The 288358-nt window shown below is 46.3% G+C and overlaps 4 protein-coding genes and 2 non-coding genes across 14 annotated transcripts in view; 1 reads left to right on the top strand and 5 right to left on the bottom strand.

Moving 5' to 3' along the window:
* The window catches only part of USP40 (ubiquitin specific peptidase 40), a 93192-nt gene extending 45775 nt beyond the window's left edge, over nt 1–47417 (top strand). The window contains exons 18-31 of one of the 4 annotated variants that reach the window (XM_030803617.1): nt 9522–9575; nt 10345–10433; nt 11995–12081; nt 22738–22774; nt 24145–24209; nt 25932–26006; nt 29101–29227; nt 31681–31775; nt 33446–33564; nt 34629–34694; nt 36954–37164; nt 37305–37400; nt 41608–41702; nt 45443–47417. In XM_030803617.1, coding sequence (XP_030659477.1) covers nt 9522–9575; nt 10345–10433; nt 11995–12081; nt 22738–22774; nt 24145–24209; nt 25932–26006; nt 29101–29227; nt 31681–31775; nt 33446–33564; nt 34629–34694; nt 36954–37164; nt 37305–37400; nt 41608–41702; nt 45443–45554 — 1328 coding nt within the window. In that variant the 3' untranslated portion in view covers nt 45555–47417. Of the gene's footprint in view, nt 1–9521; nt 9576–10344; nt 10434–11994; nt 12082–22737; nt 22775–24144; nt 24210–25931; nt 26007–29100; nt 29228–31680; nt 31776–31870; nt 31911–33445; nt 33565–34628; nt 34695–34897; nt 35247–36953; nt 37165–37304; nt 37401–41607; nt 41703–45442 lie in introns of those variants that run through there. The other 3 variants (XR_004027969.1, XM_030803616.1, XM_030803618.1) reach the window with 3 other exon arrangements.
* Nucleotides 47418–51174: 3757 nt separating this feature from the next.
* DGKD (diacylglycerol kinase delta) lies at nt 51175–173725 on the bottom strand. Of its 3 annotated transcripts, none has more exons than XM_030803613.1 (30): nt 173554–173725; nt 135901–136011; nt 133777–133857; nt 89240–89344; nt 88825–88957; nt 87798–87904; nt 87268–87393; nt 86261–86363; nt 85365–85527; nt 81745–81853; nt 77975–78114; nt 76940–77024; nt 75556–75650; nt 75362–75461; nt 74363–74636; nt 73612–73761; nt 72632–72760; nt 71639–71735; nt 68818–68928; nt 66703–66799; nt 66367–66474; nt 65297–65410; nt 63787–63921; nt 63337–63488; nt 61203–61314; nt 60823–60915; nt 59027–59146; nt 56113–56230; nt 54668–54798; nt 51175–53852 (listed from the first exon to the last, which is right to left on the bottom strand). In XM_030803613.1, exons 1-30 carry the CDS (start codon nt 173707–173709, stop codon nt 53763–53765), a joined length of 3645 nt encoding a protein of 1214 aa, XP_030659473.1. In that variant the 5' UTR covers nt 173710–173725; the 3' UTR covers nt 51175–53762. The 3 variants fall into 3 exon arrangements, with proteins under 3 accessions (XP_030659473.1, XP_030659472.1, XP_030659474.1); XM_030803612.1 differs by lacking the exon at nt 173554–173725 and adding an exon at nt 170942–171579; XM_030803614.1 differs by lacking the exons at nt 73612–73761; nt 173554–173725 and adding an exon at nt 170942–171579.
* A 7477-nt stretch (nt 173726–181202) lies between these two features.
* Nucleotides 181203–220574, bottom strand: SAG (S-antigen visual arrestin). The gene is made up of 16 exons (XM_003278557.4): nt 220368–220574; nt 219125–219227; nt 212004–212064; nt 209353–209397; nt 207975–208168; nt 205808–205867; nt 201616–201692; nt 200204–200339; nt 199271–199355; nt 196845–196917; nt 193470–193607; nt 189799–189876; nt 187766–187789; nt 185921–185976; nt 181834–181843; nt 181203–181451 (listed from the first exon to the last, which is right to left on the bottom strand). The coding sequence occupies exons 2-16, from the start codon at nt 219197–219199 to the stop codon at nt 181346–181348; spliced, it is 1218 nt and encodes a 405-aa protein (XP_003278605.1). The 5' UTR covers nt 219200–219227; nt 220368–220574; the 3' UTR covers nt 181203–181345.
* A 12111-nt stretch (nt 220575–232685) lies between these two features.
* ATG16L1 (autophagy related 16 like 1) lies at nt 232686–275379 on the bottom strand. 4 transcript variants are annotated; one of them, XM_030803609.1, is made up of 19 exons: nt 274998–275379; nt 270721–270814; nt 264822–264927; nt 263990–264063; nt 262900–263151; nt 258012–258077; nt 255034–255120; nt 254310–254366; nt 254046–254096; nt 253302–253404; nt 250407–250512; nt 246893–246963; nt 245312–245383; nt 238374–238494; nt 237995–238100; nt 236072–236221; nt 235916–235963; nt 234993–235094; nt 232686–234093 (listed from the first exon to the last, which is right to left on the bottom strand). In XM_030803609.1, the coding sequence occupies exons 1-19, from the start codon at nt 275110–275112 to the stop codon at nt 234000–234002; spliced, it is 1875 nt and encodes a 624-aa protein (XP_030659469.1). In that variant the 5' UTR covers nt 275113–275379; the 3' UTR covers nt 232686–233999. The 4 variants fall into 4 exon arrangements, with proteins under 4 accessions (XP_030659469.1, XP_030659470.1, XP_030659471.1 ...); XM_012504114.2 differs by lacking the exon at nt 254046–254096 and having other exon boundaries at nt 232690–234093; XM_030803610.1 differs by lacking the exons at nt 262900–263151; nt 263990–264063; nt 264822–264927 and having other exon boundaries at nt 274998–275275.
* On the bottom strand, nt 239426–239690 carry LOC115832674. Its single transcript, XR_004028193.1, has one exon.
* LOC115832675 lies at nt 252079–252354 on the bottom strand. Its single transcript, XR_004028194.1, has one exon.
* Nucleotides 275380–288358: the final 12979 nt, after the last annotated feature.

Raw genomic sequence — 288358 nt, 5'->3', positions numbered from 1 at the left:
ATAGCTTAGCTCCCACATATCAGTGAGAACATACGGTGTTTGGTTTTCCATTCCTGAGTTACTTCACTTATAATAATAGTTTCCAACCTCATCCAGGTCACGGCAAATGCCATTAATTCATTCCTTTTTGTGGCTGAGTAGTATTCCATCATACACACACACACACACACACACACACACACACACACACCCACAGTTTCTTTATCCACTCATTGATTGATGGGCATTTGGGTTGGTTCCATGATTTTGCAATTGCAAACTGTGCTGCTATAAACATGCAGGTGCAGGATGGGCACAGTGGCTCACACCTGTAATCCCAGCACTTTGGGAGGCCGAGGTGGGGAGATCACGAGGTCAGGAGATCAAGACCATCCTGGCTAACATGATGAAACCCTGTCTCTACTAAAAAATACAACAAAAATTAGCCGAGTATGGTGGTGTGCGCCTGTAGTCCCAGCTACTGGGGAGGCTGAGGCTGGAGAATGGCATGAACTCAGGAGGCAAAGCTTGTAGTGAGCTGAGATCATGCCAGTGCACTCCAGCCTGGGTGACAGAGTGAGACTCCGTCTCAAAAAAAAAGAGAAAAAAAAAAAAAAACCGTGCATGTGCAAGTATCTTTTTTGTATAATGACTTCTTTTCTTCTGGGTAGATACCAACTAGTGGGATTGCTGGATCAAATGGAAGTTCTACTTTTAGTTCTTTAAGGAATCTCCACACTGATTTCCATAGTGGCTGTACTAGTTTACGTTCCCACCAGCAGTGTTGAAGTATTCCCTAATCACCATATCCACACCAACATGGCCATTCTACTGAATGTGAATTAGTATCTTAATGCATGTAAATTTAGCAAGAACTCAAAATCATATACAGAAATTCATTGCCTTTTTACCTACCAGCAACAACAAGAAAATTGACATCAAAATTAAGAAAATATCAACAACAAGAAAATTGACATCAAAATTAAGAAAATATTTATAATAGCATAAAATATTATGGAATACTTAGACATAAATGAGCAAAATATGTGCAAGACCTGTACACTAAAAACTAGAAAATACTGCTGTGAGATATTTAAGAAGACCTGAATAAATAAAGCAATATACAACATTCACGAATCAGACAACACAATATTCTTTTTTTTTTTTTTTTCAGTTTGAGGCAGAGTCTTGCTCTGTCCCCAAGGCTGGAGTACAGGGCAGCAATCTTGGCTCACTACAACCTCTGTCTCCTGGGTTCAAGCGATTCTCTTGCCTCAGCTTCCCGAATATCTGGGTTACAGGCACCTGCCACCACGTCCAGCTAATTTTTTTTTTTTTTTTTCGAGACAGTCTCGCTCTGTCATCCAGGCTAGAGTGCAGTTGGTGCGATCTTGGCTCACTGCAATGTCCGCTTCCCGGGTTCACGCCATTCTCCTGCCTCAGCCTCCTGAGTAGCTGGGGCTACAGGTGCCCGCCACCACGCCTGGCTAATTTTTAGTGGAGATGGGGTTTCACTGTGTTAGCCAGGATGGTCTTGATCTCCTGACCTCGTGATCCGCCCGCCTAAGCTTTCCAAAGTGCTGGGATTACAGGTGTGAGCCACCGCACCTGGCCAGATGATACAATATTCTTAAGAGGATAATTCTTCCCCAGTTGATTTGTAGATTTAATATATTCTTACACAGAATCTTAACATTTTTTAAAGAAATTGACAAGCTGACTCTACAATTTTTATGGAAATACTTAGAATTTAAAGTGGCCATAACACTTTTGAAAACGAGAACAAAGTTGGAAAAGTTACACTATCTGATATCAAGGCTTACTCTAGACAGTGCATATTGGCATACAGGTAGACATATAGAGAGGAGGTCAGCAAACTATGGTCTACAACCTGTTTTTTTTCAGCCAGTGGGCAAAGAATAGTTTTCGCACTAGTAAAGGGCTTTTTAAAGAAGAAGAATGTGCAACAGAGATCACGTGGCCCGTGAAGCCTAAAATATTTACAGTGGAACTTAGAGAATCTAGAAATAGGTGCATAGTCGTTGACTTTCAACAAAGGTGCCAAGGTATTTTCATGCAGAGAGATAGTATTTTTTCAACAAACAGTGCAGGGCCATTTGGATATTTGTATGTGCAGAAATGAACCTCAAGCTTTACTTCGCCTGATGCAAAAATTAAATGGATCATACAACTAAAAGTTAAAACCTAAAACTACAAAATTTCTGGGAGAAAACATATGAGGAAATCTTTGTTACTTTATCATAAGGAAAGGTTTTTGAGGCCGGGCGCGGTGGCTCACGCTTGTAATCCCAGCACTTTGGGAGGCCGAGGCGGGTGGATCACGAGGTCAGGAGATGGAGACCACGGTGAAACCCCATCTCTACTAAAAATGCAAACAATTAGCCGGGCATGGTGGTGGGTGCCTGTAGTCCCAGCTACTCGGAGAGGCTGAGGCAGGAGAATGGTGTGAACCCGGGAGGCGGAGCTTGCAGTGAGCCGAGATCGCGCCACTGCACTCCAGCCTGGGTGACAGAGCGAGACTCCGTCTCCAAAAAAAAAAAAAAAGGAAAGGTTTTTGTATTCTTAAAGATAGGACTCAAAAGCACAAACCATGGAAGAAAAGCCAAATTAATTTACATTAAAATTTAAAACTTCTACTCTTCAAAAGGCATTTGAAAAGGCAAGCCACAAACTGGGAGAAAATATTTATGAAACACGTATTTGACAATCAACTTACATTCAGAATATTAAAAAAAAAAACCTTGTAACCTAACCCAAGTTTAGAATCTTGAACAGACACTTTACAAAAGAAGACCTATCTATGAATGACCAGTAAGTACAGGGAAAAATGCTCAGAATCATTAGCAATCAAATTAAAAGCATAATGACACCCTACTGTGCACCCAGTGGAATAAATAAAACTTAAAATGTTAGGTCAACCAAGTGTTAGCAAGGATGTGGAGCAAGTGGAACTCCCATATGTTGCTGGTGGGAGGGTAAAATGGGTACAGCCACTTTGGAAAAGTTAGCTTATTTCTTATAAATTTAAACATCCACTTACCAATTGTACATCTAGGTATTTACTGAATAAGAGTTAAAACATATATACTTATAAAGACATAAATGTTCCTAACCCCAAACTGGAAGCAATCCTAGAGCCCATGAGCAGGCGAATGGATGAACAAATGATGATACTTGTATTTAAGCAATGGATGCTGTTCGTCACTGAAGAGCAAGGCACTGCTAGTTCCACCACATGCAACACATGAATGCATCCCAAAGTCATTATGCCAAGAGAAAGAAAGTAGATGCAAAAGAGTATATATTGTGTTCCATACATAGGACACTTCAGACAAATAAAATCTAAGCTGTAGTTACAGAAGGCAGATCAGGATTGGGAGGAAGAGGGATTGGCTGCAAATTGACACAGGGAGTTTTAGGGGGGATGATGTAAATTATACCTCAGTTTGCTGGTGGTTACCAGATGTTTATATACTTATCAAACTATTAACTGTACATTTAAACCAGATGTATTTTATTATAAGGAAATTATAACTCAGTAAAGTCCATTAAAAGTCATTGGTTTATTAAATGCATAGTTTGCTGTCATCCCCTGTAACTTGTCTCCCTTCTTCCACTCTTGCCCCCCTCCAAACCATTTGATCATCGTCAATACTTGTGAATTAGATCCTGTCACTCCTCCGCACAAAGCCCTCTAGTGCTTTCCATTGCACTTAGGTTAATTCCTTAACCTAACCTACAAGAACCTGGATAATTTGACCCCTGCTTAACTGTAACCTTGTTGTGATCTGCTTTTCTGCATACTCACAACTCACTTCCCGTGCTGACTTTTCTGCGTTTCTCAGTGCACAAGCTCTCTTTAACCCCCAAGACTTCTTAGTGCTCAGTCTCTCTTTCAACTCTCTTCCCTTTGCTTTTAACTTCAGCTGTTTATTTGGTCTCATCTGAAATGTTCCTTCTCCTTTCATCCCTGACCACACAATCCCAGTTAATCTTGCTGATGTACTCTCCTAACACCCTGTACTTTTCCTTCATAGCGTTTATCACTGTAGCTGCCCTTTTATTTGTGTTTTTAACATCCACCTCCCCCATTAGACAAGGTTCTGTGAGGACTGAGTTTACACTGCTTTGCTTACCACTGTGTTTCCAGTTTCTAGCACAGTGCCTGGCACATAGACAATACACAGTAAGTACCTGTTCAGTGAAAAGCAGCAGATTTCAAAGAGACAGTATTTTAAAAGCACTTTTTAAGTTGGGGAACTCTTTAAGTAAATTGTTTCCGCTGACAAGAGATTTATGTGAGAATTTTTTTTTTATTATTATACTTTAGGTTTTAGGGTACATGTGCACAATGTGCAGGTTTGTTACATATGTATCCATGTGCCATGTTGATTTCCTGCACCCATTAACTCGTCATTTAGCATTAGGTATATCTCCTAATGCTTTCCCTCCCCCCTCCCCCCACCCCACAACAGTCCCCGGAATGTGATGTTCCCCTTCCTGTGTCCATGAGTTCTCATTGTTCAATTCCCACCTATGAGTGAGAACATGCGGTGTTTGGTTTTTTGTCCTTGCGATAGTTTACTGAGAATGATGCTTTCCAGTTTCATCCATGTCCCTACAAAGGACACGAACTCATCATTTTTTATGGCTGCATAGTATTCCATGGTGTATATGTGCCACATTTTCTTAATCCAGTCTATCGTTGTTGGACATTTGGGTTGGTTCCAACCCTTTGCTATTGTGAATAGTGCCGCAATAAACATACGTGTGCATGTGTCTTTATAGCAGCATGATTTATAGTCCTTTGGGTATATACCCAGTAATGGGATGGCTGGGTCAAATGGTATTTCTAGTTCTAGATCCCTGAGGAATCGCCACACTGACTTCCACAATGGTTGAACTAGTTTACAGTCCCACCAACAGTGTAAAAGTGTTCCTATTTCTCCACATCCTCTCCAGCACCTGTTGTTTCCTGTTTTTTTAATGATGGCCATTCTAACTGGTGTGAGATGGTATCTCACTGTGGTTTTGATTTGCATTTCTCTGATGGCCAGTGATGATGAGCATTTCTTCATGTGTTTTTTGGCTGCATAAATGTCTTCTTTTGAGAAGTGTCTGTTCATGTCCTTTGCCCACCTTTTGATGGGGTTGTTTGTTTTTTTCTTGTAAATTTGTTTGAGTTCATTGTAGATTCTGGATATTAGCCCTTTGTCAGATGAGTAGGTTGCAAAAATTTTCTCCCATTCTGTAGGTTGCCTGTTCATTCTGATGATAGTTTCTTTTGCTGTGCAGAAGCTCTTTAGTTTAATTAGATCCCATTTGTCAATTTTGGCTTTTGTTGCCATTGCTTTTGGTGTTTTAGACATGAAGTCCTTGTCCACCCCTATGTCCTGAATGGTATTGCCTAGGTTTTCTTGTAGGATTTTAATGGTTTTAGGTCTAACATTTAAGTCTTTAATCCATTTTGAATTAATTTTTGTATAAGGTGTAAGGAAGGGATCCAGTTTCAGCTTTCTACATATGGCTAGTCAGTTTTCCCAGCACCATTTATTAAATAGGGAATCCTTTCCCCATTTCTTGTTTTTGTCAGGTTTGTCAAAGATCAGATAGTTGTAGATATGCGGCATCATTTCTGAGGGCTCTGTTCTGTTCCATTGATCTATATCTCTGTTGTGGTACCAGTACCATGCCGTTTTGGTTACTGTAGCCTTGTAGTATAGTTTGAAGTCAGGTAGCGTGATGCCTCCAGCTTTGTTCTTTTGGCTTAGGATTGACTTGGCGATGCGGGCTCTTTTTTGGTTCCATATGAACTTTAAAGTAGTTTTTTCCAATTCTGTGAAGAAAGTCATTGGTAGCTTGATGGGGATGGCATTGAATCTATAAATTACTTTGGGCAGTATGGCCATTTTCACGATATTGATTCTTCCAACCCATGAGCATGGAATGTTCTTCCATTTGTTTGTATCCTCTTTTATTTCATTGAGCAGTGGTTTGTAGTTCTCCTTGAAGAGGTCCTTCACATCCCTTGTAAGTTGGATTCCTAGGTATTTTATTCTCTTTGAAGCAATTGTGAATGGGAGTTCACTCATGATTTGGCTCTCTGTTTGTCTGTGATTGGTGTACAAGAATGCTTGTGATTTTTGTACATTGATTTTGTATCCTGAGACTTTGCTGAAGTTGCTAATCAGCTTAAGGAGATTTTGGGCTGAGACAATGGGATTTTCTAGATATACAATCATGTCATCTGCAAACAGGGACAATTTGACTTCCTCTTTTCCTAATTGAATACCCTTTATTTCCTTCTCCTGCCTGATTGCCCTGGCCAGAACTTCCAGCACTATGTTGAATAGGAGCGGTGAGAGAGGGCATCCCTGTCTTGTGCCAGTTTTCAGAGGGAATGCTTCCAGTTTTTGCCCATTCAGTATGATATTGGCTGTGGGTTTGTCGTATACAGCTCTTATTATTTTGAGATACGTCCCATCAATACCTAATTTATTGAGAGTTTTTAGCATGAAGGGTTGTTGAATTTTATCAAAGGCCTTTTCTGCATCTATTGAGATAATCATGTGGTTTTTGTCTTTGGTTCTGTTTATATGCTGGATTACATTTATTGATTTGCGTATGTTGAACCAGCCTTGCATCCCAGGGATGAAGCCCACTTGATCATGGTGTATAAGCTTTTTGATGTGCTGCTGGATTCGGTTTGCCAGTATTTTATTGAGGATTTTTGCATCAATGTTCATCAAGGATATTGGTCTAAAATTCTCTTTTTTGGTTGTGTCTCTGCCTGGCTTTGGTATCAGGACGATGCTGGCTTCATAAAATGTGTTAGGGAGGATTCCCTCTTTTTCTATCGATTGGAATAGTTTCAGAAGGAATGGTACCAGTTCCTCCTTGTACCTTTGGTAGAATTCAGCTGTGAATCCATCAGGTCCTAGACTCTTTTTGGTTGGTAAGCTATTGATTATTGCCACAATTTCAGAACCTGTTATTGGTCTATTCAGAGATTCGACTTCTTCCTGATTTAGTCTTGGGAGGGTGTATTTGTCAAGGAATTTATCCATCTCTTCTAGATTTTCTAGTTTATTTGCATAGAGGTGTTTGTAGTATTCTCTGATGGTAGATTGTATTTCTGTGGGATCGGTGGTGATATCCCCTTTTTCATTTTTTATTGCATCTATTTGATTCTTCTCTCTTTTCTTCTTTATTAGTCTTGCTAGCGGTCTATCAATTTTGTTGATCTTCTCAAAAAACCAGCTCCTGGATTCATTAATTTTTTGAAGGGTTTTTTGTGTCTCTATTTCCTTCAGTTCTGCTCTGATTTTAGTTATTTCTAGCCTTCTGCTAGCTTTTGAATGTGTTTGCTCTTGCTTTTCTAGTTCTTTTAATTGTGATGTTAGGGTGTCAATTTTGGATCTTTCCTGCTTTCTCTTGTGGGCATTTAGTGCTATAAATTTCCCTCTACACACTGCTTTGAATGTGTCCCAGAGACTCTGGTATGTTGTGTCTTTGTTCTCGTTGGTTTCAAAGAACATCTTTATTTCTGCCTTCATTTCATTATGTACCCAATAGTCATTCAGGAGCAGGTTGTTCAGTTTCCATGTAGTTGAGCGGTTTTGAGTGAGTTTTTTAATCCTGAGTTCTAGTTTGATTGCACTGTGGTCTGAGAGACAGTTTGTTATAATTTCTGTTCTTTTACATTTGCTGAGGAGAGCTTTACTTCCAACTATGTGGTCAATTTTGGAATAGGTGTGGTGTGGTGCTGAAAAAAATGTATATTCTGTTGATTTGGGGTGGAGAGTTCTGTAGATGTCTATTAGGTCCACTTTGTTTAGAGCTGAGTTCAATTCCTGGATATCCCTGTTAACTTTCTGTCTCGATGATCTGTCTAATGTTGACAGTGGGGTGTTAAAATCTCCCATTATTATTGTGTGGGAGTTTAAGTCCCTTTGTAGGTCACTCAGGACTTGCTTTATGAATCTGGGTGCTCCTGTGTTGGGTGCATATATATTTAGGATAGTTAGCTCTTCTTGTTGGATTGATCCCTTTACCATTATGTAATGGCCTTCTTTGTCTCTTTTGATCTTTGTTTGTTTAAAGTCTATTTTATCAGAGACTAGAATTGTATGCTAGCCTCATATTACTGTAATACAAGATATTGAACTCAGGAATCTCAGAAAGAGATTCTGCTGTGGTCTAATAAAGTTAGAACTTCTAAGGCTCATACCATTGTTGTCTATTCAGAACACTCAACCTTCCCCCACCCCTCCAATTTATGTCCTACTTTTTAAGAATTCTGTTTGAACTGAAAACTTGGTATGCCCCTTCCAAGCACCAGGGGATCTTGAAGAAATATATTCTTCCAAAGCAAGAATCTGTATCCTCAAACATAGCACATGCTGGCCCATTTAATAAGCATAAAATCACCCAACATATTTTAAATATAGGCAGTCTGCTTGTACTGTTCTGACATGCACAAATTTCATCACTACCATTTAGTTATATAACATCAGTCCCCCAGCAAGATGGTTAAAATTTCAGCAACTATGGTATATGGTATATTAACTGTAACTGAATAAAGTACACACTTGACTGCCAGCTCTTCAGGGCACAATTCATCACATAAATAACACATGTGCACCACAAGCAGTAACATTCACTTCAGTTCTTTCAAGTCTGCTGGTGGTTTGTCACTGCATGTACACTTCACTTTACTACACAGACAGCAAAGCATGTAGTTGTGTTGCAGTGCTAAACCCACCATGATATTTTACAAGAATACATAATCGAAAGAGGGAATTGACCAACAGAGAAGAAAGTACACAAAGAAACGAAAGTATATGGAGTTATAGAAGCAGCAGCTACCTCTGGGAATGTTGACCCTGCTGTCACTCAAGAGACTGTAGATATTGGAAGCTGATCCAAACTTAGAAAGGAGTATGACAGTTTGCCACAGGACAGGAAAGATAGCACTCCATAGTATAAGCTATACAATGAGAAGAAACCAAGCCCTGTTTAAACTACTCTTCATATGTAATTTACAAAGACAGAAAACATTTTAATTCTCAAAGATTCTAGTATTTTAAATTATAGTATGAATATTGGTTTTACTGTTTTTTCCTTTCCCAATACATATATTAATAATGAAGAGGGTTTTAAATGTTTCAACAAAAATTTTTAAGTGTCATGGAACGATTGTAATTTTTCCATTGATTATTAAGATTGTTTGGCACAGTTTCACCTGGTACTTTTAGTCTTGCACTACTGCACAAAACAAAGACTGCCTGTACTTACTTTGCGGGTTTTTCTTTGGTTGGTGGGGGGTTTTTGGTTTGTTTTTGTTTTTAGCTTTCTGTAGTTTTCTGCTAATTAACACAATACAGCATCTCTCTTTTGTTTTCTGTGTTTGATGCTGTAACCAGCTTCCTTTTATTTTGATAATAGGATGAGGGTTATTAATTCCTAGCTCTCTAAGAAAAATAATATACTAAGAAAAATAATATTCCTTTTATATATAGCTGACAACAGCTGTTTGAGACCTATTGATAGAAATGGGAAGCTTCTTTGTCCAGGTAAATCTTTTTGATAACTTTCAAAAGATAGCTTATACTCATCTGTCTTTCTTGATAAATAGTGGCCTCCAGTACCTAATATTTAAAAATTGCCTTTTGGAAACTGATTTATAGGACATATTTTCATCCAGGTATCTTACCCTTATATTACAGAAAACCTTAACCAGAAACAAACACTTCTGTTTTCTAAATGAAACACCGTTCTTTCTGATTATCTGATTCTCATTTTAGTCACGGGTTTGATCTAGTTATATTTTTTCCAGCTTTATCTTCAAAATTTTTCCATTTTTTGCAAATTTTATCGTGATACCAATTATGAAATAAAATCTTCAGTTCTCATCTCTGTATCACCTCTTACCATTAGATTTAATTTAGTCACGGATGAGCCTAATTATTGACAATAATAACAATCTCAACTTTAAACTTCAAAGAAGCTACTTCTTCATTTATGGATTGATTTGGATTATCTGGCTTTTAATCCATATAAACAACAGCTCTTTGAACAAGTCATTTTTATTAAGTAGGAAACTAGACATTCATAGCTTCCATTTAGCATTGTTATGTAGAAAACAGGAACAAAATATCCTAGAGTATGGAAATTGAAAATCAAACCTAATCTTAGTGCATGTAATCCTTTTGCCTGAAGTGCAACTCGTTTTTCTTCGTTCTTGATATTCTTGATTTTCAAAGAAATACTGATTTCAGTATTTATTTTTCTTAGAGAGCTAGGAATTAATAACCTTCATCATGTTATCAAAATTTTTTTAAGTGCCGGACAGCTATACTTTGAAGGAAGCAGAATTGAAGATGGGAAGTTCATTGGGACTGTGTCTTGGAAAAGCACCAAGTTCATCTCAGGTAAAATAAGGTCACCTGTTTCAAAACAAAATCGATCCTTCCATAACCAGAATTATAACAGTATCTTAACTACTCCAGTAATATTGTTTTTCTCTAAAAGTTTTTTTCTTAAATCATACATTTTATTTTAGGAATATATCCTTATAGTTCTAGATGTTTAAATATAAAATATGCCAAAGCATATTTATGTTTCTTTTTCTATGAAGATTTTGTGGTTAAAAGGAATCTTTAATGTTGAGTGGCCACCACTTTCAACCACTATATTTCCTAAGTTCTAAGATACACCTTTTTCCCACGTTTTTACGTCTGTGAGATTAGGTTGCATCTTATAGTCAGGGACGTTCTGCAGTTACAGCTGACACTGGTACAGAAAATAGTAAGTCTAACACTCAGTAGCATTTTAGGTTTAGTGAAACACAGTTTATTAATTTTGGACTTAATTACTCTCTGCACTAATACAGTAGTCTCAGAGCAGCCTCCGTTTCCCCTTGTCTTTATCAGTGTCCATTTTCAGTATAAAACACCATCAGGTTTGACCTTTGCCAGAAGCCATACCCAGCTAATCAGCTTATTACAGTGCAGAAATCATAAGGATATTCTTACTGTGAATACCCTGTAGCAGGGTAATCTGGACTCAAATCAGGTTGCCCATGGTTCCCAAATTCACTTCATTACTTTCCCGACCACTTCCCCCTTAACTTGCTTTCCCCTGAACTCTAGCAAATAGTAGTGCATGACAAGCTGATAGGAGGGAAAACATGACAAGTGAGGTTGAGTTAGAAAGGAAAAGCAGGGCTATAAGGAACTGAATAAGAGATCAGATTTGTATTTTTCCTTTGGAGTCTTGAGAATTGTAATATTTGAATCCCTTAGCAGAAAATAAAATCATAAGCAAGTGACTCAGAAAAAACATACTAATGCTAACTGTGTGTGGTAATTACAAATTCCTTTTGGGAGTGATCGAGACAGAGATGGAGATGATAGTAGAAGAAATAGTGTATGTTCGCCAGGCGCGGTGGCTCATGTCTATAATCCCAACCCTTTGGGAGGCTGAGGCGGGTGGATCACCTGAAGTCAGGAGTTCAACACCAGCCTGGCCAACATGGTGAAACCCTGCCTCTACTAAAAATACAAAAAATTAGCTGGGCGTAGTGGCATGCACCTGAAATCCCCGCTACATGGGAGGCTGAGGTAGGAGAATCACTTGAACTTGGGAGGCAGAGGTTGCAGTGAGCCAAGATTGCTCCAGTGCACTCAAGCCTGGGCAATAAGAGCAGAACTCCATCTCAAAAAAAAAAAGAAAGAAAAAGGAGTAGTGTATGTGAGAGACATTTATTAGGAGTAAAAAACATTGATGATGAAGCAATTTATACTTCTGGGTAGGCATAATTATTGCTTAAATTGTAACAAGTTATTAATCATAGTCATATTTTCATATAAATTGAGATTTTTTGTTAAAGTTTCATGGGCCCTTGGCTTTACATTTTTTTAAGTAAATAATACATTTATTGGATTTTTAAATTCAGATTAAATTGCATTTACACGTCTGTCTTGATATTAGTTGTTCCTGTTTTTTGCAATGGGGAGTGACGTTCAACCTGGGACAGAAATGGAAATCATAGTAGAAGAAACAATATCTGTGAGAGATGTAAGTAATTTTACCTTTTGTTTTCAGAGGCTGTGTGTGTTTGTATGTTTGCTGTGAGGAACAGTGGTATCCTGTGTTAAGATTTGGAGGTCCTAAACTAGGCCTAATATGATATACTTCAGAGAATTATATGTACTCACTAGAGGAATTATTTTGGGAGCTTGACAACTGGTGAACCAACTGGATTTTATTTTTTTTTTTAGACAGAGTTTCAACTCTGTCACCCAGGCTGGAGTACAGTGGCATGATCTCAGCTCACTGCAACCTCTGCCTCCCAGGTTCAAGTGATTCTCCTGCCTCAGCCTCCTGAGTAGCTGGGATTACAGTTACCTGCTACCACACCTGGCTCATTTTTGTATTTTTAGTTGAAATGGGGTTTCTCCACGTTAGCCAGGCTGGTCTCAAACTCCTCACCTCAAGTGATCCACCCGCCTCGGCCTCCCAAAGTGCTAGGATTACAGTGGCGTGAGCCACTCCACTCGGCCTCAACTGGAAATTTTAAATAAGATTACAATTTTTTTCTTTCTATCAATAATACTTTTTTATTATAGAAATGTTGAATATATGGAAATTGATTAAAAGAAAAAAATGAAAACCTATCATTATTCTTTATCCTACCAATATTAACATTTTGGCATATTTTTTCTAGTATTTATATACACACACAGTGGTATGAATGTTTGTATATATGTGTGTATGTGATAAAGTAAATAATTATATTGCTGTTATTGAGAACTGAGACCTTTAGTATTGGAAAACAGAGAGACAAATAAAATCAACGTGGCTTAAAAAAACCTGTTCTCTTGAATTTGTAATAGAAAAATCTGAATGAACTTCATATATTTTTTCTTAAAAAATTTTTTTTTCCAGCTCTGTCCCCTGATACAGGTTAGAAAGAGTGACCAACCTGGTAGCAGCAGAGTACCCCTGGCACCCAGATTATAGCTGCCAAATACCATTTTCTGTGAACAGGAACCAGGGCATCTTAGAATAATGGCTGGTTATATATCTAGGTCAGGAAATGTATAAGATGAGCCTGAAACATCTTACCATCACAGAAAGCAGTGAAGCCGCTAACAAAGACTATTGGAATCATCAAAGAGATTGAGAAGCCCACTAGTCAAAGATGAGACAATTTGAACATGAGTGAGAAAAATAATAAAAATTAATTGAAACAAGTACATAAAATCTGTAAATCTGTGAGTTCATAATGATCCTATAATTATGCACTGTTACCTATAATGGATGCTAGGCAACCATAAAAGTAAAAAATAAAGCATTTTTTTCCTGTTTTTCCCTTGCAAACTATGTCCCAGGGTAGCTAAGGAGATAATGATGTTTTATTTATAAACATATTCCAACTAATAAATGAAGGCATTTTAGAATTTCACATTTTTTCAACTCCTAATAAATTAATGAACCTAGGCAATGATCCTCAAAGATTGCTAGCCCAAAAAAGAGCAACACTCAGACAACATAGAAATTCAGAACAATACCCATGCCCTTACTGCAAAAAACCAAACAACTGGACCTGAATCTGAGTAAGCCTCTAGGTCTAACTACCAATTTATAGGAAATACAGGAGGCATAGAAACAGGTTAAATTAGCCAAATGTAGGTCTGCAATTAGCCAAATGTAGATCAGAAAACTCTTCTACAAAAGATAAATTGCAGGGGACAAGGACAACCTATAGGTCAAAAGAGGCTTAAAAGACATAGCAACCAGTTGCAATGTATGGACTTTCTTTGGACCCTAACTCAAGCCAAAGGAACTTTAGTAATAATTTAAGAGAAAGTAGAGAAATGTGAACATTAGTTGGATATTTGTTGGTATTAAGGAATTCTTAATTTTTTAGCTGTCATAATCATTTTAGGTTTTTAAAAATCTTTATCTTTTAGAGATGCATAATAAATATTTACAAATGAAATTATATATCTGGCATTTGCTTCAAAAAACTCTGGGGCAAGGGCAGGGAAAGTGAGTGGGTTATTGACACATAAAACTGGCCATGGCAATACAAGTTGAGTATCCCTGATCCCAAAATCCAAAATGCTCCAAAAATTAAATTGACACATATTTATGGGGTACATTTTAATATTCTGGTACATATATGTGTTGTATAATGATTAAATCAGGGTATTTAGCATACTCACTACCTCATGCACTTAGCATTTCTTGGTGGTGAGAACATTCAAGAGCTTTTCTAACTATTTTTTAACATACGATCCTTACTGTTAACCATCATCACCCTACTATGGAATAGAACACTAGAGCTTATTCCTCCTATTAGATTGTAACTTTGTACCTGTTGACCACCCTCTCCCATCCTCCCCTTACCTCCCCCTCAGTCACTAGTAACTACTGTTTCACTCTCTGCTTCTATAATGTCAACTCTTTTTTTTTTTAAGATTCCACATATGAGTGAGGTCATATTACGGATCAACCTTTCTGTGCCTGGCTTCGTTCACTTAACATGATGTCTTCCAGGTTCATCCATGTTGTCACTAATAACAGGATTTTATTCTTTTTTATGGCAGAATAGTACCCTGTTGTGTATATATACCACGTTTTCCTTACCTATTCATCCATTGTTGGATGCTTAGGTTGATTCGATATCTTGGCGATTGTAAATAATGCTCCAGTAAACATGGGAGTGCAGATATCTCTTTGACACACTGATTTCATACCCTTTGGACACATACCCAGTAGTGGGATTGGTGAATCACATGATAGTTCTATGTTTAATTTTGTGAGGAACATCCATACTGTTTTCTATAATGGCCGTACTAATTTACAGTCTCACCAATAGTGCATAAATGTTCCCTTTTCACCACATTCTTGTAAATACATGTTTTCTCTTGTTTTTGATAGTAGCCATTCTAACTGGAGTGAGATGGTACCTCACTGTGGTTTTGATTTACATTTCCTTTATGATTTGTGATGTTGAGCATTTTTTGTGTGTGTACCTGTTGGCCATTTGTGTGTCTTTTGAGAAATGTTTACTAAAGTCTTTTGCCAATTTTTAAATCAGGTACTTTTTTTTTGCTGTTGAATTGTTTAAGTTCCTTATGTAATATATTCCGGATATTAACTCTTTGTTAGATTTTTTTTTTTAAGACAGTCTTGCTCTGTCACCCAGGCTGGCATGCAGTGGGGTGATCTCAGCTCACTGCAACCTCCACCCCCAGAGCTCAAGTGATCCTTCCATCTCAGCCTCCGAAGTAGCTGGGATCACAGGTATATGCCACTATGCTCAGCTATTTTTTTTTGTATTTTCAGTAGAGGCAGTGTCTCACCATGTTGCCCAGGCTGGTCTTGAACTCCTGAACTCAAGTGATCTGCCCATTTCGGCCTCCCAAAGTGCTGGGATTACAGGTGTGAGCAACCATACCCAGCCCCCTTTGTTAGATTTATACTCTGCAAACATTTTCTTCCATTCTATAGGTTGTCTCTTTACTTTGTTGTTTCTTTTGCTGTACAAAAGCTTTTTAGTTTGATATAATCCCATTTGTCTGTGTTCTTTTGTTGCCTGTGCTTTCGAGGCAACCAAAGCTTATTTTAAAAAGTCTTGCCTAACCCAGTGTCATAGTGTTCCCCCTATGTTTTCCTTTAGTAATTTCATTGTTTTAGGTTTTACATTTAAGCATTTAAACCATTTTGAGTTGATTTTTGTATTTAGTGAGAGTTAGGGAATCTAGTCTCATTATTCTGCATATGGGGATCCAATTTTCCCAGAACCATTTGTTGAAGAGGCTATCATTTTCCCAATGTGTGTTCTTGGCACATCTATCAAAAATTAGTTGGCTGTTAAGTATGTAAATTTGTTTCTGGGCTCTTTATTCTGGTGCATTGGCCTGCGTATCAGACTTTTTGCCAGTACCATGCTGTTTTGGTTACTTTTGCTTTGCAGTATATTTTGAAGTAAGGCAGTATGGTGCCTCCAGCTCTGTTCTTTTTGCTCACAGTTGCTTTGACTATTTGGGTTTTTTTGTGGTTCCTGATGAATTTTTTCATCCTTGGGATGAATACCACTTGATAATCATGAATGGTCTTTTTAATGTGCTTGTTAAATTCAGTTTGCTAATATCTTGTTGACAGTTTTTACATCTATGTTCATCAGGGATATTGGCCTATAGTTTTCTTTTTTTGTTGTTGAATCTACATCTGGTTTTGGAATCAGGATAATGCTGGCCTCATAAAATGAGTTTGGAAATATTCACAACTTTTCAATTTTCTGGAGTAGTTTGAGGAGAATTGATATTCTTTAAATGTTTGGTAGAATTCAGCAGTGAAGCCATTTAGGTCCTCAGCTTTTCTTTGATGAAAGACTTTTATTACTGAAAGCATTTTCTCACTTGTTGGCCTGTTCAGATTTTCTATTTCTTCATCATTTAATCTTAGTATATTGTATATGTCCAGGAATTTATCCATTTCTTCTGTTTTTAAATTTATTTGCAAGTAGTTGTTCATAATAGTCTCTTATGATCCTTTGTATGTCTGTGGTATCAATTGTAATGTCTGATTTTCATCTCTGACTTTTGAGTCTTCACTCTTTTTTTCTTAGTCTAGCTAAAGGTTTGCCAATTTTATCTATTAAAAGTACCAGTTTTTAATTTTGTTGCTCTTTTAGTTTTATTAGTTTCTACTTTGTTTATTTCTGCTCTGAGCTTTATTATTCCTTTCTGCTTCTTTTGGGTTTAGTTTGTCCTTATGTTTCTAGTTCCTTGAGGTTCATGGTTAGGTTGTTTATTAGAAACCTTTCTTAATTTTTTTTTTTTTTTTTTTTTTTTGAGACGGAGTCTCGCTCTGTCGCCCAGGCTGGAGTGCAGTGGCGCAATCTCGGCTCACTGCAAGCTCCGCCTCCTGGGTTCACGCCATTCTCCTGCCTCAGTCTCCCGAGTAGCTCGGACTACAGGCGCCCGCCACTACGCCCGGCTGCTTTTTTGTATTTTTAGTAGAGACGGGGTTTCACCGTGGTCTCGATCTCCTGACCTCGTGATCTGCCCACCTCGGCCTCCCAAAGTGCTGGGATTAGAGGCATGAGCCACCGCGCCCGGCCTCTTTCTTCATTTTTGATCTCGGCATCTATTGCTGTGAACTTCCCTCTTAGAACTGTTTTTGCTGTATCCCATGGGTTTTGGTATAATATATTTCTATTTTAATCTCAAGGCATTTTAAAATTTCCCTTTTACTTTCTTCATTGACTTAGTGGTTATTTGGAAGTGTATTTAATTTCCATGTATTTGTAAGGTTTTCAAAGTTTTTCTTTTTGATTTCTAGTTTTATTGTGGTTAGAAAAGATACTTGATATGATCTCTGTCTTCTTAAATGTATTAAGACTTGTTTTGTGGTCTAATGTATGATCTATCATGGATAATATTGTCTGTGCAGTTGACAAGAATGTGTATCCTGCAGCTGTTGATGGACTGTTCTATAAATATCTGTTAGCTCCATTTGGTCTATGGTGCAGTTTAAGTTTAATGTTTCTTTGTTGATTTTCTGTCTCGATGATCTTTCCATTATTGAAAGTGAGGTGTTGAAGTCCCTACTATTATTGTATTGCAGTCTTGTTCCCCTAGAGGTCTAATAATACTTGCTTTATATATTTGGGTGTTCTGGTGGTGTTTGCATATATATTTACAATTGTTATATCCTCTCGTTGAATCCCTTTATATCATTATAGATTATATAATAAGTTATTATATAATGACCTTCTTCTACAGTGACCATTATCAATTATAATGACCTTTTACAGTTTTTGAGTTAAAGTCTATTTTATCTGACATAAATGTGGCTACTCTTGCTCACTTTTGGTTTCTATTTGCATGGACTATCTTTTTCCATCCCTTCACTTTCAGACTATGTTTGTCTTTAACAGTGAGGTGAGTCTTTTTTAGGCAACATATAGTTGGGTCTTCTTTTTTTTAACCCATTCAGTCACTCTTATATCTTTTAATTGAAGAATTTAATCAAGGTTATTATTGATAAGTAAGAACTTACTCCTGCCATTTTGTTAATTGTTTTCTGGTTGTTTTGTAGATCTTTTTCTTCCTTTCTGGTTGTTTACTTCTGTGGTTTGATGGTTGTCTATGGTGCTAAGCTTTGTTTCTTTTCTCTTTCTTATTTGTGTATTTTCTGTCATTTCTTTCTTTGTGGTTACTGTGGCACTAAGATAAAGAGTCTTGTACTTATAATAGACTATTTTAAGCTGTATCCAACTCAACTTTGGTCATATAAAAATAGTCTAGAATTTTTTTCCCTTTCCTCTACAATTTATATTTTTGTTGCCTTAATTTACATCTTTATTGTGTCCTTAGCCACTAATTGTAACTGTTGTTGTTTTTGACTATTTTGACTTTAAACCTTCATGGAAGAGGATTGATAAATTTATATAGCACCATTGCAACACTGGGGTATTCCAAGTATGATTATGAATTTACCTATACTTGTGAGTTTTATACTTCCATGTGTTTTCATGATAGTAATTATCATCCTTTTGTTTCCAGTTGTAGTGCTCCCTTAAGTATTTTCTTGTAAGATTGGTGTAGTGGTGATAAATTCCTTTAGCTTTTGCTTATCTGAGATTTTTATCTTGCCTTTATTTCTGAAGGATAGCTTTGCTGGATATAATATTCTTGGCTGACAGTGTTTTTTTCCTTCTTACCCCCATTTTCTTCTGGCCTGCAAGGTTTCTGCTAAGAAATCCACTGATAGTCTACTGGGGATTCCCTTATATGTGACTTAATGCTTTTATCTTGTAGCTTTCAGAACTCTCTTTTTGTCTTTAACTTTTGAGAGTCTTATTATAAAGTGCCCAAAGAGGATCTTTTTGTGTTGAATCTAATTGGGGAACCTGTGAGCTTTCTGGATCTGGATGTCCATATCTCTCCCGGACTTGGGAATTTTTCACCTATTATTTAATTAAATAGGTTTTCTGTGTCTTTTGTCATTTATTCTCCCTCTGGCACTTCTATGATGAGAAAATTTATTCATTTAATGGTGTCTTGTTGGTCCTGTAGGCTTTCTTCATTCTTTTTAAATTGTTAATTCTTTTTATTCTTCTGACTGGGTTATTTCAAAAGACCTGTCTTCAAGTTCAGAAATTCTTTCTCTGATGAATTTCTGATTCAGATTATGAATTATTTTTTCTGATTTTGTTGAATTTTGGATTGTTTGTCTGCATTCTCTTGTTTATGAGTTTCCTTAAGATCATTGTTTTGAATTTCTCTTCAGGCATTTCATAAATATACTTTTCTTTGGGATTTGTTACTGGAGACTTATTGTGTTCCTTTCAGAATATCATCTTTCCTTGGCCCTTCGTGTTTCTTGTCTTCTTATGTTGATATCTTCACATTTACTTGAACACTTTTTCTAATTTTATGGAGTAACTTTTGTAGGGAGGAGCTTTTTCCTATAGATGGATTCTAGGGTATCTGTTGGAAATGATGTGTTGTTGACTTTGGTTCTTGGTGGGCTCAGTAGCATGATCCCTACACCAGTTCTTCAGCTGTAATCCTCATTAATGATGTGTACAATTGCCTCAATTTCCTAGGTTATGGGTGTTTGTGACAGAGGTGACATGGTTTGGTGGAGGAAAGGGTGCTGGTTTGTGCTGAGACCAAGCACAACCTGAGCATAGCTGTGTGTTGGTCTCTCTGGGGAGGGGGATACTGCCACACTTGCTATTGGGCTGGGTGCAGGCATGTGTGGGCCAGGCAGCTGTGCAGCGCTCTCTCTGGGGAGGCAGGGTCACTGCCAGATTGCAAAATCCAAAACTTTTTGAGCACTTTTTGACCCTTTGACATGACACTCAAAGAAAATATTCATTGGAGCATTTCAGATTTAGATTTTTGGATTGAGGTTACTTAGCTGGTAAGTATAATGCAGATATTCCAAAAAATTTTTTTAAATCCAACACTTCTAGTCCTAAGTACTTCAAATAAGGGATACTCAACCTGTAACTGGGACTGGGTGATGGGTATTTGAGGATCATTTTACTATTTTCTGCAGGTATTTTCCCAGTTTTTTGCTGGCCTTTTTAACTTTACATTTTTTAATTTCAAGGAAAGAAACCACAAAACTTTTCAAAAGTGATATATCTTCCTTTCTGTACTCTGTTGAACCCCTTGCAGGCAGACTTGTTCCTTGCTATGTCACTGAAACAGCTTATGTCAGAATCATTAGTGGCCTCCACATTACTATGTCCAGTGAGCAGTTTTTACTCTTCATCTTACTTGCTCTATCAGCAACATTCGATGTACCTGATGACTTTATTCTTTGAAACACTTTTGTCACTGGGCTCCAGAAGACCACAACTGCAGGTTTTCCTTATATCCCACTGGCCTACCCTTCTCAGTTTGCTGTCTCCTCCTCTTCTCTATATTTGAGCATTCTGCTGCCCAGTTCTTAGATTGGACCTCGCCCCAGAACATCCAACTGCCACTTGGTTGTCTAACAATCATCAAAACTAGAAGATATTCACAGTAAAACTCTTCTTATTCTCCCTGAAACATAACCCGCTCATATTTTTCTCTTTTTCAGTTAATGGCAACTCCGTTTTTTACTTGCTTAGGCTGAAAGCCTTGAAGTCATCCTTGATTCTTCTCTTTCTTACTTCACATTCAGTTTCACAAGGACATCTTTTTGGTTCTACCATCAAAATGTATCTAGGATCTGACCACATCTCATTCTGTTTATTGCTACCACCCTGTCAAACCTGTCATCTTTTTCATCTGAAATGAATTTCATCCATCAGCTTCCTAACTGATCTCCTTCCTTATAGCCTTGCACTTCCCAGGGTCTGTTCTTACAAAAAAGTTGAGTGATCCTTTAAAATGTAAGAGAGATTAGTCACTCCTATACTCACAACCCTCCTGTGGTTTCCCATTTTACCCAGAGTAAGAGGTGAAGTCTTAAATGTCTGCACAAGGGCCTATGTGATCTAGTTCTCTGGTATCATTTTTGTTATATTTTCAAACCTCCAACCATTTCCCCCTCTTACTCACTGTGCTTCAGCCACACTGGCCTTCTTGCTGTTTCTGAAATAAGGCTTTTATGCTCTCTGTTTCCCCTTCCTAAAACACAATTAAGTTGAGTGCTCCATTGTTTGATTGTTTTTCTTATTTATTTATTTTATTTTATTTTATTTTGAGACGGAGTCTCGCTCTTTCACCAGGCTGGAGTGCAGTGGCGCGATCTCGGCTCACTGCAGGCTCCGCGCCCTGGGGTTCACGCCATTCTCCTGCCTCAGCCTCCCGCGTAGCTGGGACTACAGGCGCCCGCCACCTCGCCCGGCTAATTTTTTTGTATTTTTAGTAGAGATGGGGTTTCACCGTGTTAGCCAGGATGGTCTTGATCTCCTGACCTCGTGATCCGCCCGCCTCAGCCTCCCAAAGTGCTGGGATTACAGGCGTGAGCCACCGCGCCCGGCCTGATTGTTTTTCTTAAATACAATGTTTAAGACTTTAAGTTTTCTTAGAATATAAACTTGTTTTCATTCATCCACTATATTTTAGTATAACGTGTTTTTATTGTCATTTTCTAAACAATCTATAATTATATTTTAAAGCCTTCTTTTATTTTTTATCATACAAGTAATCATGGATTTCTTCTCACTTTTTAAACTTCTAGGGCATTAACAATCCCCCTTGGTTATCACTCTATTCTAGTCCTTTCTCTAGAAGTCACTGTTGCAATCAAGTAACATCATCTTATCCACATCAGTAGAGTGTGTGTCTCTCCAGACCTTTGCTGTGCGTATACCAGCATGTGTTTATATACATACATATAGAAATGAAGAGTGTGCTTTGCTTCTGTGATTTCTTTTAAATTATAAATGGGATCACTTTGCATGTATTGTACTAGAACTTTGTTTCACTTAAAGTATTTTAAAGATCTTTTAAGACCAATATATATGAATCTGTTTTTTTCTTTGAACTGCTTTAAGACATTTCCTACTTTTTAAAAAATCTCCCATTAATGTGTATTTTGGTGGGGGTTTTTTTGCCATTTTTCTTTTATTACAAACAGTACAGCAGTGACTATCTTTATTTTTGCTCTCTTTTGCTCTAGTGTAATAGAAATCAAATTGTATTTGCTCGCTTGTCCAAGATTTAATTAGCAATGTTTTTCCCTCAAGAAATTGTTGTAGTTACTATTTGTGTTTTCTTTAAACTTTTGTTAATATGGTCTCATTTTTGCATTATGCCATGACATCACAGCTTGCACAGTTCTTGTGAGTTTTCATATGATCAGTTGTGTTTCATGGATGCTAAATAAAGGCTAATCGCCTTTTACAGGATTCCGAGTTTAATGTCTATGAAATTAGCTTGATTAATCATATCTGGCCAAAGACACACAGTTAATCCTTATAGGAAGAAAGTCATGGTTCAAACCGGGGAGTTGGATGAAACTTTGAACCAAGTCCTGCTTGCAAACACCAGAAACTGCTTTTTCCTCTTCCTGAATTGGCCCTATCTAGCCTTTAGAAAGGAAGCTGACTCGTGTATTATCTTCATAACTATGTCTGTCTTTACCTACTCAAGAATCATTAAATATAGTCAGACTTAAATAGGCCTAGGGTCGAAAAAGGGTGTTTGTCCTAGAACTGTAACTCAGAAGCAGAAAACTAACATTGGACATTGTTTTTCTTTACAGTGTTTAAAGTTAATGCTGAAGAAATCTGGCCTACAAGGTAAGTTACTTACCATGATGACATATTACTTAAAAGCCTAAAAGCCTAATAAAAAATTTTTTGACTTTTTTTTTCTCCAGGGTTGTAGGAAAAAAAATTTATAGGGTGTGGAGAAATAAAAAGTAGTTTACATTTCCATATGTACGTAATGAATTCTCCTGGTTCTTGTTGGCATGCTGAAAAAAAATTACAGGGTGTGGAGAAATAAAAAGTAGTTGACACTTCCATATGTACATAATGAATTCTCCTGGTTCTTGTTGGCATGCTGAAAGAAAACTAATGGTATAGCTCTGAGTAGAGAACTTAGATAAGATCCAGCAAAGGTACAAAGTAGGAATGTTTTACAGTGTTGGTGGGAATGTAAATTAGGTCAACTATTGTGGAAGACAGTGTGGCAACTCCTCAAAGACCTAGAACCAGAAATGCCATTGATCCAGCAATCCCATTACTGGGTATATACCCAAAGGAATATAAATTATTCTATTATAAAGATACATGCATATGTCTGTTCATTGCAGCACTATTCACAATAGCAAAGACATGGAATCAACCCAAATGCCCATCAATAATAGACTGGATAAAGAAAATGTGGTACATATACACCATGGAATACTATGCAGCCACAGAAAGGAATGAGATCATGTCCTTTGCAGGGTCATGAATGGAGCTGAAAGTCATTATCCTTAGCAAACTAATGCAGGAACAGAAAACTAGACACCATATGTTCTTACTTATAAGTGGGAGCCAAACAATGAGAACACATGGACACAGGGAGGGGAAGAACACACATTGGGGCCTGTTGGTGTGGGGGGGGGCGGTGGGAGTCGGGGAGGGAGAGCAGAAAAAATTGCTAATACATTCTGGGCTTAATACCTAGGTGATGAGTTGATAGGTGCAGCAAACCACCATGGCACACCTTTACCTGTGTAACAGACCTGCACATCCTGCACATGTACCCCAGAACTTAAAAAATAAAAAGAAATAACACTAAGATGTATACCACCTGGAGCCACGCAGGTCTTCCACTGATTCCTTTCAGTTTCATTGATTCCAAATTTCAGTGCATTCTGTTTCATGTCAGTATTTTTGTGGTATAGATGAGGGAATGTAAAATGAATGAAAAAAATAAATCTAAGATAACTGAAGCAACTTTCCAGGTGAGATCATGTCAGTGAGCTTGATGACACTTCATTCTGATTTCAGTAGTGCACTTTGCTGTTCTCAGACTTCATTAACGTGGAGGCCCATAGCTTTATTATCTGGAAAGGAAGTTAAGGTGCTCTGGGTGCAAGATATTCTTCTAGAAGTTACACGCAATGTCTCACTTAACCTCGAATTTTTTTTTAATCCCAATTTTGACTCCTTTATAGGAGATGCCTGGCATTTACGAAAAATGGATTGGTGCTATGAAGCTGGGGAGCCTTTATGTGAAGAAGTAAGATGATTTCTATACATTGTACTTTCATATGATTACATTTATGTCATATGTTCGTACAAGATATCCATTCCACTCATGAGAAAGCTTTAATTACTTTCTGTAGGATACAAATATCTATGAATGGGTCTATTTTACTTTTTTCTTACTATAGTTTTTTGATAAAGGGGAAGTCACAGTGCAGTGGGAACATTTCTGACATCTGTGGTAAACCCCCTTGCCATGAGAGTATGCCTCTAGGAGGAGCAGTTCATGAGAAGGCAGAGAACTTCACAGAACAAATGACACTTGAGCTCATGAAGGGATTTTATAGATACACTCTGAAGTTTTGGCCCCTGAATGTTTTGATCTCAGAGTTTCTCTGTAAGGTAATGGTGGCAGAATTTCTTACCAACCATTCCTAAGTTAGGCTTTGGTCCAAACTCTTGATCCAGCCAAACTCTTAGGGTAGCCTTAGGAATAATTTTATCACAGGATAGTTGGAATCTGGTTAGTCATCTTGTTGGTCCAAATAGCGTGCTATTTCCCAGTTCAAACGCGTAGCCTTAGAAGTAGACCCAAAATAAAGCTCTGTAGCAAGTCTGAGGGAGCTGTGGTCAGCCGCCCTTTCCCCAGTCTTCACCTGCCTGCTTCCTGTTCTGTAAGAAGGGGCACTGAATGCCAGCAGAAGGTTGATTTAGGGAGGTATGCTGGGGCCTTGCCCTGGAATGCTCTTTGCTGTTTAGCAGTCAGTAAGTCAGTAGCGATAGGCTCCTCTTGGAGCCTGGCCAGGAGTTTGACTGCCTGGAATAAGAAGTGGACCTCAAAGCATCTTTAGGACATAAAATTTGGATGTCAGAAGAATATATCTACCCAAATAGCTTCAGCATTTTCTTCTCTATTAATTCTCAAATTGGCATCAAAGAATTCAGCCAGAAGCCAACTCATTACCCTTGGAACTGGCTTCTCATTCCAGCCTTACCAGGTATCTTTCCCATCCTAATCTTCAAGAGTAAAATATGGTTTACCCTCCTTATCTTTCATTCTTCATGTTTCCTCTCAGCCTCCAAACTGTCAGCTTTTCCACCCCTTCCCTGACCATTCCCACACTTGGCTCCAGGTCCAAGCCTTCGTATGCCTCTCACCTAAATTATTATGGCTTTCCTGGGCCCAGGCGTTCCCTGCTTCAATGTCATGCGTATTGCAGCCAAACTGATCTGGAAAATCTCCTCAGAAATCTTGTGTGGCTTCTTCATTTCTATTCCATGTCCTGGGGTTAGTGCCTGCCCTTCCAGTCCGGTGTGACCTCCTAGTACTTTGCACTCGAATCAGTGTGGCCTCAGCGCTTTACCAAAACAAGCCATATTTACTATCAACCTTAACTTGACCCTTGTCCTTTTTTTCATAAGAAATTCCTTCTCTTATTTTCTCTAGCTTTCCAAATCCAACCCATCTTTTTAGGATTAATTAAAATTTCATCTTCTGTAAATCAGTCTCTCATTTCTCATCTCATCTAACTCCCTTGCCTCAGATCTTTTGTCAAACTTACAGCTTATGCCCCACAATTTAACAAATAATGCTGTACTGATTTTATAGTCTTAGCTTATTTCCTGTGTCTTCCATATCTGCTTATTATTCATTTAATTTTTGAAAAGATAATAGAGGCATGGGGTTTTAAAAAGATCCAGTGATCTGCTCCTTTCAGGAGTCATAAGTGACAAAAAAGCATTTCTGTCTTCCCAGGATGCAACACTGAAAGAACTTCTGATATGTTCTGGAGATACTTTGCTTTTAATTGAAGGACAACTTCCTCCTCCGGTAAGATGTTACTTCTGAATAGACATCTCATAAGTAATAATTATTGTTATCTGATTACAGAGATGATATAGCCTCATTTAGGGAAAACGGGGAAATTCAGACAGTCATAAGGAGAAGGGAGAACTTTCCCCAAAGGCTATCAATCAGATATGTTTCCTAACTTGTAAATATTCTCACACAAAATTAAAATCAATTATATATAACATTTTTATTTCCTACTTTTTATATTTGACATTTTAACCTTCTCATAAAATCCAAAAATAATCATCATATCCAAGGCAATGTTTTACTAACTTAATTCATCTATGTCCTCATTGTTGGAAACTTACCTTGTTTTTAACATTTTGTTTTTACAAATAGTACTGAAATAAGTCCTTCTGAAAATAGTTCTAAATGTGGAATTCCTAAGTCCAAAGGTGTGACCTCTTTAAAGCCTTGGTGTTATATGCAGTAGCATAAGAGAGGGCTCATTTCACTGCCCTTTCGTAAGCATTGCATAGCACTACTTTCTAAAACCAATATCGTTTCTTTTAAACTGAGGATGCACGTAAAGGTGAACCCAAAAGAGAAACAAATGGCCTCAAATTCCAAGACTCAGATAACTATTTGCTTATGATTAGAAAAGTCAGACAGTACAGAAGGCTGTGAAATGAAAAGCAGAAATCACTCCTACACCTTTTCTCTCCAGAGAGAGCCACAGTTAGCTGATTTTTCCTCCTGTATCCTTCTAAGAAAAACATTAAACATATTTGTTGCTGAAGGCAAATATGTGCATATCCTTTTTAATGTATTTGCTACATTGTTTTACACTTGTTTTGTTTGCTTTTATTCACTTACTGTATCTTGAGGAGCTCCTCATATCAGCACATACACACCTACCTTATTCATTTTCATAACTTTGTAGAATTCTATTATATTTTGTACAATGATCTTTAAAGTTAATTTTTGAATAGGCAGTACTCATGATACAAAATTCCAAATGTTATGAGAAAAGCAAGTGTCCATACTGTCTCTGGCTCCAGCCACCCAGCGTCCTCTCCCTAACAGGCAGCTGCTTTTCTCTGCATCCTTCCAAAGGTCTTTGCTTTTTAATATACACACACACTTGCACACACTGAAGTGTGCTAGCTTTTCCCACCTCATTTTTTGTTACTGAAGAATTTTAATAGGTTCATTAAGAGATAAAAGGTAGGCTAGGCGCGGTGCTTCATGTCTGTAATTCCAGTACTTTAGGAGGCCAAAGCAGGCAAATCGCTTGAGCTCAGGAGTTCAAGACCAGCCTGGGCAACATGGTGAAACCCTGTCTCTTTTCAATAAAAATTTAAAAAGTAAAAAAAAACAAAAAGAGAGATAAAAGGTGTTATTGTTACAACACTTAATTCAAACAATAGACAATGAGAATGTGAAGACTAACCATGTAAAATATTTTAAATACATAGTTCACTGTGTATATACATAGCATATATATCCACACATATACAGATTTATTCCTTTTTATTTGCACAAAAGAATATTTGCTAGGCAACCTATTCTGTACCTAGATTTTTTTCATTAATATTTTATTTCCTAGTATATGCTGTAAAGCTATCTCATTCAACTTAGTAGCTTCATAATATTCCATTGTTTGGAGAACTATAAGTTATTTAACCAGTCTCTTTTTGAAGAATATTTAGGTCATTTCCAGTCTTTTGTTGATACAAGTAACAATGTAAAAAATATATCTATTATATATATATATATATATGCCATTTTGCTTGTATATGAGTATATCTACAGCATAAATTCCTAGAACTGAAATTGCACAGTCTTTTTTTTTTTTTAGAAAAGGTCTGGCTCTGTCACCCAGGCTGAAGTACAGTGGCATGATCATAGCTCACTGCAAGCTTGATCTCCTGGGCTGGGACTACAGGCACACTGTGCCTGGCTAATTTTTAAACATTTTTTTATTTTTGTCTCGCTTTGTTGTCCACACTGGTCTTGAACTCCTGGGCTTAATCGATCCTCCCATTTCAGCCTCCCCAAAGTACTGGGGTTACAGCTATGAGCCACCAAGCCCAGCCAAAAATCTTTTAAAGAGGGTTCTTGAAGTTGGTTCATGGTTTTTGGTCCCATAAACAATTTGTAAGAATATTCTTGCATATGTGGCTTTCTATGCATGCACTAGTATATCAGAATGTAAATTCCTAAACGTGGAATGGCTGGGTCAAAGGAGTTGCACATTTTAAAATATGACAGGTACAGGCAAATTATTCTACAGAAACTTCTCAGCAGTTTATATTCCTGCTACCAACTTACAAGTGTTCAAGTTTACCCATATTTTGACCAACATAATTTTCTGGTTTTTGACAGTCTGCTAGGTGAAAAAAAAAAAATGGAATTTTGTTGTTCCGATTTACATTTATTTAATCGAATGAAGGTCGAATATTTGTTAATCTTCACTAATCTGATAAACAGAAAAATATTCTAATGCACATTTCTTGAACTATCTATTTAAAATGTTTTAGGTGGTTAATTTTTATTCTCATCTTCTGTTGTTGGAAATTAAGTGCTGCAACAGTAGCACCTTTTATCTCTTAATAAACCTGTTAAAATTCTTCACTAACAAAAAATGAGGTGGGAAGAACTAGCTAAATAAGTAAAACTGAAATTACAGGGTATGTATAAGACAATGGGTTTATTTCCTTTAGTTTGTATCAGAAACCTAACTTAGATCAATGGGCTCTTGCATCTGGTGATAAACGGCGCTGCTGGGACTGGTATCCTGGGCTGGCAGTGCTTGGACAGCGCCCAGAAACGCTGGTATAGTGTGTTCAAGCAAATGCGTTGTTCTTGTTTATGCTTCTCATTTATATCATCTACTAAGATACTTCTAAGCAAGGGACATTTAGTCCAGTCACCCCAAAGTCTGATTTTTATAATTTTAAATTTTTGATTGTAAAAACAAGTATAATTTATGACAGTTAATAAATCTAAAAGGAAAAATGATAAGTTCAAGAACATCTTAGGTCATCAAGATGTTTCTTTCTATGGAAGTAAAAGTGGAGTTTCACTTAATCTTTGTAATCACAGCAGTTAAACATGCTCCATTCTTCAGGGTTTCCTAAAGGTGCCCATCTGGTGGTACCAGCTTCAGGGTCCCTCAGGACAGTGGGAGAGTCATCAGGACCAGACCAACTGTACTTCCTCTCGGGGCAGAGTTTGGAGAGCCGCTTCTAGCCAAGGTGAGAACAGAATGGGATTTCAGCAGCCAGTGCATCATAAAGAGAAGTAAATTGACTGCCTGTGCTCTGAGAGTCCATTGAAATATTTATTTTTAAAATGTAAGATCTTGAAAATCAAGACCTATTAATTTCATAAGTCATTCCAGACATCACATAATAATAACACTGTGCCATTTCTGTACGTGCTCTGTAACCTCTGTAAAGCACTATATATCTTGTTGTTTATTATTATATCAATATATTACACTTTCCAAAGACTTTTATGTATCATCTCTCAAGATCCTCAGGGCAACAGGGGCCCCATTTATCACCATGTACCAGAATATTGAGACTTCAACCAGTTCTAGTGATGTCATTTTAGCCCACAGGGGCAGAGACCAGGAGTCCACATCCTACGTGTCTTCCAATCTTTCTGCCTCAAAACCCTCAGGAACTGCTTCTAGGGCATTTGATATCATCTCACTGACTTCTGAGAAGGAATATAGACAAGTACAAGCATGTTGTCTTACTCAGCACTTAGCTGCACACATGATGGGCAGAAGTCACTATCAGTGAGTTCAGTTGCCCTTGTACAAAGAGGAGTTCCACTTCATTATAAAGAAATGGAGCGAGTGTATTTTTAATAGGCCCAACTCTTTAGCTGTGTTTTTCTTTTTATCATGCTTTACTTATTTAGTTTTTCTAGTGCTTTGAAGTATATTACTTATATTTCTTTTTAATCTTTTCAGCCTTAGCAATAAAATTAATATAAATGAGTCAAATTCTTATCTCCTTATTCTTTGAAGTTAGGATTATATAGAGAGAGTAATGTTGAATGAGCTATAAAATTGGCATAAAGTTACTTTTTAGTTGGGTTACACTAGTTCATGTTAACTAATGCTAAAAATGCTTTGGTGATAGAATTCTAGTTACATGGCCGGGCGCGGTGGCTCACGCTTGTAATCCCAGCACTTTGGGAGGCCAAGGCGGGCAGATCACGAGGTCAGGAGATTGAGACCACGGTAAAACCCCGTCTCTACTAAAAAAAAAAATACAAACAATTAGCCAGGCATGGTAGTGGGCGCCTGTAGTCCCAGCTACTCGGAGAGGCTGAGGCAAGCGAATGGTGTGAACCCGGGAAGCGGAGCTTGCAGTGAGCCGAGATCGCGCCACTGCACTCCAGCCTGGGTGACAGAGCGAGACTCCGTCTCAAAAAAAAAAAAAAAAGAATTCTAGTTACATATAGAATTGGATATAGATTGTAAAAGCATGTTTAATCAGTATGTTTCTACATGAAAAGTAAATAAGAGGCTCTTTTTTTGGTAATACATCTGTACACAACACATGGGAAACACACTCATGTGTCACTTAACAACATGAATATGTTTTGAGAAATGCATCGTCAGACGATTTTGTCATTGTGTGAACATGGTAGAGTGATTTACACAAACCTAGATGGTAGAGCCTCCGACACACCTGGGCTATGTGGTGTAGCCTCTTGCTCATAGGCTACAGACCTGTACAGCAGCTTACCATATTGAATACTGAAGGCTAATCATAACACAGTGGCAAGTGTTTGTATATCTAAACAGAAAAAGGTACAGTGAAAATACAGTATTATAATTTTATAGGATCACATCACATGTGTGGTCTTTGACCAAATCATTATGTAGCATGTGATTATATATTTCATTCTTTAGAATTTCCTAAAATTGTCTTTCTGGTAGTGTCAGCCTGTAATTTCCTTAAGACACAAGAGGAACTTCTCATGTACTTAGTTGACTTCTAATCTCTCTGTAATTTCTTGCTATGCATTACTGGCATGCTCAGCAGTAAAGACAGTTCAAGCAAAAATAAATGAAGACAGTCTAAATTTAGTTGCCAGCTTTTATATTGTTTTTGATGAGAAAGCATTGCGTTTTTCCCTTTTTTTAAACAAACTTGGAAAGGCCTTCTTATTGTCAAGATTTCTTTATAAATAAACACTTATTGGGCATTTACTATGTGGCACTCATTGTACCAAGAACTGGGGAGACAAGATAGATGGCCTGCCTGCTCTTGAAAACTCTGTTGTTTTGAGGAGGCAGATGAAACACCTGCACACAGACAGACACACACACACCGACACACACGAGCAACAGGTTGGGATGAGTGCTATGAGGAGAAAATAGGAAGCTAACATACAGAATGCAGGCAGCGTATCCTACCCAAAAAGTCCTCTTTGAGGAAGGAGAGAATGTGAAAAAGTACATTCGAGGTAGGAGCATAAGTGTCACATACCTCTTGGGAGTCTGCCGACATCATGTCCCTGCCTGCTCACCTGCCAGACAGGGCCTCCTCCTAAGACTTGGATGCTGAGGCTCTTGAGTGGAATTTTAATAACCTATTTACAATATCAAAACATGGCAATGTATTTCAGAAACACAAAATAAGTTTCAAGTTCCTTGTAAACATCCCGCTCTGTCCTTTGGAAGGTGCTTCTGGGAACGAGCCTGCGCAAGTTTCTCTCCTCTACTTGGGAGACATAGAGATCTCAGAAGATGCCACGCTGGCGGAGCTGAAGTCTCAGGTCAGACTTCTTCCTGCACCATAACTTAGTGGTAATGTGGCTTCTTCCAGTGAGATATTAATATATTCTTCTATCTCCTTTTCCCTCAATTACAGTCTGTTCTGATATGGCATTTGTCATATGCCATGTTCAGTGGTAAGTACCCGCAGGCAACACATGCCCGTGGTGCAGACGGCTCCTCGTGGCCTCACTGGTCCCTCCTCTGACAGGCATGCTGTGCTTTTGTTTCAATCTATCCTCAGTGACTTGCGGCTTTTGTTCATTTTTATTTTTTTAGGGAAACATGGTTTCTTGGAACATTTGTAAAGCATTCACTTTATCCCTTTATTTACATTGTTTGTGTACCATTGTGACCCATATGTTAAATGTTGTTATGAAAAGCTGTGTTACCAGTTTTCCAGGAGGTTAGAACACCAGCTTTTATGTTAGGATGCTAAACTAGATATTCTAGGTATTGTGTTGTTTCTTTTGCATTAAATTCACAGAGAAGGAGGGTTTTATCCACATGGAAAGGCTGGATTAAGTACAGTGCAGTGTTGAAGAAGCATCCGCCTACTGTCGGACTGAAATGAGCATTCCTTTCTTCTCTTAGAGGAGAAAATGTGGGGCGTGTATATGACTAGGGGTTGTTGATGTTTGGCTTTTGTGCGCCCTCAGTGTATGAAATACCCTTCCTCAAGAAAAAGCATACATTGGCTGGGTGTGGTGGCTCATGCCTGTAATCCCAGCACTTTAGGAGTCTGAGGCAGGCGGATCACTTGAGGTCAGGAGTTTGGGACCAACCTGGCCAACATGTTAAAACCCCCATCTCTGCTAAAAGTACAAAAAAAAAAAAAAATTGGCCTGGCATGGTGGCAGGCACCTGTAATCCCAGCTACTCGGAGGCTGAGGGCAGGAGAATCACTTGAACCCAGGACGGGGAGGTTGCGATGAGCTGAGATCGTGCCACTGCACTTCAGGCTGGGTGACAAAGTGAGACTCCGTCTCAAAAAAAAAAAGGAAAGGAGAAAAGAAAAAGCAGACAGCCTTATTCTCATGAGAACAAATGGGAAGATACTTTTTTTCTCATATTAAGTTGAAAGATATAAAATTGCTGTTTTTAGGTCAATAAATGGATGAATACTGGTAATTTTAGAGGCTCCAACCTAAGTATATCAGTAGGGGCTTAAAGTGATCCCTTCAGAATTAGAACAAACAGTTTGGGCCTACTGATTGCAGCCAAAGATTTTGGAATACTTCAAAATCAAAAGCTGATTCATCAGCAGAGCAAACACTGGTGGAGAATTGCATTGGCATGGAGGAAGGCTGATGTGTCCCTTGCTATACTATTAGAGTGGGCTCTGCCCTGGTGAATTGTACTCACATGGAAGTTAATTCCAAAGTTTCATTTTTAAAACATGATGATTAAAAAGAAGCTTTTGACTCAGATTTAGAGATAGGGAACTCACTTCTTTCTCAAGCTGATTTCAGTGCAGAGGAATATGAAGACCACTCAGGGTTAGTGTCATTTAAGAGAGAGAGATTCCTGTGACTTTTAAAATGATGTTATCATTACTTGAGATATTCTTTCCTTGAGAAGCACTGTGTAGTGCTTCATTTTTTTTCTAAAACAGTATGTTTTGAAGAGTGCTTTTTAAAACCGTTGGAGAAATGTCTGTTTCTTTTTCTAGGCCATGACCTTGCCCCCTTTCCTGGAGCTCAGTGTCCCATCCCCAGCCCACCTCAGAGCCTGGACGGTGGAGAGGAAGCGCCCAGGCAGGCTTTTACGAACTGACCGGCAGCCGCTCAGGTAGGTTCCTTGCTGGACGCAACACCGTCCCTCTCTGCTGCTGCCGCACTGGCTGCTGCGAGGGATGGAGGAGGAATCCGTCTTCTGAGCTGAGTGAAAACAAAGCCCATTCCTGGTCATGCCACGCTTGTGACTTGGGTGACACTTTTCATCATAAACTCCAGCAAGCCTTCAGGTTTCCATGTTAAGTATAAATGTAGTGTTGTATATTTTTTCTATGTTCCAGTGACTGTGACATTATATAACTTAAAAGCATTTGGAGTGAGATGGAAAGTAGGAGTGGCTGTTTCTCACTCAGAAATGTTGGATTCAGTTGATCCTTCTCCTGAATCTTTGAACTTAAAGAGCAGGTTTGGGTCATTTCCTTTGCAAAAAGCAGCCTTGAGGCTTTTTGTTTCTTTCTTTGTTTCTTTTTTTTATTTTCTTTCTTTCCTTTCTTTCCTTTTCTTTCCTTTTTTAATAGACAGGGTCTGGCTCTGTCGCCCAGGCTGGAGTGCAGTGGCATGATCATGGCTCAACTACAGCCTCAACCTCCTGGGCTCAAGCGATCCTCCCACCTCAGCCTCCCGTGTAGCTGGGACCTCAGGCATGTGCCACGACACCAGGCTAATTTTTTGTTTTGACGAAGTCTCCCTATGTTGCCCAGTCTGGTCGCGAACTCCTAGCTTCAAGCAATCCTTCCACCTTGGCCTCCCAAAGTGCTGGGGTTACTGGCGTGAGCCACTGTGCCTGGCCAAGGCTGCTTTTAATCAGTTCTGATTACCACCCCAAAGTCACTGGCATGAGAATCTTAACCCCGGCTGAACGGAGGGAAATTTCTTTGGCAGTTTGGCCATCTTCCCAGAGCCAGACCTACATGTTTAGTAAGAAATGACTCAAGTATCTAAATAATCACCACAGCAAGGATTCTCATTTTTTCCCCTTTTTCAAAAGTTTGGGTGTTCTTATAAGTACTCGGAAAACAATCCTTTGCTTAAGAAAAAAGCTTAAAGTTCGGGGAAAAAAAAATTCAAGAAAATTATATGTTATGTCACTCAATATTATCTTGTTTCACTTATTATCAGGGAATATAAACTAGGACGGAGAATTGAGATCTGCTTAGAGCCCCTTCAGAAAGGAGAAAACTTGGGGTAAGAAATTCTACTGTGCATCTAAAGTGACACACACATATCTTAACATAGTTTGCCTTTTTAAGCATTAACAACTTAATAGTGTAGCATTTTTTTCACTGCTTCTGAGTAGCCTAGCAACTTGAAACATAGTGTGTTCTAGAAATATGTTTGTATGTCTGGTGTCTAAAACTTGGGACTTATTCTCCCATAAAAACAATAAGGGAGAATTAATTTTTCAGTAATCACCAAATGCATATTGACCCCATGATGACCCTGAAGTGTCAGCAAGAGGCCCACCCGCAGCTGTCATCAGTGTGTTCGGACAGTCTGCCATCCAACAGATTCATCATCGCTCCCGTCACTCTGCCCCCTTATTCTACTTTCTTCATCCTCATATCACCTGACATATCTGTACTTACTGATTTATTTGTTAGTATCTGTCTCCCACTACTAGAATATAAGTACTTGGTTTATTCATTGCTATATCCTTAATACCTAGAATAGTAATTGTGCCCCATGTCATAGTCAATCATTATTTATTAAATAAAGATGCACCCAAAATTGTCTACAATCAAACCGTCTTGTTCTTTTTGCACTGTAGGAAAATATTTTACAAGTTGTTTTGTAAATATCATGAACTATTAAGATTTGCTCTACCTGTTATGATGTGAATATCCTTCTTGTGGTCTGCTTGTTATATGAGAAAGTTACCTTTCAAGCATGTCTAACATGTATTTAGTGTTTTTATAAAAACGCATTCTTAATACTTAAGTTGTACAACCAGAAATAGTTTCCTAGAGGGGAATTCCAGGATCAAATGGTGTGGACATTTTAAACCTCTTAAAATAGTTAAGTATTTTTTCAGGCAAGTTGTTTCAGAGTATGAGTATTTATTTTACCTCACCCACAAACCAGCATTGACTATTTCATCGTCTAGGTGTTTCCTAAATTGATAAATGAAAGATGATTATCTTGTTCTCATTTGCTCCAGTGCTTTGATGACTAATAAGTTCAGGCATTTTTGCAAACTGTATTTTGTGAGTGCATAAATGAGTTATTTCGTGTATTTTAACTGCTTCTGTAATGAAGTCTAAAGGAAAACGTCTCTTGGAATTTGTGTGAGCTCTTTATGATTTTGACCCTTTGTCACAATGGTTGTAAGCAGTGTCAGGTTTTGATAGACACAGTGCCTTTTGCCCTTTTGAAGAGCAGCTGTGTGCCTCCTCAGGCCCCTTCCATGGGCTCTTCTGTCCTTGACCGACTTCCAGGGCACTCCTGCTCTCAAGGAGGCCTCTAGTCCCTCCCGTTTCTCTCCAGCAGCCTCTGTCCCCTCCTTGGCAACTTCAGCATCTGTGCCGATGCCCTTTCCGTCCTCTGGCCACACTGTGCTGGGCTCCAGGCCTCAGCCTCACTCCCTGGCCAGCAGCCCCCTCCTGCATGGGAACATGGGGCTCTGCAGCCTCTGCTCTTGCACTCTGCACTCCCCTGATTCCATGGGCCCACATCTTCCCATGAGCTCTCTTTTTTCCAGTCATTTCATTTCTCTCATTGCATCACCTCTTTTGATGGTAAAAACACTTAATAGAAGTACATCTAAAAATCACTCATTGTCTCAGCATCCTAAGAACCAGTCTTCATTTCCCCTTGCTGCCTTCCAGTTCTTATCTATAGCTTTTCCTCCATGGCCTCTGCTGACCTCTGCGCGTCCCTGTTCCTCCTGCCTTGCTGAGTGTTGTTCTTTCTGCTCCTCCTGCTAAGGTTTCCCATCTCCCACAGCTGCAGCCTTGTCTCTCACCCGCCCTGTGTCTCTCTTCCCAATTCCAACCCTCAGGTTCTTCTCCCTGGCTACCTCATAGCAGCTCACATTTACAGCCCCCAGAGTCAAGGGCATAACTGCCTACCTCGAGCCCGCTCTCCTCCTGCCAGCTGCTGGGCTATCAGGCCAGGCCCCTCTCACCCTGTCCCTCTCCGCCGCATTGTACCTGCTCAGGCTGCCACCTCTTTCCTCTTCTCCCGCACTGAGGAAGGTTCCCTACCATGTCTGGGGGGCTCTGCTGTGTACCGAGAATGGAATCTTCATTTCCGCTCTTCATTCCAAGATTGAAGGAAATTGAAGTGCGGAATAAGAGTTTGCCAATAGCATCCAGCATTTAGGGAAAAATCTCTCCTTATAAAAACCAGAAAAGCTGGAGGAGAAGCTTTGCCCACTATGCCTCAAGTTACCACATGGTTTTGTTTGTTTGTTTGGATCTGGCACTTGACGGTTTTCTGGTGCAGCCCCCAGGACGTGCTGCTGAGGACACAGGTGCGCATCCCTGGTGAAAGGACCTACACCCCTGCCCTGGACCTGGTGTGGAACGTGGCCCAGGGCGGGACTGCCGGCTCCCTGAGGCAGAGAGTTGCCGATTTCTATTGTCTTCCCGTGGAGAAGATTGAAATTGCCAAATACTTTCCCGAAAAGTTCGAGTGGCTTCCGATATCTAGCTGGGTAAAGTTGTGGGGCTGTCTCAGAGAAATTGGGGCTTACTGGCATAGCAATGAGGTTATGCAATTTTTCACAGTGATAGAGAATTTAGTGAGAACTTGAGGTTGAGTTTTGCTTATTTAAGATGTTTGATTTTCCCATAGAACCAACAAATAACCAAGAGGAAAAAGAAAAAAAAACAAGATTATTTGCAAGGGGCACCATATTACTTGAAAGACGGAGATACTGTTGGTGTTAAGGTAAGTTGTTTAACAGCAAATTTACCACTTTGAGAAGACACGAGGGTCACATGATTTTATAGAGACGTTTTATTGAATCTTCAAGACACAGATAATCCCATTTTATACAAATTGTTTCAGAGAATGGATAAAAAAAGAGGGAAAACTGGACAACTGACTTTACAAGGCCACTGAAACCTCAGTATCCAAACTGCCAAGGACAGTAAAATAAAATACAGACCAGTTTCACTTCTGACCATACATGGAAAATTCTAAGTAAAATACTAGCAAGTTCAGCCCTGCAAGTATGTTTTTAAAAACACTACTGTGTGACATGACGTCAGAGTAGGTTATCTAAGGAATGCGAGGAGGGCAGCATGAAGAATAGATTATGTAAGAAATAATCCTGCCAGACTCAAGAGATGCGGAAAAAGCATAAAATAAAACTTATTATTAAAAACCCAGTGTTCATTCATGACATTAAAAAAGAACTTAGAGCAAACTAGGAATAGAAGGAAACGCCTTAACCTGATGCACATATCTACCCAAAACCTCTAGCAGCAACACCGTGACAGCTTCAAAAGCTTCCATTTTCATTAAAGTGGGACCCAAAGTAAGGATTCCCCTAACCGCCCCTTCTGTTTAACACTCTACTAAACAACACGGGCAATGAATTTCCTCCCTCGCTGCCAAAAGAAAAGTAAATAAAAATTGAAAGAGCAGTAAAAGAAATTTGAAAAGGAAAATATAAAACTATTCTTACAAAGGAGATTCAAGGTGGCTCATGCCTGTAATCCCAACACTTTGGGAGGCCGAGGTGGGTGGATCACTTGAGCCCAGGAATTCGAGACCAGCCTGGACAACATAGTGAAACCTGGTCTCTGCAAAAAAATACAAAAATTAGCCAGGTGTGGTAGCACACACCTGTAGTCCCAGCTACTCAGGAGGCTGAGGTAGGAGGATCACTTGAGCTAGGGAGGTGGATGTTGCAGTGAGCCGAGATCGTGCCACTGCACTGCAGCCCAGGCAACAGAGATCCTGTCTCGAAAAAAAAAAGGAGATTCAAGAGACTGCACAGATAAATGATTAGATCTGATAGAGGAGTTCAAAACGTTCCAAGATCAGTATAAAACCTTCTGGGGAATATACAAAAACATACTTAGCAGTGTTAAAGAAAGCTTCTGTTAGAGCCACGTCGTGTTCTTGGAAGGCAAACCTCACAATAGTAAAGGTATCAGTTCTTCCCAAGTCTGTAAATTCAGTGAAATTCCAATGAAAATCCATATAGATTAGATTAAATAAAATTAATAACATAAATTTGTACACTAGAGCAAAGGGCCAAAGAGCTAAGATTTTCTTTTTTTTTTTTTTTTTTTGTTGAGACAGTATCTCGCTCTGTTGCCCAGGCTGGAGTGCAGTGGCACGATCTCGGCTCACTGTGAGAAGCAAAAGGACAGGGTCCTTGCCTCACCAAGTGTGGACTGATCACAGCTGTGGCGACAGTGTAGCATGGAGGCACGGGTGGACAAGCAGGCTCACAGACAGGGTGGAAAGCCGAGAAACAGACACACATGTGAGGAAACGTGACAGATACTTGAGGCAACATTAAAAAATGGGTTATTCAATGAATGGTGCTGGAAAATTATCTATGTAGGAAAATCATATTCATTAATTTTCATAACCGTAAAATAAATTTTATACAAGTTGAGTATCTATGATTCAAGATGCTTGGGACCAAAACTGTCTCAGATTTCAGGTTTTTTCGGGTTTTGGAATATTTGCATTATACTTAACGGTCGAGCCTCCCTGATCCAAAAATCTGAAGTCTGAAATGCTCCATTGAGTTTCGGATTTCTGGATTAGGGATGCTTGACTTGAGTCAGCGTCAGGCCCCATAAAACCTATACTTACCTCTGCTCACACCATAGTCAACAGGCAATCCAGTTGAAGACTTAAATGTGAAAAACACTCATTTTCAATCTTTAGAAGACATAAGAAAATCTTTGACTTCAGGTTAAGGATTTCTTTTTTTTATTTTTTGAGATGGGGTCTCACTCTGTCACCCAGGTTGGAGTGCAGTAGCGCGATTTCCACTCACTGTAACCTCTGCCTCACGGGCTCAAGCGATCCTCCCACGTCAGCCTCCCAAGTAACTGGGACCACAGGCACGTGCCATTATGCTCGGCTAATTTTTTGTATTTTTGGTAGAGACAGGGTTATGCTGTATTGCCCAGGCTGGTCTTGAACTCCTGAGTTCAGGCAGTTCACCTGCCTCAGCCTTCCAAAGAGCTGGGATTACAGGTGTGAGCCACCACGCCTGGCAAGAAGGATTTCTTGAACAAAAAGTGCAAACCATAAAAGAATCAATAAATTTCATTACATTAGAAGTGAGAACTTTTGTTCATCAAAGGAAACCATAAAAAACAGTGAAAAGGGAAGTCACAAACAGGCGAGAGACCTACGCAATAAGACAGCAGAGGGTTATTCTCCAGCATGGACAGCAGATCTTCTGCAAATCTGTTATCAAAAAATAACCCAATAGAGAAGTGGGCCAAGGTTATCACTGGCAGTTCACAGAGGAGAACAGAATGGCCAGGAAACACATGAAAAGAGAATCAGCTTGCCAATTGCAGGGAACTGCAGAATCCAGCAGGGAGCCGCCCTTGCTAATGAGACCGTGGGAACTCCCACACACATGGCCAGGCGCAGTAGCTCACGCCTGTAATCCCAGCACTCTGGGAGACCAAGGCAGGCAGATCACTTGCACTCAGGAGTTTGAGACCAGCCAGGGCAACGTGGCAAAACGCAGCTTCTTGGGTGGCTAAGGCAGGAGGATCACTTGACCCCAGGAGGTGGAGGTTGTAGTGAACTGAGATCATGCCACTGCACTGCAGCCAGGGTGGCAGAGTCAGACAGTGTGTAAAAAAAAAACAAAACACTCCAGTGGGAGCACAAGTTGGTGCAGCTACTCTGGAGAGCAGTTTGGTGTTATTTTAGTACACAGATGCCCATCGATACAACCAAGGAGTCCCACTCCTAGCTGTATTCCCCAGAATAACTCGCCCATAGGTGTGTGGAGACACACGGATATGCTCACTGAAGCATTACAGGTAATAGAATGAAGTGGAAAGAAATTGACAGGTTTTTTGTTTTGTTTTTTTTTTTTTTTGAGACAGAGTCTCTCACTCTGTCACCCAGGCTGGAGTACAGTGGCACAATCTTGACTCACTGCAGCCTCTGCCTCCCAAGTTCAAGCGATTCTCCTGCCTCAGTCTCCTGTTCCCCAGCTTCAGCCTCCCCACAATTTTTAAAACTTGTGTCATGTGCAATTTACTGGAACAGAAATTATAATGTTGGCTTATCATATCAGTGTATTAGAATAGAGATTATAATATTTGACACGACACGTTCCTAGCAGAGGTGGGGCACTGAGAAGTAGCCAGACCCTCCTGCAGAGCTTGGTTAATCTCTCAGTCATTGAAGAGTTTAACTGTGATGTGTAGCCAGAGCCAGCTCCCCACCTCCACACCTGAGAATGCAGCCAGCAACCTGGGCAACCCCCAGCACGAACCCCGCAGGCCCTGCACTGCGTCTTTTCTGACACGCACTTCCCTTCCTGGGTGCGCCCCTGAGGCGTCCTCCCTGTGGGCAGCATTTACGGAAATAACATGCGTGTGGAAAACAACCTGCAAGTCCTGGGAAAGGGAGGAGGCTTGTCCTGTCAGGGGAACGCGTGGAGCAGCCTGTGTTTGTGAAACCCTGCAGTTAAGTCTTGCAGGAGAGGCCAAGGAAGTAAAGCCAAGTTCATGCCTCTCAGAAGCATGAAATACAGAGGTGAGAACAGACGGACAGTGTCTATAAAGCGAACAGCTGTGCTTCTGGCGCAGCCATGAGAGATCCGTGTGCTGATGTGGATGATCTCTGTCTTCATGTTCTTGTCTGGTAGCCCTTTAAAGCCCCCCTGTTTGGCCACTCCAAGTGGAAGCTTCTGGAGCGGAAGGGAAAGGTCAGATGGCTGGAAATTGATTTCCCTTGTGGAGCTCTTCTTGCCACCCCCGAGTTTGTTTTCATCGAGCAAGAGGATTTTTTTTAATCAGTTATTCACCTAGTTTATGTAAATTTGAATCTGTCCTTTTGTCAATATAGGTAGTTTTTTAGACATGCCTCTTTTAAATGTAGGCTAAAAAGATGTCAGAAGACACTGCTCATTACTTCTTTTGAAATGTAGAATCTCCTGATTGACGACGATGATGATTTCAGTACAATCAGAGATGACACTGGAAAAGAAAAGCAGAAACAACGGGCCCTGGGGAGAAGGAAAAGGTAATTGCTGGGGTCTGCACAGACGTGCAGCTGACAGAGCCCTCTCTGACTCTCTCTTACTCCTGCTTGGAAACTGAGAGGGACCGGAAACTTGTTGATTCAGAGTGCACACAAAGCACGCCAAGGTGGCAGGTCCTTCTCCACCCCCTGAGTTCTTTCCTCTCCTTGAGTGCCTCCTCCTGGAGCTTTCTATGGAACAGGTGAAGTCCACGTGGACTGCGGAAGCACAATGAGGAGCCCGCCGATCCACGGTCACACGGTCCCCCTCCTTCCTCCCCTCCTGCAGCCTCGCCCTCTGCCTGGCTCTTGGCTTTCCCTTCAGGTTCCCACGCCCTCAGGTCTCCAGAACCACCCTGTCCTGCTGCCGCCTCCGCCCTGCTGCGGGCTTCCTGTCCTCCCTCTCTCTCCAAGGTTCCCGAGAGCCTGGCCCCTCCTCCAGGGGACGCTGCTGTGGCTTCAGCGCTGCTACCCCCCTTCCTCCAGGACACTGCCTGACCCCTGGCCACCAGGACTCCTCTGCCACAGGCCGTCTCCTACCTCTGCTCAGGACTCCTTGCCTCTCTCCCTCCCTCGGCTCTGGCGCCGCCTGCCCTTGCCTGGCTCTGCGCTCACTGCCACTGGGGGAAGCAGGTGCTGCTTGCAGTCAGGCCAAGCCACAGGCTATGTTCCCAGCCAGCAATCTTCAGGCCTCCAGGCCACACACAGCCCCCAGGAACTTGCACTCTGCACACCCGGAACTGGGGCGTGAGGCTCAGTTCACACTGCTCAGCTTACCACCACCACAAGTCCCAGGACCTGACCGTGGCATCAGCTCCATGCAGGCCTCACCAGAGGCCCCCAGGCGTCCTCATCCTCCCCCACTCCCCGACTCACGGACTCTGGGTCTCTCCTAAATCTGCCTTTTGTCCCGTCTGCCCTGGTGGATTTCATCTTTTCCTGCCCAAATGACTGCAAGAGTCTGATCTGGCCCCACTCACCCTAATCCCCCTCTCCTCCCCCTCAGTATCTTGGCTGCCCATGTGCCAGGGACTGCATGCCCTCTGCCGCTGGGGGCATCTGGGGAAGAAAGGTCCCAGGTGGAGGTGGCAGGGCAGGCGAGCGTGACCTTGTGACCATGGCAGAGGTGAGGGTTCAAGCGTGGTTAGTGGCTGCTGGAGGGTGTGAAGGGGGACGCGTTGACATGATCGCTGGCTGCTTTGTGGTGAGTGGATTCTAGGAGGTTGAAGTAGAATCAGGGAGCCGAGGGAGGAGACTCCCTGAATGAAGATGGCGGCGGGAGGGACTGTGTGAGCTCCGCGAGCAGCACGGCCACTGGGCCGGGGCCCCTTCCTCTCTGCTCTCCGGAGTCTGGGCTGCTTTCCGGACAGCACTGTCCCGTGGCCTTTCCTGACTCCCTAAGGGCCCCGGGAGCCCCAAGATGGCAAAGGACCTGTGCCCGGCCTCACCCCCATTTGCAGCTCTGCAGCCCTCAGGTCCTGGTGCCCTCAGAGACCTGGGGATATGGGAGAGGGGCTGCAGCGCTGGCTGCTTCGGGGTTTTCCTGTTTAAAGGTCAGACACACACACACACACACACACGTAAAATTCTATACGTGTCTAATACATAGACACTAAAATATTGTTTTCCACATTTTTTTTTTTTTTTTTTTTTTGCGACGGAGTCCCACCTTGTCGCCAGGCTGGAGTGCAGTGGCACGATCTCGACCCACTTCAACCTCTGCCTCCCGGGTTCAAGCGATTCTCCTGCCTCAGTCTCCCAAGTAGCTGGTACTACAGGCATGCACCACTATGCCCAGCTAATTTTTGTATTTTTAGTAGAGACGGGGTTTCACCATGTTGGCCAGGATGGTCTCAATCTCGACCTCGTGATCTGCCCGCCTTGGCCTTCCAAAGTACTGGGATTACAGGCGTGAGCCACCGCGCCTGGCCCTGTTTCCACATTTAAATGTGATGCCACTGACTTCATCAGACTTCTCCACGCATCCTGTCTGTCAAAGCCTTAGTTGTCACCAGGGCTGTTATTTGGAGACATCCAACAGTTCCCCAGGCCCTGGTGTCTCCATTGTCATCTGTGCTGTTTGAGATAGCACATTTTAAAATTTCATGTTGCTGTCACTGAAAACCTCATCTTAAGCCTCACACGTGCTGTTTGCACAACAGTAGACCACTGGTGTCTTCTGAACACCATGATGTAACCACTTACTATATTGTTTTTCATTTATTTTTTGGAGTTAATAGAGTCACATGCTTTCAAAAGCCACCAAGGAGTTTCACTGAGAAATCTCTGCACCCCGCCTCCCCAGGTACACAGCCTCTCCCAGATGGGCCAGCGTGACGGTCACCTGCATGTCCTTTCAGAGACCTGTGTATAGGGGCAGAGGAGCTTTACCTTCTCTTTTGACCAGAACTTTCTGGTAACCTTGCTGTTTTCATGTACCAGTGTGTACACAGCTGCGTCGTCTCATGGTGGGAGCGTGGTGTCCTGATGCATGGGTAGACCACAACTTAGGTGACTTATGCCCACCTCACACACTTCCAGTCTGTCACCATCACAGTGAATAACCTTGTATATTCACCATTTTGCAGTACAGATGTGGATATATCTGTAGGACAGATTTCTGCAATGGAATTGCTAGGTCAGAGGGTATGGCTGTAAACATTATCTGCAAATAAGAAAAAGACAACCAATCCAATAAAAATATAGATAAAGGGTATATGAACAGTTCATAGAAAAGGAACTGCAAATCGCTTGCCAGCATATAAAAATATGCTCAGCCATTCACTCATGATAAAAGAGATGTAAATTCAAGCTACTCCAAGGCAGTGCCACACGCCCATCGGCAGCACTAAAGTGGGAAAGACTCGTGTGCTGACACGGAGTCACTGGGGCTCTCACCCCGTGTGTGGGTGTGGAATTGGCACAGACACTTTGGAACTCAGGACAGTACCCCCTGCTGCATCTCCTGTGCACTTCCCAGTACCCAGCCTTCTACTCCTCAAAAACATGGACATGTGCCTACCAGGATATCCCCTAAAATACATGGCAGCTTCATTCACCATGGCCAGATTCTGGCCGTATTGAAGGAAAGGCTGTTCAGCAGTGGGATGGCAGGTGGGCCGTGGAGGCTCTCCGCCGGGGACTGTGCAGCGTGGGTGGGCCACACACATCAGGCTGGGCCAAAGCACCCAGCCGCAGAGCACCTGCTGCACGGTGCCATGGGCCAGGGGGGTCACAGTGAAAGCCAATCTCTTGAGTGGGATGCCGAGTGGCCTTTCTCTCAGGACAAGACTGAAGGGGCAGAGGCAGCCTCTGCATCATGTCACACAGGTGTGCGTGATTGACGGGTCATGCAGCGGTGTGTGTGCCGTGTGTGTGTTTGCCGTGTGTGCGTGTGTGGTGTGTGTGTGTGCACTCCAGATGTTATTCTTCCATTTAAAAAGCAAGGAAAGGAAGGTTTCTCAGCTGTGAGGCATTTTCGCTGAGCAGATTGAGAAAGCCCCAGAGCCTGAACCATGCCGTGCCGCCAATGCAAAGCAGGGAAAGGCAGCTGCCGGCCTGGCACAGGGCTGGTGGCAGGGCAAAATGGGGCCCTCTGGCAGGTGGCTGAGATCTGTCTGTCCAATTGCAAATGCATGTCCCTGTGGCCTATAAAATTGGAGTGTATTTTGGGATCTCCATGAACCCCTCACCCTGGCACCCACTGCATCCATGAGTCAGTGACAGTCTCTGTGTCTCCGCAGCCAAGAAACCCTCCATGAGCAGAGCAGCTACATCCTCTCCAGCGCAGAGACGCCTGCCCAGCCCCGAGCCCCGGAAACTTCTCTCTCCATCCACGTGGGGAGCTTCAGATAACCCCGCCGCTGCACGGCTCCACTCCCGATGAGCTCTCCGGCTGATGCCACAAACGTGGGTTTCCTGGGCATGGGGACTGGCTGCCTGGCGCCTCCATCCCAAACCCTCTCTTTCGAGCACAGGGACGGCTCCTCTGAGGCCTGGCCAGTGCATGTAGTCACTTAGCTCTGTAACACGTGGCAGCCACGGGGGCTGGTACAGCTCTGGACGCCACCCACCCAGCTGCCAGTAGGTGCTGGGCTCTCTCACACAGCACCTGGCCCCAGCTGCTTTTTTTTTTCTTTTAACCAGAAAATGCACAATGTGTGCATGAACCGCAGGTATGGAGGCAGCGGCATGCTGTCACTCCGCTGTGGGAGGTGTGCGGGGTCAGCCCAGCCACTTTCCTCCGTGTTCAGATGACTCTTGTTCGCCCTGACCGGGTTCTCACAGCGTCTCAGGCCACTGCGCCACCGCGCTGGTGCTGAGCAGAAGCGGGGTCTGCTTTCAGGACTTCATTTCCCCAACTCGTTCTGGCCCCACATGCTCCATGTCTGCCCTTTGGTCTGAGTTAAAACTGCGATGCTGAAAAGTGCAAGCTCTTTCCACGAGGAGGAGCCAGACAGGGCGGCCTCCGAGGGTGAGCCGCTCTGCTAAGCAAGGGCGGCCGCTGTGCGTCAGCCCGCAGGCCAAGGGTCCAGCCTATCCTGGGTGCTCTTGTGATCAGAAGGTCCTTGGATCCCGAGGACTGCGGCCACTGCCGTCCACAGCGCCTCAGCCTCTCTTCCTGTGTGGAAGCGGGGCCAGCAGGGCCCTGGCAGACAGGCCTGGCATTAGCCCAGGTTCCAGGTGTCCTGGGCGGCCTGACTGGGTTCCTGAGTAGCCCCAATGAAAACACCTGAGAAAAAGAAAACGTAAACTAAGGAAGGGTTATTCCACTTAATCCAAGCCAGATTTCTATTCAACTTAAAGGATTTAATTGGCATTTGTGAGAAATAATAGCACCTGTGTCACTGAGCTGATTGATTTGGGACACAGATGGTTGACTTTCCCAGACAGCAACTTAGCGGAAAGCAGCATCCTGAAGACGGTGTCACATGTCCTGAGCCTGCTTGTCACCTGGGCCTCACGGTTTCTCATCAGCCCCGTCACTGATGGGAAGCAGCACTGAAGTGTGAGGGGCAGAAAGGACACCGCTGGAGTCAGGCGCTCCCCTGCCTGTGACCCTTTTCCAACAAGCTGATGCTGAGCCAGCGGCCTGCTCTGCCCCGCATCCTCCTCCCAACGGTCCAAACCACTACCAGACGGAAGCCGCGTGGCTTCCGCACACGTGTCTGAGAGCGTCTGCCATAGATGTCTGTGCGTTTCCATGAAGCACCGTGCCGTAAGGACTGAACTCTGACCAGCAAGCTGCCTCCCACTCCCAAACCCTAACCCCGCGCAGGAGACTCGCACTGGGTGTAGACTGCATCTTTACAGAGGGAGATAGATAGAGGCTTCTGATGACACCAGAGCTGTTAAGTGTCGTGACTGGAGCTGGGCGCCCAGCCCTTCTTGAGCTGTTCTGTTTCTTGGCTTTAACTGACATATTTCCGTAGCATCCCCCTTCATCTCATCTCAACATAATGAAATATTAATGAAATCGCTGAAAAGCTTTGCCTTTGAGAGGCCAGAAGCCTCGTGGAATGTCTCTGCAAGTCCAAAGATGCGTGTGGGTTGATGTGCCTTGAAGTGCCATTCAGCAGGAGCGTGCGGCCGGGCCGGCCTATGCGTGTGGCCTTTGCCTTCTTCCCTTTCTTTCTGTTTTCTGTTTTTTTTAATTTGGGGATTGAGAAAGCTGTACGATTTTGTTAAAGAAAAAATAAACCATTTTTTAAAGTTGTAGCCCTTAGCTGCTTTTGGTTGCCGGCTACTTCGTGTCCAGCTTGCTTAAGAGAGGAACTTTTGGCCGGGTGCGGTGGCTCACGCCTGTAATCCCAGCACTTTGGGAGGCCGAGGTGGGTGGATCACCTGAGGTCAGGAGTTCGAGACCAGGCTGACCAACATGGAGAAACCCTGTCTCTACTAAAAATACAAAAAAAAAAAAGCTGGGCATGGTGGCACGTGCCTGTAATCCCAGCTACTTGGGAGGCTGAGGCAGGAGAATTGCTTAAACCCAGGAGTTGTAGGTTGCAGTGAGCCGAGATCGTACCGTTACACTACAGCCTGGGTGACGGAGTGAGACTCTGTCTCAAAAAAAAAAGGAACTTTTGGCTGGGCTCAGTGGCTCATGCCTGTAATCCCTGCACTTTGGGAGGCCAGGGTGGGTGGATCATTTGAGGTCAGGAGTGTAAAACCAGCCTGGCCGACATGGTGAAATGCTGTCTCTACTAAAGGTACAAAAAATTATCATCTGGGCATGGTGGTGGGCGCCTGTAGTCCCAGCCACTTGGGAGGCTGAGGCAGGAGAATCGTTTGAACCCAGGAAGCGGAGGTTGCAGTGCGCCAAGATCGTGCCACTGCACTCCAGCCTGGGAGACAGCGAGACTCCGTCTCAAAAAAAAAATACATAAATAAAATAAGGAATTTTTGTGGCCCTTTTTCCCAAGCTTGCTTCAGATGCTAAATAGAGTTTATATTTAGAAGTACTGCAGCAGTGCTGCTTGAGAAATAACAGAAGTTTGCTTTGGTTTTAAAAAGTTCAGGCTCATGGGAAAAATGCACTGGAAGAAAATGGATGTAATCTGGTTTTATTTTCCTTCTATGGAAATACGTAATGGTGGTGGCGTCGCAGAAAACATACTTACTCAACAGTGACTTTTCCTAGCCAAAAAAAGAGAGGGGCAAGAATTCCCTTGCAAATCATTTTGGCGCCATCGATGTGAGTTTACCTGCAGAATAGACTTAACAGTGAGGGACCAACTTACAACAGCCCCTTCACCCTACAGGCCATCCATCATTCTGTTCTGGATAACACACCCACCCAAAGCATGGCCATACTAGGGTTCAATAAAATCTGTAACAAACGCATTTTAGGTGTATTTACATTCTGGAGATTCACTGCACATGAGGGAGGAAAGTGAAGCAGTGACCTCAATATCCAAGTAAAGAGAGACTGCTTCCAGCTCCCTCAGGCCGCTGCCTTCCCCCACCCCCACCACACACACCCACGCCCACGCGGCAGGTGCGCTGCCATGCGTCCAGGTCCCCTGCCATGCGTCCAGGTCCCCGTGGCAATGGCTGCAGGGTGTGGCAGACAGGGCCCTTCATCTGCAGGTCCTTGCCCCCACTTGGGGTGGCAGGAGCAGACATGGCAATCTCCCGGTTCAGGAAACAAGAGCTCACCAATGAGCTCACACCAGGCTGGAGCGGGGCCAAGCGAGTGCTCAGGGAACAGTAGTGCCTCTGCCAGGCCCCACTGTGCTTCTCTGAGGTGGTTCTGTCTCCGCAGGCACCTCCCCCAGGTGCCAAGACGCCACCAGCAGCTCCATCACACCAGGCAGCCACCAAGTGCCTCTTTCTACGAACCAGTGAAAGCCCTGGGCTCTAAGTGGGTGATATGCGTGGGCTCCATGGAATGACAGTCGGGGAAGAGGGGAAGGTGCGTTGCCCAGAGCTTCCAGGTGCCCATGCCCTTCACACGCATGTGCTTCAAAGATGGCAGCACCCTCGTGTTGGTGTGGCTGTTGCACCTCCCAGCCACGCTGCCCCCACCCCAGAGGGGCGACTCCGAGTTGCACCCACTCCTAGCCCAGGTCTAAGAGCTCTGGGTGGGGTCCAGCAACCTACAGCCAAGGAACACACGTGAACCCACCCGGAGCCAGGGCACAAAGGGGTGGGGGGACCACAGCAAAACTGTTCTGACAACAGAGGCCACAAATCCAGGAGTCAGTTAACATTACTGGACCAAGCACCCAGTTTGTTTTTCTAAGTGGCTGGTGAGTTCTTAAGAGGATCAGCTTAAAAACAGTATAGACCCCGCTGCATTTTCTCCACTCAACTCTACTGTCCCATCTCACAATCACGCTACACTTGAGCAGCCCCGTCCACTCTAGATCGCTGTCCGGCCTCCCCACACTGTCAGATGCCGTCTCTGCGAGAAGCCCCCTCCTCACTGCTTTCCCACACAACGGAGCCATGCCCCATGTGAGATGAGCCACGTGGGCACAGGAGGGAGGCTGGTGGAGCGCACACCAGCCTCCCCCCAGGTCTGCCCCTGCCCGGACATCTGCTGCCCCCAGCAAGTGAGGTGCCCTGGCTGCTGTGCTGGAAAGCATGCCTGTCACTTGGGCCCAATTTCCTCACCTGTCATGTGGGCTGGGCTTGCTATGAGGCTTGGGACACAGGAGAGCACGGCTGTCAAAAAAATATGCCTTCTGCCTCCCGTGTCAGCCACATGGTGGCTGTGCCTCATGGGGCAACTTGTGTCGCCTCTCTGAGCCTGTCCCTCACCTGTAAAATGCAGATAACCCACCATGTAGGGCTGTGAGGGGAATTAGAGGAGTTTGTACGTTCAAGGCACTTAGACCAACACCTGGCACAAATTATAAAGTGTCAGCCATCAGCATCCCGATCACCGTCATAGCTCATACCCTTCGCACTGATTGGTTTAGTCATGAGTGCGTGAGGCGGTTCTAGCCAAGACATTAGAGGAGGTAAGCTGAAGCCAGAGCTTCAGAAAGGGCTCCCTTTATCTTAAAAAGAGACATACAGGATCACTTAATGCCAGGAGTTCAAAACCAGCCTAGGAAGCAAGAAAGACCCAGTCTCTACAAAAAATTTTACAAACTAGCTGGGTATGTTGTCATGCACCTGTACTCTCAGCTACAAGAGAGGCTGAGGTGGGAGGGTCACTTGAGCCCAGGATTTGGAGGCTGCAGTCATCTACGATCATGCCACAGTACTCCAGACCAGAAGATAGAGCAAGACCTTATCTTCAACAACAACAAAAAAGAGGTGACACATAAAAGAGGCAGCCATTTGTCCCCAAACACCTTACACTGGTGTGATGCCTGGAGCTGTCGTGGCCATCTTGCAACCATGAGGCCTGAGGTCCTGAATGACCAGAGAGGAGAATATACACCAGGAAAAAAAAAAACGGGGGGGTTTGTTACCAGGGAAGGAGTGGGGAAGAGCTGCTAGGGAGGCAGTCAACACTCCCAGAGCGCATGCAGCCCTTCTGTACCCGACCAGCCTGATGGTGTCTTCCATGAACCCAGTCCCCATCCCTCACTCCAGGAAACTGGGGACGACAATTCAAGTGGCCTTGATCGTAGACAGTTCCCTTGGAATAAAAGTACCAAGACTAAGCAGAGAAGTCAGAGAGCTTCAGGTTTGCAGTTTTATAGAAAAGATTTAAGAGGGTTAAAATATTCGTTAAAATGGCCCTCAGTCTCCCGGGCCAAGGCTGTGTGGTCACACCTGAGAGCCTCAGCACTGCCCAGTACCCCCTCTCTCCTTGCGGAACTTTTAGTCCAACTGATCATAGAACCCACACCCTAAAACATACAATGGCATTCGAATGGCATTCTGTTTTGCTTTTTAGTCACCAACAACTCAACCTATTTTCAGAGCAGGTGAAAATTCTGAATCCAGTTTGGAAAGATTCTGGCAACCAACACTTTATGTCAAAGCACAAGGAATGATGACAGACAATGGCAAAGGAAGATCAAAAACAGCCTTGTTTTAATTATACACAGAACAACTTATGTACAGCACTCAGGTATGGACTATGTACATAACAATACAAGAGGCATTTGTTTCCACGGTGGTCACGATATAAATTAAGATTATAAATACGAGGGGGTAAGCCCCACCTGAGGGCACAGAACCTTTTCTCCAAGACTCTTCAGGGATCCTTCCTGCCTCTCTCTGCACAGCAGACCGTGAGGCCCGTCTGGCAACACCACAACGGGACCTGGGCCGGGGCAGCAGAGCAGCCCCCAGACGGCGAGGACACCCCAGTGCGGGACGCCAGCCCAGCACCAAAGGGCAGGTTCCTAGACACTCATGTTCATTCCTTCCTCGCTTCTAACTTGTTAGAATTAGAAAAATGGTTTTTATGTAAACAGTGTTGTTTTAATCACTGACAACATATTAATTTTAAACACTTTTGATCCAAACCCAACTCCCTGCCAGGAGTAGGACACTGAGGACTTGGGGTGGCCCTGATGTCCTGGAAGCCACAGTCAGCTGTTTATCCTCCTCATGTCCCCTCCTCACCCGAGTTCCAGCTTGCCTGGGGCTTGTCCTGGGACCCTAAGAGTGACAGGACGCCCACACCACCAGGCTAGCAGGGCCAGTGGTCATGCAGGGAGGTTCCCATCATCTCCTGTGTTAGCCCGTTCCACCTGGGAAACTAAGCAGCTGCTGTGGCCGGCTCATTTCCCCTCTGCCCACCCCCATCTAAAAGGTTCTGAGGAAAACAATGAGAGGTGGAAAAGGTGACATACAACCACCTTCCACCCACATCACTTCCAGTGAGGCAGCTAAGTCCCCCAACAGAGCGTGGGAGAGTCTTTCATCCAAAAATCCCGAGACGCCGCATGCAGGGACAGGAGGCTGCGCTGGGGAAATCCAAGGCCTGGCTGAGCCTCCACACTCCAAGGGCCTCGGCCCAGAATGACCATGAGAGGGGAGCACCCCAAGGCACGCCGAGGCGCCCACCCGGGCACGCTGCAGAGCGGACAGAGGGGCTGTGAGTGGGAGGTGGGCCAGCGCTGTTCACTGCCACCTGCTCAGGACTAGGGGCTGCTGCAGACCCAGCCCGGTCTATGCACCCCCTGCAGGTGCAGTCCAGCTTCCGCACATCAGATAGAGTGACGCTGACTAAAGGACCGCGACGGCGACAGCAGACACTCCCAACACTGTCTTTCTCTTTGGGAGCCAAAGAGAAGCCACGGCCAGGCAGCCAGGCCAGAGCCATTTCCTCCTCACACCAGGGCAGGGGTTACAGAAACCTCTTCCCAAGACATTTACAAGCACCTCTGAGCCATGACTATCAAGCGGAAAAAAGGGCAAAGTCAGTGCCCTGGAGGACCAGGGGCATCCTCCACATGGGGACTGTCCCTACGGGGCACAGCCATCTCCCCAGGGGAGCTCCCTGCCCTCTGGCACCATCATCTACTAGTTCAGAGCCAGGACAGAGGCAGGGCAGGAGCGCGGACCATCAAATCAGAGTCCCTGCCAGCACCTCCAGCGACATCACACCCGGCAGCAGGCAACAAGAAGCCACTGCAGTGGCAGAGACACACAGGAGAGCCTCCAGCCTCCAGGCCACCAGACGGGCTGAAGAGGTCAAACTACCCCTGCCTACCAGGGCCACGCGCCCTGGGAACCACGGAATGGGCAGAAAGAGTTTCCCAGAGCCAGGAAGCATTTCCCACACAGAAACACTGAACTCATGTGGACACACATCCTCTGTCTGCAGGGATGCAGCTGGCGAGCTGTCTCGCTCACAGCCCCAAGCTGAACTCAAGGCCTACAGCATCCAGAGACGGAAGGGCAGGCGTCCCCAGCCCACAGTGGGGGAGGGAGGAGCGGGAGGGAGGATGGAGGAGGGAGGAGCACAGGCCCTGTGACACCCAGGGAGGGGCTCCCCGCCTGGGAAACAGCACCCGCTGCCTTGGCTCACGCAGGAGGAATTTTTTTTTCTCTTCACGTCAAATTACAACCAACAAGACTGGAAACATCCATGCTACTTTCAAACCAGGAAAGAGCATGAGTTTTGTTCAACAAGAGCTGCATCAACAAACAGGGGCCCTTGCAGGCTGCTGTGAAGCCACAGGGTGGCTGGGCCCCAGCCACGTTTCTGAGAACTGGCCGGGGGCCAGGAGGCAGAGCCACATGGTGCAGCCACAGAAGGACACACGGAGGAGCCCCCAGGACAATCCAAGCACGAGGCCAGGCAAGCAGTGTCCAGGAGGCCAGACGCTGCTGGATTCCCTGGCCCACAGCACAGGTGGGCGAGAGCTGAGTGGCCGTGACACATGTGCCCCAGGTGACTCTGAGCTGGAGAAGGTGTTGTTTCAAAGGTAGCTGTGTTGTTATGTTCGAGACCCCAGAGCTCTGGTGGACGGTGTCACGGAGGCTTTCTGTAGCTGACAGCGGAAGTAGCACCATGAGAAGGGGGCGGGCTGCAGCATCCGCCCAGGGCCTCAGTGGCAGGAGGCGCAGAGGCCACAGGCTGAGAGGGCGGAGGCTAGGCCTCGGTGGCGGGGATGTGGAGGCCGCAGGCTGAGAGGACAGAGGCTAGGCCTCGGCGGCGGGGGCGCTGCGGCTCAGCTCCTTGATGCCACACAGGATCCTCTTCATGTGGCCCACCTTGGTCACGCCCAGGTCCTGCAACACAGAGGACACCACCGTGGATGCCGAGAAGACAGCCAGGGCCAGAGGGCTCCACAGCCGGCCTGCCACAACGGCCCTTCCCATTCAGCTTGTGAACACAAATGAGAGTGAAAATGACAACAACGGTAAAACAAGATGGAAACGGCTTAAAAATAACAACCATACAGACGCCCGGCCCATCGTTCCTGCATTCTAGTCACTACCATCAGCAAGCACAAATCCAAGACAAGACAAAACACAGGACTGAAAGCAAGTGGATGACAAGTGACCTCACGAGAGCCACTGTCCAGGACGCCCACAGTGGCCTTTTACCCTCTCGGGACTCAGACAGTGACTCAACACCCAGGGGTGGCCCACTGAGGCCAACCTGGGCACGGACATGGCCCTGCAAGATGTGGCGTGAGGCCTGGCATAGACCGAGGCCTGGCACCCAACCAGCCCCTCCCAATGCTCCCTGCAGACGAGTGGCAGCACCCGCCCAGGAGCAGCATGGGGACAGTCACGTGTGACTGTGCTTCAGGGGCTGTGTCCCCTCATAGGGTTTTTAACACGAAGAAAGTCCTTGTCTGAGTAGGCTAAGATAACCAAGGCTCTGCCACCATTATGTCTGCTCCTGGCTTCCTCTGGCTGTGGTGGGTGGAGGCATCACTGCCTAGGTGAGGCCCACAGCCGCCCCCACCTGAGGTACACATGAAGGCCTGAGAAGAATCGTGATGCTGAGACATGGCCAGGTCGGGGGAGAGGATGGAAGAGAAGGGAGCCGCGTGCAAGCCCAAGGGCAGGTTCCAGGGAGACGCCTATGGAAGTACCTTGAGGTCCCTCCGCTCCAGGTGCAGGAGCTCAGAGCCCCGGATGTCGTGCCGCGTGAAGATGTCCTTATACTCACAGAGACTGAGGTGCTCCAGCCAGGCAGCAACCTCTTCTGTCCCCCAGAGGTGAACTGTCGGAGATGGAAAAGCATGAGTGCAGTGAGTGCCCAGAGCCCAGTGCGAGGTAGGCAGCGGCCGGCACCCAGCACCCGAGAGCCCAGTGCCAGGACAGGAGACGTCCCAACAGCCAGCACCCGAGATAGCCCAGCAGCAGCCAGTGCCTGAGATAGCCCAGCAGCCAGTGCCTGAGATAACCCAGCAGCCAGCACCCGAGATAGCCCAGCAGCAGCCAGTGCCTGAGATAGCCCAGCAGCCAGTGCCTGAGATAGCCCAGCAGCCAGCATCTGAGATAGCCCAGCAGCAGCCAGTGCCTGAGAGAGCCCAGCAGCGGGCACCTGAGTCATCTCTGGCAGCCAGCACCCATCACCCAGCCAACAGCACCACCCACCAGCAGTGCAGAAAGAGGCAGAGAGCCACCCGCTCAAGGGGCGATGGCTGCAGCAGAGCTGGCATCTGTTCCTGCCAGGTGGGCCGCCAGCCTCTGGTCATTTCCCCATGTCCCAGGAGGGATTTACCACCACCAAATATGAGGGAAATGTCCTCATGATTGTGGCCAAAGCCAGCTTTTCCTCCAGCTTCTAGAAGGGTTAAATTTCACTTCTGGACCATAGCAGGAAGGGAGACAAGCAGAGATTTCAATTCACATAGTCAGGGCTACCATCATTAACAGAAACCCAATTTCTGGACAAACATGCAAAGAAGAAAAACCCACAGGAGCTGCCCTGACTGGCGGCAAACACCAGTCCCAATATCCAGGCTTGGAGGCCTCTCCAGCCCCTGACAGCACTGGATATGGCCTGGGTACTCAGGGCTGATCCTTCAGACAGAGAGTTTAGCTCCAATTTACTGACCCAAAGGAACAATGTCCTTTAGGACCATATTCGATTGATTTCATCACCCACAATCTCTGGTGGCCTGGGCTTCCCAGCACAGGAACCTCGGCCAATGCATTGATTTATCAGGAACCAGCAGCCCAGGAGGGAGAAGGCAGGGCATGCCCCAGCGCGGCCTGAGTCCAGAGCTTTGTGTCTCCAAGTTTGTCTTGTCACCACTGCTGTCTTCCTCCCCACCTCGAATCCCCCAACTCAGGGCAGGCAGAAAGCCAGAGAGCACGTCAGGGCCGGGTGTGACAACGGTCAGAGGGGAAGCAGGCAGCGTGGATGGCTGCAGCTACCAACAGGTTAGTGTGGCTGTGGGACTGGGGGTTACAGCACAGGGACCAAGAGGGAGGAGCTGCAAGGCCAAGGGAGAAAGCAGAGACCAGGAGAACACAGCCGAGCCAGCAGGCCTGGACGGCCAGAAACACGTGGGAGAGGGGCAGGTACCCGGGGCTCCCAGGCTACTGTGAGCTTCTTTGTTCTTGTTGTTTTTCTCCTTTTTAAACTTGGTCACGAGGCGGAATTTACCACTGCGACTGCGCTTGGCAAGATCCAGCATCACACTCTGTTGGGGAGAGTGAGAAATACTGAGAATCAGGCTGCAACTGGTCACGGCCTCATGCCCATCTCCACCAGAGAGGCTGGGAGGGCAGGCAGGGCTGAGACGAGGGGGAGCTGGGAGAGACCTCTTGTTCCTGAAAGGGCTTCTCTCCCTTATTGATTCTTGTATTTACTGTTGATTTTAGTGACTGTTAAAGTGGTTTCAAAGTGATCATAGTGTCTATTTTTATCACATTCTACTTCACTTTACACATGCATTTCTCATGAGATTTAAAAACTTTTTGAAAATATCATAAATATCAGTATCTAAACAAAAATTATTAAAATAACCTCTTTAACCAATCTTCTAGTGTTGGATTGCTGGGCTTTGATTATTAGCATTACGAGTATCTATCTAACGAAAACTCTTCCTGCACTTTGCATTCTTTCCTTGCAATCCACTCCCTGAGGCAGAAAAGCAGAGGAAGGGTGAGCAGCGGAGCCACACAGAGGCTCGGCCTCTGCTCTTGACAGCCATCGGCAGCAGCTGCCTCTCCACAGAGCACTCCCAGGGACGCATGGAGGTAACACTGCCTCGCTCGGTGATGCACTCTTTATAAGAGACACTCCAAATAAAGCTTAAAAGTAAAACTGTGAAAAAATATAGCAAGCAAGTAGACTTGAAGATAAAAAGAATTACTAGAGATAAAAGGATCATTATATAATGATAAAACCTACAGGTACCCAATAACATAGCCTCAAAATACATGAAGCAAAAATACACATAACCACAAAGATAAACTGAGACATCTACAATTACGGTATTAGAGTTAACCGATGTATCAAGAAGACAAAAAAAACTTCAGTAGGAACTTAATGATGTAAACAACTGCATACAAGGTACGTTTACAAAAACCACCTATTGGGCCATAAGGCAAGTCTCACCTCAATACATTTCAAAGGACTAGTAACATACAGACCACTGCTTGGAGCATAGTAAAGTGAAGTTAGGGAAATAAAAAACATAGTCTTGAACAGCTAATTTAGATGCTTATTATTTGGCACAGCTGCATGACTATTATAACTGTCCGAAGTTTATGACTATACATAACAATTATTGTATCTTACCAATATAAAGTGGTCCTCTTTTTACCATTTATTGTCTTACATATGCAATTTTATTTTTATATTGTTACTTTGGATTTTTTATGGTGTTTTAATTATTTTTAATCTTTCTGTATCATAAATTTTTATTAGGAGTATGAGAAAAAAAACAGGGCTCTTGTGAGCAATATATGGTTAGGTTTCTTTTTAAACACAACCTGAGAATTTACTTTTAAGAGAAAGCCATGTCATTTTTCTGTTATCTTATTTTCATGCTGTTAGCGATACCCTTGCTGGTCATTTTCTTTTACAATATAAATTGTATTTTATTTTTGTCTTTGGTGGCAATTTGGAAGATATAAATCTTTTCAGCTCTATTAGAAATTACCTTTAAGTTAAAAAAAAATTTTTTTTTAATAGAGACAGGATCTCACTATGTTGCCGAGCCTGGTCGTGAACTCCTTGGCTAACGTGATCCTCCCACCTTGGCCTTCCAAAGTGCTGGGATTACAGGTGCGAGCCACCACTCTTGACCCTAAAAACATTACTGACTCTGTATTTCTCCAAGTATGAAAGTCAAGAATGTTGTTTCTAACGTTCTTCCACTGGAAGAGGAGGAATTTAACATGCTTTCCTCCCCCCGTCCATGTCCTCTTCCCAGCCTCTCACCTCACTGCCCACTTTACTGGCCTTAATTTAATCTGGTATTATAGGGCTAGGTCACTGTTACATCTGTTGAATCGTTGTGTATTATTATTTTTGTAATTTTGGGTAAAATTTTTTTATCACCTTTACAATGAATTAATGGATTTTGAGGAGCCTGCCCTGTCCTTTTATACCCAAGTGCCCTCACTGAGAAGCTGCTGAGTTTCATCCATCAGCTGGAGGGCCTGAGTCAGTTTCCCATGAAAGGATTGCATGTGTCAAAAAACGCCCCAGGGCCCCAGAAAGAGGGTGCTGTTGTGCAGCTGCCCACCTCTGTCCCCTCGCCTTACTGCTGCCCACAGGTCTCACAAACCCCACTGGGCAAGGGTGCCCAGGTTTGGCATCTTGCAGTTATTTGCCTTCTGCAACTATACTGCCCAAGATGAGCTTTCCTCATGGCCCCTTTGTGTTCTATCTCTGAAGCAGGGAAGCCAAGAGACAGGCTGGGGTTTGTCCTTGTCCAGACACGGCCCTCTCCAGGACTCCTTCAGCCAGCACTCCCTGCAGAAGAATGTGACTCCACCCCAGGGTCTGCTATGCCCTGGGTCCTCGGGTCCCTCCCAGACCTGCGACGAGCTGGAGTCTTTCTGTTCACACAGGAAGAGAGTGTGAGTGGGGAGTGGCGCATACCATCTGCGCCCTGTCCACAGCAAGACCCCAAAAAGCTGCCATTTATCCCATGATGCATCTCCACCCTCGAGGGAGGCTGTGGGGCTGGGCTCAGCCTTCTTTCTACCCACTGTCCAGGAAGCCCTGCAGTTCTGTTTCAGAGGACAACAGGTCCCTGGTCCTCAAGGGGCACTCTTAATCCCAGCCCCGAACTCCTTCCTACCTGCTGTCCCTCCCTGCCTTAAAGAGCATTTTAATAGCGAAGTCTGGAGAAGGCCCCTCAGGGGCTGCCAGAGCGACATCATCTTGATCCCAGAGCCACACGGGTCACAAGGAACACAGGCACTGCAGGCGAGAGCCACCATGTCCGGGAGACCCAGGCACAGCCCTATGAGCCACATACCTCTTCGTCGCCAGGCTCTGCGGACTGGCAGAGCCAAGGGGTGTCTGCCAGCCTCCTGAGCTGTCGGTCCATCTCGGCAAGAGCATTCCCCAGCTGCTCCTTCTGAGGGGGATCCAGCTGCTGCTCCAGGCGGAGGGAGGGAGAAATAGACAGTGCGTGCTGCTGATCAGCACGAGGCCCAGGGGGGGTGAAGTCCGCCCCAGGGCTCTGCTCTGCTCTGATCAGGGAGCTCACTTTCCAGCAACAAAGTCCCAGAGCACCCGAAAAGGAACCAAACCTAGAACCTCACTTTCTAGGTAGTGCTGGTGAGAGAATAAAACTCTCCATCGGTCAACGATGAATTCACATACAGCAAGGCTGACACCTGACCTGCTTGTGTCCCTCTGTCAGAAAGGGGGTCAGAGCCATTCACCTGTGCCAAGCAGTGGAAATGCCGTGGGAAACAAAGTCAGCAGTCGTGCCTTGCAGGAGGCAGCAGGAGGTGTGCAGTGAGGACATGCGTGTGACCACGGGACGTGTGGGACGAGGGGAGGCGTGGGACAAGGAGATGCGTACAGTGAGGATTTCTGTGGAGTGAGGAGATGCGTGGAGTGAGGAGATGTGTGGAGTGAGGAGATGCATGCAGTGAGATGTGTGGAGTGAGATGTGTGGAGTGAGGAGATGTGTGGAGTGAGGTGTGGAGTGAGGTGTGGAGTGAGGAGATGCGTGGGGTGAGATGAGTGGAGTGAGACGTGTGGAGTGAGATGTGTGGAGTGAGGAGATGCATGGAGTGAGATGTGTGGAGTGAGATGTGTGGAGTGAGATGTGTGGAGTGAGATGCGTGGAGTGAGATGCGTGGAGTGAGACGTGTGGAGTGAGGAGATGTGTGGAGTGAGGAGATGCGTGGAGTGAGACGTGTGGAGTGAGGAGATGTGTGGAGTGAGGAGATGTGTGGAGTGAGATGCGTGGAGTGAGATGCGTGGAGTGAGATGCGTGGAGTGAGACGTGTGGAGTGAGACGTGTGGAGTGAGGAGATGTGTGGAGTGAGATGCGTGGAGTGAGATGCGTGGAGTGAGATGCGTGGAGTGAGATGCGTGGAGTGAGATGTGTGGAGTGAGGAGATGCGTGGAGTGAGATGTGTGGAGTGAGACGTGTGGAGTGAGGAGATGTGTGGAGTGAGGAGATGTGTGGAGTGAGATGCGTGGAGTGAGATGCGTGGAGTGAGATGTGTGGAGTGAGGAGATGTGTGGAGTGAGGAGATGCGTGGAGTGAGGAGGTGAGTGGGGTGCGGAGTGGAGGGCTGGGAAACCACACCTGGGGCGGTTCTCCGCTTGCCGAATCTTTAGCAAGCCCCTTCCTCCTCCTCATCTTTAAAACCAGAAGGCTGGCCAGTCTGTCTCTCAGGCCTCTCCCTGTTCTAGCCCCTGTGATTCAGTAACAGCCCCACGGCTGCCCCAGGGCTGACATATCAGCCGATTTTGCAGGGCTGAGCGTGGAAGGTGCCTGAGAGTGTGGCCAGCTCTCGGCAGGAGCAGGACTCTGCATTACAGGCTTCCAGGGCAGAAAAGCGTCTTCTGTCCACTACGACAGGGGTGTTTCTGCTGCAAGCGCTTCTCACATGCTTGAGACAACTTAACTGAAGGGTTGCCAGCAGGGGTGGGCACCAGCCGCACAACAAACCAAATGACCTCTGCAGCCCCTTCCTTAAGACTGGGAACTCTGGACTAAAGTGTGCTGCCCTCTGTGCCCAGCAACCTGGCAACAGCAGTTGTTTCACACACAGGCCGAGCCCTGCTGTCCCCGGGGCACCAGCTTACCAGGGCCATCTTCCCAGACAGCAGCAGCTCCGTCTCACTGCGCAGAGCTCTGAAGTTATTCACCATTTCCAAGACGAAGCTGCAGTTGAGCCCCTAAGAGAAACCAAGGCAAATATGCATGGGGGCAGGGGGCCGAACATGCATGGGGGGGGGGGTCGAACATGCACAGGGGGGATGGGCAGGGGGTCGAACATGCACAGGGGGGATGGGCGGGGGGTCGAACATGCACGGGGGGATGGGCGGGGGGTCGAACATACACGGGGGGATGGGGGGGTCGAACATACACGGGGGGGAGGGGTGGGGGGTCGAACATGCAAGGGGAGGGCCGAGGGCGGCAGACACTGAGAAGAAGCCAGGACTGAAAAGGCCAGAATAGCTACCTCTGTGGTTCTGGGCTTGCCATACACACGGTCCATGGACTTGGAGCTGGCATTGACGGCGTGGGCCAGTTCCTGCTCCATGTCCCGATGAGACTGAGCTATTTCTCGGATACTAGAGAGGAAGAGAAGCACGGGCAGATGTCAGGCCTAACAGAAGGGCAGCCTTTCACAATACGCATCTGAACATGGCCCAGGTACCACCTGGAGTGCTGATGTGGAGGGCCGACCCAGCAGGATGACAGGGATTGTGGCTCAGCCCAGTGACCGTTCAGTCACAAGCTTGGGCACAGGACGACCAACAGCAAATGGGAGGGCTTACACAAGAAATCTGATGTCAAAATCCAAGATTTTCCAGGGAGAGAAATGTACAAAATGAGGTTTACAACCTGTAAAACGGCCAGTGGGCAAGTGGCAGTGTGCACAGGCCCACTGCATAGACTGCTGCAGTAAGGCACAATCCCGACAGCCTTGCTGGAACCTGTAACTGGCCGGTCTCTCCCTGGGGACAAAAGGACCCTCATCTGAACAGGACAATCCTGGTGTAGTGATGGGCTCTGAGCAAGACCCCAGGGAGCAGCCCTCATAGGGAAGACGGTGAAAGCACAAGTCACACCAGGTCCCAGGGAGGCTGAGACGTAGCCAGGCAGGTGAGATGGGGGGACAGAGACTATAGGAGCAGTGCGAGCAGAGGCAGCGAGGCCAACCTGTCCTGACCCTGTGGAAACAGGCCACTGCCAGCGGCTTCCTGCAGTGCTGTGCAAGTGCACCTGCCAGGCAGGCCACGGGGGCCACCATGGGCTTTGGGGGGACAGGGTAATGGCCTTCCAGGGGAGGCCACCAGAAGCCCACTGCACAGCAAGGAATTAGCTGAACTGAAGTCCTCCAGCCCCATCACTGATCTGGGTGGGGTGGGGGAGAGATGAGAATAGGGGCCGCTGTGGCACCAACTCCTGGGGCAGAGAATGCAGCGCCAGGAAGGACTGCAGCCGGTATGGAAGCACAGAGCGAGGAACGCCGGTGACGACTGGGACAGCGACCACCTGCTCGACAAGAGCCGAAGGCTGGCACAGATGATCCATCTGCACGCCAGGGCTGGGCAGACTGCCTGGAAGGGCACACAGCATGCCGGGCACAGAACCGATGGGTGCACCTGTCCACAGCCAGGAGAAGAAGGAGCCCAGGGGAAACAAGAAAGGGACACCAGGGCACCAGCCAGCGTGCGGCCACGGGGAGGAGAATGCAGGCAGGAAGGCCCCGCACCGGTGAAGAACCACACGTGCCAGCTGGGAGGGACTCCCAGGCGGCACCCGCACAGGGCAGGTGAGGAGCAGGGATGGCAGCCAATGCTGACCACCCGCCATGAGGGACACAGTGGCTCCAGAGCATTTCTAGAAGGCAGGTGAGAGGAAATGCCCCTAGCAATTGTCTTTTTTTTTTTTTTTTTTTTTTTTTTAAAGTAAACTTGAGAACAAAGAGCAAGCCTGTTCTCAGGGTAAACGAGGGCAAAGTGAAGGCAGCTGTCAGTGGTCTGCCCTTGGGAGCCAGGGCAGAGTTTTTTTGTTTTGTTTTGTTTGTTTGTTTGTTTTTGAGGCAGAGTCTTGCTCTGTCGCCCAAGTTGGAGTGCAGTGGCGCGATCTCGGCTCACTGCAACCTCTGCCTCTGGGGTTCGACCAATTCTGCTGCTTCAGCCTCCCGAGTACCTGGGACTACAGGTGCCCACCACCAGGCCCGGCTAATTTTTTTTTGTATTTTTAGTAGAGACGGGGTTTCACCATGTTAGCCAGAATGGTCTCAATCTTTTGACCTCATGATCTGCCCACCTTGGCCTCCCAAAGTGCTGGGATTACAGGCGTGAGCCACTGCGCCCGGCTGAGCCAGGGCAGGTTTTAAATGAGTGGCCCTGAAAATCACAGTGGGTTTTAGGTTCCAGCCATGTAAACTCCAGGCGAGTTCTGAAAGACCACTGGGGAAATGAGCCACAGCTGAGGGCACACGGAAACAGGCTCGGCCCTCACGGGTAATGCAGACCCCCCAAGTCAGGAGCAGCAGCTCCACGCCCCAGGGGCCTTGGAAGAGCGCAGTCCCGGGGACCCCGGGGGAGGCTCATGCGCAACGCAGAGGGGCAGGAGCCCACCTGTGAATGAGGACCCCTGCCGCCTGCCCAAACTGGTCCATCTGGGTGGCCTCCTCCTCGGACAGCATCTCCGGGTGCAGGGAACAGGATGGAGGGCGGGGCAGCTCGCACTTCTGCTTGTCTTCCCAGGACTTCAGGGTGCTCTCGAATGCCTGTGGACCCGAAAGCCCGATTACACCTGCTGCTCTGAAGCATGCGTCTAGCTGCAACAGACACTATGGGGATGCCAACGAGATCACAACTAGAAAGGGACAAATGGGACTTTTTTTTTTTTTAACATTAGGGGAAGGAGATGGTCCTAGAAATTACTGCCCTATTAGCTTAATCATTGTGTCTTAAAAAAAAAAATCCTAGAACAAAACACAAAAAGCTCCAGCTCTTAACAGTGCACACAAGAGCCCACAGGTGAGCCCTAGACCCCACCCAGGTTCCGCGGGCGGCCGCTCTTACCCTGTCTCTGGTCAGTGTCTGTGCCCGGTTCTTGTGGACAATCCGAATATACCCTGGCGGCTGGACCCAGGCCTCTCCATCCACCTGCACAGGCACGCCCTCATCCCCAAGGATGGAGATCTTCACCGTGCGACACTGAGCAGACATCACAGCCATCACTCATGCTGAGCCAAAACCCCCAGGGGTTTAAAAGTGCTATTGGCACCACCATGACCTTCCTGCTCCACACACCCGTCCCTGCCTTGCAGGACACCCCACCTCTGCCTCTGGGATGGTGCTCCGCCTACAGCTAGCCTTCTGCTGTTGTGTCACTGAGCTGAGGGTCTGTTCTCCCACTGTCCCGCCCCATCCTCTCACTGAGCAGTGAGTGCAGGAGACCTTGGTGCTGAGACAACAGGTGTCAGAACCCAGGGGCGGGGGTGTTGTAGCTCCCAGCAGCCACTGGGCCCCTGCCACGTGAAAACACCCCCAGAAAAGAGTAGATGGCACAATAGATGACGACGAGCCATCCATCATCATCCTGTTCCTCCTTTTCAACAACAAACATTGCCAAAGAGTGAAAATTGTGAACTTCAAGCAGCTTACAGCTAAGGGTAGACAGAGTGCTGGAAGAGACTAGACAGTCACAGGCTGGGGTTCTGCCAGTGGGTGTCATCAGCACCCTCCCCGGCCCCAGTGCCTGTGCCTGGGTACAGCCCTGCCCCATCCTCACAGACTGCCCTCAGCCCATCGCTGCTGTCAGAAATAAGCCATGGGGGCACCCCCAGCCCTTCACCACTCGGCCTCAGAACCACGATCAAGGGCCCCAGCTGGAAATCCCCCCACACCCCACACCAGAGCCATGGGCTCCGTCCCCACCTCCAGCTGCGGCTTTGACAGCTGCAGACACACGCAGAGTTCAGCCTGGGTCTGCTCTATCTCATCCCACCTCAGAGGGGACAGGCAAGGCTGGGGCTCAAGCAGGATATACATTTTGAAAGAGTTATCTTGGCCGGGTGCAGTGGCTCACACCTGTAATCCCAACACTTTGAGAGGCCAAGGTGGGTGGATCATTTGAGGTCAGGAGTTCGAGACCAGCCTGGCCAACATGGTGAAACACTGCCTCTACTAAAAATACAAAAATTAGCTGAGAATGGTGGTGGGCACCCGTAGTCCCAGCTACTCGGAAGGCTGAGGCAGAAGAATCACTTGAACCAGGGAGGTGGAGGTTGCAGCAAGCTGAGATTGCACCACTGCACTCCAGCCTGAGCAACAGAGCAAGACTCTGTCTCAAAAAAAAAAAAAAAAAAAAATAGTTAGAAAGAGTTATCTTGAGAATTTAACCGTCAAGCACAGCATGGGGAAAGGGCTCTGGCCCAGGAAGTGGGGCCACGAGCTGTCCAGAACAGGACATGAGGCACCCACATGGCCCTGAAAAGCACCCACCCTCCCAGGCTCCATGCGCTGTCCCGGAATTTAGCACACTCCCGGCTGGGGACTCGGCCAGGCACCCCAGGACCACGGCCACTACCTGGGCGATCCGATGATGCTGCAGCCTGATGACTCGAGAGACGGCCATCTGCATGCTGCCGAACACGGCGACCACCTCCAGAATCTTGTCATCGAATGACGGAGCTGCGAAAGTCTGCAAGGGACACATTAGAGCTGACCACCACTCCACACATCCCCGCGCACAGACCGCCCCTACCGTCACTCCCTCCCTCTGGGGGGTAAGCCCCTCCCAGCTGACGGGAAGTTACCAGGTAACTGCACTCCTGAGGGGCTTCATGTTGCAGGACCTGAAACCAGCTGCCTGGGACCAAATCCCAGCTCTCACCTCGGCAAAGTTACCGAATCTCTCTCTCCCCCATTTCCTCATGTGTAAAATGGGGAAACTAACGGCACGCTCCTCCAGGACCATCAGTAGGGCCAAGTGAGTTAACACTGCAGAGTGCCAGGGCTGGGGCCAGCACACACCACGTGTGCAGGAAGCGCTGAATACTTCTATTCGCTATTACGTACAAAGGAAGGTTTAAACCAGGTTTAAACCTATCAACACCTTCCCACAGTTCTTAACACAAATTCCAAACTTCTTCCCCGGCTCACACGGCCTAACGTGACCCAGGCCCTGCAGACCTCTCCTGTCTCTCCACGCCCCTGCTGCCCGCTGCAGTCAGGGCACCTCTCCCCCATCCTCCATGTGCCTGCCCTGTCTTGACTCTGAGCCATCATCTGTGCAATTCTCTCTGCCTGGAACAGCCTCCCCCTCTCCTCTGCCCACCTAACTTGGCCAACTCCAAGTCATCCTTCAGGTCTTGGCCTCCCAGACACCTTCCCTGACGCTCCTTCCACGTCACAGCCTCTGACCACATCTGCTGACCACAGACCCTCACTGACCACCTTCACTGACACATCTGCTCTGCTCAACCCTCTAGACGATGAGCTGGGTGGGGGACCCTATCTATCTTGTTCTCCACGGCAGCCCCACTGTTGGCACAACGGAAGAGCTGGATCCACCCCAGCCACAGCAGAACACCTCCCTGCTCTCAGACAGCTCTTCCCCACTGAGCTCAGGCACAGCCGCCCACACCCCATACATACATCATCTTCCTTGGTCCCCCCCCAGAAGTTGGTTCCTCCGGCATAGCTGGGAATGTTAAGGACAGCAATTCCCTGAAGACTGGGGAGTGGGATGGGTCGCCCGTCACACTGAGCAGCAGAGACACAGAACAAAAGAAAAGAGAAAGGCATGAGTCAGCTGCTCTTTCTCTACCAGCTTCCCACTGCCAGGGGCTCAGGAGCACAGCCGTGGCCAGGGCATCCCCAGGCCAAGTCCCTGTGCACAGAGGAAATAGTCAACAGGAGAAGCAACGAGCCTGGCAGTCTGCTGATGGATGGAGGCCAGCCTGCAGGTGACAAGGACCCTCCTCCACTCACCTCCAGCAAGACCTTTTGCTCCAGGTTCTTGTAGGTTCTGTGCAGCAACTCTTTGGTTCCAAGAACTCCATACCACATCATGTTCTTGGTTCGGCTCCTAGAAACAGAAGCAAAGACTTGCCACGGGTATGGGCTTTCTTCATACAGTTAACCAGAGTCATTTCTGTGAAAGCTGGGAATAGCATCTGACCCACAAATCAGCTACATTTAGCAATCATTTACAGCAGTAACATCCGAAGGACACATTTTTGTGTTTGCAGATATGCATAGAAAGACACGTTCACCAACAGGACATTTTGCTCAATGGTAACATGTTGCCAAGAAAGCAATCATATCCTGAAAGGGAAATCAATAAAGTTAAAACATTATAGAACCCTATAAAAAACTTCTACACATCCTCATTTTTTTTCTGGCTAAAAAATTATGCTTACCACAGAAAAACTGGAAAATATAGAAAAGCACCAAGGAGAAGACACTCCTCGTAATCCTCCATGCATAATCCAGCACCTGTCTGCACCCTCCACACGCGCTGATGACAAATGCCAAGTGCTGCTATGTATTTCCTCAGTCTTCTTTGCATATTAATTTCCAGTTGCAGTAACCTGTTTACAGTTGCACGACCTACTTGGTCCACTTTACCCTGCGCCGGCAATGATTCCGTCGCCACACGCTCTCTGCAGACATGGCCAACCTCAGCGAAGCACGGCTCTACCACAGCTTATCGAACCAATCCCCTTGACTACCCTTCTCCGCCCCATGCCTGAGCTCTGTAAATGACACACTAGGAGTCCCTTCATACCTACTTCAACCAACATTTCCAATGACTTCTGCAGAAATTTCCAATGACATTTGTAGAAGTGGAATTTTTCTCAGGAGAACTTTTCAAAGCTCTCAATACAAACTCCAGAGAGGTTTGATGAGGGTTCCAAGGCTCTAGAAATGTATTACGCATGCCCCTGTTCCTCAACTGCTTATTTTACCCTGCTAAAGTATGTGTATTTTCACACTTTTCCCAGTGATTTTTGGACTAATAGGGATTTTTCAATGATCTGACGTCACCATCCTGTGCTGTACAGGGATATGGCCCTGGGGCCCCTGAGCCATTTTCTCCTGCATGGAAGAGCCTCAGGGTTCAAAAGTTCTTTCAGTTCTGATGCTTTTGTTTTGCTAGACATTTCCAACTACATATAACCTGAGCAATGACTAAAGCTGGCCCTTCAGGTGTCAGCATGGCTCCCCGCAAGGTGGCAGTGACGCCATGAGGAGGGCGAGGCCACAGGGGCCCACGTGGCCTGGTTCATTCAAGCCGATCCTGACTCAGTGGACGAAGACTCCAGCAAGGGTCTCCCAGCTTCTGGGTCAAGGACTGTTCTCTGCACAAACACCATCAACCCCCACACTCATTTCTCCCTCTCTGTAGTTCCAATCATGTCAAAGCTGAATGGCCTCTCTGATTATTACTGTGGGGTGGGGAGGGAGACATTTCTCCCTCACTTCTTGTGTTTCACAGACAAAAGGGAATTCTACGTCAGGCCAGGAAGAAAAGCTTGAGAGGAGGGACCCTTCTCATTTTTCTCCATCCTCTCTTCAGGCCAGGACTGAGGATCCAGTAATTTTAGGGGAAAAAAACTGAAACCCCCAGTGATGCCCCTTGGGGCTCCCACGCCGCCGTCTTCCTGCAGAGGTTGGACTCAAGGGCCTCGTGGGCAGGCTCGGTGTGATGGGGGAGGGCCAGCTAGGGTGGTGACGAACACACCGACCCTCCCACAAACAATGCTGCGCACTCACGCTATAGGTGCAATAGCTTCGCACACCTGCCGCTCTTCTGTAGTATCACGGACTTGGGGCTCTCATTAAGAGACGCAGCCATTCCAATGACCACCATCACTGGTTTTCTGATGTTGAATTTCCCTTGACCTGGCCAGCCCGAGAGGTGCTTCCCTTCCATCTCTGAAAGCACCCGTGCTTCTGATAAGGCGATCTGGGCTCCATTTCTGCCCCCGCCTTAGCATTCTGCACATTCTTTAACCTGCTGACTCCAGAAATCTGCTACTGTCTGGAAGGAGAAGCCACAAAGATGCAAAGGACAGACGTGCTCCTGAGCCTGTTACCTACCTGCACTTCTCTGGGTGCTCGTCGCGCTTGTTGTTAAAGTCCAGGGATATCTTCGCATCCAGGCCGATGCCAAAATAGTTGTTCATGACACATTTCTCCGTGTAATACTCTCTGCAAAGGTGAGTTTTAAATCAGTTACAACAGCCCTGCTGAGCAGTCTTATTTCAGACTCCCAACCTCTCAGCATTTCTCTTCCTTGGGGCAAAACTGATAACTTTTTCTTTTTTTTTCTGGTAAGAGATTTATTAAGATATACACTAGATAACTTATCAATTTACAATGTACAATTCAATTATTTTTAGTATATTCAGAGTCATTTAACCATCACTAGATAATCGATTTTAGAGCATTTCATCCCCCTAAAGAGAAAGCCTGTACTCCTGCCATCAGCAACTAACTCTCCATCCTCGCCATCCCTGGCGCCTCTCGTCTACCTTCCACCTCCACGGAGAGGCCTCTGCTGGGCAGTTCACAGGAATGGGATCATGCAGTCGTGGGCTCTGTGTCTGGCTCCTTTCTCTTCCTCAGGACGATGTTTTCAAAGTTCATCCATGTTATAACATGTGTTAGCGCTTCATTTTTATTACCAAATAATACTCCATTGCGTGGCTAACCCACATCTGTTGACCTGCTCATCAGCAGACGGACACTGGGATGTTCCACGTTTTGGCTATTATTTAGGAACATTTGCATACAGCTTCTAGCATGAACATGTTTTCAGTTCAATCCCACATGGCCTGGCAGTTCTGCGCCTGCTGGTCACACGGCAGCTCTGGGCTGAACCTTTGGCGGAGCTGCTGGACTGTTCCCCACAGCAGCTGCCCATCTTACACTCCACCAGCAGCACCAAACCTGAAGATATGTTTATGGCACAGAAACTCACCCATTTCAACTCTGGATCTCAAAACATTTCTCGAACATCCCTAGTTACAATCAAAGCTGTTGCCAAATTAAAAAGGAAAATGACTTGAAAACATCCATCCCAGCCCCACAGCACAAGCCTTCCCTTTCCCCATGTGCGACGGACGAGAAGAGACTCAGCTCATTCAAGTTTCTTGTCCCCACCCAGCTGGAAGTCCTGCTCCTGCAGCTCCCCCAGTTGCTGGGAAAGCCCATCCTGGCCTTCACCCACCCCAGCCCCAGGGTCACACTGGGGTTCCCCCCCAGGGCAAGCGGATGAAGGGAGGAACCCCTGTTCCTCCACCCAGAGGCTGCAGCCAGGAGAAGAGGATGTTCTGGAAGTTCCCAAAGAAACTCAATGGATGGACGGGCTTGAGAACATTGCTCGGGCCAGAATTCTGACACACTTTAGCTCACTGAGCCAGTGCCGCCGGATCTGAGAACAACCAGCACGTGTCAGTGTATTTATGATCCATCTAATTCAAGTGCCCGACAGCTGCGCCAGAGCAAAGCTCTGGGACAAAACTGTTTACCATGCAGAAGACCACGTGCCTGGCCAGCATGTATAGGTCCTGGGAAAACAGAGAGCTCCAACAGAGAGAAACAGGGCAAAGAGATGAGGGAAGGCAGCAGAGACTGGGCTCAGGGGCCTGGAGCAGGATGGGCGGCAGTGACTGGGGCAGTGGGAGATGACAGGGTGCCGGGGCCTGCTCAGGCCCAGCTGCAATGGGGCCTACACAATACGGCTCAGGCACACACCACAGCAGGAAGGCAGCAAAGCACAGCTTTGCCTCCCCAGGTGAAGAGAAGAGATGAGACCACCCAGCTGAGCAACAGAAGTGGAAGTTCCACAGTCTCAGATGAAGGAGACAAAGGAGATATCCACTTCAGGGGCCCTTAGGGACAGTGCTCACTGTAGGACTACGGCTCTGACCTCCCCGAGGAAAAAAGCCTCAGGAGGGCTGAGAACTGGAGCCCCAGGCAGCCCCCAGGGGAGGAGTAGACCAGGCCAGGAACAGGGACACTGAAGTGTTGTACCAGGCCAGCAGCTGGAATCTAGGGGTCTACTTTCCCAAACCCAGAGCCTCTGTGAACCACGCATTTTCTCCTGTCACTGTCCCTAACCACTCCAGAAAAATGGCTGGCCACATTTAACCAACTGCCACCAGCTGCCCAAAACCTGCAATCAGCCAGCAGAAAGATGAGTGTAGAAAAACGGGTTTTCAAAACACCACTTGTCTCCACAATGGTCTCCAATACCTAGGGAGACTCCATTAAACTGCTATATACATGTCCTCACTGCCTTACAGGCCAGCAGAGGAAGAAGGCCTTGTCCCCCAAGGAGTAGCAGTATCAGCACGCAGGCACACAGCAGCCCTTATAAGCCTCAGCACAGGCCGGTGTCTCCCTAAGGTGCTCGGAGACACGAGGGAGGCACACAGAGGACCCTCCAGCCCAGAGTCTATGGTTCTGCATCAGCAACGAGGAGAGCAGGTGTTAGAGGAAAGCAGGGGAAGGGATGGCAAGAGGAAGATGGCAGGCTGTAAGCAGAAGTCAGTGAGGTCCAGCCAAGGTCATGGGAGAGTGACCACGAAGAGCAGCACAAGGGCAGCTCAGGGCAGGAGCAGCTGAGCCTGTGAAAAGCCTCGGAAGGGCATGCAGGCTCAGGGGACGTCGAGCAAGCACTGTGGGACCTTGGGAAGGAGAGGGGAGGTGTGCGCTTTGCCTCTACAGCAGATGTGCAGTTGTGGTTTCCAGCTCCACTCCTTAAGTGGAATCTCCACGACTTCTCAGCCTTCCTTATCAGCTACTACCAGCTGGGCAACTGCTCACCAATTTCTCTAGTTAATCCTGAGATCTGTTTTCTATGCACTAGCAGCCATCTAACAATATACCCACTTGGTTTATCCCTCATACTCACAGGGTTTCTGGTTCAGAGTTGAAGGGATCAGCATTAATTAACAGGCGACTGATGACTGAGCCACCGGGTAAGGAACCAGACATTCCAGCCCGGACATCTGTAAAGGAGATACAAGAAAGAGGTGGTGCTGGTCAGAAGCTACAGACTTAACAGAAGCTCGTGTCTCTGAAGCTGGTGGACCGGTATTCTGCAGAACGTTATTATAATTAAATGTTTCTAAAATTATGTATAACCATGTCCAAATTTTGCCAATAGTCTTAGGTCAAAAATCACTGGAACAAAAAAACCATACTGGGTGGCAGAAACCAACACCTACAAAACACACAAAAAAATGGCTTCTAAGGTGTGTGCCTGTGGTCCCAGCTATTTGGGAGGCTGAGTGGGGAGGATCACTTGAGTCCAGGAGGTCAAACTGCAGTGTGCCATGACCACACCACTGCACTCCAGCCTAGGCAACAGAGACAGACCCTCTTTAAAAAAAAAAAAAAAAAAGGCTTATAGAGTCAGTTTTCGTGTTCTCATTTAATGTAAGCCACTCTACCAAAATGATCTCTGAGAGTTGAGGCTTAAGGCTTTATAAGGCTGCCTTCCTAAGAAATGAACATCAAGGAATGCTCCAGGCAGCCAGGACCTCACCCCCTCCCTGCGCCTCCTGCAACCACGCTAGAAGCACAGGACGGTCCCTCGGGTTCCCTCATCAGGCCGGCCACCTCCCTTTTCCACTCAGATAATTCCTTCATTCTTCAAACCCCAACTCGACCATCACCTCCTCAATGGCACCTCCTGGGCTCCTTGGGTGGTTATTTGGGTACTACCTGGCTTTTGTTTAAAAAAAAAAGCACTCTTCATACAGTCATGTAAATTTTTAAATTCCACCTATCTTTCTCAGGGGACTGTAAACTCTCCAAGGACAGCGAGCCCATTTCCTTCAGTTTGATGGGCCCAGAGTTGTGCTAGGGCCCCCACCAGTCCCTCCTGCTGGCCGCCACTCACTTGGGTACAGGATCTTGGTGTTGAGCGCAGGCAGGCCGTCCCGGCTTCCTGTCTGGGGTGGAAGGGAAGCAGAACTGCCCAGGGACAGACTTCCTTTGCTGATCAGCTTTTCACATGGAGATTTCGACACTGTAACAACAGAGCAGAAAACCTTAGAGCTGTCTGGAATAGAGACTGTGGAATACCTGGGGGGTCCTTAGCGACATGAGCAGGTGGGCAGCTGTCTGAAATAGCAACTGTGAAATACTGGGGAGTCTTTAGTGACATGAGCAGGTGGGAGGGCTGAGGAGGGAGGGCTGCAAACCACAGGCAGTTACGTGAAGTGTGTGGGACAAAGAAGGGGGCAGAGGACCAAGCGGGTGCACATGATATTTGGGGGGTTGGGCTCATGGAGAGGGTAATACAGGCCACAGGTGGCAGCACTGGAGGGAGGGGTGAGCCCAGTCAGTCCGGGCTGTGGGAGGCGGAGCACACACACAGCAGAGCTCTGAGTGGTGGCCATGCAGTGGCAGTGGGTCAGTTCTGAGCACGGGCCTCCCAGCAGCCTGCACAGGCTGGGGGTGCCCTCCACCAGGGCCTGTGCTGTGGGTTGTTCCAGGAGGGGCAAGGACAAAGAAGGCCCACCCTCACCCACCCGCCTTCCCTCTGCCAGACACAGTCCCTTCCAAGCAGTTCTGGGACCCAGTGTGGTTCCAAGGAAGCAGTGAGGGCAGGACGCAACTGCTCCTCAGGGAGGCAGTCCTCGCCCTGATGGAGGGGGTCTCACGGGTTCTACTGGTGTCCACCAAGACAGACCGCACACACCTCAAGGGCGTGCACAGGAGATGCACAGAAACAGGCCTTGGGCGGTGAATTTTTATGCAACCAAGTGGCCAAAGCAACTATGAGAAAGCGCCCTCAAACCTCCCCTGGCAAGCCCACTACGTCTCAACAAAACCAAGCACACCGTGGTGCGCAGAGGGAGGTGGAGCCATGGGTACCTTTGCGCTGGCTCCTCCCCTTGGGGACCCCGAAGCTCTCGCTGTGGGACAGTGGTGGGCACACTCTGTGGTCCATCTTCTCCTCTGACTCAGACAGGCCCAGGACGAAGCCCTCCTGCTCCTGGGTCTGGGCATTCTGCTCATCGACAGCTGTGCAAGGAGAGTGTGTGTGGCTGAGCACGCAGGTGCAAAGCCAAGGGCGCTGTCAGGCTGGGCGGAGGGCCCCTCCTCGCCCCACGGCCTGATCTTCCTCAAACATCCTCTGGCTAAAGGCTTGGACTCCGAACCCCCACTCCCACCCATCTTCCCCCGGTCCTGGCACCGGGGCAGGGCATCCCTGCTAACAGGCTGGGAGGCCTGGAACCCTCGAAGGGGAAGGCAAGGGGTGCAGAGGAGGCTGGCGCAGGCTGGAGGGCTGCAGGCGGGAGGAGCGGCCGCACGGACACGCAGGTGCGTGGGTGTGAGGCTGTGACCTCAGGGCTCTCACAGGAGTGAGACGCTTATAGTGAAGTCAATGAGGGCCATGAAAGAGGTCAAGGGGAGGCAGCATGAAGGGGTCTGAGGGTGTGAGAGGAGGCGTGGAGGGAGGGCAAGCGAACTCGCTGGGGGTCTGGTGCCTGGACACAGGTGCAGAGGGCCGCAGTGGAGGTTTTCTCAACGTGCACCCTTCCGTCATCTCCATGTTCAGGGGACGCTGGGCATGCCCAGTGCTGGCCTGAGGAAAGCCCCTCCTCATCACAAGGCCAGTCACCTTTCTCTGTGTGCTCTATGATCTGACGAATCGCTTTCTTCAGGCTGTTGGCTCTCAGCATGAGCTGTTCTCGAGGCCGGAATATCTGCGGCCGGGCCGGGCAAGCTGATGCCACCAAGCGGTCCCCCATGGAGCTGCAGACGCTGCCCGACCCATCTCCATCTTCAGCCTCCTCAGCAATGGTGGGGGGCGGGTTGGGCAGAGAGGATGAGGCCTGTGACTCATCATCCAAGGTCTTGAGAAGGGAATCCAGCTTCTCTTTCAGGACAGAGCACTGAACAAGGAAAGGAAATGGCATGCAGAGGTGAGGCAGGAGAACAGGGTCTGGAGGCAGGGAACCTCAGGCCATTTCACCCAGACTTCCTAGAACTCAATCAAAAGGAAAATCCTAACTCTCCACACCTAAGTAACAAAAGGACCAGAGGCTACTCCCTTTGCAAATCCCCACCTTTCCCGCCCCAGCAGGTGGGAAATTGGGGAAATTGGCTGTCCGCAACCGACCAAACTGATTGCGAGCTGAGTCTTAGTCTGCATAGAAGTGCAACTTTGTAACTTCACCTGAGCCTCTGATTGGTTGCTTTTTGCAACCAATCAGAAGTTTGCATAGGAGTGTAACCTTTGTAACCACTTCAGCCTCTGGTTGGCTGCTTTCTGCCATCAATCACTGATTGCGGGCTACCACTTCATTTACATGAGGTGAGCATGAAGTGGCCAATGGGATACTTCTAGGAGGTATTTGGACCCAAGAAGATTCTGTATCTGGACCCTTGAGCCGCTGCTCGGGCAGCTCCCGCACTGTGGAGTGTACTTCCATTTTCAATAAATCCCTGCTTTCGTTCTTTGTTGCTTCATTCTTTTCTTCCTTTACTGTATGTTTTGTCTAATTCTTTGTTCAAATCACCAAGAACCTGGACAACCTGCAGTCACGGCCCTCTACTGGTGACAGACCAAGCTTCTTGCTGCCTCAATGCCCCTCCCACCCAGTGCACGGGAACAGACCTTCTTGGCCATGACCTCTGACTCCTCCGAGCTCTCCGTCGTCTTCTCATAGGCCTTCCCCACCCGGGCCACGAAGTCCTTCACCGTCTCACAGAGCACTCTGTGGGGAGAGAAACAGAAAGACCCTTCTAGAGAGGCAGCTCCAGGCTGGGGGCCAGGGCACCATGCTCTCCCCAGGGCCACCAGGCACTCACTTGGCCGAGGAGATGACCACCGAGTGCTGGTCCGAGGTGAGGATTTTAGAAAGGTGGGCTGCAACCGAGTCTTCATAGAAGAGAATTTGCTGAACCTGCAATCACCCCAAATGGCCAGGACTGTTAGTCTCTGTGACAGCAAGCTCCATGACAGTCCCAGCGATTCTGCCACCCACTTCCTTGCCAGCACAGGCTGGGAAAGACAAGTCTCTCCTAACAGACACTGTCTGACCCAGCCAAGCCTCGACTCACTTCTAACGCTAATCTGGGACTCACCTAGTGCTAGGTGAAAGGTTTTAAAAGCTTTGTCAAGCTGCAAACTACAAATGAATCTCCTTCAGTCTGCGATCCCAGCACGGCCTGTGCTAGGAGCTTCTGTCCTGACCCCTACTCATCCTGACAGCAGCGTGCTGGCAGGCCGGCTCCAGGTTTGAGTCTGTTCGCAGCAGAGGCTGTTTCCACCTGGCTGTGAGCCCCATCTGGACACACGCTCTTCCCCCAACCATCTGCTCTGGCTGTCAGAAGGGCAGCCCTATCCCTGTGGGATTCCTGCTGTCTTTAGGACCCAGCCCCAGGGTCAGCAAACTTCACTACTGGCCAGACAGCGAATATCCTGGGCTTCCCACACACACACACTCTTCCTTTCAAAATTTAAAAAAAAAAAAAAAAAAAAGGAAAAATAAAAAAATGTACAAACCAGTCTTCACTTGCAAGGCCATGGGCCCAGGCATATCTGGCCTGCAGGCCTTGTTTGCTGACCGTTGCCCTAGCCCCTGACAAAAGCTCACCTCTTTGTACTACCCCACCCAGCAATGCACCAGCGCAAAATATAAACTAAAGACAAAGTCTATTCTCTGAGGGAAGCTGTAGGAGCGTTAAACACAACAGTAACAATCATCAAATGAAAAGAACCACCAGCTGGACTAGAGGAGGCTGAGCGAAGGGCAGCTGCGGACGCCACAGAGAGGTGGGACGGGGCAGGAGCCGGGGGCTAGGGGAGAGCCGCGGCAGAGCCGGCTAGAGCATTCCAGGCACGTGGGCACCGTGGCAGGGGAGGGAACGGGCGCGCACCGTTTGGGGCTCACTGAGCAGCTGAGAAGATGCAGACAGGGTGGGAAGGCCACTAGGAGGACCCCCCACCACCCGGCAGGGCCGATGACGACCCCAGGAAGCCCCTAGAGGGTCGCAAAGCCCAAAAGGCCCCTGCCAAGGGGAGTGAGAATCCTCTCAGCCATGGGTTCACCCTGCACCTCCACAGGCCTGACTGCGACACCCCAACACCAAAGGGGAGGCGTCTCTGCAAGGGAGGTGATGCAAACCGCTGCCAGGACAGTTCAGATCACATCAGCACGCGAGCAGGGTGTGAAGAACAGGCCAGCAATACCTCGGAATCCTCGCTGAAGTCTTCGGTGACGGTGGAGGAGGAGGCCTGCCGGGGGAGCTTGGCCTCGTATGCCATGACGCTCCACCTGCACACACAAGGTCAGCTGCACAGGCGGCAAAACGTGCAGGCCCACAAGGGTGGACCCTGCGCCCTCCGCTTTCACGGCTGGCAGCCTTGATCTTTACACAGTTTCTGACTTCATTTTTAGGCCCTTGGTCTTGACTCTGTCCCATAACTTGGCTGAGAACAAATGTCTGCACTCCACAACTAACGGCAGTACAGCTCCATGAAAGAGAGGAAGGTCTCCCATAAATGGCTGCCTTGAGATAAGATGCTGCTTCTGGGAGAAATGGATTTACCCTCCTCAAGAGAGCTGCAAATGGCTCAGCCAGCTGGCCCAGTGAGATGAGCATTTCACAGGCCCCAAGGCACACAGAGGAGGCCTGAAATGGTGGGGGCACTGCAAAACCACAACTGTGCTCAGAACTCCAGGCTTCTGGGAGCAACTAGGAAGGCTAGGAGGCATCTCATCAGCGCCCCATGTGCCACAGGCATGTGGTCAGTGAGTGACAAGTGTGTCACTCGGAACAACAGTACCTCACTCACGGAAGGTGTCACAGCGGCTTTAGGCACTAGAGGATAATTCCCCAAAACTTCTTCTGGGAACAGAATATAGGAAAATGAAACTGTTCAAGTAAGCGACAAGGAGCACTCTTCCGATGGGTATTAGATCTCGGGCTGAAGCAGCCAAAGACGGCGCAGCTGCCTTCTCCACGGCCCTGACACACTCAGGCTTGGCCTCCTGGGAAGACCGGATCATTCTAGGGCATGGCTGGTTCTTAACCTGTTTTGTTTTTATCCTTGTCATAATCTAACCAAATATCAAAGACTATCAGAATATATGCTCAGGTCAAATCTTTACAAATAATTTCAGAGGGCCCATGTTTTCCACAGACCCCAGGTTAAGAACACCTGGTCAAAGGGACCTGTCTCTCAAAGTCTCCTCAGATGGCACCGGAGCACAGCCCCACTCACCTGTCCAGCATCTTGGTGCTGGCTCTCTCCAACTTCTCCAAGATCTGGGGGAGCTGGGTGTCGTCATCACAGGCTGAGCCCCAGCCCAGCACTCGGGCCAAGTCGTTCCCTGTGCCGAGCGGCAGCACTCCCAGCTGACACTAAGGAAACACGGGGGAAGATGTGCAGGCAAACACCTGGGGGCAGGGGCCACCTCCCAGCCCGCAGCCCTCCTTGTCACCCACCATGAGGGTTACATCAGCAATGTGGGGATGTGACCTAAAACCATGCAGCTTACACATTATAGGGAGAGCCCACTGGAGGGGACAGATGGCATTTTCCTTGGCAATGAGACAGAAACGTGACTGCCCTTGAGATAAGATGCTGCTTCTGGGAGAAATGGATGAGCCACAGGTCCATCTCTCAGCTGTCATCACATCTTGATGGTCAGCCCCTCACACCCTCTCTGATCTGTCTCCCAAATCCCCCTGCTTCCCATTTTCACCACCATGATCGCAGCCCCAAGGAATCACTCTGATGCCTCGCTACCTGTCCCTCCATCCACTACAGCATCTCACTCACTAATGCCAAATTCTTCTTCCAAAAACATCACTAGTGTCACTTCTCTCCTCTAAATCCTATCCAAAAAGGGTGCCAGGACCATCCTCAGTCTGGAGGCCACCCTGGAACCTTGCCAGAGCTCAGCCTCTGCCCGCCTGCCTGCTGTTCCACGAAGAGACCTCATGTATTACTCAGGCCTCACCCTCCACCTGGATTCCCATCCCAGAGCTCCAATGAGATCCCACTACACCATTCCATTGCTTAGGAGGCCTCTTGAAACACCCACTGTCCAGAGCTCACCAGCCTTTGACTCTGACAACGCAGTGCCCACGGCCATGAAGGCCTGCAGTGGAGTGCGTGGGGAGGCGTTACTGTCCTTGAGGCAGGAAACCTGCCGTGGTCCAGCCTACAGCACCATACAGCCCTCTGCTCACCAGGTGCAAGTGACCATGCCTGAGGCCCTGCCGCCTGTGGGGACAGCAAACACCAGGGAAGGTCCTGCCTCACCAAGGGGACATCTGGCAGAGGGGGAGGCAGGAGCGAGCAGGCCAGGACACTGGAGGCGACACACTAGATGGAGAGAACCCAGCACTGAAGGGTGCCCAGAGGGTCTGAGGACTCCGCGAGGGCTTCCTGGAGCCTTAAAGGAAAAGGAGAGCAGCGCACAGCAGGCATGGATGGTGCTCCAGGCAGGGCGGAACCACACTGGGAGGGGCAAGGCACAGCTCAGTGAAGAGGAGTACAGTGCGAGGAAACAGGAGGCAGACAGGCAGAGGAGCAAGCAGGAGGCAAAGCTGGGACTCTGGCACACTCTCTTAAAGGTCTGGACTTTTCCCAGAAGCATCGTGCTTGGGGGGTGCACAGGCAGAAGTGCCCCGGGAAAGGCCGCCTGGGTGAGCTGCAGATGGACAGAGGCCAGGGTACTGTGGGTGGCAGGACTGAGGCCACAATTAGTGAGAAACAGGCAGGAGGAAGAGACGGAGGAACCAAGAACAACTGTCTGATTTCCTGGCTCAGACATCTAGATGGATGACGTTTTCGGACTCGAAGGAAAGGAATGCAGGGTGAGGGCTGAACGTGGTGTTGTGTTGGAAACTCGCGGCACTAGGAGACATCCAGAGAGGCCCAAGGCTCAGCTATCAATTGAGGCGCCCCCAGGAGAGAGATGACAGCAGAAGCCCTGCAGGTTGCTGAGTGTTCCAAAAGTGAAGGAGGAGAGGCCCCAGCAAGGCTTTGAGGACACAGCGTTAAGGGAAGGGTAAGGAGGGAGAGGCCACCATGGAGCAGTAGCGGCCAGGAAGACAAAAAACCCCGAGGCGGCAGGGGCCCAGCGAGGGCATAGCCACCACATCAGGTGTCAAAGAGAAGCAGGGGAGAGAAATGTGTGCTGACCCTGGCTGAACGTATGAAAATAAGCCACAAGGTCCCACTGTCTTCCTAACTAGTGACAGTGAACTTGCAAATGATACACAAAATCAAAAATTAGAGTAGTCTATGCTAATCCACCACCAGGCGGCACCAGTTCTCCTCCTGAGCCGCTGGCCTCACGGCCGGAGCTGTCCAAGTCCACCCACCTGGAAATACCACCAAGTGAGCAGGGCTGGGTAGGGACCACAGAAGCACTGAAAAACACATCCACGTCACACAGAAGACTGAATTTTTTTAAAAAGGGGCCATAATAAACATAAGAAAATACAGATGCAAATCCTCCTAATCTTGGGGTGTAGGTAGCTGCAAATATGACAGACGACAAAAATCATGAAAGAAAAGACCACCCCCAGAAAGGATGCTGAACTGACAAACGACACACCGGGAAAAAAATATCTGCAGTGACAGATAAAAAGTTAATATAACAATAATCCTCACACACCCACTTTTAAAGGAAAAAAAGGTGAACACTCAAAGAGAAAATGAGGCAAAAAAAACATGAACAGGTGATTTATTTAAAACTTCATAACCAACTGAGGAGGCGTTTGACTTCACCAGGAATTAAAGAGGTAAAGGTCAGACATTTTTTGGTCTACTTAGCTGGACAAAAACTAAAGAGATGAACGGCTTGGACGGTGCACGGGGAAAGACAGTTTTAAGAGGCATCAGACATGGAAGCTGGCACAGCCCTGAGGAAAGGCAGTTTGTCAGCACATTTCAATACTTAAGCTTGGGTGCGCTCAGAGAGGAGACCACTGGGAAGTGATCACCGTGCTCACACATGGAGGTGAGCTGGCCCTGGGCTCCCGGGTGTGTCCAGTGGAAAACGACACACAGATGCCTACTTACAGACACAGGCACAAGGTGTCTGCAACATCTTAATTCGTGATTTTTTAAAAGCAGTAACAGGCTGGGCGCGGTGGCTCACACCTGTAATCCCAGCACTTTGGGAGGCCGAGGTGGGCGGATCACGAGGTCAAGAGATCGAGACCATCCTGGCCAACATGGAGAAACCCTGTCTCTACTAAAAATACAAAAATTAGCTGGGCGTGGTCGCGTGTGCCTGTAGTCCCAGCTATTTGGGAGGCTGAGGCAGGAGAATCACTTGAACCGGGAAGGCAGAGGTTGCAGTGAGCCGAGATCGCACCACTGCACTCCAGCCTGGCAACAGAGCAAGACTCCACCTCAAAAAATCAACAACAAAAGCAGTAACAGAATAGCCTGTTTAAATTACAACTGCATTGTGCATTTTATGTACTGTGATCAAGAGAGGTCAGAGATAGCAAAATGTTGGCACTGGCTGGATCACCTGGGGAGGCCATGGCTAGGTGTGGAAATTAAGTGAATATATGAACATTTTTATATACAATCAGGAAAATCTATTTTTATTTTAATACAAAAAACTAAGTCCAATGAACCATGGCTCTGACTTGAGAAATTCAAGTATACTGCCGACCCCTTCTCACAAGCAGGAGGCCTCAAGCCAAAAATTACCCAGTAAAGCAACAGCTCCACCCAGCCCTGCTCCCCATGTGGGTCCTTTGTGGGCAATTCTTTTCGTAGCTCCCTTCAGGGCCCCCTCATACATCATGGCCAGAGCCCCTGGGCCTCCATGATACCAGGGGGTGGCCCAGGCTCTCCCCTCTCTGCCCTGGCCACCAAACTGCACATTCCCCAAAACCACCAATGGTTTCTGGCCTGAGAACAGGTGCTCCGAGACGAACAGGAGCTGAGAGTGCATGATTTCCCTCTAACCTCCGCACCGTCTCTGCTCCTGGCTGGGCTCCCTCCTGTCCAGGTACCTGTTTATGAAGGTTGAGGCTGTCGATTTCGGAGAGGACCCAGCCAACACTTCCATCCCCGCCACAAACCAGAATCCGGAACGTGTCAAACTTCTGGAATAACCGTAAGCTGCAGAGAAAAGAGAAAGGCCGTGAAATAACGTCCATTCCACGGGACAAATGAAAGGCTTGCCAGTATGGGGCCAAAGGGCCACCTGTGCTCCTCATGGCTGACCTGCACCAGAGGCAGAGCACGCACAGGCTCTGCCACGTGACACCAGACGCCTGCATGCCCCTCCACTCAGGGTCCACTTTGTCAAGGGGACGACAGCAGCACTGGGGTCCAGCCAACTGCTCCCACCAGGGCCACGCCCCACCCAGCGACAAGACCACTCAGCTTGGTGAGCCACTACACCCTCCGCAGACATCACAGGCTCAGTGGTGGGCCAAAACTGCATCCCTTTCCAGGCTCATGGGCACAGCCTTCCATGGCCCCTGCCCATGTGAGCCCACCCTGCGTCACTGTCCCTGCCCCATCCACATGTGGCCCCTGCCAGCCTTCCCAGCACGCCCTCTGGGCTGCCTGCATCACCCTGCACCGTCAGCCTTGGCACTCCCCAGCCCTGGGCCACAGTCTGGCTTCCGCCTTGGCCCTTGTTCTGGTCACCCTGGAGCCCCAGGCTGCCTGACCTGCTGCGGGCTGCGTGTCCCCACTGCAGCACATATGCCTGGGCCCACTCAGTCCTCCGGTGATGTGACCCATGCCTCCTACCCTCCTAACTCCTCGGTTTCCTTCCTGGGCTCCCCGTCAACCTGCCCCTGCCCAGCAGCGTCCCCACTCAGGACACCACTGCGGCGTCTGCTCACTCCTCACCCTCTTCCTGTGTGACCATGTCCAGTTTGTTTCAAGGACCACACAGGTGACTCTGGATCAACAGCCCCCAGGCCACTCCTGAAAGCCAACACTTGCACCCTGTCCTCCAGAACACACCAGTCTGGTATCCCAGGGCACCTCCAACGGGACACATCCCTACTCGGAGAATGGTAGCACGACCACCAACCCAGTCCAGAGGCCAGATCCGCCCCCTCTCAGCCTGCAGCCGACCCAGCCCCTCCTGGCAGCCTCTTCTCCACACCCACCCCAGCCACCCGCTCAGGTCACCACCATGCTCTCGCAGAGTCCCACAGGAGCCTCAGTCACCTCGACACCCTTCCTGAAAGCTCCCCACCTGAGTTCCAGGAAGATCTTTCTAAAACACGAGCCTGGCCATGGGCCTTGCTTTATGAGGTTGCCCCTTGTTTGCAGGAAGGAGCCAAACCTCTTGGCCAGCACCCGCAGCCCTCCCCGACGGCAGGTGCCACCTTTCTGCTGCTGCCTGGCCTGGCCCCGCTGCATTCCCTCTTGCCTTGCCTCTGCACAAGCAGTGCCCTCAGCCCAGAAGCCTTCCCGCCTCCCTGCAGCCATCAGAACACTCCTCAGATGCCAGCTCGGGGAGACGTGGAAGGATGCCCAGTTTGACTTGCAACCCCACCCCACCCCTGCGTTCCCAGAGAAGCTGCGTCACCCTACTGAAGTGCCGGGGGACCCTGCGTGTGCTCCTACCCATTCCCTGCATCTGCACTCCCTTCCTGGCTGACCTGCGCACCCTGCCTCGAGCTCAGTGTCTGACCCAGAATGAGTGCTCAGAAGACAGGCAGGCATAGGTGATGCAGCACCAAGCCCAGGCTCCACACAGAACACTGACACCTGTAAGGCCCCCTGCTCTCGGGAGAAGAGGTGACAGGTCAAGGCCAGGAACTAGAATATGAAGCAGTAGCTCCAGATTCTGCTGTGAGCTGTGTGAGATGAGCTGCTTCCAGAAATGGTAAATGATGACTCAACTCCCCTTAACGCCGCTGTGGGGGCTTCCTAAATCATCCCATCTCATACTTAACTCCCACTATGAAACACGGGGTTTTGCTTGCACACCAAATATTTCGTTATTCTCGAGTTCAGCTGTGTAGCCTGCCCTGCCCACAGCCATTTCAAAGCATTCCTCCAACACCCCTGGTACCATGTTTAATAACAACCTCAGCCTGCTTGGTACATTGTGATAACAGATGTATTATACCTCCACTTTCCCCACTTTTTAACTAAAATTATTTCTTTGCCAGGCAGTGTAATCCAACACTTTGAGAGGTCGAGGCAAGAGGATCACTTGACTCCAGGAGTTTGAAACCAACCTGGACAACACAGTGAGACCACTCTACAAAACATTTTAAAAGTTTTGTGAGGCTCAATAAAACATTAAATTAAAAATTAAAAAAAAAATTAGCTGGGCATAGTGGTACACACCTGTAGTCCCAGCTACTCAAGAGGCTAAGGCAGGAGGGTGGTTTGAACCCAGGAGGTTGAGGGTGGTTTGAGCCAGGATTGCACCAGTGCACTCAGCCTGGGCGACCTAGTAAAACTCTGTCTCAAAAAATAGTAAAATTAAAATTAAAATGTCTTGATCAGCCTACTAGTGAATGCAATCCTCCACCATTCAGATAAGAAGTCTTTCTACAGAAAATGTGGGAGTACTGCCTTTGCGGAAGCAGGCTGGAGTGCTGCCATCTGCAACTCCTCTCCGGCTGTGCCTGGCTGTGAGTGGGGACGAGCAACACAGAAGACACCCAGAGGACCAATGACGAGCAGTGTGTTCCTCTTACCCTGGCATGTTCGCCAAGGGCACACAGGGAGCTGGCCAAGGTTCACATCAGAGTAGCCCCTGGCTCCTAATACACAGGCCCCACTGACTCCTCCCAGAGAAATACAGGCCAGACCACAGGTTCTGCAGGCACTTCCCACTACGAGTATCCTGGACAATCTCCAGCAGTGCTAGCAAGTCCTCTTAGAGCTCCGACCTGGAACTGATGCTTCCAAAGGAAGAAATTCGTTCAATGGCAAAATTCACAAAAGCAAACGTTTTCTACAAACTTATGAAAAGTACAAAACTACAAAGAACACACATTGGCTCTCCAGCAAGAGAGGAACAGTCTAATCTCTGTGCTGCTGATGAACAGTGGAAATCGCTCTGGCCCAACACCGCCCTTGTGTGTTCCTGCCTTGCAACACCTGCACACCGAGCAGCCTCCTGTGTCTCTCAGCAAACACTCCTCCTGGCCTCGCTGCAGGACAGCTTCTTCCTCAATGCTAGGCAGCCGTTACAAAGAAGGAGTCATGCCAGGAAAATACACCCACAGATAGACAGATTAGACAGACAGACAGACAGATAAATAAATAAATTAAAAAAAAATAAATTAAAAAATGAAAGAAAATACAACCACAACGTTGTATGCAGACACATACAGAAGGCATTTGTGCAATGGCAGGTAAAGAAGAATCCTGATTGGCTCAAAAGATGCATGTGCATGGGTGTGTGTACATTGGTGTATGTACGTGTGTGCACGCGCACACTGTGTTCAAAGTTGGAAGGCCATGCACCTCTATTAAGAGTGGGCACCTCTGCAAGTGCAATTTAGGAAGGAAGCAGTTCAACTTTTCTTTCCTATTTAAAACTTCGTGTCTTTGATCTTTTTTTTTTTTTTTTTTTAACAAGCACACACCACCTACACAATTTTTAAAACTCCAAGAAAGATATATTTTACAAGCTTCCTACCCGAGGTGTGGGCCTCCGTTCATGAGGTCGAAGACCTGGGCGGGGTTTAGCAGCTGTTTGAATCTTCTGAGGAACTTCACACCCTGGTTGTCCCCACTTTTTGAATTGACGAAGACCAACAGTGGGCTTGTGCAAGACGGAGGACAGCTCGCCTTCCAGAACCCTGGACGCAAGAATTAACAGAAGAAAATATATAGGCCACGGAAGACGCTGAGGGCACCACTGATGAAATCAGCAGCAGCAGACCCCCAAAGGATACACACCTGACACATGCACACCTATAAGCCAGCAGGAGGTCAGCAAACAGTTCCCCACAGCCACTCTCCATGTGTGAGGCCGGGAGCCCCATCCATCTGACCTCATATTCACAAGGCGTCTAAATGCCACCTTTCTGCTGTCTTCTCTTCTTGATCTCCTCTGAGCCATGTACCCCACATCCCCCCTTCCATCAGTACTTGTCAACAGGTGACACCATGTCCCAGCCAGACATGACAGCAGCTACAAGCCAGTGTGCCAGCGTGTGCTAGGCAGAGATGGAGCACAGCTTCAACAGCTCATGACGGAGAAGGCCCCAGACCTGGGTTCCACTCAACAACATCACCTCCACGTCAAGCACCAGGCTTGGGTCTCAGGCCTGTCTAAGCCTGGGTGCCATTCAACAGCATCACCTCCACGTCAAGTGCCAGGCTCAGGTCTCTGGCCCATCTAAGGGCAATGCTGTAGAATCAGGGCGCCGTGTGCCACTCTGTGCAACTCCTCCAGCAACCCCACAGCTGTGCCTGACCTCTTGCTGACATCTCACCAAGATAACCAACTCCAGAGCTGGAGAGGAGAAAGTGCGTGGAGAAGGAAGCATGTGGGCGTGCATGAGAAGGATGAGCATGTGTGGTACCCACCATCGGAGTCGATGCTGTTGAGAGCTGTGGGTGGGATGACTGACACTTTGCACAGGCCAAGTGGGCACTTGGTCAGCAAGGATTCTTTACACGATGTGTGAACCTGAAACAAGAGTCCCCGCATCACCAAAGGTCACTGGCTTCCTTCACACACACCAGAAATCCTCCTGCCCTGTAGCTGATGAGCTGGCCATGGGGGAGGCAGGTGATTTCAGAGCTGGGCTGGCCTGCTCCCATCGGGGGCCCCGGGACCTGGCTTTGCACTTGAGAAGGCCTAACATGGGAACACCAGGCAGAAGCCAGTCAAGGTTCACACCGTGTGAGCTACCGTCCTGTACCCAACCTTTTGGCCCTTTGACCACAGCTACCTCAAACTTTCAGGACAAGGGTGAGGGCTTCTGGGGCCATGTGCCTCTATGTGTCCCCTGTGTCTTGGCTTCCTCCTGGCAGCCAGATGTGCTAGGCAAGTGACTGCAGCAGCCACTTCACAATGACCAACCCAGAAGCAAGTACATGGAGGTTCCCTGAGTCTCTCCCTGGAAGCACATCTCACCACCCAGAGCAACAATGAGACCCAGGACCTGGCAGGAGGCCACTGGGCTGCACCCTTCCACATGGCTGTGCTCACTGTAAACACTGCCCAGAGCCAACGCCGCTCCAAAGGGCCTCTACAGCTTTCCTGCTTCCACACCACAGAGGTGGCCAGCTCAATTGTCCCAGGTGACCCCTCACAACCCAGCTACAGTGCCGTATGATGCGGGGTGACATCTGTCATAACAATACACATCTGCATGTGTCTAAAGGCAGGAATAAATTCAAAAGGAAGAAATACCCCAAAACACAGCTAAGAAGGAGAATGACCCACAGTTCAAAACCCACTCTCAGCCAGAGGGGCCTCTGGGATTAATTTACCAGGATCCAGCAGATCATGTGGAGCCACAAGGCCCGCATGGGCACGACAGCGAGCAGGCCCTCCCCTCCGGCCCGGGCGCAGGGCCCACACTCACCATGGCCTTGCACCAGAGGCAGCGCCAGTCCTGCAGGCGCAGCACACTGCCACAGGTCTTGTCGCACACAGTGCACTTGGCGCTCACAGGTAGGTTTCCTTCCAACCACTGGTGGGGCATTGCGATCTGCAACCAAACAGAGGCATGCACTAGGGACGCTCCCAAGGTTCCACGTCCAGGGCAGCCAGGAGCCCTCAGATGGAAATGCTCGTTGTGAACTCAGCCAAGGCATTCTTCCCAGAACAAGCTCCTTCCCTCATGGCCAGTGAGGGAAGGGAGGGCAGGGCCTGTGAAGTACCATCTACCCACAGCACCTGTCGGAGGTGCAAACAAGACTCACAGAGACAGGATGGAGCTCGGGGGTGCGACAACCACACGGAGACCGCATGTAATTTCCACTGTGCCACCCAATGCCAGTGTGACCATCTCAAATGAAACAGTGGCGGGGAGGGCAGGGAGGAGGCTTGCATGGGGCCATGCAGGTGGGGGACCCTGGCTCAGGGCCCCACGGGTGGTATTTCTTAACATACCCCATCTGCATCTTCAATGATGTCCTTCCCGATCGAGGCCAGTGTGGTCCACTTGCAGTTATTGGTTGCACGCACAGCACAGCGCTTGTGGGCCTTAAATTTGCACACTGTGAGAGAAGGGGCACATGAGCCTACAAGCTGTGTCTGTGCCAGGAGCTTTCCATGCTGAGCAGTGTTGTGAGAACCATCCAGTTCCAGAAAAGTCAAGGAAGGAACCAATGGCACTCCCATTTTATAAGTGAACTATTGTGATACGCTTAGAGGCTGATGGCGGTGGGACCGGCAGTGGCAGGGAAAGCTGGGGATCAGTAAACTTTCTGTAACAGGCCACAGAGTGAGCAGTGGAGACTCTGCAGGTCACAACCAGCTTCCGTCACCACTATTCAACTCTGTCATGTAGCACAAAAGCAGCCAGAGACAATATTTTTTTACGGACACAAATTTGAATTTCATGTAATTTTCATGTGTCACAAAATATGATTCTTCTTTTGATTTTTTCCAATCATTTAAAAATTTAAAAGCCAGTCTGAAGCGTGGGAGCTGTACAAAAACAAGCAGAGGCAGGGTGTGGTCCAGGCTATAGCTAACAAGCCCTGCTCTAGCCCACTGCTTTTGCCACCAGACTGGATGCCCTTGCCCAAACCCTGCAGCCCTGACTTCTAAGTCTGTAACACACTTTCAGTCCATATATGCACAGCCCCGTTTCCCCGGCTGCAGAGTGTGAGACACAGGGGCCGACCACTGTGCCTTCAGTGCCTTTCCCTCTGTGTGCTCTAGGCTTCCCGTTTCTCTTTTTGCCACCCACCACTTCCCTTCTTTTCACTCTGAGCACTATAAAAAATGATTTATCAAGGACTCTTCGGCAGGTAAAATAGACAAGAATGGCATCATAGAAATCGCTGTGCCCTTGACTGACTGCATGGGTGACAATGGCTTATTTATGGTGACTGGGTTTGGATTTCCAAGGCTTTATCAAGTAAAATGCCAGGCCACCTTTCCTGACAGAGTAACAAACGCACATCCGTACCCTCGCAGGACAGCCCGTGCGACGTGACCCCAGACAGAGCCTCACGGCACACATTGCAGTAGGTCGGCCTCGCGTGGGAACAGGCGTACCAATTGTGCATCCCTGAGAAGTGGTCCATGCTGTACTGGGTGGGCTGTAAGAACGAAACCAAGATGGCAAAGATAAGACTTCTCTTTTAAATTGTTAAATGCAGTAACATGGACAAGATTAAACAAAGTATCCAAGAGAGGCGAGGAGGAAGGTTTGTAAGGACAGGTCTGCCGAGAGGACAAGCAATAAGCTTTAACTGTATAAAGAACATGCTAAGAATGTGAGCTCCAGACTGTGGGTCCGCATGTGGGAGACACTCAGACAGCAGACACTGGGGTGAGGGAGGCAACAGGAGGCATTTGGAGAAGGGTATTTTCTTTTTAACCTCAAAGTGCTCCCTGTTCTGCACAGTCTTTAATGCTGCAATCCAATCTTCCATTTCTTTTCTGTTATCAGCACACAAGATGAGCTTCCTGCATGGAGTTATGACCTAGAGAAAGAACAGGTTCAACAGATCCATGAACAAAAGGCAAGTGCTGATAGCTATGAATGCTTTCTTAAAACCGACCTCACATAGACATAAAAATTACTATTTCATTCAGGTATTCACACTGAACCAAAAACAAAAATGGTTATCAAGGATCACTAAAAATTAAAAATAAGAATGTTCTCAAACCAAAAAGACAGTGAAATTTAGTTTTTATATGTTCATCAGCAATCAATTTAAGTGGACATTTATAATTGCTTGCTACTTAGACACAGTAGTAAGCCCCAGGAAATAAAAAAGGAAGTAACAACTGTTGTTTTCCGAACAGTGGAAGACACAGTTGCTGCTGCTCCAGGGAGCCCACAGTGATGGCCAGCATTTGAACAGCTGAGGGAAGTCTGCTCAGCTGTAAGTCTAGAATACCATGAGCATGTATCGCATATAAATGTTCTTGTAGAAAACCTCAATATCAGACTAGGCAGGACCTGAACAACTTGACTGGAAATAAAGTTGTGACCTGGTAATAATCAACAAATGAAAATGATATCCATAATATATAAAGAGTTCTTATCAATCAGTAGAAAAAAATCTTCCTGATATAAAAAAGGCTATGAACTTGCATTTCACACAAGAAATACATCGACATTCTATTTTTATTTTTTTTGTGGGTACGTGGTAGGTATATGTATTTATGGGGCATATGAGACACTCTAATACAGGCACAGAATAATCACAGAGTAAATGGGGTATCCACTGCCTCAAGGATTTATCCTTTCTCTGTGTTATAAACAATCCAAGTATACTCTGAGTTATTTTTAAATGTACAGCAAATTATTAACTGTTGTCACCCCACTGTGCTATCAAATACAGATCTCGTTTATTCTAACTACATTTTTGTACCTATTAACCATCCCCCCAGCCCCACTACCCTTCCCAGCCTCTGGTAACCATCAATCTACTGCCTATCTCCATTAGTTCAACTGTTCTCATTTTTTTTAGCTCCCACAAATAAGAAAGAACATGTGAAGTTTGTCTTTCTGTGCTTGGCTTACTTCACTTAACATAAGTGTCCTCCTGTTCCATCCATGTTGTTGCAAATGACAGGATCTCATTCTTTTTCATGGCTGAATAGTACTCCATGTGTATATGTACCACATTTTCTTTATCCATGTGTCTGCTGATGAACACTTAGGTTGCTTCCAAATCTTGGCTATTGTGAATAGTGCTGCTATAATCACAGGAGTGCAGACATCTCTTCAATACACTGATTTCCTTTCTTTTTGGTATATACCTAGCAGTGGGATTGCTGGATCGCACAGGAATTGTATTTTTGCTTTTTTGAGGAACCTCCAAACTGTTCTCCATAGTGGTTGTACTAATTTACAATCCTACCAGCAGTGTACAGTTCCCTTTTCTCCACATCCTCGCCAGCATTTGTTATTGCCTGTCTTTTGGATAAAAGTCATTGTAACTGGGGTAAGACATTATCTCATTGTAATTTTTATTTGCATTTCTCTGATGATCAATGATATTGAGCACTTTTTCATATACCTACTTGCCATATGTATGTCTTCTTTCAAGAAATGTCTACTTTTCCTATTTTTTAAGTGGATGATTAGATTTTTTCCCTTTTGAATTATTTGAGCTCCCGATTTATTCTGGTTATAATCCCTTGTCAGAGGAATAGTTTGCAATTTTTGTCTTGTTTTGTCTTGTTTTTTTGAGACAGAGCCTCACTCTGTCCCCCAGGCTGGAGTGCAGTGGCACAATCTCGGCTCACTGCAAACTCCGCCTCTTGGGTTCATGCCATTCTCCTGCCTCAGCCTCCTGAGTAGCTGGGACTACAGGCGCCCGCCACCACGCCCAGCTAATTTTTTGTATTTTTAGTAGAGACGAGGTTTCACTGTGTTAGCCAGGATGGTCACGATCTCCTGACCTTGTGATCCGCCCACCTTGGCCTCCCAAAGTGCTGGGATTACAGGCGTGAGCAACCACGCCCGGCTAATTTTTTGTATTTTTAATAGAGACGAGGTTTCACCGTGTTAGCCAGGATGGTCACAATCTCCTGACCTTGTGATCCGCCCACCTTGGCCTCCCAAAGTGCTGGGATTACAGGCGTGAGCCACCGCGCCTGGCAGTTTGCAAATATTTTCTCCCATTCTGTGGGCTGTCTCCTCACTTTGTTGACTGTTTCCTTTGCTGTGCAGGAACTTTTTAACTTGTTAAAAAGAGGAGCTTTTTTCACTGCTTTTTTCCTGCATTGCTAATGCAGGAGCTTTAACCATTTGTCCACTTTTTGCTTTGGTTGCCTGTGCTTGTGGGAATTACTCAAGAAACCTTTGCCCAGTCCAGCGTCCTAGAAAGTTTCCCCAATGTTTTCAGTTTCATAGTTCGAGGTCTTAAAGTCTTTAATCCATTTTGATTTGATATTTGCATATGGCAAGAAATAGGAGTCTAGTTTCATTCTTCTGCATATGGATAACCAGTTTTCCCAGCACCATTTATTGAAGAGACTGTTCTTTCCTCAGTATATGTTCTTGGTATGTTTGTCAAAAATGTGTTCACTGTGGATGTATGAATTTATTTCTGGGTTCTCTATTCTATTCCATTGTTCTGTGTCTGTTTTTATGCCAGCACCACGCCTTTTGGGTTAGTACAGCTCTGTAGTATAATGTGAAGTCAGAAAATGTGATTCCTCCAATTTTTCATCAGGAGAATTTTGGCTATTCTGGGTCTTTTGGCTATTCTGGATCCATATAAATTTTAGAATTATTTTTTCCATTTCTGTGAAGAATGTCATTGGTATTTTAATAGGAATTGCACTGAATCTGTAGATTGCTTTGGGTAATACGAACATTTTCACAATGTTGATTCTTCCAGTCCATGAACGCGGAGTATCTTTCCATTTTTTGTGTGTTCTCTTCCATTTCTTGCATCAATGTTTTGTAGTATTCATTGTAGAAATCTCTCACTTCTTCAGTTAATTCCTAGGTATTTTATTTGCAACTACTATAAATGGCATTACTTTCTTGATTTCCATATTGTGCACTGTTGGTACATACAGAAATGCTACTGAGTTTTGCATATTGATTTTGGATCCTGCAACTCTACTGAATTTTATCAGTTTTAATAGTTTTTTTTTGGTGGGGTCTTTAGGTTTTTCCAAATATAAGATCACATCATCTGCAAGCAAGCATAATTTGACTTCTTCCTTTCCAATTTGGATGCCCTTTATTTCTTTTTTTGTTGTTGTTTGATTGCTCTAGCTTGGACTTCCTCACAGAAGAAATACAAAATGGATAATAAGCAAGTAAAAAGCTGCTTAATCATTCTAGTCATCAGAGAATGCAAATGAAAATAGCAATCTATTTTTTGCCCATGGGATTGGCAAAGTTTTAAAAGATGACTATCCAGTACTGACAAACGTGGGGGAAAAAGAGTTCTCCTCAAGTACTGACAGGAGGTAAACAGGATATAAACTTTTTAGAGAAAAAATTGATAGTGTATATCAAAATTTTCAAGGGTCATAACCTTTTACTTAATTTTGTTTTATAATGATTATATTACACCGATGGAGTTCCAAAGTCAAATCTACAGACAAGGTAGATTCAGAAATGTAGCTTTTATATCTCTCCCCTCTATCTTGGTTCCCATAGGTTGCTTTACCAAAAAAAAAAAAAAGAGAGAGAGAGAGGGAGAAAGAGAGAAAGTACAGTTTCTCCTTCCATTTTTAAGATACATGCAAACATGTATATCATATTGTCCCCTTTGTCAACAGTAGCATGGACACTTTTCTCCACCTTTGCCTTTCCATTTAATTACATATCCCGGCCATCACTCCTTAGCAATATCCAGGGCTTCCTCATTCTTTCAGCAGTGGCACAGTACTCCACTGTATAGGACTCAGCCAGCGCCCTATGAATGGGAATTCTGTGCTGTTTAAAATTCTTTTGCTATTCCTCATAGTGTTGCCACGAATTATCTTTACAAGGATCTTTTCCTGTTTTTACCAGTGTATCTCTGGGGTAAATTCCTAGAAGTAGAATTGTCCTGACAAAGAGTAAATGCACATGTAATTTTGCTAGCTATTGCCAAATTATTACCACAGGGGTTGTACCATTTTGCATTCTTACCAACAGTGTTAGGAAAATGCTTGCTTCCCCATGGATTCGAAAACAAAATATGTTATTTAACTTTTAGATTTCAGCACATCTCATAGCTTTAATTTACATTAAGAAGACCCAATTTAGGAATACCCAATTTAAATTATTAAATGACCACGTTTCTGGTTCAGAAACCGTAGAAAGTGCTTTACAGGGAGATTCTCCAGTGACTAAGTTTCACCGCAGAGGAGAAAAATGGAACTGGGTCACCAGTGCATGGTTCGCATCTTCTTCCACATATCCTGGGTTGGTGGGAGAACACCTGGGGCCAGGTTGGGTGTGGGAAGCAGCAGAGCTGGGAGAGAGTGAGGGCAAAGGAGAGATAGCAAAGACAGGCCCGGAGGGGCCGTGTGCCTTCTGCCCTGCTGCTGTTCAAGCTTGAGAGCACCATAAACAGCCCCTCTCCCTCCAGAGGACACCCCCTGGCTCAGCAGATGCTTGCCAGGTGTCTCCTCTAGACTGGGAATTCTGAGAACATGGTGAGCAAAGCTCCTCCCCTCACAGAACTCACAGTGGGGAGAGGCAGGCAGATAATTATTTCCCACACTGACTCAGCCATGAAGACAACAAAGTGGGCCCTGAGAGTGGGACTCAGGCAGTCTCTGGACAGCCACTCAGGGACGGTCATGGGAAACCAGGAGCTGCCAAGGCCGAGTGGGTGCATCAGTCGTCGGCACCATCCCCGTCTACCTATCAAGTCTGAGCACACGTCCCTAACTGTTCACCCTGGGTGAGTTTTAATATTTGAACACTTTTGTCAGCATAGTAAATATAGCAAGAGAAAGATAATATACCTTATTTTGCATAACTTGGGGATTATATTAGGAGTCATGCAACAGGATATTTATAGAAGACAACAAGGAGATGTTTTAGGTCCTGAGTCTACTACTCCCACGGCAGCCTTTACGAGCTGAAGTGCCAACTATGCTCCAGAACTCAGCCACAGCGTTTGAGAAGACGGATCTTTGGGCCCACCTGACCCACACACTGAAGGAGAGGGTGTACTAGAATTGCTTTGTGGGTATTGGGCACTACTAGGCAGCAAATTATAGACAAAAGCATTAGGTTTAAAGACAGTGAGTTAATGATACAAGTGACCAATGGCATCATTGCCTTCACCTGTGCTATCGTTTGCAGCCAATAAACACTGAGCAACAGATAAATGTCAGAGAACCTGGGTTTTGGCTTCTGAGGAAAAAACAGAACAGCAACAACAACAAAAAAAAACTCTTATTTGTGCCTGTTCTGTTGTGAAGAAGCCTGAGACAGACCCAGATCTGAATCCTACCCTGGCCACTGATAAATTTGGGAAATGGGGGCAGACCTTCTTTGCTTCTCATCAAGAAAGGTGATGCTAGAAGCAACCTGCAGGGCTGTGGTGGGACTGAACAGGACCAAATGTGCACAGGGACTGGCACATTCCCTGAGTCTGAAGCCCTTGCTAGCTGTGTAACTTAGAGCAGGTGCTTCTCCGCCCTGTGCCTCCACTGCCCTATCTGAAAACTGGAGCTATTAAGAGCAGTCTCACATCCTAGCCTTGTTGTTGTGAGGTGCCAGTTGGTACAACCTGATAATGTTCTGGGCACTGTCACTATCAGTGCTACCTCGGGGTCGAAGCCCTCAGCTTTGATGTCATCATTTGACACTGCTGAGACCCCTTTCCCACATGGGCATCTTTCTTGAGACTGCTCTGGTGTCAATGGTCCACTCTCCCAAACCACAAGAAATGTCACAGGAGAGTCCCACCGAGTAAGTCAGAATCCATCCTTCTTAGCTGCCCACAGAGGGGACACAACGGGGCCTGCCTTCTCTATGTCAGTCCCCAGCTACACACAGGAGATTTGCCATGACTCACACTTCCATGCCATGCCTCCATCTTCTCAGCACACCCCTCCTAGTGAGCTCCAGCCCCCACACCAGCCAGCAGGCACCCCTTAGGCAAGGGCCTGCCTCCTCCTCCTCTGGCTCCCCTCCTACTCCTGCTCCCCTAACACCAGCCACAGCCCAACCCCTGGTAGGTGAGGGTGAGTCTCTTCGGGAGACTGATTCTGGGGGATGTTCTGAGCAGCACTTCCTATTCAATCCCTTGAATTGGGAGACAGCGTGGGTAGGAAGGACCCAGGCGAGAAAGCAGGGGCTAGATACGGGCCCTCAGGCTATGCCTTCCTGGCTGCTCACCCCACCCACCAGGGCAGGTGGCAGGCTGCAGGGAGATGCTCTAATGAATACTAAGAGCGTCCCTATGTCTGGACTGCAGCCAGTATCATAACTACTGGCAACCAAGGAATGGTGTAAAAAAGCTGAAACTATCTCCAAAATCCAGCCTTCACAAAGAAAAGACTTTGGAGACTAAACGATGGCTCATATTTTTCAAGCAAATGTATAAAGTAAGAAACGGTTCACACCCCTGAATCAACTTAAAAGATAATTGCAGATCAGAAGCAGGGCAATAAGGCTGGGCGCAGTGGCTCACGCCTGTAATCTCAGCACTTTGAGAGGCCGAGGCAGGTAGATCACTTGAGGTTAGGAGTTCCGAGACCAGCCTGGCCAACATGGTAAAACCCCATCTCTAACTAAAAATACAAAAAATAGCTGGACGTGGTGGCGTGCACCTGTAATCCCAGCTACTTGGGAGGCTGAGTTGGGAGGATCGCTTGAACCTGGGAGGTAGAGGTTGCAGTGAGCCAAGACTGCACCACTGCACTCCAGCCTGGGCGACAGAGTGAGACCCTGTCTCCAAAAAAAAAAAAAAAAAAAAAAAAAAGGGGGGGGGCAATAAACTGAACTCGATAGGACAAATAAATGACATCCCAGGGATTCAAAAGGCCAGGCTACAGGACGTCCCACCAAGAGAAGGAGCAGAACTGCATCAGAGGTGACTGCATGGAAACCTACACACTGGAGAGAGAAAATATCTTCAGATCTTGATGCTTGATGACTGGAGAAAGAAACGTGATGTCACAGAGGAGGAGAGGATAAAATGGTGAATGCATGTCTCACAGAATCCTGAGGCAGGCTAGAACAGCCATAGACAGATGTGAATTTTTACACACCTGCTGGAATTCTCTTGAAGGTAACAGAACTCAAAAATCAGTAACAGCAGACAAACTAATAGTAAAATGGACGAAAGACTTGAATAGTTATTTCACAAACGGCCAATAAAGCACCTGACCTGGTGCTCAATTTGATTAGTCATCAGGGAAGTACAAATTAAAGCCACAAGGTGATATACATCTCTCACAATGGCTGAGCCAAAATATTATCAAGTGCTGGTGACAGTGCAATTTGGTGCAACTACTTCAGAAAACAGCTGAACTCATATATACCCTGTGACTCAGCAATTCCACCCACACATCCCACAGAAATGCGAACGCATACCTTCCTCCTCAAGGCATAAGAATGTTCACAGCATCACTACTCTAAACAGGCCTACAGTGAATACACTGTAGTATACTCATACATTGGGAGACAAGCAACAATGTAATGAATCTTACAACAGCGAAAGAAATACGCCTGACACAAGACAACATATACTCTGTGTAATTTCCTTATGCATTACATAAAGTTAAAAAAACAGACATAACTAATCTATGGTATTAGATACTAGCTTCTCCTAGCAGCTGCTTTGACAGGAGGGGCACACAAGAGGGTTTCCGGGGGCTGCAATGTTCTCCGTGGTCGGGAACATGCATCAAGCTGTACGTCTGTAACGAGTACACTCTTCCATGTGAATGCTGCACCTCAGTCAAAAAGGATACAGAACTTGGAATTTCTCAAAAACACATAACCACATAACTCAAAAGAAAAGTGTGCAGAGCTGCCCAGACTCCTGCACAAAATCTGGTTAGAACATAACTGTACAAGAGACAGGGAGAGAAAGGTGGAAGCATGAATATGAATATGAAATATGAAGCATGAATATGAGAGTCTGGCAGCACTATGTTAACACAGTGTTAGAAATGGATTTTCAATGTTTATGAAAAAACGCTGTCTTATAAGGCAAATGCAAGTTAAAATTAGGAGATCCCATTTTTTAACCTACCAGATTCACAGAGATCAAATGTTTTATAATATGGTCTACTGATTCTCATACGCTGGGGCAAAAATTAATACAACCTCTATGGAAACCATTTGGTAAAATCCGTCAGACTTGAAAATATACACCTGTGTCTCATCAACCATGCTTCTATAAATTTATCCTCTCCTGTATCAACATGAGAAATCACATACTGTATATACAAGGTTATTTGTGGCGACATTCACTATAAAGACAAAATATTTGAAACCAAACAAATATTGATCAATATAAGGGTGGTAGAGACTGGCTACAGTAATGACAGTACATTCATATAATAGAAAACTATGCAGCCACTAAAACGCCTGAAGCTACTCTACATGTTCTTATATGGAACAACCTCTAAGACACACTGTTAATAGATAAAAGCCAATTGCAGGAAGAGTATGGGTACAGAGAAAACAAATAGTCACCTAACTGAGAGACCTAGGACGGAAAAACCAACTTAATACTTAGTCACCTCTGTAACTGACAAAGAGAGGAACCCTCCTTGGAGTACTGACCACTGGGGAAAAACAAAACCACTTCAATATATCATTTATGCCTTAAGATCTTCATGAAAATGGCCATACTGCCCAAGGTAATTTATAGATTCAATGCCATCCCCATCAAGCTACCAATGACTTTCTTCACAGAATTGGAAAAAACTACTTTAAAGTTCATATGGAACCAAAAAAGAGCCCGCATCGCCAAGTCAATCCTAAGCCAAAAGAACAAAGCTGGAGGCATCACGCTACCTGACTTTAAACTATACTACAAGGCTACAGTAACCAAAACAGCATGGTACTGGTACCACAACAGAGACATAGATCAATGGAACAGAACAGAGCCCTCAGAAATGATGCCGCATAGCTACAACTATCTGATCTTTGACAAACCTGACAAAAACAAGAAATGGGGAAAGGATTCCCTATTTAATAAATGGTGCTGGGAAAACTGGCTAGCCATATGTAAAAAGCTGCAACTGGATCCCTTCCTTACACCTTATACAAAAATTAATTCAAGATGGATTAAAGACTTATATGTTAGACCTAAAACCATTAAAATCCTACAAGAAAACCTAGGCAATACCATTCAGGACATAGGCGTGGGCAAGGACTTCATGTCTAAAACACCAAAAGCAATGGCAACAAAAGCCAAAATCGACAAATGGGATCTCATTAAACTAAAGAGCTTCTGCACAGCAAAAGAAACTATCATCAGAATGAACAGGCAACCTACAGAATGGGAGAAAATTTTTGCAACCTACTCATCTGACAAAGGGCTAATATCCAAAATCTACAATGAACTCAAACAAATTTACAAGAAAAAAACAAACAACCCCATCAAAAAGTGGGCAGAGGACATGAACAGACACTTCTCAAAAGAAGACATTTATGCAGCCAGAAAACACATGAAGAAATGCTCATCATCACTGGCCATCAGAGAAATGCAAATCAAAACCACAGTGAGATACCATCTCACACCAGTTAGAATGGCCATCATTAAAAAATCAGGAAACAACAGGTGCTGGAGAGGATGTGGAGAAATAGGAACACTTTTACACTGTTGGTGGGACTGTAAACTAGTTCAACCATTGTGGAAGTCAGTGTGGCGATTCCTCAGGGATTTCAAACTAGAAATACCATTTGACCCAGCCATCCCATTACTGGGTATATACCCAAAGGACTATAAATCATGCTGCTATAAAGACACATGCACACGTATGTTTATTGCGGCACTATTCACAATAGCAAAGAGTTGGAACCAACCCAAATGTCCAACAACGATAGACTGGATTAAGAAAATGTGGCACATATACACCATGGAATACTATGCAGCCATAAAAAATGATGAGTTCATGTCCTTTGTACGGACATGGATGAAACTGGAAAACATCATTCTCAGTAAACTATCGCAAGGACAAAAAACCAAACACCGCATGTTCTCACTCATAGGTGGGAATTGAACAATGAGAACTCATGGACACAGGAAGGGGAACATCACACTCCGGGGACTGTTGTGGGGTGGGGGGAGGGGGGAGGGACAGCATTAGGAGATACACCTAATGCTAAATGATTTCGTACCACGTGCATGTGTTGCCAATCCAAAAATGAGCTATTAAAAAAGAATAAAGTCGGCCGGGCGCGGTGGCTCACGCCTGTAATCCCAGCACTTTGGGAGGCTGAGGTGGGCGGATCATGAGGTCAGGAGATGGAGACCATCCTGGCTAACACAGTGAAACCCTGTCTCTACTAAAAATACAAAAAAATTAGCCGGGTGGGGTGGCGGGCACCTGTGGTCCCAGCTACTCAGGAGGCTGAGGCAGGAGAATGGCGTGAACCTGGCAGGTGGAATTTGCAGTGAGACGAGATTACGCCACTGCACTCCAGCCTGGGTGACAGAGTGTGACTCCATTTTAAAAATAAATAAATAAATAAAAATAAAGTCTTACGTTTATATGTTAAGGAAAAAAAAAGCTTTAAAATTCTATTTGAAAGAACAACTTTGGCTTCTATTCTTGATTCAAGTACATGATCTTCCAAGATAAATGAGAAAATACCTTGCTACTCCAAATGAGTTGCCAAGCCAGACAAAATGTCCTCCCATGTCCTGGGAAGAATTAGCCCAGAGGGTTATTAAACCGCAGGGAGTGATCTCTGAGAAATCATGGTGAAAAAGGAGACATACTGGAGACATGCAGACATGATTTCTCAAATGGAAAAGAGGGTAGACTCTGGCTTACACACACACGGCAGCTGATAGAACAAGGGGCAGTTTGGCTAACATGGGCGAGGTGCAAAGAATGTCTCTGCAATCCACCGGGTGTTTTCCAGATTATCTGCTCCATTCAGCTTCTCCACAACCTGACAAACCTGGCTGAGGGGCCTGCTCACAGTCCCACAGCAAATGAGCTGATGTGGCCAGGACACCAGGCAGGGGGGCTCCAGGAGGAGCCCTGGACCTCCATCCCGCAGCCTCTCCTCATCTGGGTGGTGCCTCACACCAGGGCCAGTGGGCAGGAGGCAGGGAAGCAACTGGCACTCATCACGAGCTCTCCCAAGCTCACCCAGTACAAGCGGTGTCTGGCACATTTCATTTCCGTTTTGGCAGGGTGACTGGCTTAGAGGATCAGCACAAGGACGATATCAACATCTCATTAAGTCAACTGACTAGTTGCCCCTCCCACTCTGACCAGGTTTCCCAAGAGTTCAAAACAGAAGGTGGAGAAATAAGATCTGGAGGATAATGACAAAGGCAGTTCACTGATTCACATCAGGCTGAATCACAGCACCCAAATGGCCATGTCCTTTCTAACCATTTCTAACCATGAATTTGGACATGCAGGGATTTGGACGTGGATCTCATTCATAAATGACACTTTAAATGACAAAAAAGATCAAGGTCCAGCAAACTGTGTCACGCTGAAACCACAGGCCAAACCAAAAGGGCCTAAGAGTAATTAATGTGAGGCCCAGGGACCACAATGGTCCAACAGTCATGACGAGCGAGCAGGGAGGGGTAGAGGCACAACATTCTGTCTGGACCCCCTCTTCGCTTTTCACAGGTCCAAATTCAGAGGACAGGGAGGTACTTTTCCCCACTCCTCTCACTGAGAACTTAAAACCATGGGCATTAGAAAATCATCACAAAAAGACCCTGAAAGGTAGAGAGAAGATGGCAGCCTGACAAGGGTCTTGTCCGAAGGGATGACACTGTGGTGGCCCTCTGGGTTTTCTTTTTACCTGGTATACCCCAGACTTGGAGCTAAAGAAGCAGCAGCCGAAAACAGTGATGGATACTGGGTGGTGGGTGGAAAGCCCCAACAAAAGCCTGCTCTTCCAGGCCAAGGATCCAGGAAGGGGGCAGTCAGACAAGACAGAAATTGACAATGGCAGTAACACCCACCTTACTCCAGCCAGTGCCACAAGAAAAAACCATGCCCACTCCACTCCCAGGCCATAGCTAGACACTCCAGCACTCGCCTAACAGAGAATCCAGGAGGGCCAAGCAGAGAGCCGGGATGTCTCCTGCACCACCTGGAAATGAGTCCTCACCCCCAACAGCACAAGAGGATATGCAAGCAGCAAATAAGCACACAGAAGATACTCAACATCCTTAGCCATCAGAGAAACACACTGAAACCACAACCAGAGAGCCCTATGCACCTATCATGACGGCTACAACAGAAACCAGTGCCAATACCACCTGCTGGAGAGAATGTGGAGAAAGTGGATCTTACTGTTGGGTGGGATGTAAAACGTTACGGCCGCTCTGCAAAACGGTTTGGCAGTTTCTTAAAAAAACCAAGCATGCAACTGGCATATGACCCAGCAATTACACTCTTCAGCATTTATCCCAGAGAAATGGAGATTCATGTTTGCACAGAAACCTGCCCAGGAATGTTTACAGCAGCTTTATTCATGATCACCAAAAGCTAGAAACTATTTGGATGCCCTTCAGCAGGTGAATGATTAACAAACTGTGGCACACCCGTGGAATACTACTCAGTAATAAAAAGGAACAAGCACTGATAAGACTCAACAACCTCGATGAGGCTCCAGGGAATTACGCTGAGTGAAAAATCCAACCCCAAAGGTTACATACTATAAGATTCCATTTATATCACGTCTTGAAAAGACCAAATCATAGAAATGGAGACCAGATGAGTGTTTGCCAGGGGTTACAGAGGGACATGCATGAAGCTGTAAAAGGGCACAAGGAAGATCCTTGTGGCTTGAAGGCTACCAATCTCCACTGTAACGAGGTTAGTATCTTGGGTGTGACATTGTACTGGAGTTGTGCAAGAGGTTACCACTACATGAAACTGGGTAAAAGGTACAAAGAATCTCAAAATAAAAGCTTTAATTAAAAATAAGTAACCACCATCAACAATATTTAAGTTTAAACTGGGAAAACCAAGGAGTAACTCTAGAACAATGCTGTGTTTCTGAAGGACAAGGGCGTATGTGGGCAGTGCAAGTTTAAAGTGTAATCTTATCTAAAGTCCTGTATTTGTAGTTAGTGCAACCCATGAAACATCTGATGCCAAGAAAATATTATGTGGACACAGCCGACACACCTTCGGTACTCATTCTCAAAGAAAAGGACTGGGTCCTCTATGTCACAAGGGGTGCGTAGAAATGCCAGCTGCCCTACCTGTCCCTGCGCCTGAGTCCAAGCACACACAGGAGTGTCATGGACCACGCCCTCTGGTTGAGCTGCTCATTTTGCTATCGGCTCTGACACGTGGCCTGGGTACTTGAGCCCGCACAAGGCAGGGCCCTGGAAACGGAAGGTTTCATTTCTAAACACAACAGTGCTTGAGGAATCAGTGGAGCTATGTAACCTGAGGAGCTCAACCATGAAGGGAGGATGTCAGAACCGCAGGCTCCTGCCCTCAAACAGTAGTGCACTTCCCGGGTGAGGCGGGCCAGCCCAGCACCCACTACTGCAATACCAATGTATGCTCTGGGAGTGGCTGAGATAGTGCCAAGACAAGGCCCCAAAAGGAGCTGCCTCTGCAGCCCCACAGCCCGCTGGCCACGCCCCTCACTTAGGTCACTTAGGGGGCCTCGAGGTCCTTCTGCCACTGCCTCCCAGAGACCGGTGACTGCTCCATCCCCCCAACCTCCCAAGTCAGAAACTGCTCCCTCAACTTCACCTCCTCTCTTGTGCTATCTTCATCATTGGGCTCCAAATTCTTTCTTTCTTCCTCAGAAATAAATTCAGGCAGTCTTTCACTTCAGCAAACAGAAAAGATTCCTCCTCCTGTGGAGGTTACCTTTGAATGCAGGCAGTAAATAAAGACTTATTAAAGAAGTGAATTACACAGCATGGAGAGTAGTAGCTGGTGACAAGTGCTATGGAAAAACGGGAGACCAGAAAAGACAGGTATGGGGGCCAGGGGACTCCACAGCAAAAACGGGGAGGAAGCGAGGAAGGAGCCAGAGACCAGGAGGAAGCAAGGAAGGAGGTGGGAAGGGCTGAGCAGAAGCAGGCGCGTGGCGCGTGGCTGGGGCTGGCATCAGGAAGGGGGCCAGGGGCCAACCTGCAAGCATCAGGGCCACAGAGGGCCATGCAGGTGTAAGAACTTTGGCTTTTACTCCACATAAAATAAGAAGCCACACAAGCTCAAGTTTTGAAAGCATCATTCTGGTTGCTTTACTGAAAGCTGACAGTAAGATGCAGGAAAGAGGTCAGGAAACCTTTTGGGAGGCTCCTCAGTAACCCCATCACGAGATGACGGTGAGGAGAGTGGGTGGGCTCTGGATGTGCTCTGAGGACAAGAGACGGGACGGGGTGAGACAGAGAGGAGTCCACAGTGACCTTCGAGCAGCTGGCCAGGTGTTGCTCCCAACCCAGGAAGAGGATGCTGTGGGTGGAAGCAAGCTTTACGGCTGGGGTGGCGGCAGGGCTGGCAGGTCCGTGTGGACATGCTGAGGGCATGGTGTCGATTAAAGTCTCAGCAATGTCCAGTGTCTTATCTCACACATGGGGTCTTCATCTTGCCATCAGTTTGGTATGTTAAAGAAGAAAAACTTAAAAGACACTATAGAAATGAGATCGCTCCTACATGACCACAGCTGCTGATAGTTCTGGAGGTAATTTGACAATCACTAGTCAAGCTGAAGATGCACACACCTGGCAATTCTATCCTTAGAAACTCATTCTAGAGAAACTCTTGCCCGTGTGCCAAGAAGACGAGGATAAGCACATTCACAGCAGCACTATTGATCACAGGCAATCTGGGAAAGTGGACGTCCACAACAGGATGTCTTAGGTACCGGAACACTACAGAGGCCACGAAAACCAGCACCGTGGGCCTCAACTCGGGCCGCGCCTGTCAGGAGCTCTGTGGTTCATGCCTCATTCCCCAGATATTCTGATTTAACTCCAGGAATCAGGAATCAGTTGTTTAAACCTTGAACCATTTAACTAAAGCTAGATGTAGCCACAGGGATAAATCCAGGAAGCGTAATGCTGTGGCTGTCCAGTCTGATAACATTTATTCGACATTTCAGAACCAGTTCAACAATGCTATATACTGTTTATGCCTACACATACTTAACAAAAAAGTACACAAATATGAAAACAAATGACAAACACCAAAGTTAGGATGGAGGCAACCCCCGGGGAAGGGGGAGCAGGAAGAAATGAGGATAGGAAAGAGAATTCCAAGTGCCTCTGTTATATCTATTATGTTTATTTCTCAGGCTGGAAGTAGTCATAGCTGGGTTCATGTGTTACTTTTTGAATGTTTTAAATGTTTTGGCACAAAAATATGCTAACATGCCCAAGCCAGAACTAGAGACACACACAATATAGCCATGCCCTATATTTGTAGTTTAGCCATACAGAAGGTTAATAGGTCAGCCTGAAACCATGCCAGTAGCCAGACTCTGCTGAGGGAACTGGGGGAGGAGAATCTCCTGAGCGCCTGAGCCTGGAATTCACTCCTTTACCATCCCAACCCCTCTACGCAGGGTTCCCAGGGCTTTTATACACCTCACCAGGCCCCTGCTGACTGCCACGCGTCTCATGGCAGACACAACTGTTCTTAATTTGTCTCTCAAATTTCTCATCCCAGAGTCGATTCCTGAATCCTAAATAGCTCAAGTGTCTGAAAACAAGGTGGATGCTTCATGAAGGGAGGAAAGGGAGGTCCCGGCGGGGCCGCTCAGAAGGGAGCTTTTAGAGGAGACCAACAAAATCACCTTCCCTCCCAACACACACCCCTCCACAAACCACAGACCAACATCACACCCTAGAAACCTCAAAGCACACAGGGACAGGGCCTGCACTGTCGACAGACAAGGTGCAAATCCACCCACACCCAAAGCAGAACAAATCTGGGCTCTGCAGTGCCTGCTTTGGGAGACTGGAGGGAAATTTTCCCCTGGAACAAGGCTCAGACAATAGGAATTCACCACACACAAGCTTCTTCCACCTGTAGGCTTTCTGTCTGGCCAGGTGAGAACCACAGAATGTTTCTAGCACGAGTGAAGTCACACCACAAAGCCTATACCTTTAAAAATCCCAGCCTTCCATTTCTAAGACATACAAGCCAAGAAGCAACCCTCTGGAGCATCTTACAAGGAAACTCAATTCCTTCCACTTAATTTCAAACCCTGACCTTGAACTCACCACCCGACAGCCTCCCAGTATGATGGCACACTGTCCCCTGGGGCTCTTACCTGCTGCCCTTCCTGCTCAGAACAGTTTCCAACTGCTCCACGTGTATCAAACTTGAAATGACCCAGCACAAACAAAAACTGGGTGTTAAAGTCAATAGACAAGAGCCTACAGATCACGAAGTAGAGCAGAAACGCTGGAGTAGCAAATCAGTACCGTGCAATGAGCCACCAACCAAAAGAGGGGCAAAGGGACGGTGCTGGGGGCAGGATGAGGCACTCGGAAATACTCTGCTAAATATAGCTCCTGGGCTGCAGTGCTTGGAAAGGTGGCCGAGAATAAGCATCTGGCGCCCTGGGTCATTTCTGTCACTTCCTGTTACTCACATCCTGCTGTTCCGACGCTGCCCGAATCCTGGATTCCCTGTACACAATTCCCTACCTGGAAGCCCACAGAGACAGACCATTCAAAGCAGCTGGGATGTGCGTAGACAACGGGCTTCCTCACAGAGCACCACACAAAACACAAAAATAGACACCACCACACAAACAAGCTCTTGGAGTTCCCCACATGGAAATAGCCTGAGTGCCCAGGCCCGGGTAAGCTCCGCACAGCACTGTGTCAGACCCCGGCCCAGCCCACCAGCTCTGCACGCTGCCCTGTCTGCATCCTAAAAGAGAACGCGGGCCCAAACGGCTGTCATGCACTTCCTCTCCTGGGCTGCACCTCACCTGCAGCCCCAGAGCAGCTTTGGGGGGAAGGAAGGGGTCCCCACCATGACGGCTGATAGGTGCCACCCACAGCACAGTCAGAGCAAGGCATCCTCCATCTGACCCACTCCTGCCTCCCCAGGAACTCAGGCAGCCGAGGCATGGAGCAAAGCCAACTTGGCAAGAAGTTAAAGTCACATGTAACCTACCAGAAGATAGGTTGTTTTTATTTATTTTTTAAGAAACCCATAAAGTAAAGTGAAGCAAAAAGTGAAAGTTCTACTTAAAAATGAAATGTGACAGAAATATTCTGTGTTACTTACCTATTCACTATTTCAACAGTACTTCATTAAGCTTGAGTTATGTTCAACTGTGAGAAAACTAGAGACTGAGGACTGCCATGGTTGGCGGTGGGGGGGGGGGGGGGGGGGGCTCTGGCAGGAAGGGAATATTATTACCCATGAAAGGCACCTCAGATGTAGAGCTGGTGCCCCAACATGGGCTGGCCATAGTCAACCAGCATGCAGAAGGCAAAATACAAACAAACGTGGTTCCAATAGCAAAACGCTGGCAGCACCTCAGCCTCCAGACAGGGGGCTGGTGAAGTAAGCTCCAACACGCTCACACGATGGTATGTCACAGGCCCATAGTCATGGACACAGAAAGATGTTCATAAAGTAGTAAGTTTTAAAAGCAGGTCATAAACTAGTCTGTATAAATAACCCAAATTTTTGTAAAACTAAGGTATATTTAATAATATTCACAGAAAAAGGCCCCATAACCATCTGTCCATATCAGGGTTTCTCAACCTCAGCACTACTGACATTTTGAGCCAAATAATTCTTTGTTGTGAGGCTGTTGCACAACACTGTTGTGCCTCTGGGGACACTGAGCAGCTTCCCTGGACTTTACCAACTAGGTGTCAGCAGCACGTACCCCTGCTCCCCACACCCACAACTGTGACAAACCAGTGTGTCCCCAAATGTCCTCTTCAGGCCAATCTCACCTCCCCCACCGCCTTATCCCTACCCATGTTTGAGAATCGCAGGTCTATATAATAGTGTTTAATCTAGAATCTCAGTGATAAGACTTTTGAGTGGTTTTTGTTTGTTTGGGTTATCTGCACTTAATTATCTATAATGATACATGTTATTTGTATTAAAAAGGGAATTAAAAAGAATCTTAGCATCAGGAAAACCTTCCAGGTATTTTTGCTATAATGCAATTTTTGAGTTCCTAAAAACCCTCATACTCTACAAAAGTGCACAATAAAAGTAAAAAGAAGTCTCATGGGAATAGGTGAGCTGGGGCAGGCCACTGAGAACCTATGCAAATTTGTAACCAAGCATTAATGGAACAACAGCAATATTAAATGTTTTTAAATGAACAACTTTTACCACATAAACACTACAGTAAATACAGAACTTCACCTTTTAAAAAATGCACAAGGGGGGCTAGGTGCAGGGGCTCATGACTGTAATCCCAGCACTTTGGGAGGCTGAGGTGGGCAAATCACCTGAGATCAGGAGTTCAAGACCAGTCTGGCCAACATGGTGAAATCCCACCTCTACTAAAAATACAAAAATTAGCCAGGCGTGGTGGCAGGTGCCTCTAGTCCCAGCTACTCAGGAGGCTGAGGAGGGAGAATCAGTTGAGCCCAGGAGGCAGAGGTTGCAGTGAGCTGTGATCACACAACTGCACTCCAGCCTGGATGACAGAGCAAGACTGTCTCAAAAAAATAAAAAACAAAAAAATGCACAACGGAACTAAGACACAGTAAGCAATTCCAAGGCAGAGCTTGCAGCCGCAATGCACACCGTAGCAGGAAGGTGGGAGAAGTAAGACCAGAGGCTTCATGTCCAGGGCTGTGCTCCTCCTGGGCTGACTGCATCCTGCGTTAGTGACCTTGGCTTTCAGTTGCTGGGCTGCTGGACTTCTCGCTAGAGAAACAAACCATAGCAGGAGGGCAGAGTACCTGCATCCTTCAGCTACCGCACAGAAGAAACAACGAGCTGAAAGACCTCGGAGTCCTGGTGATAAGGAAAGGCAAACCAAAGGTCCCTGGTAGTAAGTCTGGAAGGGATGGGGTGGAGGGAGAGAAACGGGAATGCTTTGGCATTCTTAAATCTGACAGCCACCATGCTGTCATAATTTATCCATTTTTCTCTGGGATTAACTGATGGTAAATCTGCATATACCCAAAGGCGTCTACAGTAACATTGTAGTTAACAAGTAAGTATCAAGAGGTAAGTAACAAGATGAGAAGGAAAAAGAGTTTCATAAGCTATCCGAAGCCCTCGACACTACCATCCACTTTTTTGGTCACTGAAGGTCAACCTGACTAAGTAATAAAATTTCCCAAAGCAAGGTGACCAAGGTAGAACAATCGCATCTGCTGGCTGGGCCAGGTGTCACCCTTAGGACAAAGTCTTGTCCACACCTTTTCAAATGAATTGATTCAAGCCTGTTTGTGTGTTCAATACTTAGAGTGGTTAAGTAAACCACAGAATAGCTACCACGCAGAAAACAAAGCCACACAAGGAGGGAAAAACAAGTAATTTATAAAAGGGCATATTTATACTGTACTCTTAAAAATGGTTAAGATGCTAAATTTTATGTTATGTGTATTCTACCACAATAAAACATAAATAAGGGAAAGGGGGACATACTGATGTCATCGTATTGTGTTTAAAAAAGGCAGGACACATGCAGCCGGGAAAACTGGAGGTTCACATATCAAGTGGTAGGACTGAAGATTTTTTTTTTTCTTTTCCCTCTGGTTTTCTCTATTTTACAAATTGTCTACAGTAAAAGGTGTCTTTAAATTTATCTATGCCTGGTTGGATGCAGCAGCTCATGCCTGCAAACCAGCGCTTGGGAGGCCAAAGCAAGAGGATCCCTTGAGCCCAGGTGTTCAAGACCAGCCTAGGCAACACAGTGAAACCCTGTTTCTACAAAAAAAATTTATAAATTAGCTGGGAATGGTGGTACCTGCCTGTGGTCCCAGCTACTCAGTAGGCTAAGGTGCGGGAATCACTTGAGCCCAGGAGGTCAAGGCTGCAGTGAACCTTGATCACACCACTGCACTCCAGACAGGGCGACAGAGTGAAGCCTCATCTCTAATTAATTAATTAATCTATCTATGCCTTTTCAAATTTATGCCTTAATCTATGCCTATTTCCTACAAAAATCAATATCAGAGATAATTACTCCCATTTGCCTATACAACTTCCTTCACCCATTGACCTGCTATCCCAATGGCCTCTGGCAAGGCCTAGCTAAAATACGGGGTCTCCAACCACCCCTGCAGCTAGACAGCAATGGAGGTGAAGGAGCTGACATCACCAGGGAGAGGGGTTCCAGGAAAGCTCTTTGAGGGAGATGACGCAGCTGGCAGCCACCCTGATGGCACTTGCTGTGGGCATCTCATAACCAAGATGCCCTACCCTAACATACCCTACTCCTATTTCACATGGAAAATTAAAATAGAGTTTCTTTTGTGGGCTAAGGAGTCCCATGTCCTCCAACTTTTCTGTGCTTTAGTCTGAGAGCTCAGCTGTCTGGGAAAACAGCCATGTCTCCTGACAAGGTCTGTTACCTGTGTGAGGGTGCTCTCAAGTTTTGCTCTTGGCAAAGAACTAGGCCAGCAGGGACAGAGTCCAAAGTGTGGGTCCAGCATGTACCTGTAGTCTCAGCTACTCGGAAGGCCAAGGCAAGAGGATCGCTTGAACTCGGCAGCTCCAGACCGGCCCAGGCAACACAGCGAGACCCCGTCTCTAAAAAATACCCACACACACAAAGAATGGGTCCTTCCAGCCCCTTACCAACTCCCTCAGACTGGAAGGTCAGGATGCCAAATCAATCCCAGGTCAGTGTACAGACAAAAATGGTTCACTGCTCACTCTGCAAAGAGATGGCCTCATTCCCCAGCCAATCCATCTGCAGGATGGAAGGGTAGTCATCTTCTCTCCCCCAAAACTAACTCTAAGGAAAACATCTATAAACACACTACTATTGCACTTCTTGAAAAAACATACCTGAAACAACCTGAAACTTTCAATTCTTATAATTGTGAAGCAAAAGTACAGGACCGCAGAGACAAGGTCCTGTACCACAGGACCCAGGACCACGATACCTCAGACATTTCTCTTCCAAGTGTCACGGTCATCACATGGTAATGTCAGGAGCTGGGGCCACAAGACAGTTGGCCAAGTCACCTCATCCAAGGCATGCCATGGTCTCCTCCTGGAGGGAGGGATGGAGTGCCTGCCTGGTGACCCTGTGGTCTGGCAGAGCTGTGTTTGCTATCACATGAACTCAGCACTCTGCTTAACAGGAGAGACTACAGGTCCATGAACAGCACAGCTGTTATTCTAAGTTTCCCAGCTTTGATAAGGGAGCCCCTGACTCCCAAGCCCAACCTCTACAGCTGCTGCTGGTGCACAAAGACCCAGTCCCCTTAGGATGCAAAGGTTAAGTGGGTACAGACTCCTTCCAGATGCTGGGGACCTGCATGTAGTCTGTAGCCACAGCAGTTATGTCCTCAAAAAGAGAGAGGCCCAGTCCAAATTACCCTGTTCTTTTTTAACTCCCTGGCTGATTCATGTGTTTGCTCCAGGGGCTGTCATTTGTAATCTGTCCAGGAAAGGGCATCTCAGACCACATTCCCAGTCAGGGAATCATATACAAGGTCAAGAGCCTGCTGGAATTATCCTCCCTCATCTAGAACCACCCGCTTCCTAATTTTAGTTGGATGCTCAGAGGTGGTTTATCTCTTTCCACTAACCAAGCTTACAATGGCTTTCCTTATTCCTCTGATACTTCAAGTACATTGCAAAAATGAAAAGAAGTAATTCCAACTATAGGTTTTAATATTTTAAAAGACCAAAAAAGGTTGAAAATATTTTTTCCATTGGCAAGCCCTGACTCAGAGGGTCTGTGTACCAGCGCTGGGCACATGGCCAAGAATTTGAAAAGCCGCCGTGGGAGGGCATGGCATGCAGGGCAGCCATGGCCTGCCAGCCTGACTCAGCCAGCTCCCGTCACAGCACGGTGACAACACAGTCCGATGTGGACGGGGGGAGACAAAAATGCTTCCCAGAGGTGCCAAGGAATAGAGATAGAGCAACAACAAATCAATTAACCCCACAGGCATTTACAGTGTGGCTATTTGGTGCCAGGCATGGTTTGGGGGCGCTGGGATGAAAACAGATCAACAAGCCCCAAGATATCCCTTCTCTCATAAAGTTTCTACTTCTCCATCCAACAGACATAAATCAGATGGAAAAGGAAGAGAATGCAGAAAATGTCACTGCAGACACAAGAAACAAAAAATCTGAACATTAAAATCACAGGGTATTATCAAAAACTTTCCCCCAAAAAAACTGCATACCTACATCATTTCACTGGGTAAACTCTAGCAAATATTTCAGAAAGGACACCAAACTTACACAAACTGTATCAGAAAACAGAGGCGGGGGAACACTGACTCACTATATATATATATATATGTATTTTTAGTAGTGATGGGGTTTCACTATGTTGGCCAGGCCAGTCTTGAACTCCTAGCCTCAAGTGATCCACCTGCTTCGGCCTCCCAAAATGCAGGGATTATGGACATTATGGACATGAGCCACCATACCTGGCCTGACTCTCTTATTTACTTCAATAAATGCAGAAAAGCATTTGACAAAATTCAACACCCATTCATAATTAAAACTGTCAGCAATCAAGTAAAGAACATCCTCAAACTGATAAAGGATACCTACAAAAAGCCTACAGCTAACATCACACATAATGATGAAAACCGAACTGTTTCGTGTTAAGACTGGAGAAAAGGTGAAAGGATTCCTGCCGTCGCTACTCCTATTCAACACTGTACTGGAACCTTAACCTTTGCAATGAAGCAAGAAAAATAAATAAAAGGCATGTGAGTCAGAAAGGAAGAAGTAAAGCTGTCCCTATTTGCAAATGATACAACTTTATATAGAACTTTCTAGGGAATCTACAAAATGACTACTAGAATTAAACAAGCAGTATTTTGCAAGGTCACGAAATCCACTGTATTCTTATATATTAGCAGCAAACAATTAGATATAAAATGTTTATAAATTCCATTTAATTAATAAAAATAAAAACATAAATTACATTGAAATGAATCTAACAAAAGACGTTAAAGACATCTACACTGAAAACTACAAAGCACCGCTGAGATAAATTTAAAGCACCTAAATAGAGAGAGAGAACATATTAATGCACTGGAAAACTCAACATCATTAAAGATTCAATGTTATTAAGATAGCAATTCTCCCCAAATTGATCTACAGATTTAATACACTCTCAAACAAAATTCTAGCAGGCCTCACTTACAGAAATTGACAAACTAATATTAAAATTTATATGAAAATGCTAAGTACTTGGAATAACTAAAGCTATGTTAGAAAAGAACAAAGATGACTCTAATTTCAACACTTCCTATAAAACCACAGTAATCAACAAAGTGTAGAATTATTTGGGTAAAGGTAGACATAATATAGTTCAATAAAACAAAATAAAAAATCTGGAAAGAGTCTCAAAAATAAAAGCTTAACTGACTTTTGAAAAAAGGCAGCAAAGGTAATTAAATGAGGGATGGAATGTATCTTCAATAAATGCTGCCACAAAAACTGAACATCCATAAGGGGGTTTGGGGAAGAACATCAATAATAATCCCAACTGTAAAACCTAAAACTACAAAACTTATAGGAGAAAAGCTTTGCAAGCCGAGGTAGACAAGGGTTTTCTGGATAGAATACTAGAAGAATGAGCCATTTTAAAAACTGATAAGTTGAATTTCACCAAAAAGAAAGACTTCTGTTGTAAAAGTGTCATTAAAGAAAACACAAGCCACAGACTGAGAAAAACATTCACAACACATGTATCAGACAAAGGACTTACATCTGAAATACATAGTCTTACAACTCAATAAGAACCCAATTAAAAAAATGGATAAATGTTCTAGCACACATTTCACAAAAGATACAAATGCCCAACAAACACATGAAAAGATGTTGACATCATTAGTCATCAGGGAAATGGAAATTAAAGCCACAATGGAATAACACTACATAACTATTAGGACACATAAAATTAAAAAGACTGATCACACCAAGTGTTGGTGAGGATGTGGAGCAACTGGAACTCTCTATATACTGCTGGTGGAAATATAAAATTGGATCACCACTTCAGAAAACAGTTTAGCAGCCTCTTAAAAAGTTAAACATATACCTACTATATGATCCAGCAATTCCACTTCAAGGTGTTTACCCAAGAGAAATAAAAATATGTCCACATAAAGACTTGTATACAAATGTTTGTAGTTTTATTAGTAATAACCCAAAACTAGAAACTACCTAAATGCCCACCAATAGAATAGACAAATGCTGGAATATCCATACAATGGACTACTGATATTCCTAACATGAAAAATCTCAAAACCATTATGCTGAGTGAAAGAAGCCAGACATTTTAAAAAAAAAAGTACATGCTGCATTACTCAATTTATACAGCATTCTTTTAAAAATGCAGCGTAATCTACAATGACAGAAAACAAATCCATCCATGTTTGCCTGTGAAGAGGCAGAGAAGGAAGGATTACAGGGAAATCCTCAGGGTGATGGAAATGTTATCTTGACTATGGTGACAGCTTCAGTGTACATATGAGGAAGAGAGAGAGAGAGAAAGTATGTGTGTATAAAAATTATCAAACTGTACACCTTAAATACTGCAGTTTATTGTACATCAATTATGCCTCAATGAAGTCACAAAAAATGGTTTTCATGCATTAGAATAGTCATTAAAGAACACTGTGAACCTTCCTCTGAATAACCAGGGTGACCACATAGCTTATCATCCAAGCCAGGAAACTTATGCAAGTCAAAGTGAGTGCTAAAGATAAGAGGTTGTGTACTGCCCTGGAGAAATCAGCACTTAGGGATTTGGGAAAAACAAATACCCAATCTCTTCGTTGGTGTGATTAGATATCACCCCAAGGTTAGTTATTCACATCAAGTTTTCACACGAAGCAAACCATCAAGTTCCTCAGAAGGCAGAGCAAAGCTGGCAACAGCCTTGGCAAGTCAGCTGCACCCATGACCTTGATTTACAGACAAGGAAGCGATCCCGGTCAATGACGGGCGCAGGACAAACCCCAAGGCTCCTGCCTCCAAGGTCAGTGTCCCTTGAGCCCCTCTTTTTCCAAAGAGAAAAAAAATCAAAGAATGGGATGAAAGCCAATCCCACTCTTAACTATTTTCCAAACATCTAATTATCTTGACCCACCCTCTATAGCTTTGCAGCCAATGAACAATTCGGCTACAAAGAAAACAGCATTGGCCAGGCACAGTGGCTCACACCTGTAATCCCAGCACTTTGGGAGGCCAAGGCAGGAGGATTTGACCATGCTGACCAGCCTGGACAACATGGTGAGACCCCATCTCTACCAGATTTAAAAAAAGTAAAAGAAAAGAAAACAGCATCGACTTTTCTTGTACAAAGTCCAGCACTGATTAACACACCCTGCCACAGGCCTGAAGGCAGCTCCCACAGGGCACATTCTACACCAGACCCAGTCTGCAGGGCCAACCCTTCTGCACAGATCTGCTGATAACCACTCCCACAGTCCTCCTCCTGTCTTAAAAAAAAAAAAAAAAGGTATGGGGGGATCACATGTTTTTTAGGTTTACACTTCAAACCAGGTTCTTCAACTGTGTGGTGAGGAGGAAGGACTGGATCAATAAACAGCAGTCTCCCTACCACAGAGCAGGAAATTATCTTAATTTGATAACAAGTTGTTTCAAGGAAATAAAAAGATCCTACCACTATGTACTGTGAAACACCAGGTTATTCTGGGACGGGAACATGGGATTTTTTTTTAACATGATTTCCTAGAGAATGATACCATTTTTGTAACTTTCAAGGAAAAAAAAAAAACAGACAGACGGGACTTGGCTCAATCACACCCTGACACATTTAAAAGCATACTGAGTAAAGATGGCTAAAAATTATTCATTGCCTAGGCACCCTAGGAAAAAATTCAATCAAATCCATGTATCTTCCCCCAGGTCTTTTCTCAAAGAACTCTTTCCCTTACTAAATTACTATAATCCAATGACAGTCTCTCAACTATCCACTTTGTTTTCTCTGCCATTTGTAAATACCGACAATTAACAAGTATGCTACACTTGTTCATAACAATTAACAAGTATAACAAGTGTTAACAATTAACACAAATACTTTCTCAAACACACACAATCATATGGTGAAAATGGCTTAGCTTTCACAAATGCAAACCCCACTGATAATCTAAACAAGCAGCCCAGACGAGTAACTGCGTCTTCTCCCACCCCAAACTCTAAATATAAAGAAGAGACACCACAATTGGTTCCACTGCTCACCAGCCAGGCTGCCAGAAGAGGACAGCATCTTCTCCCTGTGCCTGCTTGGAGTGACTGTTAGAAGCGAACCCTAAGCCCTCACAAGGAGCAACCTGGCTTTTCAGACCAGCTGTGCTGCAGAAGCAGGCACTGCCTTCAGTAAAACCCCACACGTAGCAAACAGCCACCAATTTGACTAAACACCTGCTTCTTCCTGCTTCTTTAACCTGAGAACACAGCGTGGATTACCAGGTGTGGAATTCACTGGGTTAACTTCCTTCTGCACCTGATCCCGCAGGCCTGCACTGCTGCCCATGGCATGTGTGGAACAATCACAGCATTTCATTCACTGAGCACCTACTCTGCCCGGTGCTTGACTGCCCCACCATTGCTGTGCTAGGTAGGACCACCCTCACTGGCAGATGGGAGGATGAAGCTACAGGTGGCCAAGAACCCACCACTGAGAGCTGGCAGAGCTGGGACATGCAGTCAGGTTCTCCTGGAACACTGCACTTGAGCAGAAATAGAGGCAGGCTTGCTTTGCAGAAGTGAGCCCGGGGGCAGGAGCTGCTGCCTACAGGGGCAGGAGCTGCTAACGAACGTGGGGCTTCCCAACGGGAAGAGCAAAGACACTTCACACTCAAGAGGACTTCTGGGACCCACAAATACAATTCTCCCTGTCCCAGACCTGGGCCGGCAGTTGCAGCAATTGGGAAGAGTCTTTTATGCAGAGACATTTGCCAATTATATACAGTTTTTCTGGCTGGGCGCAGTGACTCACGCCTGTAATCCTAACACTTTGGGAGGCTGAGGTGGGTGGATCACCTGAGGTCAGGAGTTCGAGACCAGCCTGGCCAACATGGTGAAACCCTGTCTTTACTAAAAATACAAAGTTTGCCAGGTGTAGTGGTACATGCCTGTAGACCCAGTTACTTGGGAGGCTGAGGCAGGAGAACTGCTTGAACCCGGGAGGCGGAGGTTGCAGTGAGCTGAGAGCGCAGCACAGCACTCCAGTCTGGGCAATAGGGTAAGACTCGTCTCAAAAAAAAAAAAAAAAAAAAAAAATACAGTTTTCCTCTCTCTGAGCCAAAGTTAACTGGCTTAGGAATTTTGCCCAGAAAGTATCTGAAATCCAAACATGTTAAAAAGGAAAACTGATGTTGAAATCTGGATAAAGATCATGGTTCCTCACCCGAGAAGCAGTCCTAACCATCCTCTGGGTTGATGTCTGCTAGAAACAGCTGAGAAACTCGGCCACAGTTTCACACTAGGTAGGCCTACTAGGGAACTTTCATTCACCCCACAAATATGAATGCCACATGGACAAGATTTATTTTATTTTTTGAGACACGATCTCGCTCTGTTGCCCAGGCTGGAGTGCAGTGGTACAATCACAGCTCACTGCAACCTAGAACTTCTGGGCTCAAGTGATCCTCTCGCCTCAGCCTCCCAAGTAGCTGGGACTACAGGTGCATGCCTCCATACCTGGCTAATTTTTTTATTTTTTGTAGAGACAGGATCTTGTTATGCTGCCCAGGCTGGTCTTAAACTCCTAGGCTCAAGTGATTCTCCTGCTTTGGTCTCCCAAAATGCTGGGATTACAGACATGGGCCACCGTGCTCTGCCATGACAAGATTTAAATGCAATACTCTGATCCATTACATAGCTTCCTTTTTATTTAGCTACCAATTAAAGGCATCTTATATGTTAAATTATACTTGGTTTTCCCTTAACTTTTATTTTTCCTGTTTGTATTGATTATAGCCTGAAAACTTTTAAGGATAACTTTTTCCGGATATCTACTCTTCTGCTACAGAAGCTATTTTTTAATATATCTGTAAAGTTGGCCTCATTTGAAATCCTTTGAAATTTCTATAAATCAGAATAACTGCTACATGTTAGCAAGTTAAACCCTATTACTTTCCTACTAGTAGAGATGACTGGTGGTGGAGATTAGAAACTAGGAAACATTCAGAACGCACTTCTGTGCCAATCCAATGACCTTTGAGATAGAGTCCAGTATTATCCCATTTCACAGATGAGAAAATCGAGTCTTAGAAAGATGAAGTATCTGCCCTAGGTCGCACAGCTAACAAGGAAGATCTTCTTCATGATACACTTCATCAAACTTCTTGATACCATAAACTATTTCAAAAATATTACTTGGGGAAAGGAGGTCATAAATACAGACATGAAAAATCACCCTTCTCTCTGCATAACATGGTTATTCTGATATGATTATTTCAGGGCAACCATCCTGACAGCTATATGGTATGAGCACATAACTAAAGATCAACTGGAAGGATGTCCGCAGAAGTGCCATGTCACACTTTGGGGAAGTCATACAAGAGCTCTTCGTCTGTTCTGTGCCACGGATCCCTCCTGGCAGTCTGGTGAGGCCTATGAACTCCTTCTCAGAATTTCTCTAAGTGCCAAAAATAAAATACTTATGATTACAATGGAAACCAATTTTAATAAAATATAGTCATATCCACAGACCGCTCTGAGGCGGCCATGAATCCTGGTTATGAACTCCTACCAGGCAACATACTTTCTCCTCTCCTCGTCTCCCTGTCCAACAACAGGAGACACAGTGGTGACTAGCACCTCATAGCCTCTTAGACTAGAAGACTCACATTCTGGAAGGGCTCGGTTGACCTTGCAGAATGACCATACTGACCAAGGACTACTTTCTTTGGTGTGAAAGAATAAAACCTTGCCTGTTCACACCATTCTTATTTGTAGCTATAGGGCATCGAATGATGGCCTCCAAAAACGTATGTCCATGTTCTAATCTCTGGAACCTGTGAATGTGACCTTATTTAGAAAAACAGTCTTTGCAGATGTAATCAAGTTAAGGATCTGAAGACGAGATTATCCTAGATTATCTGAGTGGGCCCCAAATCCAAGGACAGGTGTCCGTTTAAGAAACAGAGGAGAAGACAAAGAAGAAGGAAGACAAGGCCGTGTGGAGACAGAGGCAGATCTTGAAGTGATGCAGCCACAAGCCAGGGAATGCCTGGAGTTACCAGGAGCTGGGCAAAGCAAGTCACAGAGTTTCTCCTAGGACCCCAGCCCTGCCAACACCATGATTTCAGATGTCTGGCCTCCAGGAATGTGACAGAATGCATTTCTTTTGTTTCATATTATCGGATAATTTGTTATGGAGGCCATGAGAAACTAATAGAGTAGCTAAATCTAATTCTAACATACACTACCTTCATGATATTCTACCAGCATTAAATATAAACTGCCCTTTATATATGCAGTATTATATAGCTATTACACATAAGCATCCCTCTAGACATGTGTCTTAGTCTGTTTTGCACTGCTATAACAGAATACCACAGACTAGGTAATTTTAAATGAAGAGAAGTTTATTTGCCTCATAGTTTGAAAGTCTAAGAGCATGGTGCGGCATCTGGAGAGGGGCTTCATGCTGCATCAACGGTGACAGTGAGAGCAAGGGGGAGGGGATGAACTCATCCCTTTATTAGGAACTGACCCCTACAATAACAGCATTAATCCATCCCCAGAGCAGAGCCCTCTTGGCCTGATCACCTCTTTTTCTTTTTTTTTTTTTTTAGACGGAGTTTCACTCTTGTTGCCCAGGCTGGAGTGCAATGGCACAATCTCAGCTCACTGAAACCTCCGCCTCCTGGGTTCAAGTGATTCTCCTGCCTCAGCCTCCCAAGTAGCTGGGATTACAGGCATGTGCCACCACACCCGGCTAATTTTGTATTTTTAGTAGAGACAGGGTTTCTCCATGTTGATCAGGCTGATCTCAAACTCCCGACCTCAGGTGATCTGCCCGCCTTGGCCTCCTAAAGAGCTGAGATTACAGGCGTGAGCCACTACACCTGGCACTGATCACTTCTTAAAGTTTCTACCTCTCAATACTGTTGCACTGGCGATTCAGTTTCCAACACATGAACTTTGGAGGACACAATCAAACCATAACAACATACATATCTTAAATTTAATTTTTACTTGGCTTATAATAAAAACACCCTTTATTTTCGATCCCCATTATTTGGCCAATCCATTTTCCTGAAATTTAAAAATAAACCAAGGGTCGGCCTGTCCTTTTCTTCATTCTGTTCTTACATGATACCAACAAGTATTCACTTCTCACTTTCTGCCTTCTTTTCAAGCTGGTTCCATTCCCGTAAACCAGCCCCATCCCTGATACAAGTGTGTACTCAACTCTTCTTCTACCACCTTCCATACCTGGGGCAGCTCTCTACCCACCCTCCACCCAACCTCATTCCAGGATGTGCCACTGGGACAGCAGACATTCACCCAACGTCTGCTCACATGCCTTCCTCCACCAGCTTAGTCATATAAGCCAGAGTCCCCTGATCAGTCCACTTCCCTTCAACCAACCCAACCTCTTCTTGATATTGCTTTTTAAAAGTTATGTGAAATGCCAATCCTCTAGAGATTCTGGAGGCTTAGGATACCTGAAAGTTCAAATTATGATCCATCTAAAATAGTGGAAAGTAAACAGAAGCTGAAATACAGAAATACTCAAAAATAAAGCCGAAAACCAGAACCAAACTAGAATCACCCAAAGCAGGAGGAAGTTTTGTCTTCTCAACTCTCAGGGCAGGTAACAAAAAGGGACCCAAGACCAAACCAAAGCAGCTCCTGAAGGGCAAACTGCACCCTCTCCTGGGCAAACAGGGCTCAGCATGGAAGCTGCTCTGCAGGGGAGAACAAACTCACCTCCCTAAATGTCCCTGCTGTGATCTGAAATGCACATTCTAGCATTATCTCCAACAGGAAAAACTGAAACATTCTCAGTTCCTAATGCTGCAAGAGTGAGCAAACAAAGTTTAACTGATCAGTGATGACACATCTACACAGTGAAATATCTGCCACTGTAAAAAATGATCATCACAGAGACTCGTGATATGGGGAATCTTACGATAAAACAGCAAATAAAGCCAAAATACAAAATTATACATATACTGATGTGTATATAACACATGTAAAATTTAATGTTTGCCTATTAAAAATTCTGAAGGGAGGAAGGGCGCAGTGGCTCACACCTGTAATCCCAGCACTTTGGGAGTCCAAGGTGGGCGGATCACGAGGTCAGGAGTTCGAGACCGGCCTGGCCAGCATGGTGAAACCCCATCCCTACTAAAACTACAAAAAAATTAGCTGGGTGTGGTGGCACACGCCTGTAATCCCAGCTACTCAGGAGGCTGAGGCAGGAGAATTGCTTGAACCCGGGAGGCAGAGGTTGCAGTGAGCCTAAATCGCGCCACTACACTCTGGCCTGGGCAACAGAGCGAGACTCCATCTAAAAAAAAAAAAAAGTCTGAAGAGAAACACAAAAAAAGAAAACAACTGCAGAGCTACTGTGGGAACATTTTCTCCCTATTTTACTTTTATTTTTATTTTTGAGATGGAGTCTTGCTCTGTCGCCCAGGCTGGAGTGCAACGGTGAGATCTCGGCTCACTGCCTCCTCCACCTCCTGGGTTCAAGCAATTCTCCCTACATCAGCCTCCTGAGTAGCTGGGATTACAGGCACCCGCCACCACACCCAGCTAATTTTTGTATTTTTGGTAGAGACGGGGTTTCACCATGTTGGCTAGGCTGGTCTTGAACTCCTGACCTCAGGTGATCCACCTGCCTTGGCCTCCCAAAGTGCTGGGATTACAGGCGTGAGCCATCACACCCAGCCCATTTTCTCCCTATTTTAAATTTCCTTTAAAATCATTACTATGATTCAAACACTTTAAGAACTAAGTTAACAAATGAATCCACACAGGAGGATTTGTACCTGGAAAGCAGGCACTGCTAGTGTGTCACATGAACAGACACTCCTACCACCTATTCCCTGGATGCCCCTGACTCCCTGACTCTTCCCCAGTCCTCTCTGCAAAAGGGATCCGTCCCCACATCCAGCTCTCATGCCCCTCCTCAGAGAAGCTTACCTCCACTCCCAAGGCTGACCACCACCACTCTGACTGTACTTTGCACCTTCTTCCACTCTACTTATGACAGGGCACTAGGACTACTTCTTTATATGCTGTGAGAAGTCTCCCAGAGCAGGGAACACACTTATCTACCCTGTACACCCCCTCAGGCACTCAGTAGAGAGTCTGCCGTGATACAGGATTGTTCAAATAAGGAAAAAAAAGTTCTAAAACTTGCATCTTTTCCAACTGATTTGAAATTAGGTGGCCAGGGTAATGCCTTACTTGTCAAATGATTCCTCCATTCTCTGGGATGAACAAGTTTTCCAGCTGGCAAACTCGCTAAAAGTGCACACACAGAGCACAGGGGCTAACCCTGTCCCCAAGCTGCTGGCCAGACGTGAGCTGGGAAATGGTAAAAGGGGGAGCCTGGCCCACAGAGGGGTCCACAATAGTGAGCACCTCTTCAGCGGGGCTTGCCAAGGAAGAGGTGAGGCAACATCCTCTCTGTTGTGCTAACAAAAAGAAGCAACAGAACCTGCTTCTTCCAGCTCATATTCATACACATAGTCACCCCAAAGGGCAGAGAGCACTGGGGACCCTAAGCTGCCAAGAGACTCCATGGCCTTGAGCTCAAGGTGTGGCCAAGTACACATTACTAGGGAGCTTGTGCTAATGTAGCATCACATGAGTGATACAAAGTACCCTCAAGAGGGGGGTCCCAAAGTGGCTGTACCCTAAGATTTTGGAAAGCTTTGAAAAAGCACCCACTTGCACATTTCTGGGGAAAGTTCCAAAAGGCGCTCAGGAATGGCCAAGTTTGAGAACCACAGCCCCACAGAAGCATACGGCAGTTTCCTGAGCACCGTGTGAACAGGAAGGCTTCCCTGAGGAGGAAACGGACAGGGTCGGTGGGGAAAATTTGGGGAAACAGACCCCCAGAGGCCAGGGCCAGCAGGTGACCCGTACACACAGGGGGCTCCCTAAGAAGCACTGGGCTTGGCTGGGGCGAGGCCAGGCTGGAAGGGCACATGAGGACCAGACCCTGAACTTCATTAGGTAAGAAACGAGGGGCCCCTCAATGGTTTATAGTGCTTTTTTTTTTTTTTTTTTTTTTTTTTGAGACAGTCTCGCTCTGTTGCTCAGGCTGGAGTGCAATGATGCGATCTCAGCTCACTGCAACCTCCACCTCCTGGGTTCAAGTGATTCTTGTGCCTCAGCCTCCCGAGTAGCTGGGATTACAGGCGCCCGCCACCACGCCTAATTTTTATATTTTTAGTAGAGACAGGGTTTCATCATGTTGGTCAGGCTGTCCTCAGGTGATCCACCGCCTCGGCTTCCCAAAGTGCTGGCGTTACAGGTGTGAGCCACCATGCCTAGCCTTAGTTCACAGCGCTTTTAACAATGGGCAGAATATGACCCTTCTGAATGGCTCTGTATTTCAGGCATATTCAAGTAAAACTTACCTTTCCTCTCTAAGGTTCACCTCAGCTGCAGTTGCCATGACCCAGGGAGTAGTAATAATACAGCCAGACTAACTGAAGCCCAGTGAAATCTGGACTAATTAGTAGTGATTTTGTTCAATTAAAGTTATTATTCAGTAAACAGAGAAAGTATGAAACGTTAAGTACACCAAACTAGAAGAAAATTTTCCACGTACCAAATGACATAATAAATGAGTTTGGTTTATTGCTTTCCATTCATTCACTGAATAATCAGTAAGTGCCTATAATCACAGTGTTAATAGGCACAAACACACATATCATGCCTACATTCATTAACTCATTTAGTCCTTACAACCAAACCATCCCACAAGGCAGGTTACTAGCCCCATTTCTCAGATGAGAAAATGGAGGCTTCGAGCTGTTCTGTGACTCGCCCCCGGTCATCTGCTCGGAAGAAGCTGAGCTGGGATTCACACTCTGGCTTGCCTTAAAGCATGAAGTTACCTTGCACGGTCCCGTACTTTCAGAGATTAAAAGGAGAGAAGGAGCCCAGTCCTGTTGCCTTGGGTCTTCTATCTGGTGGAGGATACACAGACCCTGGACATTCGAAGACAGAGTCCCTGATTCCCCTGGGGAGCTCACACTTTGGAAATATGCGTAGCATAAAACTTCCCCCATAAAGGAAGTAAAAGGCGACTGAACATGTAGCATCAGGAGGCCATACACACTCAGCTGGAACAACTGAGGAAGATCAGCCTTTCCACGGGCCTCCTGGGCAGTCCAGGCCTATCGAGCTCTAGCTCTCCAGAAACAGCAGCTCAGGCCTTCCCCTCCAGCTGTGCAAGCAGCCCTGCCCGTGAGAGGGGGCCAGGGCTACCCAAGAGAGCGCAGGGAGCTCAGGTCTGCACACTCCACCACCCACTGAGGGAGTCAAATGTGTGCTCCATAAAACCAGCACCCGAGATGGACTCAAACTATATCCCGCCCACATCCCACCCAAGGCAGGGGGCAGGGAAGGAGAGCTGTGAGAGGAGAGGCAGTTAGGAAGTGGCACCCCCAGAAATGGGAGAGGCCATGCCAGCAGGTGGCCAGGGAGGCCCAGGGCCGGACGGCATGAGGCATCTCAGGCAGGGCAGTGGGCACTGGGTGTGAAGGGCAAAGGGCCCTGTGGGAGTGGAAATGGCCACCATGCATCACCACTCTCTCCTAGCTCCAGGCTCCCTGCCCTCTGAGGGACCTGGCCAGGGCTCAGGCCTTGACTGCCTCCCACTGTCCTGTGGACAAAGCCTGGCTACGGGGGCACACACGCCCACTGTGAGTGATGAGACTGGCTACGGGGAGCACCCATGCCCACTTCGGATGATGAGCCCTCTTCCTACTTAGTCTAGAAAATCTTCACTGAATTGAATTTAGCTCTGATTCTGCCTCCTTCACAAGGGACACAGACTCTGACACCAGCCACCATGAAGTCAGTCTCCGAGGGGACATTTCTAGAACTGGAAAGGCCAGCAATACCAAAACACTCCCGGTGAGGAGAAGGAACTGGGCCTCTGGAGAACGCGCTGCTTTCTAGGAAGCATGCATCATGGCCAATGATACAGTATGTTCCTTCAACACTGTTATTAATATCTAATTCCCAGAGTCACCCAAAACAAATAAAAGTACCAACAACAGCAGAAGCATGGACCCTGCCCGCCCGCAGTGCATGGCTCTCTCAGGCCCCATCTCTCACCTCCGTAAGTGCATCTGGGCTGTCCACATCCTCATGTTGGGGGAAAGGCCACTCTGCACCCCTTCTCATCCACCTAGCCACCTCTGCCCTGCAGATCTCGCCTCCAGCAGCAGACAGATTCTTCTAACAAAAACCCAACTTTACCACCCTGCTTTAAAATCTTAATGGCTTCCCACAGCTCTGACAAAAAAAGCCCAAACCCACCCCAGCCTGGAAAGCACTTCCCGCCTCAGAGGCTGCTTGCCCAGCGCACCTCCCACGCTCACTCCCTCTGGCAAGAAGCGCCCCTTCCACCCCACAGCCACGCTCCTCAGCTCTGGCGTGGTCTTACCCCCTTCCCCCACCACAGGCAGGGATCCCCCATGCCCTGCCCAGAGAAGCAACCCACATCAGTTCCTCCCCAGCCCTGCCGTGGCTGCTGCGATGCACACGGACTGTGCCCTGCAGGAAGGAGGACCTGATCTTGCAGCCAAGCCCAGCATCTGGTCCCAGGAAGCATCCTGCAGAGCCGAATGAGGGGCAGGGCCCAAATCATTCTGGAACTTGAGGTGACCAAGCCACTGTTCAACAAAGAGTTATGTGCACCTACTGTGTGCTGGGCACTTGGTATAAAGCCATGAACAAAACAGACAAAAATCCTTGCTCTCATGTAGCATATATTATAAATAAATAAGACCAAATGGAATACAGGTAGGAATGACTCTCCAGGAGGGTCAGGGAGGGTGAGAATAAAGCCCATTGGTTTTATTCCTTTTGCTGCATTTTGAAATTTCAAACAACATTAAATGAAGCAATAAAAATTAATCCTTCATCAAAAGAGAACATGGGTTTAAAAATGACGAAAAACACTGACTTGGAGAAATAAGTAAATAAAAGCATAAAACGCGAATGGACCCTACAGTCTTGCAGTGCTCCACACCTCTAGGCTGCTAAGGGAAGATGATAAAACTGGGCATGGTGGCTCACACCTGTAATCCTAGCACTTTGGGAGGCTGAGGCGGGCAGATCACTTGAGCTCAGGAGTTCAAGACCAGCCCGGCCAACATGGTGAAACCTATCTCTACTAAAAATACAAAAACTAGCCGGGTGTGGTGGCAGGCACCTGTAATCCCAACTACTCGGGAGGCTGAGGCACAAGAATCACTTGAACCCAGAAGGTGGAAGTTGCAGTAAGCTGAGATCACATCACTACACTCCAGCCTGGGCGACACAGTGAGACTGTCTCAAAAAAAGCAAACAAGTATAAGACTTGAAGACAACAACTAAAATCACTAAAACACACTCAAAGTTTAATAAATCAGGGGAGAAATCCTAAGTCAATGAAAACATTTGAAAACCTAAGAGAAAATGGAGATGATCAAAGGAAAATCTTTCCCTGGAGGGAATGCCTTTGTTAAACAGAAAACTTTTAAAAAATATTTTACCTATCGGCCGGGCATGGTGGCTCACGCCTGTAATCCCAGTACTTAGGGAGGCTGAGGCGGGCGGATCACGAGGTCAGGAGATTGAGACCACCCTGGCTAACGCTGTGAAACCCCGTCTCTACTAAAAATACAAAAAAAAAAAAATTAGCCGGGTGTGGTGGCAGGCGCCTGTACTCCCAGCCACTCAGGAGGCTGAGGCAGGAGAATGGCGTGAACCCGGGAGGCAGAGCTTGCAGTGAGCTGAGATCGCACCACTGCACTCCAGCCTGGGCAACAGAGCGAGACTCCAACTCAAAAAAAAAAAAAAAAAATTTTACCTATCAAACAAGAATAAGCCAGGATAAAAACAAAGTATGCCAGAATCGGGGGTGGGGGGTGGGAGCTGGGAGGGGAGGTTGCAAGTAAATATAGTAACAAACAATATAAAAACTTTGATAACTAGAACTAGGAAAAAACCAACAAATTAAACAAAATAAGGCTAAAGAATGTGACAGACATGGAAGATAAAGAAGCCTCCCCCACCACCCCACAGTCCCTCTACTGGACTCCTGAGCTCACTTAACCAGCCTGCTGCCACACTCAGCAGAAGCCCTGACACCTTCATCTACTCCACCCCCTTCTGACCTGATCACCAGCCTTCCCACTGCCCCCTAGACACCTCTGCACTCTCCACTCCACTCTCTCCTAACAATCCTACAAACCTCCCTCCCCTTCCAGTTCACCCTCCACCCTACAGCCAGAGTAGAACTTTCTGACATCTGCAAATCTGAGAATTTCACCAAATAAAACTATTCAACAGCAACCCAAGTCCTGAGGAGTAAGTCCCAAGCTCTGCCCTGGTCCCCTCTGGAGTCCTCTCACTCCGGCCTCTGCCAGCCGCCCTGGCCCCGCCAGCCACCCTGACCCCCGCCAGCCACCCTTGGGTCCCCTCTGGTGTCCTCTCGCTCCCCGCCAGCCACCCTGGTCCCCTCTGGTGTCCTCTTGCTCTGGCCTCCATCAGCCACCCTGGCCCTTCCACCACTTTGCACATTCCACATGGTGTCCCCATCCCGAGGTCTTCGCACTGCTGGTCCCTCCACCTGCCCCATTCCCAAGGTGCCTATTTGCACAAGAAACACACAGACACACACACAGAAACACATAGACAGACACAAACACACAGACATACGCACCCTCTCAGGCTCACGCTTCCCTCAGTGGATTTACCACTATCATTCTTCATGTCTCAGCTATGAGACCTCACTTCCTCTCAGAAGACTGCCCCGCCCCTCCCCAAGGCCACGTGGGGTCTTCCACATATCAGGCACCATGTAGTGCTCTTCCATCGGAGCTTGTCTCAGCCTGTAACTAAGGCTCTACGTGTGTGCTTATCTGATCTCCCACGAGAATATCAGCTTGATGCAGAGTGGCTCCTCTCCATTTCTACCCACCATTGAAACTTTAGCACTCAGCATGGTGTGGCCCAGGGTAGACCCCCAAAAAATGCTTGCCAAAACAATGACTAAATAAACAAGCCAAGTTCCCAAAGAACAAGACAAAGCACATGAACCAAAAATCGTTTTTTCTTTTTAAGTGTAAGAGAAAAGAAGGAAAAAATAGTTTTTCAAAGCTGGAAAGCCCAAACCGGAGTCAGGAAGAAATCAGGCTTGCTCTATCCCAGACCAACCAGTCAGCAAACCCGCATTCCACAAGAGAGAAGGCAACTCTGAGTCTTCGAGCAGAAATGCCTTCAAAGACAGCAACAGCATCGAGCCTGCTCCCAACAACCCCCTGCAACACCAACACTGGGAAATACTATGTTCTCGGAGCTCACTAATAAAATACCGTATTTGATTCCTTTCTGGAAAACAGACCATTTTGCATTATTTTTCTTCCATGTTCTTCAGTCCTTTTTCATTTTCATGGTTTGATATGAACCGAATAACAGCTAGTGAAACAAAGCATTGAGTAGCATGTTCTCTGTGACTAAACCCTCAGTAATACACAAAGCTTGACCAAAAAAAGGATGTCACCATATGGGCTGGCTACAAACAGGTCTAGCATAATAAAATTTGTGAACTTGGCCAGGCACGGTGGCTCATGCCTGTAATCTCAACATTTTGGGAGGCTGAGGCCGGTGGATCGCTTGAGCCTGAGATTTCAAGGCTGCAGTAAATGGTGATCATGCCATTGCACTCCAGCCCAGAGACAGAGGAAGACCTGTCTCTTAAATTTAAATTTTTCTTAAAAAAAAAAAAAAGGGAAAGGGAAAGAAAGGAAGATAAAGAAAGAGAGAAGTGGGGAGGGGAGGGGAGGGGAGGAGAAAAAAGAAAAGAAAAGAAAAAAGAAAATCTGTGAACTTTAAATGTTTAAGAGACAACACAGAAGAGAAGTAGAAGAGAGGTACCAAGAGACCATCAAAATAAGAAAGCATGGCTGGGTGCGGTGGCTCATGCCTGTAACCTCAGCACTTCAGGAGCCCAAGGTGGGCGGACTACTTGCACCCCAAAGTTCAAGAATAGCCTGGGTGACATCGTGAAACTCCTTCACTACAAAAGAACACAAAAATTATCTGGGTATGGTCACATATGACTGGAGTCCCAGCTACCCAGAAGGCTGAAGTGGGAAGATTACTTGAGCCTAGGAGGTTGAAGCTGCAGTGAGCCATGATTGCACCACTGTACTCCAGCCTGGGTGACAGGGCAAGACCCTGTCTCAAAAATAAATAAATAAGTAAATAAATAAATAAATAAATAAACAAACAAACAAGAAAGCACAATACATTCAGCCACAAAACACAGGCATCAGATATGCAAGAATCCTGACAGCAGAAAATGGGTGAAGCACAATATTTACAAGGCAAAGGGTTTCTGACTGAAATAAAACAGATTCTAACAACATACTGTTTACAAGAACTAAATCTAGGCCAGGCACATCAGTTCATGCCTGTAATACCAACACTTTAGGACACCAAGACAGATCACTTGGGGCCAGAAGTTAGAGACCAGCCGAGGCAACATAGTTAGACCCCATCTCCACAAAAAATAAAAAATTAGCTGGGTGTGGTGACAATGCCTGTGGTTCCAGCTACTGGGAAGGGTGAGGCAGGAAGATCTCTCGAGACCAGGAGTTTGAGGCTGCAGTGAGCTAACACTGTACCACTGTACCACTGCACTCCAGCCTGAGAAACAGACCAAGAGCCTATCTCGAAAAAAAAAAAAAAAAAGAATTAAATTCAAAATAATAAGGAAAACTAAAGATAAAAGTTAGGATGGAAAAGGGTGGGGGGGCATGTATATCAAGTAAATTCTGAACAAAGAAAAGAAGACTTAGAAATACTAATATATACCAGAGAACAGAGAACAGTTAATGACACAAACTACTCATTGTGAAAAAGATCTTCTTTAATCCCAGCACTATGGGAGGCCAAGGCAGGAGGATCACTTGATGCCAGGAGTTCGACACCAGCCTGAGCAACATAGTGAGACCTTGCTTCTACAAAAAAATGTAAAAATTAGCCAGGCATGGTGTCAAGCACCTGTAGTCCCAGCAAACTGGGAGGCTGAGGCAGGAGGATAACCTGAGCCCAGGAGTTTAAGGCTGCAGTGAGTCATAATTGTGCCACTTCACTCCAATCCAGGTGATGGAGCAAGACCTTGTCTACGAAAGAAAAAAAAAAAGCTACTACTTTATTAATCTTTATTAATACATGATTACTCAGTATTGAGGGTATTATCTTTTTAAACATTTACATGCTTAACAAAGCTTCAAATGGAGAAGGTGAAAACTGTTAGAAATACATGAACAAAGTGTTAAATGTAATTGGCCTGAAAGAGATTCTAACTCCTCATTAACAGCCTATGGAAGCTCAAGCGATAAAAAACAAGATCATAAGAGGACTTGAACAACATATTTCGTAAGTTACAACAGATAAAAACCAATACACAGCCGGGCAAGGTGGCTCACACCTATAATCCCAGCACTTTGGGTGGCCGAGGCGGGCGCTGAGGTCAGGAGTTCGAGACCAGCCTAGTCAACATGGTGAAACTCCGTCTCTACTAAAAATAAAAAAATTAGCTGGGCATGGTGGCATGTGTCTGTAATCCCAGCTACCAAACAGGCTGAGGCAGGAGAATCACTGGAACCCAGGAGGCGGAGGCTGCAGAGAGCCGAGACCACACCACTACACTCCAGCCTGGGCAACAGAGCAAGACTCCATCTAAAAAAAAAAAAAAAAAACCAATATACATAAATACAGACACTGAATTAGAAAACAGAAAAGTAGGGCCTGGCATGGTGCCTTACACCTGTAATCCCAGCACTTTGGGAGGCTGAGGCAGGAGGACCACTTGAGGTCAGGAGGTCAAGACCAGCCTGGACAACATGGCGAAAACCCATCTCTAACTAAAAATACAAAAATTAGCCAGGCATGGTGGGACACGCCTGTAATCCCAGCTACTCAGGAGGCTGAAGCAGGAGAATCACTTTAACCCAGGAAGAAGAGGTTGCCATGAGCCGAGATCATAGCACTATACTCCAGCCTGGGCAACAGAGCAAGACCCTGTCTCAAAAAAAAAAGGACACAGGCCAGGCGTGGTGGCTGGCTCACACCTGTAATCCCAGCACTTTGGGAGGCCGAGGCGGGTGGATCACTTGAGGTCAGGAGTTTGAGAACAGCCTGGCCAACGTGGCAAAACCCCGTCTCTAACTAAAAATATAAAAAAATTAGCCAGGCGTGGTGGCAGGTGCCTATAATCCCAGCTACTCAGGAGGCTGAGGCAGAAGAATCGTTTGAACACAGGAGGCAGAGGTTGCAGTGAGCCGAGATCACGCCATTGCACTTCAGCCTTCCAGCCTGGGCAACAGAGCAAGACTCCATCTCAAAAAAAAAAAAAAAAAAAAAAAAGGAAACAGAAAAGGAGAATTGTTCAATAATCTAAGAACTAGTTCTCTTTAAAAACAAAGAAAACAAAAATGCTAGAGTTTAAGAAATCTGACAAGAAAAGCAAACTAAACTAACAAAATTAGAAATGCAGAGGAGATCCAACCAGAGACACAGGTGTTTAAACTACACAACAGTACATGCTACTAAATTTGAAGGTGTGAAATTAGTGAGAAAGTAAATTACAGATGTGGACTCAAAAAGTGAAAAGGCTCAAATGATTAAAATGCAAGAAATAAATATTTTAGGATTTATTTCTATTACAGCCTTATCTCCCTAAAAAGTCTTCTTGACAAATAATTTAAAATAAATTCTCTCGAACTTAAGAAACAACCAATCCCAAAGCTACATAAAATGTTGCAGAAAACATAAACTCACAGAAAGTTACTAAATGAATTTTATGGGGTTGGTTTAACTCTGAAATCAAAACGCAATTATGTCCAACTATTATGTATCCATTAAAATTAAAAATAGAAAAAACAATTGTTTAAAACTGCAACAAGGCTACGTTCTCACCCAAAACAAATGCATACACACCAATGGGAAAATTCTAAATTACAAGATTAAGGAGTAAAATTCAATATTACCAAGAATAATTTTTTAAATATGCAAATAACTGAAACCAAAAGGAACATCTAAATTAATGCCCAAGGCCAGGCACGGTGGCTCACGCCTGTAATCCCAGTACTTTGGAAGGCTCAGGCGGGTAGATCACTCCAGGCCAGGAGTTCGAGACCAGCCTGGCCAATATGGTGAAACCCCATCTCTACTAAAATTACAAAAATTAGCTGGGCATAATGGTGCACGCCTATCATCCCGGCTACTAGGGAGGCTGAGGCATGAGGATCCCTTGAACCTGGGAGATGGAAGTTGCAGTGAGCCAAGATCACACCACCACACTTCAGCCTGGGTGACAAAGGAAGACTACATCTCAAAAAAATTAATTAATTAATTAACTGATGTTCAGAACACTCCAATGAAATTCAACACCTACTCCTATTAAAGACTCTAAAAACCACGAATCAAAGAAAAATCTATTTATGTGGTTAAAAATGTCTCTTCCCAGTTGGTAAAAATAAATTAGTAGAGAAAACTACAAATACTCCAAGTAAAATAAGAGCAGTTACATCAACACAAAATAAGCAGAGGTTTAGACAGAGGAAGGAAAATCCCATTTGCATCAGCAACATCAACAATGAATCCATCAATAAATAAAATAAAACAAAACTTGAAAGCACCTGAAACTAACACTAACTCAAAATATCAGATCCTAAACTTGAGGAAAATTACTCACCTTGACTGACTTATAAAAGAATAATTTTTAAAATTAGGGTGCATACTTTTTGTCTAGATGGGATGGCCTAATAACATAAAGAAAAATAGCTTTAAAAGTTCTAGTGCTGTTATTAGAGTCAAACCTTACACAGGCAGGCGCTAAAGTCAGCCCGTAAAGCCTAAATTATAAAATCATACAAGAAAATGCTACTATAGCTATTAAATAATATCATGAACATTTAGATCAGCTGATGTGAGCAAATCTCTACTATAAATTGTCCTGGGGGAAAAAAAAACACAGGTGTAAACCAAAAGGTTCAGCATGATCTCATGGGTACACGTAGGTAAAGACATAAATATACAGAAATAAAGATAAACACTCTAGAGTAAGCAGCTGGCCACTTCCAAGTGGTGAGATCACATGATTTTGTGCATTTAGAACTTTTGCAGAAAGTCCCATATAACTTTTATAAATTTGGAAAGAAGAAAGTTTAAACATAAAAAAGGAAGAAAAAAAAAAGAAATACACCAAAATATTAACATTCAATGTTTTTTGAGGTGGCTGAATTACGGCTGCTTTTTAATTGCTTTAACATACTTGTCTGCATTTTCCAAATTTTCTACATTAATCACAAAAAACAAAACTCTGTACAGAGCTGGTAAGACGTAAACCAGCCAAGCGTGGTGGCTCACGCCTGTAATCCCAGCACTTTGGGAGGCCAAGGTGGGCGGATCACCTGAGGTTGGGAGTTTGAGACCACCCTGACCAACATGGAGAAACCCCGTCTCTACTAAAAATACAAAATTAGCCAGGTGTGGTGGCACATGCCTGTAATCCCAGCTACTCGGGAGGCTGAGGCAGGAGAATCACTTGAACCCGGGAGGCGGAAGTTGCTGTGAGCTGGAGATCACGCCATTGCACTCCAGCCTAGGCAACAAGAGCGAAACTCCATCTCAAAAAAAAAAAAAAAAAAAAAAAAGACGTGAACTAAAACACATATAAAAATTTTTCATTTGGTCCCTATTGTTCTTTTGTGCTTATGCATGCCAAATTCTTGGTTATTCTCCAACCACGGTATTACTTTCAGCATTAAATTCAAATTTTACCAGCAATCATTCCAATCAGAAAGAAAAGAATGAAAATGTTTGAACTGCTTGGACACATGCTCAGATCAAAAAGGAAAGCCAACTTCAGTGAAGAATCAAGAAAGGCGTGACTCAGGAATCTTACCGTAAAACTGTTGTTGACATTTTTGGTACTGGATTCAGCCACGCTGGCATCTGTCAGATCCACCTCATCAAATATGATTGACTGGAAAGAGACAAACACAAGGACTAAGGCACACAAAGACAGGTACATCCCTAAGCACTAGTCAGCACTGCCCACCACACCCCCTGATCCCTACCAAGCACCCACAGAGGCCCCAGTACCTTGAAACTGTAGCATCCAATCAATAAGCCAATCTAAATTCACCCACCCATCTGCTTCTAACCAAAAGCTCAGGCTCACAGGTATAATGCCGTGATTTTTTTTAAAAAAATCTACAAACTTTGTCATTGCATTAGTGAATGAAAACAGAGAGAGAACCAAAGCAAACAACTCAATGCTGGTATTTCTGTATTTACTACTGTCAATACCAGTGTTCACTTTTATATGTGAAGTATGTTCTCACACACTGTTTTAGCTGAGGGAAGGCCGGGGTCTGGACTGAGGATTCTGTGTCCTCCTGGCTTGTTCCTCCAGCAAGCACATGGAGGGGAAAGGTCCTGGCTAAAACAAATTCTTCTGGGGAAGAGAGACGGGTCCAAATGGAAAGGGTCTGGCCATGAAAGGAAACAAGGGAGCAGAGCAGAAGGATCCTGGTCCTGGAGAGAGAGATGCTCCAGGGCAGGGCTGGGAGTCAGGCCTGGGGACCTCCCCCATCTCCCTCTCCACTCCCTACAGGGTCCCCCGGCACAGCCCCTGCCTCCTGTTTCCCTTATACCATCCCCTCTATTCTACGATGGCTCTATGAGGAACCCTGGAGAAAATCAAACTAATAACTCAGAAAAGAAACTCAATCTTTTAAGTAACCTTCCCCCTCCCCTCGCCCCCAGAACTAACTGTAAAAGGTTATTTTGTTGTGTGTTTTGTTTTTTGTTTTTAAGTGAGGGAAGTGGTCAGAACCCTTTCTAAACAAGCTGCTTTGTTCCACTTCAAATTTTAATGCAGTAACTTTCTAGGGATATGTCTCAAAATGTAAATGATTCAGATTTCAGATTTCTTAAATACCAAAATATTAGTACTGACACCAATACTGATAAAAAAATACAGGTATTCAGAATCCCAGCCAACACACTGGTGTCTGAATGTCTAACACCACATCCGCTTAAACATGGCAGTAATCTCTGACTTTCACTGGCTGCTCCTCCTCCAGCAGCACCCACCTGGTGCTTCTAGCTTTAAATCTACCTACAATAGGGCACACAGAAAGAAGGTTAATTGCTAGAAAGCCTAAAAATAAAGAATTTCCCATTTCTGTTCACACATCAAGAAGCTCAGCTCCTTCTACTTTGGCAGGGCACAGTGGCTCACACCTGTAATCCCAGCACCTTGGGAGGCCAAGGCGGGCAGATTACTTGAGGTCAGGAGTTCAAGACCAGCCTGAGCAATGTGGTGAAACCCCATCTCTAGGCCGGGCACAGTGGCTCACGCCTGTAATCCCAGCACTTTGGGAGACAGAGGCAGGTGGATCATTTGACGTCAGGAGTTTGAGATCAGCTTGACCTACATAGTGAAACCCCATCTCTACTAAAATATAAAAATATCAGCCAGGCGTGGTTGCAGGCGCCTGTAATCCCAGCTACTCGGGAGGCTGAGGCAGGAGAATTGCTTGAACCCAGGAGGCGGAGGTTGTAATGAGCCAAGATCTCGCCACTGCACTCCAGCCTGGACGACAGAGCAAGACTCCCTCTCAAAAAACAAACAAACAAACAAAAAAAAACTTCAACATACTTAAGGAATAAAGAATTATTTAATAACAAGAAGATGAAATTCATAACCCTGTGATGCCCTCCACCTTTCTGAAAGAAAGATATCCAACTGTAACGTGGCTGTTTCTGTGACCCTTTTTTTCCTTTTCCCCGTTACTGATGATGTTAAAGAAAAGGAAAATGAACAGAAATTAATTTTGATAAGAAATAAAACATGCCTTGAGACAAGTAAAACCTGACAGCGTGGAGTGTTACAAAACTCACTGGCAATAACAGATCTGAGAATTGAAGCTTTTCCCACACAAGGACTCAGCAGCCCCAATTCCTCCCCTGGGAAGGCTCCTGTGATGTCCTCGCGTGTGCTTTCCTGCAGGGGCCTCACCTTTGCCGTTTTGGCATAGTAAAGCGTTCGCCCTCGAAGCTTAAAGTATCTCCTTTTTGATCGCTGGAATGAATTGTTCTGTTTGGTCAGCATCCCCTCTTTGATGATGGTCTGAAAGTACAGAAACATATTCATAAACTTGCGTTTTCAAGGTGCCCTTTCACTCTTCCGGCTGAAACGCAGCCTGTTGAGGCTGAAACATATTCGTGTCTCTAACAGAAAATATTTCTCACACTCTCAACAGACCTTGACCTACGCACAGGCCCAGCACGCTGCCAGGGGCATGGGGGGTTGCACCAATCCTATCCTCCAAGGGGCAATGTGTGCCTGTGTGGGTGGGGGTGTCAAGAGGCCCAGGGTGTGCCCTGGATGCACTGGCAGACATGAAGAAGGGACACTGAGGCTCACAGGGCCACAGTACACAGCAGCTGGGAGGACACTGGGACGCGGGGCCAGTGCATTCTCCAACTTCAGCATTTGGTATTTTTCAGCTATTCTTGGCCCCGTCTCTGTGTTCTCTGGCCCCCTGCCATTTCTCAGGATGCTGCTGCCAAAGCTGTCTACGTCAGTGGCTCTGGGGCTCAGAAGCTCCAGGCCTGCGCCCTCAGCCCAACCCACCACTCACAGGCCGGGCGTGTGCATCTGCACACACCATGAGAGGGAAGTGCCTCGGCCAGAGACACTAAAACTCCTCTCAACCCGAAAATCTGATGAGTTCACCCCATAACACAAGACGTTCTCTTACGAGAATCCAGAAATGGATTCTACAGTCCACTCACCTTGGCTCAATTAAAGCCAAGAATGAAGGGGGCACTACTTCTCCCGGAGCTGCTCCCCCACCTTACGCGGCCCATGCCACCAAAACATCAAATGCGTAAGGAACTACTTGGTCATGAGATGTTTTGACGTACTCGGAGCCATTAACACAGTCAAAAAGAATAAACAACACGCATGAAGACAAGAACCTGGCTCTCAGCGTTCGCACACTATGTCACATCCCACCTCACAGAAATGCCCAGTCCACAAGGAGCCTCAGCATGGAAACGGAGGGAGGCTTCCTAAAAATTCTGTTCAAAGACAAGCACATTGGTTCAGAGAAGCTTTTGCTTAACTACCTAATCCCATATAGCTCTGCACTTTACGTAAATGTTTCAAACAGTGCATGTACAAAGTTCTTAAGTATCCACAAACACTTAAAACTCCCTAAGATAAAACCAGCAAGAGCAAGACACAGGAGGCTCATGTCCCCCACCTATGCCAGAATGCAAGCGCAGAACACTGCACTGCCTGGTCCATCCACCAGCATTCACAACAGGAGAGACAGCGGAACAGGGAAGGCTGCAGAAAGCCCCCAGCCTGACACGCCATCAACATGTGGACGGACACCAGAACCACACCGGGACAGCACAGGCCAATGCACACTGCCTAGGGGTCTCTTCTCCTTATCCCACAACAGGCCATCCTCACTGTGCCCTTCCTGGGTTGGGGGGAACTGGCTGCACTCACAACCACTTCCAAGAGCTTCTTGCTCACCAGCACGTGCCAATCGTGGTGAACTCTGCTTTCGGCACTGACCCAGTGGCACAACAGCAGCCCTTTCCAACTCTAGAGGATCAGCGCAGGGCAGAGCTGCTGAAGAATCTACTGACTCATTCTTGGCTTATACATTCACCTCACACTTCTGAAGAAGGCGCCCACCCTCTCCCCAGTAATTAAAGAGTGCCAGGAAGGAAAAAGAGAAGAGCCCAACATTATCCAACGATCAAGCATTCTGATGAGGCTTGTTTGCCAGAAGTGACCTCCCCATCCCCACCCCCCACTAGAGACAGCAGGGATCCCCAGCATACAGCTAGCATCTGAGGTCCCGTCCAAAACAGAACAAGGGTGATCCAACGCAGACAGAAAGTCCCACCCCGATTCTGGTAGCGAGGATATAAACCAGTCTTCAGTGTGAAGGACTGGGAAATGGTATTTGTTTCCAAACATCCTTTTCGCATCCAAGTACACATAGATGACACTCATTTCAAATACATCTGCACAGAACAATGCCACCCATGGAAGCCTGAAACATATACCACAAGACCCTTTCTCTGTTGACCTCGAAGGCCTCACTGTGAAGACATCTCTCCTGGCCCCCCATCATCTTCCTTACCTCTGTGGGGAAAGCAATCACTTCCATCTCTTCCCTAAATGGGGGAAAAAAAAAAGACAACAAAACCAACCAGCCAAAACCCAGAAAAGTTACAATAAGTTATCTTTAAAGGACAGATGCTGGAGTATTTTCTCTTGTGTCTCCTGCTACACATCTCATACATAAAAGAAAAGCAAAATTAAAACACAACTCACTGCACCACATACTCTTACACACACACACACACGCACAATCTTTCTGAGGGCGGATGAGAGTCTGCGATCTTGGGCTGCCCAAGGAGAGCTGCTGCTTTATTTATAGAACAAGAGTGCTCAGAAAAAGACTGGTGGGTTTCAGCGGAAAAGGCTGGGGAAAAGATAAAGACCATTATTTCTTTGAAGCCTTCTCAGAAACTGCATTTCTTCTCCTGATTCGCTGCTTGTGAGTACTATAGATATGCTGCAGAATATTTTTAAACATTTAGTCAAAAGCCATGAACCAAAAGTGGTCAAGAAAATAACACCCCAAAATAATGTGCTGTATTTTGCACGTGGCAGCTGTGAAAGGCACCCACAGGAAATGCTGCTAGGCTGACGAGGCCTCTCCTTGGCCCCTAGAGCAGAGTCAGGAGTGAAAGGGCCAGGCCCCTGGCACAGTTCGCTCCGGCCATGCCGGGCCACCGGGCTCTTAGAGTCACTTTGTTAGGTTCTATGCACAAACAAAAGGGCCAACTGTCGTTCAAGCCACTAGGATACCCTTATTCCAATCAGAGACAAATTTGCAACACACACAGCACCCAGAAAACTCTTAAGCTCCAGTCAGAGAGAGAGCAGCAGGTGGAAAGTGAACACGCGCCCATCAGCAAACACAGGCAAGACACCAATCCCAGTGCTGGACTCCCCAGAGGAAGTTGGCGAGAGCACTGGGCCTGAGCTGGAGTGTGGTCCACAGCCACCCACTGACCCGACAGACATATGCCCAGCCCACAGGTCCAAGACTACCACGTGCAGCTGCTTGGGGGGAAGCGCAAGTCTCCAGTGGTCCTTGCTTAACAGTAAGACAGCTCTGAGAATGTCCTTGGAAAGGGCTTCAAACCAGGAGGCAGAGAAAGTCCAGAATGGACTCTGTCTGAAAGGGACCACCAGGCCCAATCACAGGGTGAGGTTGCCCCCTCTTCGACATGTGGCTGCATCACCAGATGCTGGTCACTACACTGGGCTGTGAGGGCTGCATGGGCAGGAGCTCAGACCAGAGGAAGGCAGACATGTACACACCAGAGTGCTCTGGGATGTGAGGCACAGGGCAGTGAGTGATGCCCCATAAGGGAGGCTGCCTGAGACAACAGGTACCTGAGCAGGCCAGGGAGGAGGGGCTGGGCAAGCAGAAGCCCGCAGCTGCTCCTTGGGGCTAGAGACAGAGCCCGGTGGTGGCTCAGAAATACACTCTGGAAAGCTGACTGTGGCCACAGTGTGGGAAAGAAGAGGGGGTGAAACGTGGAGGCTGGCAGAACACTCCAGAAACTCGCATAAGGGGGGGAGTTGGTGACAAGAGTCTGGGGTGGCAGGGGAGAGATGGACACAGGCATGGGAATGTTCAGAAAGATGTGACAATAGACCGAGGTGAAGGGAAGGAGACAGGACAGAAATCCTGGACGCCTCCAAAGAGTGTGGCTCAGTGGGGGGATGTGGGTTTCATTCTGGACATGCTGAGTCTGCGGGCCTCGAGGACGTTAGGGGAGTTCAGTGTAAGGCGACAGCCAGCTCTGCAGGTCTGTGATGTAGAAGGTTTAACACAGGAGATGCCTTGCCAAGGGGAGAAAGCATGGAGTACACGGAGGCCCAGGGAAATGGGAACCCAGGGACACCCATACCGAGGAAGGAAAGCCAGAAAGGAGAACAAGAAAAAAGTGGGCAGAAGTGCAGGAGAGGAGAGAGCACGTCGAGAAGATCGCCATCAGTGATGTCCAATGCAGCAGCGGGGTCATAAATGAGAACTGAGCCGAGGATAAAGGAAGCAGCCACCAGGGAGTCACCGAGGACCTGCCAGAGCGGACATGGTGGCCTGATGGGGTCGAAGGCAGATCAAATCACCCTGAGTGTGACCAGGACAGGAGAAAGCAAAGATAACAGGTTTTTTTCAACTTACAACTTTCTTTTTATGAACATGGAATCCATACTGTACATACTGTTATGTGACCTTGCTATTTTTTTTGTCATGTATATTATCACCATATAGCCACATCAGCAAATGCATTTTTGCCGGCTACAGAGTATCTCACTGCACCTACACACCCTCCCCTCCATCATTCACCTGCTTGCCACTGCCGGAACATTTAGAATGCTTCCCATTCCCTCAATGCTATCATCAGAACTTCAGTGGATATTCCCATAAGTAAATATCTGCTTATGTCCTCAACTATCCTTAGAGCAAATTAAGAGAAGTGGAATTTGGGGACAAAAGATAGCCCAGAAACAGACCCTTGCAGATTTGGAAGCTTGATGTGTAACAGGTGGCACTGCAAACCGGGGTTTGGGAGGGAGGGGGATTTCAGCAAAGGGGCTGAGATGGCAGGTTACCCACGGACACCACACGCGTGAGCTCCTGGCAGACTCTGGGTGTGCTAAAGCAAAAAGCAGAAGAACTTCAAAACTTCCAGCAGACAACAGAGAATTTCCAATGACTTTGGAATTGGGAAGAGTTTCTTAAATATAATAGAAAAAAAATATTAGATATAAGCTATGACTGCTAAACTCAACTATATTACAATTGAGAATTTCTGCTTATCAAAGACACCTCAAAAAGAGATAAAAGAAAAGCCAAGGTGGGAAAAAAATGTACACTACTACTGACAGCCAGTCAGTAACCAGTAACCAGAATATAGCAGAAACTCCCACGGAATGGGCTGGGCGCAGTGGCTCATGCCTGTAATTCCAGCACTTTGGGAGGCCGAGGCAGGTGGATCACCTGAGGTCAGGAGTTCGAGACCAGCCTGGCCAACACAGCAAAACCCCATCTCTACTCAAAAATTAGCTGGTGGATACCTGTAATCCCAGCTACTTGGGAGGCTGGGTCATAAGAATCGCTTGAACCCAGCAGACGGAGGTTGCAGTGGGCCGAGATCATGCCATTGCACTCCCGCCTGGGTGACAAGAGTGAAACTCCCTCTCAAAAAAAAAAGAAAGGAAGAAAAAAAGAAACCCCCACTGAATGATAAAAAAGAAAAACCACCAAAGAGAAAATCGGTAAAAAGTGTGAACCGGCGTTTACCAGAAGAGTAAGTCAAATGGAGACTAAACCCCAAAGGATGCCACAGAAGAGCACCCTGGCACTCAGCCGTGCAGGTGGGTCCACGTGTGCATAGTCCGTGACTGTGCTTCACAACTTATGTGTATACTCCATGTATTATTCTGCATGTAAAATGGTAAAGGGAAAAATATAGTTAATTAATATAAGGATAGAAGTAAAATCTCAGACTATTAGGGTTAATGTCTTGAGCATGTAAGGAGTGAAGATTTCCACATTTACCCAGTAAAAGACAAACAAATGAAAAACAGCTGCCACATGGGGGTGAAGAAAATGGAGGGGACTGACCAAGAGACACGTGTCCAGAGGCTGAGAGCAGCAAGCCACAGCCTGCCCAAGGTGACCTGGACAGAGGGGCTGCAGGCAGACAGATGGGAAACTGGGGAGGGAAACAAAAAAAAAGTAGCAGAAAGGAATGAAAATTAGCCAAATGTCCACTTCAGCCACCTATCTGTCCTTTAGACCTCCCCAGTCCTTCAACAACAACAAAAAAGCAGGTAAAACAGAAACCTGACTATGGTCAATTAAGCAACATCACCCAAATTCACAAAGCCCCCAAAAAGTGGAAATACTAGCATAAAAAATTAACATACAAATGTTTCAGTGGAAAAAAGCTGGTAAAACTTATTTCTATCAATTTGCATATCACTTTGTTTGTTTTCTGAGACAGAGTGTTGCTCTGTCGCCCAGGCTGGAGTGCAGTGGCACAATCTCGGCTCACTGCAACCTCCGCCTCCCAGGTTCAAGCAATTCTCCTGCCTCAGCCTCCCGAGTAGTGGGATTACAGGCACGCACTACACGCCTGGCTAATTTTTTGTTTTTTTAGTAGAGACAAGGTTTCACTATGTTGGCCAGGCTTGTCTCGATCTCCTGACTTCGGGTGATCCACCCACCTCAGCCTCCCAAAGTGCTGGGATCACAGGCGTGAGCCACCGCACCTGGCCCAATTTGCATATCACTTTAAATTTTCATGAGTATTTTTATATTTACTTGTCTTCTTAACAGAATGAGACGGAAACTAGTATTCCAGTTAACAAATAAGAAAACTGGTAAACAGAGAGACTGAGTAACTCGCCCGGTTGAACAACTAATGACAGGTCACAAATCCCAGGCCTCTCCAATTCTATCTCAAAGCTTCATCTGTGGTTTGCAGTTTACAAGCACCATGATTCACATATAGGAAGCAATCAGAAAATAATTTGTTCACAAAACATAAGGCATGCAAAACATATTCAAAGACCTCCAGGTTATCTCCAGCACTTCACACATACCACATCCACTACCCGAGTAGGAGCCATTTTCATCTTTTAATCGCCACACCAATTTTGAAAGTGGTGGTGAATATTCCCACTTTACACATTAGGAAACTGAGGGCCAGAGGATTAAGTAATTCACCCAAGGCCATTTGGCTAATGAATGACACACCAGAGCCCAGACAATAATACTTGTTGGCAAAATAAAACTTCAGCATAGAAGTCTGCTGATAATGGATTTAAATCAATTAAGCAAAGGTAAATTCCTATATCTACTCAAAACACTACCCACAGATTCATCCTCATTCAGGAACTACCTGCAACTCACCCACCACCTGTCTACCTATAAGCTCATCTTACCGCATCCTGGCAGAAGCTGAGGGAGGGTGCACGCCCAAGGCGGCAACGGAATGTGTGCCACATCGGTGTCTTCATGACACCAACGGCCAGCAGGAGAGAGCACACCGGGCAACTGCGGCGCTGCAGAATCCCGCTCAGCTCTGCAGAGCCAGGCCCTGAGTCTGGTGCTAACTCTGACAGAAAGGAACCCAACACAGGTTTTCAGAAGACTCCAAAACACCAACCCATGGAAAAAGGACAGTCATCCTTCCCTTACCCATCAAGAGAATCCAATTTCCCCATTGCCACTACCCTGGTTTTCAATGCACTGACACCAAGATTATTAAAAACGACCATGTCCCAAAGCTCCTATGCCAAAGCTTCCACTGACAGGAGGAGAGACACCTCATTCCTGCCCCCACTAATGTGAGGAAGGACCAAACCAAAAAAAGCCAAAAAGTGGCAACGATGTGTATGCCCAAACCCTCAAGAGAGCTGCTCCAGATCTGCCCTTCATTTGGAGTTCACACCCATTTTTCCTAAACCCAGGACACTTCTCTTACTATAGTATGGTGTGGTATGTGGTGTTATCTGTTAACACCCCCACACGCATACACAGACATCCTCACTGCTCACAGGAGCACTGAATTGGGGGTGGTGGTGGCGGGGGACCTTTCATCATAGGGCTAATCCCCACTGCCCCAGTACTGGTCAAGGAGGTCAAGGAGACCTAAGCAGTTCTGTTGGGGGTGGGGAGGTAGGCAAGTGCTTGGCTGGTATATGGGAACATGTGTAGCCTCGGTGCCACCTTTGTTTTAAATGAACATACAACATCTAGTGCTGCAGCAGCCATGTTGAGGCCACAAGGTAGCCAGTGTGGGTCCTGATGACATCAACCTACAGCCAAATGCATTCCTGTCTGATAACGATGGGTTGGCTGAGTTCACTCCCGCTCTGTCAGCATCACTGCTACTCCAACCTAGTCTTGCAGGCTGGCGTCCCCAGGGGCCAGGCCTCCACACTGAAATGTACCTCATCTCACTGTTCACTGACCCCCACGTTTCCTCTTTAGTTAATATTAATAGCATCATCAAATCTAAAAGAAGTAGCAGGCGCTCAACTCTTTTCCTCCTTCACTCCGCATTTCTAATTGCCTACCTAGGATCATTGATTGTATTTGTTAAAATAATGGAAGATTCTGCCCCTCCTCTTCAGCCCCGCCTACCTCAGGCTTAAGTTGTTCTGCCTCTTGTCTCTGCCTCAGTGCCTCTCAAAGTGTGACCCAGACCACCACATCAGAACCCCTGGAACGTTTGTTAAAAATGCAGGTTACGGCTGGCCTGAAGGCAGTGAGCTATCTCAAATGATGGTTCACAATCAGTTACAGACTGAACTCCTTGCTCTACTCTCTACCCCATTCTCACTACTTCACTGGACTAGTCTAATAACAAAATACAGGTTACTAAAATAATAATACAGAAATAAAATAAAAAAGTAAAGAAAAGGCAAGTTACTGCTCCACTCCCAACCTCCTGAGCCTTGGAAATAGGAATTTTTGCCAAGAGCCCGGGCGGTTCCTAAGCACACCAAGTTTGTTCTCTGTCCATCCTTCCTCCAACTTGCTGCCACAATTCTCTCTCTCAACGGGAGTATCTCATCCTAACTGCCACTACAATTACCTGACAAGCTTTGAGAAACAGTGACCACTGGCCCCACCCCACCAGTGATGAGCATCAGTGTGGGAGGGAGCAGGGAGCCACAGTGTTAAAAACTCCCAGGTGACTGGAAGAAGCATACAGTCTCAGAGCCAGGGCCCACTCCCAAACCTCTCCTTGCTTTCCTTGTCATCTAGGAAGGCTTCACGTGGCCCACGGGGCTCCTCCCAATCTGAGAGGCTCCTTTCTCACACCTCCCAGAACCACCTGACCCAAACACAACCAACTCCTTTATTTCCCCACTCTTTTGAATATACTCTTTCCTCTGCCTGGAAATCCTCAGCTCCTCTTCTCTTGGCTGGGAAATGACTAAGCTTTGAGACCCAAGTCAAATACCACCACCTTCGGGAAGTCTTCCCAGACTCCCCCCAGGCAGAACTAGCTATCACCTCCCCCCAGGCAGAACTAGCTATCACCGCTTTGCAAGTACATGAACATCCATTATGAGGCTGTCTCCCTCCCCGGACCAACAGTATCTCAGGTTCAGTGGGTTTATTTATCTTAACCACACCAGTGCCTCAGGAAGTTTTGTTTTTGTTTTTGTTTTGAAACAGGTTCTCACACTGACAACCAGGCTGGACTACAGTGGCTCAATCACAGCTCACCACAGCCTTGACCTCTTGGGCTCAAGTGATCCTCCCATCTCAGCCTCCCAAGTAGCAAGGACTACAGGTGCGCTTGTTTTGTTTTGTTTTGCTTTGCTTTGTAGAGACAGGGTCTCACTATGTTGCCCAGGCAATCCTCAGGCCTTGGCCTCCCTTATTGCAGGCATAAGCCACTACAACTGGCCAGGAAGTTTTACAAAATACTACAAAGGGCTAATATCCCTAATCTTTAAAGATTTATAAAAATTGAGAACACACTAACAATCTGGTAGAAAAAGGGGCAAAAAATATGAAAACATCTGACAGAAAAAAAATGCAAAAGGCGCTTAAACAAAGGAAAAGATGCTCAACCTAGCTCAGAAGAGAAAAACAAAACTAAGTGAAAATACTATTTGCATCATCAGACTGACAAAAAACAAACAAGGCTGGGCACGGTGGATCACGCCTGTAATCCCAGAACTTTGGGAGGCTGAGGCGGGAGGATAGCTTGAGCCCAGGAGTTTGAGACCAGCCTAGGCAACACAGTGAGGCCCCATCTCTACAAATTTTTTTTTTTTTTTTTTGAGATGGAGTCTCACTCTATCGCTCAGGCTGGAGTGCAGTGGCGCGATCTCGGCTCACTGCAACCTCTGCCTCCCCAGTTCAAGCAATTCTCCTGTCTCAGCCTCCTGAGTAGCTGGGACTACAGGCACCCACCACCACACCCAGCTAATTTTTGTATTTTAGTAGAGACGGGTTTCACCATGTTGCCCAGGCTAGTCTCGACCTCCTGAGCTCAGGCAATCCGCCCGCCTCGGCCTCCCAAAGTGCTAGGATTACAGGCATAAGCCACCACACCCGGCCTCAAATTTAAAAAAAAAAAAAAAAAATAGCTGGGCATGGTGGTGCACACCTGTGGTCCAAGCTACTTGGGAGGCTGAGGTGAGAGGATCACTTGAGACCAGGAGTTCAAGGCTAGCCTGAGCAACATAGAGAGACCCCATCTCTACAAAAAATAGTAATAATTATTTAAAAATTAGTGCACCTACAGTTCCAGCTACTTGAGAGGCTGAGGTGGGAGGATCACCTGAGCCCAAGAGGTCGAGGCTGACACAGTGAGCTGTGATCGCACCACTGTACTCCAACTTGGGTGACAGAGCAAGACTGTATCTCAAAACAAACAAACAAACAAACAAAAAAACCAAAGAGGCAACACATTCTGCTTCTATGGCAATGGGGAGACAGGCACTCAACACGACTGCAAAACAGGATGGCCCTGAAGACAAATATTTGGCAAAATCCAGAGCAGTTATTCATGCATTTACTCTTTTGATCTAGCAAGCCCACTCCTAGGAATCTATCCTAAAAGACACTTTGGCAAAATAGAAAAAAAAGTTTGTACAAGGTTATGTGCTACAAACTATTATAGTAGAACACTGAAAATAACCCAAATGCCCACCAACAGGCTAGTGGTCAAATAAACTATGGTACATTCAAAATATGGAGTACCATATAACCATACAAGGATTGTGGAAGATATCTTTATACACTATGGAACGGTCTCCAAATCAGAGCAAGTAAAAAGATAACAGTGCAGAACATGCATAGAACATGCTATTAAGGGGCCAGGGGCAGTGGCTCATGCCTGTAATCCCAGCACTTTGGGAGGCCGAAGCGGGTGGATCACCTGAGGTTAGGAGTTCGAGACCAGCCTGGCCAACATGGTGAAACTCTGTCTCTACTAAAAATACAAAAAATTAGCTGGGCGTGGTGGCACACACCTGTAATCATAGCTACTCAGGAGGCTGAAGCAGAAGAATCATTTGAACCCGGGAGGTGGAGGTTGAAGTGAGCTGAGATCGTGCCATTGCACTCCTGCCTGGGTGACAAGAGCGAAACTCTGTCTCCCCCCAAAAAAAAAAAAGAAGAACATGCTATGCTATTAATATCTTTGTGTAAAAAGGAGGACATTGTGTGTGAAGAAGATAAACTTAGTTTTGTTTTGTTTTTTCCAAAAAGAAACAATGGAAGGATTAACCAAAATAATAATAAAAATGGTTAAGTGGTTACCTCTAGGGAAAGGGAACAGGGTAGACGAGACAGGGAAGGCACACACATGATTTTAAAAGGACTCCCAGGACAGGGGCAGCACCCGCAGCAGCACCCAGGAGGCTGAGCTCTGACTTGCTCCAGGCTCAGGTGTAAGCACTTTCCAAAGATTACCCATTTAATCCATACAACGTTCCCCTTCCTGTGCCCAAGTGTTCTCATTGTTCAATTCCCACCTATGAGTGAGAACATGCGGTGTTTGGTTTCTTTGTCCTTGCGATAGTTTGCTGGGAATGATGGTTTCCAGCTTCATCCATGTCCCTAGAAAGGACCCTAGAACTTAAAGTATAATAAAATATATATATATATTAAAAAAGAAATCCATACAATGACCTCCTAAGGGAGGCCCAGGAAACATTCCCATTTCACAGAACCATGGGCAAGGAGAAGAAATAATCAGTATTTATGGAGTGCCTACTATGTGCCAGGAGCTTATACAGAATCTGTATTTAATCTGCCCCATACAATAGTTATGGCCCCATTTTACTAATGAAGAAATTGGGGTCCAGCGAGGACACAGACATCTACAGTGAAGTGACAGATGTGGGCTTCAGACCCAGATCTGTCTGATCTCAACTCTCTCCATGCTTAGACAGCAAATGAAAAACATTTTTTATGTTTGGGGAAGATTTCCTTTTCATTATTTTTGTCTGTACAAGTTCAGACTAAATTATAGCCATAACCATCCGAAAGTGAATTTATGCACAAACCCATCTCCACTAACACACCAAAGGCGAAACAAACCTTAACCACCAGCAGCAGGTGTGACATCCCAAAATACACACATGCTATCTGTGGTTCATTAAGGTAGGAAAGATTCAGCTTCTGCGAAACCTACAGAACAAAATCCATCTCCCTATCGAGCTGTGGAATGAAATCACTCTGTTTCAATAAACGTTTATTGAACACTTGAGTGCTGAGTGCGGCCTGCAATACTACAACGAAAGGGACTCGACCCTTGACCTTTCAGGAAACTGCTCCATCAGAGGGATACTTGACAGTAGGAAGAATCAGAAGAATTTGCTTTAAAATGCTCAGGAAAAAAGTAGGGGTGTGGGTAGTGGGTGGAGACAGAAGAAACAAGAAAGACACAACGCTGATGTGATTAATTCAACGGTCTCTACTTCTGTGTCTGTTTGGAAATTTCCATAAATTGTTTTCAAGTGTCATGAGAGGGGTGCAGACAGGGCGCTTTGGAAACTTGGAAGTCAGTGAAACACGCCAGAGGCCTGAAGCTGGTGCTGCCTGGACTAGAGGCAGCCTCCCCAGCTTCCTGACCTATGGATCCCACCTCAGAGGTCAAGGCACCAAACAGAAAAGCACCTGAGAACAATGGGGCAGTGCTGCCACTATCAGCATTCAACCTCCTCTCCCCTGGCACGTGCTCAACCAGCTGCTTCCTCACCTGTTTTCTGACATTTGGTGGAATAAAGTCCTGTGTTAAATTGCCCAACTCAAGGCAGACTTGTTTGCTGGAGGTTACTTTTTATTTACTTAAGACCACCAAGAGCCCAGCCACGCTAACACCTACTATTCACATTCCGAGATAACATCCTTCCCATCTGTTTTCTTTCTTTTTTTTTTTTTTCCTTTTTTGAGACAGAGTCTCATTCCGTCGCCCAGGCTGGAGTGCAGTGGCACGATCTCGGCTCACTGCAACCACCACCTCCCAGGTTCAAGTGATTCTCCTGCCTCAGCCTCCCAAGTAGCTGGGACTACGGGTGTGTGCCATCACGCCCGGCTAATTTTTGTTATTTTTAGTAGAGACAGGATTTTACCATGTCGGCCAGGCTGGTCTCGAACTCCTGACATCGGGTGATCCACCTGACTTGGGCGCCCAAAGTGCTGAGATTACAGGCGTGAGCCACCACGCCCAGCTCCATCTGTTTTCAAGTGTGTAAATAAAACAGAAAAGTGGGGCTGGGCATGGTATCTCACACCTGTAATCTCAGCACTTTGGGAGGACGAGGCAGGCAGATCACTTGAGCCCAGGAATTCAAGACCAGCCTGGGCAACATAGCATAGTAAAGTATCCCTCTGCTTTTATAGAGACTCCATCTCTATAAAAACTTTAAAAATTGGCTGGGTATGGTGGCATATGGCTGTAGTCCTAGCTACTAAGGAAACTGGGGCAGAAAAGTTGCTTGAACCCAGGAATTTAGGCTCCAGTGAGCTATGACTGAACCACTGCACTGCAGCCTGGATGACAAAACAAGATTGTGCCTCTAAAAAGAAAAATGTAAAAATAAAATCGCCAGGTGCTATGGCTCACACCTGTAATCTTAGCACTTTGGGAGAAAGAGGTGGGCAAATCACTTGTGCCCAGGAGTTCAAGACCAGCCTGGGCAACACGGTGAGATGCCATCTCTACAAAAAATTTAAAAATTAGCTGGGCATGGTGGCACACACCTGTAGTCCTAGCCTCTGGGGAGGCCAAGACAGGAAAATCACCTGAGCCCAAGAGTCCAAGGCTGCAGTGAGTGATGATGGCACCACTGCACTCCAGCCTGGGTGACAGGGCGAGACCCCGTGTCAAGGCCAGGCACAGTGGCTCACATCTGTTAATCCCAGCACTTTGGGAGGCTGAGGCAGACGGAACACTTGAGGTCAGGAGTTCGTAATCAGCCTGGCCAACATGGTGAAACCCCGTCTCTGTGCAAATACAAAAACTAGCCAGGCGTCGTAGCAGGCACCTGTAATCCCAGCTACTTAGGAGGCTGAGGCAAGAGAATCGCTTGAACCCAGGAGGCGGAGGTTGCAGTGAGCCGAGATCACACCACTGCACTCCAGCCTGGGTGAGAGCGAGACTTCATCTCAAAAAAAAAACAAACAGACAAACAACAACAACAAAAACCCTGTGTAAAAAAAAAAATTAAACTAAAAGACATAAAGGGGAGTTACATGATGTACGAATTATTCAATAACTTGCTTTTCCAAACAACAATATACTGCAACTAGATCTGCTTTTACTTTGTGTGTTATTCTTCTATATGCTATTTCTTTTTCATTTATTCAAATGTTTAGGGATGCTAATATCATTATGAACATATCTAAAGAACTGATAATGTTGCATGCATCAAACAGTTTACATCTCAAGCTAAAATACATCCTATTCATATCAAGACCTTGAGCTCGCTGCTTAGGTTTAAGTGTAGATTTAATTTCAACACAGGAGTTAGAAGTTTAAACAAAGGGGAACATAATTAAGTTGCTCCATATAATGCACCCATTTATTAGGATATTATGAAACTTAAATCCTGTATTTTCACAAGCATGCCCTTTTGTATATTTGACTCCTGAAATTCAATCTGTTTTGATCCAACAGTACTGTTTCAGCTGTTTTAGGACATTCCAGATAAGGCTGAGGGCAGCTGCTTCTCCAACCTGAATCATCGCCACGTCACGACGCAGCCCCTCTTACCATTAGGAGTCTTCCATTGACGGGAAGCATGTTAAGCCTTTTAGTTTCCTTTGGTATAAAACAATACATGCTCATTTTAGAAAACGCAGGCAAGCAGATGTAAACATAAAAATAATACAAATCCCACCACCTAACCCGACCCACAATATCATGAGAAACTTCCTCCATGTTATTTCTTATTCCATCTTATTTCCAGTGTTTTACACATTGCTGAAACGCATTCTGTAAACACAGCTTTGCCTCTTTATTTCTCCAATATCACACAGTACCGTCCCTGTTGCTGTCCTCCTCAATTACCTGGCTGGCGGCTTCAGGCATTGAGAGCCATGCACACTGCCACTTTCCGGCTTTGTGACCTGGTGCAGCCACCATGAAGTTGTGAAGGTGAAGTGGCACAGCACGCGAACAGAGCACAGCACGGGGCCCGCCCATAGTACCCATTTTATCAGCTATTATCATTAACTCACTGAGTCATTACACTGGAGTGTTCTGGCAGAGTTTGTCCTAAGCTGGACTTGGACACTGGGGTGGTTTGCAACTTTTTATATTTAATGGTACAATAAACATGTTGTTCATGAGCTTCATATTTAAGATTATTTTCTCAGGATAGAGTCCCAGTGTTAGAATTCTGGACCAAGAGTCTCTTGGAGTTATTCAGACACTCACTAAGTCACTTTCCCAAATGGTTATACCCATTTCTGCTGCCAGAGGACAAAGAAGCTGCAGTTAACTACCAAGGAGTTTCTACAAACAGCAAATTATACAAAACACTAGTTAGATATAAAAACACAGACAATTGTGACTAATGGACAATAAAAATACACATTGGCATTAGACTCACGCCTCATTTGTCAGATCTCCCTTAAATGTATGAAAAAAATTAAAATTAAAAAAAAAAAGACTCATGTCTTAATTCTTGACACACCTGGTTCTACTTGCCCTCTTGAAGTACACAAAAATGTTCAGCAACCACACAGAGAGAAAGGAGATAGAGAACAACTTCTCAGACTTCCCTTCTGCCCAGCCTCTGAGTACTAGTCCATTTTTATCAGAGTTCAAATACTGAGAATGTCAAATGAGACTGGATTTAATGAGATGTGTTATTTCAAGTTTACCAAACTATAAAAAGAACTGAATCAAGTCCATATTCTCAAACATAAAATGTAGAAGAGGCTGGGCTCAGTAGCTCGCGCCTGTAATCCTAGCACTCTGGGAGGCTGAGGCGGGCAGATTGCTTGAGCCCAGGAATTCGAGGACAGCCTAGGCAACATAGCAAGAACCCATCTCTACAAAAAATACAAAAATTACCCAGGTGTGGTGGTGCATGCTTGTGGTCCCAGCTACTCAGGAGGCTGATTGGGAGGGTCACTTGAGCTCGGGGTGGGGGGGTAGAGGCTGCAGCGAGTGGAGATCATATCACTGCACTCCAGCCTGGGTGACAGTGAGACCCTGTCTCAAAAAAATAAAATAAAACAAAATAAAATGTAGACGAGTTCCATGGCAGTAAAAATCCTGAAATGCAGACACTTCCTTTTAAACTCTTTAAATATGTCAATGTCTCATAACCATCCATAAGAATGATTCTATTAAGAATCACTTTATGAACTCCATTGAGACTACCAAGCACTCCTGAGGAGCTCTGTGGCTGTTTTTCAAGACTGCAGGGTTGTCTGCACAGCTGGGGAGGCAGACTCCAGCTGGAGAGCGCTCCTCTTCAACAGATGGTGCTGGAGCAACTGCACATCCACACAGGAAGAATGAAGTTGGAACCTGACCTCACACCACATACAAAAAATAACTCAAAATGAATCAAAGACTAAATATATTAATAATAGCTGAAACTACAAAACTCGTGGAAGAACATAGGTATAAATCTTGACTTTGGATTAGGCAATGGTTTCTTATTAAGTATAACACCAAAAGCACAAGCAACAAAAGAAAAAAATTGGACTTCCTCAAAATTCAAAATTTTTGTGCCTCAAAGGACACTATCAAGAGAGTGAAAACACGACTCACAGAATGAGAGGAAATATTTGCAAATCATGTATCGGATAAAGGTCTAGTACCCAAAATATATTAAAAACTCTTACAATTCAACAACAAGAAGACAACCCAATTGGAAAATGGGCAATGGACCTGAATAGATATTTCTTCAAAAAATATATACAAATGGTCAATAAATATATGAAATGATGCTCAACATTGTTAGTCATTGAGGAACTGAATAATATAATATTCTTACATTATTACATATTTTAACATTTATATTATAATAAGTGGAAAGTACAAGTGTTGGCAAGCGTGGAAACATCGGAACTCTCATGCACTGCTGGAGGGAACATACAATGGTGCAGCCTTTGTGGTTTAGCAACTCCTCAATAAGATAAACACAGAATTATCCAGCAATTTAACTCACATGTATGTACCCAAAAGAAATGAAAACAGGTCAGCTGGGCACAGTGGCTCACACCTGTAATCCCGCACTCTGGGAGGCCAAGGCAAGAAGATCACTTGAGCCCGAGTGTTTGAGACCAACCTGGATAACATAGCAAGACCTCATCTCTACAAAAATTAAAAAATTAGCCAGGCATGGTGGCACACATCTGTAGTCACAGCTACTTGGGAAGCTGAGGTGGGAGGACTGCTTGAGCCCAAGATGTGGAGGCTGCAGTGGAGCCATGACTGCACCACTGCACTCCAGCCTGGGTGACAGAGACCCTGTCTCAAAAATTTTTAAAAAAATACAAAATAAATGAAAATAGGTATTTAAATAATAATTTGTACATGAATGTTCACAGCAGTTCTATTCACAATAGTCAAAAGGTAGAAGCAACCTAAATATCTGTCAACCGATAAATGAGCAAACAAAATGTGGTACATTCACAGAACAGAGTATTATTCATTCGGAAAAAAAAAAAAAGTTCTGAAACGTACAACGTAAATAAGCCTTGAAAACACAGTGCTCAGCGGCCGGGTGCGGTGGCTCACGCATGTAATCCCAGGACTTTGGGAGGCCAGGGCCGTCAGATCACTTGAGGTCAGGAATTGGGAGACCAGCCTGGCCACAACATGGTGAAACCCCCTCTGTACTAAAAATACAAAAATTAGCCAGGCATGGTGGAGTGCACCTGTAATGCCAGCTACTGGGGGCGCTGAGGTGAGAGGATCACTTGAACCTGGGAGGCAGAAATTGCAGTGAGCTGAGATTGAGCCACTGCACTCCACCCTGAGCAAAAGAGCAAGACTATATCTAAAAAATAAATAAATAATAAATGAAATACCCAGAATAGGCAATTCCATAGAGATGGAAAGCAGATTAGTGGTTGTCAGGGGCTGGGAGGAGGGGGAAATGAGGAGTGACTCACCACGATGGGGAGGGATTTCTATGTAGGGGATACAAAAGTTCCCAAACTAGATAGAGGTGATGGTTACACAATACTATTAATGTACTTAATGGCACTTAACTGTGCACTTTAAAATGGTTAAAATAGCAGGTTTAAAAGAAAAAGAAAAAGCGTCCCTCTTCCATCATTCTATAAGGACAAAGCACCATTCACCAGGGCATGAGAGTCCAGCCCTTCCTGCAGGAGAGAGGGAGGCAGACACCCTTCACCCTCAGACACAGAAGAGCAGAGCCAGCAGAGTGGGCAGCAGGTGGTCAGCAAACACCCACTACTGAGGAACACACATGGACACAGAAAATGGGGCCACTGCACAGGAATTCAAGGTGAGGGCAGAGCCCGTCCAGAGCAGCAGAGACACAGCCTGGGCCCGTGGCCGATCACCCCACGGCCAGCCCCAGATTGTGCCCAGCCAAGTGCCCAGGAAATAGCAATTCAAACCCGCAGCCTGACAAATGCCATTCAAGGAACATCAAATCAGAACAGAAAGGAGGAGGGGGGAGGCTGATGGAAAAACATGCCATAAAGTACATGCACAAACCTGAAATGAATGATTGCAGAAAATGGAAGACCACTTTAGAAAAGATGTGATTCTTGTCGTAAGATGCAGGAGGACATGGCCTTTATTTAAAAAGTTAAAATTAAAATGTTTTTAAAAGACAGGGAGCACCAAAATGAGAACAGGTTGAAATTAAAAGACAACAAGCTAAGATGCTGACCAAGATTAGAAGAGAAAACGAAAACAATCACACTACGGAAAAATTAAAATCCAACTGGAAGGAGTCAAAGGGAAAAATGTACATTACAGAAAATGTCATTGGTGGCAAAAAGACAAAACTGAGAGGCCCCCAGAATGCTGATGGATACAGTGGACAGGGAAAAATACCGAGGTGGACAGAGTGGTAAGGAGACAGATCGTCTAACCTACAGATGAGAACCTCCCCCCAAAAAATAAAATAAATGGAGATGCAATATGAGAGGCAGAGACAAAAGCCTTCCTCACAGAAAGCTACCCAACTCACTTTATGAGGCTGGGACAACCCTAAACCTAAGCCAATCCAAAAAAGGAAAACAAAGACCTGCCAGCCTGAAATCTTGAAGCTCCTAGGCACTCTCGTCCCAGGACTGGCAGGAAATGGGCATCAATGCACGCCATGGGCTGGCAGCCTCGGCCACAGGATGCACACTGTCCCTTCCACCTGAAACTGCAGCTCCAGGACTCCATCCAGAAGATGAAGACAGATCACAACACAGCAAGCAAGCCTTCAAAGACCAAAGAGCCAGATGAAGGTGTGTTTCCAGGAAAATCAGGATAATTTTGGCATCAAAAAGAATGACTGTAACTGATTGTAAAACACTGAATAAAAATTGCCATGAATCCATATAGTGATACTCAGGGTGGGTGTGGGGGTTTAGGGTTGGGGGGAGAGAAACATTTGCCTCTATTGGGGATGACTATTTACCAAATCCTTACCTTGAGCATTGGTAATTAAACAAAGAATCCAGCAATTGCCCTGCCTTTTTAGGAGGAACTGTGGTCCTTAACCCGGTTGAAGTGAGAAAATATCTTTTTATTTTCACTTTTTTGACGGAGTCTCGCTCTGTCGCCCAGCCTGCAGTACAGTGGTGTGATCTCGGCTCACTGCAACCTCCGCCTCCTGGGTTCATGTGATTCTCCTGCCTTGGCCGCTGGAGTAGCTGGGACTACAGGCGCCCATCACGATGCCCAGCTAATTTTTTTGTATTTTTAGTAGAGATGGGGTTTTACCATATCGGCCAGGCTGGTCTCGAACTCCTGACCTCAAGCGATCCCCCCCCCAGCCTCGGCCTCCCAAAGTGCTGAGATTACAGGCATGAGCCACTGCGCCTGGCCCCAAGAAAATATCTTTACAGAACACCACCAACAGATAAGTGTGGAATAAATGACACAACCGGGGTGGCAGCAATTGCCATTTTACAAACTCTTATAATAAAATTGATTCAGGCAAGTCCTGTATTGTGTATGAATGTGGAAACCATTGGGGGTAAAGGATATTTGCACAGTGCCCAGGAATCACCTATTACTTCCTAATTGTAAAGGGGGAATCACATCTCCAATGAAAAGATCTGGTCGGGCAAGGTGGCTCATGCCTGTAATCCCAGAACTTTGGGAGGCCAAGGCAGGAGGATCACTTTAGGTCAGGAGTTCAAGACCAGACTGGCTTAACATAGGGAGATCCCACTTCTATTAAAAAAAAAAAAAAAAAAAAAAGGAAGAAAAGACCTAGAAATCTGTAAACCAAGCGATGACAAAGCAGAGGAGGACAGCCTGGCAGGACACACCCGCCTCCAAGTGGGATGCGGTAGAGCACAGAGCATTCCATATTTAGGGATGTGCCCAAAATGTCAACTGAAATATAGAAGTGAGAGTCTTTGAAACTGCTCACTTATACTTTATAGGAAATATAGGAGATAAAATAACGACGTAAAAGAATGATGGGAAAACAATCAGAAAAATCCAGAAAGATTATTAGGTTGCTGCAAAAGTAATGGAGGTTTTTGCCATTAAAAGTCATTAATACAGCTGGGTGCGGTGGCTCATGCCTGTCATCCCAACACTTTGGGAGGCCGAGGCGGGCGGATCACTTGAGGTCATGGGTTCGAGACCAGCCTGGCCAACATGGTGAAACCCCGTCTCTACTAAAAATACAAAAATTAGCCGGGCATGGTGGCGGGCGCCTGTAGTCCCAGCCGCTTGGGAAGCTGAGGCAGGAGAATCATTTGAACCTGGGAGGTGGAAGTTGCAGTGAGCCGAGATTGCACCACTGCACTCCAGCCTGGGCGACAGAGTGAGACTCCATCTCAAAAAAAAACAAGTCATTAATACAAGACAACTGCCCTTGTCTCTTGAAAAAGTTGATGTCATAGGCAGGTAGGGAACGGGAAGAGAGGACAGTGGAAGCTGTTCTAATTTAACAAACTAAAGAGATAACAACAACCAAAGATGATGCATAAAACTTGATGGGTACCTGGTTCCTAAAAGGAAGGTCATCAATCACATTTCTGGTTCAACTGGGGAAATGTGAAAATGATCTGGATATTAAATGTTAAAAAGTTTTTTCAGGTATAATGGTATTGTTATATAGGAAAATATCCTCATTTTGTGGAGACATACACTGAGATATTTAGAGGTAAACTGTGCTGGTTTTGGGGCTTCTCTGCTGCCCCCTTTCTCTTTCTCCTCCCCTGCCAGTCCTTCCTTCTTTGACTAGTCCTCCTCTTCCTCCTCTGCCCACCTCCTAAAAGCCAATGGCCCCAGCATCCAATCAGGCCCTGACTCTGTCACACTGTCCTCACTCTCGGACTCAGATGAACCATCCTCACCACTGCTGCATGACGGGGGGCTGGGGAGGAAGGGACAAAGGAGGCCCTATCTGGGTTCAGTGAGACCTACATGGCTTCATGGCACACTAGCAAGCCACCTAACTGCTGAATCTATGTCGCTCATTGGCAAAACCAGGGTAGTGGAGAATAAGAGGTTCCAGGATAGCATGCAGCAGAGCCAGGTAACAGCAAAATCCCCAAAGCTGTCCTCAACCACAGCTCCTTCAATCACAGAAGAGTTCCATTATCCAGCTCATCACAGGAATCACAAACCTCCTCTCCCCCAACACCCACACTAAACCATCACTGAGTTCTCACAATGTCACCTCCTGAGCATCTCTCAAATCCAGCTACTTCCCCCAGCACCACAGCCACAGCCCAGGCCCAGGCGCCAGCATCTTTCACTGCATTGGGTCAGCCAGCATCCACTCAGGCAACCGCAGCACAGCTAGAGCCATCTTTTCAACCATGATCCGATTAGGTCATGCTCCTTCCTAAAATCTTAAAGCAATAGTATCCCACTAATCTAGGGGAAAACAGGCAGAGCTCCCTAACACAGCCTCCAACCCTCTCCAGTGTCAGATCCCAACCAAGGGCCCCTGATGCTTACCAGCCCTAACCACCACAGCCTTCTTTCAGCCCCATGATTTCCCCAAGCTCCCTCTTGCCACAGGGCCTTTGCATACCTCTTTGATCAGCAACCTCCTCCTCTTCATTCTTCTATAAATCCTTTAAAAAAATACTCTATTTCCAAAGAAAAAAAACCACATGATTATCTCAATAGATGCAGAAAAGGCCTTTGACAAAATTCAACAACACTTCATACTAAAAACTCTCAATAAATTAGGTATTGATGGGACGTATCTCAAAATAATAAGAGCTATCTATGACAAACCCACAGCCAATATCATACTGAATGGGCAAAAACTGGAAGCATTCCCTTTGAAAACTGGCACAAGACAGGGATGCCCTCTCTCACCACTCCTATTCAACATAGTGTTGGAAGTTCTGGCCAGGGCAATTAGGCAGGAGAAGGAAATAAAGGGTATTCAATTAGGAAAAGAGGAAGTCAAATTGTCCCTGTTTGCAGATGACATGATTGTATATCTAGAAAACCCCACTGTCTCAGCCCAAAATCTCAAGCTGATAAGCAACTTCAGCAAAGTCTCAGGATACAAAATCAATGTGCAAAAATCACAAGCATTCTTATACACCAATCACAGACAAACAGAGAGCCAAATCATGAGTGAACTCCCATTCACAATTGCTTCAAAGAGAATAAAATACCTAGGAAGCCAACTTACAAGGGACGTGAAGGATCTCTTCAAGGAGAACTACAAACCACTGCTCAATGAAATAAAAGAGGATACAAACAAATGGAAGAACATTCCATGCTCATGGGTTGGAAAAATCAATATTGTGAAAATGGCCATACTGCCCAAGGTAATTTATAGATTCAATGCCATCCCCATCAAGCTACCAATGACTTTCTTCACAGAATTGGAAAAAACTACTTTAAAGTTCATATGGAACCAAAAAAGAGCCCGCATCGCCAAGTCAATCCTAATCCAAAAGAACAAAGCTGGAGGCATCACGCTACCTGACTTCAAACTATACTACAAGGCTACAGTAACCATAACAGCATGGTACTGGTACCAAAACAGAGATATAGATCAATGGAACAGAACAGAGCCCTCAGAAATAATGCCACATATCTACAACTATCTGATCTTTGACAAACCTGACAAAAACAAGAAATGGGGAAAGGATTCCCTATTTAATAAATGGTGCTGGGAAAACTGGCTAGCCATATGTAGAAAGCTGAAACTGGATCCCTTCCTTACACCTTATACAAAAATTAATTCAAGATGGATTAAAGACTTACATTTTAGACTTAAACCATAAAAACCCTAGAAGAAAACCTAGGCAATACCATTCAGGACATAGGCATGGGCAAGGACTTCATGTCTGAAATACCAAAAGCAATGGCAACAAAAGCCAAAATTGACAAATGGGATCTAATTAAACTAAAGAGCTTCTGCACAGCAAAAGAAACTACCATCAGAGTGAACAGGCAACCTACAAAATGGGAGAAAATTTTCACAACCTATTCATCTGACAAAGGGCTAATATCCAGAATCTACAATGAACTCAAATTTACAAGAAAAAAACAAACAACCCCATCAAAAAGTGGGCGGAGGACATGAACAGACCCTTCTCAAAAGAAGACATTTATGCAGCCAAAAAACACATGAAGAAATGCTCATCATCACTGGCCATCAGAGAAATGCAAATCAAAACCACAGTGAGATACCATCTCACACCAGTTAGAATGGCCATCATTAAAAAGTCAGGAAACAACAGGTGCTGGAGAGGATGTGGAGAAATAGGAACACTTTTACACTGTTGGTGGGACTGTAAACTAGTTCAACCATTGTGGAAGTCAGTGTGGCGATTCCTCAGGGATCTAGAACTAGAAATACCATTTGACCCAGCCATCCCATTACTGAGTATATACCCAAAGGACTATAAATCATGCTGCTATAAAGACACACGCACACGCATGTTTATTGCGGCACTATTCGCATTAGCAAAGACTTGGAACCAACCCAAATGTCCAACAACGATAGACTGGATTAAGAAAATGTGGCATATATACACCATGGAATACTATGCAGCCATAAAAAATGATGAGTTCATGTCCTTTGTAGGGACATGGATGAAACTGGAAATCATCATTCTCAGTAAACTATCGCAAAGACAAAAAACCAAACACTGCATGTTGTCACTCATAGGTGGGAACTGAACAATGAGAACACATGGACACAGGAAGGGAAACATCACACACCTGGGCCTGTTGTGGGGTGGGGGGAGGGGGGAGGGACAGCATTAGGAGATATACCTAATGCTAAATGACGAGTTAATGGGTGCAGGAAATCAACATGGCACATGGATACATATGTAACAAACCTGCACATTGTGCACATGTACCCTAAAACTTAAAGTATAATAATAAAATAAAATAAAATAAAATAAAAATACTCTATTTCCTGTGAGTTTAATGTGTTGCTATTCTAACTACCTGATTTTCAGCATGTCTTCTTATCTAATATATGTATTTTAAGCTATAAATTTCCCTCTAAACATGACTTCAGCTGTACCCCATTTTATACATATTTGCTATTGTTCAACTCAAAATATTTAAGTTTTCTGTGACTCATAAGTTACTTAGAAATAGATATCTAAAATTTCCAAACACATTGAGATTTTCTTTTTATTGATCCTGGCTTAATTCTGTTGTTGTCAGAACATACTCTATAATATCAACTCTTCTGAAAGTTGTTGAGACTTGCGCTATTGCCAGCATATAGTGAATTTTGACAAATGTGCCTGTGCATTGGAAAAAAACTTAGATTCTACAATTGTTAGGTACGGTGTTCTATATATTTCCATTAGGTCAAGTTTAGTACTTGTGGCAGGTGCAGTGGCTCACACCTGTAATCCCAGCACTTTGGGAGGCCAAGGCAGGTGGATCACCTGAGGTCAGGAGTTCGAGACCAGCCTGACCAAGATGGTGAGACCCCCGTCTCTACTAAAAATACAAAAATTAGCCAGGCATGGTGGCATGGTGATGGAAACCTGTAGTCCCAGCTACTCTGGAGGCTGAGGCAGGAGAATCACTTGAACCTGGGAGGTGGAGGTTGCAGTGAGCAGAGATTGCACCATTACACTCCAGTCTGGGCAACAGAACGAAACGCCATCTCCCAAAAAAAAAAAAAAAGTTCAGTTCTTGTGTTGTTCAATTCTAGACTTTTACAAATTTCTTTGTCTACTTGATGTACAGCATGTAAGACAGGTGTGTTAAAACATCTCACTATGACTATGAACTTGTTTCCCTTACAATTGCGTTAATTTTTCTTCTATATATTTCGAAGTCATTACTTCCAAATTTTAAATTATTATATCCAAAATGAACTTTTTCTCATTTATCAGTATATCTTTATCTCTATTAATAATTTTGCCCTTAAAATCTACTTTGATACTAAATTAGCTACACCAAGTTTCTTTTGGTTAGTGTTTGCATAGTATCTTTTCCTATTCTTTTACTTTCAATCTTTTAATATCCTTGTTTTGAATGTATCTCTTTCAAATAGCCTAGTCAGGATTTGCTTTTGTATACCATCTCTCAATCTCTGTATTTTAACTGGAGCATTTAAGCCCACTTAGATTTAACGTGATTACTGATATACTGGGATTTCAGTCTACTAACTTACTGTTTGCTTTCTCTTTGTCCCAATTGTTCAGTGTTTTCTCTCCTTTCTTGCCTTCTTTCAGATTTAGAATCTCTGATTCTATTTTTCTTGTTTAGCTTAGATATCACACACTATCACAATTTTGGTGGCCACCGCACAGATTACATACAACATGCATCCCTGACTTGTCTAATATAATTGGATCTTTGTTCTTCTTCCTGGAAATGGAAAGACTTTAGAAAAGTTCTACTCCATTTGCCTCCTTTCTAACCTACAGGACATTGTTGTCATGTATTTTAATTCTATATATTTTAAACCCAAAGGCATAATTTTTATAGTTAATAATCATTTGGTCTTTTCCACGTAGAAACTCTTTTTAAGTCTCCACTCCTTCCTGTAACTCTAACGTTTAATTTGAGCATTTTCCTTTAGCCAAAACAAACAAAAAACACTTAATGTTTCCTTTAGTGTGGGTCTGCTGGCAAAAACATTGTTTTTGTTTATATGAAAGTGTCTTTATTTCAACTGTATTTTCTGAAGGACATTTTTGCTGCATACAGAATTCTGGGTTCACAGTCACTTTCTTTGAGCACTTAAATTTCAATAGACTTTTGGTTTCCATTGTTTCCGTTAAGAACACAGCTGTCATTCTTTTTTTGTTTGGTTTTTGTTTTTAGAAGCAAAGTCTCGCTCTGTTGCCCAGGATGGAGTGCAGTGGTGTGATCTCGACTCACTGCAACCTCCGCCTTTCTCTCTTTCTCTTCATCTATGGTTTTCAACGGTGCTACAGTCATCAGTTGCTTAACAATGAGGATATATTCTGAGAAATGTATTATTAGGTGATTTCATCCTATGTGAACATCCTAGAGTGTACTTTCACAAATCCAGATGGTACACACCTAATCTGTATGGCATAGCCTATTGCTCCTAGACTACAAACCAGTAGAGCACATCATTGTGCTGACACTGTAGGCAACTATAACTCAATGGCAAGTATTTGTGTATCTAAATATAACTAAACATAGAAAAGGTACAGTAAAAATATGTCATAAAAGATTTTTTAAATGGTACACCTGTATAGGGTACTTACTGTAACTGAAGCTTGCAGGGCTGGAAGTTGCTCTGGATGAGTGAGTGAATGACTAGTGAGTGAATGTGATGGCCTAGGACACTACTGACCAGTACTGTATGCTTTATAAACACTGTACACTTAGGCTATACTACATTTATTTTTTTAAAGATTTTCTTTCTTCAATAACAAATTAATCTTAGCTTACTGTAATATTTTTACTTTATAAACTTTTAATTTTTGACTCTTTTGTAGTAACACTTAGCTTGAAACACACACACACTGTACACCTGTACAAAAGTATTTTCTTTATATCCTTATTCTATAAACTTTTTTCTATTTTTAATTTTTTAAATTATTTTACTTCTTAAATATTTTTGTTAAAAACTAAGAAATAAACACACACATTAGCCTAGAACTACAGAGAGTCAGGATCATCAATATCATTGTCTTCCGTCTCCACATCCTATCCCACTGGAAGGTCTTCAGGGACAATGACACGCATGGAGCTGTCACCTCCTATGATAACAATGCCTTCTTCTGGATACCTCCTGAAGGACCTGCTTGAGGCTGTTTTACAATTTGTTTTTCTTTTTTCTATAAGTAGGAAGAATATACTCTAAAATAATAAAAAGTATAGATAGTAAATACATAAACCAGTAACATAGTTGTTTATTATCAACTATTATGTACTGTATATACTTGTATGTGCTATACTTTTCTACCACTTGCAGTGCAGTAGGTCTGTTTACATCAGCATCACCACAAACACAGGCAATTCATTGCCCTACAACATTATAATAGCTACCATGTCACTAGACAATTGGAATTTTTCAGTTCCATTATAATCTTATGGGACCACCTTTGTCCATGTGGATCATCGTACAGAAACATCATTATGCAGAGCACAGGGGTGTACCAGGAATTGATTAGATATGGTTCTTTCAGTTCATACGGCTATCAAATCTGTGGATGGTACCTGTTATTTGTTGTAGAAAATTCTCAGGTATTATCTTTTCTTTCTTTTTTTTTTTCTATTTAAGACAGAGGTTCGCTCTTGTCGCCCAGGCTGTAGTGTAATGGCGTGGTCTCAGCTCACTGCAACTTCCAATTCCCAGGTTCAAGCGATTCTCCTGCCTCAGCCTCCCGAGTAGCTGGGATTACAGGCATCTGCCACCACGCCCAGCTGATTTTTGTACTTTTAGTAGACACAGGGTTCCACCATGTTGGCCAAACTGGTCTTGAACTCCTGACCTCAGGTGATCCGCCCACCTCAGCATCCAAAACTGCTGGGATTACAAGCGTGAGTCACTGCACCTGGCCACATTATCTTTTCAAATATTGTGTCTCCTCAATTTTCTCTCACTTCTCCTCTCTTGTGACAAACACCAGTAAGACCTTCTTACTATATCTGTCTCCCATCCTCTCCAAATGTTTCCATATTTTATGTCTCCAGGCTTCCTTTGTGGGTATTTTCTTCTGGGCTATCTTCTGGGTCACACAATTTTTTCAGCCTGGGTCTAATCTGCTCTTTTTTTGGTTAGTTAATTTTGATCACTATGCTTTTCAATTTTAGAATTTTCTTTTATTGGCTGGGTGTGGTGGCTCACACATGTAATCCTAGCACTTTGGGAGGCCAAGGTGGGCAGATCACCTGAGATCAGGAGTTCGAGACCAGCTTAGCCAACATGATATTAAAAATAACAAAAAATGGCCGGGCACGGTGGCTCACGCTTGTAATCCCAGCACTTTGGGAGGCCGAGGCGGGCGGATCACGAGGTCAGGAGATCGAGACCATGGTGAAACCCCATCTCTACTAAAAAATACAAAAAATTAGCCGGGCGTGGCAGCGGGCGCCTGTAGTCCCAGCTACTCAGAGAGGCTGAGGCAGGAGAATGGCGTGAGCCCAGGTGGCGGAGCTTGCAGTGAGCCGAGATTGCGCCACTGCACTCCAGCCTGGGCGACAGAGCGAGACTCCGTCTCAAAAAAAAAAAAAAAAAAAAAAAAAAATTAGTTGGGCGTGGTGATGGGCACCTGTAATCCCAGCTACTCGGGAGGCTGAGGCAGGAGAATTGCTTGAACCCAGGAGGCAAAGGTTGCAGTGCAGCCGAGATCATGCCACTGCACTACAGCCTGAGTGACAAGAGTGAGACTCCGTCTCAGAAAAAAAAAAAAAAAAATGTCTAGTTTCTTTAGTAGAGGTGGGATCTTGCCATGTTGGCCAGGCTGGTCTCAAACTCGTGACCTCCAATGATCCACCTGCCTCAGTCCAAAAGTGCTGAGATTATAGGCATGAGCCATCGTGCCAGTGTGGACTAGAATTTTCATTTGGTTCTTTTCTATAGTTTCTAGTTCTCTGCCAAAACTCTCAATCTGATATCGTATCTCCTCAAATACAATAAGCATAGTTGTGGTAAAGTCTGCGTCTGGTATCTGGAAGCCCTGCAGATCTGTCTATAGTCTGTTGTTTCTATTGGTTTTAACTCAAGTGCCTTGCCTCCTTTGATGTCTATTTTTTTTATTGTATGCACAATAATGAATTTACAAACAGACTTGTGAAAGTCATTAGAGGCCTCCATTGATGTTAGCTCCCTCTAGAGAGGATTAAAGTTTGTTTCTGTTGGGAATCTGGAGACACTAGTACACTGGACTGGGATTACTTTAATTTCAGAGGACTGAGGTGATTTGAAGCAGGGCTGCAGTCCTTCCAAAGTCTTAATTTCTGGCTCCTGCACATTCCTTGGAAGTGGTTTCTTTGGATCCCAATCCAAATTGTGAGGGGAGGGTGTCACCCAGGACTGTTGCCCTTCGGCAGAACCTGGCACCTCAGCCCTGCTAAGGCACTCAGACAGTCTCTCAGGGCTCAGCCTCTCAGTCTCACAGGGCTCAGCCTCTCCGACAGTCTCTCAGGACTCAGCCTCTCAGATAGTCTCTCAGGGCTCAGCCTCTCGGACAGTCTCACAGGGCTCAGCCTCTCAGACAGTCTCTCAGGACTCAGCCTCTCAGATAGTCTCACAGGGCTCAGCCTCTCAGTCTCACAGGGCTCAGCCTCTCAGACAGTCTCACAGGGCTCAGCCTCTCAGTCTCACAGGGCTCAGCCTCTCAGACAGTCTCTCAGGGCTCAGCCTCTCAGATAGTCTCTCAGGGCTCAGCCTCTCAGACAGTCTCTCAGGGCTCAGCCTCTCAGCTCAGTCCTCTCCAGGGCTCAGCCTCTCAGTCTCACAGGGCTCAGCCTCTCAGTCTCACAGGGCTCAGCCTCTCAGTCTCACAGGGCTCAGCCTCTCAGACAGTCTCTCAGGGCTCAGCCTCTCAGATAGTCTCACAGGGCTCAGCCTCTCAGTCTCACAGGGCTCAGCCTCTCAGACAGTCTCTCAGGGCTCAGCCTCTCAGATAGTCTCTCAGGGCTCAGCCTCTCAGACAGTCTCCAGGGCTCAGCCTCTCAGTCTCTCAGGGCTCAGCCTCTCAGTCTCTCAGGGCTCAGCCTCTCGGATAGTCTCTCAGGGCTCAGCCTCTCAGACAGTCTCTCAGGGCTCAGCCTCTCAGATAGTCTCTCAGGGCTCAGCCTCTCGGACAGTCTCTCAGGGCTCAGCCTCTCAGATAGTCTCACAGGGCTCAGCCTCTCAGTCTCTCAGGGCTCAGCCTCTCAGACAGTCTCAGGGCTCAGCCTCTCAGACAGTCTCTCAGGGCTCAGCCTCTCGGACAGTCTCACAGGGCTCAGCCTCTCGGATAGTCTCACAGGGCTCAGCCTCTCAGTCTCTCAGGGCTCAGCCTCTCAGACAGTCTCTCAGGGCTCAGCCTCTCAGATAGTCTCACAGGGCTCAGCCTCTCAGTCTCTCAGGGCTCAGCCTCTCAGACAGTCTCTCAGGGCTCAGCCTCTCGGACAGTCTCTCAGGGCTCAGCCTCTCAGATAGTCTCTCAGGGCTGAGCCTCTCGGACAGTCTCTCAGGGCTCAGCCTCTCGGACAGTCTCTCAGGGCTCAGCCTCTCAGATAGTCTCTCAGGGCTGAGCCTCTCGGACAGTCTCTCAGGGCTGAGCCTCTCAGACAGTCTCTCAGGGCTCAGCCTCTCAGACAGTCTCTCAGGGCTCAGCCTCTCGGACAGTCTCACAGGGCTCAGCCTCTCGGCTCCCATGTTCGTTTTGTTCAGGGCCCAGTGTTCGTTCCCCAGGGCTGCCCTAGGGCTGCCACAAAACTTCAAGGCTTAAAACAAAACTTGAAAAACAAAACAAACAAAAAAAACTTGACTGTCTCACTGCTCTGGGGGCTGGAAGTCCAAGATCAAGGGATCAGAAGGGCCGCATTCCCTCTAAAGGCTCTAGGGGAGATTCCATCTGTTATCTCTTCCAGCTTCTGGTGGCCCCAGGCATTCCCTGGTTTGCATCAACAGAACTCTAATCTCTGGCTCTGTTTTCCCATAACCTTTTTCTCTATATGTCTTTCTGTCCAAATCTCCCTCCCCTTTCTCTTATAAAGAAACGGACACTGGATTTAGAGTTTCTCCTAAGTTCACAATGATTTACTCTCAAAATCTTTAATTAGCCAGGCACAGTGGCTTGAGCCTACGCTCCCAGCTACTCAGAAGCCTGAAGCAGGAGGATCACTTGAGCCCAGGAGTTTGAGACCCCAAGCATGGGCAACATAGTGAGACCCCTGTCTCCACAAAAATGTGTTTTTAAATTAGCCAGTCGTCATGGAACGCATCTGGAGTCCCAGCTACTCAGGTGGCTGAGACAGGAGGATTGCCTGAGCCCAGCCAGAGACTGCAGTATGCCACTGCACTCCAGCCTGGACGACCAAGCAAGATCCTGCCTCAAAAAAAAAGAAAGAAAACATTTTTAAAAGATATTTAACTAATATCTAATTATGCCTGCATCCTGAAGTTCTAGGTGGACCAAATTTGGTAGAGATGCCAAATCCACTACAGATGCCACTACAGATTCCAAGGTCAAAAGCAGCCCCAAATACCACACTCACTTCCACAGACCTTCAGCCACCCCAGATCCTAGTCCAGAAATTCAGCATCATCTCATTAGCAGACTGTGCTTGGAAGAATGGCTCCTCAGTCACTCAGCTCACCACTGCCAGAAGCGGAAGGCACTGCTCCCTACTCACCTTTCAGACCCCAGCCAGTCACTGCCTCAAGAAGCCCTCCTAGGCCGGGCACGGTGGCTCAAGCATGTAATCCCAGCACTTTGGGAGGCCGAGGCAGGCGGATCACGAGGTCAGGAGATCGCGGCCATCCTGGCTAACACGGTGAAACCCCGTCTCTACTAAAAATACAAAAAATTGGCCGGGCATGGTGGCGGGCACCTGTAGTCCCAGCTACTCGGGAGGCTGAGGCAGGAGAATGGCGTGAACCTGGGAGGCGGAGCTTGCAGTGAGCCGAGATCGCGCCACTGCACTCCAGCCTGGGGGACAGAGAAAGACTCCGTCTCAAAAAAAAAAAAAAAAAAAGGAAGCCCTCCTAGACCTCCCTGATATCAGGTCAAATTCACCTATGATGTCCTCTCAAAGTATTCCGGCCCTCTCCTCATCAGCACCCGTCCCCATCGCAACTTTATATTAACCATGTGATTGTTTTATTAATGTCTTCTAGACTATCATCTCTAAAAATTTTTGTTGTTGTTGTTACTCAATAAGATACCCCTAGTGCCACGCACAACAATTAACAATGTTAAGATCTCAAATATTTGCTGTTAAACTGAACCAGTGAAATAAAAAATATAATACCCAGCCCATGGTATTCCCACTAGTACTCAATAAATTAACAATTTCTTTAAAAAATGGTCTTTGTTAATTTTCAGCCAGATTTGTTCATATTTGCTCTTCTGGAGCCGAGAGATGGAGACTCAGACCAGCCTGAGCTGGAGAAAAATGAAGTCAGGGAAATGATTCCTATCTGGGATAAAAAAAAAGAACAATCAGAAAGACAAAAAATAATCAAAAGCAACCATTTAGTGATCATTTACTATACATCAGCCACTATGTTAGGTGTTCTACACAGATTATCCCATTTAATTCTACGAGTTAACATCCCCATTCCTATTTTATGGATATAACAACTGTTATTTCTATTTTACAGACATGGAAACTGAGACTCAGGAACACAGAGTTAACATTTACTGTCACTACAATCAACCCAAGAACTAATATTTTCCATGTTTACAGATGAGGAAACCACGTCTTAAGGGAGGTTTAGACACCCTGTCCACAATCGCATGCTTCATAACTAGAAGCGCAGGGTCTGAAGCGACTTCATCTGACACCAAAGTTTAGACTCTGAAATCCGACAATAAAATGGCATTAAAAACCTTTTACATTACTTCATCCCTACTAGGATGGCTAGTATCAAAAGAGAGATAATAACAGGTACTGACAATGATGTGGAAAAATTAGAACCCTCCTCATACACAGCTGGTGGGAATGTAAAATGTTACGGTAGCTTTGGAAAATAGTCCGGCAGTATTACCATATGGCCCAGCACTTCCACTCCTAGGTGTATAGCCAAGATAAATGAAAACCTATGTCCACACAAAAACATGTACATGAATGTTCATAGCAGCATTCTCCAGAAGAGCCAAAAAGTAGAAATAACCCAAATGTCCATCAACTGATAAGTGGATAAATAAAATACAGTGTGCCTGTAGAACTGAATATTACCCAGCAACAGAAAGAAATGAAGTACCGATACATGCTATGACAGGGATGAACCTTGAAAATATTATGCTAAGTAAAAGAAGCCAGACCACATATTGTATGATTCCACTTATGTAAAATGACCAGAATCAGCAAACACAGAGACAGAAAGTAGATTCTTGTTGCCTACGGTTGAGGGAGTTGAGAGGAAACGGGGTGATGAAAATGTTCTAAAATTGACTGTGGTGATGGTTGCAAAACAGCGAATATACTAACAACCACTGAACTATATGCTTTAAATGAGTGAACTGTATCCCATGTGAATTATATCTCATAAAACTGGGGTGCATTTTTTTAAGTTTTTTACAACTTAAACCCTTTATCTAATTTTTACTAGTCTTCATTTCACAATGGAAAATATGCTTTGTTTAAATTTAAAATCAGGAGTCCAAGCACTTTCATGCTCATATCCAAAAAATGTTAACTTTTTAGAAACTTTTAAATAAATTAAACTCTTTTAACTGATAGCTTTGCAGAATTACACGGTTCTTCACTGAAATTTCAAAATACCTTATAATGTGCTGGTGAATGTGCTGGTTGGGGTGTTAGCTCCATTTTCTTTCTTTCCATTCTAGCTACGCAGTTCTACAGAGTCATTACTGTGTACTGTAGTCAGGAAATACAAATGAAGCAATGTCTGCTGGGGACAGCTTCAACTCTAAAGAGCTCGAACATATTAAAAAATCAGACATGCATGAAACGCTAAACTGATAAATGGCCATCACAAATCTGCACACATCAAATTTTCAATATGCTAAGGATCTATAACCTGAAGAATTATTTGAAGTTTAGAGAGGCTTCCCTTCACATTGTGCCATAAGGTCTTGTTTTTCAAAGTGTGGTCCATGGACCAGCAGCATCAGCATCTTCTGGGAGCTTGTTAGAAATGCATATTCTGCCAGGCGCATTGGCTCAAGCTTATAATCCCAGCACTTTGGGAGGCTGAGGTGGGTGTATTACTTGCGCTCAGGAGTTTGAGACCAGCCTGGGGAACATGGCGAAACTCCATCTCTACAACAAAATACAAAAATTAGCCAGGCATGGTGGCATTTGCCTGTAGTCCCAGCTACTTGGGAGGCTGAGGCAGGAAAATCACTTGAACCCAGGAGGCAAAGGTTGCAGTAGCTGAGATCGCACCACTGCACTCCAGCCTGGGTGACAAAGTGACACCTTGTCTCAAAAAAAAAAAAGAAAGAAAGAAAGAGAAAAAGAAATGCACATTCTAAGGCCCCACCCACCCTAGACCTACTCAACCATAATCATCATTTTAACAAGATCCCTAGGGGATGTGTCTGCACATTAAAATTTGAGGAGCACTGTCCTAAGACATTCTCTTTTGTTTTTCTCTTCATTAAGACAGCTCTGACTTGCACTAGACTAATATTTTAAAAGCCTGACATACATACAGTTTTGGTCCTGGGCCAGCTTGTCCTCAGATCCATTCTTTGTCCTTCTGCTCCAGTCCAAGTTGTGGAGGAGGTGACCCCAGCAAGGCCAGGGTTCCCAGGCAGGAGGGGAACAGTACATCTGCAGCAGCAGCTGTGCCCTTGCAAGGCTCCAGCCACTGCCAGATGGACCCCTTGTGACCCCAGTTTTTGGTGGGTGACAGCTGTCCCTGTAGTCTGAAATGCCATCTCCTTCCTTCACCCTCCAACTTAGGGGTGGCAGCAGTTTCCTGCTTGTTGCCTCATCTCCGGCTTGCCTCATTGCAGCCTGCATTCTCAGTTCTCCCATCACCTGTGTGACCACTCCCCTAGATTACATTCCTTCTGTTCTAAATACTTAAGGTGAGTTCTGTTTTTCTTTTTAGATTCAGACTGCTACCCCATTTTTGATGTTTCTATTATGTACCATAGATAGCAGAGGAATTTTGTGAATGGCTTATCTGCTGGGAAAAAAAAATGGAGCTATTACATACAGTCAACCTCGCATTCCCACATTCTGACAATCTCTTAACAACTCAGAAGAAAAATCAGCCTTAAGCTATCTGTACAGCAGATGTGACTGTATTCAGAAACTCTAAGTCCTCGGGGTGTATTTTTAACAGTCTACCCATCACTCCTCCTCAACCAGAACAGCTGGTATAGCAGCTATTGTTTTAGGAGAAAAAAGAAGCAAAGCAAAAACACCTCCTAACCAACAAAATTCTGAACACTGGAATCTCCCAGGAATCAAATCTCTCTCAACACAATCTTGATCTTAATCAACCTTGTAAATCACATCATCTACCCCACACTGGTCAGTACCTTGCCTGGGCAACAGGAGAAAGCAACTCCTATCAGTACCATTTAGGGCTATGTGGAGATCTTCCCAAAAGCACATCTGATCCATCACCCCCGTGCTTTGAACAATCCTCTGTGGCCATCTCTTGCCCAAGGCCAAAAAGCAAATCCCTCAAAGGACCAGCCCTTCGAAATTCAGCCCTAACCAACCCTTCCAACTTCTAAGTCTAATCAACCAGATCCACCTCTGGTCCAACTTCTGATCATTTCGCAGTTGTGCCTAAAGCTCTAGACACAGCGTTCAAATATGTAGAAGGCCATTTCTTACCCACTTAGCCTGGCGAATTCTTTATCCCTCAAGATCTCACCTTAAAGGAAACCTCTCCTGCCTCCCCAGGGCAGGTCTCTGCCCCAAGTTTCCATAGCACTTACAATGTTGTCATGTCAGGTGCACAGGTGTCCATCTCCCCACTAGACTGAGAATCCCTAGGTGTAGAAACTGCCTTCCATCTTACGTCCTGACCATGGTTCCAATACACATCCATATTTACGACCTGTGACACCCTGGACAAGTCATTTAACCTTGATTCTATTTCTATTCCAATTCCAAAAGACGGAGATGATAGCATCCAACTCATTGGGTTCTCACCAGTACTAATAAACTAACCACGTCAAGTGCTGTAAAGCTAACCCAAGAAAGTGCCTAGCACATACAAGGCATTAAAGAATTGTTATTTGCTACTGCTATCATTATTATCACTACTGCTACTGCTATACCCGGAACAAAGCAGGTGTTCGGTACCTATTTGCTGAATAACTGGACCACTTCACAACAAACCTGTTTGCAACATGTTAGGACCTCAGGTTCCCCCATCGCAGGTATCAAAGTCTGACAGAAGAGAAGGCTCCCACGGTGAAGGGAACGGCTGAACCTAATCCGCCCCGGAGGAAAAGCGCACTGCAGCAGGAGGAGAAAGTCCGTGCCAACCGGATCTGCCAGCACTGCCCCAGGGACCCAGCCTGCTCGCGGCCACCTGTCCAGCCACCTGCCTGAGGAAGCAGTGTTCTAACCGGGCCGGGCTCACCTGGAGCAAAAACCGCAAGCTGTTTTCAATAGGAAGCACAATGGGAAAACGGTGCAACTTTCCTCCTGCAAAAAGGACGTGCGTCTTTATCTAACATTTAGCGTCCGGAGTTCTCTGTGGAGAGTTGGGTGCCAAGCGGGTGCGCGGTCCCGACTTTGCTGAGAGAGACGGTCACTGAACGCGCATCCCTTCCTTCCCTTTTGGGATGAAGGGGTGAAGGGGTGATCCCTCGCACCCGGGTCCGAGCGGACTTCTGAGGGCACCACAGGCTAGTCTGCAGGGCACTCGCGGGACACCACCCGACCGCTCCTGAGAAACGTGCAGAACCGGGGTTTGGGGACCGCGCACGCCCGCGGGGCGCAGCCGGGAGCCCCCGCGTGGGACCCGCTCGGTGGCACGAGCGCAGTCCCCTGCATCTAGGCCTCAGTTTCCTCCGGGTCCTCGCGGCCCAACTCGGCGCGCGCCCCCCGCCCAGCGCGCGCCCCCCGCCCGGCCCCGCAGCCGCCCGCCGTCCGTCGGGGACCGCGCGCTCCGCCCGGGGCGCCGGCCCGTTACAGCAGCGGGGCACGCTCGACCGGGGCGGTGACGCCCGCGGGACCCCGGGCCGGGCCGGGCCGGGCCTGGGCGGCCGCTCGGGCAGGGCCACGGGCCTCGGCCGGGGCTGCCGCGGCGTGAGGGGCGCGCGCCCGGGCCGCCGCGCCGCGGGCTCACCTTCTGTCGGATCTGACCCGACGTGGACACCTTGCGGATGAGCTTCTGTGGGGAGCCGGGCTCCGCCTCGGGCTCGCTGTCGGACGACTCCTCGGGCGGCGGCGGCGGAGGCGGTTGCGGCGGACCCGGCGGAGGGGCGCCCGCCGCCGCCGCCATGCTGCCGGGCCAGCGCGCGCACCGCGGGCGGGGGCGAGGCGGGGCCGGCGGGAGGGGCGGGGCCGAGGGCGGGCCGGGCCGGGGGCGGTGGGGGCGGCCTCCCGCCTCTCCCCGCCGCGCCCCCTGCGGGCCGTGCGCGCAGCTGCAGACGGCGCCGCGCGGCCCCTCCCCGCCCCCACCTGAAGCGTCCCGGGTCCGCCCGCCCACCTCTCCGGGCCGTGGCTTCTGTGTGTTCTTTCTGGGACGCCGTTTGTGTTCTTGTTTCTATATTCACTTCTTAAAACATCTCTACTCTTCCGCATCAGAATGTAGGTAACCTCCAGCAGGCCGGGGCTGCATTTGTCCTGCCCAGCCTTGTGCGGCCGAGTTTGGGGAGAGCTCGAATGCGCGCGCCCGTGCTGGAAAGAGACCCCGGTACTGGGACGGGCCTCGGGACGCCAGAACTGGGATGCACCGCTCCATCTGGGAAGGCTTCCTGGAGAAAACGGTTCTTAAGGAGAGGTGGAAAATGTGAGCAGGAGTTGTGACTAGAGAGGGAACCATGTTCTAGGCAGAGACCAGATTTGTGCAAAGGCCTGGAGGCAAGAAAGAACGACTGTTGGGCGAAGACGGGGGAAGAAAGGGAACCTGGTGCTTAGAGCAAGGAAAATGGCATTAAGATATGAGCCTCGGGGCGGGCAGGTCGAAGAAGGCTTTGGAAACCAGATAAGGGGTTGGAAGGCAACAGGAAGCCCTTGAGGGATTTAATCCTGGGCGGGGCTGGGTCACCACGCTGGGGCCTGTGATCCGGGCTTTGAAGTTATCAGGGCAGGTGGACGCCCTGGATTACCGAGGGGCTGAGAGATAGAGACGTGGACTGAGATCCAGGTGGGGAGTGACCAGCGACTGGAGGGAGACGGAGGTGACCGGAACGAATCCCATGTTTCCCAGGGGGGCTGCTGGATAGTGGGCGGGTGGGGTCCAGCCCTGCTCTGGGCAGAAGAGGAGGAAGCGCAGCTGGAGATAAGATCAGCTAAGTTTTTGGTGCCATCCAGGTGGAGCAGGGCTTGGTGCCACCCAGAGGAAATGCTGTTCCATCTGTCTGCCCTGCTCTGAGGGGCAAATCAGTAAGGGGCTGCCCAGGTGTGCCCTCGCCCCGTCAAAGAGCTGCTGCTAGAGACCCCGCCTGCCAATCGGCATTCGCTGGCCGCGCCGCCCTGGGCAGTGACCTGGGGCTGCAGAGTGGCATCTGGCATGGGGACATGGCCAGGGGCATGGGCTGACGGCCAGGACAGAGGAGGACAAGGCCTAAGGCAGGAACAGTCTGGGACAGGCCGAAGGCTCCACGGTGCCCCAGGGTACTATAGCCACTAGCCACATGTGGCTACTTAAATTTCAATTAGTTAGAATTAAGCATTCCGTTCCTCAGTCACAGGAGCCACATTTCAAGGACTCCTGTGGCTGCATGTGGCTTAGCAGCTGCCACGCTGGATAGCACACTTCCTCCGTCCCCCCTCCCAGAAAGTTCTGCAGCACAGTGGCATGCTGAACTGTGTCCTCCCGTAATTCATATGTTGAAGTCCTAATCCCCAGTACCTCAGCATGTGACTGCATTTAGAGTTAAGGTTTTTAAAAAGGTAATGAAGTTAAAATGAGGTCACAGGGGTGGTCCCTAATCCGGTATGACTGGCGTCCTCATAAAAAGAGGAGATGAGGACACAGACACACACAGAGGGCAGCCCATGTGAAGACACAGGGAGAAGATGGCATCTACCAGCCAAGGAGAAAGGCCTCCGATGGAACTCCCCCTGCCGACACCGTGATCTCGGACTTCCAGCCACCAGAACTGAGAGCGTTAATTCCTGTGGTGGAAGACGCCCAGCCTATGGTGCAGTGCTCTGGCAGCCCTAGGGAACTCATGCAGGCACAAAGGGCTCCAGCCTCCCCACAGGGTTGGGACTTTTCTATCAATTTAACTACATGTGGAGTGATACACAGAGGCAAAACCCTGCGGGGGTGTGCAAGGCGGGGGAGGGGCGGGGACGCACAGGGAAAGAAACAGTTCATTCCTTCATTCCGCGGGGGGAGCCGGGTGACCTGAGCAGGGTTTAGGATTGGAATGGAGAGGCTGGATATGAAGGGAGTTTCCCAGGAAAACACAAAAAGGGGGAAACTACCCCCTACCAGGTGAGCAGAGCGGGTGATGAGGGATTTTGGTGAAGCCGGTAGCAAGGCGGGTGCGGGAGGCAGGGAGGTGAGCAGCGGCGCCAGGATGCAGAGTAGCCTCCTGGCCCTGCCCTGAGGCAAGGACTTCAGTCCCGTGGGCACTGGAGCTGGCAAGGGGGTTTGGAAAGCAGAGGAACTCATGTATCTGGGCAGAGAATGACCTAGGGGAGACAAGACTAGAAACAGGGAGGCCGTTAAAATACTGTTGCCGGCCGGGCGCGGTGACTCACGCCTGTAATCCCAGCACTTTGGGAGGCTGAGGCGGGCGGATCACGAGGTCAGGAGATCGAGACCATCCTGGCTAACACGGTGAAACCCCGTCGCTACTAAAAATACAAACAATTAGCCGGCCGTGGTGGCAGGCGCCTGTAGTCCCAGCTACTCGGGAGGCTGAGGCAGGAGAATCGCTTGAACCCCGGAGACGGAGGTTGAAGTGAGCCGAGATTGTGTCACTGCTCTCCAGCCTGGGCAACAGAGCGAGACTCCGTCTCAAAATAATAATAATAATAATAATAATAATAATAATAAATGCTGTTGCCTACACCTGTTAGGAGCTCAGGGGACATCCAGGCCCCAGAACTCATCATTTTAGAGTCGGGGAGGCAAGGGCATGAACGTGACGGTTAAGAAGCAGAAACCGTGGCTGGAGAGGAGGAAATCTGCAATTACCAGAAAGTACTGAGATTGTTACAGACAAGAGGAGCCAAGGAGACAAGATGACTAAACGTCACGTGGGATCCTAGATGGGATCCCAGAACAGAAAAAGGACATTAGGTAAAAGCTGAGGACATCAGAATTAAGTATGGGGCTTTAGTTTAATAATAATGCATCAATATTGATTCCCGGGTAGGAGGAGGGTGAGGGTTGAAGAACTACCTATCAGGGATTATTGTGCTGATTACTTGGGTGACAAAAGTATCTGTACACCAAACCCCCATGACATGCAATTTACCCATGTAACAAACCTGCACATGTACCCCCTGGACCTAAAATAAAAGTTGGAAAGAAATACATCTTACTGGAAACAACATTTGAGTCATTCAGTGTGGCAAATGTACCCTACTCATGTAAGGGTTAATAATAAGGGGTTTTGGGTGTGGGAGACCTCAGTATAACATCTTTGCAACTTTTCTGTAAATCTAAAACTACTCAAAATAAAAAGTGTATTTTAAAAAAAGAGGATTAGGCTTGGTAAGAATTATGTTCTTAAAGCAAAGAAAACTCTGGCATAAATATTCTTTGATGATGAAGCAGCTTTTTTGTTCTCCTGGTGAGCGCACAGTGCGGTTCCCCTGGAGATCTCAGGAAGGGCTGAGACATCAACTCCCCCAAAGCGGTGGCCTGGAAGAGCACATTCCCTCCGGTGCCTCTTTATTGAATGAGTCACACTATGAATCATCTCTAACGACAGCCTGCTCCCTGAGTCTACCCCACCTTGAGGGCATATCAAGGTGGCAGTAATAACACACTTCACGTCCAACCTAATCCTTCTTTGTGACACGTCAGTGAAGAGGCGCAACTCTTGTCAGAAAGAACCACTTCACATTGGAGAATATAAAAGGGAAACTTGAAAACATGGGAATCATCAAATTTTTACCCTGAACTAGGGTCATGATTGACATTTGGAGCAGCACATTTCTCCACTGCATGTGACATAGAGCTTCTGGTCCCCAAGCATCTGAAAACCAAAAACCACCACACACATTTCCAAATATCCCCAACTCCCACCCCGCACCTGCCCTACTCCTCAAAGATCAATAAATGCGACTCAGTCCTGTGAAATTAAACTGGAAGGAAGAAAGGTTTTTTAAATGTTAAAGGAGTAGGAAAACAGACACCCTAAAAAGGAATTAACTACACATGTGACAAAATTGCAGAGAACTAAATACACACACTAGTACAAATCCAGTTGTGGAGATCTCAGTCAGATGAGCAGACTGGACCCACGTCGATACCCCGCTGGGATATTGTACTGTAGCTTTACACGATGTTGCCACTGGAGGAAGTTGGGTAAAGCGTTCCTGGGGTCTCTCCGTATTACCGCTTACAACTGCATGTGAATGTGCAATTCTCTCAATGAAAATTTCTTTTTTTTTTTTCTTTTTGAGATGAAGTCTCACTCTGTTGCCCAGGCTGGAATGCAATGGCACGGTCTGGCCTCACTACAACCTCCACCTCTTGGGTTCCAGCGATTCTCCTGCCTCAGCCTCCTGAGTAGTTGCGAGTATAGGCACCTGTCATTATGCCCAGCTAATTTTTTGTATTTTTAGTAGAAACGGGATTTCTCCATGTTGGTCAGGCTGGTCTTGAACTCCTGACCTCATGATCCGCCCGCCTCAGCCTCCCAAAGTCCTGGGATTACAGGCGTGAGCCACCGCGCCTGGCCTGAAAATTTCAATGGAAAAAATAATAGCAAGGGCCAAGGGCAGTTGTTGTTGAATACTAAATGCTAATCTCCCTCCCCGTGCTCCACCAAACTCTCCTTCTTCCATTCAGCACCATACAGTGGGCAAAGGTCTAGTTATAGACTCAGGGACACCAGCATTCAAGCCTTGACTCTCTCTAGCTGTGTGACCTTGTGTAAGGTACATAACCTCTCTGAACTGCAATTTCCCCATCTAAGGAATGTGAATGATGCTACTGATTTATAAGTACTACTGAAATGGTTACATGTCAGATGTGAAGTACTTGGCACAAGGTAGGCACTCCATCAATGGCAGGGATCCCCCTTCTCCAGCCCTTCATTGCTGGTTGCAGAACGTTCTCTATGCAGCACCTTCAATTGCTCTGTACCCCGTTTCTTGCACTGCATCTGTCCCAAAAACTCTGGGCCACACATTCAACCTGCACATAGACTTCCTGCCTCCTGATACCAAGGGACACTACATGCCAGTAGACGGCCCCACACATGTGCAGGCTGAGCTGAGCCAAGCTTCCACTTTCTGCTCAGGGCAGCTGGCTGCTCGCTTCCTCCCCCGACTCCCTCCCCAGTGTGGCCAGCTGCAGGCCATAAACAAGCCAGCACCTGCAGGGCGTATGGAGACATTTTGGCACCAAAATAACTAGGAGGGCAAGGGCTGTGCTGACCTCTGCTCTCCAGGGATTGGTCTTCCAGCCCTTCCCTCCAGCTCTCTCACCCACGTAGTTCCAAAGGTCGGGCTTATTAACGTCCACCCTGACTTAGGATGTCCTGGGGTCAAGCAATGCAGGAACCAACGGGCTGGTCCTCTCACCAGGCACCACAGGGCAGAATCCCAGGCCCTGGGCTAGCCCAAGAGCTCTAGCAGGAGCTAAACACAGCAGCCTGTGTGCTGTGGCAGAGGATAGGGGAAGGGCTCAGTGCAATGGGGAACAGCTTTGGGAATCCTCAGAGGAGTGTGCCACCCTGGCCGTCCCTTGTCTGCGTGCCCTGAGGGAAGCATGGGTTGAAACGGTCATGCACCATTCCCTTAGCATAGAGAGAAAAAGAATGAGGGACTGTGTCTGATCCTGCTAACCCACAGCCTGAAGGACCAATCTTCCATCTGTAGTCTAGTGTATTATAAATCCTCCTCCCAATGCCAGGATGCCTGAGTCAGCACACGGGTCCACACCTCGCTTTGTCAGGGATCCCATCCAAGCTTCCCAAGTGGAGCCTCCTCATCTAAATCCCAATCTCCAGGACCCAAACAGCTGGAATCCTGCTGAACAACCCCAGATGTTGGGAACCTTCATGTGTATGGAACCCATGCCCTGGCCAGCCCTCTGTCGCCACGTTCCATCCCAGAAGGCTGATCCATGTGTACTCCCCATCTAGAAGCCCTCCCACTCACCCTCTGCCTTCTGTGAGTAGGTTGAACTGTGGAGTAATCTCCAACCCCCATTTACCCTGCTCCCTTAAAGCATGGACCAGAGATGGACCAGGGCCTATGCATCCCCATCCCCTCCTTGGCCGCCATGAGCCTGTTCAGTATCTGTGCCATCAGTAGCAGGCCCGGTGGGTGCCTCAGGGCAGGAAGGGACCCCACAAAGCAAAGGCCCTGGTATCACCTCTATTATCCCTCCTCCACCTGCAGTTCACCTTCCTCCCTGACACTCAGAGTGCTCTCCCCTATGCCTTTCATGCCCAATCTCAGTGAAGCACCCTCTAAGTAAGCCCATGTGACTCACAATCAACCCCTTCTTCTGGGACTCTCCATCTCCAGGGCTGGACTCTGCCATCGCTGACCACGGGGTGTTGATCCTCCCAGCCAAAGCTGAGCCAGTTGGATTCTCCTTCCCAATAACTGCCCACTGGGACCAAGAGATGCAGCAGAGCTGGGAGCGTGTGGTGCTGAGCTGCATGAAGAGCCGCCCTGGAGAGTGGGTCCCTGACCCCCGGAGCTTCTCTAACTCCTGCTTACCCCAGGTGCAGCAGCTCAGGTTCGTCCTTCAGTTCTCTGATCACACCAGGGTCCTCCCACTACCTTCCTTCTCCCCACCTCCTTAATTTAACCAAATCTGATTTTGTTTCTTGCATTGAATAGAACTTTACCAACAACCCAAAGCTCAAACAGGCACCTGGACCCAAAAGTTGAATCAGTAACCAAGAGTATTTTTGTCCGCAGGTGTTCTCTGCCCTGTTTAACTTAGGAGGCTCTTTAGGGGCCTGGAAGTTGGGACTGGTCAGGTAATTAGAAACATGCACACCAGGCCAGGCACAGTGGCTCACACCTGTAATCCCAGCACTTTGGGAGGCTGAGGTGGGTGGATCACCTGAGGTCAGCAGTTTGAGACCAGCCTGGCTAACATGGTGAAACCCTGTCTCTAATAAAAATACAAAAAATTAGGCAGGCGTGGTGGCACATGCCTGTAATCCCGGCTACTCAAGAGACTGAGACAGGAGAATCGCTTGAACCCGGGAGGCAGAGATTGCAGTGAGCTGAGATCACGCCACTGCACTCTAGCCTGGGCAACAAGAGCAAAACGAAGGAAGGAAGGAAAGGAGGGAGGGAGAGAGGGAGGGAGGGAGGGAGGGAGGAAGGAAGGAAGGAAGGAAGGAAGGAAGGAAGGACGGACGGACGGGAAGGCACTGTTTGCAGAGAAACAGCTCAGACTGGGACTCCTAGGAAAGCCCCTGGACACACCAAGGGCCCCACTTGGTGAGCACATTGATTTCCAGACGCCTTCTCTCCCTCATGGGAGTGGTGAGCCCTTCTGTGGGAGGCTGGCCTCCCTCTCCCCAACCCTCCCACTCCAGGGACCCTAAAGGTGGCAGCTTGTGTCATGTCATCAACTCAGCCTCCCCAACAAATCAACCAACTCATGACCCAGGGGAGAACAAACAAGCTTTATTTCTCGGAAGAAGACTCATCCTTTCATACGTAGCATAACTCCAAAGGACTAAACTGTGAGGCTTTGCTCGTCGCACTGGTAACTACAGGTCATTTTCCGGCATCCTGAGCCGACATCTTCACTCATCAACGTCATTCTTGTCTCTCTTCCCCTCCTCAGCTTCTCCTGCATCTTTCAGATTATGGCGAGCAAACTCCTCAAAAACTAAATTTGCATCCTGATAACTAAAATAAAACAAATAATATTTTGATCATTGCATGCCCTTTGAAGCTGAAACTGAAACAAGATCCTTGATTTTTTTGCAACAAAGGAACTGATTAAGGTTTTCCCCATGATAGAACATGGGGGCATGTCATCTTCCTCAAGTCTTCGTTTAAAATTCCTTTAACTAGCACCAATGGGAGAAAACAAAGGCACGCGCAGAGTGAGCAAGCACGCCCAGGGTAATGGTGTGTGCATGCCCTAAGCACTAGGGAGCAGACGGGAAGTAGCGGATGTGCCTCCTGAACTTGGGATATGTGCAGAGACTCAAAGAGGGGTTTGTGCTGGAGGAGAAGGTCCCAGGGCATAGGGCTAATCAGGGCCACATTCAAGAGGCTCACTCACCTTTCCTTAGCTGTAAGCATGGAATAAAAGGGAGGCAGGGAAGAGGGAGAGAGAGACATTTGTTAGTATAAATTCTATATCATAGCTGTACCTAGAAAATGTCTACCATTTAGGTGACTTTACAATTTGAGAGATAAGGCCTAGATACATGTAATTCATGATCACTGTGTGTAATTCCTGCCTCCCTGCCTTTCCCATTTGAACAGATTTTCTCCTTGCATTTTATTTTAATTTATTTTATTTTATTTTATTTTATTTTATTTGAGACTGAGTCTCTCTCTGTCACCCAGGCTGGAATGCAGTGGCACAATCTCTGCTCACTGCAACCTTTGCCTCCTGGTTTCAAGAGATTCTCATGCCTCAGCCTCCCGAGTAGCTGGGATTACATGCGCCATTATGCCTGGCTGATTTTTGTATCTTTAGTAGAGAAGGGGTTTCAACTGTGTTGGCCAGGCTGGTCTCAAACTCCTGACCTCAAGTGATCTGCCCGCCTCGGCCTCCCAAGTGCTGGGATTACAGGTGTGAGCCACCACTCCCGGCCTCTCCTTGCATTTTAAATCACTGCTTCCTTTACAATGTGCCACAACCTTCACCTCCTCAAATGAAACCCCCTTAGTCTCACCTCTAGGATGCTTTCCCTGATCAGCCTTGCCCCCTCTGATGTCGCTTCTCCTTTCTTATTTATTTATTTGAGATGGCATCTTGCTCTGTTGCCCAGGCTGGAGTGAAGTGGCACAATCTCAGCTCACTGCGACCTCCGTCTCCCAGGTTCAAGTGATTCTCCTGTCTTAACCTCCCAAGTAGCTGGGATTACAGGCGCTCACCACCATGCCTGGCTAATTTTTGTATTTTTAGTAGAGACGGGGTTTCAACTGTGTTGGCCAGGCTGGTCTCGAACTCCTGACCTCAAGTGATCCGCCTGCCTTGGCCTCCCTGCCCAGCCAGTTGCTTTGCCTTTCAAAGTATTTCTCCTTCCATGTCCTCTGGACCCCACTGAGGTCAGGGTCGCCAGGGTGCCGTGAGCATGTGCGCCCTGGCACCTCCATCTGTCAGGCTTCAGAGGGCTGAGACCTGGGACTTGACGTTCACCAACACCCCAGGGTTAGAGTATGCATTAAAGCTTGAGGACCAACCCCCAGCCGCAAAGTTTTCAATTTCTGTTAACATATTGATTTTGTTGTTGTTGGGTTATGTTTTCACATGTGTTGTATCCCCAGATTAACTGCTATTAATTTGAATGGTTCTTGTACTTTTTTAGCTTTCTGCCCACCTAGTTTTGGGGAGAACAGCAGCGATTCGATGGTGAACCCCTGCTCTCGTCTCTGGTGCCCACCTGGAAGCCAGCACTGGAAGGGAGTGTCTATGAGGGTCTCTACGTACAGGGACCCTAGAGAGGCTAGCTTGTCAAAACATCCCCTGGGCAAGAAATACCCTGCGGCCCACAGTGCTAAGCGAAGAAATGACACTAAGCGGGACCATCAGCCTTGCAGAGGTAGACAACAAGGAAGAATCAAATCAGCATCTTCGGATTCAGTACAGATGCCCTTGACAGGGTACAATAAAAACTTGGTAGCATGTCACAGCACTTATTACACACAAATTACTTGGTCCCCAGGCTCCAGCAGGGCTTAACTACATATAGCTTATGCTTTCTCTGCTTAGAATCTTACCAGCCTAGACTCAGGGAGCCGAGAACTAGGCAGAGAAGACAGGAGAGATGACATTTATCTCTAGAAATCTCATCTATCTCATATCTCTAGAAATCAGCATTTTGTAACCATGGGGTGATTTGTCTTAACCTTTGCTCCCAGAAATCTCACAGTACAAAAGATCATTGTTTCATCCTGACATTGTGATATGTTCACTGTTAAGGCCATAATGACTGGAACGTGAAAGTTGTATATGGAGAAAGAATTTTAAAAAATTAAGTTAGGCCAGGCACGGTGGCTCAAGCCTGTAATCCCAGCACTTTGGAGGGCTGAGGCGGCGGATCACCTGAGGCCAGGAGTTTGAGACCAGCCTGGCCAACATGGTGAAAACCCATTTCTACTAAAAATACAAAAAAGTAGCCAGGCATGCTGGCGCATGCCAGTAATCCCAGCTACTCGAGAGGTTGAGACAGGAGAATCACTTGAACTCGGGAGGCAGAGGTTGCAGTGAACTGAGATTGTGCCCCTGCACTCTAGCCTGGGTGACAGAATGAGACTATGTCTCAAAAAAAAAAAAAAAAATTAAGGCATAAAGTCTACTCAAAGTTCCAGAAAACAACCCAACATAAACTATGACATCTCCTCAAGCGACTATCTTTTTAATGTCCTTGAAAGGAACCAGAAAGCATCTTAATCTCACAGCATTAAAAGGTAATATTTTAATGACACAAGCATAAATGAATTGAAAACATATAGCTAGACTACATTTTTCTCCAAGGGACAGTTTTGGAAAAGTTCATTGAGGGTCTGAATCCAAAATATTTGGAAGAGCTACTTTGAAACAAAGTACTGTTGAGACAAAACCTAAAATGAATAGCAGGGGCTCATTCTATTGTTTAAACGGCATTTCACTATCAATATAGAAAAGCTATTTGTAAAGTATGAGAAAAATAAACCCTGCTTGTTTATATCATTTTTACTTAAAATATCCCTTATCCCTATACCTATGGAGAGTTCTTATTTAGACAGATCTGTTTTTCTTTCCCGTCAACTAAGCTGCCTCAACGCGAAGAGAATGTTTCTTCAGAATTTCTGAGATTTCACCTATATTATTTTTGCTGCTTCATTTACCTTTTTAGAAAGAGAATGATCGAGATCAAATTCATATACCATATAATTTACCTTTTCACAGTGGACAGTCTAGTGGTTTTTATATGTTTTCAGAGTCATACAACTATTGCATCATTTCGCATCCATACAAGAGCCAGTAGATTTACAATTCAAATGAGCTGAGGTGTCAGGAACCCAGCCTGACCCTCTTTTCTAGTATTTTCTGTATTCTTACCATAACTGCCACTGTCAAAAATGGTTATCTTCAGGCCGGGCGCCGTGACTCACGCATGTAATCCCAGCACTTTGGGAGGCTGAGGCGGGTGGATCACCTGAGGTCAGGAGTTCAAAACTAGCCTGGCCGACATGGCGAAACCCCGTCTCTACTAAAAATACAAAAATTAGCCCGGTGGGGTGGCAGGCGCCTGTAATCCCAGGTATTCAGGAGGCTGAGGCACGAGAATCACTTGAACCCGGGAGGCAGAGGTTGCAGTGAGCCGAGGTTGTGCCACTGCACTCCAGCTGGGTGACAGAGTGAGACTCCACCTCAGAAAACAAAACAACAACAAAAAAACCCCCCAAAAAAACAGTTATCTTCAGCCAGGTGCAGTGGCTCATGCCTGTAATCCCAGCACTTTGGGAGGATGAGGCAGAAAGATCACTTGAGCTCTGGAGTTCAAGACTATCCTGAGCAACATGGCAAGACCTCATCTCTACTAAGAATCAAAAACATTAGCTGAGGGTGGTGGTATGCCTGTAGTTCCAGCTACTTCAGAGGCTGAGGTAGGAGGATGGCTTGAGCCCAGGAGGTCGAGGCTGTAGTAAGCTTGATCACACCACTGCACTCCAGACTGGGTGACAGAGTGAGACTCCGTCTCAAAAAAACAAAAAATTATCTTCTTTTAAATGTCTGTTAATGCTTTCAAATGCAACATGAGGCCTTTTGTTTCCAAATGGAATGCAAAATCCTCGTGCTCTCAAATTAAGTTTTTACTTAAATCATCTTTAATTCTAAATCCAGGTCTGTTGACAGCAGAGCTTCTGCTGTTAAATCATTCTTGATAAAACCTCACGAGATTGTCCCTGTCCAAGAGCAAGGATGCTACGTCTTGCAGACTCCAGCTGAAGGTGGATAATCTACCCGGCTCAGCGCTGAACAGATGGGCCCTCCCTTCCCCCCAGACTATTCGCCTTGTAGATGACATGGAATCTCTTCCACCTGGCCACTCCCATGCTCTGAGGTGTGGTCAAGAAAGACTAGAAATACATCAACAATAAATCTGCAAGTAGTAAATAATTAAAGAAAGCCAAAAAAGGACATAACTGACCTGGGTCCTCAGGCTGAGGGTGCATGAGGCGGAATGGGACCTCAGTGGCGACTTCACTAGAAACAAAGAATGAAGATTGGTGTGAACACACACGCACACAATTACAAGTAACACAGCAAAGACCTATGGCTGCGGAGATTCACAAAAGATCCCCAGGCCCAAGCTGAAAGACAATGCAATGGGATTTTTTTTTTTTTTTTTTTTTGAGATGGAGTCTCGCTCTGTCACCCAGGCTGGAGTGCAGTGGCGCAATCTCAGCCCACTGCAACCTCCACCTCCTGGGTTCAAGCAATTCTCCTGTCTCAGCCTCCCAAGTAGCTGGGACTACAAATGCATGCCACCATACCTGGCTAATTTTTGTATTTTTAAAAAGTAGAGATGGGGTTTCACCATGTTGCCCAGGCTGGTCTTGAACTCCTGACCTCAAGTGATCCACCTGCCTCGGCCTCTCAAAGTGCTAGGATTATAGGCGTGAGCCACCCTGCCCAGCCTTCACCATTTTAAAGTGCAGAATTCGGTGGCATTAAATATGTTTACACTGTTATGCAACCATCACCACTATCTAGTTCTAGAACATTTTTATCACCCAAAAAGAAAATCTCATCCCCATTAACCAGTCACTCTCATTTTCCCTCCCTATAGTCCCTGGCATAACCACTAGTCTGTTGTCTATCTCTATAGATTTGCCTGTTCTGGATATTGTGTGTAAATGGATTCATACGATATGTGGCCTTTTGTTATTGGTTTCTTTCACTTAGCACAGTGTTATTAGCATAAGGTTTATCCATGTTGTAGCTAGTACTCCATTCCTTTTTATGGCTCAGTAATATTCCATTGCATGGATATACCACATTTTGTTTATCTCATTCATCTGTTGGTGGACAGTTGGGTTGTTTCTACCTTTTGGTATTGGAAATAGTGACGGCTGCCTTTTAAATTATGCACAAAGAAGCAGCAAGCTAAGAAATGTTTGAGACAGGCATTGAGGTTATGTACTCCATCATCCCAGCTCTTAGTCGGGCATAGTGGCCGTGCGCCTGTAATCCCAGCTACTCACGATGCTGAGGCAGAAGAATCGCTTGAACCAAGGAGGCAGAGGTTGCACTGAGTCAAGATCATGCCACTGCACTCAAGCCTGGGCAACAGAGCAAGACTCCGTCTCAAAAAAATAAATAAAATAAAATGGTTAAAATCGTAAAATTTATGCCAGGTGTGGTGGCTCATATCTGTAATCCCAGCACTTTGGGAGGCCAAGGCAGGATGATCACTGGAGGTTAGGAGTTCGAGACCAGCCTGGCCAACATGGTGAAACCCCGTCTCTACTAAAAATACAAAAATTAGCCAGGTGTCATGGCACACGCTTGTAATCCCAGCTACTCAGGAGGCTGAGGTGGGAAGATTGCTTGAACCCAGGAAGTGAAGGTTGCAGTAAGCCGAGATCACATCAGTGCATTCCAGCCTGGGCAACAGAGTGAGACTACGTCTCAAAAAATAAAAAATAAATAAATATAATGGTAAAATTTATGTTATGTGTATTTTACCACACACACACACACACACACACACACACACAAGCTGGCTGTGTGGAGTGTGCCAGTTCTCTGGGTGTGTATGTGTGTGTCCTTACCCAGGCATAGGTCTAGCTGTGGTCCCAAAGAAATCTGGTCCCAAAGAAACCCTATGAGCCACGATTCTGTGATGCATCCAAAGGCAAACCATCATTCCTAACACCTCTGAGCACAACTGCCCAGAAAGCAGCTTTCACCAGAAACCGTTTTGGAGCCCCAGGTTTACTGCCTTTGATATCTCGAGAAACAAGCAAACAAGGAAGGTGAACAGGCTTACCTGGAGGTGAGCTCTCCCAGAAAGCTAGAAAACACAAACAAATGCCTGCAGTTAACTGTCACAGTGGTAACACGACCCTTTCCCATGATTCAGAGGCAGGACAGAGCCCAGCTGTCATGGCCCTTGCGCCCGAACTCACAACGTCCAGGGTCTTCCCATCCCTTAATGTTCAACTTCGTTACCTGTGACTTCATCTCTTTCTCAACATGATTAGTTTAAAAAGGCCGGGCATGGTGGATCATGCCTGTAATCCCAGCACTTTGGGAGGCAGAGGTGGGCAGATCACTTGGGGTCAGGAGTTCGAGACCAGCCTGGCCAACGTGATAAAACCCCATCTCTACTAAAAATACAAAAATTAGCCAGGCATGGTGGCAGGCACCTGTAATCTTAGCTACTCGGGAGGCTGAGGCAGGGGAATTGCTTGAACCTGGGAGGTGGAGGTTGCAGTGAGCTGAGATCATGCCACTGTACTCCAGCCTGGGTGACACAATAAGACTCCGTCTCAAAGAAAAAAAGTTGACTGGGCACGGTGGCTCACACCTGTAATCCAGCACTTTGGGAGGCTGAGGTGGGCAGATCACTTGAGGTCAGAAGTTCGAGACCAGCCTGGCTAACATGGTGAAACCCCGTCTCTACTAAAAATACAAAAATTAGCCGGGCATGGTGGTGGGCACCTGTAATCCCAGCTACTCAGGAGGCTGAGGCAGGAGAATCACTTGAACCTGGCAGGTGGAGATTACAGTGAGCCGAGGTCATGCCACTGCACTCCAGAGTGAGATTACATCTCAAAAAAAAAAAAAAAAAAAGTCAAGCCCTAACATTCAAGATAAGTCACAGGGGTCATTGTGAAATACCTGCTGGTTGCTTTCCTGGACTGCTAAAAGAAACTCCACCCTGTTTTTAGATCCTTTTATGCACTATCCACTGTGAAAAAAAAAAAAAACAAAAACACTATGCTAACGAAAAATGCAAAATAGACCCATGTTCTACTTTGTTAGAAATTTGGGAAACTCTTTTTTTAAACCCTTATTTTACTCAAGGCAATTCTTTACTACTTAGAAGTATGAAACCTAGGCACAGACTTGCCTTTGATGGCAGAATTACCCAAGGCTCATCCAGGTAAAAGGCCAGAGCCTTTGGCAATGGAACTTGAAATGAAAATGAGAATTCAAGTTTTTCCCTTTTGGTAAGATTAAACAAATGGAAGAAACTGGCTTCACATGAAAATGAAAGTGGAAACCTGTTCCCTTCAAACTCTGAGCTATTGGCACTCTTTTTTTTTTTTTTTTTTTTGAGACGGAGTCTTGCTCTGTCACCCAGGCTGGAGTGCAGTGGCGCCATCTCGGCTCACTGCAAGCTCCGCCTCCCGGGTTCATGCCAATCTCCTGCCTCAGCCTCTCTGAGTAGCTGGGACTACAGGCGCCCGCCACCACGCCCGGCTAACTTTTTTGTATTTTTAGTAGAGAGGGGGTTTCACCGTGGTCTCGATCTCCTGACCTCGTGATCCGCCCGCCTCGGCCTACCAAAGTGCTGGGATTACAAGCGTGAGCCACCGCGCCCGGCCGGCACTCTTGTATGAAAAGAGGACTCCTGTGCCCTGTGATTACATGTGTGAGAGGGGAGGGGAAAGTCCCCACTTTATGGATGGATACCTTCTAAGATGCAAATACACGAAGATTTACTGAGAGTTATTTCACAATAGTTATTCTTTTCTGAAGGATAACATTTGACTAATCCTCATTCTTGCACATCAACTTCCACCACATGCACATATGCACACGTATTTTTGCAAAGTGGCGCTAACAGTGCACACATTTCAGAATCTGCTTCTCCACCCTTTCCCACCTGACATTTTATCAGACAGAAGCATGGTACTAGACAAACAGAATCTCTCCCAAGCTCTACTTGGTAATTCTTGGTAGAAGCTGTGGGCCTTTCCTTGCTTTCTGTCTCCCAGTCATTCAGGAAAGGAAAAGTTCAGACCATCTAAGACCAGGACAGAGCAGCCCAAGGGTTAGTGCCGGGACACTTACCCTGACACTGTGAGCTTCACCTTGATCTGGTAAGACACCAGGATCCCCAGGACGGTCCGGTCTATGCCCTCCTTAATGCTGCCCAAACAGAAAGGAAAAGGAGAAGGATGATGGAGAGCAGAGGAGGGTGAAGAGTGGATGGGCAGCCTTTCTGTTCCAGGCAGGCACGCCGTCATGGAGGTTCTCCAGGGACTGGTGAACTCACTGAGCTTCCAAAGTCCTAGAAGTTCGTGTACTTGGGGAGTGGGTGTGGGGACTCCTTGCATGCACTGGAGGAATTCCTGTGTCTTCTCCTCTAGAAGTTCCCAGAGGCCAGAGCGTGCAACCCCCTTCTCTGTGCTCGACCTCTATAGATGCACATCCCCCGGTCATCCTCCTCGGCAACTCCCTCCTACCACTTGCCAAAACTGCAAGTCCCCAAGTCCTCCAGCAAGCTTTGCCTGCCTGGATTATCTCAGCAACTCATCTCCCACGTGCCAGGCCCCTTCTCTGAGCTCTGTGGCCACTTGCAGGTTCAGCCTCAGGGGCAGCCCACGCGCTGCCCTGGCCTGCCTTTGGTACTCCACCCCCAGCTGTGTCCCAGCGCCCCCCGCGCCAGCCTTGCCAACACAACCCTACACCAGAATGCCCCCTCCTTCTCTCCTGCCTTCCAAGATATCCAGCTGTGTGTCCCCAGCACCCAGCATCAGACCTGGCACCAAGTGAGAGCTGTCAATGTTTAAGTGAATGAGCAGGATGGGCGAGACTCTCAGATGTGTCCCCAAAGACAGTGTAATGTGACATTCCTTGACAGGAATGTCATTCCAGATCCCACTAATATGTACTGAAGTCCTACTATCTGGCAGGCACCGTGCTGGGCATTTTGTCACAGATGCTTATCGCGTGAGATCCAACGCGGAGGACATGAGTACTGCAGGATGTCTAAGAACAGGAATTAAGATGTGAAAAAAATCATGAAATGCTAACAAAAATCGTGTAAATAATGATAGAAAAAAAGACCAAGAAACCTGAAGGCTACAGGCAGAAGGCAGTGGAGGATGCAGCAGCTCTGGAAAGAGTTGGGGCAGCAGCCAGCAGGTGCTGGGCCTGGAAGAAGACGTCAGCTCGGGAGCCTCTGAGGACAGGTGTCTCAGGCACGTGGTTCCAGGACCACAGTGCTCCCCAGGGAGCTCCTTCGGCTCACTGGTGTCTGGAGCTCCTTTAAAAGAGGACAGAATAGCCGGACACGGTGGCTCACACCTTTAATCTCAGCACTTTGGGAGACCGAGGCGGGCAGATCGCTTGAGTTCAGGAAGTTCAAGACCAGCCTGGACAACATGGTAAAACCCCATCTCTATTGAAAGTACAAAATTAGCCAGGTGCAGTGGTGGAAGCCTCTAATCCCAGCTACTCAGGAGGCTGAGCCAGGAGAATCCCTTGAACCCGGGAGGCGGAGATTGCAGTGAGCCAAGATTGTGCTATGCACTCCAGCCTGGGTGACAGAGTGAGACCTTGTCTCAAAAAAATAAAAATAATTTTTAAAAAGAGGGCAGAATATCTTTATCTGAACTTGTGGAGTATGGCCAAGTACCTGGTGAAGAGAGGATGCCTCCAAAGGGAGAAAAGGGGGTATGAGCTTGAGATCCCCCGCTTTGCTGGGATTGACTTTTTTTTTTTCTTTTTTGAGACAGGGTCTCATTTTATCACCCAGGCTGGAGTGCAATGGTATGATCATAGGTAACTGTAGCCTCGACCTCCTGGGCTCAAGCAGTCCTCTCGCCTCAGCCTCTCAAATAGCTGGGACTACAGGCACGTGCCACCATGCCCAGCTAATGTTTTAATTTTTTGTGGATATGGGTTTTCACCATGTTGTCCAGGCTGGTCTCAAACTCCTGGGCTCAAGCAATTCGCCCACCCTGGCCTTCTAAGGTGCTGGGATTACAGGTGTGAGCTACTGCTCCCAGCTGGGATTAACTCTACTTGCGCTGAATGGGGCCGAGCAGCTGCTGAACAGAACATGCTCTGCCACATGCTTGAGAACACCCTGCAAGCGAGAGCCCCTGGCATCTTCCTGGGCTGGGAGATTTGCTGCGGAGTGGACTTTGCTCTGCTATTAACTGATTCAGTGACCTTGGATAAGTCTTTCATTCTAGCTCAACCTCAATTTCCTTATCCATAAAATGCATATAAATATACCTTCCTCATGGAGGTGTGGAGAGTCATAAATGTTTTTTCATTGTTGTTGTTTCCTGAGATGGAGTCTTGCTCTGTCACCAGGCTGGAGTGCCATGGCGCGATCTTGGCTCACCACAACCTCCACCTCCCGGGTTCAAGCGATTCTCCTGTCTCAGTCTCTCGAGTAGCTGGGATTACGCACCCGCCACCACGCCTGGCTAATTTTTGTATTTTTAGTAGAGATGGGGTTTCACCATGTTGGCCAGGATGGTCTCCAACTCCTGATCCGCCCACCTCAGCCTCCCAAAGTGCTGGGATTACAGGTGTGAGCTACCGTGCCCAGCTGAGTCGTACATGTTCAGAAACTAGTCCACACACCATGAAACATTCCCACAGTGCGGTGAGCCATCATCATTCATCTTATGATTCCTACGCCCTTGAATACGTTGATCTAGGCTCTCAGTTTCCCTGATATTCTCTCTCCCGGAGCTTCACGAATGTGCTTTAGAATCTAACACAGTAACTTGGCCAATTATCCTCAGAAAATCCTTTGACTTCTACCTGCCTTCTGCCAGTTGTTCACTGTTCCCCACTCTTGGTCTCAGAGAGTGTGAGCTGCTGAGCATCGGGGTCATGGGGTCAAACAATCCAGTTGGCATCACCTCAGAGGTGGTCTACTGGGGCCACAGAGGGAACCCCCAGCACATCACATGGGGAGGTGGCAGTGAGTGGGCCTTGAGCCTGGGTTTTGGCTCCAACCCAAAACTCTCAGAGTTCACCAACAGACACGCTCCTGGGAAGGGAAGCACAAAAGCATGGCTTGGAAGGACAGCGGACACTGACTTGGGAACTTCACTGTACAGTCTTTGCTAGATCTGCTGCCCAAATTCAGCCAGTCATCCTCTGAGTCAGGGGCAGCAGATCAGTACTTAATTTCATTGAAGTTTAATGGATATCTAAAGTCATTAGGACTTCCTGTTCTTCACAATTCCTGATGGAAACGGACAAATGAATGAATGAATGAATGAATGAATGAATGAATGAATACAGCAAAGAGCATTACTCAGTTTACATGCTTAGGGAACTACACTAGCTAGTGATGCTTCTAAAAACAGTAGCTGACATTCCTGGAGCACTCTCTGTGTGTCAGTCCCCACGCTTTCCATGGATTGTCTCACTGAATCCTTATAACCACTCTATGAGACTTGAACTATTATCGCCCCCACTTTAAAGACAGGAAAACTGAGGTTCTCAGAGAACTCAAGGCATTTTCCCAGGGTCAGCAGCAGAGCTGAGGTTAGCGCACCTGTCTCTAGGACGCACGGGTGTAACCCCCACCTCACCAGGGGTGAGAGTGGGATCCTTGTGTGGGCCCCTAGGTATGCACTCCACACTACACAGAACAGGCCGCCATGCTGCACATGCGCACCTGCGAGCCCAGCGGGGTGATGTGAAGGGGAGCAGACCAGCTCCAGCCCTCCCTGCCAGGGTTTATTCCCTGAGCCTCCAGGACTCACATGGTGCTAGAGGCAAGGTTCGTGTCCTCATGCTTGATTTTCCCATCCAGGGCAATGCCTCTCCTTTCTCGATTGTTAGCCAGCAAGGGCAGCAGCGTCAGCGTCTTGGTCAAAGTGCTGTTTGGCAGCACTTTTTCTCTAGAGGAAGAAGAACAGAGGAGATTTATAATCATCAAAGCTGCCATGGACCCCACGAGCCCTGTTTGACATTAGGCATTTTCCAGGATCCACATCCCCTGATGGACCTCCTGGGAAGAGGGGTTCAGGTGCCTGGGAACTTGCCTTACGAGAAGCAGAACAGTGCTTGTGAATCTCAGGGTGGGCTGGCAGCAACAGGAGGATATTTCTTCAAGCAACTCAGCCTATTCTGAATTGCTGAATTTCTAGAATGTTCTATGGAGTTAATGAGACCAACTGGCTCAAGAGTCAGAGACCACAGTCTCCTCCTGAGACTTTGTGAACCACACGGTGGCCTGCAGAACCTTCTGGTTGGTGTCAGCAAGTCCAGACCAGAAAGGCTCTTGTCACCAAAAACTGTCACTATAAGGGGGTCACAGTGTGACTGTGTGGTAAGTTGTCTAGAGGGGCAACGCAGGGACCCACAATTTGTGGGTCACACAGACCGACTGGCTTAGGTCCAAAGCAGCACATGCTCTTTCTCTACTGGATCTTCTTCATCATCAGTCAGGGTATAGATTTCTCAACATCTGACAGATGGCAGGGACCCTGTGCCAACGGGCAGGTCTGGGATCAAGCTGGGGACACAGCAATGTGTGTTTCTCCAGGCAGACACATGGCAGCATGGCCAGGATCAAGAAGCAGCCTCTGCGGCTGGAGAGTTGGCCCCTCCACTCATGTGCGTGCTGTGTGCCAGGCCTAGTGCTAAGGCCTGTCCTCAAAACTCTCACCTTACCCTCATCAACCCCATACCAAGGGTGCTCCCAAGATCCCCATTTTCCAGACGGGAAGTGTGCCCACAGTCACGTGGCTGCACACTCTCTGACGGCAGAGCCCATTCATGCCGGCAGCACACCTTCCATCCTGTGCCTAGCCAGAACAAGGTGGGGTGTGGCCAGCATCAGGACCATTCTAAGGCTGTCCTGAGACAGCTGGAAGTCTGAACTGCCTCTCTGGGAAAGGACTTCCTTTCCCTAATCAAGTTTCCCTGGATAGGTAAAAGCAGCTGTCCCCTATCCTTCCTCCAGTGTCTACAGGAAGCTCTTTACAGAAATCTGCCAGAGCCCAAGGTGGCCCACATCCTACCATCTGGGTCCTGGTGGAACCTCTCTTAATGAGCATAATTTGGGCATTGAAAAAAGCAGAAACAGCATGGTAAAGATGGCTGGAATAGGAAGAGGGCCCTTGGGGTTGGGCTCAGAGGATGGACTTTTTGTGTTTGTGCAGAGCTTGCCAAAGGACTATGCCAAGGCCCTGGGGCCACTCCCCAGAGCTTCAGGATGTGGGTTTGGATGGCGGGGAGCAGCTTAGGAGTCAGGTCTGACCTGGTTCCGTGGAAGCCTGCCCACCAAAGCCCCATAAGCCACAGGGCTCTGGGACGATGGCTCCTGCTCTGCGGCTTTCTGAGTGGCCTCTAGCCTGAGACTTGTCAGCATGGTCCAGTCCAGTTCCCAGGCTCCTCCAGCCTTTGGGGGACTTTGGGATGCTTTCCAGTTTCCTGGGAATCTTTGACCCAAAATGCACCCAACACTTTGAAAGTGGACCAGGTGATGGAATACATATTAGGGGAAAACTCAGCCAGGACCCTTTGCTCCGATGCTGCTGAGCACATGCGGAAAGGTGAACCAGGGCCAAGACCCCCCAGGGCACAGGGATGTGCGAGGATCCCCTAAAGGCAGAACAGAGCCCAGGCTTGGCAGAAAGGAGGCAATGAGTAGCGGTTCTTTCCTGTCTCCCTCCCTTGTAGACCTAAAGGTTGAATCTGTTTTGAGTAACAGTAAGTTTCTCCTAAAGTTGCCTTTTAAATATTCCTGTATAGGCCAGGTGTGGTGGCTCACGCCTGTAATTCCAGCACTTTGGGAGGCTGAGGCGGGCAGATCACCTGAGGTCAGGAGTTTGAGACCAGCCTGGCCAACAGGTGAAACCCTGTCTCTACTAAAAATACAAAATCAGCCAGGCACGGTGGCTCACGCCTATAATCCCAGCACTTTGGGAGGCCGAGGTGGGCAGATCACCTGAGATCAGGAGTTCGAGACCAGCCTGGCTAACATGGTGAAACCCCATTTCTACTAAAAATACAAAAAATTAGCCAGGGGTGGTGATGTGCGCCTGTAATCCCAGCTACTCAGGAGGCTGAGGCAGGAGAATAACTTGAACCCGGGAGGCAGAGGTTGCAGTGAGCCGAGATCGTGCCATTGTACTCCAGCTTGGGTAACAAGAGCAAAACTGTTTCAAAAAAAAAAAAAATACAAAATTAGCCGGGTGTGGTGGTGGGCACCTGTAATCCCAGCTACTTGGGAGACTAAGTCAGGAGAATGGCTTGAACCTGGGAGGTGGAGGTTGTAGTGAGCCAAGATCTCACCACTGCACTCCAGCCTGGGCAACAGAATGAGACTCCATCTCAAAAAAATATATCTATTACCTTATATTATCTTAAGGAATCAGTTTGTCTTTCATCACTCCCCTACCCTAAACTTCCTCTAACCCTGCTAAAATTTTTTACATACAACGGTGCTTAGAACATGCCATCAAGGCAAAGGGTTAAGACCTGGTCGAGCTATCCTCTCAGGCGCTGGAGGTGGGGGATCAGCACCCCCCACCCCAAGCCATGTATTAAATGAATCTATTTGACTTTGTGGCACACAGCAAAGCTGGGCAGGTCTCTCAGGCCAGCATAAAGGAACCATGGCAGGATTCTCATTTGTTTTTGATTCTAACAAAGGGGAAAAGTCATTCACAACAACCGGCTAAGAATGGATATATTCTAATCCAGTTGTCACTGATAAAAGATTTCAATTTGAGATCAAAAGATAGGGAATCCTAGCCTGGGCTGACAGTTCATTTGACCATCTTCTGGGAGGCGGAAATAGTATCAAATTCCTAACAATTCATTCCAAGGATAAACAGAAAAAGCCAGCTGATCCCATGGTAACATTTCTGTCTTTATTTCTCTCCTCTGCATCATTCTTTGGCTTGGATTAATCCTCAGAACTCCTGTAAGATGGGCACAGAGGGGCGTGGTAGATGCAGAGCTAAGATGCTACCTTTCTGTGCAGCCCGCGAAAGGAGAAAGAGGAAGGAAGTGGAAGGCTGGCGAGCTAGCTGAACGTTCTAGTTCCTTCTTCAGCAATAAACGGCGAGAAACTTGACACAGAAGGCTGAGACGCCCGGGAAACGGAAACCCCACCAGCTACTCACTGCGCTTCCTCCATAGCCACAGGCTTGACGTAATAATCACTCGAGTAGAGAACCACATTGGCCACCTGTTCCACTGCAAGGGGAAGACGGGAGTCGGGTGGTCAGCACTGGTCCCCCGACACATGCACGTTCCCTGCGGCCTCCCAGAGTACACACTGGTCTCTCCTCTCTGATGATGGTTTCCCTCCACTTCCCAGGCTAGGCTTTCTCAGCCCTCAGCTTCAAGGTTTTGAAGTCCCGTCTCCAGGCCATTTCTGGTCACCCATAACCTGCTCTGTATCAACTCCCATCCATGGCCCAGTGCCCTAAAGCTGCACCTCCTGGGAGATCCCTCCTTTCCCATGCTCAGCCCCATCTAACATCCTCCATCTTATTTCATGAACATTGTCCTTTCTGGCCTCCAAGAGACTAGCTAGAGGCAGCACAGGACTGGCTGGTGGGTGGAACATGGTGCACAGGAAGGTAGACCTGGAGCCAGGCTGTTTGGGTGCCAGTCTTGGCTTAGCCACTAACTGTGGGGTGAATTATTTAGCTATTCTAAGCTTCAGTTTCCCCATCAGTAAAATAGGGGTAATAATTGCATCTAACTCATAGGGACATTGTGATGATTAAAAAGATGACTTTTAATCACCTTTAAAATTAAGTTTGAGGATTTTTTTTAAAAATAAAGGCAGGGTCTCCATATATTGCCCAGGCTGGGCTTGAACTCCTGGGCTCAAGGGATCCTCCCACCTTGGCCTCCCAAAGTGCTGGGATTACAGGCGTGAGCCACTGCACCCGGCCAAAGTTTGAGGATAAAGAAACAATTTGTGCAAGGCATGCAGCACAGTGCCCAGCCTATAGAAAGCAATTAATATTTTGTTTTAAAAGCGTTAACAGCTATCTGGGTGCAGTGGCTCACGCTGGTAATCCCAGCACTTTGGGAGGCTGAGGCGGATGGATCACCTGAGGTCAGGGGTTTGAGACCCGGCTGGCCAACATGACGAAACGCCCGTCTCTACCAAAAATACAAAATTAGCCGGGCAAAATTGGTGCACGCCTGTAATCCCAGCTACTTGGGAGGCTGAGGCAGGAGAATGGTTTGAACCCAGGAGGTGGAGGTTGCAGTGAGCCGAGATCACACCACTGCACCCCAGACTGGGTGACAGAGGGAGACTCTGTGAAAGGAAGGAAGGAAGGAAGGAAGGAAGGAAGGAAGGAAGGAAGGAAGGAAGGAAGGAAAGAAAAGTCTAGAATTTCTCAGTCTGCATGCATCAGGATTCCTGACCCTCATCTGTGATGACTCACAGGGAAAAGTGGTATATGACACCTAGGGCCACTGCTCACCCTGGCTTGCCCAGAATAGCCCATTTTAGGACTGGAAGTTCCACATCCTCAGTCCTAGGCCCTGGGACAGTCACCCCAAGATGTATAAGTCTAACTTTGTCTTGGTCATCGAATGTTTGAGTTAAAAACTGAACTTAGAGGTTACCTTCACAGGTCATTCCATAATGTCTTTCTCATGAAAGTGCAACATAAGACCATCATATAAGACCCCCTGTGCAGGCCGGGCGCGGTGGCTCACGCTTGTAATCTCAGCACTTTGGGAGGCCAAGGCGGGTGGATCACGAGGTCAGGAGATCGAGACCACGGTGAAACCCCGTCTCTACTAAAAATACAAAAAATTAGCCGGGCGTGGTGGTGGGCGCCTGTAGTCCCAGCTACTCGGAGAGGCTGAGGCAGGAGAATGGCGTGAACCTGAGAGGCGGAGCTTGCAGTGAGCCGAGATCGTGCCACTGCACTCCAGCCTGGGCGACAGAGCGAGACTCCATCTCAAAAAAAAAAAAAAAAAAAAAAAAAAAAGACCCCCTGTGCTTTGATGCCCTTTGAGCTTAGTTAATGTGTGGGAACAGCAGGCAGAAGGTGCCTCCCCTGTAGGATATGGGAAGGTCAGCCATGACATGATGACCATTTGAGCCGAGACAGTCACACTTCACCATTTACAAAGTGCTTCCACGTGGGACCTCTCCTTAGAGCCACACAAAGCCTGGGAAGGTAGACAAGGAGCCCCTGCTGCGGATGCCAGCTGGGATCACAGAGCCCACAGCCTGAGTCCACAAACTAGGCCTCCCCCATGACAACGTGCTGCACCTGTCAACAACGATGAGCGCTGTGGGGCCCCTCCAGGAAGGCATAACCATGGAAAGAGATCACTTGTCAGGAATTTTGTTCCAAGACAAAAGCCAGCCATAAGTGGGCAGGAAGTTGAATGAGATGACCTGTAAGGCCTTTCTCCCTCCGCAGTCCTGCTGCCTATGACAGCAGAGACAAGTAGCCAGTTCCAAGGACCCAGAAGGGCCTTATCAGACCAGAGAAGTGACCCCTCAGGAAACAGGATCAGAAATTCTAGAAGACTCTGCCCTCTACTTTTGAGAAGAAAGTCCTACCAAATGCTTTAATCTTCTTCACGGTCTTCTCTGTGTTATTGGTGACAGTCACGGTCACAGGGATGGGCTCCCCATGGAAATAGATCTAGAAAAGTCAGCAGATAGGTCAGAAGAAGAGAACAGATGTGGTGGTGTCTTTAATCTCACAGCTTTCTAGATTCATCTCAATCCCTTTCACTGGAATAAAAGCAGCAGAATTTAAGGAAGATGAAGTGATAGCAATACGTTTCTTCTAAGGAAGGGCCTGAAACACATTCCACCCATCTGTGGGAAGCTGGGGAGGGGAATGGAGGAGGCCAGGGGTCAGGAGGTTATGGGGGCAGGATGAGTGAAGTGAAAGGAAACCACTGGGAAAGCCAAGTGCTGGCATCCCACCCAGCAGAGCCTGTGTAGCCCAGCCCCTGGGCACACCCACACACGTGTACACACACACGGTGCACACACGGCTGACTGCTGACCAGAGGAACCAGAGCCAGCCTCGGCCAGCAGCTCTCACCTTTTCCCAGCATGACACCCCTAAGAGATGACATCACAGGTGACACCACCATCCCACATGGTTTCTGCGAAACTTAAATTTCCCAGGAAGTGAAGAATTTGGGATACCAGCTATTGATGCTCCATGGGTGAACAAGGCCCATGGAGGTGGAGAGGGCAAGGACAGCTCGGGGGCAGGTATGTGAAAAGCAGCGCCCCTTCCTTCCCCAGTCCCTCAGGACAGCCAGTGGGTGGAACGCAAGCCAGTTCCATCCTCCTCTAAGGACCATGCTGACCAGCTCCAGGCTGTGAAAACAGGCCAGTCACTTACGCATGTTGGTGCTTTATCCTAGAAACAAGCTTCCTTGCAAGGCACCTTGCAAGGCTGGTGAAGAGAGGGCTGTGGGGCCTGCCCCTGGGCCTGCTGCCCTGTGGGTAGTAGTGATGGTAGGTGGTTACCTCTTTGTTGAGAGAGACCGCAAGATGCAGGGGCTTGTCAGACATGAAGAACTGCCAGGCCGCCTCAGCTCGGGGCTGGGGACCCATCTCAAGTGGCGCATGCTGTACTTTGCGGATCAGTAATCGCACAGAGCTCCTGCGGGGAACAGCCACAGACAAGCCAGGGATTGGCACCCAGGCCACTTCAAGGGGGCCTCTGTTCTCTCCCCACCGTCACACGGAGATTCTCCAGGAACGCTCCCCATGGAGACAGGGTGGATGGGAAGAGGGCAAGGACACTGGTCAGAGCCTGAGGCAGCCCTGACGGTGGAAGAGCCTGGGGGTCTGGTTTCTGGTCCCTTCCCTGTGGGGGAAGCTGCGGGGCCAGGCAACATCCCGAGGGCCAAGCTTAGCCCCTTGGGCTCCATAGATTCCCGGATCTGCCTCCTCTCAGCGAGGCTGAGGTGTGAGGGCGTCAAGGGCCTCATGGAATAGCTGCCATATACATGCTAGCTCCATCACTGCAGCTCACTATCCTGCGCCTCCAGGGATGTGTACATGGGGCATGAGGAGACAGTGCGACGGGCCAGGCGGAAATCTTGTTTAGATAAAAAAAGAAAACAGCACAGGGGGTGGGAGAATGGGAGGGATAGAGCAGTAGGCTTAATGGTTGTAGAGTTCCTGCTCAGGCAATGGGAAAGTTTTGGGTATAGACAGCGGTGACGGCTACACAACATTCAGAATGTACTTAAGTCACTGAATGGTACATTTGAAAGTGGTTAAAATGGGCCGGGCACAGTGGCTTACGCCTGTAATCCCAGCACTTTGGGAGGCCAAGGCGGGCGGATCACTTGAGGTCAGGAGTTCGAGACCAGCCTGGCCAACATGATGAAACCCCGTCTCTACTAAAAATACAAAAAAAATTAGCCAGGCATGGTGGCACACGCCTGTAATCCCAGCTACTCAGGAGGCTGAGGCAGGAGAATCGCCTGAACCTGGGAGGCGGAGGTTGCAGTGAGCCGAGGTCACATTGCACTCCAGCCTGGGCAACAGAGCAAGGCTCCACTTCAAAAAATAAAAGAAAAAAAGAAAAAAAAAGTGGTTAAAATGGCAAACTTCATGTTGTGTACATTTTACCACAAAAAACAAACAAACAAACAAACAACAACAACAAAACCTAAACAAAGGGGAAACCTGGGAGCTTTTCGGGGCTTACGTGAGCCCTGGAGGTTGCTAACGGGCCTGTCATTTTCTTGTATTTTTTTTTTTCCCCAAAAAATGATCAACCTTTGACCTCCATCCCACATGCAGATGGTACCCCAGCCATGCCAGCCCTATGGGAAGAGGTCTGTCCCACAGAGACAAGGTGGAGGCCGTCTCTTCTCTCCACCCCCACCGCAGACCCCTCACCTATTCCACAACCACACTCTTACTTCTTGGGGATTTTGTCCTCTTCGGCATCAGTGCTGTCTGTGGCGAATGCTTTGACCTCAAAGTCAACCCCACAGGACTGTTGGGGAGAGAGAGCAGACAGGCAGCGATCAGTGACTCCCTCCCTGGGTGCCAGGCCAGAGGGCCACACCTCACACAGGGCACATGATGTGGCACTATCTCTTTTTGTCTTGGCCATGTCCTATTCGGGATTGCACCATTTAGGGATTTGGAAGCATACTAACAGTAAAACAATGACAGTAGCGCGAGGAGTGTGCCATAGGCCCAAAGCCCCCAGAGGGAGGGGATCCGCCTGCCCCATGAGCCCTCCTGCTGCTGTGGAGAGTCACTCGCATCCTGGCTGTCCTTGCCTCCCACCACCTTGCACACTTATGTGTCCCCAACTGTGATCCCATGCATGTTACTGATTTCCACTGCCTACAGCAGGGGCCAGAGGTACAGGTACTCACGGGACCAGTGCTGGGGTCCAGGAATGCCCTGATAGGGTATGGAAACCCTGACCCCCATGGTCACCTGCTGTTCAGCGGCAGCCTCATGTGGCCAGGCAGCAAGGCACCCAGTACTGGCAGCTCGATTTTTTTTTTTTTTTTTTTTTTTTGGAGACGGAGTGTCACTCTGTTGCCCAGGCTGGAGTGCAGTGGCATGATCTTGGCTCACCACAACTTCCGCCTCCCGGGTTCAAGTGATTCTCTTGCCTCAGCCTCCTGAGTAGCTGGGATTAGAGGCGTGCATCACCATGCCCGGCTGATTTTTGTATTTTTAGTAGAGTTGGGGTTTCACTATGTTGGCCAGGCTGGTCTTAAACCCCTGACCTCGTGATCCACCTGCCTTGGCCTCCCAAAGTGCTGAGATTATAGGCGTGAGCCATCGCTCCCAGCCAGCTCGATTTTTAAAAAAGAAACTCCACATGGAATTTGGAGTGAAATCTCCTAGTTTTTAAATTAAATAAAAAGACTTTCAAGCATTGTGTGGGTTGAATGAACGCATCTGCCAGTGACCTTCATGCGATTCCCAGTGTGTGAAGCCCCTGGCCCCCAGTGCAAGCCCTTTGTAACCTCCCTCATCTCTGCACGTTCACAGGCGTTGGGGAGCCAGAGGAGGGCACCGGCCTGCCCTCCACCACTACCTGGAGGGGAAAGTAGAGCTGGCAAAAATTACAGGAAGCCAGCTCTGTCCATGGTGACATATGAGGCACGGATTTATCGGTTCTGCAACCAGGGAATCATAGCAGTACTAAACTCTAGGTGGAAAATAAACATGCATCCTTCCCTGCCATCAGCCGGCCATTGTTCAGCCACAGCAACGCCTGTTCTGCTCGCCCACCTGGGCTCCTCAGCTGTCAAGGCCCCAGGCCCCCAGGCATTCAGGCACTTCTCTCAAGCTCCCTGGGCTCAGGGCGCGTCCCCTTTCCTGAAGCCCTGCAGCTATGCTAAGACCTGCTCCTCTCCTAGAACAGGAAACAGGTGGTGCTTTGTTGGGCCTGTACAGTGTTGTAAAAATCAAGAAAGGTCACTTAAAAATCTGAATTTGGGGTCTCTCTTATAGAGCACTATAAGATCTAACACAACCAATTACATTCCCCATTGTTCTGTGCCCCCTTCTTCTGTAATCACCTCATCTTCCCCCATCTTGGCTGCGCACACCCTACCCTGTTTTCCTGGACCAGTAGCTTCGAGTTGTTCTGAAAATTGGATTTGTAACACAGCCCGGTAAACAGACGCAAACATGTGCAACAACTCTCCTGACACCATATTCAGCTTCGCCATGTGTGACACACTCTGAGATTTTCCAATCCATTCCATTTTGTTCTATTCTATTCTTTTTTTTTTTTTTTAGATGGAGTCTTGCTCTGTTGCTCAGGCTGGAGTGTAGTGGTGCAATCTCAGCTCACTGCAACCTCCGCCTCCCGAGTTTGAGTGATTCTCCCACCTCAGCCTCCCGAGTAGCGTACCACCATGCCTAGCTAATTTTTTTTTTTTTTTTTGAGATGGAGCCTTGCTCTGATGCCCAGCCTGGAATGCAGTGGCACAATCTCGGCTCACTGCAACCTCTGCTTCCCAGGTTCAAGCAATTGTCTGGGATTACAGGCACCTGCCACTATGCCTGGCTAATTTTTGTATTTTTAGTAGAGATGGGTTTTCGCCATGTTGGCCAGGCTGGTCTCAAACTCCTGACCACAGGTGATCTGCCCGCCTCGGCCTCCCGAAGCGCTGGAATTACAGGTGTGAGCCACCACGCCCAGCCTGTTCTATTCTATTCCATTCCGTTCCATTCCATTCTGTTTTTTAAAAATGCCATTTTGGATCCACTACGTTGATTTCACAAACCACTAACGGGTCAGATGCCCCGCAACAAAAACACTGCCCTTGTCATCACCTATCACTGCCCATCCCAGAATCCAGTTACAGAATCTGCCACTCTGTGAATCCCAGATCCAGTGGCTTATGGGGCCTGAACCCATGGGTCCTGGCACCTCCCTCTCCTCCTGTCCCCACCACCTCCTTCCATGCTGGGGCCCCGTCCACCTGGCTCACTCCTCTCTCACACACCCTCAGTCCCCACAGCACATGCTTGGCCAATTCAACTCCGTTCTCAACTCTGTGGCCATAGTGACCGTTTGGAAAGTCAGCGCCTGTCATTCACAGCCTGCCAATGGCTCCCATCTCATTCAGGCAAAAACTCAAGTCTCTACAACATCGACAAGGTCCTTCATTATCTGGCCACACCAACCCTTCCACTCTAACCTCAGCTTCCCACTTTCTTTTTTTTGTTTGTTTTTGAGACAGGGTCTTACTCTATCACCCAGGCTAGAGCGCAGCGCAGTGGCATGATCACAGCTCACTGCAGCCTCTGCTTCCAGGGCTTAAGTGATCCTCCTACCTCAGCCTCCCAAGTAGCTGGGACTACCGGCATGTGCCACCAATCCTGGCTAATATTTGTATTTTTTGTAGAGGTGGGGTCTCGCCACGTTGCCCAGGCTAGTCTTGAACTCCTGGGTTGATCCGCCCACCTCAGCCTCCCAAAGTGCTGGGATGACAGGCCTGAGCCACTGCACTTGGCCTCCCTTTCATCCCTTGCTCCTCTCACTCAGCAGGCAGCCTCCTCGCTGCCCCCAGAACACACCAGGCGAGGTGCGCCCTCTACCTGGAAGGCTCTCCCCTGGGAGAGTGTGGCTTTCTCCTTTGCCTCATTAGAGGCTGGCTTTAAACACCCTCAACACACATCCCACCAGATACTCCCCTTGTCTCTCACAAGCCTCCTGTCCTCCACAGCACCTGTGGCCACCCGGCATGCCGTGCAGTTCCCTGTTATTTGGGTTTACCTGGTTCTCTCGGTTAATGTGTGAGACTCATGGGAGTCGGGACTCTGTGATTTTGTTCACAAGGATGTTCATGGTTAATAACTGCTGAAGATGAGTGATGGGTTCATGGAGGATCTTTATACTGGTCTCTCTAATTTTGGGTATGTTTGAAATTTTCCATGATAAAAAGCTATCTTTAAAAGTCTAATGGGCCAGACGCGGTGGCTCACGCCTGTAATCCCAGGACTTTGGGAGGCCAAAGCAGGCAGATCACCTGAGGTCGGGAGCTCGAGACCAGCCTGACCAACATGGAGAAAACCCGTCTCTACTAAAAATATAAAATTAGCCAGGCATGGTGACCCACGCCTGTAATCCCAGCTACTTGGGAGGCTGAGGCAGAAGAATCGCTTGAACCCGTGAGGCAGAAGTTGTGGTGAGCCGAGATCATGCCATTGCACTCCAGCCTGGGCAACAAGAGTGAAACTCCATCTAAAACAAAACAAAACAAAAAAGTCTATTGAAGGAGCCAGTGCGGTGGCTCACACCTGTAATCCCAGCACTTTGGGAGGCCAAGGCAGGCAGATCACTTGAGCTCAGGAGTTTAAGACCAGCCTGGACAACGTGGTGAAACCCCGCCTCCACACAAAATACAAAAATGAGCTGGGCATGGTGGCACACACCTGTAGTCCCAGCTACTCAGGATGCTGAGGCTAGAGAATCGCTTGAGCGCAGAAAGCAGAGGTTGCAGTGAGCCAAGATCGTGCCACTGCACCCCAGCATGAGCGACAGAGTAAAACCGTTTCAAAAAAGAAAAAAGTCTATTGAAGGAGTGAACAAATCCATAAAACCATGGCATTCCTTCTTGAACTAACCTTCCCTGAATCTTGCGGAGCTGGCTGCAACATCACTGAACAGGGCAAGTAGTCAGGAAACTGTGGAAAGAAACAAATAAAAATTCATTTATTTCAGAAGGGGCTGTTCCATAGGTAATATATAACCATGTAAAAATTAGAAAATAAAGATGATAAGCAAGAAAAAAGAAAAAACACATTCACCTATACTCCTGACACCCAAATACATGTTGCTAACATAACCTTCCCCAAATTTCCTGCCTGTACACATAAATATGTATGTTTTGTTTTGAGACGGAGTCTTGCTCTGTCGCCCAGGCTGGAGTGCAGTGGAGTAGCTGGGATTACAGGCACACACCACCACGCCCAGCTAATTTTTGTATTTTTGCTAGAGATGGGGTTTCACCATGTTGCCCAGGCTGGTCTCAAACTCCTGATCTTAAGTAATCCACCCACCTTGGCCTCTCAAAGTGCTGGGATTATAGGTGTGAGCCACTGCACCTGGCCACGCCTAAAAATGTATATGTGAGAAGACGTTTTACAGAAATGGGACAAAGTGATGATCATGTTCTGTAGTCTGTTTACTCACTTCATTAATTCTAGCCCTTTTCAGAAAGCATTGTGACCATTTTCCCACATCATAAAATACAGTTCTGAATCATCCTTTTTAGGGCTCTATAATATACATTTGACGTAGCCAGTCCCCTTTGCTGGCTACTGAAGTGGTCTTGACTCTTTTTTATAAACAATGCTGTAATAAATATAAACAATGCTGTAATAAATCAGTTTTAGCCAATTAATTCCATAAGCTGAACTGCTAGAAAAAGCACTTTTTTTTTTTTTTTTTTTTTTGGAGAGATAGTCTCGCTCTGTCACCCAGGCTGGAGTGCAGTGGCACGATCTCGGCTCACTGCAAGCTCTGCCTTCCGGGTTCACACCATTCTCCTGCCTCAGCCTCCTGAGTAGCTGGAACTACAGGTGCCCGCCACCACGCCCGGCTAACTTTTTTTTTTTTTTTTTTTTTGTATTTTTAGTAGAGACAGGGTTTCACCATGTTAGCCAGGATGGTCTCAATCTCCTGACCTCGGAGAAGCACATTTTTTAAGGCTTTCAATACATGTTGACATATTGTCTCTAAAAGGTTATGTCACTTCAAACTCCCAGCACAGGTACATGGGAGCACCCACGACCTTATAACTTTTTTGTAAACATGATTTTGTAAAACAATTGTGATAAACATAGAATAACATCAAATTTACCATTTAAGCTCTTTTAACTGTACGGTTCATTGGCATGAAGTACATTCACACTATTCTGCAGTCATCACCACTATCTATCACCAGAACATTCTTCATCATCCCAGTCTGAAGCTCTGTTCCCATTAAACCCCCACTCCCCATCCTCCAACCCCCCAGCCTGTGGGAAACTCTATTCTGTCTCTGTCTGTATGAATCGGATTACTCCAGGTATCTCCTGTAAGTGAAATCATGTAGTATTTGTCTTTTTGTGTCTGGGTCCTTTCATTTAGTATAATGTATTCAAGATTCATCCATGGCGTAGCACAGAACAGAATTTCATTCCTTTTTAAGGCTGAACCATGTAACTTTGGAAGTGTATATGCTCTTAAGACAAATACACACGCTCGTAAAGCAGATGGTAGCTTCCCCCAATTGAGCTCACGGCCAAGACTTCAGAGGGTTTGCACGCTGGCACTGTTGGTAGCCAGGTCTCAATGGATGACAGACGGGCCCCTAGAGAGATGAAGATATCTCCTGTGATCCCCCAAGCTGTGGGCAAGGAAAAGGTGACATCTTACTTCACCAAGCTCTCCTGTCCTGTAGGGAACCCCTTCCTGCTTAGAACTCCCCAGGGCCAAGGGGCACTTCTGTGAGCTTTCTTTTTCGAGCTTAGCAAGCAAAGGAATAACACGTGCTCATGTAATTAGGGGGTCGGGTCAAGGGAAATATGTAAACGGTAGGTTGAAAGGGTGTCTTCAAAGGCTAAGAGGCTATTTTCAACAACTTAAAAAAAGACAATCACAGACCATGCAATCTAGAATTTCTTTCAAGGGTGCAATTTCCAGGCCCGCAGATGTGAAGTTCTTCCTCTGTCCCCTTTCCTTTGCCCCCATCCACATGATAAGGTGCTGCGGGTGAAGGAAGCAGGGCTGGCCGGAGGAGTCACCCACCGTCAGGAGAAAGGGGTACGTGTTGCTCCCCAGCTTTTTGAGCAGGCTCTCTTGCAGTTTTGTGGGGGTGCTCGCGGCCCCCACAGGAGGATACACCTGGACCCGGGAGAAGTACAGGTCCCTGCGGAAGGTCAAGCCAATCACGTCAATGTCCTCTTGGCCATAGCGGAAGGCGCAGGTCAGAGTGACATACACTGCAAAGGAGATGAAGGCAAGGTCGGACTTGGCCCTTGGCCTGGCGCCCACCACCACTGATGGAGTGGGCAGCGAACATGGGTTTTCAACCTTTAGCATCTGGAGGGGATAGGGAGAGAACCCTGCCACCCAGCTACTCTACACCGCTCTGGAGAATCAGCCCCTTCGTGAGGGTTCACCGCTCTAAAGGGAGATCCTGGCATCTTCCTCCCAATTGTATCATGTTGCCAGAATGGTAAGAATCTGAAGACAGAGGACCCAGTCCCCTCCATCCTGCCCGCCCCCTTCATTCCCTAGCTCTGTGGCCTCAGAGGCTTTGAGACAGTGCTGGCTGCTCAGGTTCTAGAGGGCAGGATGTCTGGACAAATGAAGGAAGAAGGTAAGATGCAGAGGGAAACAGCGCTGGGCAGCAAAGCAGATGTGGGCCAGGGTCAATCGTGGGCTGAGCGAGGAGCCGGAAGGCTCACAGGCCACATGGGGAGGTGAAATCCAACTTGAGAAGGCTCAAGTTCCAGCCTCCTTTTCACGCTGCTCTGAAACATACTGAGCATTCTCCAAACCCCCACTTCTGAAAATTCCACTTGTTGAACAGACTTAAAGTGCGCGTCCAGTAGACCAAAAGAATTGTATGAAGTTCACAACACCTTCTAAAAAAGACACGAAGCACCTATTTCTCAAATATAAAGCACATCAGAGGCGGCCCCTCCAAGTGCGTGGTAGCTGTTGGTTGAGAATTTTGCCTGTAAGCCCCAAAGGTAACTGCCCCTTGCTGCTGACTCAGAAGAAACACTGCCCACTCACTCGCCCCTCATTCATTCAAGGTCTGGTGTCCTCCTGAGTCCTAGGAACCCCAGGCACCCTCCTGAGTTTGCCCCTAGCACAGAAGTACATGATACAGGGGCGAGCACACAGGGATGGGGGCCACAGACCTGGGCTCCGTCTACCGTCTACTTATCTGCCACCCTGGACAACGACTGTGTTGAGCGAGTGAGCTCTGGTGTCAACAGGACCTATGTCACATGAATTAGGTACAGGGTCAGTGGGCCTGGCACTGGTTCCATGTGCAAGTGCGCTGCCTCTGCCTTCCCATCTCTCCTTCCACGTAAATGCCCCTTCCCAGAGCCGCCCAGAGAGCAGTCCACTCCGCCCAGAAACCAGCCTGAGACAAGGGGCTTCATCTCACCTTTCTTTCCTTTCACAAGATCAGGATCAACCAACACGACACCATCTAAGGCAAAAGAGGGAGAGAGCATTGGGGGTGGAGAAGATCAAAGAAACCAGACACCTACTTTAAAAACTATGTGTGTTTTTAATTGCACATGTAATCCATGTTCATTATAAGAAAGAAAGAAAAGTTAAGCAAAGGGAAAAAAGTCATCCAAATTCCTACTGCCTGGGAATACCTATTGTGAAGATCTTGGTGCAGATTTTTATTTTATTTTTCCAGGCCAGGTGTGGTGGCTCATGCCTGTAATCCCAGCACTTTGGGAGGCCAAGGCAGGAGGACTGCTCGAGTCTAGGAGTTCGAGAGCAGCCTGAGCAACACAGTGAGATCCTTGTCTCTACAAAAAGATTTTTAAAAAATTAGCCAGCAGCCCGGGTAACAAAATGAGAGCCTGTCTCTACAAGAAACAAGAAAAAATTAGCTGGGTGTGGTGGTGCATGCCTGTAGCCCCAACTACTCAGGAGGCTGAGGCAGGAGGATCCCTTGAGCCCGGGAAGTCAAGGCTGCAGTGAGCCATGATCATGCCACTGCACTCCAGCCTGGGTAATAGAGCCAGACCTTTTCTCAAAACATACAAAAAAGAAAAAAGAAAAAAAGTTAGCAGGGCATGGGCCAGGTGTGGTGGTGCACGCCTGTGGTCCCAGCTATGTGAGAGGCTGAGGTAGGGGGATTTCTTGAATCTGGGAGGTTGAGGCTGCAGTGAGCTGTGACTGTGCCACTGCACTCCAGCCTGGGTGACAGAGACACTGTCCCACACCCCTGCCAAAAAAATTTTTTTCCAGACATATATAACTTAATTATATGAATGCTTTTACTAAGTAAAAAAAAAGATCCTATTGTACATACTGTTCAGCTAACTGCTTTCCTCACTCAATTATACATTGCAAACACCTATTCATACTCACAGGCATACATCTATACACACACGTATATATATATATATACACACACACACACATATAGAGAAAACATGCGCTAATCATTTTAATAGCTACATATTACTCCATTGAATGGATGTACCATAAATTATTTAATCACTTCCTATTGTTAAGGCATCTAGGTTGTTTCCAATTTTTCCCATTGTAAGTAATATTGTGATGAACATCCTTATACATACATCTTTATATCTCTCCATGACTTTTTAAAAATAAATTATAAAATTGGATTTGGCTTTTGATAACATGCTGCCAAATAGCCTTCCAGAAAGTGTTTTGCCAAGGCACATTTGCATATCCAGTGTCTGAAACTGCCAGTTTTCCTACACTCTTTAAAAAACGTTTTGTGTTGAAATGATTATAGATTCACAGGAAGTTGCAAAGATAGTACAGAGACGTCCCTAGTATCCTTCATCCAGTTTCTCCCAATGGTTCCATCTGCCATAATTACAGTACAATATCAAAACTAGGAAGCTGACGTGGGACATTCTGAGAAACATTTTGGTTCTTTCCGGTTTGGAGCTACCACAAATAAAGCTGCTGTGAACAATCACGTATAGGTTTTTATAAGGACACAAGTTTTCATTTCTCTGAGATAAGTGCCCGGGATGCAACTGTTGGGTCATATGGTAAGTATGTGTTTCATGTTTTAAGAAGCTGCTGCTGGGTACAGTGGCTCATGCCTGTAATCTCAGCACTTTGGGAGGGTAAGGAGGCAGATCACTTGAGCTCAGGAGTTCGAGACCAGCCTGGGTAACATGGCAAAACTCCATCTCTGCAAAAAATACAAAAATTAGCCAGGTGTGGTGGCACATGCCTGTAGTCTCAGCTACTAGGGAGGCTGAGGTCGGAGGATCGCTTGAGCCCAGGAGGCGGAGGTTGCAGTGAGCCAAGATCTCGCCACTACATTGAAAGTAATGGCAAAAAACTGCAATTACTTTTGCACCAACCTAAAATATTTTAGCCATTTTGGTAGGTGTATAATAAGCTCTCACTGCAACTTTAATCTGTATTTCCCTAGTGGCTAATGATACCAAAGATGTTTTCATGTGCTTGCTTGTCTTCGTGTATCTTCTTTGATGAAATGTCTCTTCCTGTCTTTTCCCCGTTTTCTCATGGGATCTTGCTTTTTGTACTGCTGAGTTCGGAGTGTTCTTCATACATTCCAGACATGAGTCCTTTGTCTCCTCACACTCTTTAAAATTCTTTCCAGCTGGACACGGTGGCTCATGCCTGTAATCCCAGCACTTTGGGAGGCCGAGGCGGGTGGATCACCTGAGGTCAGGAGTTTGAGACCAGCCTGACCAACATGGTGAAACTCCGTCTCTACTACAAATACAAAATTAGCTGGGTGTGGTGATGCATGCCTGTAATCCCAGCTACTTGGGAGGCTGAGGCAGGAGAATCACTTGAACCCGGGAGGCAGAGGTTGCAGTGAGCCGAGATTATGCCACTGCACTCCAGCCTGGGCAACAAGGGCGGAACTCCATCTCAAAAAAATAAAAATAAAAATAAATAAAATTGTTTCCAATCAGCCAGTGGCACCTCACTGAGGTTTTAATTTGCATTTCTTTATTTAGATTATTAGCAAGGCCGATTTTTAAAAATACAAAGTGAGCAGTTATCTGCGACCTAAAGGAAAACCAGCATTACAATTTTCTCCAAGCAACTTACCCACAGGCTGGACTTGGCTGACATGGTCTATATAGTCTCTCTTCCCCAGGTAGATGGTCACCTGCAAGAGGAACAGGTGTGGGTCTAAGGGCCAAAGAATGCTAAGCTAAGGCATCCATGACAAAAACCAGCAGCAGCCCGGGCGCGGTGGCTCACGCCTGTAATCTCAGCACTTTGGGAGGCCAAGGCGGGCGGATCATGAGGTCAGGAGTTTGAGCCTGGCCAATATGGTGAAATCCCATCTCTACTAAAAAAAAAAATACAAAAATTAGCTGGGCATGGTGGCGCATGCCTGTAGTCCCAGCTACTCAGGAGGCTGAGGCAGGAGAATCACTTAAACCTGGGAGGTGGAGGTTGCAGTGAGCCAAGAGCACGCCACTGCACTCCAGCCTGGGCAACAGAGTGAGACTCCATCTCAAAAAAGAAAAAAAAAAAGAAAATTATGTAAATGAGACTTTTGCCATCCATTTGCATGTTAAATCTTTTATTTTCAGCTGTGGAATGAAAGGTAGCCCCTCTTTGTTACAAGAACTTCTGGACAGGTCGAGTGTGGTGGCTCACCCCTGTAATCCCAGCAGTTTGGGAGGCTGAGGGGGGGCGGATCACCTGAGGTCAGGAGTTTGAGACCAGCCTGTCCAACATGACGAAACCCTGTCTCTACTAAAAACACAAAAATTAGCCAGGCATGATGGTATATGCTTGTAATCCCAGCTACTCGAGAGACTGAGGTAGGAGAATTGCTTGAGCCTGGGAGGTAGAGGTTGCAGTGAGCAGAAATCGTGCCACTGCACTCCAGCCCGGGTGACAGAGCAAGACTCTGTCTCAAAAAAAAAAAAAAAGAATTTCTGGACAGAACAAAGAGGTGGGAGTTCTGGAGAAGCCCCTGAAATCCCACCAGGTGAACTACTGCACAGGTAGACCTAAAGCCATGCCCTGAGGGAGCTGGGTGGGGAGGGGATGGCCACTATCTGGGCCCACAGGCCCTGGCCCTGTCCTTTCCTGGCAGCAAAAGTCTCTATCCACTTATGGGAGAGCAGGGTTGGGTTCCCCAGCCCTCAGCACTTTAACCCATAGGCCTGTGCCTTGGTGGTAGTAACCCGGAGTCTCTGTACATCTTTAAGCATCTACTGCAGAGTCTAGTACACACAGGGATTCAGTGTTTGCCAAGTGCACCAATGAATAAGAGCACACTCTTTCACTGAGCGTGGCCCCCTTGGCTGTCCCCCTTCTTCGAATAAATATTTTGAATTCCAGGAATGGCCTAAATCATTTTTGTTGGCATTAAGTCCTCTCCTATACGCTCCCCTTTCACCCATATCAGATGTCCTGAAGCATAGCCCTGTGTCCTCTAGGTTACTCGCATAAATGATGCTGAAGTGACTTCAAGCGAATACCACTGGAACCCTGGTTTACAGAGAAGATTCCGTAGGAAACCTTATACTCGAGCACTAAGCATGTTTGGGAGGCCTCACTAGCCTGGGTGGTGTGGAAGCCTGGCATCTGAGAGGAGCGGGCTGACCGGGACACACACTGCTACCTGCTGGTTCCTGCAGTGCATCTCAGGCTGGAGTGCAGTGGCACTGTCTCAGCTCACTGCAACCTCTGCTTCCCAGGATCAAGTGATCCTCTCACCTCAGCCTCCCAGGTAGCTGGGACTACAGATGCACACCACCAAGCCCAGCTAATTTTTTATATTTTTTTGTAGAGACAGGGTCTTGCCATGTTGCCCAGGCTGGTCTCAAACTCCTGGGCTCGAGCAATCCACCCACCTCAGCCTTCCAAAGTGCTGGGAGTACAGGCATGAGCCACCACTGTACCTGGCTGTTTCTTGTGATTTCTTTCACATCTGCCTACACCTTAGCAAACAGCCCCCTTTAAAAACTCTCCTCTGGTCAGGTACAGTGGCTTATGCCTGTAATCTCAGCACTGAGAGACCAAGGTGGGAAGGATCGCCTGAAGTCAGGAGTTCAAGCCTGGGCAACAAAGTGATACCCCCTCCTCTACCCCCTGCCAGCTCTCCAAAAAAAAAAAAAAAAAAAAAAAGATTAGCCCGGCAAGGTGGTGCCTGCTTGTAGTCCCAACTACTTGGGAGGCTGAGGAAGGAGGATCACTTGAGCCTAGGAGGTTGAGGCTGCAGTGAGCTATGATCGTGCCATTGTACTCCAACCCTGCTCTCCCACAAAGGGGGCAAAGAGATCTTCACTGGTCTCCAGAGTAAGACCCTGTCTCAAAAAACAAAAAAAAAATTCTCCTCAAATCAACCAATTTGGAGGCTGCCTTGCAGGAATGGTAACTATGACATTGCTATTCTGCTGCTCAGTGTCTACCGGCTGCTCACTCCTTCTCTGTGGAATAAACTCCAGTGCCTTGTGCGTGGCCACCTGAGAGCATCCTCTCTAACAGCTCCGCTCTTCCCTGGGCTCTGGCCACAGCGACTCTGCCACAGTTCCCCCAAACACCACAGATTTGTGCCTCTGTTTCTGTTGTTTCCACGGTAAGGAAGGCCCTTCTGCTGCACTTTCACCTGGGGGCAATCCTACCCACGCTTCAGGGGACACCTCAGGGTCCCCGTCTCTCCCTTTGCCCAGCCACCCTGGCTTTTGGTGCCCTGGGAGCATGTGGCTTGCGACCCCACCTCAGCGTGCAGCACACTGTGTTCTGGGTGCTCTTGCAGGGGCCTGTCTCCTTTGCTAGACTTCGCCTGTCAATTAGGCAAATACTGCTTCCATCCATCCCACACATGGTTACAGAGGCCCCAGCAGCTGCTGGCTACTGAAAATAAAAACCGAAGAAGACATCCCCTTGGTCCCCAAGGTTCCTGCTCTTTGGTTGGGAGCCCAGCAAGTGAACTGGTAATTGTGCCCCTGGAATAAATGCCAGGGCAAAGGCTGGTGGGGAGGAAGCCCTAGGGAAGGGCAGTGAGGAGGGAAGGAGAGAGGGAAGGCTCCTGCTTTCAGAGGAGGCTCTACCTGGTGGACAAATGGCATAGCCAGGGGACAGGGGATGGTTGAGGGCATGCTCTCTGAGCAAAATGTATACAAAGCCCGGGGCCCCGAGAACGCTTCCGGAACTGCCAATGGCTTCACCGTGCCACCGAATGGGGATGCAGGCTACTGCTGCTGAAATGGTCTCATAGGACGTGGCCCTAAAGAACCTCAGAAGACGTTGAAGCGTTTTAAGCAGGATGAAAGACTTGAATTAAACAGTATTTAGAAAAGCTAAATAGAGAAATAGCTTTTGGAAGAATTAAATAGCATTTAGAGTGCTTATCATGTATCAGGGGCCAAGCTAAGCACTTTGACCACATGGTTTCACTTAATCCTCACAGTAACTCAATGAGATGGGAATGGAGCCCATTTTATAGAAGGGAGCACTGAGATTTAGCTCATACCAGCAGCAAAGTGGAGAATGGATCGGCAAGGGGAGAACCAGTTAGGCAGCCTGACTGTGGTGCAGATGAGGGGGACTGCAGAGTGGATGGGAGGGATGAGGGTAGGTGAAGAGAGGGCATGTTTCTTCTCTTCCAAAAGGTTTGGCTGCAAGGGAAGAAGAACTAGAAAGGATATAGGGTCGAGGGTAGCTGGTGGTTGTTCTTAAGGTGCACGAGGTCGGTACTTATTTATTTATTTATTTATTGAGACAGAGTTTCGCTCTTGTTGCCCAGGCTGGAGTGCAATGGCGCGATCTCAGCTCACTGCAACCTCCGCCTCCCAGGTTCAAGCGATTCTCCTGCCTCAGCCCCCGAGAAGCTGGGATGACAGGCGTGCGCCACCACACCCGGCTAATTTTTGTATTTTTAGTAGAGATGGGGTTTCTCCATGTTGGCCAGGCTGGTCTCGAACTCTTGACCTCAGGTGATCCGCCTGCCTTGGCCTCCCAAAGTGCTGGGATTACAGGCGTAAACCACCGCACCCGGCTGGTACTTATTTTTATGCTCAAAGTACTAGCAGAGAGGAGAGGCTGCAGACACAGCCAGACCAATGGCTGAGGCCCCTGAGGAGGTGCCCAACCATGAAACCCAGAGGGTAAGAGGTGGTGAACCTCAGATGGGAGCAAACTACCCCTTCCACTGCAACAGGAAGGACAGGGGCAGGTAGAGAAATGGGTGATGTGAGACTGTAGCCAGCCTTCGGGGGCCCATCCAACAGCCACACAGCACTTCTTCCTGGATAAAAGCCGCCAACTGTGTTCAGGGATCACCATCTTCCACCAGGCTGTGTGCTCAGAGGAGGCCAGCTCCAGGGAACGATGTTTTTTTTTTTTTTTTTTTTTTTTTTTTGAGACGGAGTCTCGCTCTGTCACCCAGGCTGGAGTGCAGTGGCGCAATCTCGGCTCACTGCAAGCTCCGCCTCCCGGGTTCACGCCATTCTCCTGCCTCAGCCTCTCCGAGTAGCTGGGACTACAGGCGCCCGCCACCACGCCCGGCTAATTGTTTGTATTTCTAGTAGAGACGGGGTTTCACCGTGGTCTCGATCTCCTGACCTCGTGATCCGCCCGCCTCGGCCTCCCAAAGTGCTGGGATTACAAGCGTGAGCCACCGCGCCCGGCCGAGGGAACGATTCTTGATTGGCCTGATTCACTATGATCATCTAATTCTTCTGGCTTGGGATTGGTTTACGGTGGGCATGTGACCCAGTTTTGGCCAATGAGATATGAGAGAAGAGGCTTGGGAAAGATTTCCTGACGCTTACAAGAGACCCCAGGAAACCACAGCCTCTTCATTCTGGATGTTGTCAAGTGTGGGTGAGACGCCAGGAGCGGGGGCAGTCATTTAGCCACCTGCTGGAGGATGAAGGTCAAAGAAGAGGGCAGCGTCGGGAGAATCACAGAGAAATGGGCTCAGAACACTGGCACACCATGCCTGGGGCCACACAGACGTCGCTGGCAAAATGATCTGAATACATGAGACAGGAATTGAATTCTCTTTCCCCCCCTGTGAGGACTTATCTGCAAAAACCATCTACATTTCTTGGTGGAAAGGATGTCTATCTAGGAGCGAGGAGAAAACAACGTGGGAAACCCACACGAGTGGTTTCCTCTTCAGCCAGAAGTTGAGATAAAATGAACTGGAAAGTTACAACCTGGGAAAGAGCTTGGAGAACGAAAGAATCAGGGTACTTGATTAAAATGACCGAGTTCCTTAACTAGGAGAGGAGAAGGCAGAAAGCACACAGGCAAAGCCGGACCTCCTGGGTGGCACGGTAAGGATGGGTAGGTTCTTTGGACCCCATACGGGGTTCAGAAGTCAGCCACAATGGGCCAGACATGGTGGCTCACACTTGTAATCTCAGCACTTGGGGAGGCCAAGATGGGCAGATCACCTGAGGTCAGGAGTTCGAGACCAGCCTGGCCAACATGGTGAAACCCTGTCTCTACTAAAAATACAAAAATTAGCTGGGCATGGTGGCACATGCCTGTAGTCCCAGCTACTAGGGAGGCTGAGGCAGAATTGCTTGAACCGGGAGGCGGAGGTTGCAGTGAGCCGAGATCACGCCACTGCACTCCAGCCTGGGTGACAGAGTGAGACTTTGTCTCGGAAAAAAAAAAAAAAAAAGCCAGAACGATGGCGAGCTACCCTGTCCAGTAGGGTAGCCACTGCTTAAGGTGGCTCCCGGACACCTGAAATATGGCCATTCCAAATTGACATGTTCTGTAAACACAAAATACACATCAGATTTCAATAATTCTTCTATTATTATTTATGAGTTGAACTGATAGTTTTTTGGATATAATGGGCTAAAATAAAATATAGCATCAAAATGAATTTCACCTGTTTCTTCTTACTTTTTATTTGTTTTTGTTTTTTTGTTTTTTTTTGAGACGGAGTCTCGCTCTGTCGCCCAGGCTGGAGTGCAGTGGCGCAATCTCGGCTCACTGCAAGCTCCGCCTCCCGGGTTCACGCCATTCTCCTGCCTCAGCCTCTCCGAGTAGCTGGGACTACAGGCGCCCGCCACCATGCCCGGCTAATTTTTTGTATTTTTAGTAGAGACGGGGTTTCACCGTGGTCTCGATCTCCTGACCTCGTGATCCGCCCGCCTCGGCCTCCCAAAGTGCTGGGATTACAAGCGTGAGCCACCGCGCCCGGCCTCTTCTTACTTTTTAAATGTGGCTACTAGAAAATTTAGAATTACATATGTGGCTTGCACTGGATGGTGCTGAGCTAGATTTTTGGCCCATAAGAAGCTGTCGAGTGGAGCTATCCACAGAGGATGGACAGTGGACCCTCTCCCATGCCAGGAAGTTCATGGGCACATCTGGAGCATCTAATGTGTCCCTGGAGAGTGGTGGAAAGGGGGCAGACTGGGGCATGTTCCCTTATCCAGTGGCCCTGCAGGCCCAGCTGAGGCTTGAGAGCCCCCGGGTGGGGTAGGTGCACGGAGAAGAAGGAGTCACATTGATCATTGTCTGGGTTTTACCCAGGCAGGTGACACAATAGATAGACAAAAGGCCAAGGGCATCACAAGTACTGACAAAACAGTGTTTAAATAACAGTGTTTAAATAGTAAGTCAAGGGTTCAAGGCCGGCTAGGAAAAGTAGAGGTGGGGGGTGACAGTATGGGGATTGAGGGATTGGGAGAAAACTGAGGGTCATAGGACTAAAGTCTTGATGAGATTGAAGAGAAGCTCTATTTCTGCAGTTCATTCACTCATTTATATCTCAGTGATCATCCATCTTAGACAGAGACGAAAACAGACACAAAGCTTCCCTGGCCCTCACAGGGTTTGTTTGTTTTTTATTTGAGACAGAATCTCCCTCTGTTACCCAGGCTAGAGTGCAGTGGCACGATCTGGGCTCACTGCAACCTGTACCTCCTGGGTTCAAGTGATTCTTGTACCTCAGCCTCCCAAGTCTGGGATTACAGGTGCCTGCCACCATACCCAGCTAATTTTTGTATTTTTAGTAGAGATGGGTTTTGCCATGTTGGCCAGGCTGGTCTCGAACTCCTGGCCTCAAGTTATCCCGCCTCGGCCTCCCAAAGTGCTGGGATTACAGGCATGAGCCACCGCGCCCTGGCCCTCAAAGAGTTTTGATGTTGATCATGACTACACTATACTTGAAAAAGCTCCATTTTTTAAAAAACAATAATTTCTATCAAATCACTCACTTGTGCACCACTCACCGATTTGTCCCGGGAGATCTTCTTGAAGATAACATGGTTCGGTTCGGACTTGCTGGTCTTCCCGCTGGCTGCCATGTTATCTGTCCCTGGCAACTTCTACCACCTCGGGGTGTTGGTCAGGTGTTAGAGGGCTGGAGAAAGGTAAGACAATCCTAAATATCAAGTCAAGAACATCCTGGTTATGAAACCGACTCATGAGATCCTGTGCATCCTCACCATGCCCTTCTACCGGCTTCAACGTCCGAGTTTCATCGATGAGTCTTTGCTTAGTTTGTATTTTACTGCGGCATGCTTTGGGGTGTTTTCAATATTTTATTTTTCTTGGTAAGCTTCAAACATTTCTCAGTACACCTCACCAGGGAGTCTAGATACATTCCAACGAGGTTTTACTTTCTGGTGTTATCACACTTAGCCAGGTTGAATTTAAAGTTCTATCGTGACTGTGTCTAATGGCAAATAAATCAGAAAAGTTCCTGAAAACCGCAGTATAACCACTTCACAGAGACTGTTTTCAAGAAGATACTAATGGCCAGGTACTGTGGCTCACACCTGTAATCTCAACATTTTGGGAGGCTCAAGCGAGAGGATCATTTGAAGCCAGGAGTTGGAGACTGGCCTGGGCGACATAGCAAGATCCTATCACTTTTTTTTTTTTTTAAAAAGAATATATTAAAATCCCAAAAGTTCTTTTCAGCAATTCCTACTAAAAGATAGCCACTCTGTTTTACAATTAAGAGGCCATATTAGTGGTCTGGAATTAAACATACTCTGAGGTTTTTTGTTGTTTTTTTTTTAAGATATAGGATCTCGTTCTGTTGCCCAGGCTGGAGGGCAGTGCCACAATCATAGCTCACCACAGCCTCGAACTCCTGGGCTCGTGATCCTCCTGCCTCAGCCTGCTGAGCAGCTAGGACTACAGGTGTGTGACACCATGCCTAGCTAATTTATTTTTGTTTTTGTTTTTGTTTTGTAGAGACTGGGTCTGACTGTATTGCTCAAGTTGATCTCGAATTCCTGGCTTCAAGTGATCCTCCAGCCTCAGCCTCCTGAGTCACTGGGACTATAGGCATGCGCCACTGCACCTGCTCACTCCAAGTCTCCTTAAATAGCAACCAAGTCTTACGGAAACCACACAGAAAAGGTGAAGGCAGGACATACTGTCTGCATGAAAACGCCCATCCTTGCTCTTCCCCACACCTGCCCCAGGTTTCTGAGAAGGTTTTGGCCTGTGGTGGTCACATACCTTGTGATTTGTCACCAACCAGGTAGGAAGGGCCGGGTGGCAAGGAGAGGGTCTCTATGCTCTGAGACGATGAATAGCCAGCCCCTGTTCTGAGCAAGCTGGTACCATCTCACCAGATGAGCCTGCAGAGGAACCGCTGAGGCTCCTGGCCTACGTATGTTGGGAATTTGTAGGGGATCTATCGAGGATGCCCAGCATCCAGGTCTCAATGTCTAAAAGCCAAATCCCACTTAAGGAGCAGAGTTGGATTAGTGCTGAGACAGTGAACTGGTAGTTTCAGCAGTTCTAAGCATTAAGCAACACCCCCCCGGGCCGGTCTCCATACGGAGGGTTTCACAGATGTATGAGTCACCCGGCTGACTTGGGGAAGGTTGGTGGGAGGGCCAACAGCTAAATGAAAGCTACTTTTTCTTCTAAACCTCTTTGGATTCTGGAAATAGACTGATTATCCCTTCATTCCCGGGCATTGCCAGGACAGGAAGAGATTTGATTAAACTCAGCAGGCATCTAATGCGACCTTGGGGGTGGGGACTAAACAAAAAGGTCAAGGAGAAATGTCAACCTCAAGATGAACCTGGCGTTATGCAAGCCAAGCTGGATCTGTCTCTCTCCTCCACCCGGTCCTACTGATTGACGGCTTCAGGAGTCCTGTTGATCCCCTCAATGTCTCTGGAACCTGTCTGCGTCCTCCCATCCCCAGCACCACCTTTACTTCCCAGGACCGGAGTGATTCCCCACTGTCTGACTACATCTATTTCTTTTCTTTTTGTTGTTTTGTTTTGTTTTTTGTTTTGAGATGGAGTCTTGCTCTGTCTCCCAGGCTGGAGTGCAGTGGTACAGTCTCAGCTCACTGAAACTTCTGCCTCCCAGGTTCAAGTGAGTCTCCTGCCTCAGCCTCCAGAGTAGCTGGGAATACAGGTGCCTGCCACCACACTCAGCTAATTTTGTATTCTTAGTAGAGACAGGGTTTCACTATGTTGGCCAAGCTGGTCTCAAACTCCTGACCTCAGATGATCCACCTGCCTCGGCCTCCCAAAGTGCTGGGATTACAGGCGTGAGTCACCACACCCAGCCGACTACATTTATTTCTACCCTCCAAGCCCTTTTCCACACAGAGGCAGAGAGACCTTCTGAGCCTGGACCTGTCACCCCTCACTTACAATCACCCATTGCTCTTAGAATGCAGGCAAAAAGCTTGCAGCCTCTGGAACCTCCACCTGCCTTTCCTTCCACGCCGTCTGCCACGCTTCCTCCTTCCCACTATTCTTTCTGCCTGGAACAAGCCTCTTCTCTCTCCACTTTGTTGACTCTTCTTGGCCTTTCAGATTTTTGACCAGGAGTCACTTCCTCAGGGGAGCTATCCCCAACCTCCAGGACCAGATTGGAGGCACGCTTGCATTTTACTCTTTTTTTTTTTCCTTTTGAGATAGAGTCTCACTCTGTTGCCTGGGCTGGAGTGCAGTGGCGTGATCTCGGCTCACTGCAGCCTCCGCCTCCTGGGTTCAAGCGATTCTCCTGTCTCAGCCTCCTGAGTAGCTGGGATTACAGTTGTGCACCAGCACGCCCAGCTAATTTTTGTATTTTTAATACAGATGGGGTTTCGTCATGTTGGCCAGGTTGGTCTCGAACTCCTGGCCTCCTGAAGTGCTGGGATTATAGGCATGAGCTACCGTGCCTGGCCACATTTCACTCTTGCTTGGGAATTATTCTACAGTCTCTCTTCCCTCACTGGAGTCCAGGCTCCATGAGGGCAGGGCCTAGGCCATTTCATTTCCTTCACTTTTGTCTTCACAGTGCCCAGAATAATGCCTGCTCCCAAGAACACTCAGGGAATGGATGGAGGGGACTCTGTGACCACTAACACACTTACATGGGGGACTGACTTGGGAATGAAACAAGTATATGCAGAAAGCCTGTTCTGACGATTGGGGTATCAGCATCCACCCAAACATTCCAACGGCTTCCCATCTAAGTCTGGACAATGCTTGCCAGGTCTGGCATGCTCTGGCCCCCCTTTACCTCTGACTTTATTTCTCACCACTCTCTCCCTTGCCCACTTCGCTCCAGAGTACTGAGCCTGTTTTCTTTTCTTTTAGAGACAGGGTCTGGCTCTGTCACCCAGGCTGGAGTGCAGCGGTGCCATCATAGCTCACTACAGCTTTGAACTCCTGGGCTCAAGCGCTCCCCCTGCTTAAGCCTCCCGAGTAGCTAGGACTACAGGCATGTGACACCGCACCCAGCTAATTCTTTAACTTTTTTCTAGAGATGGGGTCTTGCTATGTTGCTCAGGCTGGTCTCGAACTCCCGACCTCAACTGATCCTCTCACCTCAACCTTCTAAAGTGTTGGGGTTACAGACATGAGCCACCACCACTGGCCTGCTTTTCTTTAAACCTCTGTCTAGGCCTTTCCACTTGCTATTTCCTCTCCTGGAACACTCTTCCCACAGCCAGCCACATGGCTCGCTCCTTCAATTGCTTTGAGTCTTTACTTCAATGTCACCCTATCCTGAGCATACTCTATGGTTGGCCTCACCATACCTGAACTGCAAACCCCCTATTTTAAAACACAAAGATTATTCATTGGTGCTAAAACCATTAGGTGAAGAGTTGGTGGGAAAATGACTGTAGGACTGAAGTGATGCCACATGGATCATGGTGTCATCCCAAGGTGCACGGCAGATGCCATGGTCAATCTTAGCATTGCCGGTGGTGTCAGCCACATGGGATGTGTCCCCTTGGGTTAACGTGAATCCAGGAGCCTTCAGACATCATTTCTAGTTTATCGGAAATACAAGGAACGAGCTACATGACACAAGTGAGCTGCCAGACAAATCCAACAAACAGTGCCATAGAAATGGGTAGGCTGGGTGCAGTGGCTCACGCCTGTAATCCTAGCACTTTGGGAGGCTGAAGCGGATGGATCACGAGGTAGGAGTTTGAGACCAGCCTGGCCAACATAGTGAAACTCCGTCTCTACTAAAAATACAAAAATTAGCCAGGTGTGGTGGTGGGCACCTGTAGTTCCAGCTACTCGGGAGGCTGAGGCAGAAGAATTGCTTGAACCTGGGAGGGGAGGTTGCAGTGAGCCAAGATCGTGCCACTGCACTCTAGCCTAGGTGACAGAGCGAGACTCCGTCTCAAAAAAAAAAAAAAAAAAGAAAAGAAAAGAAATGGGGTTTACTAGATTAAAAGACGCTAAGGCACTTGAGACCCAGATGTCATGTGCAGCTCCAGACTGAATACACAACTGGTCAAAAAGGATGTGTAGGACATTTTGGGTTCATTGGGAAAATCTGACTATGGTAAAATGCCTGAAGTAGAAAGGTGAGAGATTGTGACAGAATCAACAAGACTGTGGAATGGTGTGCATAGCATGTCCACGTTTTGAAAACACACAGAGACTGTGTATTTGTGTATACATACATATATGTACATTTACACACACAGGTATATACACACAAGCATATTTACACACATACATGCATGTTCGTATGCATGCTATACTTATGCATACTTTGCAAGAATATACCTTAAGCTAACACTGGTAGTCTCTGTGTAGTGGAGATAGGTAGGCTTTGTGTCAATTTTCTTGTCTGTAATTTTTCACATTTTCTCCTATGATCATTTACTGCTCCTATAATAGAAAGGTTAAAATACAAAACTGTATTATATATTATAAGTGAGGTGTGGTGGCTCACGCCTGTAATCCCAGCACTCTAGAAGGCCGAGGCTGGAGGATGGCTTGAGCCTGGGAGGTTGAGGCTGTAGTGAGCCATGATAACACCACTGTATTCCAGCCTGGGCAACAGAGCGAGTCCTTGTCTCAAAAAAACAAAACAAAACCATAAATAGGGCCAGGCACAGTAGCACACTCCTGTAATCTGAGCACTTTGAGAGGCCGAGGCAGGTGGATCGCTTGAGCACAGGAGTTTGAGAACAGCCTGGGCAACATAGTGAGACCCTATCTCTATAAAAAGTAAACAAAATTAGCCAGGTCTGGTGGTGGGTGCCTGTGGTCCCAGCTGCTTGGGAGGCTTATGCCAGAGGATTGTTTGGGCCTGGGATGTTGAGGTTATAGTGAACCGTGAGCATGTCACTGTATTCCAGTGTGGGCAACAGAACGAGACCCTGTCTCAAAAAAAAATTGCTGTGGCCAGGCACAGTGGCTCACACCTGTAATTCCAGCACTTTGGGAGGCCGAGGTGGGCGGATCACCTGAGGTCAGGAGCTTGAGGCCAGGCCAACATGGTGAAACCCTGTCTCTAATAAAAATACAAAAAAAAAAAGCTGGTCATGGTGATGTGTGTAATCCCAGCTACTTGGAAGGTTGAGGCAGAAGAATCACTTGAACCCAGGAGATGGAGGTTGAAGTGAGCCAAGATCGCACCACTGCACTCCAGCCTAGGCAACAGAGCCAGACTCCATCTCAAAAAAAAAAACAAAAACAAAAACAAAAACAAAAAAACAAAGGGGAAAAAATGACTAGGGTGCTCCTTTCAGTGTCCCCATCAGAGGGCTGCCCTGAGCTGAGGCTGCAGGACCCAGGCCCAGTTTGCAGCTGTGAGTGTTTCCAGATTCCCCCATTCTCCTGCTGCTTCATCGTTCCCGGCTGCTGGAAGGCACAGATCGGCAGATCTTAGTCACTGCCCTGCCAATGCCGTGTAGGTGGGGAAATCTGGGTGGACTGGATGACAGATATCACTCTTTTTGGAAATGTTATTCCCAACTCTTGGTCTGTGATTTTTTCTCTTCTTGGTGGAGAAATGAGAAAAATAAGGACACTCTTGTGAGTTTTTCTGGGAGCCAAACTTATTCAATATAAAGGACTGTCCTTTAGAGATTATGAGCTTTTTAATTTTTTGGTATTAAAATATCCTTCTTCAGCCAGGCATGGTGGCTCATGCCTGTAATCCCAGCACTTTGGGAGGCTGAGGCGGGCAGATCACTTGAGGTAAGGAGTTCGAGACCAGCCTGGCCAACATGGTGAAACCCCTTCTCTACGAAAAATACAAAAATTAGCCGGGTGTGGTGGTAGGTGCCTGTAATCCCAGCTACTTGGGAGGCTGAGGCAAAGAATCACTTGAACCTGGGAGGTGGAGGTTGCAGTGAGCCAAGATTGCATTCCAGCCTGGGTGACAGAGTGATACTCTATCTCAAAAAAAAAAAAAGTCATTCTTCTTCTTCTTGCCCTCTATCTTTATTGAGATATATATATGAAACAGGTGAATTTTGAAATAGAGATAGACATAGATGAGTGCAGGCAGATACATATAGAGAGATAAAATATATCTATTTAATAACCAACAAAATTCACCCATTTTGAGTGTACAGCTTGATGAGTTTTGGTCATCATATACATTGTGTAACCATCACTGTGATCAATTCCACCACTCCCCAAAGTTCCCTGTACCCATTTCCATCAACTCCTCCATCCACCCTCCTGCCCCAGGCAATCACAGATCTGCCTTCTGTCATTAGCTCTGCATTTTCTACAATTTTGTTATGAAATTTTAAAGCACAGAAAAGTTAGAACAATAGATATTTGTTCTAACTTTTAAAATATCTATTGTTCTAACTTTTAATAGGATATTTTAATACCAAAAAAAATAGACACCCACACAGTCAACCTCAAGACTTGACACTTAACATTTTGCTGCCTGCAATCCTCTATGTCTATCTCTGTTTTTTTCCTTTTTAACCATCTGAACATACATGCAGACATCATGACACTTCACCCATATTTCAAAATGCAGCTCCTAAGCATAAGGACAAAAATGTCCTTTCTTTTTGTGAAATAATAATCAAGAGTATATGGTAGTTTAGAAAAAAGTCCCTACTTGGCAAAAATTAAAAGCTGGCAATCTTCCCCTAGATTTATTTTTGAGAATTACTGGTCTATGAATTCTCGAAGTCTGGGAACCGGTGGCTATAGCATGCTTGTTTCTCTGGGCTTGGCTTCCAGTGAGACAATACTATGAACCCTGTGTTTCATCTCCAAACACTAAACATAGCAGCCGGCTTGCCGGGCAGGGGAGGTGGGGGTGGGGTGGAGACATCCAGCTAAGAGGCTTATGGGCTTTGGGGTGGGGTTGTCGTCTTAAGGGTTTACTGGGGCACATGCACGAGGAAAATGGGTACACTCTGCTAAACATCAGCTACAAAATGAAAATCTTGTGTCCTCATTGCCATGGTTTTACTGAAGCAGAGAACACCTGGGCGGTTTGAGGTATCTATAAAGAGTGCCAGGGAATCGGAGCTTTTAAAAGTCACCTTATTTCCAACATGTATCTCCTAGACTTAGTCAATCAGTTTAAACAATAGAGGGCTGTTTTGGGTTGGGCTGGCTAATAATATCTGAAATCATAAACGCAATCCTGTGGGTTCACAAGGTAATCAGAGACCTTTAAAAAAAATCACTTTGTTCCCATTCCATCCCTTACTTTGATCTCCTCCGTTAACTTCCCCAATAAGTTACTGAATGCTTCCAAGGATGGGGAAATCACTACTTTGTTGTATATCCATCTTTTTCTCAAATAGCATAAAGAGTGAAAAAACTATTATTTACTAATTATTAGTATTTACTATTATTATTTACTAGTATTATTTACTAATTATTAGAATTAGTAAATTATGATTTACTAACACTAAATTATTAGTATAAAGAGTGAAAGATTATGTTAGGATGGAATTGGCTTCCCTTCTGCTTCTCTCCATTGCTCCAAGTTAATCTCTCTTCCACACGTGAATCCTTCCATGATTAGCCTTGTAGGCACTGAAACCCTCTCACCACCCTGGGGGTCCCACCCTTAGACAGATTTCCAATGTCTGTTGGGAGGCATCGTGCTGAAAATGGTACTTAATGTTGCAGGTTCCCATGTAATAGGAGCATGATGTACAAACAGCCCCAGATGGAGTCCTGGGTTCTTGGCCTACTGCTGAATCCATTGTGACCTTGAGGGAGTAGCCTGGCCTATTTCCTTTATCCGTCTGTCTGAGGGGACCCCCCAGCCTGCCTTGTCTTGCAAGGTGGAAAGATTCATGGAATGTGCAGATGGCCTTAAGAAGGTCAAGTCTTGTGCAGGAGGATCCTGATCAAGATTTTCTCTTGTCCTCTCCAGCGGTGAGGCTGACATCTATCTTGTGTGCTTCTTCACCCTCTGGTCATGCCACCTGGGCCCCAACAGTAAAGGGGGTTCTGATGACGATGAGGTTGCTTCTACAGAAGGGTTGAGAGCCAACCACAAACCGAGGGCTTACCCTGGGATCCCTGGATGGGCTTCGGGATCTGTGAACCTAAGTTGCATGCAGAATTATGTAGATATGCCTTTTTCTGGGGAGAGGGCTCGCAAGTTTTCTTCAGATAGATCCACTGCTACTGATCAAAAAAGTCTGAAAAGCACTGATCCTCTTTCTTGTTGGAATTAGAAGGGGTGGTTGCACAACACTGTGAATTTATTAAATGCCGCTGAATTGTTTACTTTAAAATGGTTTATGTTATGTGAATCTCAATTTTTTTTTTTCTTTTGAGACATGGTCTTGCTCTGTTGCCCAGGCTGGAGGGCAGTGGCACTATCACGGCTCACTGCAGCCTTGACCTTTGGGGCTCAGGTGATCCTCCTGCCTCAGCCTCTTGAGTAGCTGGGATTACATGTGCCACCACACCCAGCTAATTTTTGCATTTTTAGTAGACACAGGGTTTCATCATGTTACCCAGGCATGTCTCGAACTCCTGGCCTCAAGTGATCCGCCCACCTCAGCCTCCTGAAGTGTTGGGATTACAGGCGAGAGCCACCACGCCTGGCCTACTATTACATTTTTAAACGATTCTCTCTTCCTTTCAGCTAGTTATACTTTGGGACAATCTTGGGGCTGTTTTGGTTTGTTTTCCACTAATTCTACTACTATAGACCCACCATGTGCTAAGCACTCTATCGGGTGTAAAGCATATGATGGCCCTGAGATCTCCTTAGTCTCTCATGACCATCCGGGTGTACTCCTGGGGGCAACAGGACTTATGGCTTCCTAACTAGAAGCCAGGCTGTTTACAGTTGATCCTCTTACTGCCTGGCTCACAAGCATGCCTACCTATCCTCTCCTCACTGTAGTTCTCTGACAAAAATGAAGCCCAAAGCCAGAATTTGCCTGCTGTCATCTTCCTGTGCCTGGGGTCAGAGCAATCCACAGTGGGGGCTGGGCCCACAGTCATGTGCAAGACTAATGTCCCTACTTGAGACATAAATGTATGCTTACGGAGAAGTCAGCCACATCCAGTGTGGGGCATTCAAAAAAAGCTCTGTAAGAATTGCTGTTCTAGAATAAATACTCAGGTGATGGGGGAACAGCATGTAGACCCTGCCGCAGCCAGCTGCCCAGATGGCCGCCCCATTCCCCTTGCTGTGCTCTCACTGCAGTGGGCTGCCTGTGCCATCCACGTTAGACGATGGAACGTTAAAAAGGTGACCCAAGGCCAGGCACAGTGGCTCACGCCTGTAACCCCAGCACTTTGGGAGGCTGAGGCGAGTGGATCACGAGGTCAGGAGATCGAGACCATCCTGGCTAACACGGTGAAACCCCGTCTCTACTAAAAATACAAAAAAATTAGCCAGGCGTGGTGGCGGGCGCCTGTAGTCCCTGCTACTCGGGAGGCTGGGGCAGGAGAATCACATGAACCCGGGAGGCGGAACTTGCGGTGAGCAGAGATCGCGCCACTGCACTCCAGCCTGGGCAAAAGAGCAAGACTCCGTCTCAAAAAAAAAAAAAAAAAAAAGTGACCCAAGCAGAGTGACAAGGGCTTGCTTACACACGGATGTTTGCTTGCTTGCTTGCTGTGCCAGCTGTACCCCCAGCAGATGTGTGAACAAAGCCACCTCCACCATCCATTCCCACTAGGCCAGGCCAGCTGCCTCACAGAATCTTAGTAAATAATCATTGTCTTAAGCCATGAAGTTTGAGGTAGTGTGTTATGCAGCAAAAGCTAACTGGATTTTGTTTCAAACCAATCATAAGAAACACTGCTGCAACAATTAGGAACATTGGACTGGAGGGTGGGTGATACTGTCACTGTTAATTCCAGTAGGTTAATCACAGCCAGGTACCTTTGCCCATTTGGGTTGGGATGCATGGTAATTTATGGGTAAGACGACATGCTTGAAATTTGCGTTAAAATACCCTGGGGGGAAAGCATCAGAGGGCTGACTGAGACTGACAGGGCTGTTGAGTGGTGGGTACACTGGACTCATTAGAGACAATACTGTCCCCTTGGGTTCTGTTTTTCCTGGTTTGGATGTTCTCACCGTGCTCGCCAACTGCAGGTTAGAATATGAAGGCAACATGGTGCCGGGGAATATTCACTAAGGAGCGGGGAAGGTTAAGAGGACAGGAACAGTTGGAGCAAGCACAGAGAGGGAGGATCTGGAACAGGCCAGGAAGGGTTGAGACCTGTTAGGAAAGCCAGAGTTCCTGGAGGCCCGAGAAGTCAAATTTTGCTTAAGTGAGGCAGCTAAGAATCATTTTGTGATTAGTCCTATCTTTTACTGGCAGGCACCACACACCTCATGCACTTTTACAGAATCTATGCAGATACAGGCATACCTCATTTTACTCAAGATTTCCAAAGGTTTTTTTTTTTTTTTTGAGACAGTCTTGCTCTGTCGCCCAGGCTGGAGTGCAATGGCGCGATCTCGGCTCACTGCAACTTCTGCCTCCCGGGTTCAAGTGATTCTCCTGCCTCAACCTCCTGACTAGCTGGGACTACAGGCGTGCACTACCACGCCTGGCTAATTTTTTGTATTTTTAGTAGAGATGGGGTTTCACCGTGTTAGCCAGGATGGTCTCAATCTCCTGACCTCGTGATCCGCCCACCTCAGCCTCCCAAAGTGCTGGGATTTCCAAAGTTTTTTGGATGAAAAATAGGAATTTCTAACATAAGCGGGACTTACTAAAGCAGGACACAAGAGGAAAGGCCATGCGGAGGGGCACAGCCCATTCACTTCTGAAGGCACACCTTAGCGTCACGCCTGCCCCTGTGGGCCTGGTGTGGCAGGCAGTGCTGAAGCAGGTGGGCCCAGGACTCTAGGACGAGAACTGCTTGCTGAGCTGTTAAACGTTTCCCCATTTGCGAAATGGGGTACAATCCAGATTACAGAATTTGAGAGCCACAGATTTATTTGATTACTACCCAAGCCATCTTATAAAAACAAAAATGCTTGTGGTTTCTGTATCAAAGTAACCAGGCTTGGTACAAGCCAGTGTTATCACTGTCATTCTTGTCTCCTGGTGCTGGAAATAGGTATGAGTGGAAAGTCCACGTTTCAAAACATCTCATCAGGCCAGGTGCAGTGGCTCACGCCTATGATCCCAGCACTTTGAGAACGCAGGCGGGTGGATTGTTTGAGTCCAGAGTTCGCGACAACCCTGGCCAATATGGCAAAACCCCAACTCTACTACAAATACAAAGAAATGTGCCGAGCATGGTGACACGTGGCTGCAGTCCCAGTTACTCAGGAGGCTGAGGTGGGAGAATCACCCCAGCCCAGGAGGTCAAAGTGGCAGTGAACTGAGACTGTGCCACTGCACTCCACTTGGGCAACCGGAATGAGACCCTGCCTCAAAAAAAAAAAAGAAGAAAAGGTTCTAATCAATTAAAATTGCTGTTGTGCTACAGACACTCAGGTAGTTCTGCAGGATTTGGTACACTCAGCAACCTGGGACTTCCAGCCAACTTGCTCCTGGAGCCTAAGAGCAGCTTCTTCATCCATTCACGCGTGTCCACACAAAACGTCCTGTGCCATGCTGTGAAAGCAGGAGGGGCTTTGGGACATCTATGATAAGAGGCAGCATATGAACAGTATGTGCTTTAACAATAAGGCTTTGGGCAACATGGTGAAACCGTCTCTACAAAATATAAAAAATTAGCTGGCTGTGGAGGCACGAACCTATTGTCCCAGCTACTCGGGAGACGGAGGTCGGGGGATTACTTGTGCCTGGGAGGCAGAGGCCGCAGTGAGCCAAGATTGCGCCACTCCACTCCAGCCTGGGTGACAGAGACCTTGTCTCAAAAAATAAAAATAAAAAAATAAAAAAAATAAGGCCAAACAAAAGTGGCTCCACTCCTGTACTCCTCGCACTTTGAAAGGCTGAGGCAGGAGGACTGCTTTTGGCACTGCTGTTGGAGACCAGCCTGCAACATATTGAGACCCCATCTCTATTAAAAATAAAATTAACCAGGCATGGTGGTGTGCTCAGGTTTAGGGAGTAGATCATTGGGCCTGGGAGGTCGAGGCTGCAATGAGCAGTGATCACACCACTGTACTCCAGCCTGGGCAGCAGAGCAAGACCCTGTCTCAAATAAATAAATACATACATACATACACCTATGCATGCCTCCTGCTCTGACCAACAAAACTAGCAGCTGGAAAGGCCCTAGTCCATATGCTAGGCAGAGAGTTAAACAGAAGTCACATTTCCTGGTGCTGTGAGACCCCCTTACCTTTAGCTCAGCACTGGCAGTTAAGGGACTGGAATGGAGCTCAGGCTGAGCACAGAGAACAGCCATGCTTCCCTCCAAATGCAAAAATAGGATGATCTGAGACTATTCAAACACTTATTTGGGGCCTATTTGGAGAATCACCTTCTTGAAGGTGATTGCAAAGGGCTCGTCCAAACTTTTTTTTTTTTTTTTTTTTAAAGAGACAGGGTCTTACTCTATCACCCAGGCTGGAGTGCAATCATAGATCACTGTAGCCTCCAACTCCTGGCCTCAAGTGATCCTTCTGCCTCAGCCTTCCAAAGTGTTGGGATTACAGGTGTGAGCCAACACATCTCGCTTTCATCCAGCTTTTTGTGCAAGTGTTGGCCGCCTCAGACTTCAGACCCTGATGGCACCTTGACTCCAGGTGCTAGGCTAAGTGGGCGACTGGCTGAGTTTCCTGACAAGGGTGGTCATCATTTGTTACAGCTCAGGCTGCGCGTCAGCAATCTGAGCCACCACAAGTGAATGCCTCTCCAGTGCGGCGATTCACTGAAGAAGACTCCGTGTGGAGGGCCGAAGAGGAATCCGTGCTGGGCTCTTCTACTGCAGCCAGTAATGTTCTGAAGAAACATCTTTCCAGTGTCCGTTAAGATTTGCGCGACATGAAACTGGTACACTGGTGTTTACAGAGAATGATAACTTTGTGGAATGGAGCTTACATGATGAACGAGAAAAGACCGTTAAAAAGTACTAGCCATTGTTTACAAATAACTACCAGGTAAACAAAGAAATCACTTTCTTTCCCCTTTCTAAGGATAAGGGAGAATAAAATAATCACCAAGAGGCATGGAGTTTGAAAAGTATATAACAGATTTCTTTATTATTATTTACAATCAAGTTCTGTTGGCCAACATAATGAAATAAATAAAAGATGTGCCCTGGCCTGTGAATTTCAACTCTTCTTGACTTAAGTTCTCTGAAGGGCAAATTGGAAAGCGGTGATCAGGCAGGGAAGAGAGGGCAGGTGGAGGCCAGGACCATCGGTGGGAAGGCCGCCTGACTCCTCTCTCACCGGCTCTAGCACTCACATCCCCAAATGTCCAGAGAACAAGCATGGAAGAAAAAAAATAAAGTGCAAATTTAAAAGTGATAAAGGGTGTTTCACACACCCAATGAACTAAAACTTTATACACAGGTAAAATGGTAAAGATAAATGCTTTTCCTTGGCCTTCATCACAACCCCTGAAACGGAAAGATGGCGCTGCTGTGCTTCTGAGCCTAGGCTTCTTGCACTAAAGCACCAAGGGCATCGCACACAGGCTTGGCAGAGGGGCCGTGGCCAGAATCACCAGCTTCAGACAAATACGTTGGAGGTCTCGAATCCCTTGGCAACCCCAAGCATGCAGTGTGCACCCACCTTCTGGGTGTCTGCAGATGGATACAAGAATACATCCTTACTTCTGCAGCAAACCCATTTCCCTGGAAAAGATTTTCACATATCCTCTCCCACCTCAAAAAAACAAAAAACCATTTTTTAAAGCCACACAGAGATTTTTAAATATGTCGAATTTTGTGGGGGAAAGAGAGCCAGAAAGCTCTGAAGAACAGTGGAAGAGATGTGAGGACATTTCAGCAGTAATGAGACACATTCATGCAACCCACCAGGCAGGGGTCTGTAGTCTCGGAGTTTCCGTTAATCCAATGCTTAAAGTGAGTTCACTGGGCAAACGACCCCAAGGTGTTGGGACATGCATTAGGCCAGAACCGACTTTGGAAGGACGAGAGAAAGCACAGAGAACACCACCTTGATGTGGGGGCTGTTTTTGGCACTGCCGTTGGTGAGGAGGCCTAGCGGGGCCCTGTGCTCCCCCAAGTGAGGTATGGAAGGTCAGAGCTAGTAGTGTTTCCCAAGGCAAGAACCTGAGCCTCTGCTAAGTGACCGCAGCGTCAGGCTTTTTCAGTGTTATTCTTCCAGGCCAAGAGAGGCCTCAGTCAAATCTTCAGAAATCCCATTCACGGCAAAGCTACAGCGCCACATAGCTTGAGCTTCTCTGGGAGGTCCATGCTATACCCAGCACATCACCTGCCAGGACAGGGCTGCAGGAGCCCACATGCTTCTTCTGAGGAGGGCGCGGGGGTCCTCCCAGCCCTGAGAGCCCCGTCAATACTGTGCCCACAGCACAGCTTTGCATCCTTTGTCCACACTAACAACGTGCGAGCCAGCGGGCGACCACGCCACCGCATTGATGGATGAGCTTCAAAGGAGAGATCAGAAAAGCACCGAGTTTCAGAACATTTGGGATGAGATCTTAGTAAACCAAACACCAGAAGCTTGTGCATTCAGGGAGTCCTAATTTTTCCAACTTCCATTTTACTCTCTGGCACTGTGCCCGCGGCAAGGCAGGAGCTCACTAACATGCAAAAGACCTCAGAAAAAATCCAGTGGTGTACTTAATTAAGTCATGCTGGGATGAAGGGAGTTTGGCCCCTTTGGCAGTCAGGCCTTATCACACTCTCCCTAAGAGAGGAGCTCTGAGTGAGCTGGAAAGACAGTACACATGCCTCTGAAGAGCCAGGCAGTGGCGATCAGCACTGGTTAGGTCTGGGAGCAGTTGCTGCTGCCCAAGGGCAAGGGGAGAAGGTTCTGAAGGAAAATGGTATCTGGGTTCCAACTAGCAGGTGGGCTTGTGTGGGCAGAACAAAGCTAGGAAAAAAGGGGGTCTGGGGCCTGCCTATCAGGTGGAAGATAAAAGAAGGTGTGTGGAGACCAGTGTTTAGGACACGTCGATGCACTGAAATGCACTGACAACAGGGACTTCCAAGGGAGAGAGGGAGGCAGAAAGGAAGGAGAGTAGAGAAGGGAAAGGAGACACAGAGGACGTGGGACATAACCAAAGAGACAGGGATGTGTTTCTATAACCCTTTCTCCAGCGGCTGCCACTCTAACCGCTCTACCTGGCGTACTCTGTAGACTGTGGCCTGCTGTGCTGTGAGTGGCCCCAGCTTCTCTCCACTGACCTAGCTCAGCCAGCTAAGCAGGTGGGTGGACAGTGCCCTCACAGCGCCAACTGAGGTCTAAACCGGATGACCCCTGAGATGAAGTCAAAGGCCTTGCTCACAACGCAACAGGGGGCTGAGACAGGGTTCATCTTACCTGTGCTGCTTTGAAAGAACCTTTTCCACTTTCCCTGTGAGCACACTCCAGATATAGAGAGAGCCCTCAGCAGAGCCTGCCGCCACGTAACTGCCATCAGGGCTACAGAAGACAGTAAGAAAAGAAAGGTTGTCAATTCCCCACCCCCAATTCAGCATCTCTGTGGCCTTTTTCCCAAGAAGGAATGTTTGTTCTTCACTGATGACCACTCCTGTGTACCCAGACCTCAGAATGTGTGCTAGTCATGGCCCTTCCAGCCAAATCTGCTTTTCCCCAGTATTTCAGCCCCATCCGGCTAATGAAGAGTGGCATCACATTACTTCTTGGGGCTCCAAGTCCTTAACCATCTACAGACTTCAACAAAACAACATATAGGGAGATCAAAGCCAAACTCCACATAGCTAAGGGTTTCAGCCCATGGACTGCCTTGTTACATGCGTCAAAGAGAGGAGGACAGAAAAGAAGCATCTCAGCAACTGAGCCTGGAAAGGTATTTGGAAGAAGCACAATACATGGAAGAAGGGAACAAGGAGCAGAAAATTGCAGACCACCTGCACACCCGTCTCCAAAAAGTCTTTTCAGTCCCACCCCAGACCCACAGCCACTCCTGCCCTTTCCTAAAGGCTCTCCAACAGCTCTTGCGTGAATGAGTGATGAGAAGTGAACCTAATGGGCTCACCCAGAACAAAGCAACCAGCCAACTGTTATTTTTTGGTACAACATGTTAGGTTCATGTAATCACAAAAGGAACACTGGAAAGGAAGAGACAATAATGGTGGCCTGCAATTATGAACTTACAGGCACACTCCTGGAAACATAGGTTGGGCACTGAATAAAATTTAGCTCTATATCCCCAGTGGGAAAATGCCCATGCAGGACTCTTTGTGATGAACCAAATTGGCGGGGGGTGGGTCACTACTAACCTGAAGACAACTCTGGTCCAGTCAGAGCCGCACTTGAACCCAGGTGCACTGAAACAAACAACAGGGCACTGTCACTGAGGGAGCTCAGGCCATGCAGCATGTAAGAGAGCAGGGCTGGGCCTCTGGTCTTCATGCAACCAACACATCTTCAGTTACCTGAATGTCTGCTTGACAGCATTTGTTCGGAGATCGATAACTTTTAGCAAGTCATCCCGGGAGCAGCTCAGGAGCTCAGTCCTTTCTGGGTTTAAGTCCAGGGCAGTAATCTTTCCCAACAGCTCCATCTCTCGAACTATGCTCTCTGATCTAAGAGGGAGAACAGATTTGAGAAATGTAACATAGGCCAGAACTACTACACATCATGCCGTGGAGGAAAAAAAAGGCACTGCAATTCAACTAGCACGCAACGCTCTGCCAGCGCAGTCAATGTGTTCCCAGTCTTCTAATAACCTGTGACTGCTTTTCTTACTTTCCCATCAATAGACCCTAAGAGAGTCGTTCCCAGACTAGAACTCTGAAGTTGTTAAGAATTTCCTCATCCATTTTTGGAATGACAACAATCGCCAATCAGTTTCTGATCAGCATGAGCTAACTAGGGCTACTACCCAATTAGCATTATTTTCAGTGATGTGATTTCAACTTTTGGATAAAGTTGGCAAAGAAACCTGCATTAGTGGGCCTGGGCTACCTTGTAAGTGTAACTCTAGCCTCTTGCAGGTTTCCTGCCCTATTCGGTGTGGCTCTGTGGCCCTCCACCTCTAGATATGGGGCCAGGAAAGCCAGGGTAGAGCCACGGCCCTACGCGCCTCCCTCTTCTTCTCCGTGCTCTGGCCCATGTCCAGGTCGGCTAACAGCCACCCCAGGCAGGGCCCTATTGGTGACATTCATAGCCAAAGGGGGTGCTGACCTGTTCTGTGATGATTTTGTTGTAGGCTTTCAATGAAACCTTTTTCTACCTCCCACCTTAATTAGGCAAGAATTTATCTTATTGTTGCTAAATATGCAGCTTGAAGCAAGCTACTCCACTTCCTTGGGACTCAGGGTCTTCACCTGTCAAATTATGGTATGGACTAAGAGACTTCGAACATCCAACTTAACTCTCAAATTCCATGTTTCAAGTTCCAATTTCAGGTTTTAAAAGCAAACTAAAGATTATGAATAAAATGTGAAGTGGTGTCCAGGAACCATGAGCATTGTCAGGACTTTCTGGTGCCATGCTGTGTTTCAAAGCAACATCTATCACCATGGGCCCGGTACCCCCGCCCTCTCTACAACCCTGCTGGGAGGCTGTCCTCATTTACTCTCCATCCTGTCTTCCCCTTCCTCCAACCTGTCAATAAGCCCTGTCCAAATTCTCCTTCAAACAGATTCCCTCCTCCACATGTTCCTCTGCTGACTTGAACTTAGGTCCTTATCAACTCTATTGGTTTCCTGTTCCCCAATATGCGCTCTCAAAATGCCACCAAAGTCATCTACTAAACTCCTGCAAAGCAACCATTTCCTTGCTAAACACCCAATGACTTACAAGATCGAGTGATTTAAAAATGGCTTATCAAGCCTGTGGCAACCTGATTTCAACCCATCATAGCCACCTCACTGGCTTCTGCCCTGTTTCCTGCTCACTTGTCATGTATCAGCCACCAGACACACACTCAAAAGTTTGAGTGGCTTTCCTGCCGTGTGAATCCTACTCACGTCTCCGGAGAAATCTGGAGAGGCATTCTTTAACACACTTGGACAAAGGTACCTGCCTCTACTTCAACACACTAGTCACTGACTTTTGTGTCTGCCTTCCCTACTACAGTTTAAATTACCTAAAGGTAGAAAGAGTATCCTGTTTGCCTTTTCTTACCCGCCAGCTGATGAAGGGCCTAGCACTCACTGCACGCTCAATAAATGACTGCTAAGCTCCACAGTCTACTTTATGGGAAGGAATAGCCAAGTGTTAAGAAGCTAACACGATACATGTACCGAAGCTCATTTCTGCCATGTCCTGAGATCTTAAAAGCACAACCCATGTGCAGAACCATCACTGTGGAGACTCTTATGTGCCTCCTGTCAGGCGCTTGGGTATCATACCGAATGTCCCAGAAACGAATTTTCTTGTCAAAATGTCCACTCATTACACATTGCTCTGTGCAGACAATATCATTGCAACTGGATCCTGCAAACACTGTCTTTATGCCTGAAAGAAATGCAAACATCATTAATCAAGCAGAGGCACCAACGTGGCTGTTTACATAATGCTGCTACCCTCTAACCACTGACTTGTCAGAGTTACTCACTTAAATGAAGCTTTAAACAAGAAAAACTATCACTCCCCTCAGTGCCCCTCTAAACATGAAGCCAGATCTGAAATTCAAACTATATTACATAAATGCAGGCTCTGACATGCAAACACACACCTCCACGCTAACATCTAAGCATATACACAGACAAAGAGACTGAATTTCCTCACAGACTTTGCTGCGTAGATCCCAGAGTTTGAGAGTCCGGTCGTGACTTCCTGAGACAATCCGCGCATTGTCCAGCAGGAACTTAGCAGACAGCACTTTCCCACTGTGTCCCGTGAGTGTGTGCTAGGAGAGAGAACACAGCCAGGGTGAGCCTCAGGGCGCCAGGCCCTGCCTATGCTGGCAAAGTATCCACAGCATCCTTACCTCCCGAGTCAGAGTGTCAGACCACCCTGAGATCTGGCCAGGAACACTCAAAGCGATAAGACAGCAAAGGAAAAAGAAACAGGTCAGGCACAGTGACTCACGCCTGCAATCCCAGCACACTGGGAGAACAAGGTGTGAGGACTGCTTGAGCCCAGGAGTTCAAGACCAGCCTGGGCAACACAGTGAAACCCCCATCTCTACAAAAATTTTTTAAAAAATTTGCAGGGAGTGGTGGCATGCGCCTGGGGTCCCAGCTACTTGGAAAGCTGAGGCAAGAGGATTGCTTGAGCCTGGGAGGTTGAGGTTGTAGTGAACTATGATAGTGCCACTGTACTCCACCTGAGTGATAGCAAGATCCTGACACACACACACACACACACACACACACACACACACACACCCCAAACAGGATACGAAGCAACAATTTCATTCACTGAGTCTTATCCGGAGGCCGTGTATTTCATAGGAAGCCTATCTTTGAGTGTTGGCCAAAGGTGAGGTATCAAGACCAAAAGGTTAAAACTCCCACTAAAAATAACATTAAAAACAAAAATTCAACATCACTAGGGCCAAGCTTCACGTGCTCCCCATCCTCAATCTTGAATTTGACATAGTTGATGTCAAATTCAGCTGTACTACAGATACCTGCTGTACTGTTTTTATAATTTTTCTATGTCTGAATTATATCAAATTAAAAAATGTTTAAAGCCTCGATTTTGCCCCATGCTGCTGAAAGTCAGTCCATATTTAAAGTCAGACTAGACAAGGTCACCACAGGCGTAATTTACAAAAGGAAACATCAGGACTCCTTATGTGAACAATTAAAACCCCTGGGGGATTTTCAATCAGCGGTCTCAGCTTGAACAAGTCAGATCACAGACACAGATATCAGCACTCCCAACAATCAAATCCCTTTGTGACTAAGCTGTTGGATGCCAACCAGTGTCTTCCCTGAGCTCACGGAGGAACACAGAATGAGGGACATCACGGAGTGTAAGCTGCCCTCCTGCCCATCACAGCACTTCTGAAGCACAATGGAGGAGAGGCAGCTGGGGATAACTGGGATGTTGGGAGGGGATCTGAGGACTCAGACCTTTTACCATTCATCATTGACCTCTACGCAGTGCATGATCAACATTTTTCTATGTGTAAAACACTAGAGGTTCAGAAGGTATTCACATGTTTTCTTTCCAATTAGAAAATGCAAGTGTGGGCAAAGTGGCTCATACTGGTAATCCTAGCACTTTGGGAGGCCAAGGTGGGAGGATTGGTTGAGCCCAGGAGTTCAAAACCAGCCTGGGCAAAATAGTGAGACCCTCATCTCTAGAAAAAAATTCAAATTAGCTGGGTGTGGTGGTATGTACTTATAGTCTCAGCTACAGGGGAGGCTGAGGTGAGAGGACTGCTTGAGCCCAGAAGGTCGAGGCTGCAGGGAGCCCAGATCATGCCACTGCACTCCCAACCTTAGCTCCCAAAGACAAGACCTCATGGTTCAGGGTTAGATTTTTTGTGTTAACATTTTTGAAACCAATCTTTCCTCTATTTTCAGTGGGGTTAACTCCAATTTAGCACAGAAACAAAAAACTTAGGGCCACACATATACTCCCCTCTCCTCTTCAATGAGGGAAGCTTGCATGAGTTCTCAGACTGCCTTATCCCACATTCAAACCTCTGAAACTGGGACAGCATCTTACAACTGCTGCCAGTCGGGTGCCGGCTGTACTGCGGTTGTGTGAAAACCTCCCACTGATCCTTCCATAAGATCAAGAAAGCTCCAGTAACAAAGCCTACACTAGATACAGTCCATGAATAATGATTGCATTCAATAGAAAACATCCACTCTGCACAAAGCATGGGGAGAGACAAAACTTGGGTAGGCTACTTCTTAAATTCTTTTTCTTTTTCGAGATGGAGTTTCGCTCTTGTCACCCAAGCTGGAGTGCAGTGGCGTGATCTCAGTTCACTGCAACCTCCGCCTCCCAGGTTTAAAGTGATTCTCCTGCCTCAGCCTCCTGAGTAGCTGGGACTGTAGGCGTGCGCCACCATGCCCAGCTAATTTTTGTATTTTTAGTAGAGACGGGGTTTACCATGTTGGCCAGGCTGGTCTTGAACTCCTGACCTCAAGTGATCCGCCTGCCTCGGCCTCCCAAAGTGCTAGGATTACAGGCATGAGCCACTGTGCCCAGCCTTACATTAAATTCTTAATAACTATTTTATCAAAAATTCAAATTTGTATTTATATTCACTATCTGTTTCTTTCTTAATGTTAAGAGTAAAATCACATTTCACAAACAGGGAAGAAAAGGACATTGTTCATAAGTGGGATATGGCAAGTACAGATGATCCTCAACTTATGATGGGGCCAGTCCTGACAAACACATTGTAAGATGGAAATACCCTACGTTGGGGACCATCTGTATATTCATTTTTACATACTTTACAGGAACATGTTAATCTTTACACAATTATACTCTTCCTAAAAATTTATCCATTGCTCTTTTAAGCTTATAGCATAAGCATTTTTTCATATGATAGCTGAAAATTCATGGGCTTTGGGGTTCCACTGATTTGAACACCCTGGGTCTCTGTAACATCTGTGAACGGGAAACATCCTTGTGCTATCTTAGTATGGACTCAACAAGATGAATGGGATCAAATCTCTTCCTTGTTGCACCTCCCTTTCTTTAAGAGTCTGTCACGAATGCTGTTGCAGTGAACATCTATGAGCACAGAGCTTTCTTCTCTTGACTTATTTCCAGGAATGAAACTGCTGAACTAATGGAATAAGGGAAAGGGACGTTTTGTTTCTTGGCTCCTCGTACGTATTGTCAGCTTGCTCTTTACAATGTTTGGGCTTCTGCTCACCTTATTCTCAGTGAGAATAAGCTGGAGCTGCCTGAAGCTGACTCACTGTCTCGGTGCTTCCAGTGGTATAGAGCTGGGCCTCCTACAGGCATTCATTCACCTCTATCATTTATAGAGTCCTTTGAAATGGATCAGATTTAAAATTCGTATATCCGTTAGGTGTCTCTGAAATTTATTTTTATGATTAACACCACTTTTAGGTTTCATCTTCTACTTTTAAACAGGGATTAACAATAGAGGGGCAGCGGGTTTAGATGTCATCAAGGCCGGAGCCTCAAAGTAGGGAGGCTTCAAGATTTCTCTGCTCCACTGGGCTCTGCACAGACTCTCTCTGTGCCTCATGGCAGATAACAAGTGCCAACCCCTATTTCTAAACACAAAATTGCTCATTCAGGTAACAACTTAATCATGCAGCTAACATAACACCAACCAAAGACAACTGATTCCAGAAGAATGCAGAACTCAAAGAGGAACATTCCAAACAGAAACCATCACCTAGCAGCCATAGCCAATCCTCACTATGGCCACTTCACCACACCACGAGAGAAGTGGGCAGGGCAGTTCTCAAGCAAGTTCCTCAAGTCAAACCTTACCGAGCAGCCGGGCAGTTTTGTACTGACTTTAGATTTTTAACGGAGGCATCACAGAGGACTCCTTTCAATGCCAGGTTGTTTCTAGGGTGCGTTTACAAAAAGGATGTTAAAGCAAGCACTCAACCAGCTGCTTCTTGTTTGCCAGTCTCTCCCAACATCATTCCCTTGTCGTAAGAGCAAAGGAGATACTGAACAGGGCATGGATGTCCGTGAGTTTCACAACATAGATGAATGGATTCCTGTCCTCCAGTACCATCTGTTTAACTGGGGTCTTAAAAAAAGCCAGCACTCCCTAGAATAAGGAGCCTATTTTACTTTCTGGAACCTGGTAAGGTTTTCAGGAGAGTTCTCTGGGTACAGGGAATCTGCTGAAAAATGCCTCCCAATCTTCACACATTTACCAAGGAACAGAACAAGGTTATGAGCAGGCCAGAAACTCAAAAGCCAACTAGTCCAGCACAGGAGGCTCCCGCCCCAGCACGGCATCATGGGAAGCAGCAGCCCAGTAGCCTGCGCCGGGCTCCAGCACGCTGAGAGCATTTCCCCAGTGAGACGTGTGCCACCTCAATATTATGACCTTCGTCTGTCAGGCTAGCTCCTGCTCTAGGTCCCCTTCTTGTTATTTCTGACCCAAAGGCTGATGCCCACCTGTATAGGACTCCTCTTTTACCAGTTAAAAAATATCATCCTACACTACTGGTTGACTCAACTTCTTCCTCCTCTCCTCTAAGGGACTATCATAAAACAAGGCTGTAGGCCTCTCTTCAATAATTGGTCAGTTTTACTGTATCTCAGTCTAGAATAAAAGATCAAGGATTAGATAAATCACAGTACACCACAGGATGGATTAGAACGTAGCCATGAGTACTGGCTAGGCCATCTTTTCCATGTGCACAGTACAGAACTACAGGGCTTCAACTGAACCTGTTCAAGCATCTGAATCGATGTGCCCCGTGGCAGGCTCTCTAGCAGCGCACTTCCAGTCCATCCTTAAGACAAGAACATAGGCTCCTCAGCCCTCACAACACGTCCTTGTCATCGTCAGGGCTCGTTATTTTGAATGTTCGGACCTGGATCTTCTTTCAATTGCGAATTAAGAATGACTAACCCTGAGGTATTGGCTAGCATCTAATACTAATAATCTATACACCCCTCTCAAGAAAATCACCAGAAACCCACCTAATATACCATTCTGCTACAGCTCCTTCACCTCCCTTGTAGATTTAAGAAATTCACCTGGGCCAGGCGTGGTGGTGCACGCCTGAAATCCCAGCACTTTGGGAGGCCGAGGCAGATGGATCACTTGAGGTCAGGAGTTCGAGACCAGCCTGGCCAACATGGGGAAACCCTGTCTCTACTAAAAAAAATACAAAAGTTAGGCCAGGCGCAGTGGCTCATGCCTGCAACCCCAGCACTTTGGGAGGCCAAGGAGGGTGGATCACGAGGTCAGGATATCGAGACCATCCTGGCTAACACGGTGAAACCCCATCTCCACTAAAAATACAAAAAAATTAGCCAGGTGTGGTGGCACGTGCCTGTAGTCCCAGCTACTGAGGAGGCTGAGGCAGGAGACTGCCGTGAACCTGGCAGGTGGAGCTTGCAGTGAACCGAGATCACGTCACTGCACTCTAGCCTGGGCGACAGAGTGAGACTCCATCTCAAAATAATAAATAAATTAAAAAAACAAAACAAAATTAGCCGGGCGTGGTGGAGGATGCATGTAATCCCAGCTGCTTGGGAGGCTGAGGAAGGAGAATCACTTGAACCTGGGAGGCAGAGGTTGCAGTGAGCCGAGATCACGTCATTGCACTCCAGCCTGGGCGACAGGCTCCATCTCAGAAAAAAAAAAAAAAAAAGAAAAAAGAAAAAAGAAATTTAGGCCGGGCACGGCAGCTCATGCCTGTAATCCTAGCACTTTGGGAGGCCGAGGTGGGTGGATCATGAGGTCAGGAGTTCAAGACCAGCCTGGCCAAGATGGTGAAACCCCATCTCTACTAAAAAAATACAAAAATTAGCTGGGCGTGGTGGCGGGCACCTGTAATCCCAGCTACTTGGGAGGCTGAGGCAGGAGAATTGCTTGAACCCAGGAGGCGGAGTTTGCAGTGAGCCAAGATTGCGCCACTGCACTCTAGCCTGGATGACAGAGCAAGACTCTGCCTCAAAAAAAAAAAAAAAAAAAAGAAATGTATCCTGCTGGGCACAGTGGCTCATGCCTGTAATCCCAGCAGTTTGGGAGGCCGAGGTGGTCAGATCCCTTGAGGTCAGAAGTTTGAGACCAGCCTGGCCAACACGGTAAAACCCCATCTCTACTAAAAATATAAAAATTAGCCATGCCTGTAATCCTAGCTACTCAGGAGGCTAAGGCAGGAGAATTGCTTGAACCCAGAAGGCGGAGGTTGCAGTGAGCTGAGATCACACCACTGTACCCCACACAAGAGTAAAACTTCATCTCAAAAAATAAATAAATAAAAAAAAAAATTCATCTTAACATTACCTCCTCTGTTTTTGGTGTGGGTTGATACACACAAACGGCTTGTGTTAACTTTTTTAATTTTTTTTTTTTTTTAGTAAAATGCCTACTAATGCCAAATTCATCCTCCATTATATCTTTCAATAGCTTGTATTTAATAAGCTTATGTGATGATTCTTTCAGGCTTACGGGGAAAAAAAATGTCTGCAAATTAAGTTACATGCTTCACCCTCCGCCCCCTGCCCCAATCAAAAATGATACAACCAAGTTTTGGTCTCTATCTCGGATGCCAAGAGAATTCTCAGCAAGTTTTGGTTCAGATGCAGCTTTCCTCAACATCCAATCATTTCTCCCTACTCTGACACCTGTCCCCGCTTTCTCAGCTTGGAGTTTTTGTTTCAGAATTGTCTTATCCCTATGATACATCCATTTGTACTTCTATATCCCACTTTACTCTGTGAGGTAATTAGGTTTTAGAGCCCACAGGAATCACAATTCACATGCTGTTGCTAAATTCTGTGCCATTAAGCCACAATTGCTATCTACCAAAGTATCTAGTCCTTATGAAGAGTATTCCAAGGTTTTCATGCAAATATGAGGGTCCTATTGCAAACATTTTGAAACTGAGTCTTTGACAAAGAGTATAAAGTGGAAACACAGATTTCCCCAAGGAGGAAAGGAAGGGCAGGGTCAGTCAAGCATGATTTTCGGGAAAACAAAGTCCCCTAATTAAGCACCTGCCAGTTTGTGCCTTGATAACAACACATGAAGTTTGGAGATTTCACTAACTTTCTTAACTGGGTCTTACCCGTAACCGATAATCATCCACAGTCCAGATTCGGCTTGCAAAATCATTTGAAGCTGCTAAGAGGTAAGATCCCTGTGGGAATAAAGAAGAGGAAAACCAATTTTTAGCCAAATCAGAGGAATTAAGTTCACACGACATAAATTCCCCAATAATCAAGTACAAGAAGGTTTAGATGCTTCAAACTATACACCCAGTCTGAATACCAGCTATTGTCATGAGGGTGCTTCAACTCGCCAGTCTCCTTCGAGTTCAGACCTTTTGTTTTTGAGCTTGCTCAATTTCACCTGAATATTGCAGACACCTCAAGCTCAAAATGGAACTCAGCCTTCCCTACTCACTTTTCCCTTGGCAACCTTCACTAGCAGCAAATATTAACAAGTCAGAAACCTCAGAGGCACCCTTGACTCTCTCCTTGCCTAATCTCCCAACTCTCACTCTGAGAACTGTTCATCTTCAATGTGTCGAGCCTGGTCCTCTCCTCTCTCCCCTATTGCCTCAGCCCCCACCTGGGCCTTCTGCATCTCTGCAGAAGCACTGAACGCACGGGCTGCTGAGACCCGCTTCCTCCAATCCAGTCTTCAACACAGTCACAGTTATACCACAATTTAACACCACACCCATTTCTAAAAATCTCTCAAGTCTCCACATGGCTTTACAGAAGTCTAAACCTTTCAATACAACATACCCTCATTTTCCAACCTTATTTCCTTATCATTCCCCAATTAAATTCAAAGAGCAGTTATTTAGAACCTAATAGGCACTGTGCCAGGTGCTGGGGGTACAAAGATGATTAACACCCAGACACTTGTCGCCAGGTAGTCAGCTCTCAGCTTAGTAAAAGAAGCAGATATAGATCACCACCGTGCCATAGAATAGGTTTGCACAAGATGCTGGGAACACAGACACTCAGCCCACCCAGGAATGTGAAAAAGGCTCCCCAGAAATGACAATTAAGATAAGGACTCTTGGTAGATGAGGACGCTGCCTTGGCCTCACCCAGTCATCACCTCCACCCAAGCTTCTGCACCCGCCCAGCCCAACCTCCTCTGCTCCCTCTGCCTGCGGTGTCTGTCCCTGGCTTTTTGCCTCTGACCTTTGATTATCTTTAGATCTGCTTTAAATGCCTTACTATGGCCCCTAACCCTTGCCCCAGAATGAGCTACTCTCTCATCAGTATTTCCTTTCTAATCCACACACATCTCAACGATAACCTCAGCACAACGCTTTGCAGTTGAATGCTTTCCCATCACTCTCATTTAGATGGCCAATCTCTGAGGGTAGAGACCACGCTGGCCCCTGGAGTGCAGCATCTATACACTCAAAATACAACTATTAAAGGAAATTATACAGAGTACTGAGTAACATCACAAGCCTAATGCATGAAGCACAACCCAAGGGTTTATCAGAGTTGATACAACAATTAACCCACCCTATAATCTACTTCCATCTTTCTTTAACATAGATTTGACTTAAGATACACAGAATGGCAGAGAAATCGGGTAAGTTATTTTATAATTTCAAGAATCAAATGTCTTAAATTATTTCTAAAAACCTCTAAAATCATAGCTATTCGATACTTACAGCGCTATCAAATTCAATGCTTGTAATTCCTGCATTACTGCCAGATAGGGAACCCTTGAACTCACATTTTTCTGTATAAAAAGAAAAAATTAGGATGACAGGAAGTTAAATAAAGCCAATAAATACATTAAAACAGGGCACTGAAATACAATGGAAGCCAATTACACTGCTGAAACAATAGCTATCCTGTATCTTTAGAGAATCAAACAAAATAGCAGGACAAACAGAATATGAGAGATAAAAGATACTGCTAGTTTCTAAGAGGAATGCAAGTCTAAGTGGACACTGACCCCAGTATCTTGCATGTGTGTTCTGTTCTTTAAGAAATGTCGTTATTCATTCTCGTTAGAAAAACCAAGTGTAGGAATTTATAAACCATGTCAATCAAACTAGAGACTGGGTTTATTCAGTTCCATTATTTCTCAGTAAATTTTAAAAACTTATGTACATAAATCTTTGGGTCGATCAGTATTTGTGCCAACTTAACTATCACTTTTGTAGAAACTGGCAGTCAATTTCCGGATCCATGGTGTGGCAATTTTCATTAAGGTGTGAAAAGAAATTGTGTTAGTTACATTTAAATGACTAGTCATTAGAATACCAGTCAAGCTAGTTTGGAGTTTCTGGAATTTGCCCTCATACTTTATCTCCATGAACCTAAGATCCTGGCAAGCGAACTAAGTGCCAGCACCTCCCGTCCCTCTACACAGCTCTCCCTCACCAACAGAGCCACTGTCCACTTTATCTACTCTACTTCCAGACAGCCTGGCCACCCACATGGAAATTTCAGTAACGGGCAATCCCAAACTGGGAAAAGCAAACATCTCAATGATTTGATTAAATTCCTTTTAAAAGGGTAACTTAAGGATGATCCACACAGATAAGCTAGGAATTAAGGAACCATTGTAATCATATTTGTAAAAGAGGAACACAGAACAGAAAACATTTCAACACATTTTTATCTTATTCCATACTTCTAAGTAGTAAAAATAATGATTGGAGCCAGATATCAAGATGACACGAATACTGGTTTGAAGCTGTCATGTACATTCAGGCCACAGACTGTTAACCTGGTTGATGAACCTCTCCTCTGAACTCACTTGCAAAATATAGCATATTTGATGGCCTTTTCTGGATCCTAGCTTTCTTAAGATTTTCAAAAGGGTTGAAAAAGGCTAATATTTGCTAAGATTTTCCTTTAGATGAAATCTTCAGATAAAAATATTACTGCAAATTCTAAGAAATATCTCTTTGGCTTATACTTAAAATACTGGTCTATTTGCTTGGCACTTAACACAGTGCCGAAATGTAAGAAGTGACCAAAAAATTAATGCTATTCAATATGAGAGACTGATCTCAAAAGAACAAAGACCGTATTAAAACTCTTAATTATCTACAAGGTACGGGGTTGGGGGCGGGGGGTGCTATGTCAACAGCATTTGTATAATTCCCAGTGGAACTTCTGCTTTGGAGAGAATGAGCAAAAACAGATGTTCCCACTGGGTAGAAAGTGTGATTCTTCTGATATTCTAAAAGGATGAAAAACAAGACCCCCAAACTATTTCAGAAAAGGTCTCTTGAACTTGGCCTCTTCCAAGATTCAGTAAATAAATATTAGCCAAGAGGAAAAATCTTGTAGACTGAAAAAGCTGTTTGTAGAAGAAAGGCCCTACACAAAACTGTAAGAAATGCTGCCATACATTCTGCTATTTCTGTAGATTAGGTAGAAACTTGATTTTATTAATACAAATTATGTGCTGGCACATATTATGTCAGTATTAACTTCAACTGATGTTCGTTTCCTTTTCAGCAGCAAAAAGGTTAATAGAATTAAAGGTTGGTACCTCTAATTTTCTTATAGGTGTTTTTACTGACCAAGGAGTAAAACAAAAATATTTCTAGTGTTATTTTTATTTAATTCTCAATGGCATAATCAAAACAGCCTGTTTACTTTGATTTTACAAATCAAATTCCCTAAAATTTCCTTTTTTAAAAAGACACAGGGTCTTGCTCTGCTGCCCAGGCTTGAGGTACAGTGATGTGATCACAGCTCACAGCAGCCTCTCACTCCTGGGCTCAATTGATCTTCCCACTTCAGCTTCCCAGGAAGCTGGGACTGCAAGTGCATGCCACCGCAGTATAAAAATTAAAAATTAAAAAGTATAAAAATACTTTTTAATATTTTTTTTGTAGAGACAGGGTCTCACTTTGTTGCCCAGGCTGGTCTTTAACTCCTGGCCTCAAGCAATCCTCTTGCCCCAGCCTCACAAAGTGAAAATTTCTCATAATTTGTTTTTATTATTGTTTTCTAATAGCTTCAGCCATTATCATTCACAAGCTAAATGTTTCTGGGCAAAACAGCACATTTTAGTATGCTTCAATGGGCTGTAACTGCTGAGTCCCTTTCCTGAAAATCAAAGGCCGGGGCAGATAGGAGGGGTGCTTTACTAATAACCTATTCTAATAAGTTGCTCCTGCTCTAATAAACCTTAAAAGCAGTACCCCTAAGATTTTTCAGTTGCTAGAGAAGGCTACAGTAAGAAGAGCATGGAATTTCAAGTCTTCTGACCTGCATTAGTCCTAGTTCCACCACTCCCTCACCATAGAAATCATTCACTAGCCATGTAAATCACGTAGTGTCTGAGTTTTATTCCCTCTATCTGTGAAATGGCGCAATCTCTACCATTCTAACCACACAGGGCTGTTAACAGACAAAACCACTTTGGAGCTATTTATTGCTGGACAGGGATAATGTACGTGTTGCAACTATGGACACTTGACAAAGTGGTTCCTATTAAAAGCCTTAAGCCTTCTTCTTTGGCCTTACTTTAGTCAAAACACACGCGGATTTAACTGAATCTTGAAAATGTCGAAACTGGGAAATGCCCAGTTTGAGATTTCTAAGAGATGGTTTCATCAACTTCCATTTTCTGTTTTAATGCCATCCATCTCTGAGCATCCTAAAAGTCCAAAGAGACTGAGTCTTGATCTAAGGGCCGTTGTCTGATACACTGTTAAATACATCTTTTCTAGGCAATACGCCTCTGTTTTCTCAAGCTTAGACATGACTCCAGTCATTTTTTCCCTAGGCTACTGCCATTGTCATTAAATGCATCAACCACAGCTTAATGTATCGTTTAATTGTAGAATCCATGATCATAAGACTTATTTTCCTCATAAAAACGGTACTATTTTGCAAGATGTTCTGATTGGTATATACTTGAGAAAAATTACAGAAACCTTACTAACATAAACATATCCATAACTTAACAGTATTTTCTGGTCACTACTTAGAAAATGAGAGCAAACATCCACTCGGATGTAAAGAATAACTGAGATGTACAACAAAGCCTTGGTCAAATGATCCCTTACGTAAAATGTATGTTTTGAGAAGATGAACAATTCAAGTGCCTGAAAGCAAGGCCAACCAGATGCCAGCAACACGGCTTCTTTCTGTGGTGCCAGGGTGCGTCATCTCAAGTTTTCAGTCTGAGATCATGCAGCAGGCTCTCACCTCCAAATACTTCCCAAAGCTTCACCCTGCGGTCCATGCCTCCGGTGGCCAGTAACCGGGAACCTGGACTGAACTGCACAGCGTTGACTTCCCCATCATGTGCATCCTGCAAGACAAGCACCCTGTGTCAAACCCAGTCATTCTCATCCCAAGAGCTCAACATGCACGAACACTCCAAATGCCTAATTCATGGGGAAACACTCATCCTTAAAGACAGGTGGAGCCAATCAGAAACTAAACTGGACTCCGAGCCCAGGTCAACTAAGATTCTATTATCATTTTATTCTTCTAGTTACAGTTGCATTAGCGTACAGTGCAACCTTCTCAAAAAGTACTCAAAATCTGTGTAGACTGCTTTAAGTTGGTCCTTGCATTAATTTCATTTGTTCTAACAATAATGGCCTATATTTATCTTAATAGTTTAAAAGTAAACCTAGAATTTTGGTCCAGACTGAGTTAATACTACTTATTGATCTACTAGTAATTACTGATTTACTAATAATATTAAATACTACATATTTAAATAATGTATAGCACATGGCCTCTCATAATACAGCTTTCACAATGAGCCCTAATATAAGTAGATGGCAAAAACATCAATCTGTGTTATAATGGAATTCTATGTAGTTCTTTCTGGAAACATTATGGGACTAGTGTGTACTGGCAGTGTGACCTCTGCCAAGTTTCTGAAATCTCAGTTTGCTCAGCTCCAGAAAGGTTTTTGCAACCCAGAATGGTGCCTGTTAATGAGTAAGCCTTAGATAAAAATGACAGTCGTTATTTTGGGAGAATTTATATTCTTCACAGGGAAATTTCTGATACTGGCATAAACACCGGCAAAAGATGGCACTTATGTTCAGGATGAGAAAGAAAACCAAGTAAAAAAGCATCCTGGCTGGGTGCGGTGGCACACATCTGTGATCCCAGCACTTCGGGAGACCGAGGTGGGCGGATTGCATGAGCTCAGGAGTTCAAGATCAGCCTGGGCAATGTGGCGAAACCTCGTCTCTTAAAAACTAAAAAACAAAAATTAGCCAGGTGTGGTAGCACATACTATTGTTCCAGCTACTCGAGAGGCTGAGGTGGGAGGATTGCTTCAGCCCAAGGTTGAGGCTGCAGTGAGCTGAGACTGTGCTACTGTACTCCAGCCTGGATAACAGAGTGAGACTCAGCATCCCATTCTAGAATGGGAAAAGGGAATAATCGAAAAATTCACTATACTCTCTTAAGAAGATTATGGGCAGTGAAATATTTTTGGATGAAATATAATGTCTAGAATTGGCTTTAAATTGCTCCAGCATAAGTGTGTGTGTGTGGGGGGAAGAGATACTGCATATGTTCGGAAATTTCTATAATAGAGAAGGAAAAGAAAGACTAGAAAACATAGACTATCAATATGAGATTGTTAAGTAGATAATCACTTGTCTAAAAGGTCACTTGGGGAAGAGAATATGTGATATTTACATTTGCTTGGGACTAAAAAAATAAGATGCTTGAAGTATCACGGAGAGAGTGACTATTAACAGGCTGGGCAACAGGCATCACTTTGGTAATTTCATTTTCCACTTTGCCTCCCTCTTGTGACCCACTGGCTGAAAAGTATGACAGGTGACCAAACCTTTTACCCCCATGAAATTTCCCTTTCTTTTTTATGGTTTCTTTCTCCTTAGGAGGTCTCAGATTGAAAACTTGAGATCATGCACCATCACACCCATGACTGCCACTCGTCAGTCTCCTGTATAACTGGTTTTGTTGGATACTCATCAGTTGTGAACCGATCACTCTCAGAAACACACACTGACAGAATCCCAAATTATCAGCTGCTCCATGATCCCATACACATGACTTAAATGTGATGGGAGGGAACAAATGGGCTGCTGGGAGTTGAGGGCAACAAAGGGACTGTGACATTCAGTGCAATCAGACCTTTTACCAATCATCATCGACCTCTGCAGGTGCCTGGTGCATCACGGAATCACAGGAGTGGAGTGGGACTGGGAAGGGGCGCTGATGTGCCCCATCCCAACTCCTCCTCCAAAGCGGAACTCTCTTCACAACAGTCAAGGCAGTTCATCACTCAGCCAGTCCACTGTGTAACTAGCAAAGTCCCTCCTTATACCTGGAACCCAAAGCTCCCACCATATAAATTCCATCCCATTTTTATGGCAAAATCTTCCCTGCTTTGAAAGCTGGCTCCTTTCACTCACCCGCTGCCAGTTATTACGCCAGTATTGGAGTCAGTCCAACTCTCCAGGTTCTGTTCTTTGTGCTCTGTTTCCTACCCTCCTCATGCTTTGACAGTTCCGAGCCAGGTACTGAATGTTTCCCCAGGCTGGTTCCATTTCTGCTCAATTACCCCAGCTGGGGCGCAAACTACCTGCTAGTACTAGGACCCAGCTCTGAACTCTGGGTGACAGCCCCGGTATCCATCACAGTGGCTTCTGCCCAGGACTGCTTCCAATCATAGACCCCTAATGGTTGGGAGTCACACAGATAGGGGTATAATTCATGAAACCAACAGCTGTCCTACTGAACTTCCATAATAGACCACTGACTGGCAACTCACTCTAAACTGTAGCCAATTGGTGACAATAATGATATAAATCACTCTCCCATTTTTCGCCATCCCTAATTACTTTTTTTTGCCCCATCCCTCATGCTAGCAATCCTTTCTCAGTCAGCTCTGCCATTACAGAGGATGGTTGTAACAAATTCTGTCCTCTGAAACTAAGCAAAATACATCAATTTCTCACAGCTGACAGAGCCAACAGGTATAAAGGCTTGATATAAGTAAAACAATGGAACGCTTAGCTGCAGGCATAGAAAGGACCCTTTAATTGCCAGGCTCTGTTACCATATCAAGCGCGGTGGGGTTTGGAGCTAAAGCATACTTACGAAGACACACAAGGCAGTGGTTGGTACCCTCACTTCTTTACCAGAACCAGGATGAGTATCCACATTGTCCTGGGGGACTGGGAAGGAAGAGACAGAGCGTCTCCTAAGAAATAACATAAAGACAAATATTAGACAGGACTGCAGAGGTTTACTGCTCATCAAATTGTTAGAAAGGACTCCAAGACGACCTTGCTTAAGCAGACTGCCTCTGTTGACAGCCTGTCCCTTCTAGATTCTTCAAACTACAGAACAATTCACAAAAAAATCAAAAGCACCCTCACTCAAATGAGAAAGAGAGCCAGCACATACATGCCTTACTCTCCTGCACACTAACCTGTGGACTCCAAAACCCAACAATGAAAAGCAATCCTGAACAACTGCTTACCCAGTCAATAAGCTGCTGGGAAACTTTCTCAACTTAATGTAGCAGCTAGCTCAGAGGTAGCTCTTTGGTATTTTTTTTGCAAAACTATTTTATTTCTATGCCTAGTTAGAATCAACCTCATCACTTGTGATCAATGTGGAGTCTAACGCATGCCAAAAGAAAGCAACAAGAGCATGAGTACTGTACAAAGTGTTCAACCTGGCAGCCCTGCTCTGAGGGCTCCCGGCATTCCTAGGAACATGCAAAGCATCCTGGTTAGCACGTGAACATCTGATGACTGAGGGCAGTGAAGCGGTGATCGGCATAATTGTTAAGGACCCACACTCACATGCTGGACTAAGAGAGGATAATAGTTTCACCTGGCAGCATCAGAAGAAGAATGATGTCCCAAAAGGGGAGACTCGGACAGACTAAAGGGAAAGGCCAGAGATCAGCACGCAGCGAGATTAAGAGGAAAGGAAGTTGAGGAAAAAAGGAAGAAGCTAAATGAAAGCTGATATTAAGGCACATGTATACTCTGCACCACCGAAACCTGGTGTACATTTAAAAAATAAAAATAAGTCATGTACATATACTTAGGTATACTTATACACATTTTAAAAAGGAAAGGTCTTCTAACCTACCCAAAGATATTAGTGATAGAATCCAGAAGGCCTCCAGCAGGCTGCGAGAGTCGCTTACTAAAGAGGAGGGGAGGATAGGTTTAAACCTTAGAAACATTTTGCCCAAATAATCAATCAATAAACAGCCCACAAAAACAGGTACCTGGGAATGTTTCCCATTTAGTTCCCAAACCCCAGCCAAGAGAAACCCAACACAGTACCAAACTGCCAGAAAATAGTGGGAAGGAAAAGGGAAAACCCAGCCTAGAAGTTTCAAAAGAAACAAGGTTCCCTAGTATTAAATTAATTTCCCTGGAAATAAAGCATTAGACAACTAACCTCACAATTCCTGGCTAACTAACTTCACAATTTCTGACTGTTAGTAACCAATCCCCACTCTTGAAGGGCGGTGGGGGCGGGGGGAAGCCCTGGTAAGAATGAAACAGGATGATCTAAACCTAAACAATCATTCTGCTTAATAAGGTTTCACTGTCCATATTTTAGTAAGCCACTATATTTTTTTGTATTTAGAAGCATTTGAAGCCACCCATGTTCTGCTTCCCTCCCATTAAGCAGAGGTGAACTGAGAAAGACTGGACACCTTCGTGGTGTGTTCGACACTGGGTGTCCCAGAAAAGGGGTAAGGGGTTGGGTGCATCTGACTGCATTCTTTGTCATGTCCACAGATGTGCCTTCATATTGCTCCTCAAGCTGTCTTTTCCCTGGCCCAAACCTGCCTACTTACGTGGCTGCTCTGCTGATGGCTCGCACAGGAGAGGTCTCTTCTGTGTGATCAGAGGTTTCATCCACAATGACCTCAATGTCATCATCCCTGGAAAGAAAGGCAAGAGATTCTTTGATTCTCCTGAACAGGAGCTCTGTGATTAATCTGTTCTGCAAATGCTAATGTCATTTTCTAGTTAGATCCTAAATCACTTGGCTATGACAGCAATGCGTTAAAGATTCTTTGGAGAAAAAGGAAGAGCTGCCACGTTCTGAACAACACTACAATAAACATTTAACCTGTTTAAATCAAATCCAGAATTTCAACTGAGAATAAATTTAAAAGTGAGCTTTTGATCCTTTTAGGTATAAACACAGTTCCCACTTGAAGCAATAAAATATGATCTGTTGAGTCTATAACCACATAACCAGTGTCAAAGTAGGGCATTCCATCAGCAGTCAGCATCACTGTTGAAGGGCTATAGTACTCACCAAGCACAGTGCCTATGACACAGGGCTGAGGGGTACCTAGGGTAGGTAGTTAGGGGCAGCAGCTATGGAATATAAGAAAACAACAGTGTAGGGAGAATTCAGGGAAAGAAGGGATGGCTAAATAGGCCATGAACTCAACAGCTGACTTAACCCAGTTTCAAATATTACTTTAATTAAAAAATAGAAAAGCAAAATTGAAACACTATGCATTTTTGACTCTGCACATTTTATGCTTAAATAAGTAGTGTCTCTGACATTAGGAGAGCCCATCACACTTCAAATGACATAATCAAGTCATAGGACATGCTCCCTTTGCTGCTGTTTATCCCAGCGGATGCAAAGTACCTCTGGAATCCCCCTTCCTCATTTTTATGGGCCACGTCTTTCCTACTTGGAGGAGGGCAAGTAATTATTTTGGTCTTAATGACCTCCTACTGAGATGCAACCTTCATGGAGAAGTAAGATAATTAAATGTAATAACCCAAGATTTCATTACCTACTGTTTGGATTCATAAGAACTTGACAGAAAGATTTTTCCTTTTCAATAAATAATTATCTGGATTAGGTAAATATATACTTAAGAACCTGTTACTAAGCAAGTTAAACCAGGTCAAAGTAAATTTATTTTCCTTAGCTATTTATTCCAGGACTATGTGTAATTATTGCACCACATTCTTGGCCAGGATGTAGAAGGGAATAAAGGCAGGGCAAAAGAAAGAGGACAAGGCTGTGCTTTATTTTCTTGATTGGCTTTCCCAGAGATCTAGGTTTGTGAGAGTCACCTGCGCCCACACAAGGATGAGAGGAGAACTGCAAAGACAGGAACTGCAAATATGAGCTGAGCCTTTGACAATGTCCTGTTGAAAATAGAATTTTATGGTTGTGAGTACTTGCAACTGTGCTTAGGCCCGGGACCACAGGAAAACACTAGCGTTTGCTAAGTTATCAAAACCTTTCAAAGATGTATGTCCTCTGACCCAGAAACTCCTTAGGGAAGCATAGAGTTTAAGAACAGGCCTTAGGCCGGGCGCAGTGGCTCATGCCTGTAATTTCAGCACTTTGGGAGGCCAAGGCGGGTGGATCACCTGAAGTCAGGAGTTCGAGAACAGCCTGACCAACACAGAGAAACCCCGTCTCTACTAAAAATACAAAATTAGCTGGGCGTGGTGGCGCATGCCTGTAATCCCAGCTACTTGGGAGGCTGAGGCAGCAGAGTCATTTAAACCCGGGAGGCAGAGGTTGCGGTGAGCTGAGATCGTACCATTGCACTCCAGCCTGGGCAACAAGAGTGAAACTCCATCTCAAAATAACATAACATAACATATAAAATAAAATAACAGGCCTTTACAGCCCTGTGTTTGCATCCCACCTCAGCCCCTTCCTGTATGATCTTGGGCAGGATGCTCAACCTGTCTAAATTATCACAGTCAACCCGGTTATGCAAATGACACTTTCATAAGCTGTTATTTTGAAGAAACCAAATCTCATTTCCAGGTCAACTATTTATTTACTTTGTGGCTTGGGAAAATACAACTGAGATTAATCTTCCACATCTAAGAGTGCAGACACATCTAAAGCAAAGGCATGATATGGGAACCTTTGTTTCTTTATAAATTAAGATGTTAGTTGGTGAATGACTCCTAGTTGAATTTAAACCCCTCCACTTATAAGGAAGCAACCAACATTTTAAAAAACAGTGGATCAAAACTCTAAAACTATATTCCAAAACACATTTCAATAGAAAAGAAACATCCTAGAGCAAAGGAAACTCTTTTCTGCCACTATCAAAGCTTCAAATCTCAGAGAAGATACTCCACCTTAACTTGTAGGCAGATTAGGAAAAGCTCCAGAACTAGTTCGATTCCTTTTGTTCCAAGAGATCTTAGTTTTCACTTATGTTTCCACTTTAAGTTACAAACCAAAGGAGCAAGGAGGGAAAAAACAAACAAAACAACAACAAAAACAAAAACCCCACCGCAGCATTACATGGCAGGCACAATTAAGAGCCAGAGAACTGATCGTTCAAAGTGTCAACAGGAAACAGTGAGGCAGTAACGTGTACTGAGTGCAAGAAGTTAGAATTCACATTCACAGCTGATGAACACAAACTTTTTGGAAGGTTATTTGGTGATATATTCCAAAAGCTTTGACCCATCAAATTTTATTTTCAATAATCTATCTCAAGTAAGTAATCAGAAATAGGGTCAAAGGCCATATCAGTACATTATTTGTGAGAAATCAGAAGCCAGCAAAATACAATTAAAATGACATATGGATGTTAGTTCTGAGTGGTGGAAGAATTGTATGTTTTCATTTTCTTCCTTTAACATTTTTCTTTCTAAAATCTGTAAGATGATTTTACAGAAATAAAAACATTAGAAGCTATGATCACACCACTGCACTCTAGCATGGGCAACAGAGCAAGACCTGTCTCAAAACAACAAAACAAAACTTTTAAGAGAGCCAAATTCTCAGGAGTACAGTTTTGATTCATTTATCTTTACTTACTGTTCGACTGGTAGAGGTTCCTTTGCTGCTTCTGCAAGTTCTTTCTGCAGCCGGGCTTGCCGCCTCCTGTTAAAAAAACAAAAAACAAACAAAAAAAAAACGCCCACCATTTATGTCTGCTTAAGAAAGCATGGGGTTTGGGCTCTCTAGAAGCTACCAGTTCTAATAACACATTCAGTGCAAGTAAAATAACAACTACACTGAGCAAAATACTCAAAGTCACAAGCCCAAACTCATAACATCAGTAAGGCTCCCCTTTTAAAGGGTTTCAGAGTAAAGCCTAGAAGGGAGATAGGCCACGTTATTAGAGAAAGCAGTGAACTGGCAAAGGAGGAGGCCTGCCTTCTGGGACCTAGGGTCTCTTAGAATAGACATGTGCCTCAGGCTCACTGAGGGTTAGTCATGGTTGTGACTTAAGTTTTCTGCAGCAAATAGTCTTACACGGGTTGAGCATCCATTACTTGAAATGTTTGGGACTACAAGTGTTTCAGATTTCGAATTTTCTCAGATTTTGAAGTTTTGCATAAACATGATATAAATCTTGAGGAAGGGATCCAGGTCTAAACATGAAATTCAGTTGAATTGATGGTAAATTGGAAATCTGAAATGCTCCAATGAGTACTTCCTTTGAGTGTCATGTTGGCACTCAAGAAGTTTCAGATTCTGGAGCATTGTGGAGTTTGGGATACGGGATGCTCAACCTGCATTAACATACCCACAGCATGATTACTAACAGTGAAGATTTACTTAGGACTTCCTCGTACCTGACATTGTTAAATACTTTACAGACTTTAACTCATTTAAGCCTTATAACAACCTTTTGAGGTAAATATCATTATTGCCATTTATAAATGAGGAAACTAAGGTATAGTGAGATTCTTCAACTGTCAAAGTTTACGTAACGTTAGTAACTTTAATTTACTAAAGCTTGACATAGAAGTCTTGGCTGTGAGAAAGTTTTAACATGGTCAAAGTCTCATCCACTAACTCCCCTTCTCAGAATCATTTTTGTCTCTCATTCAAGTCCTAAATTCAGAAACTCCCTAACTTCTAACCCTGACCTTACTCTCTCTTCTTTGATAAATTTCATTTCTAACTATGGCTATACCTGCTAGGTGGAGGACCCCTAACTTAGAACTCTAGCAATGCTACTGAGCTGCAATCAAGAATTCTGCTGAAATTTCTCTTAAGCTTTTACCATAGTGATAATTCTTAAAATGAAGGAAAGTCATCTAGGCAGTATAGCAGAATCTTGGGAAGGGATGTGGGTATAGCTTAAAAAGTGCATTACACTCTTGATTTTATACCTGGAAGATGAAAAATAAGTTTTACAGGGCAAATTACCAAAAATACAATTTATCCAAATTGTCTTAGCTGGTAGAGACAACTGTGAACGAACTCTCTTTGAGAAAAAACCAGAATCTCAGTATGAGGTGTGTGAGTACCACTACTCTATGATTAAAGCACTTGTTGACTGTCGGAAATCTACTTTCTATAACTTTACGTCCCAGTTCTGCAAGATGGAGATAAAAACCTGACCTAGGGTCACAGGGAGAGGAAAACACCACCTGTTATTAGGGATTCATCACTATAGCTGAAAGGAAAGGTCTTTAATAGCTCAGAGTCTCTCTCTGTCATCCAGGCTGGAGGGCAGTGACATCATCTCGGCTCACTGCAATCTCCGCTTCCTGTGTTCAAGCGATTCTCCTGTCTCAGCCTGAGTAGCTGGGATTACAGCCACCTGCCACTACGTCCAGGTAATTTTTGTGTTTTTAGTAGAGACGGGGTTTTGCCATGCTGGCCAGGCTGATCTTGAACTCCTGACCTCAGGTGATCCACCCACCTCGGCCTCCCAAAGTGCTGGGATTACAGGTGGCAACCACCGTGCCCGGCCCTGAGTGCATCTTATGAAGCAGCCACTGTGCCTGACCGCAGGGACACGTGGCAGCATAAGGGAAGGAGGCAGAGTGTGAAGAGCTATCTCAAAACAGTGCTACATATGGCCCAGGTAAACCACAGCTGCCTGAAGCAGGAAGATGAGGGACATCTAAGCTGGGGAGGCAGGAAGTGGGTAATGAGGCAGGAAGGCTTCTAGGAGGAGAAGTAATGAAGCAAAGTAATGAAGACTCCTCAGGCCCCACATCTGCAATCACATGATACCTCCAAGTGTGTATCCCTAGGAAGATGCTTCAAAGGGTGGGCTAGGGAATGAGGACAGCATTTGCACTAGGAAATGTGCATTACCCCCGTCCACTGCACTGCTCAGGGGCTCTTCCTTGGCATCACCACACATTTCCCCAACTTCTCCCTCCAGCAGCCTCTCAGCTGACGTGAACATGCAACCTAACAGCATCCAGCTCACCTGGGGCCCCCAACACCCTCACACTGCTGACAAGCTCCACGGCATAAGCCAAAGAATTCTGCTTAAAGTAAATGTGAGACAGAAACAATACAAAAAGGACAGCTTATTTTTTCTTAATAAAAACCAGAAAATTAGAAAATACAGGTAAGTATAAAATGAGAAATCAAAAACCATAATCTCACCACCCCCAAAAATAAACACCAGTAACAGTACATATAATTCCTTCCAGTCATTTTTTAAAGTATACAAAATTGGGATCATCTGTATGAAAACATTTTGTGTCCTATTTTCGGTTATATTAATTTTAGGCATTTTCCACAGCACTAAGTATTCTTTTTGTTTTGCTTTTGAGGCAGAGTCTTGCTCTGTTGCCCAGGCTAGAGCCTAGTGGCATGATATTGGCTCACTGCAACTTCCACCTCCCGGGTTCAAGCAATTCTGCCTCAGCCTCCTGAGTAGCTGGGATTACAGGCACCCGCTACCATGCCCGGCTAATTTTTGTATTTTTAGTAGAGACGGGGTTTCACCATGTTGGCCAGGCTGGTCTCGAATTCCTAACCTCAAGTGATTCACCTTCCTTGGCCTCCCAAAGTGCTAGGATTAGTGTGAGCCACCACACCAGGCCAATCTTACACCTTCTAACAGTATTTTTATATCCATTTACAGTATTTTTGTATCCATTAAGTAATCTCTCTTTAACCTCTTTCCCCACTACTTTTCCCATGCTCTGGCAACCACAGTTATACTCTGTATCTCTCAGAGAACATTTTTCTTTTAGCCCCACATGTAGAAGCATGCAGTATCTGCCTTCCTGTACCTGGCTTATTTCACTTAATATACGGTCCTCCAGTTCCATCCAAGTGGTTACAAATGACATGATTTAATTCATTTTTATAGCAAATAATATTCCATTGTGTGTGCGTACAGCACATTTTCTTTATCCATTAAGCCAATGATGAATATGTAGATTGATCCGTATCTTGGCTATTGTGAATGGTGCTGCCACACACATGATGGCAGTGCGGATTACCTCTTTGATATGCCAACTTGTTTTTCCATCATCACTCTTTAAAAGACTTTCCTATCGTCATTCATTCCCTTTAAAAGACTCTTTCCTATTGTCATTAATTCACTTTTAAATTAACTGGAATAATCACTTCAAACTCCAAACTACTGATATGGGGATTTAAAAATATGTATGTTCTAATCCGTAGAGTTTTTTTGTTTGTTTCTGGATGGGGTCTCGCTCTGTCACTCAGGCTGGAATGCAGTGGCACAACTTTGGCTCACTGTTGCTTTAACCTACTGGGCTCAAGCAACTCTCCCGCATCAGCCTCCTGAGTAGCTGAGGCCACAAGCACATGCCACCATGCTCAGCTTTTTTGTTTTTTGTGCAGGTGGAGTCTCACTATGTTGCTCAGGCTGCTCTTGAAACTCCTGGTTTCAAGCGATCCTCCCGCCTCCGCCTCTCAAAGTGCTGGGATTACAGGCATGAGTTACTTACTGCACCTGGCATCTGTTGAACTTGTATTAACAGCTTTTCAGCTCATTTTCTTAGGTTTCTAGGTGGATGATCACTCCTTCTTTTCAATGGTTGGTTGGCCAGAACATCCAGATCGGTGTTCTCTATGAGTTGTGACAGTGAACCTCTCCTTGTTCTCTTGCAGGTTTTAGTAAGAGTGTATACAGATGGTTCATCAGTGGACCTGGACCAGGAGATGACTGGACTCTCTGGGGCAGCTTTGAAACACACACATTTTCCACAACAGAGATTCGAATTCCTAATGTAATTGATTTATTGATAATCCATCTTTTAATTGCCATGTCTCAGTAGGTTTCAGATTTATCTTAAATAGACTTAGTAGGATTGCAGGGAATTCTTTAAAAATCTATCAATGGCCAGGCGCAGGGGCTCACACCTGTAATCCCAGCACTTTGGGAGGCCGAGGTGGGTGGATCCCCTGAGGTCAGGAGTGTGATATCAGCCTGGCCAACGTGGTGAAACTCAACCTCTACTAAAAATACAAAAATTAGCCAGGCGTGGTGGTGTATGCCTGTAATCCCAGCTACTCAGGAGGCTGAGGCAGGAGAATCACTTGAACCTGGAAGGTGGAGGTTGCAGTGAGCCGACATCACGCCACTGCACTCCAGCCTGGGCAACAGAGCGAGACTCTGTCTCAAAAAATAAATAAATAAAAATCTATCAATGAGTCTGATTTAGGAATTTCACATCTATATTCATATGAGGTTGGATTATAGTCTTTTGTGCATTAGCAAGATCAGAATTTTTATATGGATACAAAAAGCTTCACAAAATTATGGGGAAGAATTCTAATTGTGGTTTATTTCCTTTTTCTAACACTGGTTTAATTTATATTGTCCAGAATTAGCTTTTCTCCTTGAAACACTGAAAGAATTCCCTGGCAAACCTCCTGTAGTAACTGCCAGGTTTCTCTCTTTCTTTTCAAAGACCTAGGTTCTACTCTACTAAGGATGGAAACCACTAACTGTGGATTGATAGCCCACCTGGAGTCTTTTTCATTCTCTGCGTTAAGCCGATTGGCTTCCTGGGCTTTCTCAGCCATCCATCTGGTGACCAGCTCCTGGTTCTCTTCCGTAGTTTTCCTCAGTTTTCCCTCCAAGGCAGTAAAGGTGATCTGCAGGGCATCATATTCATCCTTCAGGGTCTGGTTGGCTCTTTCAAGGTCACAAAGCTTAGTGCGCAGGTCTAGGCACTCCGTCTCCAGGTCAGAGATAGTCTGCAAACATTCTGCAATTCTGGAAGCATGACATCAGAGGACGAATAGTACCTCGCCAGAGCCCTGTGCCAGAGCCCTGTGCCACAGCCAGACGGACCTGGCTGAGTACTTAACACTTTGTGTCTCTTACATCTTTTAGCCAGGCCCATCCCCATGGTTTACAGGATAATCCATTAGGAGAGGAAACACCTAAGGTGAAATTCATCCTATTAATGACTAGGAAAAACACGATGTGAAGGAAGAGAAACTTTCAATGCTTAGATTGGTAAAGGGGATTTAAAAGGAGGCTGGAAACCCTATATATTTCACCAGCTCTGACATTTCCCGAGCAAGAAAGCCTGAGCAAGTGCCCCGCCTTTCCAAGCCTCTAGACCCCTTTCCACATATTAAGGAAACCCAAGCACCCGCTACCCCAGCTCCAAGGTCTCAGGATTCAGAGTCCCCATTTATCTTGTCTGCCAGGCTTCTCCCTGATCAGCAACAGTTTTGCTCACAAACTCATTCCCCTTTTCCCAAGGGCCATGCGCTCAGCTATCCTGGCCCTACCACCTCCACCACAGGAACATACCAGCTCCCACACACAGCAGCCACAGGAGAGCTGCTAGTGTCTCTGGGACACTTGCAAGAGCCAAGGTGACTTCCCTAGGAGGATGCTAGAAGCCTGCGGGCACTGTCCTTGCTTTTTCCTTCTCAGAGCTGGTAGAAAAGGATCCCAGAGCGTGCATGCACTGAAAATCAAACTCTCGCTAAGTGCACTGTGGCCACTCACTGCCACTGGCCCTGCTCACAAGAGGTCAGCAGAACAAAGGACATGGGACCCAATGACCAGGCTCCAAGGAGGCGGGATCTCTACTCACTTTGCTTCATTCATCTGCATCTCCCTGTCCTTCCGCTGCATTTGGTTATTCAGGTCAATCACCAATTGAGCTAACTAGGAGATAAAGAAGAATACTTTCATAAATAAAAATTTTAGGACCTCATTTGGAAACTACACAGTGGGTGGTGATTTATTTTTAAGAAAGAATAAATAAGCTGGGTGACAGCAAGGAGCCGAGGCGCCTATGGGGACACAAAGGGGAACTGTCCCTGCCACTCCCTGTTGAAGGACAGCTTGGCTGGAATGAGAGTGTTCCCGGTGCCTGCAGGGGCTTGCTGAGGACAGCTGTCTACTCCTCAACCTCAGCTACCTTTTTGGAGACTCACTTCTGCTGAAAAGATAATCAATTCAGCTGCACTGATGGTGAACTCTATTTTCCCAACTGGAGCTTTGCCGTAAGACCACCATCCAGGCGAACACAGCCTAGGACTTGATTCTTTCTCATGAACATCTCTGAAATTTCAGGGTTTGTACTGAAAAGCTTTATGAAACCATCAGTGAGGCCTTCAGCGGGCAAGGTAGCAAGCAGGCTTTTCTGTTCTTTAAAGCCTCTCCACTCTTGCTTCTCATGCTGATTTTGGAGCATGGTAACTGGCAGCACTCTCAGAGGACTGCCCTTCTGGCGATGGCCCTCAATCTGCCTGGTCTTTTCATTCTGTTTTCCTCACCCTTTTATTCCTATAGAGGGGACTTTTGATGCCACATATGGCTAAGGCTGCTGCCAATTCTGGTGAGAAGTGACTGAGCTCCCCCGCTCCCCACAGGACTCTCATAGAGGGCAGAAGACAGATGAGGAAAAGGGCTAGCTTTACCTCCCCACGTTTCTTGTGTAATTCAGTCAGTTCCTCTTGGTGCTTAATCCTCAGTTGGGCCATTTCTTGTAGCTGACTGTCATTCCACGTGCCATCATGTCCGGGACTAAATTGGCAAACCAGGCAGATGAAGAGAATGTGCAAAAAAGGGAGGGGGAAAAATGAGACTCCAAACCTTTCCAATTAGGCAATGAAACCATAACTCCAGAAACATGTTCACAAAGCCAATAAACCATTCGGGTGTCTCCTGCAACTGCGGTTACAGGCACTGTGAGTGGAAAGGAGGAGACGTGAAACACATGGAAAAAAGCAAAGCAACTGTGACCACCAGGCACGTCAGGAATAAAGGGTGGAAAGTTCCTGAATGAAGTCCCAGTAACAGGCGCTAACAAGGCCCACTGGCTCAGCAAGGACCTGAGTGCCAAGGATGCAGCAGTGACTGCAGGGCTCTGCTTTCACACAGCTGACAGTGAACTGAGAGCATGTGTGAGGTCAGGAGTCACATGTGCTTGCAGAAAACTCAAGCAGAAGAAGGGGAACAGAGGGAGGGCGTCCTATTTTAACGTAATTGAGGAGGGTTTCTCCAACGTGACCCATGACTAGAGACTGTAAGGAAGTGAGGAATAAGCCATGTGGACCCTTGAGGGGAGGGCCCTCTGGGCAGAGGGAGCAGCAGCAGCAGGGCCTGGAGAGGCGTACAGCGGGTGGTGTATTTGGAGGAAGGGTGACTGAAGCCCCAGCACAGGGGGACAGAGGAGTGTGGTCAAGGACAAGGTGGGGAAATGATGCAGAGCCTTGTGGGCCCCTCTGAGGGCTGTGAGGTTTACTAGGCGTGAAGGGAAGCTGCTGTAGGGCTCTGAGCAGCTGAATGACTTAGGTTTTAAAAGGAGAGCAGATTGCAGTGGGGTAAGGGCCGAAATAGGAAGACCAGCCAGCAGGCTACTGTGAAGTGCAAACATGGGACAGTGCAGCTCAGACCAGGGTGGGAGCAGTGAGGTGAGATACGGTCTGATTCTAGATCCATTCCAAAGATAGCGCTAACAGGACTTGACTTTGAATTGGCTATGGGGTGTGAAGACAGATAGGAGTCAAGGATGACTCAAGGCTTTTGGCCTGAGCAACTGGTAGAAGGTAGGTGTCACCCACTGAAATGGGCAAGACTGTGGGAGGAGCAGGTTTTGGGGGAGGCCTAAAGAGTTCAGTTGGCCGGGCGCAGTGGCTCACGCCTGCAATCCCAGCACTTTGGGAGGCCGAGGTGGGCGGATCATGAGGTCAGGAGATCGAGATCATCCTGGCTAACAAGGTGAAACACCGTCTCTACTAAAAATACAAAAAATTAGCGGGGCGTGGTGGTGGGCACCTGTAGTCCCAGCTACCCGGGAGGCTGAGGCAGGAGAATGGCGTGAACCCGGAAGGCGGAGGTTGCAGTAACCTGAGACTGCGCCACTGCCCTCCAGCCTGGGCGACAGAGCGAGACTCCGTCTCAAAAAAACAAAACAAAACAAAACAAAAACAACATAAAGAAAAACAAAAGTGTATCAAAGAGTGACAACAGAAAGTGTTAATCATGTTCAGAGGCAAAGATTTCCCCAGACAAGGATGGTTTCATTTTGGGAGGGGTTTCCAAAGAGGAACTAAAGTAGGAATCTCCTAGGAAGGGTAAAATGGAGGCAAGATCATCAGGCAGAGGAACCTCAGGATTAGATGCTTAAACTTCAAAGTCTACCAAGACACAGAACTCAACAGAAATGCTAGGAGAGACTAAGGCAAGCAGGATACAGCTCTCTCCATGACCGAAAGCCTCCAAGGACTTCTTATTTTACTTACAATGAATATCAGCCCACTAAGGTGCTTCGGCAAGTAGAAAAAAACAATCACTTGGAGGGCATGTTTCAAGCACAGATTCCTAGAGCCCACTAACAGGTGACCTGGTTTCCTAGCAAGGCCCAGCAATTTCTCACTTTCTGCGCTCTGGTGATGGGAATGTTGCTGGTTCCAGGAAGTCTGCGTAGCTGTAAAGGTGGTAGTGCTCAAACTTTAGAGGTCACTACTATCAGCTAAAGCATTTCTGAAAACACAGATTATCAGGCCCCACCCCCAGAGTTTCTAATAGTGTAGGTCTGAGGTGGGGTCCAAGAATCTTCGTTTCTAACAATTTCCCAGAAGATGTCACTAGTCCAGGAACCATGCTTAGAATAAACAATTTCAAGGCTGAAGAGTTTTATTTTAAACTGTAGGCAAAGTGATGAAAATACTTGAGAAAGTCTGATAACTGATGCAGATCACTATTTAAGCAGTGTGCAGTGTTTTACGGTTAATTAGGATGAGATAGGCAGGAACTTTGGAGGGACAGGAAGGAGGAGAAAGGAAACCAACGAAGTGCCCAGCTTCTGTGAACACCTTTACAATCTCTAGGATATGTCCCTTTGAGTTGGTCTCCCCCACTAGACTCTACTCCTCCTCAGACCAGGGACTCTGGCTCACTCATCTCTACACCCCTAATGCCCAGCTCATACTGCGGTCACAGGAGTCTATTGAGTGAATGAGGCTCTCACCACAGTCTGGGAATAAGAAGATAAATAAACAAAGGAGGTGGCAAAATAAATGCAAACCAAAGGATGCAAGAGGCTAGGGGGTGGAGAACCAATGGGCTTGGTGAATATGGAGAATATGAGGAATAAAGGAATATGGGGAGGGGAAGATCTAGAGGGAAGAAGGAACCATAGATGACTCGTGGAAAACAACGATACCGTGAATGGAAACGAAGTCAGAAGGGCAGGCTTATTATGGATAATGTTTGTGGAAATGGAAAGACTGAACAAGGGGTAACCTGATGAAGCCCACCGTTCAACCTGCCTTGCCTGCTTTTCATCACTTTTTTCTACTTCCAAACTCCCACTAGCAAGTCGAGTTGCCAAACAATACATAACTAAACTCCCACTAGCTTCCTTATAAACAATAACTGACTGTGGCTCACTATAATAACTGGTGCTTAAAGTTTTTCTCCAGGAACTAGGAGGCAGCTCTTGCTCATTAAAGTCAGTTGAGACCCCCAACCCTTCAACTGGGCCTGTGTGAATGCCCAAGAGGTGATCTTTTGACATCAGAGGGACAAAACACTCCTCCCTCAGATGGTGCTAACGCCACCATTTTCTGCATGTGTCCTGTGAGGAACCACATAGCTAGATGATGCTTGCGTGGAAGCCCCAATTATCTCATCTTTCCTACCCACCAATCACCTACCTCTTCCCACACTTTAGACCACCCTGCTTTCTATCACATAAGTACCCCCAATCCCTATTTTCAAGGAGGTGGATTTGAGACCTGTTCTCCTGCCTCCTTGCTTGGCCACATTATGAATAAACTCTCACAAAACCCATCATCTCAGTGATTAACTTGCTGTGTGTGGGCTGAATGAACCTGGTTTATAACAAGACCTCCAACTAAATGACCATTCCACTGGGTGTGGTGGCTCATGCCCGTAAACCCAACACTAATGGAAGGTTGAGGAGGGAGGATCGCTTAAGCCCAGGAGTAAAGACCAGCTGGGTAACACAGTGAGACCCCTATCTCTACAAAAAATTAAAAAATTAGACTGGCATGGTGGTGCACACCGGTAGTCTCCCAGCTACTCAGAAGCTAAGGCAGGAGGATTGCTTGAGCCCTGGAGGTTGAGGCCACGGTAAGCCAAGATCATGCCACTGCACTCCAGCCTGGGCGACAGAGAGAGACCCTGCCTCAAAAAAGACTATCCTAGTGAAATTCAGCCAAAAGAAGAGCTGCATATTCCAAGCACATAAGTTTGGCTAACAGATAAAGAATACAAGAATATAGTCACCAAGGGTTTAATCAGATAGAAATGTTTTTAGTTTTCAATTGGATGAATTTAGACGAAAATGGTGAAACAGCGTTATCTACACCTAAAATTGACCAAAATACTAAAACTAGTATCTTAAGTACTACAGAAGGCCTCCCAGGGCCACAGCCAGGCAGGATCTCCTGAACTGTTACAAAGCAAGGATGGAAGCTAGGCCCTGCCAAGCCATCTGTTCTCTGGTATCTTTCCCACTCCATCCTCTACCAGGAGACCATCCTGCCAGATGAGGAGACATGAGAGCAGCTACAGCTCCAGGAGTAAATACATCAGGCTACAGCTACCATTTCTAGATACCATAAATCACCAACCTTGTTTTTACAATTGATAAATGTGTGGAGATTTCAGAGCAATAATGGCTACTGTTCCCATACAAAATTTAACACGCAAACACAATGAATATTATGGAAGAGGACAATAAGACTTCAAATATACATAAATGCAAATGACCCAGTGAACAAATACCGTACCATGAACACATACGTATTTCATGAAATATTCTATTAATACTCTGATATATATATATATATATTTATATATTTATTTATTTTATTTATTTTTTTTTTGATAGAGTCTTGCTCTGTTGCCCAGGCTGGAGTACAGTGGTGTAATCTTGGCTCACTGCAACCTCCGCCTCCTAGGTTCAAGTAATTCTCTGCCTCAGCCTCCTGGGTAGCTGGGATTACAGGTGCCCGCCACCACGTCCGGCTAATTTTTGTATTTTTAGTAGAGATGGTGATTCACCATCTCGGCCAGGCTGGTCTTGAACTCCTGACCTCGTGATCCACCCGCCTCGGCCTCCCAAAGTGCTGGGATTACAGGCGTGAGCCACTGTGCCCAGCAAACATTGATATTTTTCTAATCTAGTTCTTAAAGAAAAATAAGAGCTTATTGCAATCTGCTAATTTGATTTCACAGTCTACTAAGACTGATGTTCCTCTACTTACTGAGGCTATGTCTCTTTAAACCCATCAGAAGTTGAAAATATATAGTAGGTTGAAAATACATTCAATACATCTCACCTACTGAGTATCATAGGTTACACTTACATTAGCCTACAGTTGGGCAAAATCATCTAACACAAAGCCTATTTTACAATAAGTTGTTGAATATCTCATGCAATTTATTGAATACTAAACTGAAGGGGAAAAACAGAACGGTTGGATGGATATTCAAAGTACAGTTCTACTGAAAGTGTATCGCTTCTGCCCCATTATAAAGGTTAAAAATTGTAAGCTGGCTGGTCATGCCCGTAATCCCAACACTTTCGGAAGCCAAGGTAGGTGGATCATTTGAGGTCAAGAGTTCGAGACCAGCAACATGGTGAAACCCTGCCTCTACTAAAAATACAAAAACTAGCCAGGTGTGGTGGTGGATGCCTGTAGTCCCAGCTATTTGGGAGGCTAAGGCAGGAGAACTGCTTGAACCTGGGAGGTGGAGGTTGCAGGATGCAGTGAGCTGAGATCATGCCACTGCACTCTGGCCTGGGTGACAGAGCAAGACTCTGTCTCAAAAAAGGAAAAAGAAAAATTATAAGTCGAACCACTGCAAGTTGGGGACCATTTGTATGCTGAAAACAACACAAACCTAAAAAGGATCAAATAGATCCACACTGCACAAAAGCAATTTTTGTGTATGTGCCAATCAATCCTGTATTAACAGGATCTACATAAACCTGCTCAGAAATACTTAACTTGTCTGTGATTATTTAAAAACAAACAAAGAAACAAAAAAACATGAATCCTGGTAGATTAGACGAGAAACTGGCCTAGGGTTACCACATGAACCTGCCTTAAGAAATTTCTCAAGCTGAGAGCACTGTACTGATAATAACCTTTCTAGGTATATACATACCTTTTAAAAAACAATTTTAATTACATGGTTTTAGTTCTATTTGAAAGGAGCTGACAAAAACCAGAACACAGAAATAGTACTTGATTTGCTTTTAAATTAGAGAAGTGACAACTGAACTGAGATAAATTTCATTAGAGGAGACATAAATAATACAAGTTCATTTCAAAATACCTTATCTCATGCCTGTTTGGTATGTCATGCTTTTCAGCCTGTAGTTTCTGGGCCAACACTGAATGAAGATCTGACTTTTCCAGCAATTTGTTATCTATTAAAATAAAAAAGTCAGAAATTAAGTTATTTATTATAACGTATGTACACTTGCTAGGTACCTACCTTGTCATGTATTGAAGGATAAAATACAGGAACATACATTTCTCAGCCATAGTAACCTACAGAATCACCTGCAAGAATGTCTTCCCTATTAAAGGGAGCTGAAAATGCTTTCCACCCCCGAAGTTATTTGTTTCTACCTTACGAGGAAAAAAGAAAAAGAAACACACTAAACACAATGGCAAAGTGAAATGCTATGTACCTTTAAGTAACACAGGAGAACTTTACCATAAATTGATATATCTAATTACTTTTTAGGTCAGGGAACTAGAAATACAAATGACAGCCCCCAACATGGAGTTAACATTTAATTCAGTCAAGTATAAAAAGGTACAGAGAATACACTCTGTACTCATTTTTATGAATGGTGTCACAGGTGGTGATACATGAGTTAAGTCTTAAAAAGATGATGGGCCATGCAGGAGGAATAACAGAGTCTTTTGGTAAGTGGCTGGAAATAAAGGTTGGAGCCAACACAGGAAAAAGCAGGATCAGAAATTTAGACTTCTTCTTACTGGCAATGATGAAATAAGAGATTATAAAAGCAGGCCGTTACACTAACAGATTCGTATTGGTAAAAAGTCAAAAGATTATTCTGAGGCTCCTCGCTCAGGCAACTGGGCGGAGGATGCTAACGTGTGAGAGAACACAGGAGGGGAGAGCTCAGACAGGAAATGAATTCTCTTTCCAAACGTAATAAATTTGACAGGAGACAGAGTACAGAAATTCAAAAGACAGGATTAGAAAGAATATGTAGTTAAAAGTAATAGGCACACAGGCCTATTACTGTGGCTCACGCCTGTAATCCTAGCACTTTGGAAGGCCAAGGAAGGCAAATTACCTGAGGTCAGGAGTTCGAGAACAGCCTGGCCAACATGGCAAAACTACTAAAAATACAAAAATTGGCCAGGCATGGTGGCACTTGCTACTAGGGAGACTGAGGCACAAGAATCGCTTGAACCCGGGAGGCAGAGGTTGCAGTGAGCCGAGATCGCGCCACTGCACTCCAGCCTGGACGACAGAGCGAGACTCTGTCTCTAAATAAATAAATAAATGAAATGAAAAATAAGAGTAATAGGCACACAGGCACCAGTAAGATCAGAGGTGGGTACCTGTTCTGCAGGTACCAAGCAGAACAAGGCAGGGTTTATGCTAGTGACTATTCCTGTTTAAAGAGCTTGTTTCTCCTTTTAAAGAGTTTTGAGTCCCACTTCTTGATACCTGAAAAGAGAATTCCTGGGTAGAAACACTTTCATCTATTATTAGTCAAACGAATTAGCTCAGCCAAACTGGACATTGGTTTCAACCTGGCAAATCATGATCAAGAGAAAGGTTTAAAATCCACCAGTGTCAAAGGGCTCTAGTAAGACCTTCAGATGTTAAACCAAAGCTTAGTGCCCTGTGATAATTTTAGGTTCTTTAAAAAAACACAGGCATTCAAAAGGAGTCCTTCCTAAAGGTTCCTCCCTGAAGAGAAGGCTGGAGATGGAGGGAAGCCTTTCCTCTCCCCCTACGGCTTCTTTTCGCCTTTCTCTTCAGACTCAAATGCACGGACTGAACAGGGAATAGACTCCAGATTGATGGAGGATCAGAACTTGACTGGCCTGGGAAGGCTGGAATGAGTGGAATGAAGGTTTTTCACAAACTATAATAGAAATGATCTCCCTAAATGTCAATCCCTCCACCTAAACAGAAGATCTTAACGTGCAAAGCCTGTCTCACTCTCCTGCCCCTTGTTAGCTTCTCATTCCGGTCTTGTCTCCTGGTCCCTCCGGCAGGCATTACTCGCTACTCTAGCACCCTTTAAAGCTATCTTCTCTCCACAACTGACCTCTTATTCTGACTGTTCTACGTGCTCCTGCCCCAGCAAGATGCGATTTTCAAAGTGCAGGAAAACATTCCATTTATGTCAAAGAGATAACACTTTACAATTACAAGCTATTATACAGATGGCTTTGAAAGCACTTATATGCACAGCACTGTTTTTATGAAGTGGGCAGGGCAAGCTTCATCCCCATTTTATAGATGAGGCAAAACAGACTCAGAAAGTAAGTGAAAAGGTTCAGTGAGGGGTGAGTCAAGCCTCCAACCCAATTTGACTTTCAAAGGATATTAGCTTTTAAAGCATAAGCACCTAATGAACTGATTTATGTCATCTGTCAGGGAATCACGTTTTGAGTAAGAGGGACTTCTCGTGCTTCTGGCTTTCTGAAACAGCACTGTTCTTCAAGGCCTCCTAGAACAGCAAAGCATCCCCTTTCTTAGTTTTGTTAAAACAATGGGTGCAGTGAAAGCAAAGAACCATTTGCTAGGGGAGCCAGTGAGAAAAGCAAATGCAAAAGTTAGTCAACAACCCTGAGTTCAAATCCCAGTCCTGGCTGGGCACGGTGACTCATGCCCGTAATCCTAGCACCTTGGGAGGCCGAGGCAGGTACATCACCTGAGGTCAGGAGTTCAAAGACCAGCCTGGCCAACATGGTGAAACCCTGTCTCTACTAAAAATACAAAAATTAGCCGGGCGTGGTGGTGCTTGCCTATAGTTCCAGCTACTAGGGAGGCTGAGGCAGGAGGATCTCTTGAACCTGGGAGGTGGAGGCTGCAGTGAGCTGACATCATGCCACTGCACTACAGCCTGGGTGACAGAGCAAGATTCTGTCTCAAAAAAAAAAAAAAAAAAAAAAAAAAAAAAAAAAAAAAAAAATCCCAGTCCCACCATTAACCTGCTGTGCAACCTCAGAAGTTACCTAATCTCTCTTGGCCTCAGTCCCATGTGTGAAAATGGCAATAACAGTTCCTGCTTCATACATAGAATTTTGGGAAAGATAAAATGAAATAAGACATGAAAATACTTAGCTCAGTACTAAAATTTGTCTGCACAGTAGAGTCATTTGGGAAGCATCAAAAAACACTGATAACTTGGCATGCAGTTCTAGGCTTAATCTCTCTCTCTCTCACACACACACACACACACACACTGATACTTGTGTCCTAACTTCATATATTGTGATTTAGTTGGTCTGGGGTGTGGCTTGGGATTTGTAATTTTTAAAAAATCCATAGGTGATTCTAATATGCAGCTAAGTTTGAGAACTACTGATTTTGCACAATCAGAATGCAATAAAAGGCAGCAATTATTATTTTGAATCTCATCATCAGCATAACTTGAGAAAGTTGTCAGGGTTACTTTCAGGGGCAGCCGGAACCACCTTAGGACCATTACAATTTAGGTAAAGGTGCAGACATTTTTGTACCCTTAAGCTGCAAGCAGTAAGGGGAAAGAAAACCACCTCTTTCATACTGAAGATTTCAGTAACAGTAAAGGTTCTGTCCCGCCTAAAAGATATTAAGATATTAACACCAAGGTGGGGCCAGGCTCGGTGGCTCACGCCTATAATCCCAGCACTTTGGGAGGCCGAGGTGGGAAGATCGCTTGAGCCCAGGAGTTGGAGACCAGCCTGGGAAACAGTGAGACCTCGTTCCAAAATTTTCTTTTTTTTTTTTTTTTTTTAATTAGCCGAGCGTCTGGGCGCGCGTCTGTAATCCCAGCTACTGGGGAGGCTTAGGTGGGAGGATCACTTGAGCCTGGGAGTTTGAGGCTGCAGTGAGCCGTGATCTCCGCCACTGCACTCCAGCCTCGGCGACACAGCGAGACCCTGACCCCCTATCCCCCTTTCCCCGCAAAAAAACCCACCAAGGTGGAGTAAGGGAAGTAAGTTTGAGGAATCAAAGGCCACCCGTTCCAGTGCACTGAGAAGGCAATGTTAATTCGGCGACTTAAAGTCAACGACCGTTTCATTAACATGACCCCATAGATGGGATGTTTCTGGGACCTATTTAAGTGCGTAAGCATTGTATGAGCTGCTAGGATTTACAAATACAATCACGAACTGTGCCTCCCCACAAAGATCGTACAATTTAGTAGGGAAAATCCTCCAAAAATAAAACGCAGGTTAGAAAAAACATTTAAAAGGCGTGCGGCGTCCCAAGAGCGGGGCACCCGGGGCGGCCGCCATGCGTGCGGGCGGCGCTGGGGACTCGGCCTCAGGTTCCCGCTGGCGCCCCGCATGCCTCCACGGGGCCCGCCCGCCCCGCTCCCGGCCCGCACCGGCGCCGCTCACACTGCAAAATGATCTCTTCGAACGCCTGTCTCTGCAGCCGGTCCCGGCGCCTCAGTTGCTCCGAGATGTGGCGCTTCCAGCGGGGGAAGTCAGCGGCGCGGAGGCCCGACGACATGTCGCTTGCTGCCCCGGCACCTCAGCGCCACCGATGAGAGTGGGGGCTGGCGGCCGCAGCCTGCAGCATGAGGCAACCAGCAGACGCGGGAATGCCGGCAATCCCGGAGCTCACCTCCACACACTGGCCGTCCCCTAGGCCATCCGGGACGGTCTTCCGGCTCCTGCCGGAAATGGTTTTCAAGAGGGCCGGAAGACCCTCCCCCTCACCCAGCGTATTACGCCGCATGGGCTCAGGGGCCGGTGCCTACGCAGGGCGCTCGCTAGTGACGCCAGCCTGTAGCCGGAAGCGTCAGCGGCAGAGAGGCGGCCGCTTGGGGGCGTGCGGGCCCTGCGCAAGGCCCAGCTCGCGGCGGGAAGGAGGCAGGAAAGGGGCCTCTTCCGCCTGACTGCTTACTTTTCTTTGGCTGCTTTTCAACCCTTTTCGTGTTTTCTTTCTTGGCCTGTCTCCCGCAACTTTTTTTTTTTAATCGCAGTTTAGGAACAAATGGGGTTCCCTCCATAGTAGCTCTGTGGCTGTGGATGAGTGACAAGCTCCCTAGGCCTCAGTTGTCTAATCTGTAAAATGGGGACAGTAGTGATACCTACCTCAGAAGGTTGTCACGAATAGTAAAAAGAAAAACCTATGTAATGCAGTCAGCACTGTGCTTGGTACAGGGGAAACCTAAGTTTACAAAGACACCTGGTGTCTTCCCAAGGCCTACCCTGACAGCAGGAGCATTGCCATCTTGGCCAACTGCCACCATTATAAGTTCCCCTTGATTAAAAAACCGTCCAAATCCAACCCAAAAACATCAGCCTAATGGCTGTCAGCATAACCAGAAACATTCCAACTCTAAGATAAACCCACTTCCAACCAGAAACATGCCCACCCGGAGATAGCCTCCCCTCTGACCAGAGACTTTCCAACCCCACAATAAACTTTCCCTCATATAGAAACATTACGAACCTGCAATAAGCTCACCGCTTCGTGAACCCTTAAACACCCTTAGTGTGTAAGAGAAAACGCTCCTGACCAAAAAAAAAAATCGACAAGAAGCCCCTCTCGGGTGTATTCTCCAAAATAAACCTGTCTTTGTTAAGCTGCTTTTCATGTTTCTTTCTTGTTTCTTAACTCTTACATACCCAAAGTCAGTGTGCTTTGGCAAGAGTGTCCCACTGAACTTGGAAACAGGTTTTGTGGTTTGTTTGGGTTTTTTGTTTTTGTTTGCAGTGGAGAAGAGGACTGGAAACAGGAGCTAAGAAAGATGTGAATCATGTATCAGAGTTTGTCTTCATCGTTAGAATCCTAGAAATTGTGGCCTGACAATAAATGGAGCCTTAGAAGGTAATCTAAGGCTGTAGATGTTGAAAGGGGGAGATGAAGACACACTGGCTCCTGAGAAAGTTGTGTCTGTGAACAAGCTCAGTAGAATGGAAAACCCAGTTCTGTAATAGAGTTGCTGGAGCTCCATCTGCCTTTAACAATTAGTAAATTTACTGCATGAAAATGGAACCAGACAAAGTAGGTGGCCAAAAGAGAGGAAAGGAATATCAGAAACTACCTTCTCTTCCAGTGTGTCTCAAGTCCAGAGGAAGGTACTTCAGAGACAGATAAGAAGAACTTAGGCTGAGGAGAGGAGGACAGTCAGGCTTCTAGCACTGCTGTTAAAGATGTTTCACTGGTAGTCAGTATTGAGTGGACTTGAAGTCGTTGGAAGGATCCAATGGGATCAGAAATAGAAGTGACTTCCTCACGCACTGAAGAAAATGAAAAAATTCTGAAAGTGACCGAGAATGCCTTCAAATGCAGCAGTGGCACCACCCTTAAAAGACCATTACACCAAATCTTGACAGTTGAGCATGTTAATTTTCAACATTTATGATTAAAATATGTTTCCAAGGCTGGGCATGGTGGCTCACACCTGTAATCCCAGCACTTTGGGAGGCCAAGGTGAGAGGATCACTTGAGCTCAGGAATTTGAGACCGACCAGCCTGGGCAACATAATGCAATTCTGTCTCTACAAAAATACAAAAAATTAGTTGAGTGTGGTGGCATGTGCCTGTAATCCTAGCTACTGGGATGGGGCTGAGGTGGGAGGATTGCTGGAGCCTAGGAGGTCAAGGCTGCAGTGAGCTGTGATTGCACCACTGCGTTCCAGCAGCCTGGTCAACAGAGCGAGACCGTGACTCACTCTCTCTCTATATATATAAATATGTTTACAAATTTGCAGTTTGCCTAACCAGCAATTCCACTTGCAGGAATTTATGCCAAGAAATACTTGGACACATGTCCACATACAAAAATCTCTGTTGCAGCATTGTTTTTAGGTTGGTGTAAAACTAATTGCAGTTTATAATAATGGTGAGAAGTTGGAGAAAAAAATCTACATTTCCAACAATAAGAGATTGGTTAAATTACTGTACATTTATTGCTGGAAATTGTTGATAGTAACAGCAGTATATGTCATAAATCAATTTATATAAAATGAGTGTGTCCCTAGCTCCTTGTAGATAAATATTTGTTGAACACATGAAGAATAATTTCTAAAGAAACGATATGAAACCCTGCCAGTCCTGCCCTCCTCCTAACTCACCAGCTTTATCTAGCACACAACCGCAGCCACACCGAAGCCTCTTACTTCCTTCTGCTTACCGTGCTCCCTCTTGCTGCAGGGCCTTTGGATTTACTGTGTTGGGCACACCTTCCCTTCTGACTTCTCCAAATTAATTTCTGTGTGTTCATTCTCATTGCAGTAGTCACTTCCTCGCAACAGTAGGATAAGAGACCTTCACAACCAGATCTTATCTCCCTGTTACACGTGTACCTCTCCTTTATAGCATTGATCCCAGTTATAGCTTCACATATATTTGTATCATTACTTGATTAAGGTCTGTCTCCCCCAGTAGACTGTAAACTCCATGAGACAAGAGCTGTGTCTGTTTTTGCACATCATTATATCTCCAGCAAGAGTATGAAGCCCCTTTATGTATTAGGTGCTCAGTAAATGTTATTTAATTAATGAATGGAATATGTGAAAATACTAATAATAGTACTATCTGTAGGCAGTGGTATTGCTGGTGTTTTTTTCTTGTATGTGTATTTTATATGCATTTTCTAATTGGTAGACATATATATATATATATATACTATGTATGCATGAAAAAGTTGGGCCGGGCGCAAGTGGCTCACACCTGTAATCCCAGCACTTTGGGAGGCTGAGGCAGGTGGATCACCTGAGGTCAGGAGTTCATGACCATCCTGCCTAACATGGCAAAACCCCATCTCTACTAAAAATACAAAAAATTAGCTGGACGTGGTGTCAGGTGCCTGTAATCTCAGCTACTTTGGAGGCTGAGGCAGGAGAATCACTTGAACCCGGGTGGTGGAGGTTGCAGTGAGCCGAGATTGTGCCATTGCACTCCAGCCTGGGCGACAGAGTGAGACTCTGTCTCAAAAAAAAAAAAGTTATAGAAATAAATACATATTTATTGATAAAACCATTTATTTCAAAGCATGGTAGACTCTGGGAGATCAGGAATAAACAGGAACACTTCTACAGTGCTATGGGCTGTGCATTCTTCTGAGTAGTAGTTCACATATTATAACTCATTTCCTCCTCACGATAATCCTGCTCAGTAGCATCTTCATCCTTATTTACAGACGAGGAATCTGAGGCACCGGGAGGTTAAGTAACTTGCGTGAGGACACCTGGCTAGTAAAGTGGCAAGACCTGGCTTCAAATACAGGCAATTTAATTCTAGCATCTGTGCCTTTAACCACTGCACTCCATCATCCAGTCTCTGTTCTGGCTGTCACTGCAGTCTACTGGATTAGAATACATGAAACAGAATAATTTTTAAGTAATATATGACTCACTCCTAAATTAGCCAATAGGGAGGGCAACCTGATGAAAAGCAAAGTCAGTGATGGGGAGGCTTCAGGTGTGTTCACAGGCCCTGAGGGGAATGACTGGATGGAGGGTGAGTAATACAGGGGATGAGTAATAGGAAGGAGGAGGAAATAGGTTGTCTGAATACTCTGGTGACAAATAACAGATCTTGAGAGTTTTTATATTTGTTCTGGTAAATAGTGATTGTCCAAAGGATTCAGCATGCTTTGCTGGGAAGCAGCATCTGTGAAATGGAGTCTGACTGCCTATAATGGATGTAAGATAAATGTAAAATATCCCAAGATTCTTGTAGCAATATGTTAAGCCTCACGAATTTGCTCACAGGAAGTAGAAAAGGCATCACTTATCAAAGGACTTTTTTTTGTGGAAAGTCTAGTTTCACTGAAACAAAGTACCACCAGCTTCAACATAACAGCACTTCTGTGGCAGCATTTCCATTGCTAAAAACTTCCAAGAGATTCTCACCTCCATCATTGATGCCTACACATCTCATCTGTGAGATCCTCTACTTATGCTCCAATTCAGAGGAATTCAAGGGCCAACCTTCAAACTACTGTCCGATTTACTCTTTTCTCTGCCCTTTGGGTCTTCCTGATTTCCTTTACCTTCCACTCAGCAGGTTAAAAAAACAATGCAATTCTAGTGTGGGTTGGGCACAGGGATGGGCATCCTAACTTCAAAGAGCTCACTCTAGGAAGGGAGATTGGAACATGTATCATTTATGGATGCAAGGAATATAAAGTACAAAGAGCCGGCCTGATGGCAGTACCAAAGGGATTCAGTTCTCTTCTGTTGGTTTTTCTCTAGCTTTTATTCTTAAAAATCTCATTTCGTATTATTCTTTTAAAAAATTATCTCAGTCTTTCTTTATTTCCACTCCTTTTCAGCTCTTCCCAAAATTATATTACTCAAAGTGAAAATAAACTAAGTTAACTGTGTTACTGTGTTAACTGTCTATTGTATAAACCCGACAGTTGCTAGAGTAAACCAAAGGATAGTCAAGAAACCAGGTAACACAGGTTTCCAGCCACAGCGCTGAGCCTTCCAAACCTTATTTATTTATTTATTTATTTTTATGTTTTGAGACAGGGTCTCACTCTGTCACCCAGGCTGGAGTGCAGTGGCATGATGTCGGCTCACTGCAACCTTCGTCTCCTGGGTTCAAGCAATTCTCCTGCCTCAGCCTCCCAAGTAGCCGGGATTACAGGCATCTGTCACCACGCCCAGCTAATTTTTTGTATTTTCAGTAGGGACAGGGTTTCACTATGTTGGCCAGGCTGGTCTCAAACTCCTGACCTCAAGTGACCCGCCCATCTCGGCCTCCCAAAGTGCTGGGATTACAGGCGTGAACCACTGTGCCGGGTCCAAACCTCATTTCTTAATATGATAATAGCAATGCTCCCTTATAGGCATATGTTACTTGGCTCTTTTGCCCCTTGTTTTTCTTTGTTTTTTTTTTAGGGTCGTTGCTTTTGTGTATATATATATATATATATATGCACACGGCAGGAAATTTTCATTATAAAGAATCTCTGTGTACATAGATTAAACCACATGCAGGTCATGTCCTTCACTCCATATATATGTTGACATTCAGATTTCATGTTGTTTTATTTCATTTCTTGAGACAGGGTCTTGATCTATCACCCAGGCTGGAGTGCAGTGGCGCGATCACAGCTCACTGCAGCCTCAAACTCTCAGGCTCAAGCAATCCTCCCACCTCAGCCTAATTTTTTTTTTTTTTTTTTTTTTTTTGAGATGGAGTCTCGCTCTGTCACCCAGGCTGGAGTGCAGTGGCGCTCTTGGCTCACTGCAAGCTCCGCCTCCCGGGTTCACGCCATTCTCCTGCCTCAGCCTCTCCGAGTAGCTGGGACTACAGGTGCCTGCCACCACGCCCGGCTAATTTTTTGTATTTTTAGTAGAGACGGGGTTTTCACCATGGTCTCGATCTCCTGACCTCGTGGTCTGCTCGCCTCGGCCTCCCAAAGTGCTGGGATTACAAATGTGAGCCACCGCGCCCGGCCTGTTTTTTTTTTCTTTTGTAGAGACCGGGTCTTACTAAGTTGCCGAGGCTGGCCTCAAACTCCTGGGCTCAAGTAATCCTCCTGCCACAGCTTCCCAAAGTGCTAGGATTACAGGCATGAGCCACCTTGCCTGGCAGATTTCATTTTATTTATTTATTTATTTATTTTTTTATTTTTTATTTTTTTTTGAGATGGAGTCTTAGTCTGTTGCCCAGACTGGAGTGCAGTGACTCGATCTCAGCTCGCTGCAACCCTCTGCCTCCCAGGTTCAAGCAATTCTCCTGCCTCAGCCTCCTGAGTAGCTGGGACTACAGGTGCCTGCCACCAGGCCTGGCTAATTTTTATATTTTTAGTAGAAACGGGATTTGACCATGTTGGCCAGGCTGGTCTAGAATGCCTAGCCTCAAGTGATCCACCGGCCTCGGCCTCCCGAAGTGCTGGGATTACAGATGTGAGCCACCATGCCTGGCCAAATTTCATACTTTTAAAATGACGTCTGAGGAAGTGTTATTATCATTATACTACAGTACAAGCATTTTAGTAACATTTCAACTTTCTTGGAGATCTTTATCTCCTCTGCATATTGGCAGCCAGTGTCTGGAATGCTGGCCAGAGGATTCATCATGACACCTCCAGCAAGCTGGGAATGTGATCTGTGGTGGAGGTGGGGAGGCTATCTTCCTTGGTTTGTTTCTTTGATCTTTAAAGAGATGATAAAATTTCTCCTAGGCACTACTGCGATCTCCCACTACACATAATAGTTAACGTTATGGAGTGATTTTTACATGTCAGGCACTGTGTTACGTGAATCAACTTATTTAATTCTCACAACACGATAATGTAGGTACTATTAATATTTCCTTTTGGAGATGAAGAAATAGACATACAGAACTTAAATAACTTGGCCAGGCTTGGTGGCTCATGCCTGTAATCCCAGCATTTTGGGAGGGTGAGGCAGGAGGATCACCTGAGGTCAGGAGTTCAAGACCAGCCTGGCCAACATGGTGAAACCCCATCTCTACTAAAAATACAAAAAAATTAGCGGGGTGTGATAGCAGACTCCTGTAATCCCAGCTACTCGGGAGGCTGAGGCAGGAGAATCGCTTGAACCCAGGAGGCAGAGTTTGCAGTGAGTCAAGATTGTGTAATTGCACTTTAGCCTGGGAGACAAGAGTGAAACGCCATTTAAAAAAAAAAAAAAGTAACTTGTCTGGTGTCACAAGTTAGGAAGAAGCAGAACTGAGATACAGTCAAGGAAGCCTGGTGCCAGAACTCACCTGCTTCACCATGCTACTGGCTGTGTGTCAGGCTATGAGGGCTGAGACTGTCTGTTTTAGGTTGAGACTGTGTATCAGTTAGAATGTTTTTGATAGCAAGTAATAGAAGTGCAATATGAGCTACCGTTAAGGAAAAAAGGGGGGTTATTGTCTGGATTCAGGGTGCTGCAGAGACTGGCAGCAGAGCTGTGGCTGGATCCCAGGAATCACTGCAACCAGGATGCAGATCAGCCAGCGTGCTCAGCCCTTTGCATCTGCTTCTCTGTGGGTCGCTGCTTCCTTCTCCTCTCTTCTTGTGGCCCAGCCATTTGTGTTTTGCGGTTCTCCCATCCTCGAGGTAAAGAAATAGCTCCTCTGACAGCTCCTTAGTACACACAAGCAGCCAAAGAGAGCTGGCGCCTCTGAGCTCCAGTTCTCAATTCCTGGGAGAAGACACTGATGGACCAGCAGGTGCCCATATCTAAGAATCCTTGTGGCAAAGGGGCAGGCCAGTCTTCCCGGACGGCTTCCTTTGGATGGAGGGGAAGGGGCAGCTCCCAGAAGGGACAGGTAGAACACATCTTCTGTTTGGCCTGGCTAGCTCGCTCTTTCTTTCTTTCTTTCTTTCTTTCTTTCTTTCTTTCTTTCTTTCTCTTTCTTTCTTTCTTTCTTTCTCTTTCTTTCTTTCCTTCTTTCTCTTTCTTTCCTTCTTTCTTTCCTTTCTTTCTTTTCCTTCCTTCTTCTCTTTCTTTCTCTCTTTCTTTTTTTCCTTTTCTTTCTTTCTTTCTTTCTTTTCCTTCCTTCCTTTCTTTTCTTTCTTTCCTTTCTTTCTTTCTTTCTTTCTTTCTTTCTTTCTTTCTTTCTTTCTTTCTTCTTTCTTTCTCTCCCTCTCCCTCCTCCCTCCTTCTTCCCCCCTCCCTCCCTCCCTCCTTCCTTCCTTCCTTCTCTCTCTTTCTTTCTTTTTTTTTTGAGACGGAGTCTCACTCTGTTGCCCAGGCTGTTGCCCAATGCAGTGGTGAGATCTTGGCTCACTGCAGCCTCCACCTCCCGGGTTCAAGGGATTCTTGTGCCTCAGCCTTCCGAGTAGCTGGAATTACAGGCATGCGTGCCACCACAACTGGCTAATTTTGGTATTTTTAGTGGAGATAAGGTTTCACCATGTTGGCCAGACTGGTTTCAAACTCCTAACCTAAAGTGACCCACCTGCCTTGGCCTCCTAAAGTGCTAGGATTACAGGCATGAGCCGCCAGGCCTCGCCTTCCACCTTTCTTTTGGTAACAAATTTTACCCTCCTGCTAGTTAATGGTATTTCTCCACCCTTTCCTGCAGCAAATTGGCCCCAGGGGTAGGCATAGGAACACTTCTCAGTCACCAGCCTCCACGGGAATTTTTAAAGTGGATCCAGGGGGAGAGGGTCTGTTTTCTTCTTTGGTCGTGAAGTCTAAGGATCTAGAGCTAGATCTGCTAGTGGCTGTGTCCCCTGTCTCATGAAAAGGCCAATCTGAAAACAGTGGAGCAATCCTACAGAGAGAAGTAGAGATGAGAAGCCAGGAGCCCTGATGAAGTTAGAGTCCCTGGTTCCAGCCACTCCTGCAACTAGCCCAGCCCTATTCTCCCCACCAGGACTTGAGCCAACACAGTCCCGCAGGTCACTTAAGCTAGTTTACACTGGGCTATTATCTTCACTCGCCGCCCAAGACTAATGCAGGCAGGCAAGCCCAAGAAAAGACCAGGGCTGCGCAGACAAAATGACAGTCACTAAGTCAAGCTTTTCCACTTTAAGATATTGACAAGGGGGAGTCAACCGACTGCTCTGCCCTCCATGCGGTTTTTGTGTTTACCAGCAATCCATGTCCAAGCTTCTTGGGAAAAGTTTCTGGATCTGGATCTGAGATCTCATGAACTTCTGAGTAAGTTAAGCTCTGCTCTAAATAATAGTATCTGCAGGTGGGAGAAATTTCGAATTAAAAAAATCGCAACTCCCAAAAATTCATAACCCCCCCAAAAAATCATAACTCCAAAATTACAATTAGAAATATTAGAATAGGCCGGGCATGCTGGCTCATGCTTGTAATCCCAGCATTTTGGGAGGCCAAGGTGGGCAGATCACAAGGTCAGGAGTTCGAGATCAGCCTGGCCAATATGGTGAAACCCTGTCTCTACTAAAAATACAAAAATTAGCCGGGCATAGTGGCGGGCTCCTGTAATCTCAGCTACTTGGGAGGCTGAGGCAGGAGAATTGCTTGAACCCAGGAGGCGGAGGTTGCAGTGAGCCAATATTGCACTACTGCACTCCAGCCTGGGTGACAGAGCAAGACTCTGTCTCAAAAAAAAAAAAAAGAAATATTAGAATAAACCTAGAATATTAGAAAATACTGCTGCTGTCATACAACTATTTCCTCTTTTCCCTCTAAACAGAAAGTGAAGGGACACCATTTCAAAACACACTGTTCCGGTGACTCACGAAATATGAATAGCTCTGCAGCATATCTAACCACTACTGCGTTCTCGTACAGCAGAACCAGACAGTATGCAGCAGTGGAATCTGATTTTGATTCAATCAATAAATAAATATCATATGCCATGAGATATGGGTCTTTGCTTTAGTATCAAGTTGACATTTTGTCTTTATAAGGGCCAAAAATGGGAACAGCGATTTGTCTAACTTTCTAACTTGCTCTGCAAATCTGAACGCCCAGGCACTTTGCCTTTGAGAGGCTCATCCCCAAATCAGGAGGAGTCACCCAGGGACACAGCCTCCTGCAGAGATGGAGCTCCAGGACTGGCCCCTCTGCATGGCATGTGACGTCCCACGCACTCCAGCTTTTTGTCTCCGAGCCTCTTCTTTTCAATAAGGAAATACTTCCATCCCAAAGTGCACACTGGACCTCAGTTTCTTATGAAGCTTCCCCACAGCTAAAATTTCCTTAGAAATCCTTGCATATCTCCCTTCATTTTGTCAAATAGTCTGCATGGATAAATGGCTTCTCCAAACACCAGGGAAACCCCAGCGCATGGGGTTCTCCTCGTTCTCCTGGAAGTGTGGGACAGTCCAGTCCAGGGCAGAACGGTCTAGCCTGTGAAGCACGGGAAGGAACTTGGAAAATGTTCAGTTGTCCTTTGCTTCAGGCTTAAGAGATCTGGCCCAGCCCTTACAGAGTCCACACTGAGGTGGAGATTCAGGAGTGGCTTCCATGGTCTTTTCAACTTACCCCTGAGCTTTCCCTAGGGCCTGGGTCTGCCCAGACCATGGAGGTACATTCCTTAATCATACCCTGGTGGGTGGAGTAGGCCACACGCTCTCCCTTACACAGTCTCTCCCTCCCCACGTTTTATTTTCTTTTCTTCTTTTTTGAGATAGTTTCGTTCTGTCACCCAGGCTGGAGTGCAGTGGCATGATCTTGGCTCACTGCAACCTCCACCTTCCGGGTTCAAGCAATTCTTATGCCTCAGCCTCCTGAGTAGCTGGGATTACAGGCGTGTGCCACCACGCCCGGATGTTTTTTTTTAATTTGTAGTAGACACAGGGTTTCGCCATGTTGACCAGGGTGGTCTTGAACTCCTGGCCTCAAGTGATCTACTTGCCTTGGTCTCCCAAAGTGCTGGGATTACAGGCATGAGCCACCATGCCCAGCCTTCTTTACTTCTTTTTTTTTTTTTTTTTTTTTGTGGCAGAATTTTGCTCTTGTTGCTAAGGCTGGAGTGCAGTGGCATGATCTCAGCTCACTGCAACCTCTGCCTCCTGGGTTCAAGTGAGTCTCCTACCTCAGCCTCCCAAGTAGCTGGGATTACAGGCATGCGCCACCACACCCGGCTAATTTTGTATTTTTAGTAGAGACAGGGTTTCTCCACGTTGGTCAGGCTGGTCTCGAACTCCTGACCTCAGGTGATCTGCCTGCCTCCGTCTCCCAAAGTGCTGGGATTACAGGTGTGAGTTACCATGCCCAGCCTTCTTTACTTCTTTTTCTCTCTTCCTTCAAGGCCCCATCTCCTTGGTGTCCGTGATCCCCACCCCGATTAAGGTTTCTCAGTTAAGGGTGTGTGTATTGGAGGCAAGAGGAAGTGACCTTTACGGTTTGGTCAGGAAGTGGGGTACTGGGGAAGTATCTAAAAGACAATAAGCACTTTGATTCTTGCTAGTGACTCTCCTTTGCCTTATTAAGCTGTAAGACTATTTTCCTCCTTGCAAGTCTTGACTTCTCTTACAGAAGCCCAGCACCCACCTCACACCCATTACCTTAATCTTAAAAGTTACCATCTTTTAAGCTTAAGGTAAACTCATCCTCTCACTCAAGCAAGAATTAAAGTAAGTTACAATCTGCAGATTTGCGAACCTGAGCATCAGTGGATAATTATGATAATTTACAGTGGGGATTAGAGGGACAAGCAGCCTTAAGTCAGCATTCTTGCGTCAGCAGTATTTACTCCTTGACATTTTAAACCAGGGATCAGCAAAATATGGCCCGCAGGCCGAATTCAGACAGCCATCTGTTGTACAGCCCTCTGTGCATAGGAGAGCTAAGGGGTGGCTGAGGTGGGATCATTTGAGCCCAGGAGCTTGAGGCTACAGTGAGTTGTGATAACACCACTGCACTCCAGCCTGAGTGATATATATATATATATATACACACACACACACATATGTATCACTCATATATATACATACATATATATGTATGTATGTATGTGTATATATGTATACACACACACACACACACATAGAGAGAGAGAGAGAGAAAGAGACATGTAGTCTCGGCTTATTATTTCAGATAACAGAGAGTCCCAAAGTAGGGTGGGCTTCAGGGTTGGCTGTGGATGGGCTACACTGTGCCATCCAGGGCCCTGGGTCTTTCTACCTGTCTGCTCTGCCCTTCTTAGGGATGGTGTCATCCTCAGACTGATGGAAAATGCCCGCGGCAGCTCCAGAAAACTTATTCAAATCCGAGCATGACCTGAGGAAGAAGACTCTCTCTCAGGAATGTGAAAACTTTCCCCAGAAGCCCAGCAGACATCCCCCTTATATCTCATTGACCAAAACAGGGTCACATGCTCATTCTTGGCAAGGGCGGGGCAAGACCCATCTTGTTCATCCTCAGGCTGGAGGGTGAGACTGGCTGCCCTAGAGGCCTGTGGCTCAGTGGGAAAGGGGTATCCATGGTAGCTCCTCTCCAAAGCTCCCCTCACTCCCAGTCTGCCACACCATGCCTCCTGGTGATCCCTGGACTGAGTCTGGGCTGCTCCTATGTAACTAAAAAAGTGCGGAGGAAGCATCTTTGCACAAGGTTTAAGGCTGGGTTATAAGAAGCCTTGCAGCTCCTTCTCAGTCTCTTGGAATGCTTGCTCTGTGATAAACCATCCAGCATCTACAGAGCTCGACTGCAGGGAGACCACCATGCTGTGAGGAAGCCCAAGATAGTCATGTGGAGAGGCTGTGTGGAGAGCCAGCAAGTGAGTGAGAGAGAGAGAGAGCAAGAAGAGAGAGAAAGACACATACGTGCATGCACACACACACACACACACACACACACACAGTGGGGGGAGGGGGAGAGAGAGATACCGAGATACTGAGCCAGTTTCCACTGTTCTGGACTCATGAATGAAGAGGCCACCTGGGCCACCAGCTCAGTGGAGGCTTCCAATGACCCCAGCCCCAGCTGCCATCTGACTGCAACCACATGAGAAACCCCAAGCAAGAACCATCCTGCTGAGCCCAGTCAGCCACGGAATTGTGAGACAGGATAATGAATTGTTATTTTCAGTTTTGGGGATGGTTTGTGATGCAACAATAGATAACCAGAATAATATCTGAAGGAAACTGGGTCTTTCTCAGGAAGGAAGAAGCAGGAAATGGCTGCTGGGTAGGCGATCAATGGTGTGTCCCCTTTACCCTATTGGGAGTGTGCACAGAACACCACGTTATCCTCAGAAGACATCTGATGAGCGTAGAGCCAAAGCAAGGGTGAATGTCTACAGGTGGGATCACTTTACATTGTCACCGTGGGATCCATTTTTCCCACCATGTGAAGGAAACTAGTTATTGTCAGAAGAGACCATTGAGATGAAAAGTGTGTAT

The sequence above is a fragment of the Nomascus leucogenys genome, chromosome 22a, assembly GCF_006542625.1.
Source record: "Nomascus leucogenys isolate Asia chromosome 22a, Asia_NLE_v1, whole genome shotgun sequence".
Taxonomy (NCBI): Eukaryota; Metazoa; Chordata; class Mammalia; order Primates; family Hylobatidae; genus Nomascus; species Nomascus leucogenys.
Note: the sequence above shows the minus strand (reverse complement) of the source record. Positions and strands in the feature narration are given on the sequence as shown.

What these genes read in the sequence shown, in the direction of transcription:
- ATG16L1 (XM_030803609.1), bottom strand. Translation starts at nt 275,112, where the DNA reads ATGTCGTCGGGCCTCCGCGCCGCTGACTTCCCCCGCTGGAAGCGCCAC. An exon ending in GCATTGAATTTGATAGCGCT is followed by an intron (nt 245,384 to 246,892) that starts GTAAGTATCGAA and finishes TTATTCCCACAG; the next exon opens with GGATCTTACCTCTTAGCAGC. An exon ending in GCTGTCAAGCAGACATTCAG is followed by an intron (nt 235,964 to 236,071) that starts GTAACTGAAGAT and finishes TGTTTGTTTCAG; the next exon opens with TGCACCTGGGTTCAAGTGCG.
- SAG (XM_003278557.4), bottom strand. Translation starts at nt 219,199, where the DNA reads ATGGCAGCCAGCGGGAAGACCAGCAAGTCCGAACCGAACCATGTTATC. An exon ending in CTCCGCAAGATTCAGGGAAG is followed by an intron (nt 201,693 to 205,807) that starts GTTAGTTCAAGA and finishes TCTCCCCAACAG; the next exon opens with TCCTGTGGGGTTGACTTTGA. An exon ending in CGGTCTCTCTCAACAAAGAG is followed by an intron (nt 199,356 to 200,203) that starts GTAACCACCTAC and finishes TGACTTTTCTAG; the next exon opens with ATCTATTTCCATGGGGAGCC.
- DGKD (XM_030803612.1), bottom strand. Translation starts at nt 171,169, where the DNA reads ATGGCATTTCAGACTACAGGGACAGCTGTCACCCACCAAAAACTGGGG. An exon ending in GCTGGCCCAGGACCAAAACT is followed by an intron (nt 136,012 to 170,941) that starts GTATGTATGTCA and finishes CTGTACTTTCAG; the next exon opens with ACCATCATCAAAGAGGGGAT. An exon ending in GGGGGACCAAGGAAGATGAT is followed by an intron (nt 65,411 to 66,366) that starts GTATGTATGGGG and finishes TGTCCCTTGCAG; the next exon opens with ACTTTCGCAGCTCCGTCATT.